This window comes from Hemiscyllium ocellatum, chromosome 19, assembly GCF_020745735.1.
Source record: "Hemiscyllium ocellatum isolate sHemOce1 chromosome 19, sHemOce1.pat.X.cur, whole genome shotgun sequence".
Lineage (NCBI taxonomy): Eukaryota > Metazoa > Chordata > Chondrichthyes > Orectolobiformes > Hemiscylliidae > Hemiscyllium > Hemiscyllium ocellatum.
In genome coordinates this window covers 31669462-31911097 of record NC_083419.1, presented here as the reverse complement: position 1 = coordinate 31911097, position 241636 = coordinate 31669462, and the positions used below count along the sequence as shown (strand labels likewise).

Below are 241636 nucleotides of genomic sequence, written 5' to 3'. Positions count from 1 at the left end.
GATTGGTTTTCACGATCCCAACTGGTTAGTTGTCTGGCCAAAGATATTTCAAACAAAAATGATAAAAGCAGTGACCCAATAGTTTAAAAAAATTGAATGACTTTTCTAACTAAATTTGGCCGTTAAATGTATTGTGCTCAATTTTAAATGTAGTTCAAATTGATTATTTTCTGACATTAAGACAAAATGTGAGCACTGTAGGTATTAGAAAGTTGAAATGGAAAATAAATTCAATTATGGAATAGCATTTTTGTGAAAAGTATGTACTGAAGGATGGTTGGGCTTAACCAAAGTGATTTACTCCCTGGATGAACAGAGGGCCTGATTCAGGTCCCGTTGGAAAACTGGATATGATTGACCTCAACATGTGCTATGGAGAAAGTGAGGACTGCAGATGATGGAGATCAGAGTCGAGTGTGGCGTTGGAAAAGCGCAGGTCAGGCAGCATCCGAGGAGCAGGAGAATCGACGTTTTGGGCAGAAGCCCTGCATCAGGAATGATGGATGAAGGGCTTTTGCGCGAAGCATCGATTCTCATTTGCTGTCTGACCTGCACTTTTTCAGTACCACACTCAACTCAGTACATACCTAGCTTTATATACTATAAATCAAGAGAAGGACTTAATCACTCCGCACCCTACCACCTAACCTTTTAGCTTCTTGGGGCACAGTGCCATCTGCAAGCCAGTTGCATCCGGATGGTGCCTGTAATGCACAGATTGGTCAGCACAGCACACCAGATTTGTGACCACATTCGAGTGCAAGGCAATTTCTAGACCAAAATATCACCAGAATCGCTGGCTTCTACACCTAATTTACAAAGTTTACTTCAAATTAAGCACGCACAACTGAACAGCCGAAGGTTAAAATTGGTGTAGGAAAATAAAACATGAGGACTGAGTAATTTGCTGAATGTAATTAGGAAAGGCAGAGAGAAAGGAATAGATGTCATGGAAATATTTCAAGGTGGAAGAGGTTAACCATGTTGGATGGCTTAAAAATTGACATTTTTGAAAAATGTAAGTAGTGTAAGTTAGACATGGAGAAGACAGTGACCAAAGGCAGACCCTTGGACAGAGTATATGTGATGAAGGGGAACCATTTTATTCATTATCTATTTTTACTTTTCTGGAACAACTCTGATGGAACATGTGATAGGACAATGAAGCTATACGTTTGATTTTTACATCCGCATAGACACCTGTAAGGAACCTATTATCATTAGTCATTTTCTGGTCAACACTGCAATGCTTAAACCAGAAGCTGACATGTAACCATCCAGAAACAATTGATACTTAAGGATCAAAGTTTTTTCTCATTGTGAAATTAACCTTTTTATATTTCATGGTTTTGATAGCTGACTTTGATTAGTACTTTCTAAAGATACTATATGTGCATAAAATACTTGTTACTTATAGAGTCTAACTTGGCTCAGTGGTAGCACTCTGCTCCGAATCAAGTCTACTTTATACACTTGAACTATAATCTGGGCTAACAATTCATGGCAGTATTGAAGTCATACTGTCTTTTAGATTAGATGATAAATTGAGATCCCATATACTGAGTGGCCATAGAATATCTCCGATTCCAAGAAGACTAAGGAGTACACAATATTAGTGTGTTTATTTCAGGTGAGGCCTCAAGTTCTTTACAATTGCAGCAAGACATTTTTATTCCTGTACACCCATCCCCTTACAATGAAGACAAAAATGAGCAACTAATTCCTTTGGTGTGCTGTGCATTGTTTGCAATTGGGACCAAAGACTGTGGCTTTGACCCCAGTTGGAAGACATTTCCACTAATCCAGTACAGAATATCAGTCAAGCCATTTTGATAATTTGACTGCAGTGTATTGTTCAATACTTATGAAAAACTGTTAGTGACAGAATTCGCAAAGAGGCAACATGTAGGAGAGAAATTTAGTCGGGTGGATAGGCAAGAAAATTGACAAGTTGGTGGTCTTGATAGTGAAGAAAATGGTCTCTGACTAATTTAGTAAATTAGGCAAAGTAATAACAGATGGAATTTTAATCCTGATAAGTGTGAAGTGATTCATTTTAGGATGTCTAATGAGGGAAGGATATACACCTGTATGTTTAGTAGGGTCTTCGATTAACTGAGGAATAAAGGGACCTTTGGTGTACTGGTTGACAGATGCTTGAAGGCATTAGCACAGCAGACAAGATGGTGGAGATTACAGGCTGTTTGCCTTCATTAGGTAGTGTAGAATATAGAAGCAAAGAAGTGTTTGTTACAACTTTGAAATGTTGGTTAGGCAACAGATGGAATACTGTGTGCAGTTCTGGTCAACACAATTGGAAGGATGTGATTGCATAGGACAGGGTGCAGAGCAGATTGACCAGGACGTTGCCTGGGATGAGGGGTCTCTGTCATGAGGAGGCTGGATAGGTTGGTTTGTTTTCCTTGGAGCAAAGGACATGGAGGGGTTATCTGATTAATGTATACATTGAGACTTGTCGACATTAAATAAGAATTTATTTACTGTGGCAGACATGTCTAAGACCAGCAGGTGTAAGTTTAAGGTAAAAAGTGGGTTAGAGGAGATCAGGTACTGTCCCCACACCCTCCTGGCAAGAGTGTGGTAGAGAGATGGAATGTGTTGCCTGAGAGGGTGGTGGAAGCAATACATTCACAACATTTAAGAAGCATCTGGATGAGTACTCAATGCTGGGCACAGCAGGCTTTGAACCAAATAGAATTTGAGTAGTTTGGTGTTTGTTAGTAGGTGTAAATTACTGGGCTGAAAGGCCTGTTTCTATGTCATATGGACTCGCTCTAAAAGAAGCCGCTTCAATAGATATGCTGGCAAAAGCTAGAGTGAAACCAATTGCATGCTATCTTATCCAGCTGGATGACCAGAAACAGCTATTAGAGAGAATGGTGTGGTCAACACTATCAAAGGGTGTGGACAGGTTAATAAAGACAAGGAGAGACAATGTACCTTATCACAGTTAGAAGATATCATTTGTGCAGTGTCTATTGCTCAACCATATATTATTTTCATATTTTGTTTCCCTACCTTACTACAATGACCTGTCCCACAAATTATTTATTTAGCTGTGAAGTGCTTTGGGATACCTGAGGTCATAAAAGACCTATCACATAGACTGTACGTATGTATGTCCTTCCCGTTCTAGACCTCCTAAAAGTTCATAAAAGGTGTTTCATAAATATGCATACTTTACACTCCAAAGCCACATTAAAGATGACATGATTCACTTTTATCTTGTTGGACAGCTATACTAGTTGACAAATGACAGAAGCACTTGACAGCAAGAAGGAATTAAAGTTAATTGTTATCTTTCCAAATAAATGAACATTCCACTCACTAATCACACTTCCCCTGTTGTGATGCATGGGTAAAGACCTCTCTGGAAGAAAGCTAAGCTACTGCAGATGCTAGAAAACTGAAACGAAGAAAGAAAATCCTGAAAATACCAGAACTAACAGCAACTGTGGAGAGGAAAGGAGTTTATTTCATGTTGATCATCCAGCTTAAGAATGAGTTTGTAAAAAAAAAAGTCCACCTAAAACTCTTTTTTTCGAAATGTGGAGAGGGTAACAGATGTAGAGTTGCCCTGAAATAAGGTTTGCAAAATGACCATAAAATCTAGAGTATTTAGTCATGTTCCATGATCAATTAATATAATTGTAACCGCTTTCTTCCAAGCATGAAATGTTTTAGTTTACTTTTCTATTTTCTGTTCAGATTTACTAGCATGAGATGGTCCTCAGCACTTTGCAAAACGAAAACTGGATTATGGTAATATTTGATCTTAATGGTTTATTCAGGCATTGGAGTGGCCAATGTTTGTAATGACAATAGTGGGGTAGTTGCCAAAGTCAAATGGGTGTGAGGGAATGCAGCTAGCATAATCTTTGATCTCAGTTCTTGAAAGCTCAGGCTTGGCTTACTTTGGCAAAAAAGGCCAGCAACAAAGATCAACCATAACTCTGAACTTGGAACATAATTTTAAATTAAATATATAAATACAAGATATTTTAAGTTGTGTGTAATCAGAGGAATTAGGAGACATTTAATTTGTTTTGGGGTGTTTTTAGTGGAGAAAGGAAATTGAGGCAGGCAATTTGGAGAGCATGTGAAATTAAGTGAAAGCAAAACAGGTAATACTGAAGAGGCTAGGGTTGAATGAAAGACAGTTTCAGTAATAGTTTTGAAGCCAATAAATAAAGGATCCTAACGTAGAATTGTAAGAGTTGGCATAGAGTTAGAGATATACAACACAAGTAGACCCTTCAGTCTAACTTGTCCATGCTGACCAGATATCCTAATCTAGCTACATTTGCCAGTACCTGGCCCATATCTTTCCCCCCCCTACCTTTTTGTATTTATATACGTATCCAGATGCTATTTAAATGTTGTAATTGTACCAGACTCCATCACTTTCTCTGGCAGCTCATTTCATACATGCACCACCCTCTGCAAAAAAGGTTGCACCTTAGGTCACTTTTACACTTTCCCCTCTCACCCTAAACCTATGCCCAACTTTTTGGACTTGCCCAACTCAGGGAAAAGATCTTGATGATTTACCCTATCCATTTTCCTCAAGATTTTTTAAACCTCTGCCTCCGCTCCAGGAAAAACAGCTCCAGCCTATTCAACTCAAACCCTCCACCCATGGCACCATGCTTGTAAATCTTTTGTGAACCCTGTAGTTTCACAATAACCTTCCTATAGGAGGGAGACCAGAATTGTTCGCAATTGTTCAAGGATATGTAGTGTAAGGAGTGCATTAGGTAAGGGAAATGTAGAGTAATTGGGGAGCAGAATGGTTCTGGGTGGGGTACTGTTTGAAGAGTTGGTGTGAATTTATATCCTCCACCAATACCCCCTGTCTTCTACCTTCGAGCCAGTTCTGTAACCAAATGGCTAGTTCTTCCTGCATATAAAACTTTGCACAGGAGGATTGCACTCGTGAAATTTTGGATGTTTTCAGAAAGTAAGCTTGGAAAGTTGTTGAAGACATTAAGCTGTAGTTGAAGTTAGGGAGAGATTGGGATGTGTGGAGTTGTAGAGAGGGAACTAAAAAAACTTTAATTATGGTGTGGTAAGGTTAGAGGATGTGATTCGATCCTTGGGTTGAACATCACTCCAAAGTTAAGGAGTTAAACCTGGGTCATTTCGTATGTTCAAGGCTGAGGTGGCTTTTGAATCTGTTTTAGGGAATCAAGGATTATAAGGAAAAGGCAGAAATGTGCAAGCTGAGGATTGTTAGATCAGCTGTGGGCACAGAATGGCTGAGCAGACTCAATGAGCTGAATAACCTACTTCTGCTCCTATGCTCCTCCTGCTCCTATGGTCTTTTGGACGGGTTCGTCAGCTCACAGGGAATTTTAGAGGGAAGATGGAATGAGTGTTAGGAGTTCAGAGTTTTATTATATACTAAATGCCAGAGTCGTAGAGATGTACAGCATGGAAACAGACCCTTCGGTCCAACCCATCCATGTCGACCATATCCCTCCAAACCCTTTCTATTCATATATCCATTCAAATGCCTTTTAAATGTTGCAATTGTACCATTCTCCACTACTCCCTCTGGCAGCTCATTCCAGACACGTACCACCCTCTGCATGGAAAAGTTGTCCCTTAGGCCTATTTTATATCTTTCCCCTCTCGCCCTAAACCTATGCCCTCTGGTTCTATTGTTTCCATCTTCTTGGTCTTCAGTTGAAGGAAATTCTAGTTGACCAATGACAATATTCCAAAAAACAAAGATTAGCTTTGGATCTAAGGCAAGTGCAGAAAGTAGTGGTGTTGGCTATTTTCAGCATGCAGCTGGAAACTGAACTTGTCCCTACACATGATATCACTGCAAAGTGGTACAGAGAAACCAAGGCAAACAAAAGGAACCATTGGCCACTCATTTTGTTGCCATTAAGATTTTCATTTTACGTTTGTGAGCAAGAACTATCCGAAGGCTATCAATATAAGATAGTTGACAAGATGTCAAAGAGCAGATTCAGAAGAATTCTTTTCGAGAGTAGCAAGAATTTGAAACTTGTTACCATTGAGAGAGAATGAATCTAATAGCACAGATTAAAATGAAACTGGAGGAGAAGGTGTAGAAGGTTACACTGATAAGAGTTACCAAAGGAGGAATCTGAGGAGGCTCAGTGTAGCCAAGTGTCAGTAAAGACTGAATGCACTACTTCTGTGCTGTATATTCTACCTAATCCTAAGTTTTCAATCAATCTATTTTTATATCCTGTAAATTCTGTTTTGATGTCCCACTAAGAGAGACTTTCACACTGAGGAAGTTACAAGACCATTATGTTCAACAGCATTTGCTTTGTGTCACCAATCCACAGAGCTCAAACTCAAAGGGATGATGTTTGAGGAGTTTGGAATTTTGGGCCTTAGACAGCTGAATATTATGCAGAAGGCAAAGCGATCAAAACCTCCACCGGTCATGTTCTGATCTGCAGGATTGATATCAGGGATTGCAATTGCAGGAGGAGGGTGTTTTTAATTCTTTCATGAGATGTGGACATTGCTGACAAGGTTGGCATTTATTACCCATCATTAGTTACTCTTGAAGTGAGTGACTTGCTAAGTCATTTTGCAGGGAAGTTTAGAGACACAGCAATGTGGTTGACTCAGGAGTCAATACAGAGATTAGAGAGGGAAGAATGGCAGATTTCTTTCCCTTATGGACATTAGTGAACCAGATACATTTTTTGGAAAATCAATAGGTTCATTGTTACAATTATGAGGACTAATTTTCAATTGTAGATTTATTGAATTTAAATTCCTGCAACTGAGAGATTTGACTCAACACTCCCAGAGCAGTGGATTACTAGTCCATTAATACAACAGCACTGTTTCCCTCTTGGAGATTGATGATTGATGATGTGGAGATTGCCACAATTTGCAGCACTAAGGAACGTCAGAGCATGATCGGGTGCAGAGTCTAGGTGGCCATGGATGGAGATTGTGAAGCCTATGCTATTATTGGAGGGTACAGTCAGCCTGCTTCTGGGGGAGATTATACAAAGAAGTCTGAATCAAGGATGAGATTGGAGATTTAAGGACTGTGAATAGCAGAGATTAAAGTGAGATCCAACTTCTTTCCTCTCAACTTGCTACTTAGTGTTGGCTTTCTGGAGGCAATCAACACTGGCTGTCTCTAGTCAAAACCGAAATAATAAAAGGGGAGCAGAATGTTAGACCCCTTATTTTCATATGTTAATGACCTAATGCTTGGTTCTCAAGGGTGAAGAACATTACTGATTTTTCCTTTTACTAAAATAGCTTTAGGATCTGTGCTGAGCCAGAAATGTGCACGTGAGGTGCAGATACCCTCTTAAACAATCCACGAATGGGGCTTTGAAAACCAGAATGCTACAAAACATGAATTTCTAACATTGCTTCACAAAAGATAATGTTATCAAAAGGAACACCAGTATCCTTTTTGCCAAAATTCATATTAGTGAGGCAAATTAATGTACTTGTTGCGATTACTGGCAAACTGGATGACCTTTCAGTTACAATGCCGATTAACTTTAAAGTATGTTGACAATTTTCAAATCTTTAAATGTCAATAAGAACTTACTGGATTGGTGACTTCTTATCTTGTGGTATATTGAGTATCCTCAGTTTAGTAAATAATATCAAGTAGCCGAAGTTGTGAAATATTCAAATGCTTCTTGGGGTGGGGGAGTCCAGATCTAGAGGGCATAGGTTTAGGATGGGGGAAACCTTTTTCATGTTGATGGTGGTACATTTATTGATGAGCTGCCAGAGGAAGTGATGGCTAGTGCAATTGCAATATTTAAAAGGCATCTGGATGGATATATGACTAGGAAGGATCTGGAGGGATATGGATCGGGTGCTGGCATGTGAGACAGATTTGGTCAGCATGAATGAGTTGGACCAAAGGGTCTTTCGGTGTTGTACATCTCTATGACTATGACTATGCAATCAGGTTATTACAAACTGACTTTGCAGTAAATGTTATACTCATTACCTTTACAGGTTAAACCTTACTCAACATAGAAATGGGTCAAATGCAGTTTTTACCAGAAATCACTATCTGCAATACATAGGTATGCATGTGCTTTTGAAGTATACAACTGAGCATGTCCAAATAGGAATCTGATTATTTTATGCTATTAGTAATCCAGAATAAACACTAGTTTCTTGAGTCAAACACAACTGCTGGTATAATATGATCCAAGTACTGCCCTACTAGTTTAACTCCTGTATGTTAACTGATGTAACATATACCACAAAGACCAGGTTCTTGAGACAGATATCACAAAGTTTATTAACGACACTTTGTGCTGTTAGAAGACCTCATTTTTACACACAGTCTGGGTTCTATTGTTACTGATATTACAGCTACATGCCATGACTGTAACACTGTGTGGCTGTCTGAGCGCACACTGCAAAGACTCCACTGCACTGAACTGTGAAGATGAGGTGAGGACATTTTTATATTAAAATATTAAACATAGTGATGATACTTGTCTTAAAAGTGCACTGTCTGGCTAGTCTGGAGTTATGTAATTGAACAAATAACGCAATAATTGTTATTCACAAGAACTCTACTTGAAATTATGAACTCTAAAAGATTTATACTGTTTGTTAATTAACTACTGGAAGTATTAAAACAGGTTTTTTCAATTCATCAACTAACTCTCTGAATGGAGGCAATGTGACTCCAATCTGCCATGATTTACAATTACTGTTATTAGGATCAAATCCTTTCTTGGTATAACATTTTCATTGAGAACTTGCAAAAATCTTGCATAAACTGTAAGAAAAGCCAGGAGAAAAATTTGCACAATATTAAAGAACAAGAATTCCATTGTGACAATTGATTTGTAAAAAGAAATTATGTTGATATTTTTAACAAAAACCCTGGACTTGTGGGAAAAACATTTTACATCATTAGTGTGTGCTTGAAATTAAATGTAATCTGAAAATGTGCAATTCAGGTTTGTATGATGATCAAAGTTGGATTGAAAATTACAGCTAAGCACTCAGATGCTGAATCACCATCTCAGCTGTGAGGTACAAAAAAGTGACTAAAATAAACTCACAAAGAGGACACTTTGTCTGTTGAACATGCAAATTGTTCAACAGATTCGACTGATGACACCAACCTCTAAAAGTTACCAGGTTCATCAATCTTCTTAGAGCTTTAATAAAACAGAGCTTGCAATGCTGTGGAGTTCTCAAGCAGGTTAAACACTGGAACAGTTTGTTCTTTAAACTCGTCGAAATTTGTTACTTTGGCTGACAAAGGTAACTTTGTTTTGCAAGTGACAACACTATATCGGTCAATGTGGAAACTTTAACAAAGTTTGGTTTGTTTTTATTGTTGGAATTAAATGGAATGGACAAAAAGGCTGTGGTTTGCTCTTGACCACGTCATTTCACACCCAGTTGGCAAAAACACAGTTCTAAAGCTGTACTGACAAAGCTCCTTTTGGTTTTTCAATTTGTTCCATGGTTTGTCACATTTAACTACGATCTAGGCATCAAATTGCAAACCCGCAAGTACTGTCAGATAAAATAAAACATGCTAATTTTTAGCTTAACTTTGCAGAAAGTAGTTCATTTAAATGTCCTTAGTAAGTTTTGAGTTAATTTAAAAGTCCCTGCTTGACCTTATTGATTCTTCCCCTTCTCTTAAGCTATTTACTAGTTTGATCAAAACATTAAACCTAATTAATCTAAGTATTAAAAATAATTATGATAACTTGCAATTACAAAGGCACAAATAACATCAAATGCCTTTCCAAAAAGGCAGGAGATTGGCACTAGATAAGAGCCAGTGCAGGCATGATAGGCCAAACAGCCTCTTTCTGACCCATAATAATTCTGATTCAGTTGTTTTCTAACAACCTTTTTAAGAGATAACAACCGAAAATGCTGGAAATAATGAGCAAGTTATGCAACTTTTGTGGAAAGAAGGGAGAGAGTTAATATTTTAGACTGATGGCTATCAGCATGACATTGCAACCACCTGATGAAGGAGCAGCGCTCTGAAAGTTAATGCTTCCAAATAAACCTGTTGGCCTATAACCTGGTGTTGTGTGATTTTTAACATCGTGTTTTTGACTGTTTGTTTCTATTACATACACCAATTCAGTGTGATAATATATTGAGTATAAATGTTCTCCATACTTTTCCTACCTTTCCAGAGCAGTTCCTTATACAGGAATATTTAACAACACATCCTGCTGTTCCTTAAGCCAGATGTATGTTATCACTGCAACAGCATATTTCTGCGTCTATGACTTATCAATTCTACATGCTGCACGTTGTGAAATCATGTGCACTGTAAAATTAGAGTTCATCACTTTTTATATGGTACCCAGTAAATACCCTTCTATTTTCTACTCCAGTTCAGACTACTTCTTCCAATATTATTTGATCTTGGTATTCCCCTCTGGTATTATCCCTACCAAGTTCAATTAAATCTTCCCTAATAGATCCAGTATAGGTGCAACACCTCTCGCTTGTATAGATCTCATCTCTCCCAGGATTGACCTCCACTATCCCAAGAATATAAAGTTGTTCTTTTTTACCATCTGTCCTATCCTCCACTTTTAATCCCTTTGTATGCTCTTTCATATTAACTATGTCTGGTATCATGAATAATCTGGATATTACCGCTTTTGAGTTCCTGCTTGCTCATTTCCCCATCTATTTCTCTAAAGGAAATTAGTGAACCAGACGGATCTTTCCAAAATCGACAAAGGATTCATGGTCATTAATAGACTCTTTCTTCCAGTTTTGTTTTATTGAATTCAAATAATTCAATAAAATCTGTCGTGATGGGATTCAAACCTGGGTTCCAAGAATATTATCTGGGTCTCTGGATTAACAGGCCTTTGCCTCCCCCCAAATGTCACACATTCCTGTGAAACTTTCATTTTCTGGGTAGGATTGTGTTACAATCGTGGTAAATATAGACTTGAATTTCAACATCCATCAGCTGATTGTTATACATAAAGCCATTTTATTCATTGAAATGTCTAAGTAGGCATAGATAACATCATAAAATGGTTGTCATGGTCATTCCTGATGAAGGGCTTATGCTCGAAACGTCAAATTCCCTATTCCTGAGATGCTGCCTGGCCTGCTGTGCTTTGACCAGCAACACATTTTCACCTGACCACAGATTGAGGCAAGTTCAGGAAACACGTGAAAATATCTTCTCTGAAATTATTACTTTACATAAAGACAGACAAAGAGCAGACAATTGTATCAACCTCAAGAAGTTCACACTACTTGTTTTAATTCAATTTTATTATTTTATAAAATGAAAAGTTGCCTGTGGAGTATCTAGTTTGGAGAGACAATGGGGTCAGACTCCACAAATGAATCCTATTTCAATAGCTGCTCTTTTTGTCTCTCATTATTTTTTCTCTCTCCTCCTATTAGTGTCTCCAAAGACAGCATCTGATGAAAAAGCAAATTGCCAAAACCAAACACTCAAAAGTATCTACAATCTTGACCACTGCTCAGGATACCAGTCAACAATTAAACAACTGTGGGTTCAGGTTAAAAATTTAACACATCTACAACTCAAAGGAGTTGTAAAACGTATAACTTTTATTTTTCCTGTCTGAGACACTCCCCTTTTCAATTTAATATGTGCTTGTGTGTGTTTGACATGTTTTTATTATTTTTCTTGGGGTTAGTGGGGAAGAACATTCCTTTTTCCTTCACTTGGAAAATTGCTCCTTCATTTTGATCTGGTTACCTTCACTTTGAATATTGATAGCTGTATACTGAAAAGAAGTAAAAATATATGCAGTGGCTAATATGGGGTGGGTTAAAAAGGGGTAGCTGAATCACCTCCTCACTTGCTTATGACACTGGGTAAAGTAAATTGACAAAAATTGCTTGGACAATGAATCCATGGAATGCATTTGAGTGGTTGTATGCCAAACAGCCAATTAGGAAACTACATACTTCAGATCCAGTATTGTATAATGAAACAAGTGTTATTAAGTCATTTTTGCAGCCAAGGTTTGTCTGGGGAAGGGTGATTAAAATATGATGAACTAGCAAAGACTGCAAAATGTATGAGATAAAAAAAATGTATCTTTGTTATGACAATGCAGCACTTCTTTAAATAGTTATTTCCAGTTAGTAGTTTTTAGTTGTTCTTTTATCATGAACTTTCAAAGAATTAAAACTTCTCACCCTGGAAAAAGTTATACAAAATACTTTGCATAAAAACTGGCCTCTTCATATCAACAAAAATGTTATCAGAAGTCCGGCCTTGTGACTGTCTAAAATCATACATCTATGAAAATGGATTGGAAACTCTTGTCTCCTGACCAAGCAATAAACACTATACTGCCTGTTTTAATTACAGTGTCATAACTATCAACCTTCCTTCATGGCAAAGTCCTCATTTAAGATTCACATTTTGCAGCAACTTTATAAACATTTTTTGAGCCTAGGTTTGTATGGGTGCTATGCCCTTTGGAGTTGGATTGTATAGAAACATTGGTGGGTGTAGATGGTTATCTTCTTCACCCAGAAAATTAATGTTGACTTGTTCACTTGACAGTGTGAGATTTGGTGTAGCTCAGCTGGCTGGATTGTAATGCAGTGATATTAACAGTGTGTATTCAATTGCTTCAGTAATTCGTTCTTACCCTAAAGGATTCTCCTCCTCAGTTTCTGCCCTCACCCGAGGTGTGGTGGCCCGTAGGTTAAACCACTATCAGTTGTCTCTCTCTCTCTCTCTAATGGAATAGCAGCCCTATAATTTAATAATACAATGGTGACTTTACATTTTAAAAGAACTTCATTCAAATCTAGTGATTCTTAACATTTAGCATGAACATATTTTGAATCATATGTTGTATCAAATAATTGTCTCCGCCACTTTGTCAGCCTTAACCAATTCTATAAGATCATCTACTCCTCCCATGCCCTGCCTTGCCCATTCTATTTCTTCCATATCTCTCATGCCATTACATTCCCACTTAGTGAGTTTGAGATTTGTAGCTCAGGTTGAGGTTCTGGATGTAGGTTTGCTCGCTGAACTGTAAGGGTCATTTCCAAAAGTTTTGTCACCCTAATAGGTAACATCTACTCAGACCCCTTGGCATCATGGTAACCTACAAACCCACCAACACACTAAAACAGTAGCTAACGAACTTGAAAGACCCTATACAGATGACAAGCAAAACTAATGCTATTTACAAAATATCGTGCAAAAACTGTAACAAACACTACATTGAACAAACAAGCAGAAAACTAGCCACCAGAATACATGAACATCAACTAGCCACAAAATGACATGACCCTCTCTCACTACTATCCTTACATACAGATAAGGAAGGACACCATTTCGACTAGGACAAACCAGAGACACGCACAAGAATTCCTAAAAGTTGCCATTCCAACCGGAACTCTATCAACGAATACATCGAGTTAGACCCCATCTACCACCCCCTGAGAAAACTAACAGGAAATGACACAATCAACCCAAAGAAACCCAAACATATAAATTGAAAGCAGGAATTATCAACAGTGCTTTGCCTGGAGGCCTACTGAAGGTGTTACCTAGTAGGATGATGAAACATGTGGAAATGAACCTTCCAGCTCAGCGAGCAAACCTACATCCAGAACATTCCCACTATTTTCACCCCGTCATGTCATCAATTCTATTCCATTTCTCATGGAAACAATCCCTCCAGATAGTTTATGTTTGATGTTGGAACCCCCTTACCTTCGGTTGGGTTTGTTCCCCAACAATGTTCATTTTACTGCCACCAGTTTTCTCTGCATCTCATGTACCTCCAAGTGGGCCAAGTATCACGCATTAAATACATCCATCAACCCCTTCAAAACCCCTCAATCAAAGCAGTCTGGACAGGGAAAAACAGTATTATTAACCTGTAAAAGTTTCATATTCAACTTGAGAACAATGTAGTTATTTCCATAACTAGGCTCTTCAAATTAACCAGAACAAATTTTACACAGAGGGTGGTTCGCTTGTGAAGTGAACTTCCTGAGGAAGTGATGGATGTGGGCACAGTTACAATGTTTAAAAGATACTTAGATAAGTACGTGACTCGGAAAGGTTTGGAGGGATATGGGATTGAAATGGACTGTTTGCTCCAAAGGGGCTGTTTCCGTACTCTATGACTCTAAGTCTGACAGTGTGTTGATTTAAGCTGACTGGAAAATTTGATTAAAAGATATAATGGTAAACCAGCAATGTCAACACTTTAAAAAATAATTCATAATGTTCAATGGATATGCATTCCCATGAGTGAAGAGTGGTAGAACTATGGTTAGATCGGGCGATTAATAATAGCATTAGAATTTGAAAAATGGCTCACAATGTTATCCAAGACTGAGGATTAGGAGGTTATAAAAAAAATCAGCAAAACGTGATTAATAAAAACCAGAAAGTGAGTAAACCAAGAAATAGAACATAGAAAAATACAGTGCAGTACAGGCCCTTCGGCCCTCGATGTTGTGCCGACCGAAGCCTACCTAACCTACACTAGCCCAATAACCTCCATATGCTTGTCCAATGCCCGCTTAAATGACCATAAAGAGGGAGAGTCCACCACTGCTACTGGCAGGGCATTCCATGAACTCACAACCCGCTGAGTAAAAAATCTACCCCTAACATCTGTCCTATACCTACCACCCCTTAATTTAAAGCTGTGTCCCCTAGTAACAGCTGACTCCATTAGCGGAAAAAGGTTCTCACTGTCAACCCTATCTAAACCCCTAATCATCTTGTACACCTCTATCAAATCTCACCTAAACCTTCTTTTCTCCAATGAGAACAGCCCCAAGTGCCTCAGCCTTTCCTCATACGATCTTCCTACCATGCTAGGCAACATCCTGTAAACCTCCTCTGCACTCGTTCCAATGCCTCCACATCCTTCCTATAGTATGGCGACCAAAACGGCACACAATACTCCAGATGAGGCCGCGCCAGAGTCTTATACAACTGCAACATGAAAATATCTGAAGTAATTGTAGCAACTTAAATAAGTATGTAAAAAGGGCAAAAAAAATCATGGAAGTAAATGTGGGCTCCTTAGAGACAAACACTGACGGATTTATAACAGTGAATAAAGAAATGGCCTAGATCTTAAATATTTTGCGTCTGCCTTCATGCTAGAAGACAAATAATGCATTGGAAATTCAGGGGAACAAGGATTCTAATGGAAGAAGGATGTTAAAACAACTAATATTAGTAAATAAAAGAAGCTGGATAAATTACTGGGACTAAAAACCAACAAATACCCTGGGTTTTAAAAGAAATAACTGCAAATGGTGTATCTCATGTGATGTGTTTCACTTTAGTTTATATGCTGTAAAGTAAAGTGAAAGCACTTCCAGAAGAGGTAGCGATTCCATGACTATGACATATCAACCAGTACAAATACTTTTTTTAAAAAGTCCCACTTTTTATTAAAACAGTTGGTATGCACTATTGTTAACAATTACAAGTTACTCTATATTCATGCTCAACAAAAAAAATTTACAATATTAACCAAACAACATGTTAATTCAAATTGCTTCACTTTCTGCATCTTTAAATCGTGTGGGTCTTCTAATTGCATGCATCACACTTGTGCTTCGTTGTCCGGAATCCGCTCATTCCTAGGGTGATGTTCCTTCTCTAGGAAGTTTTGTTCCCATGCTAAGTACATGATCTATGTAAGATGCTTGATTTTCAGATTCAATGGACAGAATCTTCCAAGGAGATGAGGGCATTGACAAGTCAGTTGGAAAAATGTTGCAAAATGGGAAAACAAAAGCTTCTTGACATTGAGAAAATAAAGCCTAGTGTTGGAAGTGAGATCAGATTCTTGCTATTTAATGGTAGGAGATCTGTTTGCATCTTTTTGCATGTATTGTTATCTAATCGTGCCTCATTGATACTCAGTTTCTTACTTTCCCACATACGAGATAGAAACTAGAAAGTGATAATTCTCAACATGAAAGTCAGAGTATGTATCTGGCAACTCCATCTTGTTACTTGCTCCTCTGGGCCTCCATCTTGGATAACAGTCACCTACCTTTCAGGGCATGCTTATGATCCAACAATTGCTCACAGCCCCAGCCATGGAGGGTGACATTGGACACTTACCACTTCACCACACCCTCATGGCACAGCTTGAATATTGTGTACAGTTTCGGTCTCCTTATTTATGAAGGATGTAAAAGCTTTGGAGGTGATTCAGAAGAGGTTTTCTAAATTGATCATTGAAATGAAGGGTTCTTTATGAGGATAGATTCGATAGGCTGGGTTTGTTGTCATTGGAGTTTAGAAGGGCAAGGGATGACTTGATTGAAGAGTATATGATCCTGAATGATTTTGACAAGGTTGATGTGGAAAGGATGTTTCTGCCTGTGGAACAACTTAGAACTAGGGGGCACTGCTTTAAAATTAGAACAAGATTCTCTCTTGTGTGGCTTTGGAGCTCCTCAGAAGACAAGGTCATTAAATATTTTTGAGATAGAGATGGATAGATTTTTGTTAGGCAAGGGAATCAGGGGTTATCAGAGGTAGATGGCAATGTGGAATTTGAAACACAAAACAGAGCAGCCTTGATTTTATTGAATGATGGAACAGGCTAAAGCAGCCAAAATGGTCTACTTCCATTTGAAATCACTTACAGAAGCAAGTTACATGACTAGTAAGTTAGCGACTATGCTATATACAAATACATTTCAACAAACATAATAGATGCATGATTTTTGACCTACCAGAATTCCCTAGACTGTATAACAGACAATGCATACAATTGCACTGTTTCCCTGGGTTCTCTGCACCTTTGGCTATAGGTACAGTTGCACTCCTTTTCTGATCTCCCTCTGCACCTTATTGCTGCCTATAGGTGCAGTTACATTTTACTTCTACACACTATCTCCCTGCACCTTATTGCTGCCTATAGGTACAGTTACATTTTATTCCTACACACTATGCACACTACACACTTTTTCTGGCCTCCCTCATGTTGTACATTATTGCTGCATCTATCTATTTCTCTGTATCTTACTGTGTCTAATAGGTGCTGGCACTCTATTTTCCTACATATATAAGTATCCCCTTATATCTTATTGCTGCATATAAGTGCAGTTACACTCTTTTCCTGGACACTCCCTCTTTGTATATTCTTGCTGCCTGTAAGTGCTGTCACTCTCTTACACACTATCTCTGTACCTTATTGCAGTCTATAGGTGCATTTGCACTCTTTTCCTGGATACTCCCTCTGTATCTTACTGTTGTCTGTAGGTTAAATTACACTGAGTTCTTGCTGCACTCCAGCTCTCACAGTCTACATGTTGTGATGATAGTGTTGCTGTTGCAGGATTTGAGTCATGAGGTAGGATTGATCCCAGAATACACTGTGGGTTGGAGTTGAGTTTGAGCTGACAGCAGCAGCTGGAAATGGCTGAAATGGGCAGCAGCCTCCTGGAGCAGCTCAAATCCTGTGTCGTCTGGAGCTGGACTTACTTGTGGACGCTGTGGTTTTTTCTGATGCTTTTCCTGGTTTACATTCTACGGGTTCCTCTGAAAATCAACGACAATCTGAGTACAGGTAAAGGAAGGGGAAGGCTCTGCTCCTCCGCTGGGGGGAAGCCAGACAAGTTCAACTAGTTTTTTTTTGTCCTTTCCTTGTAAATTGGGGGGTGGGGGTGAAATAGAGCCGAGAAAGTCGTGCCCACTGAGCAAGCTTTACCCCGGTCAGACAATCCGCTCAATCACCCCTTTGGGAAACAACACACAATTCCACTGAAACTCTCGGCTTTCACAAAAACAAAACCGTGGCAAGGATTGATACAGAATGCAACTCTTCACTGGGTCCTAAAGCCTGCAATCACCATGCTCCCTCCAACCCTCTCCCTCTGGAAACAATGTAATCACAGAGAGGGGCTGAATTTGCTTCCTCTTTCTCTTTCACAGGACCTGGGCACAGCAAGGCAGACACTGACTCTGCTCAGAATGTTTTCATTCCAGTCCAGGCTGACCTGAAATCATTTGTTTTGCAAGATGTGAATGCCTGTGTCTCTTTGGTCAGTTAGGTGGGGTCTGGATGCTATATTTCAAGGTTAATTTATGTGACAATGGGTTGCTGTGAGTAGATTATTAAACATCCACAGACTGGCATGTTTTTTGTTTAAAACCTTGCTCTGGTCCCATTAATTATTTTTCTTTCCTTTGCCACTTTCTCACTTTGTGCCTTTGTTCCCTTGTTGATTGTTTTCAGTACTCAACGCATTGCCAAATGTTTCCTTTTTTCTTATCAAATTTACTTATTAATTTCCTTGCTTCGTAGCACACTATTTTAGTTCTTTCTTTCCACTTTCTATTTTTGTCAGCCATTTTTATTGCTACTTTCTCAGTCTCTGATAAAGTTTTTTTTGTTTTCATTTATTTTTCTGTTTTAAATCGTATTTACTCTCTCAGATTAGGCTTGAGTTCATAGATGTTTGAATAACACTGACCGTTGCTGAGTTCATGTTTATATGTGAACATTGATAAACTGGTGCTGAGGGTTGCAGAGATTTCATGAAGTTAGAATTGTGGAAGATCAGGACAAAATGCCAGCAGAAATGTTGTAGTGCAGCAGAAGGGAAGAGGCGAGTGAAACAGTTGAGTGAATGTGAGTGAAATTTGTGCTTGGCCTGAATCCCGCATTTACAAGAAAGTGTTAGTTTACCTCATAGCTCTACAGATATGTTGCCATGCATAATGCACCAATCACACAACATAATTATAAGGATTACTGGATTTCCTGCAAGTTCTACATGGAAAGCCATATTATACACTGTTTCAACAGAGGCATTATGCAGTAACAGTCATTGAATTATGCTGCACACTCCTTCCAGGTTTTGCCAGACACAAAGTCCAATTCAGTTGAAATATGCAGCATGTATATCACCTCAGTAGTAATGACAGCTCATTCATCATCAGGTATAGGACAGATGTTAGGGGTAGATTCTTCTCACAGCGGGTTGTGAGTTCATGGAATGCCCTGCCCGTATCAGTGGTGAACTCTCCTTTATGGTCATTTAAGCGGGCATTGGATAGGCATTTGGAAGTTAGTGGGCTAGTATAGGTTAGGTAGGATTCGGTCGGCGCAACATCGAGGGCCGAAGGGCCTGTACTGCGCTGTATCCTTCTATGTTCTATGTTCTATCTCCTCCTTGTTCACTTCCATTGGTTCCATGACCTCAAATAGAATCATTAAATTCAAAATCCTTGTCCACATTTGCAGATACCTCCATGACTCATCACTTGTCCTCTTATTATAAATTTCCCGAGGATCTCTGTTTATCCCATTCTGAGCATCTGCTCCTCCATTCTGAGGGTTATCTACAGCCAACTCTACTCTACTTTCCGGAGATCTCATTCCAATTCTTTTTACCATGTTACTTCTGTCTTCAGCTGTAAAATATGTCTTTTCAACTGTGCACTTAGATGTCTGTCTTTATGCAACTGGTTTTATACAACAACTGTTGCTTCTCTGTGGAGAGTTTTCGGATTGATTTCTGAGCAAAAGACACTTCTCTGAATTATTGCTGCTAAATTGGAGCAGTGTTTAACCTAACCTTTTTCAAGCTCCAAAATCTAATTACAGTACAATAATTAATGGTTAATTTTATGTGATGGAAATATGATTTGGCAGTTGCGTGTAAATATCTGGGTTTGGGTCAGAAGATAATAAGAATAAATGTTTCTTTAATGTAAAGTTTGTCAGTTTAAAATACAACAGCTGGAATGTGACAAATAAATTGCAGGACATCTAAACTATATAAAACAAAAGCATAATTTACCAAGTGTTTTCAAAAACTAAAAATATTTAAATTTGTCTTGCATGGAATGCTTACTTTATTTCAGTCAAAAATGTCATGCTATTGTGTTGTGTTGACAATTTTATTGAGGATTCAAGGTATTTTCATTTATAACAGTTGTTATGATAGTCTCACCATTGACTGTCCTTTTATAAAAAGCATGTTGTGACCTTTAAAGCTTAGGCTTTGCATTGAGAAGTAACGAAGGGAAAAGCCTCTGATTTTTGCTAATTGTGAGCTTTTAGATCTCAGTGGGTATATTATGGTGTGATATCTAACAAAGAGTGAGACAGATTAGTTCCTTTTGTACATACAATATTGAAAGATGAAGAATACTACAATTGTTACAATTCCATTTAAAATTGATTTGCCAATGAATACTCATATTTAATATTTTCTGGTTAAATCACTTAAATTAAAACAATGCTCAGTAATTGAATGGTACTTTTCTCAAAGCTAATTTAAATATATGTTTCTCTAATCAAAATGAAGGGTGAAAATTGGTTTGTATGTGTATTTCTCATGTATGATTCCAGATTACGTTTTGAAGTATTATGTTCTATGATGATCCTTCCAACATGTTGAATCATATAACCATTGTCAATTATGTCATGGAAAAAGGCCATTTAATCCACTGAGTCCATTCCAACACAGGTGAGGCCATCCAGCTAAGTTTCAGTTTCCATCTTTTGGTCGATGGCCTTGTCAATTGAAGCAGCTCAGTTACTTTTTAAATGTTACAATAATTTTGGCCTCTTCCACTCCATCAGAACTGAGTTCCAGTTCCCCAGCAAGCTCTCAGTGAAAAGAAATTCTCCTCGAATCATCTGTAAACCTTCAATCTCTTACCCGCAATCTGGTAATGGACCTTCAACCAAAGGCAATATCCTCTCAATGTGGAGCCCTTGCAATTCATTCCCCATTCCAAATTGGACCTTTATTGCTGTTCTTTCACTTCTGCTGCACCAAAGTCTGGAACTCTCTGTCTAATAGTGTGTGTATACCAGAAACACTACAGCACATCAAGAAGGCAGGCCACTGTCTCCTTCTGAAAGGATGGGCAATAAGTGGTGACTTTGCTGGCAATGCTCATATCCCAAGAATGAATATAAGCAAAATTTTATGTCTGGATCTGGTCAGACACGGCATTCAGTTCTGTTTTGACTCACCCTGAACACTGGTTCCAGATCTGTTCAAGCCTATCCCAGTGCTGCATCCAGTTCAGATGAGACTAACCTTGAGCACTGTGTCCAGCTCTGCTTACAGAGACACAGATACTTGACTACTGGAGACAAAACTAGACACAACCATGGAGCTAAAGTCTAGTGACAAGAGCTATGAGGAAAGACTGGAGAAACCTGTGCTTGTCCACTAGGAAAGGCAGCACATAAGTGCTGATCTTGAAAGAGTATCCATAGAACTTTAGATGGAAAGAATTGGGATAATAGATTAATTCTCTGTCTGTCAGACTATGACAAGTGATGTTCAGCAGGTTATATATACTGGAGTCTCAGTTTTTCACCATCAATGCGAAGAGGCATACTTTGGTTATCTGGCTGGGAGCAGAATGTTATAAAAGAATGTAGAAGTTAGGTGAATGGATAAAACGATAGCAGGTACAGTTTAACATGGAGAACTGTGAAGTTCTATTTTGGATTTGAAAGATATGAGTCAGACTAATTTCTTTATGTGAAACAACGGACCAAAAACTACAGCAGAAGCAAAGGGATTTAGGTGTACAGGTGTACACCAAAAGCTACTGCAAAGCTACGAAAAGAATTAGAAGCATATGATAAATGTAGGTCTTTATCTCATAGACAGGGCAGAAGTGTGTGCTGCAGATGCTGGAGTTTAGAGTTAAGATAAAGAGAGCGGAGGCTGAGAGGTAATCTTATAGAGGTTTACAAAATTATGAGGGACATGGGTAGGGTAAATAGACAAAGTCTTTTCACAGAGGTCAGGGAGTCCAGAACTAGAGGGCATAGGTTTAGGGTAAGAGGAGAAAGACATAGAAGAGACCTAAGGGGCACCTTTTTCACGCAGAGGGTGGTACGTGTATGGAATGAGCTGCCAGAGGAAGTGGTGGAGGCTGATACAATTGCAACATTTAAGAGGCATTTGGATGGGTATATGAATAGGAAGGGTTTGGAGGGATATGGGCCGGGTGCTGGCAGGTGGGCCTAGATTGGGTTGGGATATCTGGTCAGCATGGACGGGTTGGACCGAAGGGTCTGCTTCCATATTGTACATCTCTATGACTCTATGGTGCCGGAAAAGCACAGCAGGTCAGGCAGCATCCAAGGAGCAGGAAAATCGATGTTTCGGGCAAAAACCCTTCATCAGTAATGAGGCTGGGAGACTCGGGAATGGAGATATAAATGGGAGGGGGGGAAGGTAGCTGAGAATGCAATAGGTGGATGGAGGTGGGGTGAAGGTGATAGGAGGGTAGAAGGAATAGATAGGAAGGAAGCTTGACAGGTGTGACAGGTTATGAGGATGGTGCTGAGCTGGAAGGTTGGAACTGGGTGAAGTGGGGATAGGGGAAATGAAGAAACTGGTGAAGTCCATGTTGATGCCAGGGGGTTGAAAGATCCCGAGTCGGAAGATGAGGCAATCTTCCTCCAGGCTTGTCGGGTGGTGAGGGAATGGTGGTGGAGGAGGCCCAGGACCTTCGTGTCCTCGGCAGAGTGGGAAGGTGAGTTGAAATGTTCAGCCATGGGGAAGTGGGGTTAATTGATGCGGGTATCCTGCAGGTGTTCTCTGAAGTATACTGTGAAAAGGTGTCCAGTGTCTCTAATGTAGAGGAGACCGCATTGGGAGCAATGGATACAATAAATGACTCGTTATCTCATAGAGGTTGGTGTACAAAAGTGAGCAAGTGATGCTTTAGTTATACAGGTCCTTGGTCATGTCCCAACTAGAGTACAGTACTGCATTCCGTTTTGACCCCTGAACTACAAGAATGATATATTGTCCTTTAGGTATGTGCTAGAATGATGCTGCGAAGGTTAAATTATGAGGATAGTTTTCTGCATGTGTGAAATGAGGATAGTGCTGATTCATGGCAAGAGCCTATAGGTGGAGGCTCGTAGATATTTTCTAATCAACTTGTTCAGAGATGTTATCATGCACCTCTGGAGCAGGCAAGACTTGAATTCTGATCTCCTGGCTTAAAGATTGGGTCACTACCACTGTACGAAAAGGAAGACTGCAGATGCTGGAGAGTGGGGTCGAGAGTGTCATGCTGGAAAAGCACAGCAGGTCAGGCAGGTCCGAGGAACAGGAGAATCAACGTTACGGGCAAAATCGCTTCATCAGGATGCACACTACCACTGTGTGTATTATGTGAAGTTAAATAAATTTAGTATCACTAAAACGGAATGGATGGAATAAGACAATATTAATGCGAATTGTATGTTCCTTTAAATGTACTGTTAACGAAAAGTCTTTGAGCCAGTTATTGAATTTTGATATAGGATTGGCGAATTAACTCTGTTCCATTGTTCCAAAAGCAGTCTTGTGGCACACTGGTAATGTATTCCTGCCTCAGAGCCAGAAGATTTGGATTCATAAACTAATCCAAGGCATGATGACCAAGGAAGGTGTGTTCATAATGTTGTCAAATAGATTTAGTAAATCTTTCCTGTGACAGATGATAAATGTAAGTGTGATTCCTGGTCAGTCATGTGATGGGAAGATTGTTGGAGCGTTTACCATCACTCTCCATAGCTTCAGAAAAGACCTTCTATGTAAAACTCAGATTCCTTTGGGAGCCTGTTGACTAGATGGCAGATTGAATCCAATTGGCATCAGTAGAATCTGTTCCTGACTGCTATGGACCAGGCCAAACCCCTCAACATTTCAGTCGAGTAGCCCAGACCCTAACTTTGCCAGTTGTTTTAAGCAGGTGTGTAGTGGAAATTCCAGGTGTGATGCAGCTGGTCCAACCACTTAGTTTTACACAAAACGGAATTTATTTGAAACCTTACCAAGTGAAACTCGAACAAAAGGGAACAGAATATGGGATAACTTAACCTATCCAAAAACCCAACAGATTAATGATGCTGCTCCAAATGCTTGCAACAATCCCCATAAACACCCCTTTGCAAAAAAAAAGGTAAAATGAAATGTGGAGTCTCACAGGAGAGATGTCGGAGAGAGGGAGGATCAGCTTTTTTGAGTCCAGCAGCTTCACACTGACTGTTTGCTAAAACCAAACCAAACCAGACAAAAGCTGAGCTGGGAGAACTGGCCACTCCCCTTTCATTGTGCAAGTGTTTTTTTTAAAACTTTAATGCTTCTTCAAGTAGATCAACCCCAAATATTTCAGAACCTGTGTCTTTACAACCTCCTGAGAAAGAAAACCCAAGGAGAACATAACCTTGTTAAAGGAGCAGCATCATCAGGTGACAGAATAGAATGAGGGCCTGCCAACTTGCCCTATCTGCTGCTGCTGGGGGGAGGGAATTGCTCAGAGATCAGGAATCTGAAGGTTTTCCAAAAGTCCTTCTGCATGCAAATGAAGCTGCTCACCATCTGTTTATCCAAGATCCATTAACAAAAAGTAGCTGTCAGTTGGAGTCACAAGCACAGAAACAGACCCTTCAGTCCAACTAATCTATTCTGAACATAATCCCAAACTGAACTAGTCCCACCTACCTGCTCCTGGCCGATGTACCTCCAAATCTTTCCTATTTGTGTACTTATCTAAGCGTCTTTTAAATATTGTGATTGTTCCTTTGTCCATTACTTCCTTAGGAAGCTCACTCCATGAGTGAACCACCCTCAAAGTAAAAAAAAACCCTTCATATCTTTATAAATTTCTCTTTGCTCACCTTAAAAAATACCTCCTCGTCTTGAAATCCCTTATCCTTGAGAAAAACACCTACCATTAACCCTCTCTATATCCCTCGGGATTTTATAAACTCTCATAAGGTCACCACTCAGCCCCCTATGCTCCAGTGAAAGAAGTCCTAGCCTATCAGTCTTTCTTTATAACTCAAAACTTCCATAACTGGCGACATCCTGGTAAATCTCTTCTGAGCCCTCTCCAACTTAATAAGATCCTTCCTATAATTGGCGACCACAACTAGACAGAGTCATGGGTGACTCACCACAATGATGTTACCACTCCACTTTTATAAACAAAGTCAATTGTGCTAGTCAATGTTAGCTTGTCTTGTCAGGCTGCTTATCCAATATCCAATTTTCACTGGATAAAGATTGGAGAGACTAAACATCATCTTTGGTACACCTGCCATAAACCCCATCACCCCACCATGAATTTGATTCTCCTCCCAGACAGTGTCCTGTTGAATCAGGTTTTCAGCACCTTTGGCATCTTAATTAACTCTAAAATAAATTTCCATCATCATATGTTCTCCCTTATAAACACGACCTCCTTTCATTTCCATCACATCTACCGTAGTCTGTGCCTTAACTTGTGCACTGCTGAAATCCTCAGCTTTAACTTCATTACCCTCTTACTCTGTCATCCTCCACGCTCCAGAAGCAGCAGCTCTTTCTCACCTCAGCCGCTGTAACCTAGCCTTGCTTACCTTGCTGTATCAGCATGCAAACACCCTGGGTCAGAATGAAAATATTTGTGTTTTTATAACCCATCATCAGCTTTGCCCATGTTTAGTTGTTAAACAAACTCTGTTTCATGTGTATTTGTTATCTGGAGTTGGTTTGGAAAAAGTTGTAAAGCCTGTTATTCACCTGGTCTTTACACTGTGTGGAATGCCCTTTGTAAAAGCAGTTACGTATGATATTGAAACAGTTTGTTTTCTATAAGAAATGGCTGTAGAAAGCATTCGAAAGCTATTTATGCTTACACATTTGATTAATATTTTGTGTTTAAGAAACTCTTGAAGCTCACTTGTGCACTTAATAAATTTTGAATAATATGCTTCACCTTCTTGTGATTCTGATAAAGCAAAGGACACCTCATAGTGCTTTATCTTTCACAGAAACACACCATTTTGATATCTACTTCTTTACTGATTTATCCTGTGGAGTGCTGGTTACTGTGTTTTTTGAGTATTTAGAATATCCTTTGGGTAGGTTTCACTATTAATAAGCATTTAAATGAACTTTCAGGTAATTAAAACTGGAGGCGATTGTGACTGAATTAGTCTAAATTGCAGAATGTGTAAAGTGAATGATTCGTCTTGACTTCTGTTTGAAGTACCCAAAATCACTGATACCAGTCTTCACCCAATTCAGTTCACTCCCTGTGATAACAGGAAATGGACATCAATAGTACAGGACCAACCATTATAAATACTATGGGCACAGCAACAGGTCAGAGGTTAGGAATTCTATGATGATTAACTTACATCCTACCTCCCCAAAACCTGTCCACCACCTCCAGGGCACCAGTGAGGAGTGTGATGGAATACTTCTCATTTGCCTGTGTATGTGGAGGTCCAACAACACTCCATGCTTGACACCATTTGAGACAAAGCAAACTGTTTAATTGGCACTACATCCATCACACTTAATATTTCCTCCCTCCATACAGTGGCAGAAGTGTGTACCATCTGCACAATGCACTGCAGTAACTCATCAAGGCACTTTCAACAGATCTGTGATCTCCACCACCTAAAAAGTAGATGATTAAGAATAGCACCACTTGCAAATTCACCTCCAAGCCCACATTATACTGACTTGGAACTATATTGCCAATCCTTCACTGTTGCTGGGTCAAAATTCCTGGAACTCTCCTCCTAACAACACTGTGGATGTACCTGCCAGATGGACTGCAATAGGGCAAGAAGGTGGCTTACATGACTATTAAAAATGAACAATCATTGCTATCCAAGACACAGACATCCACATATCTTAAATGAATACATTTTTAAAAATTGTAAACAAATCAAAATGTTGGGGGAAGTGGGATGGAATGCTTACGTCTGATCGAGTAGCTGGGCAACTATGGAATCATGTAGGAAGAATTTGTTATTGAACAAGAAGTGAAAAACCTCCTACAGTTTGGTACAATGAATAACAAAAATGGAAGCTGCTTTGTGAATCATGTTCAGAATAGAGTGGTGCTGGAAAAGCGCAGCAGGTCAGGCAGCATCCGAGGAGCGGGGTGCTGCCTGACCTGCTGTGCTTTTCCAGCACCACTCCAATCTAGACTCTGATTTCCAGCATCTGTAGTCCTCACTTTTGCCTAGTGAATCATGTTCAGTTAATGTGCTGTGAGACTTTCAAAGAGATCAAACGTAACAATTTATCAGCAGTGTAAATATGGGTTGAATTATCATAGCCTTTTACAATACTGAATTGCTAAAGCTGTCCAGTGCTCGACCCAGGATGCATTTTGGGTTCTGCAGCCCTTCATGATACTGAGCAAAGAAGATCTCGCAGTGTAGGAGATGTTTTAAAGGAGACTGATTCCTTTGTAACTGGAACGCTGTGAATGAGAGGGGCTAATCCGTAATCTGTTTATCATCATACCATTAATACAGGACAATGGGATAGATGTACAAACTTGTAAAAGTCTGTTAAAAAAACAAAACCTGTAAACACACTTTGGAGATCAGAACTGTTGATCGCTTGGGGATATTGTTTCTCCCAAACTTCCACATTCTGCTTGTGATCTGATTCGGTATCTCTTATATGGGGACAGTGCTGAGCTGGAAGTTTGGAACTGGGGTGAGGTGGGGGAAGGGGAAATGAGGAAACTGTTGAAGTCCATATTGATGCCCTGGGGTCGAAGTATTCTGAGGCAGTGAGTTTGTTTTAGGACATGGTTGAAGAGCTTCAGGGCAGAGGAAATGACCTGGGAGTTGCAGTGAGAGAGATTCTTGTAGAGAGAGGAGGAAAACCATCCTGGTAGAAGGAGATCTCAGGTGCTGAAATACAAAAGTGTTGGATGGGCCTGAGCTGGACAGTGAGGCATTGAACAATGACTAAGTTGCAAATGTGTTTGCTCACAAGTATATTGATGAAGGACAGTACAGAATGGGTTGAAAAACTTCGAGAAAGATAGGGAAAGAAGCCACAAATGGCATCTATATTCACTGAACTGTATTTCAGATTTTACAGCAGGAGTTTAAGGAGTTAGGCACCAAGTTGATAAACAATACCTCAATGACTTACACTGGATATTTAGCACGATAATATGAGCAAAGGGAAGTGGATGAATCAGACTTAGTGGATAAGTCACTAAGCCTGAGGCTGCTGAAAAAAAAATCGAAAAGGAGTTAACAAAAGCTTTGATCACAGTTTTTAAAAGTCCTTAAATAACCAAATTATGAGAGGGAGAGTGCATCTGCAGTCATTGTTTTTACCTAGTTGATTTTAACCCTACTGTGAATCCTCTTGCAAAGATGCCTGCCTTGAAGAAGTTTTCCTCCTCTCTCTACAAGAATCTCTCTCACTGCAACTCCCAGGTCATTTCCTCTGCCCTGAAGCTCTTCAACCATGTCCTAAAACAAACTCGCTGCCTCAGAATACTTCGACCCCAGGGCATCAATATGGACTTCAACAGTTTCCTCATTTCCCCTTCCCCCACCTCACCCCAGTTCCAAACTTCCAGCTCAGCACTGTCCCCATGACTTGTCCTACCTGCCTATCTTCTTTTCCACCTATCCACTCCCCCCTCCCCCCTAACCTATCACCTTCATCCCTTCCCCCACTCAACATTGATTTTACTGCTCTTCGGATGCTGCCTGAACTGCTGTGCTTTTCCAGCACCACTTTAATCTAATCTCATTGAACGGCAGAGCAGAGTTGATGGGTCAAATAGCCTACTTCCATTGCCTCTGTGAGATTATAAGAGGAGCAGCAGTAGGCCATTCAGCCCATCCAGACTGCTCTGCTATTCAGTTAGATCACATCTGATCTGATCATCTTCAACTCATCTTCCTGACTTTTCTCCTTAATCCTTGGTTCCTTTACTGATTAAAAGTCTGACTACATCAGCCTTCAATATACTTAATGACCCAACCTTGACAACCTCTAGATATATAGAGACATACAGTGCAGAAAAGGCCCTTCAGCCCATCTGGTCTGCATCAACATAACTACCATTAAAGATACACTACTCCCAATTTCTTGCACTTGTCCATATCCTTTCATGTTGTGATATTCGAAGTGCTCATCCAAATATTTTTTAAAGGTTGTCAGGTTTCTGGCGTCCACTACTTTTCTAGGAAATGTATTCCAGATTCCCACCACCTGCTGAGTGAAAATGTTTTTTCCCCAAATCCTCTCTGAATTTCCTGCCTCTTACCCTAAAACTATGCCCTCGTGTGATTGAGGCCTCAGCCCAGAAGATTTACTGTTTTCTGTTTGCCCTGTCCATACTTCATAATCTTATACATCTCAACCATGTCATCGCTCAGGCTTCTCTGCAATAGGGCAGCACGGTGGCTCAGTGATTAGCACTGCTGCCTTACAGCACCAGGGTCCCAGGTTCAATTCTCGCCTCAGGTGACTGTGTGGAGTTTGCACATTCTCCCTGTGTCTGCATGGGTTTCTTCTGGGTGCTTTGGTTTCCTCCCACAGTCCAAAGATGTGCAGGCCAGGTGAATTGGCCGTGTTAAATTGTCCATAGTGTTAGGTGTGTTAGTCAGAGGGGAGTGGGTCTGGGTGGGTTACTCTTCGGAGGGTAGGTGTGGACTTGTTGGACTGAAGGGCCTGTTTCCACACTGTAGGGAATCTAATCATAAAGAAAATAATCTCTCCTTATCGCTCAATTGCTCTAACCAGGCAACGTCCTGGAGAACCTTCTCTGTACTCCCTCTAGTGGTATCACCTCCTTCCTATTGTGAGGTGGCCAGAACTGCATACAGTACTCCAGCTGCTGCCTAACCAATGCTCTGTACAACTCCAACACTACTTACCTGTTCTTATATTCCATGTCGTGAGAGATGAAAGCAAGTGTCCCATACACCTTCTTAACTATCCTAGTTGCATGCTCTGCTGACTTCCGGGATCTTTGAATATTTCCCCCAAGATCCCTGTGTTCCTCTGAGCTACCCAGTGTCTTGCCATTCATTAAACACTCTCTCATTTTATTCCTTAAACCAAAGTGTATCGCCTCACACTTATCTGGGTAAAATACCACCAGCCACTGCTCTGCCCATCTGACTGACCTCGTTCCTGCAACAGCTCCTGTCTATTCTGGATGCACCTATTCCCGCCGGTGCGCCTGGTCTTGCTGATGCTCCAGTTCCTGATGGTGTTCCAGCAACTCCTTTGCTCTTGTTCCTGGTGGTGTTGGCATTTCCTGCTGGTAATCCAGATCCTGCTGGTAATCCAGATCCTGCTGGTAATCCAGTTCCAGCTGATGCTCCTGTTCCTGTTGATGATTGTGATCCTGCTGGTATTCTAATTCCTGCTGATGATCGTGATCCTGCTGGTAATCCTGTTCCTGCTGCTGATCTTGACCTGCTGGTAATCCAGTTCCTGCTGATAAGCATGAGCCTGCTGGTAATTCTGTTCCTGCTGATGCTCCTGATCCTGTTGATGATCCAGTTCCAGCTGGTAATCTAGTTCCTGCTGATGTTCCTGATCCTGTTGGTAATTCAGTTCCTGCTGCTACTCCTGTTCCTGCTGGAGAATGTTAAATCACTGAAGAAAGCAGTGTGAATTCCACTACTCGTTGACACAGTTCCCTGCCGTGCTTGCAGTCCCATCTTTTGCTCCGTGCTCTTGCCTTGCTTCAACTGACTAGGAAATTCCGGAAACCTGTGGGTACACAGTTAGATTTTAAAAGCCTTGTTATTATTGCTGTAATTGAGCAATTAACAGATTGAAATCAACAACTCACCCCTCCTGAGGGACTGCTTCACACACAAATAGCGGGGGCTGGCTTCCTGAATTCCATCCACTTTCCCTGGTTTTAAATCACCCCTCCCTGTCCAAAAACCAAGCAATCCTGCACAGTGGTGCCAATGTTTATGAAAGTAGACCGATTTAAAAAAAAAGTTGTATTTTGCATTTTTTTTTGTAATGCCTCTGTGAAACCCCTTGGCACCTATTTTTACATTAAAGGTGAAGCATCATTGCAAGCATTTGTTTACGAATATATACATAGAGGTCAAAGAGTGAAAAATAATAATTTGCACGATACATTGGCTAGGCCATATTTGGATTGTTGTGTGCCATTTTGGGCACTCTTTATAAAAGGCATTAAAGATGCAAAGCATAGAGCATTGGAGGCTGAGGAGTGACCTCATAGAGGTTTATAAAATCATGAGGGGCATGGATAGGATAAATAGACAAAGTCTTTTCCCTGGGGTCGGGGAGTCCAGAACTAGAGGGCATAGGTTTAGAGTGAGAGGGAAAAGATTTAATAGGGACCTAAGGGACAACCTTTTCACACAGAGGGTGGTGCCTGTATGGAATTAGCTGCCAGAGGAAGTGGTGGAGGCGAGTACAATTGACACATTTAAAAAGCATCTGGATGGGTATATGAATAAGAAAGGTTTAGAGGGATGTAGGCCAAGTGCTGGGAAATGGGACTAGATTAAGTTGGGTTATCTGGTCAGTGTGGACGAGTTGGACCGAAGGGTCTGTTTCCGTGCTGTACAGCTTTATGACTCTGAACTCATCACGGCAATGCCAAAGTATAAGACCTATAATTACAAGGAGGTTTTAAGACCCTGAAAGTGGAGTTTTAAGAGGTTTTTATGACTTAGTTTGTGGGACACCGTCCCTTTATGACATTACAGAAACAATTTAGTAATAAGATCTTAGTTTATTCAATAAGTCAGAACATGCAGTGTGCAGTAATTAAATATTTTTAATAAATGCAACCATTCATAACTTATGATTTGGAGCAAGTGACTTCACACAGTCCTTTCATTATGTAAATTACTAACCAATAAAATTCCTGTGGTTTTTTTTTAAAAACATCATCACAGGAATGTGACCATTGCTGGCAAGGCCAACATTTATCTTCCTTGGGAAGGTGATGAACTATCTTTTTGAACCACTGAAGACCATTTAGTCAAGAGCACATCAGAGTGTTGTTGGGGAGGGATCTGATCTAACAACATTGAGGGAGCAGTGAAATACCGCACCACAGCTTGAACGCTGTGGGCTACTGTGAGAAATCTGGGGAATTACGTGAGAAGTCAAGTGAAGCCCAACTCATAACTCTACTAGGAGTTCCAAATGTTGAGATGGGTAATGCTGAGATACCTATTAAGGGGGATTAATTGTGTTTTTTCAGCCTAATTAGGTAGGGTGCTTACCTCTTTAAGATGTAGCCTGTCATCCTATATTGTGTCACAAGCTAATTAGATGCCAAGAACACTCGAAATGGAAGTCTGAGTGAGTACCTGGCAACTCCAGCTAGCTGCCTGCTTCTAAGGACCTGTACCTTGGGTATCTGGTACCAGAAACTCAGGGCACGATCCAAGGGCAATGCCTACACATATCCTATATCCATGGACCTTGGTATTGGATACCCTCTGAGTCATCATGGCATATCTGCAAGCTACTTAAAGAATGCTTCTGCACTCTAAAGCCGCAGCTCAGGGCACACTGGCAACTCTCATTGGAAGGCTGGTGCAGGGACAGGCAGCCAGCTAATGGCTTAGACTAGGCTGTGTCTTAGGCACAAAGTGGATGAGCACTATCTGGATACTTGCATCTTCCCTGTCTTGCCTTTTTGTGCTTTGCACTCTTAGCCAGAACTACCTGCTTTGTAGTACTACTGCTGTGCCTTGCTATTGTCACACCGGCACAAAGCTGGGGAGCTTGTTGTGGTTGTCAGCAGGCCTCTGTCAAGTCAAAGGAAACAGCCTTCAGTCAGGGGACCCCAGCAAGGGCAGGCTCAGAAATTAATCGAAAGGCAGCACGGTGGCTCAGTGGTTAGCACTGCTGCCTCACAGCGCCAGGGACCTGGGTTCAATTCCAGCTTTGGGTGACTGTCAGTGTAGAGTTTGCACGTTTTCCTCATGCCTGCGTAGGTTTCCTGCGGGTGCTCCGGATTCCTCCCACAATCCAAAGATGTGCAGGTTAAGTGAATTGGCCAAGCTAAATTGCCCATAGTATTCAGAGATGTGTAGTTTACTTACAAGAGTCAGGATAAATGTAGAGGAATAGGGTAGGGGAATGGGTCTGGGTGGGTTACTCTTTGGAGGGTCAGTGTGGAGTTGTCGGGCTGAAGGACCTGCCTCCACACTGTAGGGATTCAAAGTCTTGAGCATCATTAGTCAGCTACTTGGGATGGTCAGGGTCAGTATCCTCTCAGTGCAAGAGGTGAGGAGCTGAATGTCGGGCAGGTCGCCGTCTTTCTTTGCTATTTCTGCCCTCCTGTGGGTTGTTTCACCTATACTGAGAGACTGACAGGTGTTAAGTGCGATGAAAGTGGCTGGTATAGCTCTTGCTGCTGTTAGAGGTGTGGGGTCAATTTGGTCTGAGCAAGTGAATAGGCAGCGCAGAGACCGTGCAAGGTTATTGGAATGAGGGAGGGTGACATTGAGTGAGGGAAGATGTTGCATGTAATAGTGAGACTGATAGAGCATCATCTTTGGTGAGAGGCCTTTGCAGTTGTAGAGAGAGAATGATGCATGTATGCTGCCAGATGCAAGAAGGTTATTGACCTTCTTCCTACAGTGCTGTGCTTTCCCCGGGATGGCTGAGACTACACTGAACTGGGTGGCAATCTCGGACCAGACTGGCATAGGCTGGTGTTGTGGCCACCTCTGGCAGTTCAGGGGGACGGACCTCAGGTGATTGTCCACAAAGCAACGCACCAAATTCCACATCTCTATCACATGCAGGCAACTGTCACAAATCATACAGGGCAGCTCCAGACTGACAGTGCTTGTGGGGTTTGCAGTGGCTTTTCAAAGATGATGCAGTTGACAATGGTGCAAGGCCAAGTTCTGGGATATCCACGTGATGGTGAGTTATTCCAGATGCAGTGCATGGGAGAATTGGGCTAGCATCAGACAAGAGGGACAGAATAGACAGTTAATGATACACATTTGGGATGATACTGTGTGGGAAAACTCCCTGAACTTCACAGGGAGAAACCGTCCATGAAACTTGTTGGAAGAAGGTCAATAACCTTCTTGGATCTGCGACATCTGAACTCACTTACTATCACCCACCCTCATTCCAACAATCTTGCATGGTCTCTGTGCTGCCTATTCACTTGCTCAGGCCAATCTCACCCCCCACCGCCCTGCCGCACCACCACCATCACCTACACCAGCAAATACTCACTGAACTAAAACGTCAAGATCCAGCCCTACATTCCAAGTCAGATAGGTCTGTGATCTGGAGGGAAGGGTGGAGGTGGTGGTGTTTATATTCATCTGCTGACCTGTCCTTCTCGATGGAGGTTGTTGATTTGGTCAGTGCAGTCAAACAGACCTTGGTGAGTTACTGCAGTGCATCTTAAAGGTGGCACACACTGATGCGGTTGTGAGCCAGTGGTGGAAGGAGTGAATGCTTTAAGATGGTGACAATGATCATGTGGGCTGCTCTAGATGATGCTAGACTTCCCGAGTGAGTTGCACAGATGCTGCCACACCTGCTGAGCCTTTCCAGAAATTTCTGTTTTCATTGGAGCTGCACTCTCCCAGAGAAATGGAGAGTTTTTTTTTGCATTCCTGACTGTTAGATAGCGGACAAGTTCAGGGAAATAAGGAGATGAATTAGCCACCACACAATTACTAGCCTCTGACCTATTCTTGCAGTCACAGCATTAAAATGGCTGGTCCAGTTCCGTTTCTGATCATTGATAATGTAAGGATGTTGATAGTAGGGGAAATCAGCAATGGAAATATCATCGAGTGTTATGGGGTGTTGGTTAAATTCTCCAATAAAAGAAAATACCCCAGCATTTGAAACCTGATACAAATATAGAGAAAACTTGGCTCGTCTTGTTTGGGGAGAAAAACAGAGTTAGCATTTCAAATCCTGTATGATACTTCTTCAGAACTTCAAGTTCTGAACTGGACTCAAAGTGTTAACTCTGTTTCTCTCTCCAGATCTGCTGAGTTTCTCTAGCATTCTCTGTGGTTAAGTTGTATTTTGTTGGATATAGAACAGTCTTTCGAGTAGCCTTTATTGCCACGTATACTCAAATGAGTGCGGTGAAAAGTTTGTAATGTTGCCATCTTAGGTACAGGGTACCTAGGTACAGATACTGTTAGTGTTATAACAGAATTGAAATAGTAAAAAGAAGACTAGCATTGGAATACAGAGTTTAAACTATTCAGAATGATAATAAACGTCTCTTTAAAGTACTCACGTTATAGTCCTTTCTCATTGTGTCCGTGTCCGCCAGCCTTCAGAACACAAGGTCTTGCTACCTCACGTGCTGGCCTCTGTCCCAGACTCACCCCCAGGGCTCACCCTCTGCTCCCACTGCGGGCTCCAGCTATGAGACAATTCCTAGCTTGGCCTGTCCTTCCTCTGCTCCCACTCCGGGCTCCAGCCATGACTCAGCTCCCAGCTTGATCTGCACTCCCAGCTCCAGGCCTGAGCCATGACTCATTTCCCAGCTTGGGCTGCAGTCCCTCTCCTCCTGCTCCGGGCTCCAGTCATGATTCAGCTCACAGCTCGGCCTGTGCTCCCTCTGCTCCCAGCTCCAGGCTCCAGTCATGAGATAGCTCCCAGCTTGGCCTACACTCCCTCTGCTTCTGCTCCAGGCTCCAGCCATGACTCAGCTCCCATTTTCTGGATCAGTGGTGCTGGAAGAGCACAGCAGTTCAGGCAGCATCCAGGGAGCAGCAAAATCGACGTTTCGGGCAAAAGCCCTTCATCAGGAATAAAGGCAGAGAGCCTGAAGCATGGAGAGATAAGCCTGAACTGCTGTGCTCTTCCAGCACCACAAATCCAGAGTCTGGTTTCCAGCATCTGCAGTCATTGTTTTTACCTTTATGACTCAGCTCCCAGCTCGGCCTGCACTCCCTCTATTCCCTGCTGCCTCTGGGCACGGTCTGCGCTCGGTTACAGGAGTTGTGAATGGCACTAAATGTTACGCAACCATCAACCATTGCTGAACGTCCCAAATTCTGACCTTATGATAGAGGGATGGTTGTTGATGAAGCAACCATCAACCATTGCTGAACGTCCCAAATTCTGACCTTATGATAGAGGGATGGTTGTTGATGAAGCAACTCGACGACACTACCCTGAGGAGTACCTCGAGTGATTTCTTCCCATTACAGAATTTTATACACCGGTGGGAATGAATGATGGAGTGTGAATTTGGCTCCAGACCCAGCCTGTCCCACTGATAAATCTCAAAACAGGATTCCGAGCATGACAACAGCTTCTGTAAAACTCTCAGTTGTCTTTCACTGACTGAGTACCGAATTGGTCTTACACATGAATTGTTGATGAGACTCAGAAGAGTGTACCGCAAAGTGAGATTTTGACCCCCACATTTCCCTGGATGAGACTGGCAATCATGCAGCAAGTTTAAAAATGTGTTGCTGGAAAAGTGCAGCAGGTCAGGCAGCGTCAAAGGAACAGGAGAATCGATGTATTGGGCACAAGCCCTTCTACAGGAAAGAAGAAGGGCTTATGCCCAAAACGTCGATTCTCCTGTTCCTTTGATGCTGCCTGACCTGCTGTGCTTTTCCAGCAACATATTTTTAAGCTCTGATCTCCAGCATCTGCAGTCCTCACTTTCTCGTAATCATGCAGCAAGTGCCTGTTCGTCCTTGTTAGTTGCCACGTACCTCACAGCGATTCAGCTTCTGAGGTTGCTGGAAATCTGCCACCGACATAACTGGGATGTTTTGTGGTCTCGTTGCACTGTACATGCTTGTGTGTTTTTTTAAAAAGACATATACTGGTTCTTTAAGCTAATGGATATCATGGCTACCTCACAATTACTGCTTAGCAGCACAACACATTTAGTCGTGTTTCAGTGGGAAGTCACGTGGTTCTCTGAGGATTACAGCAGCATCCACAAAAGGGCATTTTCAAGTTGTAACTGAAAATCCAAAGTAGATAAATATTTTCATGCTTAATGTTCTAGAAATTTAGTATTTTGAAGATTGTCCCTTGTGCATCAGTGTGTTGTGCAGTAACACTGAGCATTTTGTGCCAGGTAAGCCTGTGTTAAGATTGTGCTCTGTATTTATTGGGTTTACCAATCTTAGCTGGTAGTGGTGTGTTCATTGGCTTCTGTCTTCCCAATTTTTTTTTGGGGGGGGGTTGGGGAGGAAAACCAATAGGATTCTTTTGTTTTAATCGCTGTACGGTGATGAATGCACCTTTCAATTTTCCTTTTGCAGTTCACGGCCAATTTGTTTAAGTCTGTGAGTCCTTCATTTTCTTTTGCACACTCAGTAACTTGAAGTCCAATATATGTATGGCTTATGTGGGACTTTTCAGGTTGTCATGTGGCCACACAGCTCAGAGGGAACATTACCCAAACTTTGGAGGATTAGATGTTGATGTCAGGTAGGGACATGTAGACATGTGATGCAATTCGTGGTTAAATAATCTACCCGCATTAGCTGTCTAAGATGGTATCAGTGAGTTAAAAGATGAAGAAAAAAAACTAATCTCTACTTTTTTAAAAATACATTATCTGTATTACTGTAAAATTTAGTGTACATTATCTATGCATTCACTGTTCAACTATTTGCTGGCTTGGCATTGGACATTTTGCTTTGAGATGCATTTAATATTAAAACTGTCGATGTAAGCATCTAAAATAGAAATCTCATGTTTCAGCCATTGCCCATAAAATTGTAGTTACGGTCCTTCACCAGTGGATGGTGGTGTGAAGAGATTTTCTTAGGTCACTCTCAATTGCCATTTTGTATGTTATAAACTTTGTATTTATCCAGTGAGCGTGGAAAATCCCACAAGGCGATTTACTAGTTATGACAAAATCTACCCTGAAGAGCACTGAGAGACTGTACAGATTTTTATTTGTATTTGCACTGTGCATTGGGTTACAGAAACAATCTGTGCATTCCTAGCAAAGCATTACCTCTTCAGGAACTTGTGCCACTGTCTGCCAAGATACATAATTGTCACCGCTCACATCTTACAGACCCTCTAGTAGGACATGTTTACTGTTCACCTGCACAGACTTCTCATTTGCACAGACGTTTTCACCGTCACAAGAGAGTATTTGTAAACTTAATTTAAAAGGATTTCAAAGTATTTAGGTACTTGTGAGATGCAGCGGTTTGGGTACATGTTACTGTTTGGAACAAGTGTTAATATTTCACAAGCATTTGGCTGTCCATGAAAGGGATTTTTCTGTAGATTGAGTTCTTGCAGCTCTCTGTCTGTTTGTAATTTGGTAATCGATTTCTGTTAATAAGTGGGAGACCTTGTGGTGCAGTGGGTAGACTCTCTGCCTCTGAACTAGAAATTCCAGATTTAAAGCCCCTACCTAGGCCTTCAGGGCCAAAGTATATTACAAAGCAGCTGGATTATTGAACTGAAAACCTTTCTGTTGTGATGGAAAGGAATGGGAGTCTCACCATAATCACTATCCTCAGCTCCAGACTACAAGTTACATGAAGGGCCCCCCTCTCGCTTATCTCTCCACCCTGGAGGCTCCCTGCCTCTATTCCTGATGAAGGGCTTTTGCCCGAAACGTCGATTTTCCTGCTCCTTGGATGCTGCCTGACCTGTGTGCTTTTCCAGCACCACTCTAATCCACACCCGGGTTTCCAGCATCTGCAGTCCTCGTTTTTACCTACAAGTTACATGCAGTATATACACAGCAATTCATGTGTACTATAACCTAACTGGACAGGTCAAACAAAAGTTATATAGCGTGGACTTTTGCTGGAACCTTTCCTTGTGATTTGAACTTTTTTGTTTGCCAGCCCTTTCCCACAAATGGAAACTCGAAAACAGACTGGGAGTTGCCATTTCATATCTTCTGAATTGCGTGCCTTTTTTGTTTTTAGAGTGCCATTGGTCTGTATGTCAGAGGCAATGACACTTAAGATGGATTCATTTGCTGGGAGTTCACAATTAAATTCACACTTTAACTTAATTAATCTGTAGGAAAGTGCCCATTGAAATTGGTAGATGATGTGAGGAAAAATATTCCTGGTGAAATTACAAAAAACTCCAACAAATCCAAACACTTTCATCAGCAGAAGCAATATAATTGTTAATGGACTGATCTGATCGGCAGACTCATTACATCACCAGCAGAGTTGTATTACAAGACATTAATAGCTTCACCCTTCAGCCACTCACAGGGAACCCTGTGGGCTCTAGTCAACTTGTATTTAACACACACAGCACTTCTGCAATACCTTTCCTCACTCATATCAAAGCACAGCTGATGCAGAATGATTTAATACCTCCCTTTGAAAGGGATTACAGTGTGTCAGGTGGCACTTGTAAATCACTGTCATGAGGGACATTCTACCTCTATGTCTTCACACAGCCAGGCTGAACAGCCTGTGGCTTCTTGTAGTTCAGATGTTTTTATTGGCTTAGTTGGAATTGCACCATGGGATCACAATATACACAGTTCTACCCTGGATAGAAATTCTAGGGTAGATGGCTTTCCTGCCCCGATCCATAGAAGGAAAGTCAGCAGTGAGTCAACTGAGAGCACGATACCATGCAGCCCTGACACATTGCTACAGGCTTATTTAGTGGATAGTAGGACCTTTAGCCCTCACTGGGGTGGCTGACTGGCTAGTGGATCCACTGGTCCCATTTGTGGGCGCTGCTGGGACTGCAAGTAGTTCCATGATGGAGGCCCAATGCTTCCTGGATCCAAGTAAGTTGGGGGTCTTTGGGTAAGGTGGTCCAAGGAAAGGGCATGTTGGAGGCTGGGAGGGGTTGTGTTTTAAAGGCCGTGCTTTTGGAAGGAAAGGGGACGCTTTCTTCAGAAGGTATGAGAAAGAGAACCGTCTAAATATACCATTCCCCTCCCCTGCCTTTTTAAAATCTTAAATAAAAACAGACTGCTCACTCCTGCCTAGTTGCCCGCACCAAAGGCTTTATGCCGAAATCTCTTCAGGTGACTTAGCAACAACAAATATGTGCCACAATATTTGCCATGAGCAGCTACTGCTCAGATATGTGCTGTGCTTAATTTTGTAGACAAGATTGGCATGTTCTGATGAAACATCCAGAATCTCTTCATTCCTGCTGTGGGAAAATGTTTCTCGACTGAACCTATCCCACATCCCTAAAGGTAAGTGGGAAAGAAAGAGGGGCAACACATATGCTGGTGCAGGAAATGATACATCAACAAACCACAGCAAGTAAATGCCTCGAATAGTATTCAATAGACAAACAATTGTATGTTAGGAGGAGGTGAGAAAATATTAAATATTCCCTGTTCCCTTATATCAAAATAATAAAATGCCTTGTTAGATTACATCTCTGAAAGTATGCTGTTTTTGGAATAAAAAATATAGAATGCCATAAATACAGGGTAGACTTGTAGACACTTCATAATGTTCTCTAATTATGTATTTGCAGCTGATAGAAATTAGGATCAGAAGCAAACCGCTCAGCCCTCAAACCTGTTCCTCCACAATAAGATCATGGTTGATCTCAGAGACTTGTGTTTGCTGCTGACAACCTTTCACCTCCTTGCTTATTGGGAATCTATCTACCTCTGCCTTCAAAACATTCAAGGACCTTATCCACCACTTTTTGAGGAAGAGGATTCCAAATACTCTTGATTCTCTGAGAAAAGCTGCAAATTGCCTGAAAATTAATATCTTATTACTGGAAAAATTATGACAATGTAGAGCCACAAAAATGTTATGCAAATGGGAGCTGATTCCTGATAATGGCTGTCCATCTTCATAATTCACAGTGGAGCCCAGCATGACCTGACTGCAGATAAAATGGAGAATAACGGCTGAAGGTCTCCCAAAAGAAAGGGAATAACATGGAGGTAGGAGGAGAGTCCTTGTCAGAGGAATCTTAGGTTCATATTTCAAGTCGGCATTTTATCAGAACCGGACAGACCTTCATCAGTTTTGACAAAATGTCAGTACTTGAAAAGCTAACATGTTTTATTTCCTTTTGAAAATATAGAAGTGCCGAAATGTACAGTGTTTCTAATAGAATCATGCAACATAGATGGACACCCATTTGACCTGTGCCATCTTGGCTCTTAAAAGGAGTCACATGCTGAGTTTCGCATCCCTGTGGCTTATCTGTAATCCTGCGCATTCTTCAGCACTCAAACATTCTTCAGCAACTCCCTTTTAAAATGATCCTTTTTCAGACGCTAACAGCACTATGAGAAAATATCTCCTCATCTTCACTCTAGATCTTTTGCCAGTAATATTCAGGATGTGAACAGTTCTCCAGATGCAGTAGCTTTTCACAATCAAAACGTTTCAGCACCTTGACAGCTTCTATTAGGTCACCTTTTAACCCTCTCTCTTTCTAGAAGAAAACTGCTAACTTTTGTCAACCTCTCTTTAGTGGCCAACTTAATAAATCACGTAGTTTTACAAAAGGGAAATCGTGTTTGACCAATTTATTAGTACATTTTTGGCTTATACGATACATAAAAAAGATAAATGCAGTATATACTTGACTTTTCAATGGTTAATGCCCAATGTAAGGGTTCATTGAATTTGGGGCTAAACTAAATGGGGCATTTTCAGGTTAGCTGGCTGCAACTAGTGGAATGTTACAAAGATTCAGTTCTTTAAAATCCATATTAATGATATAGAGAGAAATTTATCATGATTCACATCTAATTAGAAAGGCAGGGTATAAAAGGAGCCTGCAAGGAAAAATTGGTTAATTGAATGGGCAAAAAGGCAATAATGTGGCAAAGTGAAAAATATAAGCTTAGCAAAGCAGAATGCTTTTAAAAAGTTGATGTTCAGAGAGACAAGGATGTGGCTTATACAAGAAACACTGAAAACCAAATTGCAAATACATTAGAAGAGAAAGTAGAAGAGAAAATACTGTGTTAGTTTTCACTACAAGTGGATATAAATGCGGACTAAAACTTGCTACACTCGCATGTGGTTTTGAGTGAGATCATAACTTGCAGTTTGTCTCCATATCTAAGGAAAGATATACTTGACTTTGAGGTAGTTCAGTGAAGGTTTTCTAGCTTGGTTACTTGGATGAGATGCTGAGTATATTAAACGTACCAGTGCTTTCCAAATCTTTTCACTCACTGTGACCCCATTTTGAGACTCGGAAGTCATTATAACCCCTCAGTGAGAATTGAGTGGGCAAGGGTCTGTTCTTGCAGAAACACTGCTGTTGTAACCGTGTCCAAATTCCATGGCAGCCATGAGTGCCTCGGATCTCAGGAGCCCAAGCTTTTAGCTTGCAACTTCACCTGGAGTCCCGCCCCCAACTTTGGAAAGGCTCTACTCTCTGAAGTTTAACATGATGAAGTGTGATCTCTTGAAATATGCAATATTCTGAAGGGGTTTGGAAGGATGGGCACTGGCAGGTATGTTTCCTTTTCAGGAGGATTTCAGTCTTGGGTGACTATCTATGCGGAGTTTGCACATTTTTTTCCTTGTCTACGTGGATTTCCTCCAGGTGCTCCGGTTTCCTCCCATAATCCAATGATGTGCAGATTAGCTGAATTGGCCATATTAAATTGCCCATGTTTGGGGATGTGTAGGTTAGGTACATTAGTCAGGGGAAACTTAGAGTATAGCACAGGAGAATGGATCTGGGTGGTTAGTCTTCGGAGGGTCGGTGTGGACTTGCTGGGCCAAATGGCCTGTTCCTACATGGTAGGGATTCTCTTCTGTAATATGGGAGTGTGACTTGAAGATGAGTGGCTGATTATTTGGGACCGAAAAGAGGAGAGATTTCTTTACTTAGAAGTCTGTGAATTCCCTGGAATTTCCTACATCAAAGGTTGTGAATGTTTCATTTTTGAAAGTAGTAAAGACTGAGTCAGATCTCTGGTCGTTTGGAATTATGAGATATGGAGAGCAGGTAAGAAAATGGAGTTGAGACAAGGAGTCAAATTGCTTGGCACATCAGGTTCAGCAGACCATGTGCTCTCCTCTGAGTTCTTATGTTATTAATCCTCATCTCTCAACTGAACTCCTTCCAACCTAGTAATTTATAAAGCTCCAACATGATCTATTTTCTTTGACAGAGTCTAGATTAGAGTGATGCTGGAAAAGCACAGCAGATCAGGCAGCATCGGAGGAGCAGGAAAATTGACGTTCGGGCAAAAGCTCTTCATCAGGAGTCCTGTTCCTCGGATGCTGCCTGACCTGCTGTGCTTTTCCAGCACCACTCTAATCTAGACTCTGATTTCCAGTATCTGCAATCCTCACTTTTGCCTCTTTCCTTTGACAGTCTATTCCTGACTTTCTAAACCTGACTAACCTTCAGTTTTTTAACCACCTTATCCATCATTATCAACCAGTGAGCCTTACTTCTGTTGTAGGAAAGGTTTGGAAAGGATTATGAGAGATAAGGTTTATAATCATCTAGCAAGCAACAATTTGATTTCAGATAGTCAACATGGTTTCGTCAAGGGCAGGTTGTGTCTCACAAACCTCATTGAGTTTTTTGAGAAGGTAACCAAATATGTAGATGAGGGTAGGGCTGTTGATGTGGTATACTTGGACTTCAGTAAACCCTTTGATAAGGTTCCACATGGTAGGCTGATGGAAAAAATGCAGAGGCATGGAATTGAGGGTGCTTTAGCAGTTTGGATTAGGAACTGGCTTTCTGGAAGAAGGCAGTGAGTGGTGGTTGATGGAAAATATTCAGTTTGGAGTTCAGATACTAGTGGTGTGCCACAAGGACCTGTTTTGGGACCACTGCTGTTTGTCATTTTTATAAATAACTTAGACGCAGGCATAGGTGGATGGATTAGTAAATTTGCAGATGACACTAAAGTCGGTGGATTGTGGACAGTTTGGAAGAATGTTACAGATTGCGGGGGACTTGGATAAACTGCAGAATTAGGCTATGAGGTGGAAAATGGAGTTCAATGCAGCTAAATGTGAGGTGATGTACTGTGGGAAGAATAACAGGATGGCAGAGTACTTGGTCAGTGGAAAGATTCTTTGTAGTGTGGATGTGCAGAGGGATCTTGGAATCCATGTGCATAGATCCCTGAAAGTTGCCACCCAGGTCGATAGTGCTGTTAAGAAAGCATACGGTGTGTTAGGTTTCATTGGTAGAGAGATTGAGTTCCAGAACCACAATATCATGCTGCAACTATACAAAACGCTGGTGCAGCCACACTTGGAATATTGTATACAGTTCTGGTCATCCCATTACAGAAAGGATGTGGAAGCATTGGAAAAGGTGCAGAGGAGATTTACCAGGATGTTGCCTGGTCTGGTGGGAAGGTCTTATGAGGAAAGGCTGAGAGACTTTCATTGGAAAGAAGAAGGCTAAGGGGGTGGGGTGGGGGCATTTGATAGAGACATACAAGATGATCAGAGGATTAGATAGGGTAGACAGTGAAAGACTTTTCCCTAGGATGATGACGTCAGCTTGTACGAGAGGGCACAACTACAAATTGAGGAGTGATAGATTTAAGACAGATGTCAGAGGCAAGTTCTTTATGCAGAGAGTGGTAAGGGCATGGAATGCCCTACTGCTAAGGTAGTCAACTCAGCCACATTAGGGAGATTTAAACAATCCTTAGATAAGCACATGGGATAGTATAGGGGGACGAGCTGAGAATAGTTCACAGGTCGGCGCAACATCGAGGGCCGAAGGGCCTGTTCTGTGCTGTATTGTTCTAAGTTCAATGTTCAACTTACTGTCACCTTTAAGAATTTGGATGTATTGTCATGCAATCTCTCTCTTTTCATTCACTCTTTTCAAAATTGTGCTTTTTCTGGCATACTGCCTTTTCACATTAGAAGTAGTGCACTGTAGAAAGTCTAATGAATTTTTAAATTTTCATTTTTTTTAACTCTACAACAGTTAAGACAGCAAATCTCCAACTGTTATTAGCCCTCTCCACATTTATCATGCCTGCTGTGTAAACATATTTATAACTGGACTATAAAGCATGTGTTGACTAATAAAGGGTCCTGTTCATGTTGCCTTTGTCACAGAACTCATTAACAAATTAACAGCTACTTCTCTTATCATGTAAACTTGAGAAAATATGCATGGCCCTCACTTAGTAAGGACAGGAGTCTGGCATTGGGACATTGGACTGAAGAGTGAACCGTCAAAGAGGAAAGCGAATAAGAACTACTGGCTTCATTCCTATTCCAATTAGGGACTGGTATAAACTACTGAATTTATAAAGCGTGCACATCATGTTTTATTCATTGTTATACACAGAATGAGAACTCACCAATGCATTCAAGAATCCTGTGACACTTTGATGCAATACTGGGTCCCATGGCAAAAACAACATTGTGATGACCAAAGATCCCCTCCACCTTTCAAAATAACTTTTCTCAAATTTCAAGGAAATATATATTGAAGAAAAGTGCTCACACTTTGTAAAACTTTGATAAAACAGTTTCCCTAAATGCTGCACATCTGAAAAGCCGGGTGTGTGTTTTACCCACAGGTGGGTGAGGTTGAGAGTGAGTAATAAAGTAGAAAGTGCTGGCAGCTTGGGAAACGAGCAGTAATTAATGGACTGAGCTGTATACAGGCAAGAAATATGTTAAATACTGAGGTAGCGTATGTGGATGATATGTACAGAATCTACTGCCCACAGGGTTGTCCTCCAAGTATCATTCATCATTGGTGAGGCTGGTCAGAATGAGTGGGCTCTTGATTTAACTGTGGCTGGATTCCTCCAGGACTGAACTATCACCAACTGGACATATAAGAACCCAACTGCCTCCAGATCACCCCAGAATGTTCATCATCCAAAAGGGATTCCATGTCATTAACGCAAAATTTTCTGTAACCACCATAAGATCTGTATCCGTGGCTGTGCAGGATTCCCCGGGAGCTGCCTTGGTGCTTTCATCTTCTACCATTCCAGACTGTCAGGCTCCTTGGAGATGAGGGTTGTGGCTGATGACACCTGTGAGGAGCCCAGGCAGTAACATCAGGAAAAAGTACCAGAGAAGCTGCCACTGCAGCATTTATACAGCAAGCAGTCAGGATGCTGGAGATATACTTAAGGTTCTGTACAGATCTGGGATGTCCTAAAGCAGCCATGATTTCCAGGATAAAACTGTTCCGTATCATCCTATGCAACATTGCCCAACAGTGAGATCTAGAGCCCCAGGAAGAGTTGAGGAGCTGAGTGCACTGTCTTTTCAGAAGATGGGGCAAGGAAACATGAGGAGTGAGATGCAGAGAGAGCTTGTCCTTGCCACAGGTGCCAGAGACTTTAGGTGTCAGGCCGACTTCACTTAAACTGGGTCATCTGGCACACGAACCTGTCTCCCTCAGCCCCTAACAAAGTGATTCTATCATCAACACCCATTGAGCGTCTTTAATCCTTTTCATGCCATTCTTCACAGTCAAAAGGTAAGTGGCAAGTAAAGATGGGTGAGAGACGGTAATTGAGCAGTGAAATAAATATCATGGTCCATAAGCATGAAATGGAAAGTAACACTATGTTAATCTCCCAAGTAAAGTGCAGGGGAGAAAGCAGGAGAGTGGCACTAGGTAATGATGCTCATTTATTAAGTGGGTGCAGACATGATTGACTGAACTGCACTGAAATACCTCTGTGACTCTGTAAACACCACCATCCAGACGTTTCCCTCTGAGCCACACACCATCTTCACTTGGATCTATCTCACTGTTCCTTCACTGTTGGTGGATCAATATCCTGGTGTATCCTCCCTACCAATCACACATGGACTGTAGTGATTCAAGACAGTGGCTCAAAACCACCTTCTCAGTCAAGGGGCAGTGTGGATGGGTACAAATGCTGGACTCACCAATGACACTAACATCCCATGAAAGGTTTAGGAAAACACCACAGTGTAACTGCAAATCCTTTATCTTCCTTTTTTAATCACTCTGTATTCAACATGGTGATAACTCTGTGATTTCAGCAAAACTAGAGGCAGCCTGTTCAAACATTATGTTGAAAGAATGCAAATAAAAACATTCACTTCTGTATTTTTGTGTACTGAGGGAAAATTGGACTAACCCATAATGTAGTGAACCAGTAGAGTATTCCTCTTTTTGTACTGGAGTCACAATGCTAGCTGCAGCAAGGCTGAGGTATGCAACTCCTTAACAAAACAAGATGTTGATTTTGGTAATATTTCACATTACTGTTGTTTCTCCTGAATGTAGCGGATGAGACCTCCAGCTGGCCTGAACCTAATGCAGGCGTGATTAATGACTTTGGTATACGACTCTCAGCTTTTCTCGTCCAAACTTGCTTTCAGTTCCCCTTACTGAGGCACATCTATCATCTGTTACTTTTAATTCACTCAAATTTACTCACAGCTAAATTTGCCTACAGCATTAAATCTGAAAAATAATCTGACAAGGTTTTGAGTAAGTGGGCAGGGACCTGTCCTGATTTAATAGGAATTGCAAGAGTTCTTTACATAACTGACAGCTAAGAGCTGAGGGGTAGCAACATGTCTGGATGTTAATTGACTAATTGAAAGGAATTGCCTTAGTGTTTAATTTCGTTGGTGACTTACAGATGACCTGATAAATTAAAGTTCATGAACCTTTCTCCATTTGCGTGTTTGATCTACTCTTTCCAATCATCAGTTTATCCATTAGGAAAGCCATGAAGGAGTACAGTTGTGAACTGTTGCAATCACATTGTTGCTGTGGATCATGTAATGACTTTGTTTAATAAATCATGCTCATTAATGAGTATAGTTCCTTTTCAGGCTTTTCATCTGAGCTTAGCAGCACAGGAGGTCACTCCATGTAAAGTATGCAGACAAGTTACAGTAATCTTTTATTACTAATTCAAAATAAGTGCTCCTAAATATTATGGAGGGATTGGGGGCAAATCTGAAATATTGCACAGCATGAAATACCATCAGAATTGATGTATTTCATTTGAAGCCTTAAAGGGGCATTGTCATTCTGTTGTAGTGTTTTGGATAGCTTGAGCCGTGTTCCAGCTTACTTCAAAAATGTAAAACTGCCCTTTGTGTTGCAGGAGTGACAGGTTTTTAAAAATTGTGAAATCAGTGGCAGAAATCATTCATGTGGCTGCAGCCGTCAAGGCAATAATCATAATTGTTTTGAAATATTTGGTACATCTGTTGCTTGGAGATGTATGTTATGGAAAGATGGCTTGAATTTAGGTTATTAGCTAGTAAACTCAGTTTCTGTCAGTTTATTAATAAGAGGATCTAGTCTTGGTTCCAATGGCAAATTGCAACACTAAAATTAGTCGTATTTTAAAAAAAGTGGAAAATTAATATCTCTTACCTGTTTTGTCATTGAATAGAATTAATTAGAAATATATTAATTTGTATAAAAAGCTGTAGTTCATATTTGTGCAATCCTTAATAAAATTGACCAACTTTACCCCATCTCAGCTTGTTTGCTGCTAAAGCAAAGTGGTGGAGGCTGGTACAATTGCAACATTTAAGAGGCATTTGGATGTGTATATGAATAGGAAGGGTTTGGAGGGATATGGGCCGGGTGCTGGTAGATAGGACTAGATTGAGTTGGGGTATCTGGTCGACATGGACAGGTTGCACTGAAGGGTCTGTTTCCATGCTGTACATCTCTATGACTCTGCTTGAGGTTGGACCATTCCAACGTGCTCCTGGCTGGTCTGCCATATTCTATCCTCCATGAACTTGAAGGAATCCAAAACCCTGCTGCATGTGTCTTAACTCAGACCAACACCTGTTGACCGATCAGTCCTGTGTTCACTTCGGCTCCTGGCTTCGCAGTGTCTGAATTTTAAAATTCTTACCCTTTGTTTCAACTTGCTTTGTGGCCTGCTCCTTCACAATTTCAGTAACCCCGTCCAGCTGCTCAGCTTCCATAAAATATCTGTGTTAATCTAATCCTCTTGTGAGTCCTCAATTTTAATTGCTTCACCATTAGTCGTCATGCCTTCAGTTGTCTAAGCCCTAAGCTTTGGAATTCTCTCCCTGTACCTTCCAGCCTTACTTCCTGAAGTTAGTTCATAAAATTCAGTTCTTCCACCAAGCTTTTGTTCATCATCCCTAGCCAACCTATTTAATGCAACTAATAACCGTTGAGTAATACTTTTAAGCTGAAACCTTATTAGTCAATAAACCACATAAAGACATTGGCACAGATGATGTGTTGCAGCTGTAGCATGTTGGAGCAGGTAAGCGCCTGTGTGATTCCACAGTAACCACATCAGTAAATATCTACAGCTGAAGACATTTTGATGAGCTGGATTCTAAGCTTTGGACATGGGAATGCAGCAGGATAGGGGCACGTTACCTGAAAGTTTGTACCAGGAGACAGTCAAATCTAGGTTAGGTGCTTTAAACATGGTTCATGGTTCAGAAGGTATGGCAGGCATGAAGATCCAACAATGAAGGGGCATGAGTGGATGAGAAGAGAGAGATAGCAGAGAGGATGAGCAAAGAAACTACAAGTAGGAGAAAGTGAGGACTGCAGGTGCTGGAGATTACAGCTGAAAATGTGTTGCTGGAAAAGCGCAGCAGGTCAGGCAACATCCAAGGAACAGGAAAATCGACATTTCGGGATTCCTGAAGCGGGCTCATGCCCGAAATGTCGATTCTCCTGCTCCTTGGATGCTGCCTGACCTGCTGCGCTTTTCCAGCAACACATTTTCAGCAAAGTAACTACAGTAGCCTGATTCAGGGAGCCATTCCTGTGCAAGAGGAGTTTAGAAAAATGTAGAAATAGTAATGGGCTGTATAGTTAGGATAGTATAGTTTGGGGGACAGATACTCCTAAACACCTATAACACAAATTTTGGCCCAGTGAGTCCATGTTGATCTGATTTACACTAATTTCATGTCCAGCTTTTGGCCCCTAGCCCTGGATGGCAATGCAAGTAAATATCTAAATGCTGTGTAAATGTTATAAGAATTTCTAACTCAACCACTCTTTCAGACAGTGAGTTCCAAAGTCCCACTACCCTCTGAGTGAATAATTGTCTCCTCAACTAGTCTTCTACCTGTTACCTGAAATCCAAATTCTCTGGTTATTAGCCTGTTCAGAGGAAAAAAAGTACTTCCTAATAGCCCAGTCTGTGTCCCTCATGCACCTAAATGCCTCCAACAGGACCCATCTCAACCTTTGCTGCTCTCATGAAAACAACCCCATTTGACCCAAGTTTTCCCATAGCTCAGATCCTCCACTCCTGCCATTATCCTGTAAATCTCTTCTGCATGTGCTATAGTGCAATCACATCCATCCTATAATAGGGTGACCAGAACTCCACACAATACTCCAGTTGTGGTCCAACCAGTGTTTTATACAATTTCAGCATAACTTGCTTTTGTATTCTATGCCGGTAGTAAAGGCAAGTATCTCATTTGTCTTCTCACTCACCTTATCTACCTGCCCTTGCTAATTTCAGGCATCTGGGAATAGATACACCAAAGCCCTTCTGACTTTCAGTACATTTCAGGGTTCTGTAATTTATAGTGTAATTGCTTGCCTCATGAGTCCTCCCAAATGTGTTACCTCATACTTTTCCAGGTTGAATTGCATTTACCACTGCTCTGCCCAGCTGATCAGTGTTTTAATATCCTCCTGCAGTTTACAGCCACCCCCCCCCCCCCACAAATGTCTTGATCATAACCCATGAATTTAAGTCCAGATCATTAATGTAAACCATAAATACAAAGGAAACCAGTACCATGCCCTGCAGAGCCTTATTGGAAACAGATTTCCAATTACAGAAACTCCCTCTAGCATTACACTTTGCTTCCTGACTTTCACCCAGTTTTGGATCCCCTGTGCCATTTTCCCTGGAATCTCATGGGCTCTTACTTTCTTGCTTACTGTGCCATAAGGGACCTTACCAAAAGACTTGCTAAAGATCATGTAGAGTACAGCAAATGCATTGTCCTCAACATTACTCCTGGTTACCTCTTCAAAGAAATTGGTCAAATTTGTCAGACGACACCTTCAACAATTCCATGCTGACTTTCCCAGATTAATTCCTGTCTCTCCTGTTCCTGTTTCTAATAATTTCTCCACCACTAATGTTATGCTGACTGCCAATAATCTCCTGGTCTATCGTTTCCTCCCTCTTTTAATAATGGGGCAAAATGACACATCACCTGTGAACAGAGACGATTTAAAAATTACAACGTGGGTCCCTGATATTTCTTTCCTTGCAGCTTCCTGAGACACATCTCCACCAGGCTCTCAGATTTATCCCCTTTTAATACTGCTAAGCGAGCTAATACCTCCACTCCAATATCTATAGTCGCTGATGTCACAGTCTTCCATCCTGATGTCTATATCTCCATTGTCTTTTTCCATTGTAAAGACCCATGCAAATTATTCACTGAGAAGTGAGTCTTTTTCTTCTGGTTCTACACACAGATTACTGCTATGGTTCCTAATGGACTCCATTCTTTCCCCAGTTATTTACTTGCTCTTTATATTTGAAAAAAAAACCCTTTTGAGGTTTCCTTTATTCTACCTGCCATATTGAACCCTCAGTATCTGTCTTAAACTTCTAATTTTTTAAATTAATCTGGCTTATGGTCTTGTGCATCCAGGAAATAGCAGATCTTAATCTTCCTCTTCATGTTTACAGGAGGCGATTTACTCTGAACTCTCATTTTGTCCTCCTTGAATGCCTTCCACTGCTCTGACACAGTTTTATCTGCAAATAATTGCTCCCAGTTCACTTAAACCAAATCATATCTTACTTAGCAAAATGAACAATTTCCCAGTTTAGAATTTTTATTCCTGGTCCATCCTTGTCTTTTCCTATAACTATCCTAAATTGGAGTTATGGTCACTATCTCCAAAGTGCACCTGATATCCCATCCACCTTCCCAGGCTCATCTCCAAATTTGAGACCCTGAACTGCTCCATCCATTGTTGGGCTTTCTAAGTACTGTTTAAAAACATTCTTCTGGATGCAATTTAAGGATATTGTTCCCTCTCTACCTTGCACATCAAACTGTCCTAGTTGATAAAACAAAGAACTGTGGATGCTAGAGATTAGAAACGAAAACTGAAATTGCTGGAGAAACTCAGTGAGTCTGGTAGCATTTGTGAAGAGAAAGCAGAGTAAAAAATCCAGTGACTCATCATCAGAATTGTTATTAGCTCAGAAAATGTGATAATTATGCTGAAGCTAAAGTTGGGGGCAGTGGGAAGGGGAGAGGTGAGCGGATAGGTGGAGATACAGCACAAGGACAGAAGGAACTATGAAAGGGATAGGTAAACGAGGAGATAGTGGATAAAGAAAAAGAAAATTTACAGTCCAGGAACAGGTCCTTCGGCCCTCCAAGCCTGAGCCAATCCAAATCTACTGTCTAAACCTATCGGTCAATTGCTAAGCATCTGTATCCCTTTGCTCCCCACCTACTCATGCATTTATCCAGACGCATCTTAAATGAATCTACCGTGCCTGCCTCTACCACCTCTGCTGGCAACGCATTCCAAATGCCCACCACCCTCTGTGTGAAGTACTTGCCACGTGTATCCCCCTTAAACTTTCCCCCTTTAACCTTGAAAGCGTGACCTCTCGTTATTGAATTCTTCACCCTGGGAAAAAGCTTGTCTCTATCCACCCTGTCTATACCCTTCATGATTTGTAAACCTCAATCAGGTCCCCCCTCAATCTCCTTTTTTCTAATGAAAATAAACCTAACCTACTCAACCTTTCTTCATAGCTAGCACCTTCCATACCAGACAACATCCTCGTAAACCTTCTCTGCACCCTCTCCAAATCTTCCACATCCTTTTGGTAATGTAGCAACCAGAACTGTACACAGTATTCTAAATACGGCTGAACCAATGTCTTGTACAATGTTAACATGACTTGACAGCTCTTATACTCAATACTCCGTCCGATGAAGGCAAGTGTACTATATACCTTCTTGACCACTCTATCCACCTGTGCAGCAGCCTTCAGGGCACAATGGACCTGCACTCCCAGATCTCTCTGCCCATCAACCTTTCCCAGGGCTCTTCCGTTCATTGTATAATTCGCTCTAGAATTAGTCTTGCCTAAATGCATCACCTCATTTGTCTAGATTAAAAACCATCTGCCACTTTTCTGCCCAACTCTCCAGCCTATCTATATCCTCCTGTATTCTCTGACAGTCCCTTATGCTTTCTGCTACTCCTCCAATCTTCATGTCATCTGCAAACTTGCTGATCATATCAACAATGCCCTCTTGCAGATCACTTATGTATATTACATTCAACAGTGGCCCCAACACTGACCCCTGCGGAACACCACTGGTCACTTTTCTTCATTCCAAAAGACTCCCTTCAACTCTTAGTCTCTGTCTCTATGTAGTCAGGCCTACAAGGGGCAAAGCCACTTTATATTTAGTACTGGGTAACGAGCCTGGCCAGGTGTTAGATTTGGAAGTAGGTGAGCACTTTGGAGACAGCGATCTCAATTCTGTCAGGTTTACTTTAGTGACGGAAAGGGATAGGTGTACTCCACCAAGCAAAACTTACAGCTGGGGGAAGGGAAATTACGATGCAATTCGGAAAGATTTAGGAAGTGTAGAATGGGGAAGGAAACTGCAGGGGATGAGCACATTAAAAATGTGGAACTTATTCAAGGAAAAGCTCCTGTGTGTCTTAGATAAGTATGTACCTGTCAGGCAGGGAGGAAGATATAGAACGCGTGATCTGTGGTTTACTAAGGAAGTGGAATCCCTGGTCAAGAAGAAGAAGGCTTACGTTAGGACAAAATGTGAAAACTCAGGGTGCTTGAGGGTTACAAGGAAGTCAGGAAAGACCTAAAAAGAGAGCTCAGAAGAGCCAAGAGGAGACATAAGAAGTTGTTGGCGGATGGGATCAGGGTTAACCCTAAGGCTTTCCAAAGGTATTTAAGGAATAAAAGAATGATGAGAGTTAAATTAGGGCCAATCAAGGATAATAGTGGGAAGTTGTGTGTGGAATCAGAGGAGATAGGGGAAGCACTAAATAAATATTTTTTGACAGTGTTCACTGTAGAAAATGAAAATGTTGGCAAGCAAGATACAGAGATACTTGCATCTGGACTAGAAGAGATTGAGGTTCACAAGGAAGAGGTATTAGAAATACTGCAGAGTGTGAAAATAGACAAGTCCCCTGGGCCGGATGGGATCTATCTTAGGATCCTCTGGGAAGCAAGGGAAGAGATTGCCGAGCCTTTGGCATTGATCTTCAAATCATCATTGTCTACAGGAAAAGTGCCTGAGGACTGGAGGATAGCAAATGTGGTTCCCTTGTTCAAGAAGGGTAGGAGAGACAACCCTGGTAATTACAGACCAGTGAGTCTCACTTCAGTTGTTGGTAAAGTGTTGGAAAAGGTTATAAGAGATAGGATTTATAACCATCTAGAAAAGAATAATCTGATCAGGGACAGTCAGCACGGTTTTGTGAAGAGTAGGTCGTGCCTTTGACAAAGTGACCATACAGGTAGATGTGAGTAAACAGGTTGATGTGGTGTATATGGATTTCAGCAAGGCGTTTGATAAGGTTCCCCACAGTAGGCTATTGTAAAAAGTGCAGAAGAATGGGATTGGAGATATAGCAGTTTGGATCAGTAATTGGCTTGCTGAAAGAAAACAGAGGGTTGTAGTTGATGGAACATGTTCATCTTGGTGTCCAGTTATTAGCGGCAAGGGTCAGTGTTGGGCCCACTGCTGTTTGTCATTTTTATAATGACCTGGATGAGGGCTTAGAAGGGTGGGTTAGTAAATTCGCGGACGACACTAAAGTCAGTGGAGTTGTGGATAGTGACGAAAGATGTAGTAGGTTGTAGAGAGACATACATAGGATGCAGAGCGGGACTCTGAGGTGGCAAATGGAGTTTAATGTGGACAAGTGTGCGGTGATACACTTTGGACAGAGTAATTGGAATGCAAAGTACTGGGCTAATGGTAAGATTCTTGGAAGTGCAGATGAGCAGACAGATCTCTGTGTCCATGTACACAGATCCCTGAAAGTTGCCACCTAGATTGACAGGGTTGTTAAGAAGGCATACAGTGTTTTGGCCTTTATTAATAGAGGGATTGAGTTCTGGAACCAGGAGGTTATGATGCAGCTGTACAAAGCTCTGGTGCGGCCACACTTGGAGTATTGTGTACAGTTCTGGTCACCGCATTATAAGAAGGATGTGGAAGCTTTGGAAAGGGTGCAGAGGAGATTTACTAGGATGTTGCCTGGTATGGAAGGAATGTTTTACGAGGAAAGGCTGAGGGCCTTGCGGCTGTTCTCGTTAGAGAGAAGAAGGTTGAGAGGTAACTTAATAGAGACATACAAGATAATCAGAGGGTGAGATAGGGTGGACAAGGAGAGCCTTTTTCCAAGTATGGGGACAGCAAACACGAGGGGACACAACTTTAAAGTGAGGGGAGATAGGTGTAAGACAGATGTCAGAGATAGTTTCTTTACTCAGAGAGTAGTAAGGGTATGGGATGCTTTGCCTGCAACAGAAGTTGATTTGCCAAGTTTAAGTGCATTTAAGTCGTCATTGGACAGGCATATGGACGCACATGGAATAGTGTAGGTGGGATGGGCTTCAGATTAGTATGACAGGGCAGCGCAACATCCAGGGCTGAATGGCCTGTACTGCACTGTAATGTTCTGTGTTCTATGTTCTATGTCTCCTATTACTCAACCAGTTCTTTATCCACCTAGCCAGAACACCCTGCACACCATATGACTTCACTTTCTCCATTAGTCTACCATGGGGAATCTTATCCAATGGCTTACTAAAGTCCATGTATATGACGTCAACAGCCCTTCCTTCATCTATCAACTTGGTCACTTCCTCGAAGAACTCTCAGCCAGAATGGAAGAAAGGCTGAGGAAGGGATAGTAAGAGGTAAGCTTGGGAGAAAATGGGTGAGCTGTGCTGAATGTAACCCGTATAATGTGGTAATGGATATGAGCATTGGCAGCACATAAACTACAGTTGGAACAATTCAGAGAAGATTAGCAGCACGTGGGAATGGATGACTGTGCTAAAAGCAACCTACGCCTTCACAGAAACTGAAAGAACTGTGGATGCTGTAAATCAGAAACAAAAACAGAAGTTGCTAGGAAAGCTCAGCAGGTCTGGCAGCATCTGTGAAGAGAAATCAAAGTAAATGTTTTGGGTCCAGTGACCATTACTCTAGGGAAGGGTCACTGGACCTGAAACGTGAACTCAGATTTCTCTTCACAGATGCCAGACCTGCTGAGCTTTTCAGCAACTTCTGTTTTTGCTATGTCTTAACAGGACCAGGCGTGGAGTGGGTAAGAACACATGGAAGGATGGAATCAGACTTTAAAGTTATTGCACTTGGTATTAAGTCCTAGCTGCTGCGGGATCCCCAAATGGTAAATGCATTATGGTTCTCTGCTGAGGCTTGTTGGATCAGTGCAGCAGGCCTGCAACATTAATGTTGCCATGAGAACACAGTGGTGGTTGAAGTGCAAGCAACTGGAAGCTCAGGGTCATTTTTGCAGACAGAGCTCTTCTGCAAAGCGGTGACCAAGTCTGTGTTTCATCTCCTAAGTGTAGAGGAGACCACACTGTGAACAGTGAATACAATAAACTAGATTGAATGGAATACAAGTAATTCACTGCTTTATCTGGAAAGTATGTTTGGGGCCTTGGATGGTGATGGAGGAGTAGGTAAACAGGCAGGTTTTACACCTTCTGTGATTGCAGGGGAAGGTGCCATGGGGGTGTGAGGAGTAGGTGTAGGCGATGGAGGATGAGTGAACCAGAGTATCCCAGAGGGAACAGTCCCTGTGAAATGCTGACAGAGGAGGGGAGGGGAGGGGAATATGTGTCGGTCATTCAGCTGTGTTAGAGATGGTGGCTGAAGAAATGGAAGGAGTGAAAGGCAAAGTTGTTCAGGGTAAGAAAGAGTTCAGCCAAGCGGAGGAGGGTGGTTGTGGGTGGGGACAGTTCAGGCCTCCTTTCCAGGAAGAAGCAGAAAATCCTGCGACTATCCTGATGGGAGATGGAGATACAAAGGGATTGCACATCCATGGTGAAATGGAGGCAACTGAAGCCCGCAAACTGGAAGTTTTGGAACTGATGTAAACTGTCAGAAGAATCACAGATGGAGGTGGGAAGGTTCTGGACGGAGGAGAGAAGATTGACTTGAGTTAGGATGAAATAACTTACGTGGGGCAGGAACAGGCGAAAACAGTGGGTCTGCCTGGGTACTCCTGTATGAGGATTTTTGGAAGGAGGTCGAAGCAGGCTGTGTGGGATTGGGGGGCTAGGAGTTGGGAAGCTGCTGCAGGGAGATTCCTCAATGAGATGAGGTTGGTGAGCTTGGTGGACTCACGGCGGCACGGTGGCACAGTGGTTAGCACTGCTGCTTCACAGCACCAGAGACCTGGGTTCAATTCTCGCCTCAGGGGACTTATTGTGTGGAGTTTGCACATTCTCCCCGTGTCTGTGTGGATTTCCTCCGGGTGCTCCGGTTTCCTCCCACAGTCCAAAGATGTGCGGGTCAGGTGAATTGGCCATGCTAAATTGCCCGTAGTATTAGGTAAGGGGTAAATGTAGGGGTATGGGTGGGTTGCGCTTTGGCGAGTCAGTGTGGACTTGTTGGGCCGAAGGGCCTGTTTCCACACTGTAAGTAATCTAATCTAATCTAAAGTAATCTAATCTAATAGTCTGATGTTCCATGGTGGGGTCACAGTCTAGGGGCAGAAGGGAGGAGATATCTCTGAGAACTGGTGTCGTGGTCACACAACAATAGCACCACCCTTGTCGGCAGGTTTGATTAAATAAAAGTGTCAAGATTGGATCTAAGAGCAAGCTGTGCAGTCAGTTCAGAGGCGGATAGGTTTGATGGATGAGAGGGGGCCAGAGGTGATAATGTCACGTTGGTGGTTTTCAGCGAGCAGTTTGATTGCAGGTAAAAGGTCAGAGGGTCCATATAGAAAAGGTGTTGGAGGTTGAGGAAGGGATCGGTGGGATGTGGATAGAACTCCTGTTCAATTGGGCATGGAGGCAGAGGTGACAGAAGAAGGCTTCAATGTCTTGCCTAGCCCGAAATTCATTTAAGTGAGGGATAAAACTAAGACCTTTGCTGAGTACAGAACATTCACAATCAGCTATCCCAGTTAAAATTTGAGTAGCTAATGTCACCTACTATCGCTGCCTTAGTATTTTTATACTTCTCTGAAATTTGATTACAATATGATTTTGTATCTCTCTCAAACACTCTCATCCAACATCATACTGGAGTTTTCTCGTGCTACTTATATTATCTAAATACTGTTCTCTGCTACTGAGAGAGAGTCTCAAATGTGGGGTTGCCTGCCCCACACAAAGGGTCAGGACATCTCTCCGAGTTGAAGAGGAACTTGGAGTGGGAGGGAAATATCCAGGCGTCATGTTTAAAATCTGTAGTAAAGGCGTAAGTAGGATCAGGAAATGAGCAGGTAGAAACTAAATTAAAAAGCAAAACCACTAGGATAATTACCTCTGGATTGCTATTTCAGCTTCAAACAAATTGGCATAGGATAATTATCATTAAATAATTGAATGAAGGGCTCAAAAATTGGTGTGGAACAAATAGATTTTGATTCATGTGGAATTCTGAAAAGAGAGAGCTGTATGATTGGTATGGCTTTCATCTGAATCCCATTGGAACCAATGTCCTGGTGAATGGTATAACCATAGTTGTAGAAAGTACTTCAAACTAAATGGGAGGCTGAGGGGAGTGGAAACAATTGGGAGGCAAGTTGCAAAGTTGAAGAGAAAGGACAAGGCAGTGATGCAGCGTGGTGATATGAGTAAAGATGACCAGAGTGTGATCGAATAGCTGAGTGTACAGGTGCCACAATAAACTGTATTCAAAATAGGGAGCAAAGATATAAAACAAAAAAAAATCTCTTTATTTGAATGCTTATAATTGGAGAAATATGAATGAATTGATAGAACAAATTGAAATAAATAAGATCTGATAACCAATTCCGCGATGTTGTTAGAAGGTGACCCAAGGAAGAGGGGTGGTTAATTTTATTAATAGAGGATGAGATCAGTACAATAGCGATAAATGATCTTCGTTTGGAGGTTCAAGATTTAGATTCTGTTTGGGTGAAAATAAGAAATATCAACAGAAAGCATTTGTTGGGTGTTCCTTAAAAGTATGTACTGGTAGCATTGCATATAAATCAAGAAATAATGGAAATTTGTAAGGAAGGTTAGATTAATCAAATTGGCAAGGATATCCTGGAGAATGAGTTCATTGACTGCGTTTGGGACAATTTCTCAGAATAATGTATTCTGGAGCTAATCAGAGTGCAGAATGTATTAGACTTTGTAATGAGAAAGGATTAATTAGCTACGTCATTAGTTACTCTGTTGAGAGAGTGATCATAACCTGATAGCCTCGAGTGGAATGCAGAATTCTGAGAAATATGGGTCTAAAATGAATGTCTGAAATTTAATTAGAGGTAATTATAATGCAATGAAGACTGGGTTGGCTCTAATCTAGGTTTAAGAAACTAGTTTAAAAGGTAAGATGGTGTATAAGCACTGGCAAACATTCAAGGAGATATTTCATGACTCTCAACAAAGAGAAGCATTCAGTGAGCAGGGTGAGCCATCCTTGATTATGAAAATTAAGAATGATATCATATTGAAATAAAAGGCTTTCAATGTTCTAACTATTGCTGGTAGGCCAGAACACTTCAGAAAATCTTAGAAAGTGGCAAAGAATGACAAAACGTGTACAGGTTTGTTCTGCTATAGCGCGTGTTTTGTTGACACAAATTCGTTATAACACGATTGATGAATTGGGGATATTGTTTCTAAAGTGCGAAGTTTTAAAGTGTACATTGGCTATAACGCGATTCCGGCCTGATTATTTTAAATGGTGCTGCTATTGCACAATTTTCTTATAACATGGGATTGCATGAAAATGGAACCACCATATTATAGCAGAACTGACTGTAATAAAGATAAAACAAATTAGATTATGGGATAATTATAGCAATAATTATTTTTTAAAAAGATAGTAAAAGCTTCTCCAAGTACTGTATATAAAAAGGAAGAGAACAGCTGAAATAAATGTTGATTCCTAAGAGAATGAGACAGGATAAAAATTGGAAATCAAGAACTTGAATGAGTATTTTGTATTAGTCTTCACAGAATGCAAAAACATACGTCCCAAGAATATTGGCAAAATGGAGAGAGGAATTTGAAGCAATCACAGTAACCAGAGAAAAGTATTAGGAAAACAGGACTAAAAGTCGACAAGCAGCTGAATATAATGGCTTGCTTCCAGGGTCTTAAAGGGAGTGACAGTGGAGATAATGGATGCATTGATTGTAATTTTCTAACTTCCAAAGCTCTGGAAAAGTCCCAGCAGATTGAAAAACTGTAACACCACCATTTAACAAAGAAGAAGGCAGAAAGTGGGAATTTATAGGTTAGGTAGCTTAACGTCTAGCTTTGAGGAAACGAAAGAAGTAGTAGTAGGAATTTTAGAAAATCAGTTAATACAGTCGGTCATAGCAAATTTTTTTGAAAGGGAAAACATGTTTGGCAAGTTTATTAGATTTCAGTGAGGATTTAACAAGTTGGGTTGATAAAAGGGAGCCAACAGGTGAAATGTATTTGGATTTTGGAAAAGCTTTCAACATGGTGCTACTTAAAAGGTCGGTACACAAGCTAAAAGCACATGGTGTTGGGCTGTTATATCAGAGTTGAAAGAGGATTGGTTAACTAACAAGAAACAGAGTTGGGATCATTGGGTCATTTCAACTTGGTAAAATGTAACTAGTTTGGTGGCAAAGGGATCAGTGCTGGAGCTGCAACTGTCTATTATTTACATTAATGAGTTAGACAAAGGAACTGAGAATATTGAAGCCACATTTGCTGCTGATATGAAGATAGGTTGAAAAGCAAGTTGTGACGAGATACAAAGGTAAAGTGAAAACTTTGTAAAATATTAAAGGAAAGAGAACTTTCTTTTTGTTTGGTATAATTTGACCAGTTTTGATCAGCTGCCATTATATGGGACTACACAACAGATACATGTCATATAACGAGATGTGGCATTTATGCCGCAAGAGAGTTTGGTCTTCTGTACAGTAAAGGCCTTGTATTGTCACTTTCAATTTACTACCCAAGGAAGGAAGAATGGTACATTGTGACTGAAAGCCTGGCTAATTGAAACATTCAGTATATATGTTTTCACTATGAAAGTGTTAGATAAAGAAATTGTAAAGCTGAAACAGAGATAATCCAGATAATTACAGGCTGGCGAGCTTAATGTCAGTGGTAGGGAAGCTGTGCGATAAGGTACTGAGAGACAGGCTTTATTTGCATTTGGAAGCGAGTGGACTTATTAGTGATAGGCAGCATGGATTTGTGTGGGGAAGGTAATGTCCCACCATTGTTTTCAGGAAGGGTCACTCGACCTGAAATGTTAACTCTGACTTCTCTCCACAGATGCTGCCAGAGTTACTGAGCTTTTTCAGTTTTCAATTTCTATTTTTGTTGCGTGTCTCACCAACTTGATTGAGCTTTTTGAAGAAGTGACAAGAATGAATGATGAGGGAAGGGTAATGGATATTGTCTATTGGACTTTAGTAAGGCATTTGATAAGATACCTCAGAGCAAGCTAAGACAGAAGGTAGAGTTTCTTGACATCCGGGGTGAGCTGGCTAGGTGGTTAGAAGACAGAGTAATGGTAGAAAGGTGCTTTTTAGAATGGAGATCAGTAACTAGTGGTGTTCTGCAAATGCTAGGACCTTTGTTTTTGTATTTTATATATATAAATGATCTGGAGGAAAATGTAGGTGGTCTGATTTGTAAATTTGTGGATGTCACCAAGATTAGTGAAATTGCAGATAGTGAGGAGGATTGTCAAATGATACAACAGGATATAGATTGCAGATTGGGCAGAGAAATAGCAGATGAAGTTTAATCCAGACAAATGTGAGATGATGCATTTTGGAAGATCAATTTCAATAAATGGCAGAACCCTCAGGAACAGTGACGTATGCAGGGAACTGGGCGTACAAGTCCACAGATCCCTGACAGTGGCAACGCAGGTGGATAAGGTGGTCAGGAAGGCATACAGCATGCTCATCTTCATTGGCCAGGACATCAAATATAAAATTTGGCAAGTTATGATGCAGCTGTACAAAACCTTAGTTTAGCCAAAACTTTAGTTCAGCCACATTTGGAATATTGTATGCAGTTCTGGTCAACAGAAGGATGTTGAAGCTTTGGAAAGGGTGCAGAAAAGGTTCACCGGGATGCTGCCTGGTCTGGAGGGTTTTAGTTATGAGGAGTTTCACAAAGCTAGTCCCTTTTTTCCCTAAAAGCTGTTCCTTGTCTCAAGGATACTCTGTCCTTGATTTTTTTCAAAGGGGTAATAAATCAGGCCGGGCTCCGATCAGACTGGTTTGGTACAGAGTTTAAAGGGTATTGAGAGGCCTTTTTGTTTATTTGTAAACAGATGAGACTTCAGGCCAAAGTGGTCATGATTTAGAAGTGACCTGTAGAATGAAAGGGGTGTGGTCAGCTCTCTAGCTGAGCTGAGCAGTTTAATTCAATGCAGTACTGGTTGGGAGTTCAATAGTGAGCTGTGTGGATCTCTCTCTCTCTCTCTCTCTCTCTCTCTCTCTCTCTCTCTCTCCCTCCCCTAACTTCATGTAAGCAGGTGTTCCATTTGTACTGGTTTTTAAAGGGGGTTGCTTATTGGGACTCTTGCGTATATTCGGAACAGCATATTTAAGTCTAGTTTGAAATCGACTGAGTTCTGTAGGGGTTCTTGATTCTGTTCTTCGTGTTTCATTGTGTAATTTTGTGAATAAATTTTGTGTCTGTTTTAAACCTGTTGTCAACCTCGCTAACTTAATCTGGGTAATTTTCACTGTACACTTAACGAAACAAATTGCACTGTTATGGTCTGGGCTGCCTGCTTAAGAATGTTTTGAGTGGTCTGGCCTAGTCCATAACAGGAGAGTTTGGATGAACTCTGATTGTTTTCACTGGAAAGATGGAGGCCGAGGGGGGACCCCGATTGAGGTCTACGAACTTATGAGAGGCATAGATAGGATGGATAGTCAGAGGCTTTTTCCTCCCCGGGTGACAAGGTAAACTATGAGAGGGGACAAGTCCAAAGAGAAAGAGGGAAAGTTTAGGGGAGAAGAATGGGTAAAAGTTTTCAAACAGAGGGTAGTGGGTGCCTGGAATGCACCGCCAGTGGAGGTAGTGGAACCAGACACATTAGCACCGTTCAAGGCCTGTCTTGATAGACACATGAAGTAGAGGCGAACAGAGAGTCAGTAACCCCATATGGACATAAGTAGCGGGTCTGAATAAAATTAGGAATCAGCACAGGATTGGTGGGCTGAAGGGCCTGTTCCTGTGCTGTGCTGTACTGTATTTAGAGAGAGAGGACTGGTAATTATTGGGGTGTACAAAGTAGGCACATTTCTAGAAGTTTACCCAGTGAACAAATGAGTGACATAGCCATCAAATATTAAGTTATAATAAAACATTTGGAAACTTCAACAAATTCATTTTGGTTGCTCAATATTTTGATTTTATTCTCCAAAGTGTAGATTAAAGTATCTTAATACTTGATTTGCAGTCACAGAGTTATAGTAAACAAGGCACAGTACTGCAAACAAAATGGTGGAAATTACAGTGGGTAAAGCTGCATCTGTGGAGAGAGAGCAAGCTAATGTTTCAAGTCTGGATGACTCTTCATCAGAACACCAGTACAGATTCCAGCATTTACACTAATTTGCTCCTATACAAGGCTCAATATTGTATTGTGTTTCAGTAAGCCAAACAACAAAACCCACAGCTTTCAGAAATTCACAGTGACAGCATTGCCTGGATTTTTAATTTGTTTTTAAGTGTTTGACTGTCTATTTTATGAATATTGCCAGAAATGAGCACAAATGAAGCTTCAGCAGTTAGATAATGGGGCACTAACTGTGATATAGTCATTAGGTGTGTCACTGAGGTGGTATTTGTCACACAGCCAAAGAGCCACCCAGAGACCGCCACTCCATCACATGCTCCTTAGTATTTCTTTCCTGCCAGCTTTGAGATGTTACATAGAGTCATAGAGATATACAGCATGGAAACAGACCCTTCGGTCCAACCAGTCCACGCCGACCAGACATCCCAACCCAATTAGGCCCAAATCCCTCCAAACTCTTCCTATTCGTATATCTATCCAAATGCCTCTTAAATGTTGCAATTGTACCGGCCTCCACCACATCCTCTGGCAGCTCATTCCATACACGTACCACCCTCTGTGTGAAAAGGTTGCCCCTTAGGTCTCTTTTACATCTTTCCCCTCTCACCCTACACCTCTGCCCTCTAGTTCTGGACTCCCCGATCCCAGGAAAAAGACTTTGTCTATTTATCCTATCCATGCCCCTCATAATTTGGTAAACCTCTATAAGGTCACCCCTCAGCCTCCGATGCTCCAGGGAAAACTGCCCCAGCCTGTTCAGCCTCTCCCTGTAGCTCAGATCCTCCAACCCTGTCAACATCCTTGTAAATCTTTTCTGAATCCTTTTAAGTTTCACAACATCCTTCTGATAGAAGGAGACCGGAATTGCATGCAATATTCCAACAGTGGTCTAACCAATGTCCTGTACAGCCACAACATGACCTCCCAACTCCTGTACTCAATACTCTGACCAATAAAGGAAAACATCATGTGCCATTATATTTGTACGTTTGTGGCTGTGTGCATGTTTTAGATGAAACATTAGGTTTGTAGAGAAATTGGGATTGTGGCCAACAAAGACCCTTATGAATAAGAACACAGTATATGTTGGGAAAGTGTGTTTGGAATTGGAATGGCTGCCAACATAAAATCCTATACTGAAGGACTGTGCAGGTGGATGTACTGCACAGGCAGTATATGCATAGATATCAGTACAGTTCATAAACATTTAAATTTAACCTTATTCAGTTTTGTTTTCCCAATAAGCAATGTTAATACCTACAGTTAAAATCTAGATATTACATTTTGTAAAATATGATGCTTAACATTGCTCAATGCCTGAGTTAAAATGGCAGATGGAGAATCACATAATTGGTCATTTCTCTATCTGATGTCGTCATTATAGAATTTGTACACAAATTATTATGAATTACTAAATAGAATTTAAATCACAGCTCTATGCTGGTATTTATGTTCCACACAATCCTCCTCTGACCTTACTTCATCAAACCCAATCAATGTATCCATCTATGACTTTCTCCCACATGTGCTTATCCCGATTCCCCTTAAATACATCTATGCAATTCTCCTCAAACACTCATGTGGTGGCAAGTTCCACCTTCTCATCACTGCCTGAGTGCAGAAATTTCTTCTGAATTCCTTATTACATTTATTAGTGACTGGGAAGTAAATAAATGACATTCTCAAACTCCCCATAAGTGGAAATACTAGCCTCAGTATTAAGCAAAACATGTGTAGGGGCAGATGAGGAAATGTTAATGAGTTAATTCTGGGGAATACATTCACAATGCAGTGTGCATGCGCTCTCCCTTGTTTCATGTTGGCAGGTATTGTAGTGAGGTTGAAATAGTTAAGTAACATGCCAGACTACACAATGGAATATTTTCTTTAATTTATTCTTTTATTGCGGCATGGGCCAAAATTTGCTGACCATCCCTAATTGCTACTGAACTGGTTGTGTTACCATACAACTAAAGAGGGCTGTTAAGAATCAACCACATTGAATCCAAAACCTCCGATAGGCCAGACCAGCAAAGGTTGGCAAATTTGCTTCCCAAGTTTACATTAATTAACCAAATATTTTTTACAACTATTGAAATTGGCTTTGCGATCACCAACATTGAGACTAGTTTTGAAGTCCAGAATTATTAATTCAGTTTAACTTCCATCAATTGCTAATGTGGGATTTGAATCCATGCTCCCAAAGTTTGCTAGCCCATTGACATTATCAGTACCTAATTATCTGCCACTAAATTGGAACCCTTTCATAAGATTGGGAAACTGAACAGTGAAAGGTTTACTGTTCCTGGCTCCACAAGGTAAGTGCCATTTTCAGCAATTGTTGTAGGCCAGGAAGAACAGATGTCCTTCCCTAACACCTGCTTGTCTCTCCTTGCAAACTCCATCTCCATCTCTTTCTCTTCTCTCTTTCACCTTAGGTTGGGGAGTCCAGAAGTAGAAGCCATTGGTTTAGGTTGAGAGGGAAAAGATTTAAAAGAGACCTAAGGGGCAACATTTTCACACAAAGGGTGATATGTTTGTGGAATGTGCTAACAAAGGGAGTGGTAGAGGCTGGTACAATTACAATATTTAAAAGGCATCTAGATGCGTATATGAATAGGAAGAGTTTAGAGGGATATGGGCCAAGGGCTGGTAAATAGGACTAAATTAATCCCATTTAGGATATCTGGTTGGCATGGATGAGTTGGACTGAAGTGTCTGTTTCCATGATGTACATCTCTGTGACTCTATGATTGATGTCTCTTTCAAGTCATCTGTAATCACCAGCTTTCCCCTTCTCAGACTTTGCTTAGGTGAACCTGCAGATTCCTCCCATTCCTTACAAGACATTTTGATTGGCTACTGGATGAGAAGTAAATGTAAAACAATGATAGCGAGGTTACTTTCAGCAGAATCATTGATGTTGCTGGGTTTGGCAACTATGTTTAGCTTTTCTTGTATCTTCGCCCCATTGCATTATGGTATTGATTTCAAACTAAGTAGGCCTGCCCCTTAAAGACAATTACATTATATTGCATGTCATTCTAGTTGAAACGTACCTGCATTGCCTACAGTCTCTCACTCTGTGTAGATAGTTCGTGTAATCAGTCAGTTGCGTGTAATATAGAGTAACAGTAGTAAGGATGGAACCCCTACTGTGTGTAAATCTATGATGTTGGACCTTTATAAACAGTTATTGTTGAAAATAAATTTAAAGATAGGTAACTCAACAGACCTTGATGATCTGTGGTATGTGTTATACAGACTACCTTTCAGTAAACTACAAATTACAACATGGCAGCAGGAAGTAAACACTAACAAAACTCAAAATGGCAAACTACTGTCAGTAAGTAGATACTAAAGGCTGAAAAGGTGATAGCACTGTGGTAATTGTGAAATTAGATTAGATTAGATTAGACTAGATTAGATTAGACTTACAGTGTGGAAACAGGCCCTTCGGCCCAACAAGTCCACACCGACCCGCCGAAGCGCAACCCACCCACACCCCTACATTTACCCCTTACCTAACACTACGGGCAATTTAGCTTGGCCAATTCACCTGGCCCGCACATCTTTGGACTGTGGGAGGAAACCGGAGCACCCGGAGGAAACCCACGCAGACACGGGGAGAACGTGCAAACTCCACACAGTCAGTCGCCTGAGTCGGGAATTGAACCCGGGTCTACAGGCGCTGTGAGGCAGCAGTGCTAACCACTGTGCCACCGTGCCGCCCTAAATACTGGCAAAAAAGCATATTTGTTTCTAACGTGCAGTAACTGGGACAAACAGAAGGGAAGGCAAATGAAAGGACAAAAATAAAAGACAGAGGTAAACATGTAAATCAGCATTGCATTGCAACCTTCTTCCAGGAGAAAGCAAAGAAATAGGAGGAGAAATGGAGGGCAAATACTTGAATTTAGATTGGCACATTATTGACATTCTCTTTGAATTTAAGTTGTTCGAGTATTTAAACAATCTTGAAAGTTCTGCACATAACTGACAAAGAACAACACGCAGTCAAGCACCATCTTGCTTTTATACTGACGCGTTGAGAAGAGTAAATGTCTGTGGTAATTCTGACAATGATTGCAACGATCCTGAAAAAATTGTTCCAATTTTAGAAGATCAGCTTAATGTTTGAGCAAATTTCAGGATACAATGGCTTAAGTTCATGTCACATCGCTATGTTGTTTGAAATAATCAGCCAAGTTGGAGGCAGATGCTGAGACAGAGGTATGGACTGTGATTTCACAGAAACCAACGCTACAAAAGGCTTATGGAACTCATCGTTGCTTCATCAAATCTTTCTGAAAGGCATTTCTGGACAAACTTAAGGAATATTTCATTGCTGAGTTCCAGTAAGTGCATATTTCAGTATTATAATCCTGCCAAGCTCACCAAAAAGCCTTGGATTGTGCCTATTGCAGGATGACAAGTCTGTTGCATTTGATTCTAATGTCCTCATGACAGTTCATGCTAAGTATAGTAACATCAAGCACACAGAATGCAGAAATTTGTGTTAGTCTATGATATTAAAGCTTTATAAATAGTTATTATTTTGAAGTTTATTTAAAACAGTTGTCACAATAAAAACTTAAGTCTCTGCAGAATATGTTATGTAGGCTAACATATAATAAACCACAAAGGGCATCACTTATTAATATAATTTTCAGTCATTTTTGCTATTTCTACCCTTATCCAATCCTTTCATAATTTTAGAGGCTTTTTATCAGTTTACCTTTCAGTCTTTATTTACATATGAAAGGGACTTAAATTGGGACTAATTCCAAATAACCATATTTAACACTGCAACCTAAACTAAACTGAAATGAAACATTGATATTGCTTTATCTTGTAACTCTCCTGCTAATACATTTGAGATGAATTCTATGTTTAAGGTGCTACATAACTAAGTTGTGGTAAAGAAAATGGGCACATAATTACATTTGAACATTAAGGAAGTTAATTAGTGACATCAAGTTCTCAGAGAGCTCTCAACACTGGAACAGATATGGTGGAGTTACTGTCTTGTGTTACAATTAAGCCAGAGGTTAGGTGTAAAGAATTTTAATTATAGAATCTCTACAGTGTGGAAGTAGCCATTCAGCCCTTTCAGTCCACACCGAACCTCCGAAGAACATTCCACCCAGATGCACCCCCTCACCCTATCCCTATAACTCTGCATTTTCTAAGGCTAATTCACTTAACCTCCACATTCCATGCCCAGTATGGCCAATCCACCTAACCTGTACATCTTTGGACTGTGGGAGGAAACCAGAACAGCACATGCAGACATGGGGAGAGTGTGCAAACTCCACACAGTCATGCAAGGTGGAAACAAACCTGGGTCCTTGGCGCAATGAGGCAGCAGTGCTGACCATTGAGCTATCATGTCCCCCTGATGCATAGCTGATTAGTTATTGTAACAAGATTATCTCCAATTAAACCTACATTTTAACGCACACATATATTTCAAGTGTTTGAGGAGTTTGAGGTGTTTCTAGTCCAAGATTCCATATTAATATAGGTAACCAATGTCATGAAGTAGACCTCCAGTAAGTGAATAAATATACTTGAAAACACTTGAGAGAAATTTGATTTCCAGAAACAGCATCCATTAAGATCTCTGGTGTAAGAATTTAGAATTGTCAAGGTACCAGATACACTGTATAGCCCAAGAGCAAGATTCTTCAGAATTAGATTAGATTTCCTACAGTATGGAAACAGGCCCTTCAGCCCAACAAGTCCACACTGATCCTCCGAAGAGCAATTGACCCAGACCTATTCCCCTACATTTACCCCTGACTAAGGTACCGAACATTATGGGCAATTTGGCATGGCCAATTCACCTAACCTGCACATCTTTGAATTAGATTAGATTAGATTACTTACAGTGTGGAAACAGGCCCTTCGGCCCAACAAGTCCACACCGACCTGCCGAAGCGCAACCCACCCATAACCCTACATTTACCCCTTACCTAACACTACGGGCAATTTAGCATGGCCAATTCACCTGACCTGCACATCTTTGTGATTGTGGGAGGAAACCGGAGCACCCGGAGGAAACCCACGCAGACACGGGGAGAATGTGCAAACTCCACACAGTCAGTCGCCTGAGTCGGGAATTGAACCCGGGTCTCAGGCGCTGTGAGGCAGCAGTGCTAACCACTGTGCCACCGTGCCGCCCACAATTGTGGGATGAAATCCATGCAGACACGGGGAGAATGTGCAAACTCCACACAGACAGTTGCCTGACACTGGAATAGAACCTGGATCCATGGCGCTGTGAGGCAGCAGTGCTAACCACTGAGCCAACGTGCTGCCCCGTGAAGAGGAAGGAAGCTGCATAGACTCCACGTGCAGAAAGGGTGGGGTTAGTATGATAATAGTACAAACTAGACTTCTTTCTCAGATATTTCTAACAATATTTTTTCTAGAGTATCGCTGATTAAATACCCCCCCCCATTACTCGAATATTTAATAGAGGGGTTTGTTTGGATATACATCATTAAATTTCATTATCGTTAAATAAAATTAAGTTTCTACTTAGATAATGTTCCTGACTATAATGTCCTATAGCCAAGAGAACTACTAATATTCTGAAACCTAACAGCCTTGGTAATGAAAGCACTGTAGCTGTCTCACAAAGTGTCCTATAACAGATGGATGGCTGATTAGTTTTCAATACAATTTCTTGACCCCATTCCCCAGATAGCTTGTGGTGCTGCCACAGATACAATACGCTTGCTTCATAACTGTGACTCGGACTGACGCAGAGGGCTGAAATTCTGGTTAGATCGAGGAATTGAGTAACTTTTTTTTAATTAGATAAAGGTTACATTCAAGGAATAAGGGTAAACTAAATTTACAGTCTGTAAATTGAAAGGAACTGTTGTCAATTTTTTGTCAGAGTTGTTGGGTTTTACAGTTAATTTTCAGTTAGCAAATAAGGCTTTTAAGAATTTAAGTTTGTGACCAAGTTTGTGTTAAATAGTTCATGGCACTGGAATTTAAAGCCTGATTTTGTGGTGGTAATGGCAATGAAACCATCAGCATGCGTGATCACTTTTCTAGCGAGACTGATAGCACCTTCAGGAACTTTACACACTTGCTGAATAAAATGAAGAAATTGCTGTCAGTGAGTATGCAGTTTTTCAGAGAGTGCACTTTCTGGGGACCCACAGTGGGGAATCTGGAATGGAATAGGCACAGTCTCAGACAGGAAAGGGAATTGATCATTTAGGGTCAGACAGAGGAGACTTCAAACAAAGGCTTATGAATTTTTGGAATTCTTTATCACAGAGACAAGACTTTTGGACTTCCAGGGAATCGTGAGATGTGGAAGCAGGCAGGAAAGTACATTTGCAGTCCTCTATTAATCATGATCATTTTCAATGGCAGAGCTGGTTCAACAGACCATACAGCTTACTCCTGCTCCCAACCTTGTTATTGTGTTCTAAGTAATCAGAGAGTTGATGAGAATTTCACTTTTATTCTGTATATCTTGGTATAAAAACCAATGAAAGGACTCATCTTGATGAAAGAGGAGCTACTGGGGTTTTAACGCTGTACTAAGCTTATCATTACTTTTAACCAATCTCAGTGGCTTAGAAAGCTAAATTAAAATTTGTAGAATGTTAAATTGCTTCATTATAATAAAGAAAGCAAATTATTTCAAGAAAAGTTTGTATCTGTTTGATATTTTTAGCTTTGATCTGAATCAAGCCGTAACCTTTTTTCTCCATCTGTAAATTGAAGGATAACATGTTTTTAACTTCCTGGTTTGCAGTTTATGGGAATACTTCAACGTGATTGGCTGATTACACTGTTTGTTGACATTGCTGATATTAGATGACCTCATGTCTTGACTTGATGTGAGTTGTAAACTACAGATGTAGTTTGTTGAAATTTGTTAAGAATGTTGAGTCTTCATGGACAGGTTTTTTTTAGTTCAACAGTGAGTGCTATTGCTTTTCTACCCCGTCTGTAAATTCCAGTCAAATGAAGATTATTGAACAATTACTTTCGAAAATCCTCAGCAACTTCCAGAGAATAATAAGTGAAAGAGAATGATGATTTACTGGTAATGCAATTTTCTCTTAAAATTATCCTGTATCCATGACATTCACTGGTTGGTGTCATACCACATAAAAGCAGATGGTTATGGTTATTAGAGGCCAAACTCGAGTTAGTGTCCTAGTCCCAAACATCTTTAGTTGCTTCATCAATGACATTTCTTCCATCATAAGGTTAAAAATTGGGATATTCCCTGAAGATTGCATATCGTTCAGTACCATTCAAGCACCATCTCAGATACTGAGGCAATTATGCATAAATATAGCAGCATGTGGACTGCATTCAAGCTTGGACAAGAGGCAAGTAGAATTTGCATCACATACATGCTAGTCAATGACCATCTTCAACAAGAGAGAATCTTTCCATCACCTCATGACACTTAGCATCACCATTGCTGAATCCCATCACATGCCCCCTCACCCCCACCTCAGTAACATCCTGGGAGTTACCATTGACCAGAAACTGAAATGGACTAGCTGTATAAATACTGTGCTACAAGGACGAATCAGAGATTTCAGAAGTCATGTTGAGGTTTTACATGACATTGATGAGGCCTCTTCTGGAATACTGTATCCAGTACTGGTCACTTAGTTAGAGAAAGGATATTATTAAGCTAGAGTGTGTTCAAAAGAGATTTACTAGGATGTTGCTGGATATGGAAGGTCTGATTTATAAAGAATTAGATTAGATTTTTAAAAAATTAGATTACTTACAGTGTGGAAACAGGCCCTTCGGCCCAACAAGTCCACACTGACCCGCCGAAGCACACCCCACCCATTCCTAGAAATTCACCTGGACTGTCTCAGACATCCCGACCTGAAATTCACCTGGACTGTCTCAGACATCCCGACCTGAAATTCACCTGGACTGTCTCAGACATCCCGACCTGAAATTCACCTGGACTGTCTCAGACATCCCGACCTGAAATTCACCTGGACTGTCTCAGACATCCCGACCTGAAATTCACCTGGACTGTCTCAGACATCCCGACCTGAAATTCACCTGGACTGTCTCAGACATCCCGACCTGAAATTCACCTGGACTGTCTCAGACATCCCGACCTGAAATTCACCTGGACTGTCTCAGACATCCCGACCTGAAATTCACCTGGACTGTCTCAGAATCTTCCGCAACTACACTGGCACCACCCCCCACCTTTTCCTCCGCTACATCGATGACTGTATCGGCGCTGCCTCGTGCTCCCACGAGGAGGTTGAACAGTTCATCAACTTTACTAACACCTTCCATCCCGACCTGAAATTCACCTGGACTGTCTCAGACTCCTCCCTCCCCTTCCTAGACCTTTCCATTTCTATCTCGGGCGACCGACTCAACACAGACATCTATTATAAACCGACTGACTCCCACAGCTACCTGGACTACACCTCCTCCCACCCTGCCCCCTGTAAAAACGCCATCCCATATTCCCAATTCCTTCGTCTCCGCCGCATCTGCTCCCAGGAGGACCAATTCCAACACCGCACAACCCAGATGGCCTCCTTCTTCAAGGACCGCAGATTCCCCCCAGACGTGATCGACGATGCCCTCCACCGCATCTCCTCCACTTCCCGCTCCTCCGCCCTTGAGCCCCGCTCCTCCAACCGCCACCAAGACAGAACCCCACTGGTTCTCACCTACCACCCCACCAACCTGCGCATACAACGTATTATCCGCCGCCATTTCCGCCACCTCCAAACGGACCCCACCACCAAGGATATATTTCCCTCCCCTCCCCTATCAGCGTTCCGCAAGGACCACTCCCTTCGTGACTCCCTTGTCAGATCCACACCCCCCACCAACCCAACCTCCACCCCCGGCACCTTCCCCTGCAACCGCAGGAAATGTAAAACTTGCGCCCACACCTCCACACTCACTTCCCTCCAAGGCCCCAAGGGATCCTTCCATATCCGCCACAAGTTCACCTGTACCTCCACACACATCATCTATTGCATCCGCTGCACCCGATGTGGCCTCCTCTATATTGGTGAGACAGGCCGCTTACTTGCGGAACGCTTCAGAGAACACCTCTGGGCCGCCCGAACCAACCAACCCAATCACCCCGTGGCTCAACACTTTAACTCCCCCTCCCACTCCACCGAGGACATGCAGGTCCTTGGACTCCTCCACCGGCAGAACACAACTACACGACGGCTGGAGGAGGAGCGCCTCATCTTCCGCCTGGGAACCCTCCAACCACAAGGTATGAATTCAGATTTCTCCAGCTTCCTCATTTCCCCTCCCCCCACCTTGTCTCAGTCGGTTCCCTCAACTCAGCACCGCCCTCCTAACCTGCAATCCTCTTCCTGACCTCTCCGCCCCCACCCCACTCCGGCCTATCACCCTCACCTTGACCTCCTTCCACCTATCCCACCTCCATCGCCCCTCCCCCTAGTCCCTCCTCCCTACCTTTTATCTCAGCCGGCTTGGCTCTCTCTCTCTTATTCCTGATGAAGGGCTTATGCTCGAAACGTCGAATTCTCTATTCCTGAGATGCTGCCTAACCTGCTGTGCTTTGACCAGCAACACATTTGCAGCTGTGATCTCCAGCATCTGCAGACCTCATTTTTTAATCTTAGAATGGCCAATTCACCTGACCTGCACATCTTTGGACTGTGGGAGAAAACCGGAGGAAACCCACGCAGACACGGGGAGAATGTGCAAACTCCACACAGTCAGTCGCCTGAGTCGGGAATTGAACCCTGGCCTCTGGCGCTGTGAGGCAGCAGTGCTAATCACTGTGCCACCGTGCCGCCCACAGTGGACTTTTTTCACTGGAGTGTAGGAGGTTGAGAGGTGATGACCTTATAGAAGTTTGTAAGATCATGAAGTGTGTAGGTAGGGATAACGGTAGTTGTCTTTTCCCTAGGATTGGGGACCCGCACCACTCTAAACTAGACTCTGGGGGATTTCAAGGCTAGGGAGCACATTTTTTGCATGAGAGGAGAGAGGGTTAAAAAAGACATGACGGACAAATTTAGAGGACTTGAATAGAAAAGCAGGGATATACTTCTGAGGCTCTATAAAGCTCTGGTCAGACCACATTTGGAATATTGTGCACAGTTTTAGGTCTCATATCTCAGGAGGATGTGCTGGCCCTGGACCGTGTTCAGAGGAGGTTCGCGAGAATGGTCCCAGGAATGAAAAGCTTAACATATGAGGAACATTTGAGGACTCTAGGTTTATACCCGCTGAAGTTTAGAAGGATGAAGGGAGGATCTAATTGAAACATACAGAATACTGAATGGCCTGGACAGAATAGATGTTGGGAAGATGTTTCCATTGGTAGGAGAAACTAAGACCTGAGGGCGATAGCCTTCGAGTAAAGTTGAAGACCTTTTAGAACACAGATAAGGAGAAACTTCTTCAGCCAGAGAGTGACAAATCTATGGAATTGATTGTCACAGAAGGCCAGGTCATTGAGTGTATTTAAGACCTGAGTTCGATAGGTTCTTGGATATGAGGGGGATCAAGGGTTATGGGGGGGAAGTGAGAGAATGGGGTTGAGAAACTTATTTGCCATGGCTGAATGGTGGAGCAGACCCACTGGTCTGACCGGCCTAATTTCTGGTCCTTTGTCTTATAGTTCGCATGTGGAAGGATCTCCTTGAAAGACATTTGGATAAGTATATGAATAGGAAAGTTTCGGAGACAAATGGGCCAGGAGCAAGCAAGTGGGACTAGTTTAGTTTGGGACTATATGGGGCATGGATTGCTGTATGACTCTATGACTGTAAGTCTGTGAATCAGACTCGACAAGTCCTGTCTACAAAGCAAAAGCGTATTAAAATATTTTCCACTTGGTTGGATGAGTATAGCTCCAACAAAAGCCAAGAATCACAAAGCCATCAAGGACAAAGCAGTTGGCTTGATCAGATGCTCAACAAACTGACCTACATTGGCAATAATGTGTACCAAATGCTAGATGCATGGCAGCAGCTTACCAGAGTTCATTTTGTTGCACCACCTAAACGCACACCCTCTGTCAGTTAGATGGAGAAGACAACAGATTCATAGGAACACCATCACCATGTCAATGTAAGCCACCCATCATCCTGACATTGACTTTCCTTCATTGTCGCTGGGTTAAAATCCTGGAACGCCCTTTCTTACGGCAGTGTGGATTTACCAACGACATATGGATTGAAGTGGTCTAGGGAATCGACTCACCCCCCTCTTCTCAAGAGAACTTACAGATGGGAAATAAATACTGGCTTAGCCACCAATCCTCTGGTCCCGTAATTGAGTTTAAAAATGGATCCAAGCATATTCTTTTGAGAGACTCTTGATGTAAAAAACGTCACCAGTGTATTAAAAAACACAGTTCAGTGGATATCAGTTTCATGTTTAGTTTAATCCCTTCATTTGAACATTTGAAATTTCAAATGCCAAGGAAAATGTGTGATGAAGAAAAGTCTTTCAGAAAGCTCTGAGTAATTTGTGCGCAAAAAAGACAATTCAGTGCCACCTAGTGGTGTGACTGCTTAGGGTTTCAAATAAGCATTTATGTTGTATCATTAGAATTCTCATTGGAAATGTTTTTGATAGTAGGTTACAGTAGTGCATGGATCTGTGTCTTTTATGTGAGTGTGATATTCTAAAAGCATGTACTTCTCATTCTCCCTCTGTCATGACCTCTCCTTTCTGTGACCACATCCTGTTCTTGTTGACTCAGTTCCCTCTCTTTTTGACCCCATATCCTCTCTTTCGGTGTCACCATTGTCTGTCAAGTTTCTTGTTACCTTAGGAATTTATTCTAAATAGTTTAAAAAATATAGTTTCTTAAAGTATTAAAAAACTAAAACAGGAAGTCAAGAAACATTGAGTCAGTGGAATCAGAAGCAGCTGCTATTCAGAATTGGACACTTGAGCTTGCTGTCTTATTAATCCAGTGGGAGTAGTAGAGACTGAGCCTAATGAAGGTAAAAGAGGAGGCCAGGATGTCAGAAGCCCTGAGCCTAGTTGCAGTTGGTCTCTTCCACACTGTATGTGAAAACAGGTTATGTGGCAAGATTAGCGTGGTGCTGGATAGAGGCTTTTGCCCAAAACATTGATTTCCTTGCTTCTTGGATGCTTCCTGACCTGCTTTTCCAGCACCACTCTAATCTTGACTCTAATCTCCAGCATCTGCAGTGCTCACTTTCACCAGGTTATGTGGCACACTAGCCAATGCATTAAGCATCTCTGTGTGCCCATCAACCTTTTCTTGCACACCACTACTCAATTGAAAACCTTATCTGCATACTTTGCAGTAGATGTTGCATGTAACCTCACTGCCAGGGAGCTGGACATGTGCCGTTCTTGCCCATATCAGCTCACTGTTGCTTGGTGACTCCTACATGTAGATCCTGTTTCTATATTACCATCTACAGTATGCACAGTGTCTGCGAATATCGCATTGAGTGACAACGTTTCTTTGTGAGGCAATCTGTGGCCTTCATGGTGAGGCTGAACTTGATGGTCAAGTGACAGGTCTCAAGTACCTAGAAATACAAATGTGGAAAGGGTATGGAAAGAATTGCATGATTGGACCATCGGCAACTTGTTCATCATGTATCAAATTGCAGGATGACGGTGAAATGAGATTTGAGAAAATGCATAAGAGGAAATGTATCATCAACTGGATGTTTTCAGCATCACCCCTCACCATGGTTTCAGCCAATAAATCAAACACTATCTTTTCCAATGGACTAGAATGATATCTTCCCTGGGTATTCCTCTACTGCTTCAACTTGATATGAGCCACTTTGACCTGCAAGAGCAAGGGAAGAGTGCCAGTGTTTATATTGCAATATGATGCAATATGCAGTGTGTTTAATAAGATTGACTTGGTTGAATAGTTGGAACTATGTGAAGACTGTAAACTGTGGTTATGAGACTTAAACTCTGTGAGGGTGAAGTGGAATATCTGTATGATAGCCATGAGTGCTGATTGCTACAGATTGTTGATGGGTGAGTGATGGTGATGAAGTGCATTGAGCAGTGTGTGAGGATGATACTATGGTGATCGTGAAGATCACCTTGATTGAGCACTGGATATTTACACATTCTGAGCCTGAACCCCCCCCCCCCCCCCCAACCCCACCATCACCACCACCACCACCACCCAAGGCTCTGCCATGATGTTTGTATTAACTCTTTAGCCTCTTTCAGTTGAGAGTATACTCCAATCTATTTTGATCTTTCCACACTCAAAATGTGTCAATGTATACTTATCCACATTAAGTGAATACTTGTTTGCAACTTGCTCCTCTTTTTCTCCTACAGTATTTGACCATTCTTCTTACTGTTTATCAAACCCCTTCCTTTTGTGATAGAGGCAAGTTTTAAGACTTTAGAACAAAAATCCACGCAGTAATAGCTCCTCAATTTCGTCACTGCCAACTTTTCTCCAATGTGACAACACACACTCATTTACCAATGTTGTTTCTGACCTGTCTACTGAGTACAGAGGGCCCTCACTTAAAGTCAGGGTTGCATTTCTGAAAATCACAACTTTAAATGAAACAACTTTAAGTGAGGCATGGTTTCCCATAGTAATTAATGTTAAAGCCAGAGTTGAGTTCCTGAGGACAAGTTTTGCCCAGAAAGCATGTGTAAAAGTTTAAACACTGTGCCATACATGTGCAACACTATGGAGAAAGTGAGAACTGCAGATGCTGGAGTTCAGAGTTGAGAGTGTGGTGCTGGAAAAGCACAGCCAGTCAGGCAGCATCTGAGGAGCAGGAAAATTGATGTTTCAGGCATGAGCCCTTCATCTATGTGCAGCACAATGCATTGCTAGCTGAAATAAACTTGCAAAACAAAACAAGGAAAGCTTCAGTGAAGAAAGCAGGTTTCCTGCTTGCAGAGAAGTCTTTAATAAAACTCACGGTATAGGTACAGGACAAGTTCCTCAACTATATCTACACAGGTGAACTGCTGTAGAATCCAATACACCAGAGAATTTGGTTAAAGAGATCAAGTTGCAGCAGTACAGATTGAAAAGGCAGAGAAATATTTTTTAAAAAAGTTTACTTCAGTACCTGAGCAGAAACTATTAAAAATAATAATGCTGTTTGACTGGATAAAGACATAATGGTGCCAACTCTAGCAGCACCACCAGGAAGCCTCGTTGATGATGCAATGATATGAGAGGCTCAATGATGCCAACTGCAATCAGGAAATAAGTAACCGGGAATGGCAACTTAAATAAGGTGAGAGGACATATAAAAAAACAAAGTTAAATCAAAACAACTTTGAAATGGAGACTTAAACTGAGGACTCCTTGTATCTCTATCCTTTTTCCTTTTCAGTTTCATCAATATGCCTTTTTTTGTAACGCTTTCTAAAAAACTATATTCTGTGCATCTACTAAATACCCTCTCTCTATTCAGTTTGCTGCTTTTTAACAAAGCTCTGGGTATTTATTCCACAATATCAGTTCAGTATTAGTTACCTGCAATTATATTGATAAATTCTTAAGTCTTACGTCATTAATTGATCATTATTAATTGTTTCAAACTATTTTTCAGCCTGGTCAAGGCATTTATTTACCAATCTCTGCTAAGTTACAACATTTCTTTAGGCATCTTAATGAAGAGAGGCCGAACCATTTTAATAATGTGTTACGGAATTGTCAAGTACTGTCGGTCTGATTTACAAAAGACGAGGAATTTTTTGAGATGCTGACACCCTTACATTGCACGATTGTACCGTACACTGTAGAGCACCTCCAGTTTTCTTGTATGTTCTCTGTATTTTAGAAACTCATTTGCATGTTCCCATACAGTTCATTATTTTGTACTTGGATACGACTGATTAAAATACAAAACATCAGTGGTCTCCAGTGGTATATATTTTCCCAGAGGAGGATATATATTTTTTTCTCTTTCCTCTGTCTCTCTCCTGAATCTCGTTTTCCATTCATTCTCTTTCTGCTGCTGGTCCTGGTTAACAGGAATCAGTCTTTGCAGTAAGTGCCTTTGACGTCACACAGTGTATGCAGCCTGTGCTATTGTCTTACTCTGAGCTGTACTGTGTATCGCAGTGTCTGGGTTCAGCTCTTCATTCAGACTCACTGCAGCAAGGCAAGAGAGTACTTGGTCTTTCATTTCAGTTGAATTTCCAGCAGAAGCTTTTGGCTTTCACTTGTAAGAGAAGCACAAACAGTATTTTGTTGAGGACTGCTGTGTGTTGTATCAGCTTTCAGGCTTGAACAAGGCAGCTGGCAGCCGCAGAGCTTGGGCTGCATTGTCTAGTCTCATGACCCCTGCTGTGTAGCTGCCTCATCTTTTTGCAGCATCTGAACCAGCCATGTTCGGCACGGAGTCTTCATGTAAGTACAGTACTGCAACACTCCAATGATTAGTAGCATCTTTAGCATTGTGCCAAAGCTTTGTTTTATTTGCACAGAATGCAGGCTTTAGCCAGGGCCACTTCAAACAAAGAATTCACAGCACCTCTTAGAATGAGATTCTATGTGAATCAGATCTGAAAGATTCATGCCACTATATGTTTTTGAGGATTTGAAAGAATAATCATCTGGGTTTTGTGACTCTTTTGTACGAATTATGTTAACAACACAAATATGATCAAGGTGCCAAAAATTAACAAAAAAAGGCCTTTCTGGCAAAAAGCAATAAATCACTGAACAAGGTGTGGAATGGCTGAATTTATTACAAAAGTGCACTGCACAGAATTTACCCCTTACTCAAAAATTAAGCAGTGAATTTATCAAAACACACTTTGATGTATATCATGAGGCCTAGTGACAGGACTGATTTCATAAAGTTTAAAAACCCTAAAGGCTCCTCATGTGTTCTGTGACCTGCACCCGTAAATTATAACATTCTCAGTAGAGAATTGTTGCCTGGGAAACGGGAATTGTCCCCCATCCATTTTCTTTTACCGTAGTTGCTACTAACAGGGGACCTGGATATTGTGCACAGATTCTGAATGCTCCACTGCTGTTACAGTTTGTTTGATAAGATGGTACAGCATTGATTTACATGGTATCAGTTCAGCAGCTGGTAAATTAATACGGGTGCTGTTGTGAGCTGTCCATCTTGAAAGAACATTGATGTTTGTGTAAGGCTGGGGAGGACCTGTTATCACAAAGTGAACTGTTAGTTGCAGCGCTCCCTTGTTTGATAAAGCTGTCCACGGTTTACCCAATTCACCCTTATGTTTGCTGATATCTTTTGCTGCTGTGGTAACCAGATTGTGATGACTGAAAATTGATATCTCCTGCAAGCTGGCATACTAACTATGGGTTTATGATGAAGTCTGTGGGAGTTAAATGGCCTGAGAATTTCATGCGAGGAGAGAGTTTGGCTGATGATTGACATTGCGGCTCACATTCAAACTAAAATCAGATTAGGCTGCCACATAAAATATCATTTTAGATGCCGTTGATAGCAAATATACCCTTCTCATGTGGTGCAGTGATATTTTGACATCAATTCTAAAAAGTCTTTTCTAATTATGACAACCTAATGCATTAGAAGGTCATGCAGAAATGTTTATATTTTAATCGGTGGATTTCATCCAGTGTTGAATCCTGGTGGCCTCACCCTTTGTCTTGAAGAGAGTCCACGGCCAGTGTAACAAAACAGTCGGGCTACTTTCTTGTTTAGTCCTATGGATGAGCTTTACTACATTTCTGTAATTCCACTGTTGAGTTTCATTTTTCTTGAATGATGAGAACCTCCATGTATTTGAATTTATGCAGCGAGAGCTCTGTATTCACCATATTATCCGGATGAATTATTCAGATGTAGTTCTCTGAACTGATAGGTCTAAATTTTAGCTTTTGTGACCCAAATAGGAATTAGCCATATCCCTTTCTAAACAAAGCAAATGCCAATAAAAAGTCTGTTCTATATATAGTTAATTCTTGCCTGATGTCTATATGGAAGGATCATTAACAGAGTTGGAAGGAAGCAGTGCCCAAATTTTTGCGTTTTCACAAATTTTGCATTTCAGTCTGTTTTTCATCGTGGAATGAAAAATAACTTTTATGACCAGGTGAGGAGAGATACGATGGTGCCCCTCTTTTCTCACTACTCATTGGGTGGCAGATTTTTTAAAAATCATATGCTTTCTAATTCTGTGAACTGTTCACTTGTTATAACTATAAAAGACAGAAACAGACCAATTTTCTCAAGACAAAAAGTATTTATTGCACTTGATCAATCTACAAATGACAAAGCTCCAATTTTTGCACATAGATTTTAAAGTTCATAAGCAGACAAATAAATAACATGGTGGAAGGACAGATTAGGCAAAGCGAATGTATACAGACTCCTGAAGGTTAGTGACTTGGTTGCCTTTGAGTTAAACATGGTGGCCCCCCTGAGTTTGGCATGGAGGAGGTTTGAAGATAAGGATGAACGATGCATCCATCCTTTTGAAGATAGCTGCTGCTGTGTTGAACTCTTTTTCTTTTTAAAAATCACTTTCTAGGGCATCTGAAGAGTTTTTTAAAAAAGCACATAGGATTTGAAACTTTCAAGTTGTCTGGAGGTAGAGAAACCCACATAGGAATCTTGTTTCCTCAGGGTTTCATTTGCTTGTCCTGATCTGCACAGAACACAAGTACTTAAACACTCATAGGTTTAGTTGGCTTGATATGTGACCCTCTTTCTCCAATTGCTAATTTACCCAAATATAGCTGTGCTGTAATGAATTCCAGGTACACGGCTTACATGGCTATGTGTAATCTAGACAAATTACTTTCGTAGCCAGAGTGACACTGGTCCATGAAATTATGTCAGTTAGTTTGCCTCCACCTAACTGAACACCCAGGTGATTGTTTGGATGTTTACCAATGGCCCCCATTCATACCCATTCAAGGAAAGGTTCATGAGGAGGTTTTGCAATAACTTTGGAATGCAGAAGGTATAGCAATGCAAATGTTTGACCACCTTTGAAGTCCATGAAATGAGATTTCAGATGTTTTAAAAAGGAACTTTGTTTTCTCTGGCTGGAAAAAAAACAATGAGGTTCTTTCTACATAAAACAGAATTTAACTACAACTCTGAACCAATGAATTATTTTACCATCATTATTCACAGATTTTACTTTTGATTTCCTCTTGTAAAGTAATGCATTGTACGTATCCATGGCTTTATAAGTTATTCCCTTCCTGTGCTTAAACTGTTTCTGATAACATATTAAAAATATAATGCAAGCGGGTGAAGTAAGTGGAGTAATCAGTTAACGATATTGATACACTGACTGTAGTTACTGAGCATGTGCATAAGGAGCCATGTCATTGCGATGCCAGATCACGTGGGCCTGAGATGTGATGGAAGAATGCAATAGCAAAGCCCTAATTTACTCTGCTTAGTTGTATAGTTCAGAGGGAATAAATATTAAGAATTGCACAAAGCTTGTTTATAATGTTTATATGTCTCAAGCCTCTAGAAGCTCTTAATATTTCTTCATCATGGAGGAGCATCAGCTTGATTGGGGTTCCTGCATTTAATTGATATTTATGATTTGTAATTTTTATTTATTTCAACTCTGAGCAGAAGATCATAGGGTGATTATTAAAATTGATAGAAGTTAATTTGTTTGTGGACTCTGATACAAATAAGCAGTTTAAACTTGGGGAGTTGAGCAAATAGTTACTTTATGTAGTGTGTACTGAAAAGCCATTCCAACTTTTGACTAATCACATGGTTCAGCTTAAGGGTTTTAAGTATTGGTTCTGTTATTGGGATCGAGGAGCCAATAATTGGTGTTCTCTAGCCTGTTTTCAAGAGGATCATTATTAAAAAGATTACCTCCTTAAGTACTGAGGATAGAAAATGATGTAAATGTAACATCAAAAAACTGACTATAAACTAAGTAAATTGAATATGTTAGTTTAAGAACACATTATTGTTTTGTGTTAGATATTATGGACAAGTCAAGACGTTGAATACGCAGTACAACTTAATTTGTGTAAATCCCATGTTTACAGTACAGAAGATTCACTGTAGATGAATCGTTGGATAAAATGTTGACAAGTACCTTGTAGCTAAACTAAAGAAATGCAGTGAATTACTTTCATCAGTTAAGAATGTGGTGATGAGGAGTAACATCTGAACTGTAACACATCTTTACCAGTGGTTTAGTGATCTCCAGCTGAAGTGCAGGTGTTACACTATGTTGCGTGAGTTTGTGAAGCAGAGCAAAACATGGAATAAACATGGTTGCCGTTTTGTGTGTGTTTAAATGTGAAGAGAGAAGAAAGTGAGCACAGTCAATAGCCTGCAGACACACTCTGACAAGGTGACAATGGCTTCTTGATCTGGTGTAGCCAGTGGAACTTTGCCCAAAGTCGTAATTTCAGCAAAAGAAACAAGAGCTGGCAAGAAAATTGATTAGACAAAAAAAACCCTAAACTGGAGGTGATAGTCTCAAAACTAAAATGCGGTATTATGTACTTCTGGTTTTTCTTATAGATATTAAAACCACTATTCTAACAATCATCTAATAGAAAAAGAATCCAGTAGAAAGGTATGCATAAGAGGAGCTGCTGAGAAATAAGCGTTCCACTTGAAGCATTTCATTGAAAAGCAAATCCAGAGTTGAGGGTGGGATTGAGGTTGGGATAAGTGAATAAGAATGGTTGTCTTAGATGCTGAGCAAAGGTGGTGCATTAATGTGATAGCGTACTATGAAACTACATTGCTGGTCCTGTTTGCAAACATGTGTTGATGAAAAATAATCTCAAGGATCCCTCTTTGTGAAACAATAAGGAGGTAATGTGAGCCGCTGGGGAAATTAAGCAGGATGTGATCGAGGTTATGCAACTTCTGTATTTGTCCCTGGTGAGATATGATTGCTGCTTTATAATGGTTTTAACGTTGAAACAGATATATATCTGGATAGTTCAAATTTAAATGACCAGCTGTATAACAAGATTTGCCAGAGAATCACAAAGATGCTTCTCCAATCTTCAATTGGAACTCTATTACAAAATTAATACAGATGACAAAATTAACATACTTAGGGTATCTTAAGGAACGTTCAGTCAACTTGTATGTTGCTTGTTTTTCTCTGCTGAGTTTACCGTATGTAATGTATGTGAAATTTGTTGTCAGGAAGTCTGTTTACTCATGCTGTTAAATGAAGTATTTCTGCATTGTTACCTGCACAGAACAGTTTAGTAAAATAAGTCCAAGAAAGCCACAGACCACTGCTGCATTGCTGCAGCTTTTTTCACCCTCCTGTCTTTTCCTCTTCCATTTGTTAAAGACAGTGAATGACTCATGCCGGTGAACTGTGCTGTGTGTCTCACCATTCATAACTTGTCCAGGAGCCAGTTTAAGTATGTTATACAGTGAGGATTGGATTTTGTTACTGGAGCGGGTTTACTCGGGTCAATATATTTCCCAACTCGTTGGACCCAATGAGTAAAAAGCAAAACTTCAGTTCTTGCTCACTCAAGCATACTTCACAGTGAAAAGTTCATAGAATCTATTCAAAACATTTAATCCTTCTCAAGTGGTTAATCTCAAGTGGTAAAAAATGCAATAAACTTCTGTTCATATGCATCAAAGTCAGCTAATTCTTTAATAGCCCCTGAAAACTGTCAATTAAACAATAAATTCAGAACCCAAACTGAGGTAATTGTAGCTTTTGAAACTCAGCTATTGCCCTGAGGTAAAATCAACAAAGCTGAATCTGATCACATGCTTCTGTTTTTTTAACTGCAGAGGAAGAATTATTAATCAAAGCAGTGCAACAGAGGTATTCTTTAAAAACACTCAATGACACTTTCAGGTGTTTTAATATTTAAAGAGGAGGGTATTTGTAAAGCTTCAGATGTAATTTACTCTTTAGAAGCATTTATTCAAAGGTTTCCAGGCAATGGGTTCCACTAACTTTTAATGCCCTCCTCCCCACCCCAGCTCCAACATTACCCTCCTCTCCAGGCTAAGTCCTTCCCCCAACTCTGCCACACAATACCTCCACCCTACAGTTTCACTCAAGGGCCCCATAAAGTCCAGAGTATTAAAATGGAGTCCTATCGAGAAGAAAATTGAGAAGCACAGCTTTAATGATCAATTCATGACTCCCAAACAATGGGATAAGGCCCTTGCTGAAGCTGAAATGGGATATATTTGACGTCATTAGTGAGTTCAAATTTCTCATCTGCGTGAATCATATCCTGCTATCTTTCCACTACTGGCAAAAGTTAGATCTGGGCATTTCCTGACATTTTTAAGGTCCACAGAGTTGGAAAGACTTTAGCAAGCTTTCTGGTTTTGTGAATAATATGAATTTTTTTTACCTCACATCATGGATAGTGAATATCCAACTGCAAAGTGATCAGGAGTGGCATCCTTTGAGATCTCTGTCAACCTCTGTACAGCATTGGTGAAGACAGTTCTGGTTTTTCTAATCATCTAACTGAGAAGTTTGAACTGTTATCTTCCTGCATATACAGCTCATTACCACATTGCAGGATCTGCTTGAACAGCTCGGATTTTAAATTTAGGTTGTGAGTTTTATAGTGTTATTATTGTGTGCATTTTAAAGCAATCGGTTTGACTTCTCTATGACAGCTTAGCAGTGAATTTATGTAGTAGCCAGATGGACTACACAAAGCAGATATACCTCAGGTTTAATGCTGAGTTATTTCTCATGAGCTGGTGACTGGATCTACATCTGGGCCCCAGTTCCCAGTGAGAGATCAGTTGCTCAGTGACCAGCCAATTATTACCTGGTGACTTACTGGAAATGTGCATATCTGGACACTGGATATTTTACTGCTGCAATAGTCAGTGTTCTGCAACTGGTAACTGTAAAATATATGAGCAATGAATCAAACTTGGAAAAGAGTTTGAGAACATGAGTTGCAGAATCCTCAAGTTAATTTCTATGCAAAAATATGTGCTAGTGAGGATATTAATTTAAAAAGATTAAGCTTGCTATGCTCATAATATATTAAATAGAGATTTTTAAATGTTAATTTTGAGCCATCATATTCCTTTGTAAGAATAGCATTTATAGATTAATAATATCTGTGGAATGTATTATTTTAATGCCAATCAATCTTGTTGCACCCTCCCCCCAACCTCTGTACCTAGCTGTTTTAGTATTTTCTTTATAGAATGTCAGCCAAGTATTTCCAAAACTTCTGTTAACTTAATAGTTTGATTGTTAAGTAATCTTTTTGTTATTTCAAGTGGGGATATTCTACTTGATCCACAACTTTGTTCAGACCCTTGAAAAAAACAAAATTACAGGGTAAGTGTTCCAACTTGAATATATCTTGTCAATGCCATCAGCTGATCTTTGCAGTTGACTTTTTAGTTCTGTTTCTGTAGCTGAATGAAACCCCGGGGCGAAGAGCAGAGGTCATTTGCAATACCACAGCTTTAAAATTGAAATTGATTATCTTGGTGATAAGTCCTGGAAGGGAAATCTTTCTTTTAATAATCTGACTTCCTTTGCAACTATCTACATGCTGGGAAGAAGGGAAAGTGATTTTCAATAATGCAGGGACATTGATGTGTTTTAAAACAAGAAGTGATGAAAAAAGCCCAGGAATAGCTTTGTGAAGCTCTGTTCCAAACTATGAGTGTGGAATTTTCTCTCCCCTTATACAGGGAAGTTCCAACTCAGCTTATATAGACACCAATGCTAATTCTCTTCTCTTTTGCATAAATTCCCATCACCTAATTCAGAATGGGTACTTGTTATAGAACATAGAAAAGTACAGAACGATGTTGTGCCAAGGTTTAATCCTAATGTAAAATATAGAAACAAACTATGTACCCCTCAACTCACTGCTATCCATGTGCGTGTCCAGCAGTCACTTAAATGTCCCCAATGACTCTGCTTCCACCACCACAGCTGGCAACGCATTCCATGCATTCACAACGCTCTGCGTAAATAACCTACCTCTGACGTCTGCTTTATACCTTCTTCCTAATATCTTCAAACTATGACTCCTCATTCCAGTCAATCCTGCCCTGGGGAAAAGTCTCTGACTATTGACTTTATCTATTCCTCTCATTATTTTGGACACCTTGATCAGATCTCCTCTCTTCCTCCTTCTCTCCAGAGAGAAAAGTCCGAGCTTATTCAACCTTTCTTCAAAAGGCAAGCCCTCCAGTCCAGGCCGCATCCTGGTAAACCTTCATTGTACCCTCTTCAAAGCCTCTGGATCTTTCCTATTAGTTGCAGCTTGCCATGTACTTGGCCAAGAGGCACCTGCTTCTTCAGAACCACAACCCTGCATGATTCTTGGCCAGTACCCTTCTTGAGCCTTAGTCCACATTAGCTGACATGAGAAAACCACCAACTTCACCATGTAGCTATGCCTGTTCTTGGACCAAATTGCACACATCCGCCATTCAATAGTTTACTTTGGAGCTAAGGGACTTAAATGCCTTTGCCAGGTCACTTTGCACACAGGTATACACATGCATCTCACACGTCTACACACTGACTTTACAGCTTATTTGGAGGATTTGAGCCTCTGTCTATGTCACATTGTGTTATTAGCACACATTTTCTCACTTGAGCACTGACTTAATGGGTTCCAGCCTCTAGGTGACATGCATTGCTTTCTGCCAGCCTCTGTGGCTTGCATTAGTTTTTAGCACACAGCGGGACGACAGGCACCTTCTAACAGTTGGGAGCACTGAACAGATAGAAGTTGTGGTGCCATGCAATGTCAGTGTCAGGTCTACAGCGTGTGCCAGCAGTTTTATCTGGCAAGCACACTGCATGTGCTTCAAGCAAAATGATCGTGTGTGAAAATCATAGGGGAGCAGTTCTTAAAGGAGTACAGGGGTGTACATCAGAGGTTACTGCAACCATGTGTAAAGGGTCTTGTTTTATTCCTCTCCATGGGGTTGACCATAGTCAGTCCTAAAGGTCAGATGGGGCAATGTAGGTGTTACAGGAGGTCTATTGGGGCTGTTGCTCAAACACCAGTCCAATGGGGTGGGCCAGGTTTACCTGTATTGAGACAAAAGGAAGGACTGAATGTGTTGGACATGAATGCAAGAGTTAGTAAGTGGTGATGTATGAACAGGAGAAGTGGTGAAGTATGCCCAATGAATGAGGAGGGAGGGTAGAGGGCATGAAGGGTTAGTTGGTTGAAAGGTTGAGTTGGATGGCAGCCACTGAGTGGACATCATGCATTTATGCTGAGAGTTGCCGTCTGTGAGCCTTGTTGAGAGGTGGGTGCAGTGGCTGATTTAGAGCCAGTGTTGGGCTGTGAATGTAAGGTAGCAGAGAAAAAATAGTGGCATTTACTCTGACCTCTTCCTGCACAGCAAGGCATTTCACTGGACTCGGGACTCGACATGTGACCCAGGCTGCAGTTTGGGTCCAGGCTAGCTGGGTCTATGGGCATGTCCTCCTCTGGCAGTTAGTTGGGAAAAGAATTAGCCTCCTCTTCACCACCCTATCCACCAAAATCTCGTGGTCCCTGTCTGCAAAGCAGGGAAGCCAGCTTTCCTTTCCTGTGGGCTGTGTTGGGCTTGAACTTCTTATCCTAATGCCTAGTTCCTGGCTTGCAGTATCTGATGGGGTGTGTCGCTGCCAGAGGTGTAAATGCTGGAAGATCCTGGCAGTGGTGAGTGTCTCCACCTTTTCAGCTGCATGATTCCCCTAGGAAGCTGCCCAGGACTTGGCTGCATAATTTACAAGGTGAAGAGCAGAAGATTGCATGAGAAAAATTGCTCTGTGCCTTGGCGGACCCAGCATCATGGCTCTCACTTGATAAAACTCAGCTGAAAATGGGAACATTAACCTTTAGTCTGGGGAGTCTAGATTAATTGTAGAAATGGATAATTACTGATGAAAATGCTGAAATTGTTTCCCTTTGCTACCTAGCTGTATAGATTGGATTTGAAGTACTGTGAAAAGTCTTTCTTTAATGTGTTTCAAATCTCTCCTCTCCTGAAGATAGCTACTAAAGAATACAAGATCTTGGATTCATAAAGCAGCTTTCATGACTTCAGGATGTCCCATTGTGCTTTACAGATAATAAAATACTTCTGAAATGTAGTCATTGTGGTAAGGAAGGGAAATGTGACAGCCTGTTTGAGCACAGCATGACCAGGTAATCTGTGTTTAGCTGTTAGTTGAAAGATCAGTATCATCATAAGACTGCTCCCAGAAGAACAGTCTAGGAGCAAAGCTGGAGCCTTGGTTTAATGTCTTACCTGAAAGATGGTAACTCTGACAGTTCATCACTTCATCAGTACAGCACTCATCTGTCAACCTAGAGTACATGCTCACACCTCTGGAATGGAATTGGAACCCACAATGTTGTGATTCTGAGGCAACACTGAGCAAAGGCTGACTAGTTGTTCACTACATCACCAGTTTCTATTCCTCACCTATGTGATTGTGTGACTTGCTGTGAAGGGGATGGTGGCTGTTCACAGTTCACAATCCACACAGCGTCACAGATGAGCCAGAACCTGTGCTGAATTGGATATCTATCTAATACAAGTTTCCAACAATTATACTGCATGGCAACAAATAGTCGAAACCTTCATTTATTCATGCTATTATCAACTATAAACAGCATACCAACATTGTATAATTTGAACTTGGGACCTTCATAGTGTGACATGCTACTGCACCATGTGGTGCTTTCGTTTGATTAAAGGGATCCCATTAAAGTTGATTTGGAGCAAGGGGAATAACTAGGAGCAGAGCACTCATATGGGGTTTTGAGTATTGCTTATGGAGAGTAAATACATATCAAGAATGGTTGACTTGTATGTAAGTAGGTATTATTTTAGGCATGAAGCAAAGATGGGTAAACCATGATATTTCAAGATAAAGGATTAGCAAACAATGGACCTCAACCACTCCCCTCCCTGACCATTTTTTTCAAGTATACAGTCAGGTAAACAAACTGCTCTAAGATCCCATGTATTTTTCTCTTGCATTATTTATTTTTACATATTAGTGGGACTGTGGGAGTAAGACAAGTTTCTGCAGCCATTAGAATCTGTTCCATCTTGAATTTTTAAGAAAGCAACAAAGAAATATGTGTTTATAATGTTGAAGTCACTAGCAAGTGAAATATATTAGTTATATATCCCATTGTAAAACTAAAGCTGCTGAAAGTCATCTGGCAATGTAAGGTTTGTTAAGGAGATGAATTTAAAGCCAGAAAATCATTGCTCAGAATCAGAAGAAGCCTTGAATAAATCCATTATTATATAAATCATGCTTCTCAATCTAAAAGTTAAATTTGTAAGGAGCTTGAATTGTTACTATCAGAACCCTTTTGATCTTTATCTTTATTGAGAGACCAATTATTAGCTTCAGTAAGGAGTTGCTCCTTATTCTTAGGTGGTGTTTCCGTATGGGGATTCTAAGAATTAGCCCATATATTCCGAATTTTGTCCTTGGCAACTGCTCATCAAAAAACAAAGATGCTGAAGTTAAAAAATATTGTTTGCAGTAGTATGTCATTCCAGAACTTTTTTACCATTCCCCAGTGACCTGCATCTTCTGTCTGAGTATCAAGTGAAGTTTGGTTTGTGTGTAGATCAGTATTTCTGATATTTCTTGCTAGTTTTCAATTGAGGTGAAGAGCTTGTTTCAAACCAGGCCCTAGTGATTTGTGAGTACACACAGAAAGTGCATAATACACAGAGTGAAGTAGCAGTCATACCAGACAGATGTGAGGATGACTATCTGCTGAATGATAAATCACCCTGAGTCAATTTTAAATGGGTTTTATTTAATTCCTGTTGTCCTGTATGAATTTTATATTCACAAATCTCAATGCTTTCAATATTTTGTCAGGAAATCTGTGTAGTAACAATGAATCTATTTGATATGAGACAAACTGGATATTTTGTTTCTGCTCTCAGCTTTCCAGTGAATGTCTGATCATTATAAAAACAATTTTTTTTGAGTTTTCAAATGACTGAAGTATGGATCAGAAAAGCATTGCTAATGTGGACATTGATTTGTAATGTGGTGAAATTAGAAAGAGAGTTGGTATATTTTCTCAAATCTTTATGACAGGGGAGAATGTTTCCTCCAAGAAGTACAAAATGGCAATAATATTTTGGAGCCAAGCTTTAAAAAAAAACAGGAACAGTTGTGATGTTAGAAAATTACTTTAGGAAAAGCCTATCACAACACAAGTTCACACACGTTGTCCTTCAGTGCCAGCAGCAACTTGACAGCTGTCCCAGACATCCTACCCAGTCAGTTTTATGAGTTTAACCCTCTTGACTTGGACATGTGGGTATGTTTCATTGCCTTATATACAGAAAATGTTTCAATATGAAACTCCCTGTAGTGTGGAAACAGGCCATTCGGCCCATTGAGTCCACACTGATCCTCAGAAGAATATCCCACCCAGACCTACCCCAACCCTGTACTTTCCGTGGCCATTCCCCTAGCCTTCACACCTTTGCAGTGTGGGAGGAAACCAGAGCACCCAGAGGAAAGCCACATGGACACGGAGAGCATGCAAACTCCACACAGACAGTTAACCAGGGGTGGAATTGAACCCCTGGTTCAATTGAACTGAGGCAGCAGTGCTAACCACTGGGCCACCATGCCAACTTCAATATCAGTATTGATCAGTTTTGTCAAATTAGGAATCAAACAAAGAAGTCAATTGGAGACCAAATGCTTTCCTTATCCTCATTTGGCAAGCTATTTCACACACCAATATCATTAAACTATTCTGTTATATTTCCCATTTTAAAAAATATCTGTATAAAATCATGGTTACAGCCTAAAGCTTTTATACTTTACCAACCCAGTGGAGACTGCGAACTGTTGTTTTCTTTCTTTTATTGTTATTACATTATAGCACCAAATAGCACATTAAAGCTGTAAATTCTTCATGTACCCCTGTAACTTTGTAGTTTTAGAGCAAACTGAAAGCCAAATGCTGTGAAATTGAAACAGCCTTCCCTTTTTCAGAAGTGGTTTAACCCAATATGACCTCCAGCCATGATTGATGTCAAAGCATCATCAGAGTGGCTCCGCTAATGCCTTGCACTCATTGATGGCATTAAAGTGGCAGGCGAGTGGTCCTTATTAATGGGAACTTGTGTGATCATTTCCACCTATTCCTGTAAAGCTTTTTGACATTTTTTGCAGTGAAAATCCTGTGTCTGTGTTTGTGAAGTCTTCAAGGGACGATGCCGGCATTTGTAAATGTAGCTGTGTCGCATTTCTGCCTTCGTAGAAGTTAAAATATATTGTTCTGTTTTCAGTGATTAGGGTTTTCTAGTTAACAGAACCATGGCTAGAATCTTGATTTTCATATGAGGACAGTTGCATAGCTCAGAATGAATTCAAATTTGCTTCTAATTCAACACTGTTTTAAATTTTAAGAAATGCAGTCTACAAGGTGTGTATTTATTTATATTCACAATTAAATAACAATAAAAAAGAATCCCTATTTTTTGGTCCAGACAGTAAAGCAAAAGACCTGAACTGACTCAGGTTTTTACTATTAGCTGATAGTTCGTGGGAGACAGCTGAGAGGACTAAGAATACTGTGTTTCCAAGTAATACTTGGAAGAAATAAGAAATGGATTTGGTCTTTTAAGGTAGATAAGAACTAGAATCTCTGGGACTATCTATTTTATTACAAGAAATTCCTTTGTTCGCATTAATAATTGGAATGCCCGTATGATGTGATTCGGATTATGAAAGTAATGCCTAGGGACTCTATAATTCATTCAAAAGTCTATCTGGAATTGTCTTCCCCTATCAATTTTTAAAAACACTAAAAACTGTATTTATCTTTTGAATTGTCTCTGTTTTAATGCCTAAAGACCTCAGTCTCTCCAAAAAGCCTGAACTTGGAGCTCTTACTTTGCCAATAGCTGACATGTGTGCTGAATTTGGATTGTGCCAATGTGACCAATTTCCCACATAGACAAGATAGAACTATAATAATAAGCAATAATTATAGTATTAATAGCCAGAGGGGTAATATAATAAAAGTTAAAGGAATATGACAAGGAAGACAGTAGAATAGCAGTGAAAAATTGTACTTTATATTTTACTGATAAGTTGAAAACTAGTTATGTCAAGTTATTAAACAGACAGAATAATAAGAAATAAGCTTTAGAACAGAAGGATGTGAGGTGTAAATAAACATTCCTGATACAGACACACAGTGTAAGGTGCTAATGGACTGAATTGCAAGTACAAATTTAACTTGAAGGATATGAAAAACATGCAAACATTAGTTAAAAAATCACACAACACCAGGTTATAGTCCAACAGGTTTATTTGGAAGCACTAGCTTTTGAAGCACTGCTCCTTCATCAGGTGGTTGTGGAGTATACTCCACAAACATAGACAACCACCTGATGAAGGAGCAGTGCTTCGAAAGCTAGTGCTTCCAAATAAACCTGTTGGACTATAACCTAGTGTTGTGTGATTTTTAACTTTGTACACCCCAGTCCAACACCGGCATCTCCAAATCATGCAAACATTAGAGAGACATGGCTGCAAGGTGGTCAGGGCTGGGAATTAATCATACCAGATTACAGGAAGGGGCGAAGGAGTGTTATAGCAATTAAAGAAGAAATCACTCTTAAGATTTAATGAGAGATGTGCAGGCAGTGAAACCTTTAAGTAGAACTAAGGAATGAAAAGATAATTTAAGATTTTATTGGGAATTAAATACTGATGCCCAGATAGTTGTCAATCGTGGTGCAAAGTAATTATATATATTCAGTGGCGAGTCAAGCATGTGACAAAGGCAGAGTGGTTTTAATTGGAGATTTGATTATAATAAGCTAACTAGCAGGTTTTCTTTGTGTCAGAAAGGCAGCAGGCTTCTTGAGTTTGAACAAGATAGTTTTCTGCAATAATTCTTCTGAGCACTAATGAAGGAGTCAAACAAACACTCATGAATGTCTACAGAAACAACATGCAGCTAAAATGGAAGAGCGTACAAAAATAACACAAATCAGAACAAATGGGAGAGATTTAAAGAACAGCATAAGATGAAGAGATATATAGCAAGAAGAATAAAAAAGGAAACTTGAATAGAAACTTAAAAGGGATATTAACATTAGCATTGACTTAATTTTAACAGATATATAAGGAAAAGAAGGCGAATCAAAAGCAATGAGGGTTTTGTTTTTGATATGATCAATGGAAACAAGGATATGAAGGGCGTGTTGAATAATTACATCAGTATCTGAAGGAAGAGGTTAGCATACCGGACTAATGATTAGAGATGAAATCATTATCAGATAGGTTTATGGGATGTGCAGGCAGTGGAAAATTTATGGGCAGAACTAAGAGATGAAAAAGAATTTTAAGACTTTAATGAGAGTTCCGTACTGATATTACATATATAATGGGGAAACAAAGATTTTGAATTGTGGACAGGAGCACATCAAAATTGATGTAAGCAAAATACAAGTCATTAAGAAAGTATTTGCTTTCAAGAATGACAAATGTCTAGGATTAGAAGATTTCTGTTTTAGGTTTTTGATTCCTCTGAGTCAGGAGGCTGTTGATTCAAGCCTCACTCCTGAGATCTGAATGCAATAATTAAGATTGACTTTTGAATGCAATGCTGAGGGAGAATTACCCCCTCAGGTGAGATTTTAAAGCAAACGACAATCTGTGTTTTGCGTCAGGTTAAAAGATCTTTTGGCACTATTCTGAAAAAATGCAGGGGAGTTATTGTTGATGTTCTGACCAGTATTATCCTTTAATAAGTAAAAGAAAAGCAGACTATTTGGTGCCATTATCACATTACTGTTTATGGGAGCTAGTTGTGTGTTTCTACCTTATAGTACTGACAATGCTTCAAGTAGTGTGAAGCAATTTAGTCCTGAGGTCATGAAAAATTCAGTATAAATACAAGTCTTCTTTCCTGTACTCAAATCCTGTATACCTAAGAAATTTATTGTGAACATATAACCTACTAATGTGTTGAGTATAAGGATCTGTTTCATCTTAATGTTGTTCAAAATAATAAAAAGATTGTCACCTCGTATTTAGGCACATAATGTTAATGTAATTTTGAGTGTTTCACCTGATGCTTATGTTAGTTCACACTGCATAAGAAACTGGGAGTTGATATCTTGGTATTGATAAATCTAACAGACATTTATTGCACCTAAGTATTTCACACAAGCATTATATTTCTCGGACACCTAAGTGTCTGACCTGATACTAAATTGTTGAATTATAACCAGTAGCATGCTTTCAACAGCATTTTATGCTTCACATGATCCTGGCATAAGACGGAGTGTGAAATCTTTCTATTCTTTATATGTTATAATGAGGTGATTATATATTGAGTATGTTTTTAGAAGGTGTGCTGACATGGGAGTTTGGTAGCCATTGACCAGATGCAGAGAAAATTATGGAGAAGATAAAGAGGGATGAGAACTAAATGCAAGTCTTTTGTTACAATCTCCATAGAGACCAATAAATTTAAAAATAAATTTGAACTTCCAGTTAATAACTGAAAGGATGACACAAGATTTCTGGTTTTATGAGTATCATTGAAACAAATGACTAAAAGCACCATTGGCTGAACTATTTTTGTACTCATCTGCTACGTTTAACCACAAGATAGAGCATTCCTTAATTCTTTTGACACCACTGAGAACATACTTCACTGATATAATTGACTCTGCCCTCTTTATGCAGACAATGAATTCTCCCAAAATCAAGTCCAAGATGATTCTTAGTTCTGAGGGTTTAGTTCTGTTCTTTTCCTTTCTCAGCTTGGAAACTTTTAATGTCAGTGTTGCTTTTCATGGTGAGGTTTCTTCCTCAAAGATTCTGGTATTGCTATCCAGGCAAATCCTCCAGTCTCATTTTAATGTTTCATGAAATTGGTCTTGGCTCCTGACCTGGACTTTGGGAAGCCTTGGTTTGGAGTTTTTAGCAATTTTAGAGAAGGACAAAAGAAAAGTCTGTGATAATTGAGGGAATACAAGACAGATTGAATGATAGAAGGGTTAGTCTAACAGGGTCAAGAGAATGATGATAGTACGAGAAAGGAAACCGATGCAAAAGGTACATCTATAGCTACTCTCTGAAAATGGAAATAAGAGAATAACTGAGACATTGAAAGAAAAGGAAACAAAATTGGGAGAGGAGGTGGCAGCAGAGGTTTTGGTCTGCAATTGTTGGTCTCAGTATTGAGTCCAGGAGGCTGTAAGGTGTTTTGCAAGCTGCATGAACATATACTGCAAAGTGTCAACATTAAGGAGATCACACTGTAAACAGCAAATGCAGTGTCCCAAATTGAAAGGAGTATACACAAAGGACGACTTCACCTGCAAGAAGAGTTTGGAGACTTGGACGGTGGAATGATGAAATAAAGGGCAGGTGTTAGGTCTGCTGTGTTTGCAAGGAAATGTGCCATGGGAAGGGGAGGGGATGTCGGGGGTGAGTGAGGGAAAAACTGGGCAATCACAGAGGGAACATGGTCCCTTTGGAATGCTGAAAGGAATGGGTAGGGGAAGATTAGTTTGGGAATAACATCACACTGCAAGAGATAGAAATAACAGAAAATCATTGACCTGAAATGTTAACTTTGTTTTTGTCTCTATAGATCCTGTCCAGCCTGCTGTGTATTTCTGGAATTTTCTGTTTTTAGTTCAGGTTTGCAGCACGGTGGCACAGTGGTTAGCACTGCTGCCTCACAGCGCCAGAGACCCGGGTTCAATTCCCGCCTCAGGCGACCGACTGTGTGGAGTTTGCATGTTCTCACCGTGTCTGCGTGGGTTTCCTCCGGGTGCTCCGGTTTCCTTCCACAGTCCAAAAATGTGCGGGTCAGGTGAATTGGCCATGCTAAATTGTCCGTAGTGTTAGGTAGAGGGTAAATGTAGGGGTATGGGTGGGCTGCGCTTTGGCGGGTCGGTGTGGACTTGTTGGGCCGAAGGGCCTGTTTCCACACTGTAAGTAATCTAATCTAAAAAAAAGTAATCTAATCTAAAAACATCTGCTTTACAATGACAGGACAGATGTGTTGAATGAATACTTTAGAAAGGAACCATCAAAGCTAATGATGGGAGAAAGGTTTGGGAATTGATGAGTGATGAATGGATGGAATGGAGTCAGTGAAGATCCTTTTACTCACTCCATTCCAAGTTATACCATATCACCCACCAGCTGGTGAGAAGACAATTAAAAACAATAGTTACAGAAAGAGAGGACAGAGAAAAAGACATTGAAAGAAGTAGAAGAGAGAGAAAGATAATGTTTGTGTCTCTTGTCAGCTTTTATTATTATAAATTCCTATTTTCACAAGCTGTTGTTACAAATTGCCTTCCATTGAAGCCTATAGCATCACCTTTGCCAGGGGATATAAATGAATAAAAAGGACAATACGAAAGCCATCCATGCTGATGATTAGCCTCTATTTAAAATGTCATCCCAATTTTAAATTCGTTCTCAGTTTCCATTACCTTTTAGACACAAGTCATAAAATCACGAATTGGCTGATTCTCAATCATTGGGATATTTCTGTTTTATTTATTCAATCAGGTTATGTATTTTCACAGCTAATCCTCAATGATGTCCAAATATCTCTTGCACTAACCTTATATCTATGACTTCATCCTAGAAGTTAGGTTAACAAGTTTACACATTTTTTTTCCACAGCAGACGTTGTCAGAGGAAGTTACAATGCCCTTCCAAAAGTACGAACAGTATGTATGACGTTTAAAAGCATTCTAAATTACTTTTAGATTTCCCGGTACAATTATTACCCACCGTAACACTTCAGAAAACTGGAGTTAGGATAGACGTTGGTCTCCAGCAAGATCACAATATTGATATTCATAATTACCATTCCAGTTTACCACCCTTCTTGTTTTTTCATGATATAAAGTGGGCCACTGATTCACTGTGCTGCTGCTCCTCCACAACCCCAGCTTTAACTCACCATGTGCAACACCACGTAAGATTGACAATGCTATTAAACAACTTGACCGTCCCAGTAGATAGGGTCTGAGGAACAGACTGTTGGCTTTATTTGATTTTGACATCTAATTGCAATGTCAAGTTGTTTGACTGTTCTCTTGTTGTTTGCTGTTCAGGTAAGGCTACAGATCTATTAATATACTGTATGTATAAAATAAATGAAAAATTTTTCTAATGCAAGTAAATTATACAACGCTTAACAATCATAAATATGCTACATCATGCTTGAGCCCAGAAGTTGAGAATACAGTTGATCACTGTAACATTCTGATATCTCTAACACAGCAGCAAAAGATTGTCAGAGATTACAAGGGTTTTATTGATAAGTCTGCTGTTTAACACAAACATTAGTTTATGCCTTTTCCTGTCATGAAACCACCTCCCCATTTGGGAATAATCCAGCCTTTTCTTTTAAATTAACCCGTTTAGATGTATTATACTGAGACTTGACTCAGGCGTTCTGGTTCAGAGGTAGGGGCACTACTACTGTGCAACACATGGCCCCAAGAACTCAGCCTTAGAAACCAGATCTTTAATACAAAGTATTAAACTTTTCTTAACTCTAGAACTGTTCTGGTTTACCCTCGAAAGCGATCTGCATCTTAAACACTGGCAATCACTGCTTCCATGTTAGAAAGGATGAGTTCAAAGTTGTGTGCCAGGTAGTGGACTACTTCATTCTTCCTCTGAGCACAAGCTTTCTGACAATATTACCAATGGACCAACCATTTTGTGCACTGGTATGCTCATCGGTCTTCTGCAGTAGTCTGCTCCCTCGAGGTTCACATTGGATTTCTCTGCCATAGAACTCGGATGAGTATGCCCTTTGTCAAGAGGGCACATATGTTGTCCTTGGTACCAGTGCACTTGCGAAAGGTGTCCCACAGAGTGTGGTTTCCTCCCGCCTCTAAATGTTTAAGACATGTACAGTGTCAGTAAATGAGCTGGTTGTTGCAAATGTGAAATTAAGTATCTTCATTATCAGTGCAATCTTCCTCCACTGTCTGACCAGGGCACACTGTTTGTGTATCTGAATGGAAAAAGACAGAGGGAAAATGTGTGGCATGGTAAGAGAGAAAGGAAAAGCTGCATGGTTACACCATTTGCAGTTCGTAAAACTGAAGAGAATGTGGAATGAGGGAACACAGGATGTGAAAAGGAGGATAACTGTCCTAGTATCTTCAATGAATTCACCCTTGCTGCTGGCCACGGTCACAGCCTCAGCAATGACCCTTCACTCCTCCAGAGGTCAGAAGTGGGGCAGCACAGTGGCTCAGTGATTAGCACTGCTGCCTCACAGCACCAGGGTCCCCAGGTTTGATTCCAGCCTCTGGTGACTGTGTGGAGTTTGCACATTCTCCCTGTGTCAGTGTGGGTTTCCTCTGGGTGCTCCAATTTCCTCCCACTGGTGAATATGCAGGTCCGGTGGATTGGCCATGCTAAATTGCCCATAATGTTAGGTGCATTAGTCAGAGGGAAATAGGTCTGGGCAGGTCACTGTTCGGAGGGTAGGTGTGGAACTGGTTGGGCAAAGGGCCTGTTTCCATACTGTAGCGAATCTAATCTAATCTAAGTCACGGTACACCAGGTTTTGATCCATCAGGTTTATTTGAAATCACAAGCTTGTGGAGCACTGCTCCTTCGTCACATGAAGTCACTTAAACACTGACAGTCGCTACTTCCATGACGGAAAGGAAGAGCTTAAAGTTGTGTGCCAGGTAATGGACTACTTCATCCTGTAAGAACAGAAAGCATAACTTTTAAAAGCATTCTAAATGACCTTTAGATCCCATAAAAGTCCTCCGAAAGCTTGAAATATCAAATAAACCTGTTGGACTGTATCCTGGTGTGGTATGACTGCAGTCTTTGTCCATCCCAGTCCAACACCGGCACCTCATGTCGCCTCCAGATTAGGTTGTGAAATAGGCAGCTCTCCCATTCAGATAGCACCTGCTGTTTTGGGTTGCTTGCCATTTGACCTACAAGAGAGATATGTGTCAGAATGCCATGTTGAATGAGGTTATGGTTGTGGCCGAACAGCTGGTAGTTTAAGTATAGACCTGACTGATAGAGATTGTAGGTAGTTGAATAATCAGAGACTAGTAATTTGAGCTTTGGCTGAGATTAGTGTTAGAGTTGGTATTGAAAGTGTGTTCAGTGACTTTGATCACTTGTGTGAGGACATTAAAATTATTGTGACACTTCAATATGCCCTTGGAGCTGCGTTTGAGGTATTGATTTCCATGGTATCAGTTCCCAGTGTCTTTTCATATGAGTTGTGAGGACCTCCTGTGCCTACGGGCTATCTCTTCTCTCTTCTGCTTTTTCTCCAAAATCTCCGGTGCAGCATTGGAAATCCTTTTCTCCGATGTAACTATTCTTCTCCTTCACCCAGAACGTGTACAATTCTCACAGGATCCCTAGCAGCTACTACAACCACAATATGCCTCCTCATTAAGTGTCTTAAGTGCTAACAATTTACAATTTGGGGACCCTGCAGACGGACAGCAGCCAGCAATAGCACAAATTCCTTCTGATCACCAAAAAAAATAGTAAGCAGATGTCACTGTGCCTTCATCATATTTTACAAGTATTTACCTATCGCATTCGCAAACCTGTTTCAGGATTTAGGTAATTTAACCCCATTAATATTTACAATGTTTATAGAACAGTTTATTACATTTTGGAACACAGTAAGAAACCTTGAGATCTGTCATTTTACATTTTATCTCCAATTGCAGGGTAAACTTTAAGGCGCCATTGTCATATTAGACCATAGGTTAGAGAGGGGGACATTGAAGAGAGGTGGTTTAACCTGAGGGTTGCGACACCTCAGATGACGGGAGAGATTAAGAAGGAGAGTTCTTCATGGTAGTCACAGCCGGTATGGGAATCATTCAGCATACAACAACATGCTGCATTGCAACCCAGCCTTCCAGCCAACTGAGTTGCTGGAGTCTGCAGTGCATGCACTTTGCTGAAACTCCTTTCCGTAGTACGTGCCGTTCTCTCGGCCAGGCATGGCCTCGGTGTGGACTTCTGGTCTTGAGATGATTCCTCAAAGTGCATTCCCACCATGGCTAAGCACTTAAGAAAGACGGTGGTGTTTGAACTTCCAGCTTTACTTCTTGGTTTTCTACTTTAAAGCTAAGAGACCTGTAATATTTAACTTTTAACCTTCTTTCAAATGTTTTACACTGTACTAAACGACTGCAATATTTAGGTTGTGACTTTGTTCTTTCTTTCTACCTTGTTCTTAAGGTTCTGTACCGAGGTACTTGTACTGAAGATGGTGTCTTATGTGGCAACATTATACACTTTTCATTATACTCCTGTAGTTTTGTACTTGAGTACATAGAGTCATAGAGATGTACAGCACGGAAACAGACCCTTCGGTCCAACCCGTCCTGACAATAAAACCAAATCAAACTAATAGAATTATGCTAATCAATATATTGTTGGTATTAATCACAAACTAACTTCACACTTAATTTAGTTTCAAGTAGTGACATCCCATTCATTCTCTACAACATATTGTATTTGGAATATCTATATTGAGAATGATGAATGACAGATTTATTTATCAATAGGTAAAATGCCAGGCTTCAATGACAGGCACACAGCTAGCTCATATGTTCTATAGATGCTTTGAGACTGTGAAAGGTCATTGGCTCCTCTAACATCTTTGACACCTAATTCACAAGTTTGCAGAGATGCGCTAGCATTGCTGACAGAATTTTTAAGACACATTGTAATCTTCAATATTTTTGTTGGGAAGATAAGAGCCAAGTTGCTGCAATTATGTTTGCAGTCCTATTACAGAGGACGAGCATGCCAACAGCATTTTTATTTTGCAGGAGGAACAGCACAGAACAGACTTGTGCCTTGCTTATGTTTTGCTTTTTCCTGTCCATTCTGTCGAGGCCTTGATCCTTTTTGGCTCTTTTTTGGATGTGAAAGGGGACTTACTGGGAGTCCCAGTTTAAGTAGCTTTAACTTCTGTCTCAACCACAGAACTGTCACAGGTTTTCCAAGATATATAAGTCATGATTTATGGGCTAATACATTCTCAATCTTGAATTTAAAGAGTACACTGTCTCCAACAAAAATTATTTCTTTTAGATTTAAACATAGTCCGCATTTGTCAATCTACCTTCAGCTGATGAAAGACTTCTATGTTACTTGGAATGAAATAAAACCTTTCTTTTTACACTGTATTAACAGTTCTTATGTTAGAAGTAGTACATTTATAGTTAGTGCTAGTTAGTTGCGTCTGAAGCTGGTTCGAGGTTTTGTTTTCCAAATACCATGTTTGTAGAATAAGGTGACCTATACCCCTTCTAGATAGATTCATGCTCCAAAGATACAGGTATGGGCATTGCACTTGATATTTGCACTATTTATTGATGTGAACAAAGAGAATTATTTTTATTCTTCAGTGGGCCTGTTCTAACGATGAATGTTTTACCTTCATTTACTTAAGTATAAACAGAAAGTGCTGGAGAAACCCAGTAGGTATAGGAGCATCTGTGGAGAAAGAGAAACAGTATGTTTCTGGACCAGTCTGATTCCTCTTCCTTGGACCTGATCATGTGGTAGGCTCTGTGATCTGAAGAGCACTTGATTCTGTGGAGCTCATCCACAGAGTTGACAGGGACTCCTTGCTGGTTCTCGACTAGTGGACAGGTACAGTCACTATAGTCTTACTAGATAATAGGGCTGCTTTCTCATTAAAGCGAGATGACTGGTGGTGGTTTAATGTGATCAGGCAAAGGGAGAGATCGAAAAGGAGAGTCTTTCAAGGGTACCTCAGCCAGTGCAGGAATTGAATACACATTGTTGATGTAGCTCTGCATCACATCCAGCTAACTGACCCCACTACTAATGGATAAGAAACCACCCCACACACCCCCACCCCCCGGTCGACCTGATAGAATTCCAGCCAGTGTTTGAGGTCAGTGACCAGGAGTCTGAGATCATCTGCAGGAATCTTGCTTTTGAATGAGAGTATTGAAAACAGTTCCTTTCCTTCTCCCGCTCCTTCAGAATTTTTTGATTTTATGATAATAGGCATGAGGATATTTCCTTCTAGTGTTGCACTAAAGTGGCCACTCTTCATGCAAGTCTAACTGGTAAGTTCATCTATCATTTCTTGCTCCTCTTTGATGCAAGGTCAATGTTGATGGCATAGGTTGGTATGTCCAATGGGATCCACTAGCTGTGAGCACCCTAGCTGATTTTACTGCTGTTTAGCTGAGAACAACCAACACAGTGTTTGGATTATACTTGAAACTTTCCTGATCGGTGTACTCAGGGCTACACACAGTGCTGAATCATAAGATTTGATGTTCAGTTAAGCCTGATTTTTATGACTTGTTTGGCGTTCTCACATATTGAGAATGATTCTTTCTTGTGGTTGACTGGGTTTAAAACAATGTCATTGTGTTAGTTGAGAGCTCCCAAATGGCCTATGAGGCCCGTCTTATCTTTACACATTTTCAGTTGTCAGTTCAAGAGGTAGAGATGAATTTTTGAACAGCTTCCTTCTGTCTCTGTCTCCATCTCCTACTGTTCTCATTCAATGGTTCTTCCTGTTGCTTGCAGGTATTGACACTGTTTTTGATGAGGAACGGCTATTTGGTCGTGATTGGGCCTCTGCTTTCTATCTGTCAATACAGTTTCGTGGAATATTTGAGATTGTCTTTGAAAACATCTCCTTTGGTCCCATGTGAATGGGCTTCGAGTGTAGCCCTAAGTAGAGCACCTACCTGGCAGTCTAGAGTTGGACATTCTAATAACATCTTCCATCCAGCTCACCCATTGTGAGATTATTATGACCTCTATACTTGACATGTCTGTGTCTACAAGGATATTCTTTTTTCTTTTGATCTTCAATTGATTTGCACATTGTTTCCAAGAAGGAATTGATTACTTTGCTCCAGGACCTTAATATAACACCAGAAAGTTGTCCAAGCTTCAACAGGATGGAACAGTGTGGGGACAATCACCACCAGATAATGAGTTAATGTCTGTTCTGATCTTTCAATTCTCAGAGGTTTGATTTGTAATGTATTATAGGCTGCGTTAACAATCTGGACTCTGACATCCACCTTTTCATCATGCCAGTTTTTCTTTGGTTTGTATACTTTCCTATATATGGGAAGTTGGGAAGTCTTTTCAGCAATAGTGGTGTAGCAGACAGTGAAGACAATTATCTTGGAGTACAACGGGACCTTGATCAGATGGGTCGGTGGGCCTAGGAGTGGCAGTGGAGTTTAATTTCGATAAATGTGAGGTGGTAAATTGTGGTCAGGCAAACCAGGCAGAACATATACAGTTAATGGTAGGGCCCTGGGGAGTGTTGACAAACAGAAACCAAGGGGTACAGGTGCATAGTTTCTTGTAGGTAACATCGCAGGTAGACAGGGTGGTGAAAGGCATTTGGCATGCTTGCCTTCATTGGTCAGTGCATGAAGTAGAGGAGTTGAGACATCATGTTGCAGATGGACAGGACATTGCTGAGGCCACTTATAGAATACTATGTACAATTCTGGTCTCCCTGCTATAGGAAAGATGTTATTGAACTTGAAAGGGTTCACTGAAGATTTATAAGAATGTTGCCAGGAGTGGAGGATTTGAGCTTTGGGCAGAGGCTGAATCGGCTGGGGATCTCCTCCCCTGGAGCATTGAGGCCAAGGGGTGAGAAAATTATGAGGGACATGGATAGGGTGAATGGCCAAGGAAGTTTTCCCAGGGTAGGGGTGTGCGCAGCTAGAGAAAACAGGTTTAATTTGAGAGGGGGAAGATTTAAAAAGGACCTGGGGGAACCTTTCTCATGTAGAATGTGGTGCATGTCTGGAATGAGCTGCCAGAGGAAGTGTTGGAGGCTGGTACAGTTAGAACATTTAAAAGGCATCTGGATGGGCATATGAATAGGAAGGGTTTAGAGGGATATGGGCCAAATGCTGGCACATGGAACTAGATCAGTTTTGCTATTTGGTCAATGCAGACGAGTTGGAGTGAAAGTCTGTTTCCATGGTAATAACTCTGCGTCTACGACTCAATAATCGGATGGAAGAACACTTAACAGTTTCTTCCATCAGTCTGCTCTTGGACATATGTATTGACCCTATATTTGTCCTGAGTGGGATGACAACTGTATACAATTGGAGAATCAATCATTTTACGATGTTCTGGCATGTATTGTATAGTCCTATACCAGATATGGGCGGCACGGTGGCACAGTGGTTAGCACTGCTGCCTCACAGCGCCTGAGACCCGGGTTCAATTCCTGACTCAGGCGACTGACTGTGTGGAGTTTGCACGTTCTCCCCGTGTCAGCGTGGGTTTCCTCCGGGTGCTCCGGTTTCCTCCCACAGTCCAAAGATGTGCAGGTCAGGTGAATTGGCCATGCTAAATTGCCCATAGTGTTAGGTAAGGGGTAAATGTAGGGGTATGGGTGGGTTTCGCTTCGGCGGGTCGGTGTGGACTTGTTGGGCCGAAGGGCCTGTTTCCACACTGTAAGTCTAATCTAATCTAATATGTTTTAGCCACTGATTAATGAGAGGTGAATGGTGAATATGACTTTCTCAGTGGTGTATTTGAGTAAAATTATGTCTTTTTTTATTCAGCTCTGTGCTTTTGATGTAGTTGTTAAAGGTTCCAATTCTCTGTAAATCCCCTAATGTGCCTAAAGGAGCTAATCTAATAGTGTAATTGGCTTGGTGTGGATCCGATTTCTGCTGATTAACTTTGATTATGCTTGGGGATAAGAGTAGTTGGAATCTAAATAGTCTATCTTTCACAGGCACAAATGTAGAATTTGGTTTGAAGAACTCCCCCAGAATAGGATCCTTGTCTCTCCCCTGTATGTGTCAACTTAATTGAACAATTTTCTCAGTAATAAGAAGTAAGTCTGTCACACTCCTATTTCGCGATAATAAAATTATTATTGAAAAATAACCGACCACGCAACAAAAACAACAACCTGCATTCATGTAGTGCTTTTAATATAGTGACATGACCAAGGCACTTTGCAGGAATATTGTTAGACAAAGTTTGACACTGAGTCACATACACCGATGTTAGGACTGGTTAAAAGCTTAGTCTAAGAGATGGATTTTAAGAAGGGTAGAGAGGTGAACAGATGACAGACACAGCCAGTACTCAGGTTGTAAAATTAATTCAGTTCTTTAATTTGCTTCCCTACCCCACTCAGCAGCTTGAAGCACATGTGCCAATGATTTTATTAAAGTTTTGAATTCTTAGTGATATTTGTGAATTTAAAGATTTGTTTGATTGTGCATGTGGAGGTGAGAGTATTCTGATATTGTTTTTAGACACGCATATAATAGGAAGGGGTTAGGTTCTGTAAATGGTCGAGCACCAGACTTTAACAGGAACATGTTCAGACCAAAATAAGTAGAAGCAGCTGTTCCTACTGACCTGTCAAAACATGGCTTTGGTGTGATGTAGTTGGCTGGAGTGTGATACCAAAGTGGTGAGCAATTAGCAAATGAGGAAGCTCAGGAATGGATTGGAAGTTGGAGTTTTACTGAGGGAAAAATATATTTTAAAATTGGTAATTTGTTGTGAAGTTCTCTTAATTACCATATGGTGGCTCGGTGGTTAGCATTGCTGCCTCACAGCACCAGGGACCCGGGTTCCATTCCATCCTTGGTTAACTGTGCAAACTTGGGTGCACATTCTCCCCATGTGTACACCTAAAACTGGGTGCTCTGATTTTCTCCCACAGTTCAAAGATGTGCTGGTTAGGTAGAATGCCCATGGTAAATTGCCCTGTAGTGTTCAGGGATGTGTAGGCTAGGTGGATTAACTATGGTAAAAATGAAGTTACTAGCTTATGGTGGGATGTTGTTCAGAGGGCCGAATGGCCTCTATCTGTACTGTAGATTAAAAGGTGAGTTTATGTTCCAAGGCTAGTTGCTTTAAGATTTGTTTTCTTTGCTTCACCTTTTTAATGATTATCTCTGCTCCTCAAAGAGTAGTTGGCATTTTCTGTAGTTTTCCATGGCCTTATTCCATCCTGCCTGAGGTACTATTCTATTCTTGGATCCTCGTACAGTCTCTCTATTTTTCTGCATCTGTGCAATTTCTTCTCCCATTCGTCTTCAACATTGATGGAGACACCATTTAACCTGGCCCTCTGAGCAGGGACTGCCTTCTAAAACTATTGGTCCCCTTTCTATAACTGTCATCCATTGTTAAATCACCTTCCAATCCTAACTCATCATCTGCTTGTAGCAGAAGATCGATTCATACACTCCTCAGTTGTATATGGAGCATGTATGTAAGTATAATTGTAAAATGTGACCAATCTAAAGTCAGTCATAATTTGAAGGGCACCATTCTGGATGACTGAAAGGTTCTTTATAAAACTGCTTGGTTTAGTCTTAAGGCAAAGCCATCAAATTTAGTTCTTTGCTTGAGAATTCAATCTTCTACCTTTGGATAAATTATTATATGTACATTTTGGACCCAACCTTTTTTTAGCCTAGGCTGTTGACTTTGACATGGGTAATGTTTTTGAGATCTTGAAAACTGTGCATGTTCTTGAGATACACTTCAGGACTTCCTTTTTATCACTTTGCTCCAGGGCCAAAGTGATCAGTTATTGCCATTTGTTCTACTCCACAAGATTCTCTTGCTCGTGGATCCCTTTGTCCACTTCTTTGCTTTTCCCATTAAATGCCTGAGTCCTCATTCATGGAGAATTGACTTGTAGATGCGGCAGTGAGCAGTTGGAAAGTAAAACAGAAATTTTTTTGACCAAAAGTTGGGGTCCAGTTTTACATTCAGTCAGCTGTTAGTTGAGCAGCAAGTTTTCTATGAATAAGTTAATTGGTTGTATTTTAAAATGAAACGTCAGTTTCCATGCTGTGCATCTCTATGACTTGTGTTATAAATTGAAGTTGATGATATCTGAAGTTCATTACTTCCATATCCATATCCCGTGAAACAAAGTATCACTTGAAAGGTGAGCAGGAGTTTTACTTTTGATAACATTTAGGTATTTTCACTTGAAGCCAATGTCACAAATGACAAACAGAGCACATCACTTGTAAGATGTAAAAATAAAATGGTTCAGAAATCTAAAGTAAAATTGGAAAAAGTGAGAATTACAGAGTAAGTCAAACATCACCTGCGGAAGGAACTGATAACTTCTTGGTTCAGGTGTAAATCTTCCATCAAAACTCTGACAGAATGTCTATATCTGAAATGTTAAACCATCTGTTCTCTCCAAATATTCTGTTCGACCTGCTGAGTGTGTCCAGATTATGCTTCAGGTACAACTAGTTCCTTACGCTTGTGGATTTACTAAGCACGTTCAAGCCATACAGTTATTCAGCATGGAAACAGACCCTTCGGTCCAACAAATTCATGCTGAACATAACTCCAAACTAAACTTGCCTGCTCCTGGCTCATATCCCTCCACACATTTGATTTTGGCAACTTCCAGTGAGCATCTTTTGTATGTCAAAAATGTAGTGTGTGGTATGATTTGATTATGAATATCAAAATTTGTGAATCAAAATAGTTGAAGAGCAGCTCAACCAAGGCATTGATGTTTCTGTGAATTCTGTTCTGCACATGCATGTTATTTTTTGCTTTTGAAGCTCTGTCCAAGAACACCCAGTACTTTTAGACAGTGGATATTGGAGAACAGTTTCCCTGTAATGTTCGTTCCCTGCTATCCAGCAACAGATGGGAGAACATGACAAAGGTTCAATTCCCCATCTCCACTGACAATGCACTACTGATGATATGCTGCCTTCCATAAATATAATGAATCTGGATTTACAGTTGTCGGTATGGACATGAATGGATGTAGACTGAATTTGTAAATTGTGTGTCCAGAGGGTGGTAGTTGACCCAGTTGCCTTTGGCTCAGTTTGCAGTTTTCAGAGGGCCTGCAGTAAGGAAGCCTCCTCACCACCCATAAATGGTATCTTAAAGAAACTTATTAAACGGGCTTGTTTAGGACAGAATGGGATATTCAGTTTTTTTCTTGGGCTGACTCCTGTCTTTGCCCTTGATGGCCAATGGACAGCTTCTGTAATTGAGCACCAAGTCCACCTTCTGCCTGTGTAGTCAATCAACCCCACCACTCTGTGGCCAAACATTTCAACTTCCCCTCCCAAACTGCCGAGGACATACAAGTCAAGGGCCTCCTCTACCACCACTTCCTTACCACCTGACGCCTGGACGAAAAAATGCCTCATCTTCCGACTCGGGACCCTTCAACCCCATGGCTTCAATATGGACTTCACCAGTTTCCTCACTTCCCCCACTCCCACCTTACTTCAGTTCCAACCTTCCAGTTCAGCACTGTCCTCATGACCTGTCCCACCTGCCAATCTTCCTTCCCACCTATCTGCTCTACCCTCCTCTCTGACCTATCACCTTTACTCCTTCCTCCATCCACCTACTGCACTCTCAGATACCATCCCTCCTGCCCCACCCCCCTCCCATTTATCTCGCCACCCCCGAGGCTCCCCACCTCATTCCTGATTAAGGGTTTTTGTCTGAAACGTCAATTTTCCTGCTCCTCGAATGCTGCCTCACCTGCTGTGCTTTTCCAGCACCAGTCTAATCTTAACTCTAATCTCCCAACATCTGCAGTACCCACTTCTGCCTTCTGGCTATGTAGCCTATTCAGATCCAAAAATAGAGTCCTTTACTGACGCTGTTGAGATATGGTGTTGGGACTTGGAACTCATCCAGGTCTCATGTTCCTGATCCCCTTTCAAAATCCAGGCTCACATATCAACAAGTTTACTTATTCACCCATTGTAACAGCAGTAGAAGATTGTACTGTTGCGCTTATTCTGCTAGACATTTTACTAATTTTGATCCAGTCTTTTGCAATGGTTGTCTTAAGGCATTTTGAAACTGAGCTAATCTCTCCATATCTTCATTACAAATGGAAAGTACATCTAACAACAAATATTTGAAAAGAGAAGAATTGAAAAGGCAAAAGCACAAAAAGATAAAATATATTTTGGAAAGGACATTTATTCTCTAGGAAACCTATCTATAAAAATATGATTGCAATCCTGTCACTCTGTATCTGGTGCAAATAAATGGGCAGGTATTCACCCACTGTTTTATTAATAATTGACGACAAGGGGAGTGAATAAGCTGCATATAGAAAGGGGAAATGAGTTGTAATTACATTATGCATTTAATTTCTCCAAAGCAGCTTGTTTAATTTTTAAAATAAATTTAGGTTTTTGTTTTCTTCTGCATTGAAGCAATTGCTAAGGTTGAAGGAGCAAAGGTGACTTTGATTTTGGAGCTATTTCTACAGTTACCATTGAGTTTCTACTGAAAAGCGATTTCACCACAGAGTTACGACTGTTCCTGTCTAAAGGTGAACATTAGCAAAGGCTGCTAGGAAAGAAACCATCGCAGAAAGCCTGCTCTTTTTCTGCTTGAGCCTTTAGTTGCTAATTATAATTGTCGTGCTCCCAAAGCTGCCCCAGCTGAGCTGAACTCATTCAACACAGACTATTGATTGAATCTGAAACCTCATAGTCTATTGACTTAATAGCACAATATGCTGCTACTTTAAGCTATTGATTATCAGACTATTTTCTTCCTTGTTGATCATTTCAAGGAAGAAATTCCTCACTTTAACTATATTAGTCTTAGGTGCTGCTGATCACTTTAATTTAATACTGGTCTTCACAAATAAATGGCAGATTCAGCAGACAGACCAATTGTGTAGATTTTCATGCATTGTTACTGGTAGCTTTTCCCCACAAAAAAAATCAGGACTTCTATGAAAAGCATCTGGCAACCCTTTCTTCATTTGTATATGATGATTTAATTTATATTGCAATGTGTCATTTTGTGATCTCATTAACCCAGTGAAAATGACATATGGCTTAACTTGACATTCACACATGCTAAACAAAAAAAAATTATGAAGTTGTACTATACCTTTAAGAGAGAGTAAAACCTAGCAAAGCACAGAGTGTGCTGAAAAATTTAAAAATGTAACATTTGGTTGTGAAACAAATAGCTGAGCTGAGTTGCTATGTCCTGCAACAATTCGAATTTAGCCAATCAGTTTAAATTATGCCCCAAGATACTAAAACTCAATCAAATTTGAACTTTACTGTTTTGATGACATTAAACCAATGAGACGATCCAATGTTTTGTGGTATAAAAATCAGACATTTTGAACAGTTAGTCAGAGGGAGAGGCAAGAGCACCAATGTAGAGTGCCCGCTGACCCGCTCTCTGAAAGGTACCTTTATCTATGAAAGACCTGCGCAGCAGAAGACTGAAGAAAAGATGAAAGGAAAATACAAAGAGAAAATCAACGGCTGGCTGGTTTTGAAAATTGACTTCTTTTTTTTGTAAATTTTAATCGGGGGCTTTTGACGGATCAGTATATTGTTGTTGACAAGGAGGTAGAGAAATTGATCAGACAAAGGATGCTTAACAGTGTAGATAGTTGTTTAATATTCTCTTTTGGAGTTAAGGAATAAATTAGTAATTTTTTCTCGAAATAGTGGGATTTGGGTAGTTCTTTGTCACTCATATTTTAACAGATTACGAGGCAAGGGGAGCTTTTCTGTGTGTCTGGTTTAAATTAGCAGAAGGGCTTACCTTATGTCTTAATAGTACTTTTAAAGAAAGATATTCGCCCTTCACTGCCTGGGATATAATACAGAGATATGAATCAGGCACCATTCATAGCACCTATATAATTTTCAATCCATTGAAATACTCTGCCATATTATCACTCAGATGGTGAATATTTAAAGTCTATTTCCAAATCTCTCTTCAAATTCTCCAATTGTTTTTCCTCATTCACAAAATAATTGCAGATAAGGAAGGCAATTTTGGCTTTTCTTACTTCATCCATCAGAGTGACCCCAGCTTACTGCCATCTCCATTTAGGTTTTGACTGATTCCTATTTTTTGGCTTTATTCCTCTCCTGTGAACCTGTTCTGTATGTGTACGCTTGCAGAAAGAAGAATTTCGTAATAGCAGTTCTGAAGTTATTCTTTATTAGTTTGTACTTGTGTTCATTGGTCTATTCATGCATGCATTTTAAAATAATATTTCTGCATTAACCCTTTCTATACCATAACAATGTTTGAAACTCTTTACCACCACCTGTAAATCACTGTATTTTCCAGGCTTAAAAGAGATGTTTCTTCATTCTTGCCTCATAACACAGACCCCTAATACCAGTTAAGACCTCTCCTATTGACCTGAATATCCTGCTGCCCTCCTTCCCTCACTTATCTGGAATGCCTTTCCATTTAGCCTTTAGCACATTCTTCATCAAAGCAGTATATTTGTGGTATGCATTTTTTAACCCAGAATATGCCTTGGAATGGGGAAAGTAAAGAGAAACTTCACAACTGCTATGCTTGTAAGTCTGGCAAGTTCATCTTTGGTCATGTTGTGATTGTAGGCACTGGCTTCTGACCTGGTTCATGGTTAGCATGGTAATTTGTTTCATGTACATGAATGTATTTGTATTTGAAATTGGCTGCATAAATACATTACAATACAGCAACTGAAGGGGCATTTAGGTGCTGTAACTGGGGAGAATAAACTGCTTGGACCAAATAACCTCGATCTATATTTATTTCTTGACTAATTTTATCTTATTACAAACGGTTAGAGCAAAGTTTAGTATATTGTAGATGTAGTTTCAGGAACTAGGTGATATATTGCTTAGGGCAAACAATATAATACAAAAATGCAAAATCATGAAATGTGTAAATGATACTTGCCAGTTTAATAAGGATAAATAAGTGGGTGATCTCTGAATTTGATAGGTGGCATCAGGAGATTTAGTTCCGATATTATAAACTAACTTGTTACATATCCTTTAATTTGGAGCGAAGACAAAAGTCCCAGAGGCTTTGATATCATGAAATGTGAAAAGTACACGTAGTACAAATTAGTGTGGTAAATTTTGAGGATTCGGGTTGATGAAACAAGAACTGGTCAATGGAAAACAAAACACTTTGTGGCCAGCTAAACTGTTTCATTTCTCACATAAACTAGCTTGTTTGTCCAGAACACAGTTTATTAAACTACTCTACTCGTGCCAACATGCTCAATTGTTTTAATCTGTAAACGTCTCACGCATTTTGTTTGTCTTGTGCTGCCAGTTTTGCCTTGTCAATTCACAGATAATTCCAGTGTGTTCAGCTGGAGAAGATGAGGCTTCTGTTTGCCTTATTTGAAACCATAATGCTGAACGAGCTTGAAGATGTTCGCACTTGTTTGTCATTTCTATTGCTTGAGCCAAATACTTGAAACATCATGTATCTAGTCCATTATTGTAGTAATTAGACTTTTGATATTATGTGATTCCTGAAAAGCTTTTAGTAATTTCTATTTCCGTGGACAGGGACTAAGTCATCTTTTCAGGCTCATAGCATTACAGGATTGTGAGGTGTTTCATAGCTTGGATTAGAATTAAAAGTCTGATTTTTTCTTGCAGCAAAGAATCTACTGGCATCATTTATTAGCTAGCCTTGGCCCAGAGATCTTTGCTGAATGTGTGAACTGATAATGGCAGCATGAAAGAGAGACAGGGCAGCTGAGGCTGAATGAACAACCCTATCGCAGGAGGCAGTCACACCTGGGAGATTAAGTAATTCACATTCAGCTAGTGATCAGGCACATCAGAGTGTGACTGTAAGTGAGGCAGGTAGGGGGAACCTGAGATCAGGAGTGGAGGAGCCTCAGCCCTTGACCTTGTCCAACAGGTATGAGATTCTTGCTCCCTGTACAGATGAGGAAAAGGGCTCTGAACAGGATGAGCCAATTGACCACGGCACCATGGTGCAGAAGGCCATTCAAGAGGGGGGAGCAAATAGACAAGTAGTGGTTATAGGGGATTCTATAGTTAGAGGAACAGATAGCATCCTTTGCAAGCCGGATCGGGAGTCTCGCATGGTGTGCTGCCTGCCCGGTGCCAGGGTGCGGGACATCTCCGACTGGCTTGAAAGGATATTGGAGCGGGAGGGGGAGGATCCAGTTGTTGTGGTCCACATTGGTACTAACAACATAGGCAAAACTAGGGTGGAGGACCTGTTTGGGGATTACAAAGCACTAGGAAGGAAATTGAAGTACAGGTCCTCAAGGTCATAATCTTTGGATTACTGCCCGAGCCACATGCCAATTAGCATAGGGATAAGAAAATTAGGGAAGTAAACACGTGGCTAAGGGATTGGTGTGGGAAAGAGGGATTCCACTTCATGGGGCATTGGCATCAGTTTTGGAACAGGGGGAATCTGTACCGTTGGGATGGTCTCCACCTGAACCGATCAGGTACCAATGTTCTAGCGAAGAGGATAACTAGCGTGGTCAGTAGGACTTTAAACTTCTGAGTTGGGGGGAAGGGAAAGTGAAAGTGACAGGGAGTATGGAGTTAAATGGAAAGATAAGCAACAGGATGACATATGTGCAGGCGGATTTAAACTCGAGGCAGACTGGGAATGCAGCAAAAAGGAAGGATAACTTAGGACATCTTATGACTTCCAATATCTCTAATGATAAGGAAGTTAGCATTAAGGCACTTTACCTGAATGCTCGTAGCATTCATAACAAAGTAGATGAACTAATGGCACAGATCATAGTGAATGATTATGATGTGGTAGGCATCACAGAGACGTGGTTACAGGGGGGCCAGGACTGGCAGTTAAACCTCCAAGGATTTTCAACTTAACGAAAAGACAGGGAGGTGGGCAGAGGGGGTGGGGTTGCCTTGTTAGTTGAGAACAAAATTAAATCTATGGCACTGAATGACATAGTGTCGGATGATGTGGAGTCTGTGTGAGTGGAATTGAGGAACCACAAAGGCAAAAAAAACATAATTGGAGTTATGTACAGACCTCTTAACAGTGGTCAGGACCAGGAGTTCAACATGTACCGGGAAATAGAGAAGGCATGTCAGAAAGGCAAGGTCACGGTGATCATGGGAGACTTCAATATGCAGGTGGACTGGGTAAATAATGTTGCCAGTGGATCCAAAGAAAGGGAATTCATGGAATGATTACAGGATGGCTTTTTGGAACAGCTTGTCATGGAGCCCACAAAGGAGCAGGCTATTCTGGACCTAGTGCTTTGTAATGAACCAGACTTTATAAAAGATCTTAAAGTAAGGGAACCCTTAGGAAGCAGCGATCATAATATGGTAGAGTTCAGTCTGCAGTTTGAAAGAGAGAAGGCAAAATCGGATGTAATGGTGTTACAGTTAAATAAAGGTAATTATGAGGGCATGAGAGAGGAACTGACAAAAATAGACTGGAAGCAGAGCCTAGCGGGGAAGACAGTAGAGCAAAAATGGCAGAGGTTTGTGGGTATAATTGAGGACACTGTACAGAGGTTCATCCCCAAGAAAAGAAAGATTATCCGGGGAGGGATTAGACAACCATGGCTGACAAAGGAAGTCAGGAAATGTATTAAAGATAAAGAGAGATCCTATAAAGTTGCCAAGAGCAGTGGGAAATCAGAAGATTGGGAAGGCTACAAAAACAAACAGAGGATAACAAAGAGAGAAATAAGGAAGGAGAGGATCAAATATGAAGGTAGGCGAGCCAGTAATATTAGAAATGATAGTAAAAGTTTCTTTCAATACATAAGAAACAAACGACAGGCAAAAGTAGACATTGGGCCATTTCAAACTGATGCAGGAAGCCTAGTGATGGGAGATGAGGAAATAGCAGGAGAACTTAACAAGTACTTTGCGTCAGTCTTCACAGTGGAAGACATGAGTAATATCGCAACAATTAAAGGAAGTCAGGGCTGAGTTGAGTATAGTTGCCGTTACAAAAGAGAAAGTGCTAGAAAAGCTAAAAGGTCTTAAAATTGATAAATCTCCTGGCCCCGATGGGATACATCCTAGAGTTCTGAGAGAGGTGGCTGAGGAAATAGCGGAGGCATTGGTTGAGATCTTTCAAAAGTCACTGGAGTCAGCGAAAGTCTCGGATGATTGGAAGATCGCTGTTGTAACCTCCTTGTTCAAGAAAGGATCAATACAAAAGATGGAAAATTTTAGGTCAATTAGCCTAACCTCGGTTGTTGGTAAAATTCTAGAATCCATCATTAAGGATGAAGTTTCTAAATTCTTGGAAGAGCAGAGTCTGATTAGAACAAGTCAACATGGATTTCGTAAGGGGAGGTCGTGCCTGACAAACCTGTTGGAATTCTTTGAAGAGGTGACAAGTAGGTTAGACCAGGGAAACCCAGTGGATATGGTCTATCTAGACTTCCAAAAGGCCTATGATAAGGTGCCACACGGGAGGCTGCTGAGCAAGGTGAGGACCCATGGTGTTCGAGGTGAGCTACTGGGATGGATTGAGGATTGGCTGTCTGACAGAAGGCAGAGAGTTGGGATAAAAGGTTCTTTTTCGGAATGGCAGCCGGTGACAAGTGGTGTCCCGCAGGGTTCATATTAATGATCTGGATGAAGGGACTGGGGGCATTCTAGCAAACTTTGCCGATGATACGAAGTTAGGTGGACAGGCAGGTAGTACTGAGGAAGTGGGGAGGCTGCAAAATGATCTATACAGTTTGGGAGAGTGGTCCAGGAAATGGCTGATGGAATTCAATGTGAGCAAATGCGAGGTCTTGCACTTTGGAAAAAAGAATAAAAGCATAGACTACTTTCTAAACAGTGAAAAAATTCGTAAAGCCAAAATACAAAAGGATCTGGGAGTGTTAATCGAGGATTCTCTAAAGGTAAATATGCAGGTTGAGTCCGTGATTAAGAAAGCGAATGCAATGTTGTCACTTATCTCAAGAGGGTTGGAATATAAAAGCACCGTTGTGCTACTGAGACTTTATAAAGCTCTGGTTAGGCCCCATTTGGAGTACTGTGTCCAGTTTTGGTCCCCACACCTCAGGAAAGACATGCTGGCACTGGAACGTGTCCAGCGGAGATTCGCACAGATGATCCCTGGAATGGTTGGTCTAACATACAAGGAACGGCTGAGGATCCTGGGATTGTATTTATTGGAGTTTAGAAGATTAAGGGGAGACTTAATAGAAACTTACAAGATAATACATGGCTTGGAAAGGGTGGACGCTAGGAAATTGTTTCCATTAGGCAAGGAGACTAGGACCCGTGGACACAGCCTTAGAATTAGAGGGGGTCAATTCAGAACAGAAATGCGGAGACATTTCTTCAGCCAGAGAGTGGTGGGCCTGTGGAATTCATTGCCACAGAGTGCAGTGGAGCCTGGGACGCTAAATGTCTTCAAGGCAGAGATTGATAGATTCTTGATGTCACGAGGAATTAACGGCTTCGGGGAGAATGCTGGTAAGTGGAGTTGAAATGCCCATCAGCCATGATTGAATGGTGGAGTGGACTTGATGGGCCGAATGGCCTTACTTCCACTCCTATGTCTTAAGACCTTATGGACAATGGGCAATTTAGCATGGCCAATTTACCTAACCTGCACATCTTTAGACTGTGGGAGGAAACCAGAGCACCCAGAGGAAACCCATGCAGACACTGGGAAAATCTTCAAACTTCACACAGTTGCCCAAGGCTGGAATCAAACCCGGGTCCCTGGTGCTATAAGGCAGCAGTGCTAACCACTGAGCATGCCACCCCTACCATTGAGCCACCGTACCACTCCTAGATTCATGAATGATGAGATTAAGAAGGATTTACAAAAATATGGTCACAGAGGTGGATTTTTGGGAAGTTCTTAAAGATGGGTAGACACAACATTAGGGTTGGGCATCCCAGAGAGGGTTCTTGTTAGTTAAAAATCTGCCTGGAATGATTTGATAATAGAATTTGAGGACTGCAGGATGCAGGAGATGTGAAACTCGAGATTGGAAGAAAAGATGGAGTGAGTTTGTGTAAGGATTTGTTAGTATGGATAAGGATATAGATTTCTATTCTTTAGAGGGCAGAAAGTCAGCATAGATCAGTGAGAAAGACAATTGCAGTCTGAGCAATAGGGAGCCAGCTTAGAAGAGACTGGTTCTCTGCATTGAATGAGAGATAAGAAAACCTGTCTTAAATCATGATTATTGATATGTTGCTTTAACCTACGATGTCACCATTCATTTCCAGCTGTTTCTGGCCAGATTAGTACATGAGCCAATTGAAAGAAATGCAAAGCAAAAGGAAGAGAGCACAGTAGGCCCACAGATGTTAACCATAAAAAATATATAAGTGGTGATTACATTGAAATTTGTGGATAGGGAGCATTTTAGTAGAATTTAGTTGACTTTTTTCAGTCTTTAATGGTGTGGTTATCAACATGATAATAACAAAATTGCTCCCTTGCTCAAAATCCTTTCAGTTAAATATGCGAGTCATTGAGAACTGACATATTGCTGTTCATTTCTCAACTTGCCTTATCCTCTCTGCTGGAGAAATAATCTTAATTAAGGTCATCCACTGCACCAGTAAGAATGTAGTGATGGCTGTGCCAAGTCATGCATTTTAGATATCTTGCGTTAACTGTGGTAGCCAAGATTGATTTTTTTTTTCTAGGTTATGCATGACTGCATGGATCCAAATGGTTCCTGGTGACCTTCAGGTTGATACCAATCCTCAGTTGGGGAATTTTCATCTGACCACACTACAAGCATAAATAGTCATTGACCAGAGAAGATTTTCCCATACAGAAGTAACTTACATTCACATCTGAAGCAAAAGTAAATGTTGCAGCTATTTTTAATCTATGCAACATATTGGCACATAATTTCACGAGTTGTTGCAATTGAATGGTTCACATGTTTTTCTAATCAGCATACATTCAACTTGGAAAAAAAACGACAGCTTTGACAAGTTAGAATTATCGGATAAAGTCTTTGCCATCTGTAACGCAGTAAGTAATAGAGATTTCTCGTTGAATTAAAACTCAGTTTTAAAGTGCTCACTTGCTTGAGTGAAAGTGTACCGTTTGCAGTAGTTCAGCAATTGTAAATGATAATTGTATGCATACAAACATCTGCTACTTGCCATGAATATCAGCTGTACGTATAAATCACAGAAAGAAGAACAGAATTCATTCTTAATAGGATTAAAGTTATATTTACTCTATTGACTGGTGAACATTACATTATTGGTTTTGTAAAATAAGTTAGGACTTTGATATCCCTCATCTATTTTCTCAGTATTCCCTTTCTCAGAATTTCTGCATCTTTCTGTGTTTCTGTTCCTCCCTATTTGTTTTTAAGTAACTCACTGTTCTCTTCTGCTTCTCTGTACATTTTTCCTTTACTTTTTGGGTTGCAGAGAATTACTGAAAAATGGGAATATATGTCAGGGAAATGAGCTGCCAGCAATTGGATGTTCCGTTTTCCCATAAGGATCCTGGGTTACATGTGGTCTGCAGCCCTTTCAGAAGTTTCCTTTTCATCATTTCCTCTCCACTCCATTACTCATGCATCCTTGCACCCGATGCCCACTCCACCCCAAGTAGAAAAACAGGACTGATTAACCCTGTAAGGGATATTAGTCACATTTATGCAAGTTGATATCTTAAACCCTTGATCTCAACTCCATCTAAAACTACATCTGGGAATATGCTGACTACATTTTTGAATGTTTAAATGCTTGAGTTTGGCCTGCACAAATTAATTTGTATCAACTGGTCTAGGTTATTCACAGTACCAGTGGTTTGCCTAATTCATTAAAGGAGAAAACTGAAATCATGAAACAACTAAATCAGTTAAAAACATTTTGATATCAAACGTACTATATGGCTGGTACTTAGAGTCATAGAGATCTACAGCACGGAAACAGACCCTACAGTCCAACTCGTCCATGCCAACCAGATATCCCAACCCAATCTAGTCCCATCTGCCAGCACCCGGCCCATATTCCTCCAAACCCTTCCTATTCATATACCCATCCAGTATATGCCTTTTAAATGTTGCAATTGTACCAGCCTCCACCACTTCCTCTGGCAGCCCAATCCACACACACACCACCCTCTGTGTGAAAACATTACTCCTTAGGTCTCTTTTATATCTTTCCCCTATCACCCTAAACCTATACCCTCTAGTTCTGGGCTCCCACACCCCAGGGAAAAGAACTTGTCTATATATCCCATTCATGACCCTCATGATTTTATAAACCTCTATAAGGTCAGCCCTCAGCCTCCGATGCTCCAGGGAAAACAGCCCTAGCCTATTCAACCTCTCCCTATTGCTCAAACCCTCCAACCCTGGCAATGTCCTTGTAAATCTTATCTGGACCCTTTCAGGTTTCACAACATCTTTCCGATAGGAAGGAGACCAGAATTGCATGCAGTATTCCAAAAGTGTCTTAACCAATGTCCTGTACAGCTACAACATGACCTCCCAACTCCTGTACTCAGTATTCTGACCAATAAAGGAAAGCATACCAAACGCCTTCTTCACAATCCTATCTACCTGCGACTCCACTTTCAAAGAGATATGAACCTGCAGTCTAAGGTCTTTGTTCAGCAACACTGCCTCGGACCTTACCATTAAGTGTATAAGTCCCGCTAAAATTTGTTTTCCCAAAATGCAGCACCTCGCATTTATCTAAATTAAACTCCATCTGCAACTCCTCAGCCCATTGGCTCATCTGATCAAGATCCTGTGGTAATCCGAGGTAACCTTCGCTGTTCACTACATCTCAAATTTTGGTGTCATCTGCAAACTTACTAACTGTAAATCTTAAGCTCACATCCAAATCATTTACAGAAATGCCAAAAAATAATGGACCCAGCACCGATCCTTGTGGCACTCCATTGGTCACAGGCCTTCAGTCTGAAAAACAACCCTCCACCACCACTCTCTGTCTTCTACTTTTGAGCCAGTTCTGTATCCAAATGGCGAGTTCTCCCTGTAATCCATAGATCGAACCTTGCTAACCAGTCTCTCATGGGGAACCTTTAGTAACTTTCAGAACTAATTAAGTTCCCCAGTCAGTTTACATACTTGATTAATATGTATTCCTTGAAGAAAAATATCTTAGTCTTTGTTTAACATTTTAAAAAATAATGGTGACTGAAGAATTAATCTGCAGTTTGCACCTTGTTTAAAGTACAACAAGTGGATGAGAGGTCTGCTGCAACACAACCTAAGCTGAGGGTAAAACTGAGCAAATAACTGCATGTTGCTGGATGTTAAAGATTTTATCCATTAAGGCTGCAGTTGGAATTAATGTGAGCAGTTGTCCATTTTTTATTGAACAAAGTAGATCTGCATTTTGGTAGACTGCCTGGTACATTACCTATACACAGAGTATAGCCAGAATTGAAGTTGATCTGAAGTTTGTTCAGTTCTATCACAGTTATATATTGTATATTAGAGTCATAGAGATGTCCAGCACAGAAACAACTGTCAGTCCAACTTGTCCATGCCAACCAGATATCCTCAGCTAATCTAGTCTCATTTGCCAGCAATTGGCCCATGTCCCTCTAAACCCTTCCTATTCATATACCCGTCCTGAAGACTTTTCAAGTTGTAATTGTACCATTCTCTACCACTTCCTCTGGCAGCTCATTCCATACATTGACCATCCTCTGCGTGAAAAAGTTGCCCCTTAGGTCTCTTTTAAGTCTCCCCCCCCCCCGCCCCCCACCCTAAACCTATGCTGTCTAGTTCTGGACTCTCCCATCCCTGGGAAAAGACTTTGTCTGTTTAATCTATCCGTGCCCTTCATGTCTTATAAACCTCCAATAAGGTCACTCCTCAGCCTCCGATGCTCCAGGGATAACAGCCCCAGCCTATCTAACCTCTCCCTGTAGCTCAAATCTTCCAACCCGGGCAACATCCTTGTAAATCTTTTCTGAACCCTTTCAAGTTTCACAACGTCCTTTTGATAGGAGGGAGACCATAACTGAATCCAGTATTCAAAAAGTGGCCTAATCAATGTCCTATACAGCTGCAACACGACCTCCCAACTCCAGTACTCAGTGCTCTGTCCAATAAAGGAAAGCATACCAAACGCTTTCTTCACTATGCTATCTACCTGCGAGTCCAACGTCTCTATTCGGCAACACTCCCCAGTGTCTAATATTACTAGGTAAATTACTATTAAGTGTCTAATAATACTAGGTAAACCAATGGGACAAAAGGCCAATAAGTTCCTGGAATTGATTGGTTTCATCTTTAGGATATTAAAGGAAGTGGCTCCAGAGATAGTAGATCCACCAGTAGCAATCTTTTAAGAATCCTTAGATTGTGGAAACGTCCAGGATTGGAAAACTACTTATTCAGAAGAGGAAGGAGACCAAAAAACAAAGCTACTTTCAGCCAGTCAGTTTAACATTTGCCATTAGGAAAATGATGAAGTCTACTAATAGCAGAATATTTAGAAATACACAATATAATCACACATTGTTTCATGAAGGAGAAATTACATCTGATAAATTTGTTTGATTTTGTTGAGATAACAGGAAGGATAAAGGGGAAACAGTAGATGACATACATTTGGATTTCCAAAAGGCATTCAATAGGCATTGCATGCAAGACTGCTCAACAGGGTATGACAGCATGGGTATAGAGGATAGTATATTAGCATGGATAGAGGATTGGCTGACTAATGGAAGACGGGGTTGGGTTGAGGAAGAGCAATTTCTGGATGGCAACTTGTAACTAGTGGAGTGCTATAGGAATCAGTGGTGGGACTATAATTATTTACAATGCGTTTATTAATAACTTGAATGAAATTTGCAAATGAAACAGTCTACAAAGTGATACAGATGGATTATATGTGTGAGCAGAAACTTTGCAGATGCAATGTAATGTGAGAAAATGTGACGTTGTGCGTTTTGGCAGGAAGAAATGAGAGAGGTTACAGCAGAGGAGGAAATGGGGGACCTTGTGTGTAAATCAGGAGCTCTTCCTGCTGTGCTTTTCCAGCACCAGTCTAATCTTGACTCTGATCTCCAGCATTTGCAGTCCTCACTTTAGCCGAATGGAATATTAAGCCAAGGGAATGGAATATAAAAATGCAGAAAACTGCCTCAGTCATTTGTTAGGCCACACCCTACCATGAACAATTTTGGTCCCCCTATTTAAAGAAACATATACTGGCATTGCAGGCAGTCCAGAAAACATATATTAGGTTCCAACATGGAGGGATTTCCTTATGAGATTGAGTAGGTTGGACTTGTACTCATTGGAATTTAGGAGAACAAGAGGCAACCTTTTTGAAACTCATTAGATTCTTAATGGGTGTGAAAGGTAAGATGAGAAGAGGTCGTTTCCTCTTGTGGGAGAGTCTAAAACCATAGGTATAACCTCAGGAGTTGTCCATTTAAGACAGAGTTGAGATTTTTTTTCTCTCTCAGAGGGCAGTGAATCTGTAAGATTTTTTACTGCAGAGGGCTTCAAGGCTGAGCTATTAAGTATACTTAAGGCTAAGATAGGCAGATTTTTAAACAGTGAGGGAATCAAAGGTTACAAAGAAATGGCAGGATAGAGAAGTTAAGCATTATCAGATCAACCATGATCTCACGGAATGGCAAAACAGACTGGATGGAATCAACAGCCCACTTCCTTTCTTATGTCCTATAGTCTTGTAAATGATAGGCACATTGAAAACTAGCAACACATTTTTTATTTTTACAGGTGTCCTTGTTTTCAAAATGGGCAACGTAAGTATTTCCCAACTAACTGGGATTATCGTCAGCTACGATGTAAAGATTGCTGTCATACACTAGCATTCAGTATTGCTCATTTAACAATTCTGTACTGTAAATTCAGGTTTCTTTTTAAATTGGTGTCACTTGGAATAGAGTGTAATCTAAGTAATGAGCAATGATTCTCAGTCCTAACACACAATTTTAAGGAAGAGGCAGATCAAAAAAAGCAACTTTGTGCATTAAAGACAATCCTTAGTTTGCATTTTGCAAGTATCATTGCTTTCAGAATGCCTCTTCTATATTTTATAGTACAAGTTACTTGCGTCCTTTAATCAGGATGTGTTTATGCTAGTTTCATGGTGTTTCCCAATAGGAAAGCCACAAGACATCAGTTCTACGCACCTCTGTTTAGATCTTAGCACTTTCAGGATGTCAACAGGGTTTCTGCCATTTTCAAGTTGTGAAATTAGCTTAATTCAGTTTCTGAAAGGCTTACCATTTGCAAGATCAGACATTAATAATACAAATTTAATAACATTAGATTAATCCTGTGTAAAGTACTTCAAAAGTTTTTTGCTTCTGGAAATGCTACTTTTACTTCCATACCTCAGTTCTGAAATTGTTTTGCTTTCTCCTGCTATATTTTCTAGTTTGTAGACTCCAAATGCTGTGAAAACACTGATGTCAAATCATCAATTATTACTTGTACTTGTGAGTTACATTCCACAAATAATGTGCATATTTGAATAAGATCCACTCAAGACAATGGGGGAAGAGGCAGTATAATGTTATATATTCCCTTCCACAACAGCATCATCAAGGTCTTAGAAGGAACCTGCAAACTTACCAAATCATCACAACTGAAGAGTGAGTCATGGAAGTAGTTAACATAACGACTGTTGTCTAAGAACAAAGTAATGGATTCATACCTTTGCAGTGCACAGCAATAGCTCCTTCTTCATTTTCACATATTGTTAAAAACCTTTTCACAGTGGAATCACATGGCATGCTTCCATCAACAAAGAAAAGGTCATAGTATAGAAACCCAGCGTCTGTAAATTGTTTAGCTTGATAAGTTTTCTTGTTGTCATTCTAATGGTGTCTGATCATTGTTTTGATCAACTCATGTTGGTTTGTCAGTACTCCCGTATTGATGATGAGATGATAGATGTTTTAAATTAATTGTACAAATTTTCTTTAGAATGCATTGTCAAATGGGAAGAATTGACTCTGAACTAAATGTAAAGATCTTGCTTTTAATAATTCACTCTTTGAATATTAAACTTAAAAAAAAATCACAGTGGCATGTAAATACTACATTTTTAGGCTTCTTCATTAGTTTACTCAGTATGGATCTTTACCTTTATGATAGCTCAGGACATTCAATAAGATGGCAATAATCATCTACTGCTTTGAGCAAATGCAGAAATAACTATGATAATAACTATGAGCAATAACTATGGTCAGCACCTGGCAGGCAGTAACTCAACCAGGAGGTGCTGCTGCAGTACATTTATGAAGCAATTAGTTTATATCAAGAGGGTAGTAGGTTTGTCTGGATAAATATTGTAGATGTATCACAGTGGCTGCTATCTTGCCCATGGTCAGTTTTTCTGAGGTCTTCAAAATGTTGCTTGCCTTTCAATGGTATTTCAGGAAGTCCATGTTAAAACATGAGAGACAGAATTTTGAATTACTTTACTTGTATGAAAGAGGATTATATAAGGGAGGACATACTCGAAAGAATTCAGATAATCACATAGAGTCATACATCATGGAAACAGACCCTTCGGTCAAACTCGTCCACGCTAACTGGACATCTCAATCTGTCCCATTTGCCAACATTTGGCCCATATCCCTCTAAACCCTTCCTATTCATGTACCATCCAGATGCCTTTTAAATATTGTAATTATATTCGCTTCCACCACTTCGTCTGGCAGCTTGTTCCATACACAAACTGCCCTCTGCATGAAAAAGTTGCTGTTTAGGTCTCTTTTAAAGCTTTCCCTCTCACCTTAAACTTACGCCCTCTGGTTTTGGACTCTCCCACCCGAGGAAAAAGTCCTTGGCTATTCACCCAATCTATGTCCATCATGATTATATAAACCTCAATATGGTCACTCCTCAGCCTCTGACACTCCAGAAGAAAAAAGCCCCAGCCTATTATCCTCTCCCTTTAACTCACATGCTCCAGTCTCAGCAACAACCTTGGAAATATTTACTGCACCCTGTCAAGTTTAAGAACATTCTTACTATAGAAGGCTGACCAGAATTATACGCAGTATTCTAAAAGTGGCCTCAGCAATGTCCTATGTAATGGCAATATGGCAATATACTCAATCTTCTGACCGGTGAAGGTAAGTGTGCCAAACACCTTCTTCATCACTGTGTCTACATGCAACTCCACTTTCAAGGAACTGTGCACCTGCACCCCTTGCTCTCTTTGTTCAGCAACACTGCTTAGGGCCCTACCAATAAGTGTATGAGTTCTGCCATGATTTGCCTTCCAAACTGCAACCCCTTATATTTATCAAAACTAAACTCCATTTGCCACTCCTAAGCGCACTGGCCCATCTGATCAAGATCCCATTGTACTCTTAGATAATCTACTTCACTGTCCACTGTACCATTTTTCTTGGTGTCATCTGCAAATTTACTAACCATATTTCCTATATTTACATCCAAATCATTTGTGTAAATGATGAAAAGTAGTGGACCCAGCACCAATCCTTGTGGCACACCGCTGGTCCCAGACCTCAAGTCTGAAAAGTAACCCTCTACCACCAATGTCTGTCTCCTACCTTCAAGCCAAATTTATATCCAATTGGGCTAGCCCTCCTTGGATCCTTTGTGATCTTACCTTGCTGACCAGTCTACCATGCAGAACAAATTCAGATACTTTGCTGAAGTCCATATAGACAATGTCCACCGGTCTTACTTCATAAATCTTCTTTGTTATTTCTTCAAAAAATTCAATCAAGTTAGTGAGAGACAAGTTCCCATACACAAAACCATGTTGACTATCCATAATCAGCCCTTGCCTTTCCAAATGCATGTAAACCCTGTTCCTCAGAATCCCTTCCAACAACTTGCCCACTACCAACTTTAGGGTCACTGGTCTATACTTCTCTGGCTTTTCTTTCCAGCCTGTCTTAAATGATGGCACCACATTAGCTCTTCCTGATTTATGATATCCCAGTCACGTGTTCCCAACTATGTTCTGAGTTCATCTGCCTTACCTGTCAGGCCTTTTACTTTGAAGTAAATGTACTTTTATCAGTTTTATCTTATTCTCTGCCAAGCTCTTGTCTGCCTTGACTAATTGACTTACTCCCTTTATCTACTGTACCTGCCTCAGCCTTTTCTCTTTGCTCACTCCTGCATTGGTTCCCCCACCACCCACCCCCTTACTAGTTTAAAGCTGCCCAAGTAGCACTAGCAAATCTCCCCACAAGCATATTGGTCTCCTTCCAATTCAGATGGAACCCGTCCCTCCTATGCAGATCATTTCTATCTCTGAAAAGATCCCAATGGTCTAAAAGTGTGAATCCTTGCTCCCTGCACCAGCTCCTCAGCCATACATTCATCTGCTCTATCCACCTGTTACTGCTCTCACTAGCATGTGGCATGGTAGTAGTCCAGATATTACTACCCTTGAGGACCTACTTTTTAACCTCCTAGCTAGTTTCCTATATTCTGTCTGCAGAACCTCATCCCTTTCCCTACCTATTTTGTTGGTGCACACCAACTTCCAGGTGGTGACACTCCCCCTTCTGAATATTCTGCACCCGCTCAGAGACATCCTTGACCTGGCACCCCAGGAAGGCAACACACCATCCATGTCTTGCTGATGGCCTCAGAAACATCTGCCTATGCCACAGACTAGACAGTCTCCTATTACAATTGATCACTTGGAACCTGACATATCCCTAATTACAGGAAAACCAGTCAGAGTATCAGAACCTGGCTGTTCGACCTATATTCCCCTGATAGATTATTCCAACCCCAGCCCTTGTAGTATCCAAAGCAGCATACCTATTTGAAATGGGGTTAGCCCCAGCTATGCCTGCCTCTTCGTAGGATATGTGGAACAGTCCATCTTCCGCAACTACACTGGCACCACCCCCCACCTTTTCCTCCGCTACATCGATGACTGTATCGGCGCTGCCTCGTGCTCCCACGAGGAGGTTGAACAGTTCATCAACTTTACTAACACCTTCCATCCCGACCTGAAATTCACCTGGACTGTCTCAGACTCCTCCCTCCCCTTCCTAGACCTTTCCATTTCTATCTCGGGCGACCGACTCAACACAGACATCTATTATAAACCGACTGACTCCCACAGCTACCTGGACTACACCTCCTCCCACCCTGCCCCCTGTAAAAACGCCATCCCATATTCCCAATTCCTTCGTCTCCGCCGCATCTGCTCCCAGGAGGACCAATTCCAACACCGCACAACCCAGATGGCCTCCTTCTTCAAGGACCGCAGATTCCCCCCAGACGTGATCGACGATGCCCTCCACCGCATCTCCTCCACTTCCCGCTCCTCCGCCCTTGAGCCCCGCTCCTCCAACCGCCACCAAGACAGAACCCCACTGGTTCTCACCTACCACCCCACCAACCTGCGCATACAACGTATTATCCGCCGCCATTTCCGCCACCTCCAAACGGACCCCACCACCAAGGATATATTTCCCTCCCCTCCCCTATCAGCGTTCCGCAAGGACCACTCCCTTCGTGACTCCCTTGTCAGATCCACACCCCCCACCAACCCAACCTCCACCCCCGGCACCTTCCCCTGCAACCGCAGGAAATGTAAAACTTGCGCCCACACCTCCACACTCACTTCCCTCCAAGGCCCCAAGGGATCCTTCCATATCCGCCACAAGTTCACCTGTACCTCCACACACATCATATATTGCATCCGCTGCACCCGATGTGGCCTCCTCTATATTGGTGAGACAGGCCGCTTACTTGCGGAACGCTTCAGAGAACACCTCTGGGCCGCCCGAACCAACCAACCCAATCACCCCGTGGCTCAACACTTTAACCCCCCCTCCCACTCCACCGAGGACATGCAGGTCCTTGGACTCCTCCACCGGCAGAACACAACTACACGACGGCTGGAGGAGGAGCGCCTCATCTTCCGCCTGGGAACCCTCCAACCACAAGGTATGAATTCAGATTTCTCCAGCTTCCTCATTTCCCCTCCCCCCACCTTGTCTCAGTCGGTTCTCTCAACTCAGCACCGCCCTCCTAACCTGCAATCCTCTTCCTGACCTCTCCGCCCCCACCCCACTCCGGCCTATCACCCTCACCTTGACCTCCTTCCACCTATCCCACCTCCATCGCCCCTCCCCCTAGTCCCTCCTCCCTACCTTTTATCTCAGCCGGCTTGGCTCTCTCTCTCTTATTCCTGATGAAGGGCTTATGCTCGAAACGTCGAATTCTCTATTCCTGAGATGCTGCCTAACCTGCTGTGCTTTGACCAGCAACACATTTACAGGAGACTTCTGCACTACCTGGCTACCTCTCCTACATTCCTAGTGGCTGACTGTATTTGCAGTGTCTCCACCTTCCTGAACATGCTATCCATCATACTCCCTCTCTCTTGTAAACTCCTCATTGCCTCTAACTGCCACTCCAACCAATCCACATGGTTTGATAGGAATTACAACCAAACACACTTCCTGTAGACATAGTCTCCAGGAACATTCAAATTCTCCCTGATTCCCACATCTGACAGGAAGAGCACATCACCTTCCTAAAAGCCATTTCTATTTACAATCTATAGACCCCGAAATAACCTTAAAAAAACAAATACTATACAGTTTGCTCAAAACAGAGTGTTGGGAAAGTCTTACTGCTCAAAGACACTGCTCTAGAATAACTTAAACCAATCCTTGATATTAAAAGTTAATACAGCCAGATCACTTTATAAACAGAAGAAAAAAATGCTCTCACCTTACTCACTATTATAGATTTACAAAAAAAATTAGAGAAGTTTTAAAAGTCTTAAAATCAAACACCTAGCTAATCAGGCTCAAAAACCAACGGCTGTCCTTTTCTCCTGTAGGTTCTGGCAGGGAGTTTTTAAAAATTCACTGACACCTATTGCAGCTGCATCTGAAGCTGGATATTACAGCCCCCTCGTCAGCTATGAAACAGCACTGCTTATTTGTTATTTCAGTGAAACGCAAGCCCCAGATCAAACTATGCTTGTTAGCTGCTTCATAAAAAGCCGATGTCAGAGCCTTATGCAATGCCTCTCCCTCAGGCATTATGTGAGCATAAAGAGAGCAAGCAAGCAGCTTTGAGATACAGTACTGTCCAATCAGTGAGCTGGGTACCTGTCACTGCACCCAAAGCGCCCTTGCAACAGCCTTTCAGTGTTAGTAACCAGTGCAATAATCCCCCTAAAGAAGCAATTTGCTACTCCCTAGTGAGAGTCTTGCTTCGTCACCCAGAACTTGATTAAACATCAGAAGTCACACAGTACCAGTTTATAGTCCAACAGGTTTGTTTGGAATCACAAGCTTTCAGAGCGCCGCTCCTTCATCAGGTGAAGAGAACTCGGATCAAAAAGTGTGGTGCTGGAAAAGTGTAGCCGGTCAGGTGGCATCCGAGGAGCAGTAGAGTTGACGTCTCAAGCATAAGCTCTTCATCAAGTGAAATGAACTGACAGACTACACGTGACGAACCAATGGCGCTGCAAAAGCTTATGATTTGAAACAAACCTGTTGGACTATCACCTGGTGTCATGTGACCTCTGACTCCAGTCCAACACCGGCATCTCCACATCTTGCTTCAAAGATTCAGCGAGTTGCTGTGAAAATATTTCTCGCTGTAGCCCACTCGCACAGGTCCCTACAACATGTTGCCCATTGTCTGCATTTGCAGCTATTTGCAATCTGGATTTCTGTTCTTTAATGTGAAATATAAACTGTTTTGGTTCAAGGGGAGGGAATAGCTTAGTGGTATTATTGCTAGATTATTAATCAAAAGACCCAGGTAATGTTCTGGGGACCTAGGTTTGAATCCTGCCATGGCAGGTGATGGCATTTGTATTCAATTAAACAAAAAGTCTGGAATTAAGCGTCTAATGGTGACCATGAAACCACTGTCAATTGTCAGGTAAAATACATTTGTTTCATTAATGTCCTTTTGGGAAGGTCTGGTGTGCATGTAACTCCAGACCCACAGCTACTTGGTTGACTTTAAACAAAAAGGTACAGAAGTAAATGATGAACAAGCCAGCAAGGCCTAAATCCCTCAAATGAAGAAAAAATCATCAAAGTCAACTTGTTCTCCAACGAAAAGCTGAATATTCCCCTCGATTATTAACAAAAACAAATCAAAAGGATATCAAAAATAAACAATCACAGATATGTTGGCTAATCTACAACATGGCATTGACTAAATGTTACAATTGACCTCCGTCCTTGAGCTAGGAACAGAAAATTTCAGGAATGCTTCCTGCCCCAATACAACGGGAGATGCAGTGTCTTTTGTGACAGGATCAAGTGTGGATGGGACTAATCTTGAATGTGTAGTCGAATAGCCTGTGGACACCCACAGCTAAGCTCAAGCAAAAAAAGAAGCCATTTGGGTAAGATACCCAATATTAACATTCATATTAGTGTATTTGACCAAAAATACTATATTTCACAATCTAAACACTGATGTTCCAGCTAATGACTCAAGTAATTTGATATATAGTCCTTACAACAGTAACTGAAAATCCTCGATTGCAATCTAGATTGAGGATTGTGAACTAGTCAAGAACAGCACAGTGGGAAAAGGTTTATTTATAGCCCATGTTAAACATAGGAGAACAATAAAAAGTCTCTTGCTGAAGATTGTGCTTTATAATTTTGTTTGAATCAGTTTTTCTGAAAACTTATTATTATCTGAATTGTTTGCATTTTTTGATATGTCACATTTATACCTTTTTATTCCCAGCATGATGAATCAATATTAAAAGGAAATATTATAGGTGTGGAGTTGCAACACAGCAGATGAAATTTATTTACTGCCCAGTTAAACTTTTTTTTAATGTTTTCCTGGGCTGTGGGCATCATGGCCTGTACACAATTTGTTACCTTCATTGGCCCTAAACTGAGTAGTTTGCTCAATCATTTTAGAGAGCAGTTAACAGTTGAGCACATTGCTGTGGTCTGGAGTTGCATGTTGGTCAGGCCAGGTAAGGAATGTAGATTGAACTGCAACTTGGTTTCTATTCCAGATTAAATATATAAAAATCCATCAGCGACCTTGATATTTGAACCCATGCCTACAGATCATAGAACAATACAGCACGTTACAAGCCCTTTGACCCACGATGTTGTGCCAAGCTCTTTTCTTAATCTAAGATCAAACTAACCTATACACTCCTCAATGTATTGCTATCCGTGTGCTTGTCCAGCAGTGGGTTAAATGTCCCTGATGTCTCTTACTTTACTACCTCCGCTGGCACCCACCACTCTGTGTGAAGAACCTACCTCTGACATCTCCTCTATACCTTCCTCCAATCACCTTAAAATTATGATCCCTCATGACAGCCATTTCTACACTGGGGAAAAGTCTCTGGCTATTTACTCTATCTTTTCCTCTCATCACCTTGTACACCTCTATCAAGCCACCTTTCTTCCTCCTTCTCTCCAGTGTGAAAAGCCCTAGCTCACTCAACCTCTCTTCATAAGACAAGCCCTCCAATCCAGGCAGCATCCTGGTACATCTCCTCTGCACCCTCTATAATGCATCTATAATAAGGCGACCAGAACTGGACACAATATTGCATGTGTGGTCTAACCAGGGTTTTATAGAGCTGCAGCAAAACCTTGCTGCTCTTAAACTCCATTTCCTATTTTAATGAAAGACAAAACACCATATGCCTTTTTAACAACCCTAACAACTTGGGTGGCAACTGAGGGATTTATGTACATGGACCCCAAGATCCTGCTGTTCCTCCACACTGCCAAGAATCCTGTCTTCAGCATTCAAATTTGACTTTCCCAAAATGAATCACTCCACATTTATCCAGGTTGAACTCCATCTGCCATTCTCAGCCCAGCTCTGCATCTTGTCAATGTTGTGTTGTACCCTGCAACAGCCCTCGACACTACCTACACCTTTGTGTCATCAGCAAACTTACTGACCACCCTTCCACTTCTACACGCAAGTCATTTGTGAAAACTACAAAGTGCAGAGGTCCAAGAACAGGTCCTTGTGGGACACCACTGATAACCGATCTCTAGGCAGAATACTTTCCACCTATTACCACTTGCTGTCTTCTTTTGGCCAACCAATTCTGTATCCAGACAACCAAATTTCCCTGTATCCCATTCCTCCTAAATGAGCCTACAGTGGGGAACCTTATCAAATGCCTTACTGAAATCTATACACACCACATCCACTGCTCCACCTTGTCTTATCACATCCTCAAAAAACTCAATGAGGATTGTGAGACATGACCTTCCCCTCACAAAGCCATGCTGACTATCTTTAATCAAACTCTGTTTTTCCAAATAGTCATAAATCTTAACTGTAAGATCATTGGGATGTTCCTCTGGGTTGCTAGTCCAGTTGTCACAGCTACACCACTGTCTTACTTTTACTGGTTAGTTTGCATTCAATAATTTTGTGACTCGCAAGGCTCTTTTAATTTTGTAAAGTTGTGACCTGAATTTACACTTCTGCATGTTTTAAGAAGGCAAATCGTGTTTGTTTGCACATATTTAGCAAAAAGCAATACCAATGTAGTTCCTATCCTATCTACCTCTATAAGGTCACCCCTCAGCCTCCGATGCTCCAGGGAAAATAGCCCCAGGCTATTCAGTCTCTCCCTATTGCTCAAACCCTCCAACCCTGGCCACATCCTTATAAATCTTTTCTGAACCCTGTCAAGTTTCACAACATCCTTCCTAGAGGAGGGGGAGCAGAATTGCACCCAATATTCCAAAAATGCCTTAACCAATGTCCTGTACAGCTGTAACATGACCTCCCAACTCCTATACTTAATTCTCTGACCAATAAAGGGAAGCATACCAAACACCTCGTAACTATCCTTGGAGTTCTACAATTATCTCCACGGTTGTAATTTATTTTTGGCTCCAGGTTATTTCTGAAAAACAATGCTCAGTCACTGAAACATGAATAATGAACTCAGGTTCTCTGGCTTATTCATTCAGGCCTCTCATTCAGTGAGTTTGATGAAAGAATCAGTACACCTTAACAAATGTACCCAGTCATTAAACTGAGAAAAGTACTACGTTCTGAAGAATGTTCAGAATTGTAAATGCAAGATAATGAAATGAAATGTTTAATGTATGCAAACACATTCTCTGCAACAGTTGTTACATGAAATTGGAGAAAATTGTTGTTCAAGACCCTATAGGAGTTCTATTAAAATTCTGTGGAACTGTGGTTCTGCCTTTGAAGATGAATGTTAATGTATCTTTCTCCTTTTTTCTTTTGCAGTGAGTATGTTTTTGAATACATTAACCCCCAAATTCTACGTTGCTCTGACAGGCACATCATCTTTGATCTCTGGGCTTATTCTTGTAAGTAAATCTCATCACTAATCATAATATGTGCATTATTAATGATTGCAGAATCTGATGAGGGATAATCTAGTCTGCTAGTGAGCCTCTCCAATATTCAGAATCTCTTCAGTTTTCTGACCTATTGTTTTTACTTAATGCTTTTCCAAACATTTTCGATACTACTGTTTCTATGGACTCTATTACTGAACTTGTGTTTGCCTATCACCACAATTAATAACGTTGCCAGGTGGCAGTTTCAGAAGTACCTACTGCTGCTGAAATCAAAATGGTTTCTAGGTTGAATTCTTGCAACTGCTTCTTGACTGGAACTGAAAGGTCCCTGGGTTTGGATCATGGAGCTACCTACCTTTTTCAGTCACCTAGAATAAAGCTTACATTTATATAGCACTTTCCATGACTTTAGCACAACTCAGAACATCTTACATCTAAATAAGTACTTCTGAAGTGTAACAATGTAGGAAACAATACTCTGTTGCAGTATCCAACAAATAACATGCGATTGTGACAAGATCAACCATTGTAGTGAATTTAATTGAGAAGTGAATATTGGTTAAAATAGCAAGGAAAATGGCCGTCTTCTCAAAATCTTTTCATTGAATCTTTAATCTGGGAAAAAAGCTATGTGGCCTTGTTTTAACAGTTCAATGAAATGACTGCATGTCAGATAGTGCAATATTGAGGGAGTGCTGCACTGGATTTTCAGCCTAGATTTTTGTACTCATGTCTCAACAATGGGACTTATACCACTGACCTCTGGCTCTGTTGTTTGAGTGTTTCCAGCAGAACTACAGCTGACAATTGCGAACTTTGACTATTCTTAGTTGTGGTATTTGATGGATCCCTATCCCTTTTTAATATGACTAAAATAAAATGTGAATATCTTTAGGATATTGAATGATTAGATGGGGAGGGTGCACCACAATGAATAGTAATCATTTCACTTAATATACTTTACAAAAGGACTATTAGCACCCATGTTCACTAGGTGAAAGTGAGGACTGCAGATGCTGGAGATCAGAGCCAAGATTAGAGTGGTGCTGGAAAAGCACAGCAGCTCCCTGCCTCATTCCTGATGAAGGGCTTTTGCCCGAAACGTCAATTTTCCTGCTCAGATGCTGCCTGACTGCTGTGCTTTTCCAGCACCACTCTAATCTTGACCCCATGTTCACTAATACACCATTTCAGTCTTTGTATAGGGGATTCGTAAGTGCAAACGTCTGACTTAATGAGATCTCATGTAGTGACGTTATTTTCACCACCCCAACCCCCCCAACATACGAACATTTCCTGTATTCCTGCATTGTGTTCTGACTTGTGTACAAATTAACTGTGAACAGACTCCTGAATGGAACTCACTCGCAACCCAGAGACTACTCTGTTTACACATTTTCAAGGCACTCCATCCATAGTTTATTGAAACATGATGTAATGTTTTGCTGTATTTCCAAACAGTGCAACAGTTAATCTGCAATCACATTGTCTGCTCAACAGAAATCGAGGTCAGTCGTTAATGGATTCTGAAACTTTCTGCCTAACCTGAAGCTGAAACTACTGAAGGCTGTGTCATGCTGTTAAGCATTATTGTTAGAGTTATTGTTATGTATAGATAGAGTAGAGAAAAGGCGTTATTCGCACAATTGCCTGGGAACACGTACTGTGTTGCTGCAGTAGGCTAGCCCTTGCTCTAATCAGCTGCATTCAATATTTCTGATGCCAGTCTGCAGTTAATGTAGGAGCTTAGCTCTTAATTCCTCACCAGTTCCAAATATTGTCTGTAAGGCTTGGCATTGGATCGATTGTCATTCTTTGCTCAGATGTGATGGTTTGTTTGTTCTGGTCATGGTGCGGCACGGTGGCTCAGTGGTTAGCATTGCTGCCTTACAGTGCCAGGGACATGGGCACGATTCCATCCTCTGGCAGCTATCTGTGTGGAGTTTGCACATTCTCCCCGTGTCTGCATGGGTTTCGTCCAGGTGCTGTTGTTTCCTCCTACAGTCTAAAAATGTGCAGATTAGATTACCCATAGTGTCCAGGGATGTGGAGCTTAGGTAGATTAGCCATGAGAAATGCATGGTTACAGGGATAGGGTAGGACGGTGGGTCTAGGTGGGATGCTATTCGAACTGACAGTGTGAATTCAATAGGCCGAATGACCTACTTCCACACTATAGGAATTCTGTGATTCCCTAACTTATTGTATATTTATTCTGTGTCCACAGATGATACTGGATATGCTGGACATGTTTTAAGATGAGATTTCCCAGCATCCGCAATATTTTGCTTTTAAATTTTCTTTGACTTAACTTATAGAATCTTCACTTGTGAAATCCTGTTTGGATGTGAACTTGGGGCTAGAAAATGAACTTGTAGCATTCCTGGCCTTTTTTCACTAATTGAATTGATTTGTACAAAGATAGCTTAGGTCAGCCTTCCACTAAACAAATGTCTTACTGCGTTGAGTGTGAAGTGAGCAAGATTCATATTAGCAGAGACTTTTCTTCTCTAACATTTTTAAATTGAAAAGCATGTTTGAGATGGGCATTGGTGACTGGATAAACACTCCATATTGCTTTGTATTCCAAGGTAGTAAAGTGGGCTGTCAGGCAGTAATGCACGGGCAGTTGTGAAGGATAGGTGTAATATACAATATTTGTTTGACCTGGGAAGGTAGAGTACTGGGAGTGTGTCACATTCATCACTAATGAGATAAATACTTCATACCTAAAAGCAATGAATCAAAGATAATGTAGTGCCATCTGACAGACTTCATAACTTGTGGTCTCCTCAGCTTTGTATGTCACGTGGGTGTTGCTGAGAGTGCTTTAGTTTATGTAAGTTGCCAATACCACCCTTGCTGGGTGTCCTTTGATTTATACTGGAGCTGTCAGGAATATGCACATGAATCTTTTTAGCATAAATACTTACGGGAGTGATTTTGAAATGTATGTTTTATTACAGAATCACATTGTTCTCTGAAATCCTGTGATATGGTCACAGTGTCAACATTCCGTCCTCTTTGTTTACATTGGGTGGAAGTCTAGTGTTTACTCTCCAATTACTTAATGCATTACGGCATGGCAGCAAAAGTCTCCCTCTCACATTCCACACTCTCTCAAACTAAAAAGAGACTTACTAAACATATTTTTACCTGGATGGTACAACTGAACAGTCCTTCTTTCTTTCATCCCCTTTCAGTTGCTTCAAACACAATGGTAAATCCATATGTAGAATTTGTAAGGGGTTTCTCCCAGTCACCAGCTTTAACTTTGGCAGAGGTCCTTGGGAAGATGCACTAACCACCATTTATATTGTTCCTTCAGAGTTTCTGAGATTGCAGTGAGAGTTTTGGAGAATCTCCAGTGAAACTCGACATCATCACCTCTGTTGTTAGACCATTCCTTATATCCGAATACTCATACCCCAGGATATTATCAGTGCTGACTAACAGAGAAGTAAATTATAAGCAGCATTTTTATTTGATTAAATATTGGATTTCAAATTTTGGCCATTCTTCCACCCATCAAATAAAACAACAGACTTTTTAAATTTAATCACAAAATGTGGACATCTCTGACTAAACCAGTATTTATTGCCCATCCCTAATTGCCTAGAGGACAGTTAAGAGTTAGCTATATTGCTGTGGATCTGGAGTCACATGTAGACCAGACCAGGTAAGGATGGCAGTTCTTCTTCCCTGAAGGACATCATTAAACAAAGGACAGTAATGGGAGTTAATAAATTAAAGCACTCTCAACAACAATCAACAGTGGTTTCATGGTCATCATTAGATTCTTAATTCTTTATTGAATTTAAATTCCACCATCTGCTGTGGCAAGATTTAAACTCTGGTCCCCAGAATATGAACTGAGTTTCTGGATTATTAGTCGAACGATAACATCACTAGACCATTGCCTGTATCAGATAACACAAAAAGACAGAAATTGCTGAAAATTCTCAGAACTGAAGAAGGGTCACTGAACCCAAAACATTGTCTCTGATTTCTCTCCTCTCCACAGATGCTGGCAAACCTGAGCTTTTCCAGCAATTTCTGTTTCTGTTTCAGATTTCCAGCATTCGCAGTTCTTTCGGTTTTTATGTATTATATAACTTCCTTCACAACTTTAGCACATATCCTAGTGTTTCACATAATTTTGAAGTATGATTCAAATTGTAAATTAAGGAAATGCAGGTTTCAATTTGTGCACATAGAATGCACAAGAATCACTGGGATCAATAGCCAAATAGTCTGAAATGGTGGAGTTTGTTGAAAAATGAATATTGACTGGACTCATAGAATCTTAGAGTCCTTGCAGTGTAGAACGAGGCCATTCAGCCCATCTAATCCACACCAACCCTTTGACAAGCATCCCATTCCAACCGAGCCTGCACCCTATCTCCATAACCTTGCATTTCCCCATGATTAATTCGCTTAGCCTGCACATTCCTAGACGCTACAGGATAATTTAGCATGGTCAGTCCACTTAATCTGCATGTCTTTGGCGTGTGGGAGGAACCCGGAGCATCCGGCAGAAATGCATGCAGGTATGGGAAGAATGCACAAACTCCACACAGATAGTTGCCCCAAGGTGGAATCAAACCTATCAAATCCCAGTAACTCCTAACTCTTAAGAGAAATGACAGGTGCAGAGAGAAGTATGTTGTGTTTCTTGAGATAACGTTGTCTACAACAAATTAACTCTGAACTGGATCTAAGCAGTTCTGAATTTTGCAGCTGTTTCTGACTGTTCAGAAGGTAGCTTACTTAGCTTTAACCAAATTATTGTATGTAATATATATGCTGTTAGTGATTTGCAAATCATTGGTGTGAAATTAATGTCTGTATTGTAACAATCCTTCTTCATATTTCCATTCGATGCCCTGCCCACATCGTCCCCTGCCATTTGTCTCATTCCATATCCATCCCACCTTTTCATTCCTCTCTTAATATCCCATCTTCTTCCCTATACCACCCCCTTATGTCATCTCTCTTCACTATTCCATCCTATCCTCATTTTGCATTTCTGCTGGTTTCTCTCCTTCCAGTTTTGTGACACACCTCTCTTTCCCTCCCATATTGTTCCAAACTCCCTTGCCTGTCATCCTCCTATGCCGCTTAACTCTCCAAGATCATTTCCACCACTCGCTTGCTGTGCCCCTTCTGTACCTTGCATCTCTCTGTCCCCTGTTAAACCTGTTTTGTGCACAGTGGGTGAGAATACTGAGAAGCGCAATGTGGCTGATATAGAACCGGGGCCATGGAACAGCAGGAAGTGGTGTCCAGTAGCCAAGCCAGAGAGCAGTGAGATCTGGTGTTCAGGGTGCAATAACGAAGGCCATGATTGCTCAGTGCCAAGGTCTAGTAATTGAGGCCGGGAAGTGACCAGACCGAGAGTTCAGTAACTGGGCCTGGGGGTATCCAATAATCGAGGCACATGCATAAACTGCTCCCATTGTATCATTAACCATTGAAAAAGTGCAGAGAAAATATGGATCTTAACAAGCAGTCATTGAGTTGAATAGCTGAAATGCATCTAAAGGGATTCTCATGGAACTGTGCGGTTGAATGTCTGTTTCCTTGCTGTAAATGCTGTGTAATTCTTTAAAAATATTAAACCTATTCATTCAAGTTGAATTTATTGTAGTTGACGTGACTTCATGGATACCAAAGCTCATGCAAGGGCAGCAGAAGGAATTGGAACCTCTTACCATGTCTTTTATCTTTGAATAAATTTATAGGGAATGCCACATTAAATTTATCGTGAGCATGACTTTTCATGCTAAAAAGTTGTTTTACACTTGGCTTGTGTGTTTACATTTCAGGTACAATCTTAAAAGTTGTGCCAGATTTTCAGATTTAATCATAACATTATTTTTTTTTCACAGATATTTGAGTGGTGGTATTTTCGAAAATATGGAACATCATTTATTGAGCAGGTATCAGTCAGCCACTTACGACCCTTGCTTGGTGGGGTGGACAACACTGCCCCCAGTAACTCCACCTCCAATAATGGAGAGACTGATTCCAACAGACAAAGTGTATCAGGTAACAGCAGCACCATGTTCGGCAAAAATTGCCATTCTTTAAGAATGTTCCTTGCTTAATTTTAAAATGATTTGTGTAAATCCTGTGTCTCATAACACTTCAGGTCAAATATTTTTCTCAGTAAAAAGAGCCTGTTAGCTCTTATATTGAAACAGAATTCTATGCATAAGGCTGAAGCATGTTGTAGTTGTGAAACGTGGTCATACAGTTGCATCTAATTCACTATATTGTCATCTTTTTCAGGCATTATATTGTCTTCCCCAGAATCTCCTGCTTCTAGAAGTCTCTTATTATCATTCTCTTTGTTTTTGCATCCTCTCCAACTCATATAATCTATCTCCCTAATGCTTATGGTCCACTTTTTGTCCACTGTAGTGATTGTAATGAGGTCAGCAAAGGGACCTCACAAAATGAGTTTCCTGACTGGGGGTATTAATCTGGTTCTGAGGGATCCAGATTAGTGTCAAGGGCTCGCCAAGTGTAAATAAAGGGTGATCTACCAATAGGATACCGGCCTCTGTGTAGTTATTTCATCCACCATCATTTATCTTTGAAATGGTTCCCTGTAAACATGTAAGCTGTTGAGTGCTGGTCTGAGGCAATGTAATATTTACGGAGAATTAACAGGCAGGCAAGTGAATTGAAAACATTAATTTAAGGTAGCTGAGCTGATGTTAAAGATGCTTACAGAATTTAGGGTGTATTTGTAACCAGAATGTTATCCTAAGTGAGTAGAATGCAAGCCCAGTGGGCTGATACTGACTCATTGCTGATCACCAAAGTGCTGAATACCAGAGTGCTGATGTCTTAGTATTTTGACTGTTTTCCCTTTCTCACAGTTTCTCTGAGTTTGATAAATTTAGCATGGGTAGATTTTATGGAAGACTTTTAGATATTACACTAATGTGACAAAACTACGACTTTAAAGGATGTATTTTGTCCTTTTTATGAAGAAAGGTTGAGAAAGAGTAGAGAGCAGTCTGCTCGAAGCCAATAGAGTAAACAGCTTGTGAGGCCTTGGGTATTTCTTAAAGTTGGAACAATAGAAGCAGCCTTGGGTGGGGATTAGTTCACCCAGAGCCAGGATATTTAGTTTTAGCTTTCTGCAATTGCTGGGATCTTAAAGGTGTATATGGAATTTCTTATTCCTCTCTCTGTTCCAGCTAAAAGCTGGGGTTCTGTTGGTCCTGCTCTAATTGCATGTGACTCAATCTATCTTACTGAACTTGCCTTTGCCAATGGTGTGTTTATGGGATGCTATTATATTGGATAGTTAATTAGTAGCAATTAATGTATATAGTATTTTGTTAAGTTTTCAATGCAGTTATAGTAAAGTCAATTCTTTTCATTATGTTTATTTTGTCTATATTTTAATTGTAATGTTTTGAATAAAGTGTATTTTGTTTCAAGCCTGGTAGTTTAACCAATCAAATTGCATTCGAAAAATGACACCTTACACTTATTTTTAAAATAAAAAAAGTTAGGTCTAGACTGTCTTCTTAATATATTTTGAGGGGGTTTGGGCTGGTCCATAACACTAATCCTGAAATGTTGTTGCAACTATGAGGGCAGATTGTAGATTTGCACAATTGATCAGTCTGAAGGGTTTACTAAAGGAATGATTCATGAATGAACAAAAAGTGGTGGGATAAAGTCAGAAAATTCCTGAAACAGAATCTTAAAGAAGTGAATTGGAAACTCATTGCTTTGTTTTTATGTTCTAAAAACCTGTTAAACTTCTGCAGTATTATTTCATGGGGGTTTCACACATTCACATAAAATTTATCCATTGTAAAATAAAAGAATTTGATATGAATGCTTTAAATGTTTAACATAATATCAACATTTTCAGGTAAAGTCTCTCAGACATTAAGTAGCAAGAACACTAGTCACTGGTGTGATACCTTGTAGGAAGTCAGAATACTGGATAATAGAATTATAATTTCAATAAGAGCCTTTTCATTGCAATATGATCAGGAGTACCATATATTTATATATAACTTCACGATACTGTTGTGTTTTTTACATATTTAGAGGTAAGAATTTTACGATATATAAAAGTGAAGAACTTATTTTGCAAATCCACACTGGCTTTCCTTGATATAAAGAGGAAATGAACATCAACAATTCCTTTAGTTCCTCCTCTTTCCTTTTAAAGCCTGATCAATAGGGAAGCATTTGTATGATAGCAGTTAAATCTCAATAATGGAAGTGCTGTCAACGTCGACCTTTGCCTTTTAATCCTCTGCAGACGTGAATACAGTCTAGGAGAAACAGCACGTATATTGCAGATGTTGGGTTATGTCCTGTTTTGCTGTCCTGAAAGTCATTAGTGACAAATATTAGAAGAGTATTTATCTGGTGAAGTCCTGACTGCAAGGCAGGTGTTTAACACATTTTGAAAGTAGCACCAGAATGCTTATACTTTAACTAATTTAGTAATTAAGCTAATATAGCAGACTCCCTACCAAACTAGTTTTGGAAATCTACTAAGTGTCACAAGAGGATTATGAAAGAGAAGTGTTATGTCGACACTCTGCCATTGCTAATGGTGAATCTGATATATTATTTACTTTGCAGTGTAGACCCGATTTATCAATAAATATAGTAATCTTTCATAGGCTAATGCTGCGTTAATGAAATGTTCATATTTCTAGACAGTGGTAAATTGCTGCAAATTCCTGTTGGAAGTGTAATTTTACCTGATATCGTTGATAAATAAAGCAATACATCTTGCTTTTGGGCCCTTTCACTTTATGAATTCCAGTATGAACAGATTTATACAGTTTAATTTGGGATAATGAAAGCTAGGTTTATTGTGACACTGCAAGTTAATTCAATAATCAGGGTCATTTACATAGCAGTCTTCTGACAAAAGTGAAGTCAGCAAAACTGTCCTGAACATGGTGCTTTAATAGTCATAGCTGCTTCTTTAAGTGGCAGCAATGATTTAAATGTTGATCACATTTAATCTTCTAAATTCAAATTTGTTTGCAACTATAATGAAAGAAAAAATTACTTAAATGATTTCAATGAAGATTATAAGTGGTTGTTTTTAATGCCTTAGGTGCTTACATTAAATAGTAATTGAAAATGAGGGCTGGCTACTTAAGATAGTAATTTCAGACCTAATTTTAATGTGTCTGGTATGTGTTATCTGTGAAACAGTGAATGTGCAAGCCCAGAGTAGTAAATTAGTTTTTCTGTGCTGCAATTGTTAAGAGTTTATCCTTGAAGTTCAAGTTCTGTTAATGATAAGACAGTTGATTGTGAGATTGTAAAAAGCTAATTTTCTTGAACAATTGATGTCAACTCAGCAGTCAGCCGCTGCATTTTTTTAACTTGCAGCCCTTGAGCCAGAATTCAATGTCCCTTTTTTTCCTCAATCTTTATCCACACACCCTCTTTATGTTGGAGTGTATTGGAGATGTGTGTGCTTTCTCCCCATTATCAGCATTATTCCATCTCCATTTTAAGCAAAGTGCAAATGAATAAGACAGTTTCAGGAGATCATGAGATCAAACAGCCTTCACTTGGCTTTGCTTTCTTAGTAAGGCTGTCGGTCAATATTGATCAGGGAAAGGAATATTCATTCTATACCTCTTATCCAGCATGATGCTTGGCAATAAAAATTAAGTCATTTAAAAAAAAACTAGATTAGACTAGAGGAGTGAATTTTCCTCAGTATTTCCTCCGTCATTTGCTGGAGCTTCATCACTAGGGTGGCTGACACATCTTGGAACTTGTGTAAATGGTTTATATTGCTGTCTTGTCAGTTATATTGTTATGGTTTGTTCATGTCATTGTTAGGGATCAGTGTGATGAAAGACGTGTAAAATAGATTTTCATAGATGGAATATGGATTTCTTTAAATAAATTTAAGTTAATGCCTGGAAGGTGATTTCTTTTTAATAGTCAGGACGTTATTCTGAAACGTTGTTCTAAACGTACTAATTCAAAGCAGAAGCTTAGGAGAAGCCCTGAACTGTTAATGGAACAGACATTTGTACTTTTCTGTTTATGACAAGCAATGTAAACACATTTAATGATGAGTTTTATTTTCAGTTTAGTTCAGAAAATACTAGAATTGAAGTTGAGAAAAATTCACAGTAGAGTTCAGAATCAAGTTTTTACTTCCTCTTCCAGCATGGTTTAGGTCAGTTTCATTCGAATTAATGAAAGATTTACGCCGTCAGCCTTAGTGAGGAATCATAACATATCTTATCAGTTCAAGTGAAAACACTGGAAGGAGTCAATTAAGTAGAATTTTTAAGAGAAAAGATAGGAGTAATATTTTCTCTCGACTTGGGTCTTATCTGATGATTTTACGAAATGAGTTGCAAGTTTGTTTCAATAGTTGTGTTAAGATTTTATTAACTGCAATATATCTATATAATTCATTTTCTCTTTTATATAATAAAGATACATTCCATTGTTAAAGAACATCTGCATCCTTATCTGAATATGTTTCAGTGACCAACCACCATGTTAACTAACCAAAAAAACGCATATAATCTGTCAAACCAGGTTTCATTCTTGGATTTGCCCTATCCAATAGTACCATCAGCTGGGATCATAACAGAAGAGATAAGAGTGGTGGGTGGTAATCTTTGAGCACCACTAAATAAGGGATGGTGGATCAGAGGTAGGGAGGGGCGATTTTAAATGACAGTTGTAAGATTGAGCACATCATAAACACTGCATCTAGATCATTGCATTCAGATTAAATCAATAGTCAGATTTATTTTACAGGATTATTGTGCAGATGCTAGAAAACATCTGGTTAATAATGATGTAATTATTTAGGAAACAAATGTAATATCATCTTCATAGCAATTTTTACATTACCCGATAGAGTGCAAAAGGTTTGGAGGAAGTGGTCTTCAGTAGAATACCTTATGTAATGTGATGTGAGTGAGGCAGTACTGCTCAACACATTGAGGCCTGTATTTCAGATTGATTCAGATGAAACAAAATGGTAACTATTAGGAAATGTCTGCATTAAATCACATCCCAGAGGCTTCTAAACATGAGCCGTCAATCAGATGAGATCAAACAGATACAACAAAATGCCATGATCCTGAAGGCAAGAAGGGTGATTGCACACGTGAATCCCGCTACCTTCTATCTTCTGGTAGAATTGGGTTCTGATGGACCTTCTCAACCCAACACCAATTGTGGCTCTTAATTAGGCAATTAAAGACCACGCAAGAACCTTAGCCCACTGCTGCTAGGTTAACCCAACAACACGCAATCCCGTCACTATATGGAATTGACAATAGCTGCTACTCTGCAGGTAACTTGTCACTTTGTGGGAACGTGGTTTCTCTCGATCAAAGTCAATCAGTGCCTGATTGAGTGTCCAAACATGAGGAGAGGGTGCCCTTTAGGATTCAACCTTGTTTCTTTTCCTGCTACTCCAACCTGAGAAACCACCATCCACCCCACATAACTTATTTCTCCAGGGTCCCCCCCAACCTCCTGGAACTCCAAGGGTATTTTTCTACCTTCTTCAGTTCTGATGAAGAAGGGTCAGTGGACCTTTTCTCTCTGCAGATGTTGCCAGACCCACTGAATGTTTCCAGCAATTTCTGATTTTGTATTTTTTTACCAGGAGCCATGACCACCTAATGTGCAACTGAGCATAAGAGCGGCCATCCTGTGATTGGCCAACAGCTCTCACTGGGTGGGACTCCCACCCTTGGAGTCTTGAGCCAGGCAAAAGCGTATCAGTGGCTTAATTGGTGTGTGCATTGATGGGCAAGTGAGTGCAGGTACATCACTGGCTCTCCAGCCGTCTAGTTAAACCTCTAATAGCACATCAAGATTTTGCTCATTGTGTGGCTTTGTGTATTGTTATGATGCTGAGATCGAACCTCTCTGTTAATTAAACCAAACCCCCAGAAAAGCTTGCCTTACCTCGTAATCTGTTAAAACATTACTGACAGAGAAGTCCCAAATTCGACTATTTAAAGAAAAATAACAATTTATTTTCTTAACTCTAAAAGTGAACACTAAACAACAATTCACAAATCCAAGCCCCCCTTTTCTTACCAATTACTATCTGACTCCAACTCTATGCACACTATGCTATTCCACATTAAACATTACATTAACTTAATCTCAGGACCATGCAGTCTCTGTCTTCTACACTGTCTAGAGTCTTCCGGCTGGCGATCTCCCTGGATTATTGTATTTTTTTTACTGCGAGTAGGTTTTACATGAAAAATTACCTTTGATAGAGAGAGTTTTCTAATTTCTTTGCGAGCAAGATGTTAGATGGGCAGCTAGCTCTCCGGCTGTATCACAGGTACTCGGCTGATCAGTGGCAGTTGCATTTTGATCAATTTTCAAAATGCCCGCGTGTTTTATATCCCTATAACACATTAATTTCCCATAATTTGATTGGTTTCCAGGTGTCAAAACAATAAATTCAAACTCCATTGGGTTTTAGTTTCCTGGGCAAAATTTAAGCTGATTAGTTAAGTTTGAATTGTTGTCAAAACAACAATCAAAACTCAGGTATCCATTTAACAGCCGTTTGCTGTATGTTTCTATTTTGGAACAGCTCGTCTCCCAGCCTTTCCATTCGGACAGCTGAGTCTGCACTTCAAGTTTACTTCATACAGAGGAGCCTCGATTATCTAGCATTATATTGGATTATCCAATATAATCTGCATATTGGATTGCAAGGTCCCGATGCTCGGCTAAACTATGTTATACGGCATTTGATTTTTTGGAATTCGATTAACCAAACAAAATACTAACCACCCATGTAATTCAGATAATCGAGGTTCCTCTGTACAATAATCACTTAAGTGATAGGAGTTCATATCTCAAGTAAAGATTATGTATTTAACTAAAACAAATGTAATTAGATTACCACCCAGCCAAAACCTAAGAATCCTTGATCAGCTATAGATCAAAGCAATCTATTGGATTCTTGTAAACAGTTAGATTCCAACTTGTAAAGAAAGGGAATTTCCACTGTAGCTATTTCCTGTATAAACCTGTATAAAAATGTCAAAAGCTGGTTTTATTTGCAATGATCTTTGAAAGTCAGATGTAGATTTCTTTTCAGAATGTAACTTTGAGGAATCCACAAGGAATAGGCCATGTGTATTTTCCTATCTTCTTCTATCCCTTTCTCATGGGGTTGATCTTGCGCGCTTTGACCAGTAGAAGATACTGTGAGCTGGGTGATTACATTTTATTTTTTACTTCATACAATTTATCTTTTACCGTGAGAAATTTGTGGTCTCCTCAGCACTTCTGCACAGAAACAGAGTTGACATCAGCAGCTCAACAACTATAGGATTAAAGGAGTGTGCAATTGAAAAACCACCACGGATAACTTTCTCCCCTCCCCCTTTTCTTGCTTGCCTGGCATTGTACACCAACTATGGGAGAGATGTTAAAACAAAATACCGTAGATGCTGAAAATCTTAAAACAAACACAGAAAATGTTGAAAAATCTCAGCATGTATGGCAACATCTGTGGAGAGAGAAACAGAGTTAATGTTCTGTATCACTCAGGGAGATACTCCCAGAAATTCTGCACTGTCATTTCTGAATTGGCTTCTAAGATGCACACTCCCTCTGAAGAGTGCAGCCATGACTTGATCTTATGCTGTTTCACAATAACAGAACTGTGAATGAGTACAAGTGTGGATTTGCAGACCAAGTGGTAGATCTCATGACATGTATTTTTGTGATTTTTCTGAAAGTTAATAGATAGAATTTTATCGGCCTTGCTAGGGCATCAGTAAAACTCTTTTTTTTCTCTAAAGAGTGTAGACGCAATTCATTCAGCTTCCCATCATCGGAAATATTCTGATAGAGTCAGAGGGCTCAGGGGCCATCTTTGTAAACTTTCACTGTCCTGCCTCCAATATAAATATTTCCTCCTGAAGATTTGGAAAGCTGAGCACAGTATTCCAGGTGTTGTCTCATGAAGCCCTATACAAGTAAAGCAAGACTTCTTTATTCTTGCTGTTAATCCCCATATAATTGAGGTCATTATAATAGAACTCAGTTGGTGACATTACTGCAAGTGGCAACACAGAACCTGGGACCTTTTGCATTCTCATTTAATTAAAACCTTAAATGCAGGTATGAAATCAAACAAGTTGCTAACATTCCAGCCATAACTAAATTTGCTGATTTGCATCTTTTACAATATGACTTAATTTCACTCATCTCAGCTCATTTGTTTGCTTATATATAGACTTGACTGCTCTGACACACTCCTATTGACCTCTACCCTCTACCATCCATCAACTTGAGGTCATTCCAAAACTCTGCTGTGTCTGTCCTATGTTGCAGCTTGTCCAGATCCCCTATCAGCCCTGCACTTAACTGCTCCTGATCAAGCAACGTCTTGCTTTCAAAATTCATATCCTTGTTTTCACATCCCTTTATGGCTTTGCCTCTCCTGATTTATATTATCTCCTCACGATCGAGATATCAGTGTTCCTCAATTTCTAACTCTGTTGCATTACCATTTTTAATTGCTCCTCCATTGTTGGATGTGCCTTCATTTGTCTAGGTCCTAAGCTGTGGAATTCCCTCTTCATTCTTCTCTGCTTCTATACCTGGCTTTTCTCACATAAGGCACTTCTTAGAAAGTAGCCTTTTGATCAAGCTTTCGACCATCTCATCTAATATATTTTTATGTGGCTAGGTGTCAGGACTTTTAAAACTCTTTCATTATGTTAAAGGCGCTATATAAATCTATGTTTCATCACTGGAAATTGTGCAGTTGAGAGATTCTAAATGGGTTTTCTGTTTTATGCACAATAAGAATGTGTTATCTTCATTCCAGTGCAGTGTATAACAACAATGATTAGTTTCTGTTTTCACTGACAGAATGTAAGGTGTGGCGGAATCCGCTCAATTTATTTAGAGGAGCAGAATACAATCGGTGAGTAGTGCTGCATGCAGTGTTCGGTATCACAAATTGTGTGGAAGATTTTAATTTCGTGGGATATAGTTATTCACTTTAAGCACCACAAGTAACTTTGTCATATGTATATTACTAGAGGCAGCTGGAACCCTCACCTAGATTTAAAGTTGTTCAGATTTTGGCCGGAATATTTAATATTGCATAGAAATCTGTTTGTAATGTGTGCATTTGTATGGATGTAAATTGATTTGAGAAGTGCAATACAGACTAAAGCACTAACTTGGCAAATACTTCTTTATTTTACCCGAAGGAAAAAGTTGCACAGTTAACTTTATCTCCTCCATTTATTTTCTTTTTCTGATGATACAGCATTTTGGATGAAAATCTTTCATTCTCAAGAAAAGGAAGAATAACTGAGCTTTCAGATTTGAGCTATTCTATGCACTATGTGGTTAATTTGAAATGTTGTTCTCTGAAGCAACAGCTTTATCTCCTCTTGGCTCCAATATAGAGATTATTTTGTTCACTGTTTCCTTTTTCACTTTGTTTTATTTTTCTGAAGGTATACATGGGTAACGGGAAGGGAGCCTCTGACATATTATGACATGAATCTTTCTGCACAAGATCATCAGACTTTCTTCACTTGTGAGACTGACCACTTACGGCCTGCAGACGCTAGTAAGAAGGACTGTAAGATCGAGCATTCAGACATTCGTGAATATTGTGTTCCTTGTTTACTGTTATTCTGTCTGATTTGTAATTCAGGATCAATTTTATAATCCCTAAAACTCCCATGGTTTCTGCTTAGCCATCGAAAATTAATCTTACTTTGCCTCTCATTTAATCTTTAAGAAGTACTGTATCCCAGAATTTTTAGAAATAGAAATTTTTTTTAAGAAAGGAATCATTTCCCTCAAGTAGATTGAATCATAATCCAGAGTGGAAAACCTTAATAAACCAGTTCTTTTCCTTATTGCCCTAACTGCTACCCTCAATGTAGACCTTGGAGCAAACCTGGCATATTGTTGAGTTGCACAGCTCAATGTAATACTAGTCTGTGCACTTACCAAATTGCCAACGGCAATGCTGTTTACAAATATTAATCTAATTCAAAATCAAGAGTAACACTGTGGAAGTGGGATAAAAATGTTACTTATTTCAATAAGGGAGTTAGAATTCATCTTTCTACAGTACATTTTGTTAAATTTATAACTGATCATTAAATGAGGTTAATTTGCACACAATAAAGAACTTAAATGCATAACTATATTGAGTGGTGGAACTCACCTACAAGATGCTATTGAGTTTTGCCTTCACAGAGGTAGCCATCTGAAGATCTAAGAGTTTATTTTGATGGAAGAGTAAATACAAGTCTTAAGTGGGTACTGTGCTGGTGAGAGCAGTTATTTAAAAGACTGGTTTTAGCAAAAGATTTTGGATCTTATTGCAATTAATATTTTGACCTTCCTTCAAATGCAAATCAGAAACCTGCAGCTCTATCCTCCCTTCAAGTTTCAATTAGAGACAATTATTTTGTCTCCACACATCAGTTTGACGGAAGGTGTGAAGTGCCTTGACTCTCACACAACAGGAGATTTCAGAATGGCTTTGGGAGCAAGAGAGAAGGCATACAGGATCCAGGAAGGAGCATTGGATGGCCTGGTTGTGTATGTGTGGAGGTGTAAGGGGTGGGAGGGGGGGGGAGAAGAGAGGAATGTCCTGGACCCATAGCAGGGTAAGAATCCATATAGTCCTTCTATCAGTCCCTTCTCTCCTGCCTAGCCTCTTGTCTACCATCTTTACTGCATGACAGGAAGTCCATCATAAGATGCTAAAAACTAAGCACTTCCTTTATTTCCTGGTGATGCTCATAAGATTGGGCAGTATAGAATTCAGTATTTTCAGGTTAAGTCCTCTAAATTTCCAGAAATGATCTTGTTAGAGTGTTTGTGGTGTCCTAGCAAAGACTGCAGAAAGTTCCCTGATATATTGCTGATATCTTCTTCAAGCATCTTCCACAAGTGAATAGTAAAATGTGATCTGTCTTTCAGGCAGTGCTTCATTGTCTATGGTAACTAGTTTATTCCCAGTCAGATAATTGGTATAAAGAGAAGGCAGTTGAGTCAAGGACTAGTCACCAAAATACCATGAAGTTAATGAGCTTAACAATCATTGGGCAGCAGTTCCTAATTCAAGTTCAGGTCTTTAATTGAGATGATGCCTTTCACAAAATGGAAGGCATGTTAGTGTCCAGAGTACCCGGGATAATCCCCCACCCAACAGCCTCTTGTCTCTCAAATCTTTGAAATCAGACAGAATTGTCCTGACCAATTAGAGTCAATGTGCCAGATGTAAATTTAAACAAAGCTTTGAGTTAACTGTATGTCTTCATCTAATTGATATCTTCTTATGGCAACACCTCTACCAATCAGAGTCTGCTTACTGACCAAACAATACAGTTTGCTTTTACAGTATAAAGATGTGGATCGCCTTACATTGGTATTCTTGTTAATTGTCATATGAGTGCAAGACAAAAAAGCTTTGACAAGATGTCTTTTTTTTTCTTTGACAATACTCAAATTCTGTACTACCAATTGACCAAATTCTACTGGAGTATGGAATTGGAATTTTTTTTTTGCTACCATTCTATCTACATTGATTCTTGTACAACTATAGCAAAATCTTACTACTCATTTGTGTTGGACGGTGATCTTGTTTCTCTGTGTGATAACTTTAAATAAATATTGTATTTATTGAACTGATCCATGTTATGCAATTTGATAATTCGCACATAAATAGTGTAAATGTCAGCAACTGCATTTCTGTTAACTGACTGGATGTAATAAACTCAGAATATTTCTCTGTCTATTTTACCAAACTACTTTTAATCAAAATAAAAGCCAAAGAGCTGCAGGTGCAGGAAATCAGAAAGAAAAACCGAAATTGCTGGAAAACCTCTGCAGATGTGGCAGCATCTGTGGAGAGAAAGCAGAGTTCACATTTCTAGTCCAGTGGTCCACAGAAGGTCCTGCCAGACCTGCAGTGATTTTCCAGCAATTTCTGTTTTTGTTTCTACTTTTAATCATAACTCATACTAAACGAATACATCCTTCCAAATTTGAAAAGATGTATATCACATAGCAGCATAAAAAAGAATACGGGGGGCTTAGAAAATCAGAAAAATAAAGCAAGTCAATGTTTTGAAAATGTTACTGTTTGCCTAGATTTCATGACCAGCAATGAAGTGGCAGTGCTCACTGCTGATTTCCAAGAAAACTGCCCACAAATGTCTCAATCTCTGTGATATGCATTATTCCTTTTCTGGTGTCAGTTTGAGTCAGGCACCAACTCAAAAAGTCCTCTTGCAATCGTGACATTATCAACTTGGATTAGCAGTAATTCACTTTAAAACTTCTTGACAGACAGCAAACCAGAAAATTAAAATGCATTGACTAACTTGTACTGTTAATTAACTTACACAAAGTGTGAAATAAATGATTGAGACATAACACAAGATTAAAGTAGAAGCTGAAATATCATAAATATGTGAAATATTTTTATCAAAATACAGATAGTTGACATTGCAGCAAATATAAAATTAGTTTTTCAGGATGTGTTAGCAGTAAGAAACTTAATACATCTTTAAAAATTCAGTTATTCAGTGCCATGTAGCTGTAAGTGTAGGAATAGAAGGATAGAGAGGAAGATTGCATGACTGGAGGGATAGTACCAGAGGGAAGGCTTTTGATTCCTGAGGCATTGGGACTGTTTATGTGGGGTGGGAGGTGAGGACACTACAATTTGGATGGGTTACATCTGAACAGAGAGAACCAACATCCTCGTGAGATGATCAGCTAATGCTACTCGGTCGGTTTTAAACTGGATTGGCAGGGGTATAAAATCCTGACAAGTAGTTCAGTGGAGACAGAAGCTGAGATGGAATTAGAAATTAAAGCGCAAACAAGTGAGTCTGAAAAGCAGAAGAAACATTGCTAGGTCAGAGAGAAGTGAGCTTACCAAGACAAAATGGAATGTATTCTAATGCAAGGAGGCTGCCACGTAAGATATATGACCTGCAAGCATAGATAGGCACATGGGAGTATGATATTATAGATATGACTGAGACTTGACTGAAACATTGGGAGCTCAGCATTCCTATTTACAGGGTATTGAAACGAGATAGAAAGGGAGATAAAAGAGGAGGTTGCAATAGTGATGAAGAAATCAAACAATGAGGAAGGACAGTTCATTGTAAGGATCATCAAATGAGGCCATAGGGGTTGGAATAAAATACACAAGCAGGATGAAAATGCTGTTGGCTTCCCTAAACAGTCAGGGAGAGATAGCGAATCAGACATGTAATCAAATTTTGCAGCAATGCAAGTATATTTAGGGCATTAATTATAGGGAATTTTAAGTACCCAGATATTAATTAGGATAGTTTTTGGATGCAAGATAGGAATGGAAAGTTCTGATAGGAGATTTTTTTTTTAGCCAGAACTTTGCTCACAAAAGGGGTGGTTCTGGAACTAATATTCAGAAATAAATGGGCAGATAGTAGACATATAACTAGGGGAGCATTTTGGATATAGTAACCATAACTCAACAGATCTAAAGTAGTTATGGAAAAGGGTAAGGATGGGCCAGGGATCAGAGCTCTGCTGGGGAATATCTAATTTTGCTTAAGGTAAGATACAGTTTAGCCCAAATGGACTGAGAGCTGCTACTTGTATCAGAGCAGTGAGAAATACTTAAGGAAGAAATAGCAAGAATTCAGGGTAAATTAATTCCTGTAAAGACAAAGAGTGGGATCAAAATTGAATGTCAAGAGACGTAAAGGCTATAATTAAGAAATAATATTATGACAAATATATAGGAGTTCAAGATGGAAGATTCCCTAATCGTGTGGGGGAGGGATCTTAAAAGGAAATTAAGAAAACAAAGCAAGTGCATGAGAAAGCATTGACAAGTCACGAAAGGGTTATTTAAATATATAAAATGCAAGAAAATAGCTATGGAAAAAAAAAGGCAATCTGTGTGTGGATCCAGGAGACCTAGGCACAATTCTCAGTGAATGCTTTGTGTCAGTCTTCATAATGGATGCAGATACAGATGTCAGGATTGTGAAATGTTAGAAGAAATTAACATAGAAAGAAGAGTTACTGATGGATTTAACAGCATTAAGATTGGATAAATCTTTAGGTTTAGGTAAATCAAAACCATCCTTAAAACCTAGTCTACTAATCATACCCTCGCTTTTTCATAAACCTTTGTGATTGCCTTTAGGCACTCCATAAATGAAGGATGCCACCACCATCTGCACCAAGCAACATCTCAGCTCCATAGCTTCCATCATGGCCTAAAGTCATTCTTTAACACCCCCCACCTTATCATCTCACTTATCTCCTCTTCGTTTTCTTATCAATCAGAGTCTCTGGGATCACCAGTAAATCCAGCATTTGTTGATCATCATCAATTACTGATACACTGCTGTCTTGAATACAATTGTATGCATAGTCAGCCATTTCAAGGGCAAGTAACTGCATTTATGGTGATAGTCTCCAGACTTTTGGATTACTAGTCCAGCAAAATAACTGCCAAACTCTTCAAGACAATTCAAAACAGTTAGTGAGGCCACTTCTGAAGTATTGCATACAGTTCTGGTCACCCTGATATAGGAAAGATGTTATTAAACTGGAACAAATGCAGAAACATTTACTAGGATGTTACTGGTACTGAATGATTTGGGTTATAAAGAGAAGTGGAAGGCTGGGACTTTTTTTACCTGGAGCGTCGGAAGTTGAGAGGTGATGTTATAGAGGTTTATGAAATCGAGAGGTATAGCTAAGCCTTTTGAATAGCCAAAGTCTTTTCCTAAGGGTAGGGGACTCGAAAACTAGACAGCATCAGTTTAAGGTGAGAGAGTGGCATATATATGGAATGAACTGCCAGAGGAAGCAGTAGAGATGGGTACAGTTACGACATATAAAAAAACATTTAGACAGGTACATGAAGAGGGAGGACTTTTTGTGACATGATGTCTGCTTCCAGTGGGGTTCCACAGGGCTCAGTGATTGAACACTTGCTGTTTGTGGTCTACATTAAAGATGTGGACTTATATATAGTGGTCATGATCAAGAAATTCACAATGCCAAAAAAATTGGCAGGGTAATAAATAGCTCCAAGCAAAACTCAAGCTGAACACATTAGATATTGCTGAGTAAATGCCACTTTATAGCAGGGTTGATATCTCCTTCTATTACTTTGCTGCTAATGGGGAGAAATCTGAGAGAGTGGTGATTGCTGGCTTGGATCCTGTACTTTGATATATCATATAACTAAATGGCCTAAAATAGAAGCAGTTCTGTTGGAATTGCATTTATTAAATTGCTTAGTTTTATTTCTCTATTTTCTAAGTAAAGAAGCTGTACTTAGCGCCATCTTAGGTAAAAAGGTACCTATCAGTGAAGACGTATACATTTTTCACTGTATCTTTAGGTATATATGACAATAAAGCTAATTCAATTCAATTCAATTCAAACACAATCATGCTCATCTTTCAAATTGCTAACCGACGAGGCATTGCATTATTCTTTAGCAAGAGCTGAAGTTTTATATAGGAATTGTGGTGCTTGATTCAGTGAAATGCTGTGAACAGGGCAATGAAGCTAACCTAAAGGTTAATTTAGCCTTATTATTTGTGATTTTCATTTGCTGTGGCCCATATTATCATTTAGTATTCCATTGAATTAAAACTACCAAAGTTATTGTGTTAAAAATCACACAACACCAGGTTATAGTCCAACAGTGCATTTTATTTGCAACTACTAGTTTTCAAAGTGCTGCCTCTTCATCAAGTAGTAAGAGGCAGTGCTTCAAAAGCTAGTGCTACTAAGTAAACCTGTTGGACTATAACTTGGTGTTGTGTAATTTTTAACTTTGTCAACCTCAGTACAACACTGGCTCCTCATGAAAGTCATTTTGTTAGGTCAGCGCCACATTTGATGAAGTTCAGCTGGAACTTCTTTATAGATTAATGACAGAGAAAGGTGGGAAAGTTTTCAAATCCCAGAGATGAGTTCCATCTCGTAATTAATTTTGTTTTAAAAAATGTTATTGTTCTGTTTGAACAGTAATGCAGAAAGCTTGGAGAGAGAGGAACCCACAAGCAAGAATTTCAGCAGCACATGAAGCCTTAGAGTTAAATGAGTGAGTGACTTTTTTTGTATTCGGGCTCAATTCCCTTTTCACTTAATCTGTTCCAGCGATTCAGTGTGTATTCCTAACATGTCATTTCTACCTCGTATTTTTATACACTGTTTTTTTCTAAGCAATGTATTTTACAAATACCATAAGGGTGAGCGATTGTTTTATGCTGATGATCAACTTCTGTACAGTTTTATGTTTCCACTGTGTCTGTTCTGATCAGACCCCTGTCCACTTTTCATCCAGGGTATTTTACCATTGGCGTCCGCTGCTAGAGCCGCTGCAAGCAAAGAGAAGGACCCAAAATGGAATAAACTTCACAATGTATGTTCTTAAAAAAATCACCTGGGAGTGATTTCAAGGCTGTGATCTTAGCTCAAAAATAGGATGGGCTCTGCTCTTATGATTTGCAACATTATCTGAGTTACTCAAAGAAACAACGGCTCCTTAATCACTCCTCGGTGTCATTATTCCCTAATTCACTTTATTTACTTTGGCATCACATCAGCCTGTCTGAGACTTATACAATCTGGTACTATTATTTAATCCACTCAGTCTGATCCTGTTCTGCAGAGGCCTTTTGACATCATTGCAGTCACAGAAATATTTCAGTATTTGATTTCTCAGCTGCTCATCAACATGTGTACATTACAAATAACAGCAAGCAGCACCTGTTCGGCATGACAATGTGTTGCTGTGTGCAAGTGAAGAAGGAATTAACCTCTCTATGACTTGTTTGCGTAACCATTTCACTTGACTAGTCATTAAAACGTTCATTGACTATTGCAGTTGGCAGAGCCCTACTATTGAATATTACTCCGCTTGGTATTTCAAGTATTGCTGATATCCTGCAATGTGTCAGTATGCATATAATGGGCCGAATGGCCTTCTACTGCACCGTAACGATACTGTGATTCTGTTTTATTCTAGGATCAAACATTCCACTGTCAAGGTAGATAGTTCTTTCCCATTTAAATGACCACTTAGCATTCTTCAGGTGTGAACTTGTACGGTTAAACCTGTTTTTTTTTAATTGGAGTTGGAGCCAAAGCAAAAGGGAAATCTCGCCCTGAGTTAACTGGAGATCCAACAGAGCATTTGATTTCATATTTATCACATTTCCAAGCAAAACAGCCACTTACAAAGCTTTCAGAAAACTTAGCTATAATATTTTTAGCTTCAATTGCACTTACTCCTTTCTAATCTTTTAGACTTGTGACTTGGTAAACAGGGTGAATTGTCACTGTATTTTGATTCTTAAACAGTAACTCTTAACAATTTTCCTGGATCTGAATACTTTTGTCATCGTTTTTTGAAGAGAAAATTTAGCTTCATTGTTCCATATACCTTGTATATCTGTATTTAATTTTATATAAAATGATATACCATATATTTTCTTCACTGTCATCCTAATTACCCTTTTATGTAACTCACAATGTCTCTGTTGCACTTGGGATTCATTTTATAAGAATTACAAATATTCTCAAATTAAATTAGAGAATTTATCAGAGTTACTGTAATCTTGTGGTTATGGTACTAAGTTAACAGCTTAGAAAACATGAATTCAAATCCCACCATGAGAGGTCATGATGTGTATTCTGTAAACTTTGGTGATTTTGGGGATGCTGGTTCATGTCGATGGCTAGTTCAGATTAATGCCAGCAATAAGGGTTTGATTTTACTTTGCTGAAGTAAACTTGGAAATTGCCTCCCCATCCTGTTTCTGAGAGTGGAACATAGTGGCAAACCAAGCCCTGTCAAAAAGCCACCGAGGAATGACCTCAAGATGAGGCAAGAGCAGAAAATTAGCTAAACACCTGCCTTTGGGCAGGGCACATGAATAAACAAACTAGGAAACCAATCGTTAAAAGTTATGAAAATTCAGCCAATGCCCTTCAGAGAGGGAACCTGAAATTTCTGTCCAGTGTGGTTTGTCCTAAACTATGACGCATTCTGATGTGATCTGCACAGAGTATTCAGAGTGACCAGGCATTCTTATGAATGCAGTTTGCCAGCACTGCAGCTCTTCTGGAAACAAATAATTATATTTTAAAAATAATTCTTGAGGAATTTAGCCACTGTTTAGACGGGCTTAATTGAATCACTGCACTCCTAACTGTACTATAAATTGCTTTTAACTCTTTCTTTTCCTGTAAGGAATATACTTTTCACTTGTGCTATGATATTGTTTTGCCTAAGCAGGATTTGTTAAGCTCTTGAAATTGCAGGTATTCAGACTAAAGCCTAGATTGACCGATACATGATGATATGTGCATAATGAGTCTGTATCAACAATTTTTTGGTCTCCATTTTTATGGAAGGATTAAATTGGAGTCAATACAGTAGAGGTTCACCAGCTTGTTTCCTGCAATGAAAGGCTGAGTAAATTGGGCTTATCATCTTTGGGTTTAAAAGAAAAGGTGACCTTGTTAAAACATATAAGAAGGGACCTGACAGGATGAACACTGAAACATTGTTTTTTTTTTCTTTTACTATCTCTTATGTTGTTGTGATTTTGGAATAACTATAGTTTTTTTTTAAATACACACACATAATAATGAATATCATATACCTTATTCAGCATGTAGTTATGAGCCAAGATGAAGATAATCAATTTGTTCAACAATCAATCTGAATTCTGAAACCTTTCATTATTGCAACAGGCAGTTTTATATATAGTACTTCCAAATCTAACCAATTTGAATTGCTTTATTTCATGGTTCTGGCCAGTGTACACTAGGGACAAGCTTTCATAAGCCTGCATCAAGCAAAACCTCAGGCCTAAAATGCCATGGGTATTTTGAGTTTATCCTTCCTTTAGGAAGCTGATGATGTTTGATTGGCTGAAGTTCTGTGAATGCGGTATGGCTCTCACTACTTTGTCCAAGTAGCTGTGAGTTTGTCGACAGTGTCAGCAAGCTGTGCAATAGGAAGGGAAATTTCAGGCATGTACGTCGCTGGAAGTGCCTCATTCTTGACAGTTTTGGTATTTTCCAACAATTGGACTGGATAATTGTCCAGAATGGGAGTTGTACTTGTTCTTTGCCTTTTTCACTCGGTGAGGACAGAGGCTTTTTCTAGCTGACCAATGACTGCATTTTATTAGCGGCTAACTCAGCATACATTTGGAGTGGAAATTGACAGATTTTGGCCATACGTTGTTTTAAAAAAAAACAAATTTAAAGACAGATGCATTCAAGTAAAAGCAAAGTACTGCAGATGCTGAAATAAAAGTAGAAAAAAAGTCGTCTTAAAGAAAAATTATATTGGACTCAAAATATTAAGTCTGTTTATCTCCACAGATGCTGCCAGATGTGCTGAATTTCTCCAGCACTTCCATTTTTTTAAAAAAGGCATTGGTGATGCTATTATGGCACCAATTTGCATAATTTCCTGTTTCTTATTTACATCTCTGAATAAATGATATCATCACCTTTCTACAGGGTTGAATGTAGTCTTTCAGAGAGCCTATCACTGGCTTATCTGCCAAAGTGTAAGTTCACATGGGGAGTGGAACACAACCTCTTGATGCAGAAAAATGGGCATACAGTTTCTATTCAATGCCTAGGACTTTTGCATTTAGCTTAAGGGAAGAAAAACTATTTATGGATGTTACTTCAAAATTTTACCGATGCTGTAGCATCAAGTGAGTCCGTATCTAATTAGAGTCTAATCTTTTGGTAGGTGTGCCACTGCCTATATTCTTTTGGCTGAAGAAGAAGCCACTACTATTGTGGAAGCAGAACGACTTTTTAAACAGGCACTGAAAGCAGGGGAGGTTTGTTATAGGCGTAGCCAACAACTGCAACACCATGGAGCTCAGTATGAAGCACAGCACAGTAAGTACCATGCAACCAGTTTAAATGATGACCAGCAATCTAATCTGTAGTTTGCTTCACTTGCTTAATTTCTTGGAGTTGCTGAGTAGTTGTTTGTGTCATTATTATAAGGGGAGAAATAAATAAGAAATATAAGTCACTTCTCACGGATTACCTGGGGATTATCATCAGTAGTCCTGCAGAAGATAGGTTGCCCAGTTTCTTGGCAGCGGAGTCCTGAGGGCCAGGGCATTGCTAAAAATGTGCCAAAAAAATTTTTTTTATTTGAAAATACTTCACCAGTCTCACTGTTTGCCAGTTAGGTTCAGAGCTTACAGCTATATCAATTACTGCTCCTACAGCCTGTTATAGAGTTGAAGAAGACCAAGTAACTACTTTTTCTATATCAATGTCAAAGAAAACATTAAAAGCAAATCTTTCTATCATTTGTTAAGTGGAAGACCATGGAAGCATGAGTTTAGAGGACTGAGAGGGGATCTGATTGAGACATATGAGATTATTAAAGGATTGGACACTTTGGAGGCAGGAAACATGTTTCTGCTAATGGGTGAGTCCCGAACGAGAGGACAGAGCTTAAAAATAAGGGGTAGGCCATTTTGGATAGAGATGAGGAGAAACTTCTTCACCAGATAGTGGTGGCTGTGTGGAATGCTCTGCCCCAGAAGGCAATGGAGGCCCAGTCTCTGGATTCGTTTAAGAAAGAGTTGGATACAGCTCTCAAGGATAGTGGAATCAAGGGTTATGGAGATGAGGCAGGAACAGGATACTGATTGAGGATGATTATCCATGATCATAAAGAATGGTGGTGCAGGCTCGAAGGGCAGAATTGTCTATAACTTGAAGAGAGACTGGAATTTTGTCAATTTGAAGTGTGTGAGATTCTGTCATTAAGTTTTAAAGGTTCTTTAATGCCAATGTTTGTTAACCGTCCCTGTTTGCCTAGGGAGAAGTTGGCTCACCACTGCCTTCTTGAATTGGTACGGTTCATCGAGAGTAAGAACACCCAGAGTGTTGTAAAAAGGGAATTTCTGCATTTTGTCCCAATGACATTGTAGGATCAGTGACTATGGTTTCATGTCAGAGGAACTTGTGGCTGGCAGTATTTTGTGGCATGCCCTTTTCTTCTGAGTGTTTGAGGTCCCAGATTTGGAAGGTGCTGTTGAAAGAGGCTTGTTCAGCAATACACCTTGCAGATGGTACACATTTGCTGTCACTGTGAGGCAGTGGTAGAGGGAGTGAATGTTTAGGATGATGAATAGAATGCCAATCAAACAGGCTGCTTTGTCTTAGTAGACATTGAGCTTTTCAAGTGTTGTTGGAGCTGCATCCATCTAAGCAAAGTGAAAGCATTCCTTCACACTTCTGACTTGTGTCTTGTAGATGATGGACAGGCTGTTGATGAGTTAGTTACTGCAGGATTTTCAACCTCTGACTTGCTCATGTAGCCACCGTGTTTAAATAGTGGTCCAGTTTGGTTTCAGTTCAATGGTAATTCCCAGGATATTGATAATGGGAGATTCAGTAATGACACTGCCATTAAACACCTTGGAGAGACAGTTAGATTATCTCTTGATGGATATGGTCATTGCTTGATACTTGTGTGGCACAAATGTTACTTGCCGCTTCTAAACCCAAGCTTAGTGTTGTCCAAAGTCTTGCAGGATATGGACACAGAGTGCCTCAGTGTTTGAGGAACTAGGAGAAAGTGAGGACTGCAGATGCTGGAGAGTCAGAGTCGATGGAAAATGGCACTGGAAAAAGCACAGCAGGTCAGGCACCATCCAAGGAGCAGGAGAGTCGATGTTTCAGACATAAGCCTTCATCAGGAATGAAAATTGTGCAATAATTCACAAACACTCCCATTTCTGACCCTCTGATGGAGGGAAGGCCACTGATCAATTGAAAATGGTTGTGCTTAGGACATTACCCTGGATAACTCTTACAGTGATGTCCTGTGGTTGAGATATTGCATTCCAACAATCATAACCATCTTCTTGTGTTCTGGGTTTGGCTCCAGCCAATGGAAAGTTGTTACCCTGATTCCACTGACCTCAGTTTTACTAAGGCTCTTTGATGTCTCCCCCTGCCAAATGTGGCCTTGATGTCAAAGTTCAGCTCTTTTGTTCATGTTTAGACTAAGGTTGTGGTGATATCAGGAGCTAAGGTGCCCTGGCAGAATCCAAGCTGAGTATTTGTGAGCAGATTATTTCTGAAGAAGTGTCACTTGATAATATTGTCAATGCCATTTGCAACATTTTGCTGATCATTGAGATTTACCCATTGGATGGTAATTGTCAGGTTGGATTTGACCTACATTTAATGTACTGGACATATCTGGGTGTTTTTCCATATTGTTGCATATATGTCAATGTTGTAACTGTATTAGAATAACTTGGCTAGGAACACAAATCTTCAGCACTACTGTCGGAATGCTGTCATATCTATTGCCTTTGCAGTATTTATACCTTCAGCTGTTTCTTGATATCATCACATGGAGCAAAATTGGCTGAAGACTGGCAGTTTGAACATTGGGAAGCTCAGGACAAGTTGAAGATAGATTATCCACTCGGCACTTCTGGCTGAAGATGATTTCAGATGTTTCAGCCTTCTGCAGTAGCATGCTTTGCTCCCTGCTTAATCGAAGATACTGATACTTGGGGAGTCTCTCCCTCCTGTTTAATCATCTACCACCATTCATCATCGACGTGACAAGACTGCAGAGCTTTAGTTTTATCCATTGTTTGTAATATTACACACCTCTGTTTATTGCATGCTGCTTCTGCTGTTCAGCATGCTTGTAATCCTGTGTTATAGCTTCATTTGGGAATGGATGAAGATGTCCTTGAAATAAAAGCTTGGAAGATGGAGATTCTTCACTTAGAAACTCACTTATACATATTTTTATGGGATGGACTGGAGCATCATGTGTTTTCTTGCTTTTCATTTGTATTTCATTGGGGCATGATTTGAGATATCAATGCATATACTGTTGCTTGTTTAGAGGGTTGAATATGATCAAATGTAAGAATTACTTCATTCAAAAAATGCGTAACTACACTGAATCTTGACTAAATACTCCTTACTAATTTGGCAGTTGACTTGATGTGACCTGTAGCCCTTTGGGCTGAGGTAGCTGCTCATTTACGCTTCATTCAGGAAATTTGGAAGAAAGTAATTGATTATTCTTTTTTTGGAATTGAGATGTTGTGATATTGAATATTAAAGCACTTGCTCTGTGGTTACAGGCCAATTAAATAATTCTTGTGTTAATTTGGAACCACTGGTGTGTTCTATACTGAATCTGTAGGGAAATGGCAGTAAGTGATTTATCACTAATTGCATATTACTTAAGTAACTCACTTATGGAAATTATGCCTTACTTCATTTCTCTCCATCACATGTCATATATTGATTTTATTTAAGTAAGTATTTTCACAACAGCTTTTAAGAAAATTCAGAGAAAGTTCCTGATTCTATCATGTTAGGTTCTGTGCTACTTAGAAAAGAAAATCTTGTTTTCAAGGTTATCAATTAAGGAAGCCTTGTCTCTAATTACCTGTTCCTACAACTAATTTAAAAGCAACATACAGAGGAGTCTGGGGAGTAGATATCTGTCGCAACCTTTGTGAGGTACAAAGTTAAAAATCACACAACAGGTTATAGTCCAACAGCTTTAATTGGAAGCACACTAGCTTTCGGTGCGACGCTCCTTCATCAGGTGATTGTCAGGTAGTGGGGTAGTGAGGTAGTGGTTTGTAACATGAACTGTTTGAAACAAGAAAGAAATGAGAAAAGACTAATTCCAAACAAGGAGATATTGACAGAATGTAGGATGGAGTGTTCTGCTGTGTTGACAGATATTCCTGGTTATAATCTCTTTATTATTACATTAAGAAACACTCCATTTTTTCCATTTTTCCCCAAGTAAACGTGTCCATCATTACCCTGAGGTGTAATGCTGATGTGCTAGATAGATAATGTGAAAATGCCCACATTTATTTATTTTGCTTCCCACTTCTAATCCTGTCTAATCCCAGTAAATTATCAAGTGAGTGCACTTTTGAATAATTAGGTGAGAAAAATTGTTAAATGGAAACCTTGACATCCTTTCATGCCAGACTGGTTACCTAGCTCATAGCTGTTAATTCAGATTAAGTGATAAGAAGAAAATGAGCCACTTGAGTATGGAATGCATCTTTGAAGTGTTGTGTACAAGACAGGTTTCATATTCTCTTTGACACTAGTTTGTACAAATTTGTAACAGTTATCAAAAGGAAGGAGAATATGAAGGGAGCACAAACTCCGCTCTCATAATCTGCTAATATAATTGTGAAATCATTTTTCAAAAACTTAGATCGTAGTGCAAATTACTTCTGTAGTTGTCAGTTAACTGAACATAGTAGAACAATACAGTACAGAACAGGCCCTTTGGCCCTCGATGTTGCGCCGACCTGTGAATTATTCTCAACTACACTATTCCCCCTACACTATCCCAAAATCATCCATGTGCATATGTAAAGATTGTTTAAATCTCCCTAATGTGGTTGAGTTGACTACATTAGCAGGTAGTGCATTCCATGCCCTTACCACTCTCTGCGTAAAGAACCTGCCTCTGACATCTGTCTTAAATCTATCACCCCTCAATTTGTAGTTATGCCCCCTCGAACACACTGATGTCATCATCCTAGGAAAAAGACTTTCACTATCTACCCTTTCTAATCCTCTGATCATCTTGTTTGTCTCTATCAAATTCCCTCTTAGCCTTCTTCTTGTCAATGAGAACAGGTTCAAGTCTCTCAGCTTTTCCCTCCAGAGCAGGCAACATCCTGGTGAATCTCCTCTGCACCTTTTCCAATGCTTCCACATCCTTCCCGAAATATGAGGAGCAGAACTGTACACAATATTCCAAGTGTGGCCGCACCAGCGTTTTATATAGTTGCAGCATGATATTGCGGCTCCAGAACTCAATCCCTCTATGAATGAAACCTAACACGCCATATGCCTTCTTAACAATAAAATAATCTTTATCCTTTTATGAAGGGAGGCAATGACCTGGTGGTAATATCGCTGGGCTGTTAATCCAGAGACCTAGGTAATGTTCTGGGGATCTGGTTTCAAATCCCACCTCAGCAGATAGTGGACTTTGAATTCAATAAAACAAAATCTGGGATTAAGGTCCGAGTGATGACTACGCAGCCATTGCCAATTGTCGGAAAAATCCATCTGGTTCAGTTTTAGGGAAGGAGACTGCCATCTTTACTTGGTCTGGGCGACAAGTGATTCCAGACCCACAGTAATGTAGTTGACTCTCAACTACCCTCTGTCCAATTAGGACACTGGCCTAGCCAGTGACATCATCATTACGTGAATGAATGAAAAAAGGTGCCAAATGTTTTTGTGGACTGCAATATTGTAAAAGTAAATGATATTTTGAGAATGTTAGACATTTTCCAGGTACCGTAAGGATTCATTTACAAAATGCTTTGACAGAAGTTGATGAAACAAACTTATTTTTCTTTATATTGGGTTTGGTGCAGGAAAGTAATTGAAGGTTGAAGGAGGAATAGGTTCGAGGCGCTGGCTGGCCAAGTTTCTGCTTATGGATTAGATAAATTATTTTACTGACTGCTGCAAACATATTTGTTCACACGGGATTGTCTGTCTTTCAGGGAGGGACACAAACGTGTTAGTTTACATTAAGAGAAGATTGGCAATGTGTTCAAGAAAACTGGGAAGGACAAGAGAAGCAGTAAAAATGATGCGGGATGTGAGTAAAAATTGATGTTATCAGAATAATCCGAGTGTGGCTGGTTGCATATGATCATCTGTTTAAAAAGACTGAAATGATGATTGGAAAGGTGGACTATCCCTAATTCAGTCAGGAACGTGGAGGCAACATTTTTTAAAGAACCATGGGGTCGACACCAAATTGGCTCGTAATTTTCTGCCAGGTTGCAGGTAGCTTCCTGCCTCTATCCCATTTAGAATGCGTCAAGTCAGTGGATAAACAGTTACCTGCCTGTAATCAAGATGTAGCTGATTACGCATCGATATTAAGGTCACACTGCCAATGACAGCTGGAATTTTTCATTCAGCATGGATGATCCACACTATATGAGGCTAAAGCACTGCCCAGAGATGGGAAACGGTTTCCTGGCAACAGACCTAGGGGCATTCACCCAATCAACCATTTTCCACACTCAAGAGTAGTGGACTGGCCCATTTTAATTTCACCTCAAAGTTTGGGAGAAGATTTGTATAATTTAATTTCACCTTTTGAAAAAGTGTTCTGAGGAAGCTTTCGATTTGAGGCATTCTCTCTCACTTGCCTACATTAGCTTCTTCAACCTGTGAAGGTGGTGCTGCCAAACCCTCAGAACTGAAAGGTCTTCTATTGGCCCTGCAGTCACAGGGTCCCAGTCCCTGTGCTTAATTACTCCCTCGACAATAATGGACCATTATGTTGTCTATCAGGTGTCAGTGCAGTCTGAGGTTGGGACCCAGACATGCACCCATGCATCCAGTCCCAGAATTAGAATCCACCCCAACATTACTGGGGGGGTCCCAGCAGCCATTTTAAGCTGACGTGAACCCTAGAACACTCCATGCTTTATCCTGTTGTAACAATATTGCTCCTAGAATTTGACTGAAAACATACAAAATCAGTGTGACACTATTGACACTTGAAACTCTCCTGTAGTGTTCAACATTTAAAAACACAAGCAGAACAAAATGAGCATAATATTGTATTCAAATTATACAAGATTCACCTGATTGCTATTCAATGCTTGTTATGCTTTCATTTAGAACAAGATCTGCAAAGAGTAAAATATTTTGCCTTGCAAAGTATTGCACCAGTCTCCTTTAATAAACTATTGTTACATCAGTATTGTGAGCAATAACTTAACTATTTTAAAGAACTAATTTAAACATTCACATGTGTTGATGGTAGATTTTGGGACATCAACAATCCATTTGAACAAATTAATCCAGCTACATCAGCTATAACATAAAAATGCATAGCAAAAACAGAATCCAAATTAAACTTGCATGTACAGATATCGATGCCTAATTATTAAAACAATTTGACAAATGTTCTGATCTGTTAAAGGTATGTGTCAATTATTCTTAATATATTTATTTTTCGTAAATCTTGAACTTATTGCCTGTGGTAGTTCTCAATGTAATTGTCAAATTGATTTTCCTTTATAGCTTATGAAGGAGTTTCCCCTTCTCAGTATGTTTAACATCCATGAAAATTTACTGGAGGCACTTTTAGAGCTACAGGCCTATGCTGACGTGCAAGCTGTTTTAGCCAAATATGACGGTGAGTCCTTGTTACATGTTAAAATCAGAGGATTTTTAAATTCTGGAGGAAAGGCTGGAAATTAGATCGCTTCACAACTGTCTTGCCTTTAAATGCAACAAAATGTCCCAAAGCACTTCTCTGAAGTCTTAATGAAATTGTCTGCTGTCAAAGAAGTTTTAAAATAATTCTTGGATCTTTTTGTCTCATTGTAGTCTGTTTATATTTTCAGAAGATTTTTCTGAACCTATCCTCCTCAAACTGCTGGGGGCACTGTTTCATAACAATTGGCCTCTTTTAAGATCCATATCTGCTTAGCATTTCTTCGTAGGTGGGACTAGACTGTAAGTACTATAAGCTGCTTATTTATTGAAGGTACATCAGTTAAGTTGATCACCATCCACTAATGTAAAGTTTCCAGCTGGTCACTGAATCACCAGTAGGTTTGTGGAGGCTGTAATCTTTTCTCCTCTGTGCCCTGGGTACATTGAGACTAACTGTATTTTTCCATTGCTGTTGGTTTAGAGAAGTCTAGGTACCACAAACTATAGGTCAAGCTTAGGAACATTTACCTGAATGGCATGATATAGAATCGAATGTTCCATTCTCCAGCTCAACCACCAGAATTGCTTCTGGAGTTATTTTAATTTAATTTAAGGTCCTGGGGAGTGTTGCTAAACAAAGAGACCTTAGAGTGCAGGCTCATAGTTCCTTGAAAGTGGAGTCACAAATCGATAGGATAGTGAAACAAGCATTAGGCATGCTTTCCTTTATTGGACCAACCATTGAGTATAGGCGTTAGGAGTTCATGTGGCTGTGCAGAACATTGGTTCGGCCACTGTTGGAACATTTTGTGCAATTCTGGTCTCCCTCCTATCAGAAGGATGTTGTGAAATTTGAAAGTGTTCAGAAAGGATTTATAAGGATGTTGCCAGGGTTGGAGGATTTGAGCTATAGGGAGAGACTGAACAGGTTGGGGCTGTTTTCCCTGGAGCATCAGAGGGAAAGGGATGACTTTTTAGATTAGATTAGATTACTTACAGTGTAGAAACAGGCCCTTCCACACTGACCCACCGAAGCGCAACTCACCCAGACCCATTCCCCTACATTTACCCCTTCACCTAACACTACGGGCAATTTAGCTTGGCCAATTCACCTAACCTGCACATTTTTGGACTGTGGGAGGAAACTGGAGCACCTGGAGGAAACCCACGCAGATACGGGGAGAATGTACAAACTCCACACAGACAGTCGCCTGAGGTGGGAATTGAACCCGGGTCTCTGGCACTGTGAGGCAGCAGTGCTAACCACTGTGCCGCTCACACTTCATAGAGGTTTATAAAATCATAAGGGGCATGGACAGTGTAAAGAGACAAGGTATTTTCCTTTGGGTGGGGGAGTTCAGAACTTGAGAGCATAGGTTAGAGTGAGAGGGAAAAGATTTAATAGAGACCTAAGGGGCAACCTTTTCACGCAGAGGTTAGTGCGTGTATGGAATGAGCTGCCAGAGGAAATGGTGGAAGGTGGTACAATTGTAGCATTTAAAAGGCACCTGAATGGGTATACAAATAGAAGGGTTTAGAGCGATATGGGCTAAGTGCTGGCAAATGGAACGAGATTAGGTTAGGATATCTGGTCAGCATGGATGAGTTTGACCAAAGGGTCTGTTTTTGTGCTGTACATCGGTGATTCTAATTGCATTTGTGTTACATGCCAGAAAGTCTTGAACATTGACCAGAAACTCAACAGGACTAGCCATAATAATATGGTGACTACAAGAGTAGGTCACAGACTAGGAATACTGCAGTGAGTAACTCACCTTCTGACTCCCCAAAGCCTGTCCACCATCTACAAGGCAGGTGTCAAGAATGTGATGGGATAGTTACCTGGATGGATGCAGCTCCAGCAACACTCAAGAAGCTAGATACCACCAGGACAAAGGGCCCTGCTCAATTGGCTCCAATGTCCACAAACATTCACTTCCTCCACCACTGATGTAAAGTTTGGGCAAGGTGCATTATCTACAAGGTGCACTGTAGACATTTGCTGAAGATCCTTAGACAGCACCTTCCAAACCCATGACCACTTCCATCAAGAAGCACACACGTGGGAAACCACGACCTCTGAGTTCCCCTTCAAGCCTCTCACCATCCTGATTGGAAATACATTGCTTTTCCTTCACTGTCACTGGGCCAAAATCCAGGAACTCTCTCCCAAAAGTGTTGTGGGTTAGCCAATAGCACGCGTGGAGTGCAGCAGTTCATGAAGACAGCTTTCTAACACCTTTTGAAGGGCAAGTAGGGGCAAGCAATAAATGAAGTGGCCTAGCCAGCAATGCCCACATCCCACGAGTGAATAAAAGGAAAAGAAATTTACTGCAATTCATAAGTAACCTTATAAAAGTACCATAAACCCTGTGTTATATGCACCTTTTTAGGTATGCGTGTTACTGAACGAGCAATCCAGAGATTCCAAAGAAATCCTACTGTTCCAGTTTGAGAATTCAAATTCAATTTTAAAAATCCGGATCCAAATGTTAGTTTCAGAAAAAGTGCATTTTTTTTCTTTATTCATTAATGGGATGAGGATATCACTGGCTAGGCAGCTTTTATTGTCCATCCCTGGCTGCTCAGAGGCAATAAAGATCCATTGCTGTGGATTTGTAACCCACTTCTAGGCCAGACCAGGTAAGGATGGCAGATTTCCTTCCCTAAAGGACATTAGTGAACCAGATGGGTTTTTTCCGTCAATCAATTCATGATTGTCACTAGATTCTTAATTCTAAATATTTGTTGAATTCACCTGTTGTGGCAGGATTCAAACCTGGGTCCCCAGAACATTATCTGGGTCTCTGGATTAACAGTCCAGTGATAATACCACTAGGCCATCACCTCACCCCTGGACTGGTTGAAAACCAGATAGCTCACTAATGTCCTTTATGGATAGAAAACTGCTGTTCTTAGCCGGTCTGACCAAAACATGATTCGAGTTCCTCACCAGTGTACTCTTTAACTGCACCATGGTGTGGCCTAGCAAGCCACTTGATTGTTATCAAACCATATAAAAAAAGAATAATTGTGTCAGCTCAGAAAGAAGGTTCACCACCAGCTGCTTCAGGCAATTGGAGATAAGCAGTAAATGCTAATCAGCCAGCAATACCTACATGTTGAGGATGAAGAAAAGAAAGAACAGAAAGAGAGATTTTGTTGTTGGAAAGTAAAGAGTTAAGACAAGACAGAATTTTTAATTCTACAAATGAATGAAAAATATACACAGTTTATTTCAGTATAATCAGAAAATAATTTTTTAAATCCATGCAAGACTTCAGATACCCAAGAATATACCCATGAATTGACATAAATTTAGTGATTGTAGCTTTCTGTAATGTAATTGGTACAGTTTTATATGTTAAAGTTTTCAAATGAAATCAGCACAGCATCTAGTTGCTTGGTATTTCTTGTTTCAAGTCCAATCTGAGGAATAATCTCTTGTGCCTTAATGGGCTTTAAGATGTCAAGCTTGTTTGCTACTTTTTGCCTGAACGCTGTAGACCAGTAGAAAGAAACTAGTTCAATGCAAAACCGTGAATGTTTTGGGCATAAATATTCTGATCTTAAACTCTATTGAAGATAACATTGTTAAAAATCGCACAACAACATTGTTGACCTTCATTGTTTCCATAAACTATGCTAAGCAACAGCAGTGAATGCTGTATTTTCAAAGGGGCACCAGCTAATTTATAGCATTATGGTTGTGATTTTTGAAGGTCAGTCTGCATAAGAAAAGAGTGATGGACTTTTTAAACCTTTGACGCTTTTTAATAGTTGAACCCAGAATTTGGGAAAAACAAAACTGTCTATTTCATGTAAAAAACACATGTGGGAAACCAGTCCTCTCCACTTGGTGTCATTGTTCACTGTAATACTATTATTTATAGTAATTCTGCAAGCAACATTTTTTTTATTTTCATGGGCAACTAGTTGATCATGCTGGTATAGGCCAGTTGCCAAGGCGATACATTGTTATTATCTCATTTTGCTTTGGAGTAGCTAATTTCAGTCTGCGTTTTAGTATTTAATCCAGTGTTTCTCTCACTATTTTCCAAAGGATTCCCATTTTAACACAGAAAAACTAACAAGAGTGCAGATGCAATCCAAAGCAAACAAGCAATTAAGTAACAGTGACAATTACTTTATAATCACTAACATTTATGTATTGTAAATCAACATATTCTTACAAATATTCATATGAACTTTTGAAGTACTTTGTAAAAATTATGTGTCTTCAAGTAGGTTTCAGCAAATCTCTTCATAGTCTTTAGTGGTAGAAGATTCAGTTATCCTTCACCGCACATCCCCTCTGTCACAATTCCCCACACTGAAATCAGACACTTGTGCTTATATACCATAACTATACCCAACATAAAGTAATCAGCCCCTCAAATCCTAGTACTCTCAGTAATCAGACCCCCACGTCTCCTAAAAGTCATTGACATTTTGGGTCCAGACAAGGTCCTCATGGGAGACCGGTTAGCAAAGTTAGATCTCACAGAAAACAGGGAGAACTAGCCATTTGGATGCAGAACTGGCTCAAAGGTAGAAGACAGAGGGTAGTGGTGGAGGGTTGTTGTTCACACTGGAGGCCTGTGACCACTGGAGTGCCACAAGGATTGGTGCTGGGTCCTCTACTTTTCATCATTTATCTAAATGATTTGGATGCAAGTATAAAAGATACAGTTAGTAAGTTTGCAGATGACACCAAAATTGGAGGTGTAGTGGACAGCGAAGAAGGATACCTCAGTTTCAGAAAAGCTTTACAAGGATGTTGCCAGGGTTGGAGGATTTGAGCTATAGGGAGAGGCTGAACAGGCTGGGCCTGTTTTCCCTGGAGTGTCAGAGGCTATGGGGTGATCATATAGAGGTTTACAAAATTGAGGGGCATGGATAGGATAAATAGGCAAAATCTTTTCCCTGGGGTGGGGGAGTCAAGAACTAGAGGGCACAGGTTTAGAGTGAGAGGGGAAAGATATAAGAGACCTAAGGGGCAACTTTTTCATGCAGAATGTGGTATGCGTATGGAATGAGTTGCCAGAGGAAGTGGTAGAGGCTGGTACAGTTGCAACATTTAAAAGGAATTTGGATGGGTATATGAATAGGAAAGGTTTGGAGGGATATGGCTTGGGTGCTGGCAGGTGGGACTAGATTGGTTAGGGATATCTGGATGGTTGGTCCAAAGGGTCTGTTTCCATGCTGTACATCTCTATGACTCTATTTGGTATACACCATGAAAAGTGTATCCTAAGGTTAATAGGGTGTTCTGGTTCACCATATGCCCCTTTCCTGTTGGGTGGCATTTACCTATTGTGTATCACTAAAGTCTGCTCTTCACAGGCACCATTGTTGTCTCAGAGTGGTGACAGCTCACCAACCCAAAACACTATTTCTCATGACCCCACTGCAGGTCACAACCCACAGTTTGGAAACTGCCACGTTAATTTGCTGAGTAAGAAATCTCCAGTTTCTTTATTAATTATAAATGAAGAACAGTGACCATTTAGTTAAAACAACTGATGACATGGCAAGGAGATCTCACTCTTTGTCATTGTTGTATAACTGAGCTCGGCAGGTAGACTGTAATTGATCAAGAAAAGTGTTGAGTTTGATTTTGTTGTCAGTGCCTCAGTGATACATTGAGCTGAATTTAAACAGGCCAGAGGAGGAGGGCCTGTGTGCAGATAGAGGTGGTGTGAAAGTCCCAATAAGTGGCTCTGTATTGTATCAGATCCTGCTGAGCTTAACATGGGAAATTCTCCCTCTCACCTATAGTTTTGGATCAGTAATTGAAATGCTTCACTTAAGATTTAACCCAACATTTTAAGAGCTAGCAAATGGGTTTCCTGTGCTGTCTGCAACTTGCCAGAGTCAACCAGGTGACAGCACAGTGAGGTGTTTTACTTCAGTGAGACTGAATAGGTGCAGCTTTACCCATTGGAAAAGATGCTACTACTTACTGTTTCACAGGCAACTTCCAACCTCTTGGAAACCAGCTCACCTGTCTTCGACTTCACTCATCTTCATCTGCATTTCCCTCTGTTGAAGGGTTGCTTATAAGGCACTACATGGGACAACAGATAAATAAGAGGAGCAGGAACAATAGCAGCAGGGGAAACACTGCTGCCTGTGAGAAACTAAAATATTTGACGTATTTTATAAAAGGTGTCATTCCAAAACAACGCATTTCAGATGACAGACTAAATGCTGAGCTTCCAGGGCAATTTGCTAATCAGCAAAAGTTATATTTAATAAAACAAGACAGTCAGTATCCTGAAGTTTAAATGATTCTTATTTCCCACTGACTCCATTGAAGGTGGGTAGTTTGTGATTATTCTTGTGTCCTTCCCAATGTCTTCACGGACTTCACGGCGGACTTAACCTGCTTTTGTGGTCTACAGCTAACCTCTGCAGCCAGAGTTTATGCTAGGTTCCAGTACTGCTATTGTGCATTGATTATGCCATACGCTCAGTTATAATATTGCTGTCTTATCTTACTTGATCTTATTGCATCTGTTCGTAGTCACAGAAATGTGAACAGGATATCTTCAAAACTGAAATAGTTTGTTGTTAACATTTCCCTCTATAACCAACTGCCAGACTGAAGAACTTCTGTTCATTCAGTATAAGAGTGATGTTCATTTACCTATATAGTTCAAAGCATATCAATTAATCACAACTGATAACGTAATTTGTCTTTTGTGATTTTAGTTTTTTTGTAATTCTTATGACCAGATTCTCAGTGTGGTTTCCCAATTCATTGTAATTCCAGATCGAATACTCCAAATGACTAAAATTGGATGAGGAGAATGAACTGGTTCCCCTTCTTTATTCACCCATCAGTTCAGTTAATTACTTGGCTAGTCGGGAAAGAATCCTATCCCCTATGAATACCTTTCTCCCAGACAGATTAACCTACATTTTTGAAGAAGCCAATTTAACCAGGCTTATTTGAAATAACAAAAAAAGGGTGAAATTATTAATTACTAAACATTAGAGGAATTGATAATGCAATACACATACACACAGATTAGAAATAAGAGGTGAGTCCAAATACAGATCATTCTCTGAATTGTTCACTAACAGCGAGTAGGTAAAAAGTTTGACGGTTGCAGTGGAGGTTGCTGGTCGTGTTGGTTTTAGAAGGTGAACAGTCAGCTTCACCATCCTTAGTTTCACAGATTGGCAGAGATTCTGTAATTCTAGTGCTTTTAACCATGGTTGAATTTCACTATTCAGGTGGTGAGAGAATATTTTTGCTATCCTGTTTCCCTTTCCAATTGGTGTGCAGCACTCAAAGTGAAAATGTGTCTTCATTTACCTAAAACACGGGTGACCAAGAGTATGTTTTTCGTCTATGATCTTCATAGCATGCTAATGCTGGAACCAGGCTGGTCCACATAGGTGCATTTAGTCCTACTAGCCCACTTCCTTTATAATCCCTATCTTTGTGTATTCTTCCAAGGGAGCAACACAAAATGTGTCTGCAGTCTGGGACATAAACTACAGGGCATAGCGTATGTTGTGCCAGCATTCCTTGAGCAAGCGACACGTGCTGCAGTTGCAGCTACTACATCAACCAACTGTCTCATATTGCAACTGCAACACATCACCTGCTGAGTCATGTCTAATTGATTTAATTTATTAATTTGGCTATTAAATGTTTTAAAAGTAAATTTATTAACCATGTTCTTCAGCTGTAATAATGTCTCCTGATTTAAATCACTTGGCCAATCAAAGGTGACGTGGGAAAAATATCCACCAACCAGCCTACCTGTTTTGCTGTGATGTCACACTTTGGCTCTGACAGGTATAAGCAGTTTGAATGGATTCTTCTGCCCTTCTGATGCAGCTCTGCTTCACAATGATGCTGACAGGCTGCACACACCTCCCAATCTGCTTCACCCTAATCACACAGTTGCACAGTTAGGATAGCTTGTTTACACAACAGCAGAAGGAACTGCTTATTTCAGAATCCAGGTGGGCAACTTTTGCATTTAATCACAAGCAGTTCATATTTTGTGCAGGATTATAAATCATTACACTTGAAATTCACAGTAAATGGGCTACAGGGCTATAACTCATGTCCTGTATCTGAATTCATACTGCTCCGAGTTCCTTTCAAGTCATATATCACCCTGATTGAACGTGGATCATTATTGTTTCATTGTGCCTGGTCAGAATCTTCAAATTCCTATTTTACAGCATCTTGTGAGCACTGTAACCACAAGGTCTACAACAGTGCAAGAAGGCACCATCTTCTAATGATAATAAAGAAAAAACACTAATTTCCTCCTTGCTAGAATAATACATATTCTGAGAACAAATAAAACTAAAATCCTAGTCTAGGTCAAGCCTGAAATTGTAGCAATTCTGAGCATGTTTATTAATATTCAGTACATTAAAGTACCTAACTTTTTTACTTCAAACTAACCAAAGTTACATGGATAAATAGTTTTTATTTAATGAATCTCCTTGTATGAGCATAAATTGAATCATGTGGTACATTAATTTTTGAAGATCAGGTTTAAAACTGAAGTCTTCGAGGAGAAAGTGAGGACTGCAGATGCTGGAGATCAGAGCTGAAAATGTGTTGCTGGAAAAGCTCAGCAGGTCAGACAATATCCAAGGAGCAGGAGAATCGCGTTTCGGGCATGAGCCTTCTTCAGCCCATTCCCGAAACGTCGATTCTCCTGTTCCTTGGATGCTGCCTGACCTGCTCAGCTTTTCCAGCAATGCATCTTCAGCTTAAAACTGAAGTCTCTAAAGAGTTGGTAAGTGTCTTGTACTCACTATGCAAAACTGAGAAGATGTTTTCTCAAATGTATTCATGAAAAATCTTATTACCATTGGTGAAATATATTAAGAATGCAATTTGCAATCAACTTCCATTTTTTTATACTTTTAAGTTTTCCAGAGCTCGACAAAACCAAACCCACCAATATAAAACCTGGCACAGACGAGCTCATGTAAGGTAATATAGGCGCTGTGAATAGATGACAGCATGAACAATCTTGTCTATCATAGATTACTTATTGGATTCTATCTACATGGGGTGCTGAGTTTTGAGTCTGTTAAGAAGAAAGAACTTCCTTTCACAATGCAGCCTTAGCAGAAAAAAATGTTTTGTGGGAAAGTCATTCAACTGTTAAGAGAAGTAAGTGATTTGATTTTTGTGGTCTGCTGAGATTGGTTAATCATGATATCTTCTCTCTTTTGTGACAGACATTAGCTTACCAAAGTCAGCAACAATATGTTACACGGCGGCACTACTTAAAGCAAGAGCAGTCTCTGACAAGTAGGTATTCTCTACCTGATTTATGAGTGTAATACCAAAAATGATATTTCTAATCAAAAGAGACTGAGACCGGTAAAAATTCTATAGTATGATATCCCGACATGTAGCACAGTAGAAAATGTATGCAAACAGTAGCCTTGGAGATCCAAAGTGGTATCCATGGTGTGAGTCACTCTGGATGCCATATTGGTGAGAGTGTGTCCTTCAGAAGAATGCAGATCATGATGTCAGACAGCATATAATTTGGTATCATTTTGGAGCTCCCTGCACAAGCTAAAGCAATCTTATGATTATTCACATCTGAATAGGATTCAGCAGTAGGAAAGATCTGACACTAGTGGTATTTATAGGTGTCATGACTTTCTCTGGTTAATTGCTAATTAATACTAGCTTTTGCAATACTTACGCAAGTCTTTGGTGCTTTTTCGAGTTATTTAAAATGACTAAAGTATACAGTGAGCGGTGCGTACATTGTAAAGGATTTGGTCCTGCCTTAAGACACCTGCTTGAAGCACTTACTGATAGACATTCCACTGCAAACAGTGTCACAGAGAATGAACAGTGGGCACACAGAACAGGAAAAGCTACTGGAAGAAGGAGGGTAAGAAGAGCTCTTGACAATACGTCACATCTGCCCAGGGTGTCCAGGGAGCAAATCTTGTACCTGAAACTCAGCGAGGAATGATATAGAAAATGTCCATGCATCTTTAGTAAAATCTGACATCTGCTGCAGCCACAACTGTAATCATAATTGAGGGCAGGAATTACATTGACAATATGGCTACAATGACAGTGACTGATTGTGAACTTGTATACATCAGGATTTGGAAGTGCTTGTGTTGGACTGGGGTCTACAAAGTTTACAAATCACACAACACCAGCTTTTGGTCCAACCGGTTTATTGAAAGCACCTGATGAAGGAGCAGCGCTCCAAAAGCTAGTGCTTCGACATAAATATGTTGGACTATGACCTGGTGTTGTATGATTTTTAACTTTGTTTACATCAGATCCTTTTAGACTTGTGCTGGAGGCATTAAAAACATGTTGCAGTTTTTTCACCCACAGTTTAATAGAGACATTGCTAATGCTCTTTAAAAAGAACAGTTGACTGCATTTCATTGTCTCTTGCCAGAGAGCAGCAGATATGAGCAACATGTAACTTTCCCGTGATAACGAATGCCAACTCTGAGCTGTACCTGACCCAGAAGGGATTTCATTGACTAATGGATCTGCCACTAGAGTTGGTGCAGTTCGGTGTTCATTATACTGACAGTTGTAGTAATGTTGTCATTCTGTGGCAGTCTGCTGTTGTATCAGCGTTTGAGCCACTACAACAGTAGATCACAGAGCTGAGCACTTGGATGCCTATATCGCACACACATGCATAGCAAGTATGTGATGAGAGCTATGCTGCAGCATGAAATGCAACAGAGAAGAATCTTGGTCTGTTGAAATGGTTCTCCTGCCGACACTGCTCTGGAGGTATCTGGTAGAACTTGGAACAGGGAGTGTCAATATCATTGGAGATCTGCCACTTGTACACAAACCCAGTCATAATGAGAGCACAGTCATTGATACCAATTATATGGTGAGCAGGTGGAGAAAGAGGAAGAGAGGAAGCAACCCAGACAGCCCAGTTCTGACTCTGTGGTTCAGGATGGACTTATTCAACTGCACTAGAAAGAAATGAGCCCCCAATTCTCCATTTCCTAGAAAATTAGAACTAGGAGCAGGAGTAGGCCGTCTGGCCCTTCGAGCCTGCTCCGCCACTCAGTAAGATCATGGCTAATCTTTTCATAGACTCAGCTGCACTTACCCGCCTTTTCACCATATACCTTAATTCCTTTATTTTTCAAAAATGTGTCTACCTTAGCTTCAAAAACGACTACTGAAGTAGCATCAACTACTTCCCTGGGCAAGGAATTCCATAGATTAACAACCCTCTGGGTGAAGAAGTTCCTTCTCAGTTCAGTTCTAAACCTGCTTCCTCTAATCCTGAGGCCATGCCCTCTTGTCCTAGCCTCACCTATCAATGGAAATATCCTATCTATTTCTATTTTATCAATTCCCTTTATATGTTTTTATTAGATCCTCCCCTCATTCTTCTGAATTCCAATGAATATAATCCCAGTCTACTCAGCCTATCCTCATAAGCCAACCCCCTCAACTCTGGAATCAACCTATGAATCTCCATTGCATCCCTCCAGTGCCAGTACATCCTTTCTTAAGTAGGGAGACCAGATCTGTACACAGTACTTCAGGTGTGGTCTCACTAGCACCCTGTACAGCTGTAACATTACCTCTCTGCTTTTAAACTCAACTCCTTTAACAATGAAGGACAAAATTCCATTTGCTTTCCTAATTACTTGTACATGCAGACCAACCTTCTGTGATTCATGCACAAGGACACCCAGGTCCCTCTGCAAATCAGTACGCTGCAACTTTTTACCATTCAAATAATAATCTATTTTGCTGTTACTCCTACCAAAATGTATGACTTCACATTTACTAACATTGTATTCCATCTGCCAGACCTTTGCCCACTCATTCAATGTATCTACGTTCCTCTGCAAAGTTTCACAATTCTCAGCACATTTTGGTCTGCCACTCATCTTAGTGTCATAGGCAAATTTTGACATCGTACACGTGGTCCCCAACTCTAAATCATCAATATAATTTGTAAATAAGTGTGGACACAACACCGATCCCTGAGGGCACCATTTCATAGTCAAGGTAGTCGGACAGCAATACTTCCACATCTTGTCTTCCCTCTGTCACTAACCATTACCATTTAGCCAACATGTAATAATAACAATAATGTTATATATTTAAGAAACACCTTTATAACCCAAGTGCTGAATTGCAGTGCCATCTACATTGCTCAATTTATAGGTTAATTAATCAGGTTAAAATATGGAAATATGTAGCAATCAATTAGGGAATGAGGCAGAATCCAGTACCTCAAATGAAATAAATCAAGCCTTAACAAAACTTTGAACAATATAAAAAAATTCATTAGTCAAAAAATCCAATATTGTATACAAATGTCAATTAATCACACTAATGTATTCCTTTAGTGTCTTCTAGAGCTCTTACACTATGCAATCCCAGTGGGTCTAGCAATTACACTAACTTGGTATTTATTGCAGCAATCTGGGCTGACTGGATGGCAGCAAAAGCAAGGTCGTAGGCAGTGGTGAAAAAAAACTGCTGTTGTCCAGAGAATGGACCATGCGATCAGAACCACAGCCCCATCTCCAGGTACTTCAGTCCTCGCAATCTATTGAAAGATAAGTTCTAGATTGCTGTGATTCTCTCAAGCCCCTTTAAGCACTGATGTCTGCAGCCTTGTTGCTAAGAGACAAAACATGTACAGAGAAAGCTGAGCTGACATCACTGAAAGGTGCATTTCTACGGCAGCATCCAGATGTTGGGTAGCCTCTGATTGTTTTGCAATGGAAACGTGAGAGGTTAGTCATCCCAGGCTGCATCGTGATGGGACAACACATGTACTAATGGAGACAGTAAGGACTGCACATGCTGGAAGCCAGACTCAATTCCTGTGACACTGGAAAAGCACAGCAGATCAGACAGCATCCAAGGAGAGGGAAAGTCAACGTGTCCTGATGAAAGGTTTGGCCCTAAACATTGACTTTCCTGCTCCTCAGATTCTGTCTGACCGGTTGTGCTTTTGCAGCTCCACATCTATTGACATGTACTAATGGAGTTGACCACCACTTTCATACTGGAATGAATTGACTTCAAATTGTGGGTAAAAAATGAGGTCTGCAGATGCTGGAGATCACAGCTGCAAATGTGTTGCTGGTCAAAGCACAGCAGGTTAGGCAGCATCTCAGGAATAGAGAATTCGACGTTTCGAGCATAAGCCCTTCATCAGGAATAAGAGAGAGAGAGCCAAGCCGGCTAAGATAAAAGGTAGGGAGGAGGGACTAGGGGGAGGGGCGATGGAGGTGGGATAGGTGGAAGGAGGTCAAGGTGAGGGTGATAGGCCGGAGTGGGGTGGGGGCGGAGAGGTCAGGAAGAGGATTGCAGGTTAGGAGGGCGGTGCTGAGTTGAGGGAACCGACTGAGACAAGGTGGGGGGCGGGGAAATGAGGAAGCTGGAGAAATCTGAATTCATACCTTGTGGTTGGAGGGTTCCCAGGCGGAAGATGAGGCGCTCCTCCTCCAGCCGTCGTGTAGTTGTGTTCTGCCGGTGGAGGAGTCCAAGGACCTGCATGTCCTCGGTGGAGTGGGAGGGGGAGTTAAAGTGTTGAGCCACGGGGTGATTGGGTTGGTTGGTTCGGGCGGCCCAGAGGTGTTCTCTGAAGCGTTCCGCAAGTAAGCGGCCTGTCTCACCAATATAGAGGAGGCCACATCGGGTGCAGCGGATGCAATAGATGATGTGTGTGGAGGTACAGGTGAACTTGTGGCGGATATGGAAGGATCCCTTGGGGCCTTGGAGGGAAGTGAGTGTGGAGGTGTGGGCGCAAGTTTTACATTTCCTGCGGTTGCAGGGGAAGGTGCCAGGGGTGGAGGTTGGGTTGGTGGGGGGTGTGGATCTGACAAGGGAGTCACGAAGGGAGTGGTCCTTGCGGAACGCTGATAGGGGAGGGGAGGGAAATATATCCTTGGTGGTGGGGTCCGTTTGGAGGTGGCGGAAATGGCGGCGGATAATACGTTGTATGCGCAGGTTGGTGGGGTGGTAGGTGAGAACCAGTGGGGTTCTGTCTTGGTGGCGGTTGGAGGAGCGGGGCTCAAGGGCGGAGGAGCGGGAAGTGGAGGAGATGCGGTGGAGGGCATCGTCGATCACGTCTGGGGGGAATCTGCGGTCCTTGAAGAAGGAGGCCATCTGGGTTGTGCGGTGTTGGAATTGGTCCTCCTGGGAGCAGATGCGGCGGAGACGAAGGAATTGGGAATATGGGATGGCGTTTTTACAGGGGGCAGGGTGGGAGGAGGTGTAGTCCAGGTAGCTGTGGGAGTCAGTCGGTTTATAATAGATGTCTGTGTTGAGTCGGTCGCCCGAGATAGAAATGGAAAGGTCTAGGAAGGGGAGGGAGGAGTCTGAGACAGTCCAGGTGAATTTCAGGTCGGGATGGAAGGTGTTAGTAAAGTTGATGAACTGTTCAACCTCCTCGTGGGAGCACGAGGCAGCGCCGATACAGTCATCGATGTAGCGGAGGAAAAGGTGGGGGGTGGTGCCAGTGTAGTTGCGGAAGATGGTGCCAGTGTAGTTGCGGAAGATGGGCGAAATTTGGGTAAAGTTGAAGCTAGATTCCATCGTGACATTATATGCAGACTTCCTGAACAGCCTTGCAATGCTCCAAGCATTGCATTATGCACAACTAGTAGCCTTTTTTGTTGTCCACCTTATCAGAATCCTCAGTACATCCTCTTTCTTTGGTGAGTTGCCATCTGCACTATCCTGCCATTGGTCAGGACTGTAGGCCACTTGTCAATAAGTATGGCAGTGGAAAAGCACAGCAGATCACACATAAGCCATTCATCAGGAATGTGACGGGTGGACCTAATGAAGGAGTCACTGAGGGAATGGTCTCTGTGGAATGCTGAAAGGAGTGGGGAGAGAAATATATCTCTGGTGGTGGAGTCTGACTGTGGGTGACAGAAATGGCGGAGGATGATGTGTTATATCTGGAGAATGATGCGTTGGAAGGTGAGGGCCAGGGGAATTCCATCCTTGTTGTGGTTTGAGGGATGGGGTTCAAGAGTGGAAGTGTGGGAAGTAGAGGACATGCACTGGAGGGCATTGTTGACCACATGGAGAGGAAGTTGCAATCCTTGAATTAGAAGACCATCTGGGATGTTCTGGAGTGGAATTGGTCCTCCTGAGAGCAGATATGGCACATGCGGAGGAATTGGGAGTAAGGGGTAGCATTTTTACAGAGGGGGCTGGGAGGAAGAGTAGTCCAGTTAGCTGTGGGAGTCTGTAGATTTGAAGTAGATGTCAATGTTGAGTTGGTCACCGGAAATGGAGATGGAGAGGTCCAGGAAGGGGAGGGAAGTGTCTGAGATGGTTCAGGTGAGCTTGAGATCGGGGTGGAAGGTGTTTGTGAAGTTGATGAATTGTTCAACCTCCTCGTGGGAGCACAAGGTAGCATCGATACAGTCAATGTAGAAGAGGGAGAGGTGGGGTTGGTGCCAGTTTAACTGTGGAAAATGGACTGTTCCACGTAACCGATGAAGAGGCAGTGATAGCTGGAGCCTATACAGGTGCCCATAGCTACCCCTTTGGTCTGGAGGAAGTGGGAGGTTTCCCAGGAGAAGTCATTGATAGTGAGAACCAGTTCACCCAATTGAATGAGTATGTCAGTGGTGGGGTACTGGTTGGTTCGGTGGGAGAGGAAGAAATGGAGGACTTGGAGCCCTTCATCATGGCGGATGGACGTTTACAGGGACTGGATGTCCATGGTGAAGATGAGGTGTCACGGAAAGGGAAATGAAAGTCTTGGAGGGTGTAGGGTGTAGGTGGTGTCCTGAATGTATGTGGGGAGTTCCTGGACCCAGGGAGACAGGACGGTGTCACGTTATGAGGAGATAAGTTTGGTGGAGCAGGAGCAGACGGCGACGATGGGTTGACTGGGGCAGTCAGGTTTGTGAATTTGTGTTTGGTGTATCACCAAATGAATGTCCCATCTGTATCCAGTCATCTCAAATGCACACAGTATCAACTTCTGAGCTGGTGGCTGCGTGTGTAAGAGTGAGCAACAGTGCTTCCTTAATATTGCAGTTCTCTCACTCATCTGCCTGTTGCTGTCCCACCACTCTCTGGTCAGTTTGTACTTCTTTGGTTTCTTCAAAGAGAAAGTCAGAACAGAAGGGTTGTGCTGAGGAGATGGGAGAAAGTGGGAGAAGCATACTGTCATCATATGAGCTTGTAAATCAGAAATGAGTGTGGAGTTGGTGAAATGTTGGTGTTATACTCCAGACAGATGGGGAGGATAAAATTGGAACCTAACTTGTAAACACATTATAAGCTTTTATTTACAGAAATGTACACAAAAACATCCACATCTAACCTGACGTAAATGGCCATACCTGGACAAGGTTAAACATTCAGTGCACATACAGGGGATAATAGAGGATTTTATGAGCAAAATGTCATCTTCCGTTGTTTCAGTTCAGCAGTTGGCTATAGTTTTGTCACCTGCTGATGTAATGATGGGCACCACTGCCCCCTCTCCCTGTCTGGTTAGCTTCTGCTGCCTCTGGCTGTGTATCAGACGGGAAAGGCAGTCAGTGCGGTGCAGTCTGTTTGGGTGACGTAGCCAATGTATGCAGGCTGTGTGATGTGGACATGAGGGTTGTGACAGCCCAAAGAGGTGAGCTGAAACTGTAAATGGGATGTACAAGTCATGATTGACAGAGCTTGTTGGTAAGTGAGTGATGGGTATGAGCAATATCCGAGGCTCATGGTGGAGGTTTTGGAATGTGACATTTAAAAATGAAACTAATTACTTTTGTGACTCTGTTGAACCAGAATCACAGTTGTTGACTGCTGGAACTGACCACTACTAATTTGTTGGGCCAAAGGGCCTATTTCAATACTGTGGGGCCTCTAACTTAGCCTAATGTAACTATCTGCATTGAAAAGGTTTTTGTGGAATACCTTCTCATCCCCTGCTGGAAGAATACATCTCTCCTTCTCTGCATTTCTCTGACCAAAGCCTTCAGTTTACCATGTGAAAACCTTGCAACCTACTCTTTCACACATTGCCAAGAGTGTAGTACTATTGGAGCATACCAAAGTGCCTCCCCAGCACCCCCAACCAACAGCAATGGAAGCTTATCTTTGTGACAGTCTGAACTTTAAACTGCTCTGGCACCTCAACATTTTGGCACTCCACTAATATATGTTCAATTCACGTGTCTTTCCAGGATTAGAATGAGTTCTAGAGTTGCTTTCAGAGCCTACTCCAAATAGGTGCCTCCCCTTTGAGAGATGCAAGGTGACTTGAGCTGACGCTAACCTCACATGATTTGGGACCCCTGCTGAGGCTTGCATCCACTCAGCTGCACACTACTGTCATGTTAGTGACCATGTGACCTGCATCAGATGCAACAAGCTTTGATGTTCCACATCACAATCTCGCATCTGGTTTCAAAATTAAGCGCTGTTAACTCATTATATATTGAACTCATGGTTTGTGGCATTGTTTGAATTTGCAGGTGAGATTGCATCCCATTAGTATCTCTCACGTTTCTATTTTTTATTCTACACTTAAGCCATCTAACAGATTAACAATTCAAATGGTGACCTTCCCTCAAAGTTGATCAAGACCAAACACTCCCCTTTTCAAACAGAATAAAACAAAGCTAGAGAGAAAAACAAAAACAAAGCCACAGTTTATGGAAAGGAAAGATAAATAAGCTCTTGAGCAGGCAACTATTTGCCAACTGTACTCAAACTAAAAATCATCCATTATTATTCTCTTTCAGGTGTCAAGTTTCTCTTGATAGATTTTTAGGCTTCTGTGAGGTTTGAGTAATACCAGATGGTGCAATGAGATGTACAGGATCCATGTCCTTGATTATTAGGTTTCCTGTGTGTCACCTTGTATGGTCATCACTAGTTAACAGTCATGTGGTCTCAGAAAATAAATTGGGATGAACGGTTTTGTTGTTGTTGTTTTAGGTTTTCACCAGAGGCTGCCTCAAGGCGAGGGCTGAGTACTGCAGAGATGAATGCTGTCGAAGCAATACACAGGGCAGTAGAGTTTAACCCACATGTACCTAAGGTGAGTGGTTTTTCTCTTTGCAATTCATTTGCAAGCCAACAGCTTTGTTTGGTTGTAATGATCAAATGTAATGTTAGCTTCAGAGATAATTGGCTTTCAATCTCTTATAATGTGTTAGTGGTGAAGGCACTAAAATAATTGCTAATTAACAAAGAATTGGGAGATAATGGAGGAAATATCTGTGACCGACATGTTTGCCTAAAACTAACAGTTCGATTAATTCTAAAATGTATTTATTAAACAGTGAAGCTGAGTAATAGCAGATGGACTATTTAGTCAATTACAAGAGGAACATTATTTTGAGTGAAATATGTTAAGTTTTTGAAAAAATAATCACTCTTATTTACGATCCATGGTCTTCTAACTGTGTCCTTTTAAATTGTTGTTTATTTTTAGTATTTATTAGAAATGAAAAGTTTAATACTTCCACCAGAACATATTTTGAAGAGAGGAGACAGTGAAGCAATAGCATATGCATTTTTCCATCTTCAACACTGGAAACGGGTAGAAGGAGCTCTCAACCTATTACATTGTACCTGGGAGGGAAGTAAGTACCTTCTGGACATTAGCTATCTGAATTATGTAGACCCACTGCTTTGTACTTCATTTGTTTTTTGATAGCTTCCTTTCCTAGTAATATTGCTGTAGATGTTTTCAGTGTCCTGAAAACTGACACCAGTCTGGAATCAATATTAATTATGATATTCTTATTGAAATTACATTCTCCAATGTATCAACCTGACACTGTTGAGCAAAGTAGATTGGGAATTAATTATTGCTTTGGAAAACCATGCTCAGTGCTTTTCAGTACTTTCGGACTTAGCAACGTACTTTACAGCTAATGTGATAATATTGAAGTCGTTTTTGTGACACTGGATAGCTGTAGTTAATTTGCACACTGTGAGATTTCACAAACATTAACAAAATAGTAGCAGAGAAATGTTTTTTTAGTATCATTGATGGCCAGGTAGGTATCAGCCAAGACACCTGATGGAATTCACCTGCTCATTTTCGGAGTATCGCCAAAGAATCTTTTACATCCACCTGACAGGGTAGAAAGGGTCTCACTTTGCATCTCATGAAAGACAGCAATGCCTTCTTGGTACTTAACTTCCTAAAGTCGAATTTAATCCACACTTTTTAAAATTCGTTTGTAGGACATGAGCACTGCTGGGTGGCCAACATTTATTGCTAGTACCAAGCTGCCCTTGAACCGAGTGGCTTGCTAAGCCAATTCAGAGAGCAGTTCAGAGTCAAGCGCATTACTGTGGGTCTGGAGTCATATTTAGGCCAGACCTGGTGAGGATGGAAGATTTCCCTCCTTAAAGGGCCTAGTGAACCAGATGGGATCATCCAACAATTGGCAGTAGTTTCAAGGTAGATTCTTAATACCAGGTTTTCTTTTATTATTGAACTCAAATTCCATTATCTGCCATGGCAGAATTCGAACCTGGGTCCCCAGCGTATTAACTGAATTTCTGGATTAAAAGTTTAGCGATAATACCACGAGGCCTTCCCTTTATGGCTCAAGAGTTGCAGTCCTACCAAGAGTGACCTACAAAATACGACACTGTGACCTTTGTATATTATTGCTGAAAATAATTCCTAGTATCTGTAACACAACTTGCAGGACTAGATTTCAACTATTTCCTTTAAGTTGGCTAGGCTTTTGTTTACTTTAGAGATGAAATTGTTCTTAACTGCAGTGTACAAGAAATGGGATTTCATCTTACCCTTTTTTTCCTATTTTACTCAAAGTACTCACAGGATCCTAAAACAATTGCATTGATCTAAAATCTTGCTTTGTGGAGCTAAAAGAAATACAACTGACTGACCATTTGGAAAACATGATCAAAATGTCTGCTCAATTTGCTCAAAATGTCACTAAGCCAACATAAATGGTATATTAGGGTTTGTCCCATATGAAATGCACAGTTTCTCCAGGAGCTGGAAGAAGGAGGCACGGTGTAAAGCAAGATTTACAGATCAGAGGTTGCAGATTATAGTAGACATTGGCAAGCATTTAAGTGATCTCCTCAAAGTAGAGGAATCATCTCTTTTGGCTCGGGGGACAAAAAGGTGGGGTTCTTGACATGAGATCATTTATGTCATTGTCTACAAGGAACAATTGGAATTATGTGCGGAAGAAGATGTCAGACTTGAAGAGAAGTGCAAAGCAGAGAAGTTAGAATGAAGATGAATAAATCTAGTGACTGACAACATTCGAAATTAAAAATGTGCCACAAATTTGTTTTGCTGCTGTAGTATGTAAACCCCAAACACAAAATGCACTGAAAAGAAGCAATGGGCATGATTGAAAAAGAATATAGTATGATGTAGCAGAGAAAGATTGAAGTTGATTATATTTCACGTGTACCGCTGCCTATTATAGTACACTCAAACGTTCTCACACACCTTTTGTGGATCAATTACTTTATATTCAGGTGGGCACACATAAGCCTGCAAAGCTGCTGCTGCCTAGATTGAGCAGATCAAACACTCCATTATTTAATTCTACTTTACCTTCTCTTTACTGAATTAAACTGCAAGTTCAAATGGGTAATAGGTTTTAACAAGTCAAAGTTTTTCCCCCCTTTGAGAATGCTGTCATATGTTGTGTGTATATTGTGTATGAAGCACAGTTTGGAGGAGACACATGTTTCTGTGTAGAAATGTAATACTCTTTCAAGCCTCTTTGTGAGACTGATCTCAGGGAGCAGATATGAAATATTCAAAAGCAAGAATGTGCAGCAGTCATTTGCCTCCTTATACAATGTGTTTATTACACCTACAATCCTTTTAACCACTCGTGCGTTGTGATGAAGCAAGAATTGATTGTTCAGCTTGCTGCAGTTTGCAACATGCAGCATCTGTGCCCATGATGAAATAGAATATGGTGACAAACAGTTTTAACATCTCTCAGGAATGTCCTCACTAATGATGGTAAGACTTGAAGGCTCTAAGTCATGACTTGGTAACAATCTGTTTAAAGCAACATGTTCCACAGGAACTTAACTGGGGCAACTCAGAGGACTTAGTGCTCTGAGGACTCCATTTCCAGTGTGAATTAGCAGCACAGAGGGGTGTGTTTAACTTTCAACTTGCTCACAGTTTGTGTTTACTTCCTTCCAGACAAGGGACAGGAAAAATCCATGAAAACATATAATATTTCAATCATGTTTTAGACAGGTAACCCATATTAATAGTATTGTAAGCTTAAGATTTTAAGGGTTTACAACTGGAGGCCATTGATTGATTAAGTACCTTAAGTACATAGTTCAGAGCTCTTGTGCCATAGTGTTAATGTCCCTAGCTCTGAGCTAGGAGACCTGGGTTCAAGTTCCACCTATTCTAGAGGTGTGTGATATAATCTCTAAGCACCTTGTTGATATTAAGATGGATCATGTGGTATAGTGTTAGTGCAGTGATATTCTGAACCAGAATGTCTAGGTTCAAGTCCAGAAACATGCCTGGACAGGGTGATTTTCTTCAGCTTAAAAATGGATGAAATCTGGAATACTGAGTGTTCATTGGGAAGGAAGCAAACAACTATAATTTTATTTTGTAGGTGATAGGTGTCTTATTCCCTGCTTCTTCGTCTGATGGTCTGATGTTTAACACAGTGACGGAAAATGATTGTTTAAAGGTGAAGATTGGAAACTAAAGAGTTTTTGTCAGACAGAAATTCTATGCAGAGTTACTTTTCCCAAGAACAGTTGAACATGTGTGTAAATTGTCAGGGTATGATGACCCACTGATGTTAGGAGAAAGTGAGGACTGCAGATGCTGGAGATCGGAGTTGAGAGTGTGGTGCCGGAAAAGCACAGCCGGTCAGGCAGCATCCAACGAGCAGGAGAATCAGCATTTCAGACATAAACCTTTCCTGGTGAAGGGCTTATGCCCGAAATGTTGATTCTCCTGCTCCTCGGATGCTGCCTGACCTGCCGTGCTCTTCCGACCCACTGATATTTCCTGAATCCAAACCTTGTGATGAGAAAAATGAAGTAGGTGTGTGGGTGTGAGTTTTCCCCTTACCAGGGAGAAGGTAAGGCTTTGGCATTGATGCTCTCTAACAAAAGAAAAATCAGAAGCCAAGTATTTTGTGAGCTGGATGTGCATTGGCTGGATACTGACGAAGGTTTGAAATAACGATTAAGTCAAATTGAAGCAATTTACAGGAAGGATTGTCCAATGGGTGCTTAGATAGATTTCGAAAGACAGTCATTCCTTGCAGGAATATATCATGGGCTTTAACAGACTGAATAAAAGATTGCAGAAATTCAGTTTGGGATTTCCTATTCAATACTTGTATTTAAGTTGTTGGAGTAAGCTAACATATCACATGTGAATAGGCTTCAAGTCTTAATGGACATTTGATTCCCTGAAAAACACTCATTTGGATCAAATATCTGCTGCTTTTAACTTTCCAACAACTTTGATGGCATAAACGGGCATTTTGTGATGGAACAAAGGATGGAGGACTTGATGATTGGGACCTTTCAAGATCATTCAGATAATGGAGAGCAGGTGTCAGTACAACAGATAAACTTACAGACAGAGTGAATGAAGATGAAGACTGTTAGCATGGCTTAGTACCACAGCGACAACAAGATTAGGGTAGCAATAGCATAGACAAATGAGTCCCAGAAATGTCCGGGGAACTGTGAACAGGTGCTTCAGAAATGAAACAAAATGTCATTTATGATGAACTACCCAAAGTGGAACAGTAAGACCTTTGAAGCAATGAATGATGCACAGAATTCAGAAGTCATGGATGATATTAAGGATCAATCTGAAGGAATTACACTGAAAGCAAGAGGTTTGAGTCTGGTAATGAGTGATTTTCTCACTGATTCATTACCTGTGTCATATTGGATAGTGTTTGCATCTTGACAGTATATGGGAATAGATTAGTTAAAGTGTTATTTTGACTCATTCAGTAACAAAGATCGAGGTAACATTTTAGAGCACAAAAGCTTGACTTGTTTCAGGGTTACAGATTACAACACTCCGATGTCACTAAAAACAATGGTGATTCTATGCAAAGGCTAGATTGAGCCATTTCGTTAATGTTGATTTAGTTGGAGACACTTGAGATAATCTTACTGCACAGCACATCTTCCATGAAAAAGCTGAAACAAAATTAGATAGAAACCATGCCAAATGTGGACTATGAACAATTGTTCTAGATAAGTGTGCAGTTTATCTAATAAATGCATGATGGCATCATTTTAAAAACACAGGCATTTATAAGCAAAACATCCAATAAATATTAATGACATTGGATGATAAGAATTAGAAAGGGAAAAGCAAAATGTCTTCTGGTCATGCAGACAATTTGTTCACCTTTCATATCAAAGGTTACAATTACATACACAAGACTCATTGAAGAAGTAACTGAAAAATATGGTCTATGTAATAAATATTCAAGGATACCTCAAAGACCAAATGTAAATCTTCCATGGGCATGGGACTTTAAGTTATTAATCTATATTTTGGTTGGAGACTTCAATGTCCATAATCAAGGGTGGCTTGGCAGAAGCAGTGTTCATATGGTTGGCTGAATCATAGAGTTATAGAGATGCACAGCACAGAAATAGACACTTTTGTTTAACTCGTCCATGCCGACTAGATATCCTAACCCAATCTAATCCCATGCAAGACTGAATCTGCGACACATAGTGAGGGAAAAGCTTACTGACCTCATTCTTAACAACCCATCTGTCCTAGGTGCATCTGTCCATAACAGTGTTGGTAGGAGTAACCACTGCACAATCCTAATGAAAATAAAATACCATTTTCACTGGGAAACTCTATTGTGTTCTGTGGCACCATCACTGTACTAAATGGGATGGGATTTTGGACAGATCTGGTACTGAAGACCAGGGCATCTACCATCAGCAGTCACAGAATCTGGCCTGGCATATCCTCCACTCTACCATTTCCATCAAGCCTGGTTCAACAAAGAGGGCAGGAGTGCATTTCAGAAACGGCATCGTGGAGACATAAAAATTAGGTAACAACCTGGTGAAATTAAATCATAGGACTACATGCGTGGCAAACAATGGGAGCAATGTGCAATGGACTGAATTAGGTGATCCCGTAACCAACAGATCAGGGCTAAGCTCTGTAGTCCTGCCACATCCATCCTTGGCTGGTGACAGGCAATTAAAGAACTAACAAAAGGAGAAGCTCCAAAATATCCCAAACGTAAATTTTGAGGGAGGCCAGCATATCAGTGCAAATGACGAGGCTGAAGTATTTGCAAGCATCTTCGGAAGTATCGAGTGTAAGATCCAGCTCAGCATCCTCCTACAGTCCCCAAAATCACAAATGCCAGTCTTCTGTCAATTTGATTCCACCATGTGATTTTAAAAATGGCTGAAAACAGTAGATACCTCAAAGGCATTGGGCTCTGCACGACCGAAGAGTGTTCCAGAATTAGCTGCACTTTTAGCCAAGTACATCAACAACTGTGGCATTACCCAGTTATGGCCTATTCACAAAAACAGAACAAATCCAACCTGGCCAACTACCATCGATCTAGTGTCATTTATCAGCCAAGTCATGAGAGGGGTCATCGACAGTGTTATCTAGCAGCACGTGCTCAGGATTAACCCGTTCCTTGATAATCAGTTTGAGTTCCAGCAAAGTTAATCAGCTATTGACATCATCAAAGTCTTAATCCAAACATGGATAAAAGATCTGAACTCCAGAGGTGATGTAAGAGAAAGTACTGTTCACATCAAGGCAGTTTTTAACTGAGTGTGGCATTAAGGAGCACTAGTAAAACTGAATTGAATTTGATTCAGGAGGAAAGCTCCCCACTGGTTGGAATTATACTTAGGACAAAGGACGTTGGTTGTGGTTGTTGGATGTCAATCATCTCAGCACCAGGACATCTCTGCAGGAGTCCTTCAGGGTAGTGTCTCAGGCCCGACCATCTTCAGCTGCTACATCAATGACCTTCCCTCCAGCAGGTCAGAAGTGGGGATCTTTATCAATGCTTTCATAATGTTCAGCACCATTTGTGACTCCTCAGATACTGAAACAGACCATTTCCTGGTTAACATTGAGGCATGAGCTAATAATTTGTATATATCATTCACGCCATAAGTGCCAGATAATGTACATCTCCAACAAGAGAATCTAACAATCGGTCCTTGACATTCAGTGGTGTTACCATCATTGAATCATCAATTTTCAATATCTTGGAAGTTACCATTGACCATGAACTAAACTGGACCAGCCATATAATTACTGTGGCTACAAGGGCAGGTCAAAGGCTAGGAATAACATGCCTCCTGCCTCCCCTGTGTCTATGCGCCATCTAAAAGGTTACGTGCCAGGAGGGTGATGGAATGCATTTGTCTGGATGAGTGTAACTCCAGCATAAAGAAAGACTGCACTCATCCAGGACAAAGTTGCACACTGGATTGGCACCCCATTCAACAGCTTCAACACTTTACTCACACAACACTATATCTTGAATATCTGCCCTTTGCTGTGTGTGCTTGTGTCTTTTTACTAATTCCTTCCGTTAAAGATCTTTAATAGCTGCTGGCTTGTTCAGTTTTGCGACTTATGATTGCGTCTTTCATTTCAGATTTACTGCTCTTAACTTTCACAAGTGGTTAGATTATTGAGATAAAGTGGTGCTTTCCTTGTAGCATTCAATGAAGCAAAGCTTCCCTAAATGCTGATGTGGATATAGCCTGACAGTGACTGAAAATAGACTCCGTTTTGCCAGTCTCTTGAAGTCAGAGCTTTTAGTGCCTTTTACTACAAAAGCCTCATGGTAAAGATACTGCAGCAGTTCCCCTGTTCGCCACTTGGTGGCATTGTAAATTGTGTCATGGTTTTAAATATCAATGGTCAGATTATTAACGAAAATCATTGAAGGAAATAATCCTTGGTCAACATTTATTTTTAACAGAAATATGTTTTATGCAGAGAGGTTAATTTGCTTTCCAAGAAATTCTTCCCGGAGTAACACTTCTGAGCATCAATCAATGCAGTTCACCACAATTGATTTGCTCAATATTATGAGCAACAGTTATTTTAATTTGCCAACAGCTGAATCAGCCTTCAGCCTAGGATGGTTACAAAGCTAGATTGCTTATATACACAGTCCTTCTCAAGTAATCTACAGTCATTGACCTATAATTCACTGTCTAAACAAGGACAAGACTCATTGGCAGTAACTAAATGCTAGCACATCATTATGGATGTGCCATAAGAGTCATAGTCATAGAGATGTATAGCACAGAAAGAGACCCTTTGGTCCAATGCATCCATGCTGACCAGATATCCCAACCTAATCTAGTCCCATTTGCTAGCAGTTGGCTCATGTCCCGATAAACCCTTCCTATTCATATACCTATCTAGATGCTTTTTAAATGCTGTAATTGTACTAACTTCTACCACTTCTCTGGCAACTCATTCCAGACCCATAACACCCTCTGAATGAAACATTGTCCTTTAGATCCCTTTTAAATTTTTCCCCTCTTACCATAAATCTATGCCCTCTAGTTCCCGCAAACCAGGGAAAAGACTTTGTCTATTTACTCTATCTATGCCTCTCATGATTTTATAAATCTTAATAAGGCCACCCCTCAGCCTCCAATGCTAAAGTGAAAACAGCCTATTCAGTCTCTCTCTATAGCTCAAATCCTCCAACCTTGACAACATCCTTGTAAATCTTTTCTGCAACCTTTCAAGTTTCACAACATCCTTCCGATAGGAAGGAGACCAGAATTGCACACGGCATTCCAAAAGTGGCATAACCAATGTCCTGTACAGCAGCAACATGACCTCCTCACTCCTATACTCAATGTTCTGACCAATAAAAGTAAACATACCAAGTACCTCCTTCACTATTCTATCTACCTATGACTCCACTTTCAAGGATCAATGATCCAAGATTTCTTTGTTCAGCAACACTCCCCAGGACCTTACCATTAAATGTATAAGTCCTGGCCTGATTTGCCTTTCCAAAATGCATCATCTCACATTTATCTAAATTAAACTCCGTCTGCCACTCCTCAGTCAGTTGGCCCATCTGATCACGATTACTTTACACTCTGTGGTAATCTTCTTCGCTATCCACTGCACCTCCAATTTTGGCGTCATTTGCAAACCTACTAACTATACCTCCTATGTTCTCATCTAAATCATTTATGTAAGTTACAAAAAGTAGTTGTCCCAGCATCGATTCATGTGGCACACCACTGGTTACAGACTTCCTGTCTGAAAAGCAACCATCCACCACCACCCTCTGTCTTCTACCTTTGAGCCAGTTCTACATCCAAATGGCTAGTTCTCCCTGTATTGCATGTGATCTAACCTTGTTAATCAGTCTCCCAGGAGGAACCTTAATGGAGTGCAGCAGTTCAAGAAGACAGCTCACCACCATCCTCTTTAGGGCAATTAGTGGTGGACAATAAGTTAACACTCAAATCCCATTGAAAATAAAAGCTAACTAGAGATTGACGTCCTCAAGCCAATGAATAAAATGAATTAAAAATAATCTCAGCAGCTGATCCCATTTTAGTCAAATATGGACAGACCTGAAATAACACCAAAACAGGGTTCCTTTGTCACTTCAATCCAGCTGTAACTTTGTGATGAGTTCAGTTCCTGTCTGCCATGAAAGTACAGTAACTTCTCACAACTCAATGAATTTTAATAGTGAGACAGACAGTAAAACCCATTCCTCAGTGTAATCCTTTCAAGATCCACTTCTTATAATTTTCTTTTCAAAATGTCAACTTTGAAAATATTTCATGTTTGTGACAACAAATACATTCTATTTCAAAAGTACAGTTACCCTGAGCTCGTGAGTTCAAAATAAATCATCATCAAATTATTAGATTTAAATGGGTGACCAGCTGTGAATTTGTTTAAACGTTTCCATTGAGTGCCTGCATTTCAATTCACAGGTTAAAGTGCAGACAACATGCCATTTTCTTTTAAATATCCCACATACTTTCCTCCTTTTGCAGCATTGGTATTTCAAATAATTTACCAGTTACTCACTGGCTAGGAGTTATAGATACCTACTTATAGAGAAAATGGGGATTTTAAAAAACTGTGTTCTTTTAATTTTTACAATGTGTCATTAAAAATAATGGAATAAAACATTTTTTCCTCAGCTTTTCGAATGATCCCATATCCCCTGGAAAAAGGTCATCTTTTTTATCCATATCCAATTTGCACAGAGACCGCAGACAGAGAGTTGCTGCCATGTAAGTTAATGAAAGAAACCATATTTATATCCTGTTTTGTAACTGTAATTCCCCCAAGCAGTTAACATTCTATCGCTAATTTCCTTAACATAACTGTTCATGATCTTTACGATATCTGTGGATTATCCTTTGTCCTACTAACCAAAGCTCTAACTCCTCAATATTTTCTTTATACTTACAACTCGTCACAATTATAACATTCTAGTGAGTTCCTATTGTATTTGTTCAATCGCTTTCATAACATTCTCTCAATGGAAGTTCAGATTTGCACATGATAGTCACAACGATGACCCAACCTAAGGTCATACATGTACCTTCTTGGATTTGCATTCTGTGCCCCTAGTGTCAAAATCAAGGATGTTTGTTTGCCTTAAGTCTTTATCTACATAGGTTGACTTTAATGTCATGTGTCAAGATTAGAGTGGTGCTGGAAAAGCCCAGGTCAGGCAACATCCGAGGAGCAGGAAAAATCGATGTTTCAGGCAAAAGCCCTTCATCAGGAATGAGGTTGAGAGTCTCTGGAATGGAGAGATAAATGGGAGGGGGATGGGATTGGGTAGAAGGTAGCTGAGAGTGCAATAGTTGGTTGGAGGCAGGGGTGAAGGTGATAGGTCAGAGAGGCGGGTGGAGCGGATAGGTGGGAAGAAAGATTGACCAGTGTGGATGGGTCATGAGGACAGTGCTGACCTGGAAGGTTGGAACTGGGGTAAGGTGAGGGGAAGGGAAACTGGTGAATTCCACATTAATGTCATGGGGTTGAAGTGTTCTGAGGCGGAAGATGAGGCGTTTTTCCTCCAGATGGCGGGTGGTGAGGGAGTGACGATAGAGGAGGCCCAGGACCTGCATGTCCTCGGTAGAGCGGGAGGGGAAGTTGAAATGTTTGGCCACAGGGAGGTGGGATTAATTGGTACTGGTGTTCCCTAAACCGCTCTGCGAGAAGGTGTCCAGTCTCCCCAGTGTTGAAGAGACTGCATCGGGAACAATGGGTACAATAAAAGACATTGGTGGATGTGCAGGTGAAACTTTGATGGATGTGGAAGGCTCCTTTGGGGCCTTGGACAAAGGTGGCGGGGAGGTGTGGGCGCAGATTTAGCAATTCCTGCGGTGGCAGGGGAAGGTGCCTGGAAGGGAGGGTGGGTTGTTGGGCGGGGTGCGTGGACTTGACCAGGTAGGGGAACAGTCTTTGCGGAAAGCGGATAAGGGTGGGGAGGGAAATATATCCCTGGTGGTGGGGTCTATTTGGAGGTGGCGGAAATGTCAGTGGATGATGCGATTTATGCAGAGGTTGGTGGGGTGGAAGGTGAGGACCATGGTGTTCTGTTCTTGTTGCAGTTGGAGTGGTGGGGTTCGGGGGGCAGAAGTGCGGATCATGGATGAGATGCGTTGGAGGGCATCTTCACGCGTGGGAAGGGAAATTACGGTCTTTAATGAAGGAAGCCATCTGGTGTGTTCTGTGGTGGAACTGGTCCTCCTGGGAGCAGATACGGTGGAAGCGGAGGAATTGGAAATACAGGATAGCATTTTTGCAAGAGGTAGGGTGGGAAGAGGTGTAATCCAGGTAGCTGTGGGAGTCGGTGAGTTTGTAAAAAATGTCAGTATTAAGTCGGTCATTGTTGATGGAGATGGAGAGGTTGGAAGGGGAGGAAGGTGTCAGAGATGGTCCAGGTGAATTTAAGGTTGGGGTAGAATGTGCGGGTGAAGTTGATGAAATGTTTAACCTCCTCATGGGAGCACAAGATGCCGTCGATGCAGCCATCAATGTAGCGGAGGAAAAGGAGGGGAGTGGTGCCAGTGTAACTACGGAAGATGGACCGTTCTACATAGCCGGTGAAGAGACACGCATAGCTGGGGCCCATGCGGATGCCCATGGCTACCCCTTTCGTCTGGAGTAAGTGTGAGGATTCGAAAGAGAAATTGTTGAGGGTGAGGACCAGTTTAGCCAAATGCATGAGTGTCAGTGGAGGGGTACTGGTGGGGATTTTGGGAGAGGAAGAAATAGAGGGCTTGGAGGTCCTGGTCATGGCTGATGGAGGTGTAGAGGGACTGGGCATCCATGGTGAAGATGAGGCAGTGGGGTCCGGGGAAACTGAAGTCTTGGAGGAGGTGGAGGGTGTGGGTAGTATCTCGAACATATGTGGGGATTTCCTGGACAAGGGAGGATAGGACAATATCGAGGTAGGTGGAGATGAATTCAGTGGGAAAGGAGCAGGCTAAGACGATGGATCGGCCGGAGTAGTCAGACTTGTGGTTCTTGGGTAGGAGGTAGGATCGGGCAATGTGGGGTTCCAGGACTTTGTGGTTGGAAGCTGTGGGTGGGAGATCTCCAGAAGTGATGTGGTTGTGTATAGTCTGGGAGATAAAGGTTTGGTGATGGGGGGTTGAGTTCATGGTTAAGGGGGCAGTAGGAGTAGGTGCCTTCGAGTTGGCGCCTGGCTTCAGCGGTGTAGAAGTCAGTGCGCTAAACTACCACTGCACCCCCTTTGTCCGCTGGTTTGGTGATGAGGTTGGGGTTGGAGCAGAGGGAATGGTGGGTTGCACGTTGTGAGAGTGAGGTTGGAGTGGGGGATGGGGGCGTGGACAGGTTGAGGCGGTCAATGTCTTAGCGGCAGTTGGAAATAAAGAAGTCGAGGGAAGATAATAGATCGGCACAGGGTGTCCAGGTGTGTTGGAGGTGGGCAGAGGGATCCTTGGAGGGTGGGTGGGTGTCTTGATGAGAAAAGTAAGCTTGGAGGCAGAGGCAGCAGAGGAAGAATTCAACGTCATGACAAGTATTGAATTTGTTGATACATGAATAAAGGGGGATTAAGGTAAGGCCTTTGCTGAGGTCTGATCATTCGTCCTCAGTGAGGGGGAGGTCTCGGGGATGGTGTAAACTCTTCAGGGCTGGGAGTTTGGACCTGGTGTAGGTGTGGAACTGGGAGTGGGAGGGGAGACTGTAATTGGAGTGGGCTTGCTGGTAGGAATGGGGGTGGAGTGATTTACAGAAGTGGTGTTCCCCTCGGAGTTCTGGGGGGCCTCTTCCAATGTGGACTTCACAGTTTTCCTTACCTCCCCTCTCCCCACCTTACCCCAGTTCCAACCTTTCAGCTCAGCACCGTCCTCATGACCAGTCCCACCTTTCAATCTTCCTTCCCACCTATCCGCTCCACCCTCCTCTCTTCCTTCTCCCACCTTCACCCCCACCTCCATCCACTGATTGCACTCTCAGATACCTTCTCCCCCAGCCCCACTCCCGTCCCATTTATCTTTCCACCCCTGTGGCTCCCAGCCTCATTCCTGATGAAGGTCTTTTGCCCGAAATGTCAACTTTTCCTGCTCCTCGGATGCTGCCTGATCTGCTGTGCTTTTCCAGCACCACTCTAGTTTTGACTCTAATCTCCAGCATCTGCAGTACCCACTCCTGCCTTAATGTCATGTGTGCCTACACGTCAAGTTTACTTTTGCTTTTAAATCCACGTAAAATTTTAAGATTTCGTATTTCCTTCCCCTGTTTTGTTTATACTTTGTACAGTCGATGGGGTATTGAGTACAAGAGTTGGCAGGTCATGTTACAGTTGTATAAGACTTTGGTTTGGCCATATTTGTAATACTGCGTACAGTTCTGGTTTTTACATGACCAAAAGGATGCAGAGGAGGTTCACCAGGATGTTGCCTGGTATAGAAGGTGCTAACTATGAAGAGAGGTTGAGTAGATTAGGATTATTTTCTTTAGAAAGACGGAGCTTGAGGGGGGACCTGATTGAGGTCTACAAAGTCATGAGAGGTATCGATAGGTTGGATAGCAAGAAACCTTTTTCCCAGAATGGGGAACTCGATTACTGGTGGTCTTGAGTTCAAAGTGAGAGGGGAAAAGTTTAAGGGAGATATGCATGGGAAGTTCTTTACGCAGTGGGTGGTGGGTGCCTGGAACGCATTACCAATGTAGGTGATAGAGGCAGGCATAATAGTGTCATTTAAGATGTATCTAGACAGATATGTGAATGGGCAAGGAGCAGAGGCATACAGATCCTTAGAAAATAGGCGAAAGGTATAGATAGAGGATCTGGATCAGTTCAGGCTTGGAGGGCTAAAGGGCTTGTTCTTCTGCTGTAATTTTCTTTGTTCTTTGTCTCATAGCTTCTGCATTTTTTTGTACCAGTCACCTCTCTTATCATTCACTATTCATATCCACCTGTAAGTCTTTCAATATCCTCATCAAATATTCCCACATTTCCCTAATTTATTTTGGGCCATTTATCCATCACCTATTTTCACAAAGCTAAAAACTCTCCCTATCCAGTAGCTATCAAAATGAGATAAATACTTGAAAGGGAGAAAATTGCAGGACAATAGGGAAAAAGCATGGCAGTACAACTAGTTGAATAGTTCAAAGAGCTAGAGAGGCACATGGGCAGAATGGCTGCCTCCTGCACTCTATGTTCTCCCAATGCATTAGGTTTCAAATCTCTGCCTCCTTCACTGAATTCTGCATGGCTTTGTTCCAACCTCTCCTGCAGTTTCCTTCAGCTCCACTCAACAATGCAAGGCTCCAAATCTGGCTTTTTATACATTCCTTATCCCTCCATCCCATCATTTGGGGCAGAATATGGATGCCCAGTAACATCTCGCACTTGCAATTCATTTCTAATCTGCTCTGCCTCTTCCTGTTTAAAATTAAATCAAAGTCATCCTGTCAACCTAGTCTGATAATCATGCCCTTGCTTTTTCCTGTACCTTTATGAAAGTGCCTTTAGACACTCTGTAAATGAAAGGTGCTGAATGCTAGAAGATGCCATCACCATCTTCATCACTAGTTCTCTGCACCAAGCAACATTTCAGCACCATAGCTTCCACCATGTTCCAAAGTCCCTCTTCATTTCTTCATCATTCTACCTAATCATTTCACTTATTTCCTCTTCATGTTTTTACCAATCAGAGTATATGGGATCAGCAGTAAATCCAGCATTTCTTGCCCATCATTAATTGCTGTTGAGAATATGCTGATACAGTTCCATCTTGAGTAAAACTGAGTGGCTTACTAAGCCATTTCAGGGGCATTTAAGAGTCAACTGTATTTGTGGTGGTAGCTTATGTTTCCAGACTTGAATTACTAGTCCAGCAATACAACTGCTAAACCATTCAGGACATTGGTAAGGTCACTTTAGGAATACAGTTCTGATCAACCTGCTACAGGAAAGGTGTTATTAGACTGGAAAGGGTGCAGAGAGAATTTACCAGGACTTGGGGGTTTGAGATTTAAGGAGAGATAGATAGACTGGGACTATTTTCCATATTTGAACTTAGTAAATTGAGTGGTGATCTTATAGAGGTTTATAAAATCATGAGAGGCATAGATAAGGTGAATTGCCAGGGTCTTTTCCTGAAGGTAGGTGAATCCAAAATTAGAGAGCATAGATTTAAGGTGAGAGGGTGGCATTTATGTGGAATGAACTGCCAGAGGAAATGGCAGATGTGGGTACAATTGCAACATTTAAAAAAACATTTGGACAGGCAAATGAATGGGAAAGGTTTGGGGGATATGGGCCAAAAACAGACAAATGAGACTATTTTAGTTTGAGAAACCTGGTCGGCATGACGAGTTGGACCGAAGGGCCTGTTTCCATGTTGTATGACTCTATAAATCTTCCATACCCTCATTAACATCCCTTTTTGAATGTTATTAGTGTAGTTATCCTGATCTTTTCCTTTTGAATTGTATTTGATTCATGGTCTGGATCCAAAGGCAATAATTTATTTATCTCTTTATTTAAAAAGACTAACTTAAAACAGGAAGGATTCAGATGAAGTCATACTGATAAAACATTAATTTTGTTTCTTTCTCCACGGATGCTGAGTTTCTCCAGCCCTTTCTGTTTGTATTTAATGATTCTACAACAGTATGCTGCATGTGAAAATATTTAGTAAATATGTATTTTTATATCCATCATCCTTTCTGTCTTTCTCTCTGTTTCTGTCTTGTTACATGTTTATTTCTGACGTTCTTTGTTCCTTCATGTTTCCCATTGTTCCTGAGTACTTGTTTGTTTTTGTCTCATTTCATTTTATTTCTGTCTGTTTCTTTCTTTCTGCCTATCTGATACCATGTGTTCATATCCAGCGTTTCATGAAGTTTCAGTGTATCCCAAGAAGGAGCTTCCATTCTTCATCCTCTTCACAGCCGGCCTGTGCTCTTTCACTGCCATGTTGGCTCTTCTCACACATCAGTTTCCTGAACTCATGGGAGTCTTTGCAAAAGCTGTGAGTATCTTTTCAAGTCGGTTATGATGCTCATACACTGAGCTCCTGAACTGCTTAAGAATGTTATCCTTGTGTTTGTGCAGTTGTTCTTTTCATATTGTAAATCTAGGTGTAAAAGTAGGTCCATCAGCTCCCCAGACTTGACTCTGCTGTCTGAGAGCAAAGAGTGTGGTGCTGGAAAAGCACAGCTGGTCAGGCAGCACCCGAGGAGCAGGAGAGTGGACATTTCGAGCATAAGTTCTTCATCATTCCTGACGAAGAATTTATGCCCAAAACATCAACTGACCTGCTCCTCGGATGCTGCCTGACTAGCTCTGCTTTTCCAGCACCACACTCTTTGACTCCGAACTCCAGCATCAGCCTCACTTTGTCCTTCTGTCTAGGAAGTCATTTTTGTCTATTTTTCTAAGATTGCTTTGGGAACACAGTGCAGGATTGTATTTGTTATTTTGATTGCCTTTTCCTATTCTATTGAAATAAAGAAACAGTGTATTAGATATGTATATTGCATTTTTCATTAACTCCGGGTTCTACAAAACAGCTATGAGCTAACAAAGTGGTTTGAAGTCTAATCCCTGTTGTATGGTAGGCAAAGCCCTAACCAAATTGTGAACATAAACACTAATTGAAATGAATATGTAATATATTCTTAGCTGTTGTTGATGGTCAGGCCACCCAAAGTCCTACCCTAACCCTTCAACCCTCCTCAAACCCTTAATCAACTCTACTGCCATTGACCCAAGCTTGACTTCCTCACAGATAAGCCAACCCCTTTGATGTGTGCCTCTTTTGTCATTTTCTGAAGGACCCATCATCGCTGTCACTTTTCAGTGGTAACCTAACTACCCATTACTCTCCTTTCCTGACCTTTTCACCCTGGGGCCTAATCTGACCAATATCTTTCCCATTTCCCTCTCCTCTGGTGATGCTGACCCTGTGGATTCTGTGAGAGGATCCTATCCTCCTTGCTTTACCCTCCAGAATATCTGTCCACTCATAAGGCCCTTCCCATCCCTGAAGTTATTGTGGATGATTGGATAATTCTGGTTATACCTTCCATAAATTGCCCTGCTAAACCAGAGCACTAACAATGTGGATGTTATTATCAAATTATACTTTCAATTGCCTTACTGCATTCTGGAGCATCAGCCACTTTGAGAATCTCACCTTCTACTAATGATTTGAAAATCCATCTCACTGAGCATGCTCTCCCTCCTCTGTGAGTTCACTGCTCTCCTGTAAATTCTCACAGTATAAACTCCCCTACCTACATACACAGCCATCCTATTGACCTCGATATCTTAATAGCCTCTCAATTCCCATTCTGATTTTACCAGACCCTGATTTTAAAATTCTGATTTATTACTTTCCATTCCCTTACCTATTTCCTTCCTCTAGGCTGACAACCCTCTGAGATCTCTGCACTTCCTCAATTCTGGGCTCATGACCAGTTTGAATACATTGATGAGTGCAGACCGATAGATACGATCTATACAGACTTCAATAAGGCGTTTGACAAGGTTCCCTATGGCAGACTGATTAGCAAGGTTAGATATCACGGAATACAGGGAGAACTAGCCATTTGAATACAGAACTGGCTCAAAGGTAGAAGACAGAGGGTGGTGGAGGAGGGTAGTTTTTTCAGACTGGAGGCCTGTGACCAGTGGAGTGCCACAAGGATCAGTGCTGAGCCCTCTACTTTTTGTCATTTACATAAATGATTTGAATACGGGCATAAGAGATACAATTAGTAAGCTTGCAGATGACACCAAAATTGGAGGTGTAGTGGACAGCGAAGAGGACTACCTCAGATTGCAACAGGATCTTGACCAGAAGGGCCAATGGGCTGAGAAGTGGCAGATGGAGTTTAATTCAGATAAATGCGAGTTGCTGCTTTTTGGGAAAGCAAATTTTAGCAGGACTTATACACTTAATGGTAAGGTCCTAGGGAGTGTTGCTGAACAGAGACCTTGGAGTGCAGGTTCATAGCTCCTTGAAAGTGGAGTCACAGGTAAATAGGATAGTGAAGAAGGCGTTTGGTATACTTTCCTTTATTGGTCAGAGTATTGAGTACAGGAGGTCATGTTGTGGCTGTACAGGACATTGATTAGGCCACTGTTGGAATATTGCGTGCAATTCTGGTCTCCTTCCTATCGGAAAGATGGTGTGAAACTTGAAAGGGTTCAGAAAAGATTTACAAGGATGTTGCCAGGATTGGAGGATTTGAGCTATAGGGAGAGGCTGAACAGGCTGGGGCTGTTTTCCCTGGAGCATCAGAGGCTGAGGAGTGACCTTATAGGGGTTTACAAAATTATGAGGAGCATGGATAGGGTAAATAGGCAAAGTCTTTTCCCTGGAGTTGGGGAGTCCAGAACTAGAGGGCATAGGTTTAGAATGAGAGAGGAAAGTTATAAAAGGGCAAATTTTTCACACAGAGGGTGGTACGTGTATGGAATGAGCTGCCAGAGGATGTGGTGGAGGCTGGTACAATTGCAACATTTAAAAGGCATTTGGATGGGAATATGAATAGGAAGGATTTGGAGGGATATGGGCCGGTTGCTGGCAGGTGGGACTAGATTGGGTTGGGATATCTGGTCGGCATGGACGGGTTGGACCGCAGGGTCTGTTTCCATGCTGTACATCCCTATGACTCTAATTGAAACATAGCTCCCTCCACTTTATGTTCTGGAATTCCAGCCCAAATCCCCATTGCCTGCATATGTATCTCTAAAGCACTCCAGGAGAATACCTCTTTGACCAAGCTTTAACTCATCTGTTCTAATCTCAGTGTTGCTTTAATAAAACTTCAGTAATGCACTTTGAGCCATTTTTAATACATTAAACACATCATTTAAATGCAGATTTTTGTAGATGCTGTTGTTGCTGTGAACTTTCTTGCTTTTCACATACTGCTTCATTTACTTATAGACAGTTGCGATTCAGAATGAGTCCATTCAGCCTATCATCTCCACATTGGTGAATAAAAATCTGTCCACATCAATTCCAATTTCCAGCTTTTGGCCCTTAACCCTGAAGACTATAGCAATGCAAGCGAATATCTCGATATTGTTTAAAAGTTGCAAAACTTTCTAACTCAGCTACCCTTTCAGGGAGTCTCCTACCACCCTCTGAGTTAAATAAAAGTCTCCTCAACTGTCCTTTTAACTGTCTGCCTAATACCTTTACACTATATGTCCTCTGGTTATTGACCCCACTACTTATGAAAAAGTGCCTTCCTGTCCACCTGTCTATGTCTCTCATAGCTTCATACATCTCTACCCCCTCTCAACCTTCACTGCTCCACGGAAAACAAATATAATCTATTCAATCTTTCCTCACAGCTCAGACCTCCAGCCCAGGCAGCATCCTAGTAAATCTCCTCTGCACCTTTGCTAATCTAGTCCCATCCTTCCTATAGTGCAGTGACCAGAATTGTATGCAGTACTCCAGTTCTGGCCTAAGCGTAATACACTTCCAGCATAATCTCCCTGCTGTGGTATTTTTGCCTTGGCTAATACATATCCCAGATGCCTTCTTAACCACCTTATCTACCTGCTGTGCTCCCTTCAGTTTCTGATCTTCCTCTGATCTCCAGTATGTTCCAGGGTCCTACCATTCATAGTGTGCAGTCCTTTGTGGCCTGTTTGCCTCCCCAGGTGCTTTACCTCATACTTTTCAGGGCTGAGTTCCATTTGTCATTGCTCTGCCCGGCTGACCAGTCCGTTGATTTCCTCCTGCCGTTTATGACTTTCCTCTTCACAATTTTAAGTTTTTAATGTACATCACAAACAGCAAAGGTTTCCCAGCACTGGAGCCCTGAGGAGCTCTACTGGAAACAGACCTCCAGTCACAGAAGCATCCCTCTAGTCCACCCTCTGTTTCCTGCTTCTCAGTCAATTTTGGATCCAACATCCTACTTCACCTGGAGTTCCATAGATTCTTACTTTCTTGACCAGTCTTCCATGAGGAACTTAATCAAAAACTTGTGAAAGTCTTGGTAAACCGCACCAAGTGCATAAGGAGTTCCTACCCCTGGACAGGGAAGCCCGGGTTCAAGACCCACCTGCTCCAGATGTGTAATAACGTCCCTGAGCAGATTGATTAGGAAACTAGGGTACATTACCCTCATTACAGTCCTAAAAGATTTGATAAAACTTGTTAGTTACAACCTTTCCTGAACAAATCCATGCTGATTATGATTTTTGAGAAGATTTGTAGCTCCGGTTGCGGTTCAGTTTGTAAGTTTGCTCACTGAGATGGAAGGTTTGGGCAGCACAGTGGCTCAGTGGTTAGCACTGCTGCCTCACAGCGCCAGGGACCTGGGTTCAATTCCAGTCTTGGGTGACTGTGTGAAGTTTGCACGTTCTCCTCCTGTCTGCATAGGTTTCCTCTGGGTGCTCTGGTTTCCTCCCACTGCCCAAAGATGTGCAGGCTAGGTGAATTGGCCATGCTTAATTGCCCATAGTGTTCTTGAATGTGTAGGTTAGGTGCACTGGTCAGGGATAAATGTAAAGTAATAGGGTAGGAGATTGGTCTGGGTGGGTTACCCTTTGAAGGGTCGGTGAGGACTTTTTGAATTGAAGGACCTGTTTCCACACTATAGGGATTCTAGGTTTGCGATTTTCGAGAAGATTTGCCAGCTCGGTGAGCAAGCGTGCAATCTGAACCTCAACATGAGCTACAAGTCTTCTCAAAACTCAGAAACCTGCCAGCTCATTGAGCAAACTTACAACCATGCTCATTATCCCTGATTAATCCATGTCTCTCCAAGTGTAGATATATTCTGAACCATCAAAACTGGACTGAGTGACCTGTAATTCCCTGGTCTATCCCTTCCTCCCTTTTTTATTAACTGAACAATGTTAACAGTCTGTGATGTAGGCATATTGTATAAGCCACAGAACCTTGAGTTGATACATCCATCATAAGGGGCTAGGTTTAAGGTCTTACGTTAAATGGCACCAGCCGTTGCTACTTCAGAGTTCAGACCAAATTAAAACAATTGCACTCCATCTCTGTCAGATGTTCCCAGCTCTCACAGACCCTTGCCCTGCACCTCTCAGTTCTCACAGAGAGGCTGCAACAATTTTCAAGTCTCAAATAAGGGTCAAAATGGGAGACTTGAGCTAGATCAAGTCTCTGAAGTGGAACTCCCAGAGGAGTGTATATTTGCAGAGAGTCCTGGCTGAATTTATGTTGTATGTGGTTCTCAAGGATTTTCTTAGCTTCTATGAATGGAAGTAAAAGTTTTTTTAAATTTGTTTTTCTGCACTTTTTTTGTAAAGTCAGGTTAGAGGTTTTCTTTATTTGAATGAGGTAAATGTTCTACATGTTGCTTTGTCAACTCAAAGAAATGGAGAATTGGTGCATAATTATTCAGAATGCAGAAGATTAAAATGAAAACTTATAATTCCGACAATCTTCAATTCAACCTTCTGTGCAAATACAAAGAATATTTTAAGAGTTGACAGTCTTTAAGCTAACTTTCCTGAATGGATCTTTTGGCAATGCAGTTTAAAAAAATACTCAACTTCTCAACATCGCAGTTGAAAATATGCATGTATAAACTATTTCAGGATCAGGAACTCTACTCACTGGAGGTTAGAAGAATGAGAGGGGTGGCACAGTGGCTCAGTGCACTGCTGCCTCACAGCACCATGGTCCCAGGTTCAATTCCAGCCTCAGGCGACTGTCTGTGTGGAGTTTGCACATTCTCCCCGTGTCTGCGTGGATTTCCTCTGGGTTTCCTCCCACAGTCCAAAAATGTGCAGGTCAGGTGAATTGGCCATGCTAAATTGCCTATAGGAATAGGTGCATTAGTCAGAGGGAAGTAGGACTGGGTGGGTTACTCTTCGGAGGGTCGGTGTGGACTGGTTGGGCCAAAGGGCCTGTTTCCACACTGTAGGGAGTCTAATTTCATCAAAGCAGATAGGATTCTTAAGGAGCTTGACAGGGTAAATGCTGAGAGGATGTTTCCCCTCTTGGGAATATCTAGGACCAGAGGACATCGTTTCAGAATAAAGGGGTGCCAATTTAAGACTGAGATGAGGAGAAATTTTCCTCTCTGAGGATTGAGAGTCTTTGGAACTCCTTGCCACAGAGGGTTGTGCGAGCTGAGTGCTTGTACATATTTAAGGCTAAGATAGGTAGATTTTTGATCAGTCAGAGAATCAAGGGTAGTGGAGAAAGGGCAGGAAAGTGGATGTGAGGAAAGTTGGATCAACCATGAGCCACCATGATCCTGTTGAATGATGGGGCAGGCTCAAGGGGCTGAATGGCCTACTCCTGTTTGAATTTGTGATTGTCCTATAATCCATGATTCTGTGCATAATACTTATTAGGGATAATTGAATATTCTTGCACAAATGCATAAAGAAACATTTGTAGTGTTATTTTGAAACTGGAATGGTCTTTTAGTATTTTAACATTTTTGTATGGGGCAGATTTTTACAGCACCCCACCAGCGGGCTGTACAAAACTCTGAGAACAATTTGTACACTGCCTGCATAGCACCATCCTCACTAGGATTATACAGGTGCCAGGTGAGCCCCCTTTTGCCTTTTCACTCCTGATCTACATCAAACCGTCCGCCCATAGTCCACTCAACATTCACCCTATTCCTACTCATTGTTTTGTCTTGATCACACAAGAGCCCCAGACTCTCCTCTATCTAGCTCCTGGCTTCTGTGCTAGGACTACATACACTCCCAGTAAGTGGCCACTCCTTGCAGAGGCGCTGCTGAATCATGGCATCGCAGAGTTGTACAGCACAGAAACAGACCCTTATGTCCAACTTGTCCATGCTGACCAGACATCTCAACCTAATCTTGTCCCATTTGCCAGTACTTGGCTCATATCCCTCTAAACCCTTCCTATTCATGTAGCCATCCAGTTGCCTTTTAAATGGTGCAATTCTACCAGCCTCCAGAGCAGCCAGCCAATCAAATGGCCAGCAACTCTGAAAGGTGGGACATCCTCTGTAGTTAGGGATTGGAGGCAGTTCCAGTTTTTCACCCTCCTTGGTCTTAAATGTGGGGCTGATTGGGAACTTGCACAAGATTCTTTTGGACATTTTTTGGTGGTGTGACAGAGAACACCGCCCATCAAATGCTGCTCAAGATTTTCTTTTGCAATAAGCGAACTAAAATCCCACAATGTCTCAGACTATTTCGAGATCCCAGCAATACGGAAATCGATGTTTTAATAATTTGGTTATGGAACAAGAACAAAACCAGCCAGCATTGATGGCCAGTGTAGTGGCTCACTTAGTTGAGTTATGACTTCAGGTAAACATTGCAAATTTGAATGGTACATGGTTCCTGGATATTCAGTTTATTTCCCAGAGAGATGCAGGGATTCACAATTGGCCTATTTAATAAAGAAGCAAACTCTTGCATTTTTGAGACTGGGTGAGCAGAGCGGGGAAGAAAATTGACTTTTCTTTCCGTGACAGTCAGCAACAAGTGTTGCAGTAATAACAATTCTGAACATAGTTAAGTTGAGTGCTTACACCACGTTTCCTGTTTAAGAGAGAGAGTTTTAAAAATATTAGAAAAACAATTGCACTTGAGGCATTGCAAAGAGCCGCTGGATCATTCAGCTCTTCAATTTTAATAATGTAAGCAGATCGTATGAGCCACAGAACCTTGAGCTGACAAATTTATTTTAGACAGTCCTCAGCCTCAGGTAACAGCTGTGCTCTGATGTCAAAGTTTTGTCAAAATCTGAACCCAGGTCACAACATGAAAGTCTGTGACCTAAACGCGCTGAGCCACCTGAGCCCTGTTGCATAGTTTCTGACTTTCTTGTCCGGAGTAGTGCGTGTCCATTGTGTTACTCAATAAGTCTAATGATAGAAGTTCCCTTGACTCCAAAGTGATGATGTTTGTGTGTGGGTGCCTAAAGGACCCCTGTGACTACTGTAGACATATCAAAGTCGCAATTCTTTGATCTTTCTCTGACCCTTACCTTGGCTGATAGCACAGGTCCCAGTAGAACTAAACTGTGTCAAGCACAAATACCTCTTTTGAGTTAGACAGGTAAGATCTGATTTGGCAGCAGTGTGACTGAAGTAGTAGTTTACATTGACAGGTACTGAAAGATGGCTGTGACTCACCACTACTGCTGTGAACGATATATCTATCTGGCAGTTTTGTAGTATACAAAGTGAGAAAGTGACTGCTTGAGAAATGGGATAGCTGTGTCATAGAAATCATTACACAATTTATTATAATATATATTATTAAATTCAATTCTTTAAATTCAATGAAGTTTTTGCACCTGATCTTACTGGTGATTTAATACCTTTTTAGATCAATGGCATAAGAACATAGAATGGGCAAACAATTCGGGATTACTTTTGAGTCCTTGAGGTGCAAGACCTTTTTGATCTTATCCTTATCTTTCTGATCAGTTTTGCTAAGAAAGGAACAAGGTTTTGTTAGGTCACCCATATCTGCAAAAGATGTTGGACTGAAACAGTACATAAATCACCTGATTTGCACCAAAATAGGTCTACTTAATTGTTACTTTATCATTTTTGTTCTTTTTACATGAAGGTAGCCTTATTAAAATCCTAATGTAAAGGGGCTGTTGGAAAGATCAATGAAACTCAGATCAAAGGATTTTCTCCTGTGTGCCATGGTCGTCCTTAGTCTGTAGTGTGAGCTTTGATTCGTAACCGCAAAACTGTTTAAAGACTCAATAATACTAATTAGTTATTCTAGCTCTTTGTATGCCTGCTAGGTCCCAACTAATATCATGGGATATATGCCCCATATCAACATGGATGTGGTGGTTCCAAATAAGGCGAGTTTTTGAAACTCTTTCCTGCATAGCTTTTAACTATCCAAATTCAGGACATGACTAAAGATAGTAAGATGCCACATTCAAGTGACTGTTAACTCTTAATGCCAGCTTTTCGAATGCCCTTAGTGTTCCCTCATTTGAAACAATGAAATGCATTTTAAATCCCTGCCCACTGGAAGTGGATGTTTAAAATAGATTTGGAAGTATAGGGCTGAATCTTGTCATGTTTTGCAAAATCCCATTACTTCACACAGGGCTGGTCTCCCCAAGGCCTAGTGAGTTTCTCGCGCCATCGTCCAGAACTCAATCATGAACTATCCACCATGCTCCTATGATACCCCTCTTATCTGATGATTACCAATTCCCAGACAAACTGCAGGCAGAAGTACTCATCATCGCTGAACACCATCTTTGAAATGCAATTGTACCCACAGACAGATACTCAGCCCAGGGCTGCCCTGCACAGTTTATGACATTTGTCCTGAACATGACCAATAAGAGGAAATTGGCACCCACTTTGTGGACAGTCACAGGGAGGATGGGGTGGTGCAGAGAACAGTGTCCTCTTCCCACTGGGCCCATCACTGAAGGTCATACCACCAGACCAAGCCTGGTACGAGGTCCCACATGGGTCAATGTAATCCCAACCATCTGGAGAACTGCCCAGGTTGCAGGAAGAAGCTCAGTGATATTCTTCACAGGGTAAGTGCCACCATCTTCTCTCTGCTCCTTTGCATTTACTCTTTCTCCGTGATCCTGTCAAACCCCGTGCTCTACCACTTTGACTATTTCATGCAACATCTTCGTCCATTCACGCTCACCCACCTCATTCCCCCTGCATGTTACTAAACTGGATGGTGTCTACACTGTTGTCTTACTCACTCAGGGCACCTCACCAGCTCTCCCCCTCCTGCACCAGTACTAACAGCTGGACCAAACTCACTCAATCCCTCCCTTTTCTTATTCAAGGTTAAAACAGTCTATTACAGAACCTATTACAGTGGCGTGCCTGACGTGTGTCTCCTTAACACCCATAAGGAGGCAATCCTGGCCCTCACCCGGGAAGACTAGGGCAGCTCCTGTGGGGATGTGGAAACCAGCATGTAGCAGCAGTGAAGTAAGATGTGTTGTTTATTGTCATGCGACCTTCCCATTGCCCCCACTTTGCCTTTCATATTAACATACTACAATGTCCAATTTCTTAGTCACTGCATTCTTTCTTTTGTCTCCTGTAGACACCAGCAGGATATTCCCTCAGTGACTGCAGTTGAGAAGGGCACTTCCCATGATGTTCCTTTCGTCGCTGAGGAAGAAGACTTGGACCCTCTCCAAGGAAGGGCTAACCAGGATGTCTCCTGGACCCTACAGCAGCACAGATACTGATATCTCAGTGGCAGCATTAGCCAGTTCAGAGTTGGAGCACCTGCTGGTGAGCACTTGACTGCCACGTCTCTGGTATCAGTTAAGGAGGAAATGGCCCAGGTTACTGTCACTTAGTCAACTGCTGAAGGCCAGGCACCTGCTTTAGACCCAGGCAGGAGAGGAACCCATGGCATTAGCAAGTAGGGACTACACAAATACGCAAGCAGACCCAGGAGCAGGTTTATTGGAGGCACTAGACAACTTAACTCAAAGGCTTTAGGGACTGCACCAACACCGTTTGTGCTAGTCTGCCCCTGGCGCGCAAGTGTCTGGCTGCCTCCATGGACAGGTTTGCTTCTGCCATGGAGAACAAAGTCAAGCAATCTACAAGTCTGCCAGATATGCATGAAGCCCTGAACCCCATCACTCCAGCCATTGGTGCTCAGCACCAACGGCAAAGCAACAGGGGAACAAGGGAACTCGAGGGGCCCATTCATCACAAGGTGGCGTGATCCTGCCAGTGGGCACCTAATCGGATAAGAAACCACACACACAGGTCTCTCAGGAATCTCCACTGGCCACACTCCGAATGAGGCTGGGCACTTGGCAAAAGAGCTGGATTCCTGACATGAGATGAGAGTGACTTGTGGTATCAAAGCGCCCTAACAAAAATGGAGTCAATGAGAATCAAAGGGAAAACTCTTCACTGGTTGGAGTCATACCTGGCACAAAAAAACATGGTTATGGTTGTTGGAGGTCTGTTATCTCGGCTGCAGTTTTCCAGAACCTTGAAGAAGGGTCACTGGACCCAAAGCATTAACTCTGATTTTTCTCCACAGATGTTGCCAGACCTACTGCACTGACTTCCTATGTTTCTGTGGCTGAATTGAAAAAAAATACAATATTCATCGATTGTGATATAGTTGTACAAACTATGTTTAGTGACTTTTCCTTTCTACCTGTCCATCCATCCACTTTCCTCTCCATTATGCTGCTTGTGATAAAACAAACCACATCTCCAGAATTGATTAATTTTCTTTCACTAGTGGCAACAGATGCAATTAAAAATAATACAGTAAGATTATTATCACCCTCTCCCTGGCATTTATATAATGTTTGCTGTATCTGACAGGCTGATCCACGGTGTTCACTGCAGCTGATGGTTGTTCTGTGGCATTCAAGTCATTGGCAATGAGCGAAGTTTTTCAATTCAAACATGCTGCTGATTCATCATAGGTTAATCATTGGGTTAGCTCGGGAGGTGCACTTTACTTGCTTTTAGGAATATATGAGCAGGAGTAAGCTAGTCAACCCACTGCATCATTCAATTTGATTAGGGCTGTCACAGTGTCAGTTTTCTGCACTATCTCCATTATACCTTGATGTCCTTAGTGTCCAGCTGTTGGAGGAGAACAATAAAAGTTCTCTGCCTAACTTGAATATTGATCATTTACTGAGTCACAGCTCTCCAGCAGAAGCTGCTGAATAGTAGTTTGGTTTGAGACTCGGTTTGTTTTAGGCCTTAATTCAGGGACACCTCTGGGAATGGTGTTAACACTTACAGTGGACCCGCTGATTAAAGACTGGAGTTCTGGCTGGCGTCGGTGGCTACATTAACCACTGGAGTGATTAATTAATAAATTGGAAACCATCCACGTTGATTTCGAGCCTGTTTTAATTTATTGATGATGAAAAATGTTGTCATGTTTCTGACAGCATGTAATCAATTTAAAACTTATTTTATTTACAGATAGAAAATTGAATCAAATTATTAAAAGCTGTGATTACAGAAGTTAAGAATGCTTTGGCCAACTTTTAACTGATAGTTCAAACTTAGAAGTAAAATTCCAAGGAGACAAGGTGTTTCTGAGAGGTTTGTTTACAAAACTATGCCATATTGCTGCCCATAAGTCCAACTGAGTTTTTGAAATTAAATATAATGATATTTGAAGTGTCCTCATTAGTGGCCCAGGTACTAAAAAATGAGTTTGTTCTAACTAGCAAATTTAGTAATTCATTGGTTAGGAAACATGCTTTGAATCCAAATCTTAGGCACTGAGATATTTCCACATGCATTATGGAGTCATAGGACATTACATCACAGAGACCCTTCAGCAGTGTGAAACGTGAAACAGTTCAGAAAAGATTTACAAGGATGTTGCCAGGGTTGGAGAATTTGAGCTATAGGGAGAGGCTGAATAGGCTGGGCTATTTTCCCTGGAGCATCAGACGCTGAGGGGTGACCTTATACAGGATTATAAAATCATGAGGGGCATTGATAGGATAACCTTTTCAAGGTCTTTTTCCTGGGATGGAGGAGTCCAGAACGAGAGGGCATAGGTTTAAGGTGAGAGGGGGAACATTTAAAATGGGCCTAAGGGGCAACCTTTTCACACAGAGGGTGGTGCATGTATGGAATGAGCTGCCAGAGGAAATGGTGGAGGCTGGTACAATTACAACATTCAAAAGACATGTGGATAGATACGTGAATAGGAAGAGTTTAGAGGGATGTGCACCAAGTGCTGGTAAATGGAACTAGATTAATTTAGGATCTCTGGTCCATATGGGTGAGTTGGACTGAAGGATCTGTTTCTGTGCTGTATATCTCTACAGCTCTATGTCCAGGCCAGTCATCAAGCCTCTAATCCCATTTTCCACCACTTGACCCATCGCCATGCATGCTGCTGTAAATCAAATGTTCATCTAAATCTTAAATGTTGTATTGGTTTCCACCTCACTGCTGCAATGTGTGGATCTTGTTTTGAAAATAAAAGCTCTTAATTAATCTTCAATGCTAAAATACATCCTTGTCAACATTTTGCATTTGATTATATTCAGCTTGCTACTTGTTGTGAAGGCATTACAAATAAATGACACTAACGCAATGTGTCATTTAGCATCGGCGTTTAAAATGGGTTCGCTTAGCTGTGCAGAGCAGCAGAGGAGTGAATGTCAACATTGGCTCAAGGCTACATAAAGCAGCAAGACTGTTGGTCCAGCAATTATCTGATAATCTTATAGACATGAATGGGATCTGAAAGAGCTTTCAGCCTGCATGTCGTGCAAGGGAACAACAGTTGCTTTGAATAAGTGAGCATTTTACACTGTCATATCTTATTCACACTTTGGTGTCTCAATAATGATTAATTTGCTAGAATTTGTTTACAAATCTGATATGTACCTGCCTGACTTTGTTCCAAGCATTGTTCTTATTTACTGAGCAGAGTTCAGTGAAATATGTGGAGCCAATGTTCTGGTGTGCTTTCTATATGCATAATGTGGGTTTCCCCAGTGTGAAGCAGAGAATAAAGTGGACAGAACCATTTTGCTGATCCTCGTCCTCTTCTGCACTACATACACGTTTCCAGCACTAAGTCTGGCTGTGGGTGGAATGTTTCCGTTAGAAGCAGATGGGAACATTTTAAATCAAAAATCATTCACATGGAACTGATGTCAAACTATACCCCACGTCATTTTTCTGGGTTTTTGCCTCAGAGGGCCAAACCTACAAGATCAGGTGAAAATGGATTTTTGGTAATGTGTTCCAACTCCTTATGAAAGTTTTTCTATTTCCCGACCTGTGTGGACAATTGGGCGGTGCGGGGGCTGTTTGGATGATTATGGCCAGCGGTCCTTAGGAAGCTGTCACTCTCAGGCCTGCAGGAGTAATTGTGTTTACTTGCCACGTTTTCACAGTATACCCGTTGACGTGGCTGCTGCTGCTCTCGGCATCATGCCAGAATATGTGCATAACAGAAATCTGTGCACAATGGGAAAGAGAAAGATTCACACCTTAGAGGTATTATTATATTAAAGAGTACATCTACAAGTATGGGCCCACTCCCACACACTTCTTCGCCTCATGTACTTTTTCCTTGATGTTCACACTTTATTTCTCTTCAGTTGTCCCAGCGATGTTTGGTCTGAAACCAAGGTCTGGTGGGTCTGGACCAGCTTGGAGTTCTGTTGGAGCTGTAAATGTGAGACATTGGGTTCCGATAATTGGATTCAGTATTCTGTTCTAATATTACTGTAGAACAGCAAGTAGAATAGTAATTACAAATTAACAGTTACATCTGATCCTTTGACCTGTGATGTTATGAACTTGATTTGTGACCTGAAATAGTATGATACACTGCATGGATTGGACTGTGAAGATGCTACAATTGGCCATTAATGACTAACTTTGCTTGACTTTTATCCAGTAATGCATCAGATAAAGGGTTGGGGGGGGGGGTGCGGGGGGAAGTATTTGCATTTAAGTAGCAGCTTGCCACTTCTTGTGTTGCCAACATTCTTGCTTTTAGAGGCAAACATAGCAGCCAATTTGTGGACAGCAAGGTCACATAAATAATGAATTAAGTGAACAACCAATCAATTTATTTGTTGCTTGTTATTATTCCTGCATGGAATGTGGACATTGCTGGCCAGGTCCGCATTTATTATCTGTCCCTGAAAGGAGACAGTTGACCAGGTTGTCAGGCAGAACAGCTGATCATTTTCACTTGGTGCTACTTCAGCCACATTTGCTGCCTCCAATGCTTGGTTCTACCTCGAAGAAAGGTTATCATGAAGTGTGGTGTTGCAGCCTGGTTCTCAATGACACATTGAATGTAGAATTGCAGTGTTTTCTGAAGAATGAAACACTGACATAGATTGCAGTCAGTAACTCTGAAGGAAAGTCATGAAAGCTCTTTACTTCACGCATAAAAAAAGTAATCTATAATTTCAAAAATTAGATAAGTTGCTGAAATATTTTCGATAAGTGTTGCTCAAGATCAGTTTTTGTATCCATGTGTTGAGCATTTGGTTGCTAAATTTAATTTTAAAATCTCTCCTTTATCATTTTTTTCTCTCCAGTTTCTCAGTACATTGTTTGCTCCATTAAACTTTGTGATGGAAAAGGTTGAAAGCATTTTGCCTTCAAGTCTGTGGCATCAATTGACACGGATCTAAGAAGAAAGGAGTTGTGATAGACTGTTTTACCATGACACCTGTGCCAAGCTCACCTCTTGCAAAGTGCAAAACAGCATGAAAAAAGGGATGAAAATCTATGACTTTAAGACTCTATATGCTATGTTTTGTTCTTATGTGGACATGTTTTCTGTTGTACCAAACAAAGTTGTTGTTGTTCTATTTTATTATTTTGCTGTTAGCAAAATTCTACAAAAATAAACAAAAAAGGCCCCAAAAATAAAATTTAAATTTTATGTAATACAAGTGGAATGGAATGTTTCTTTAACATTGTTATGCAATCCTTTTTTTCCCCTTTTTTTATTGTAATTTCTTCCCAGTGAATAATATCCTTCAATGAAGTGGATGAATTAATTGTGCAGGTAGACATAAATGGCTATAATATAGTTGAGATTAAGGGGATGTGGCTGTATGGTGACCAGGTATGGGAACTGAATATCCAGGGTATTCAGATTTGAGGAATGATGGACAAGGAGAAGGAGGTGGGGTAGTATTGCTGGTTAATGAGTACTTAACGCAATAGTGAGGAACGATATTAGCTCTGGTGAAGTGGAGTCTGTATAGGTAGAGTTTAGAAACACCAAGGTGCAGAAAATGATACACCCCTAAACAGTGGCAGTTATGTTGGGGAAGGCATGAAAAAGGAAATTGGAGATGGAAGCAGTAAAGATACAACTGTAATTATGGGTGACTTTAATCTGCATATAAATTGGGCAAATCAATCCCCAAATCTTCTGTACAGAAGAGGAATTCCTGGAGTGGATATGAGATGGTTTTCTGGATCAATATGTTGAGGAGCCAACTAGGGAACCAGCCATCCTAAACTGGGTATTCTGTAATGCGAAAAGGATCATTGGCAATCTAGCTGTGTGAGGGCACTCGGGAAGAGTAACCATTATCTGATAGAATTCTTCAATAAAATGGACAGTGTCATTTATTATATGGAGAGTGTCATTGTTGGTTCTGAGATGAGGGCTCTGAATCCAAATAGAGGAAACTATGAACAAGAGGTGCCTATGATAACTTGGGGGATGTTACTTAAATGGATGATGGTGGACAGGCAAAGGCAACCATTTAAAGAGCAAATGGAAGAAAAATCACAATTGTTCATTCCTTTATGACAGAAAACTAAACTGGGGAAGTTGGCCTATGTATGGCTAATGAGGGAAATTGGGGACACCATTAGATCCAAGGAAGGGGCAGAGATATCGGCTGTAAAAGGCAACAGACCCAAGGATTAGGAGCAGTTCAGATTTCTGCAAAAGAGGACAAAGGGATTGGTTAAGTCAGGGACAATAGAGTGTGAGAATAAATGTATAGGGAGCATAAAAATTGACTGTAAAAGTTTCCGTACTTATGTGAAGAGAAAACAAAGTAGTGAAGACAACTGTAGGTCCCTTACAAACGGAAACAGGTAAGTTATAATGGGGAACAAATAGATGGCAGACCAATTGAAGGCATATTTTGGCCTATCTTCACAAATAATTTCCTGAAAATGTTGGGGAGCACAAGGTCTAGTGAGAGTGAGGAACTAAGGGAAATCAGATTTAGTAGGGAAATGGTGTTGGGAAAACTGATGGGATTAACAAACTCTAAATCCTCAAGACCTGATAATCTGCATCCCAGAATACTTAAGGAAGTGGCAGTAGAAATAGATGCATTTTTTTGGACACCTTTCAAGTTTCTATAAAACAGTTTCAAAATAGTTCCTAAGGTTTAGAGGGTAGCTAATGCAACCTCACTATTTTAAAAAGAAGATACAGAGAATTACAGACTAATTAACCTGACATTGGTTGGAGAGGAATGTGAAAGTCTTTTATAAAAGATTTAATAGCAGAACACTTGAAAAACACAGGATTGTCAAGAGTAAGTGCAGATTTGCTGAAGGAAATCATGTTTGACAAATTACTGGAATTTTTTGACAATGTAACTAGTAAAATTGCTAAGAGTGAGCCGGTGAATGTGGATTATTAATTGGACTTTCAAAGACATTCAATAATGTCCCACCTAAGAGAGAAGCATGTAAAATTAAAAAGCATGGAACTGAGGCCATGTACTGACTGGGATATAGAACTGGTTGACAGACAGGAAACAGAGTAGGGAAAAGCCAGCCTTTTTCTGAGTGGTGGCAGTCACTAACAGCAGGTACAGCAGGACATGAATAAGGTAAATGGTGTGTTAGCCTTCATAGTGAGGGGATTCATGTACAGGATTAAGGTTTCTGCATTTGTATGGTGCCTTGGTGAGACCCTAACCTGGAGTATTGTGTGCAGTTTGGTCTCCTTGCCTGAGGAAGGATGTTCTGGCTGTGGGTAAAAAGTGAGGTCTGCAGATGCTGGAGATCAGAGCTGAAAATGTGTTGCTGGTTAAAGCACAGCAGGTCAGGCAGCATCCAAGGAACAGGAAATTCGACGTTTCAGGCCAGAGCCATTCCTGATGAAGGGCTCTGGCCGGGAACGTCGAATTTCCTGTTCCTTGGATGCTGCCTGTTCTGGCTGTGGGAGGAGTGTAATAAAAGTTTAGCAGACTGATTTCTGAAATTCCAGGACAGCTGAATGGAAAGAGACTGGATCAGTTGGGAGTTTAGAAGAATGAGGGGAGAGGGCATCTCGTAGAAACCTATAAAATTCTAACAGGACTAGACAGGGTAAATGTAGAAAGGATGTTCCTGACAACCAGGGTGTGCAGAACAAGGGGATCAGATTCTAAGATATGGGGTAGGCCATTTAGGACTGAGATACGGAGAAATTTCTTCACCCAAAGAGCGGTAAGCCTGTGGAATTCTCTGCCAGGGAAGCCGATAGAGTAAAAGATTGAATGGTTTCCAGAAGGAGTTAGATACAAAGGGATCAAAGAGTATGGGGAGAAAGTGGGAATGGAGTACTGAGTTGGGTGAGTCATCAAGATCTTGTAGAATGGTGAAGCAGACTCAATGGGCTGAATGGCCTCTTACAGCTCCTATTTTCTATGTTTCACACAGACAGCTTACCTGTTGGGAAGGACAGTCACTCCTGAGGACTGCCAGCTCCATATGTTTCAAACAAATTAATGGATTTAGGAATATATTGAAATGCAAACACTGGGAAGTGGGAGCACTTCTCATTTTTGAGCTTTAGTGCCAACTGTCACCATGATTAAATGAAACTCTCTACTGAGATTTAATCCCACTTCCACCACTCAAACTCAACTTATAAGACTCGAAATGTTGCTATTTATGACATGAATGTTTTGAATGGTCTCTCTGAGTGAAACAATGTTTTATAGAGTAATTTGTTTTGTAGAACCATGATCACTAAAAACGGGTTATGTACCAAAGTAGCCTAATTCTGTCATCATTGCGGCAGGTGACCGAAGGCAGGCTGCTGTGTTCACCAATTCTGCCACTTGCTCAACCAGGATGACAATTTTGATCAGGTTACTTGAAAGTTTGAAGAGAGAATCAGAATTCCTCACTCAAGACTTCAATTATTTACTTTATTGCAATGTGGTGACATCCAGTTTCTTCTTCACATACCACTCCTGCGACCCGTAACTCCCTTAGTGAGCCTGGATCTTTGTTTTATTATTTTAATGGCTAATCTTTGATGAGAGAAAGTGAGGACTGCAGATGCTGGAGATCAGAGCTGAAAATGTGTTGCTGGAAAAGCGCAGCAGGTCAGGCAGCATCCAAGGAGCAGGAGAATCGACGTTTCGGGCATGAGCCCTTCTTCAGGAATGACCTAATCTTTGACCTAATATCACTTTCCTCCTGCATCTCCATAGCCCCAGATTTTCTTTGAGTCAATGACCTGCACTGAGCATCCATAGCACTCTGGGGTCGAGACTTCCACAGATTCACAACTCTTGGAGAAGGCTGTTCACTCAAATACTTATCCTGAGATTATGCCCAGTAACTCCAGACTCCCATACCAGGGGAGAGAAAAGCTGTTAGCCTTGCTCCTGGCTCCATTTGTTTACTTCCTCAAACTGTCAATTTAAATATTTAAAAATTTTGAACATCTATATTGGCAAAAAACATGAAATGTTTCAGGAAATGAGTCAGACATGCATAAATTACATTTAATTTTAACTTTTCAGGATTCTTTAGACTGAATTTGAACAGAGTGCAATGTTGTACTGTCCCACTTACTGAAATGGTAACAGTACAAACCCCATTCTGGTTTCCAACCTAATTTTATACCAAGGTTACTTGAAACCAAGGCTACAATTTCAAAGAATAGTCCTGGGGATTGTTGCTGAACAAAGAAATCTTGGAGTGTAGGTTCGTGGTCCCTTGAAAGTAGAGTCACAGGTAGACAGGGTAGTAAAGCCATTTGGTATGCTTGCCTTTATTGGTCTAAGTCTAGGAGTTGCAAGGTCATGTTGTGGCTGTACAGGACATTGGTTACGCCACTTTTGAAAAACTGCATTCAATTCTGGTGTCCCTGCTATTGGAAGGATGTTGCGAAACTTGGAAGGGTTCAGAAAAGATTTGCAAGGATGTTGCCAAGGTTGGAGGGTTTGAGCAATAGGAAGAGACTGGATAGGCTGGGTGTGTTTTCTCTGGAGCATCAGAGGCTGAGGGGTGACCTTGTGGAGTTTAATAAAATCACAAGGGTCATGGATAGGGTAAATAGACAAGTTGTTCCTGGCATGGGGAGTTCAAAACTACAGGGCATAGGTTTAAGGTGAGAGAAGATGGATTTAAAAAGGACCTAAGGGGCAACTTTCTCATACAGAGGTGCTGCGTATATGGAGTGAGCTGCCAGAGGAAGTGGTGGAGGCTGGTGTAATTGCAACATTTAAAAGGCATCAGGACGCGTATGTGAATAGGAAGGTTTAGAACGATATGGTCTAAATGTTGGCAAATGGGACTAGATTAATTTAGGATATATGGTCAACATAGTTGAATTGGACTGAAGGGTCTGTTTCCATGCTGTATAACTGTGACTCTAAGCTTGAGGGCCATTTCTGTAGCACTGCTTTTGCAATGAAACCATTTTCATCCCATGCCATCTGTATGCCTTTTAAGTACGAAAGAAATGGACTTCTAGTGTAATCATAAAATGTCCTTTCTCAATTAACTTTTGACATCGCACGGTGGCTCAGTGGTTAGCACTGCTGCCTCACAGCACTAGGGGCCCAGGTTCAATCCTAGTCTCGGATGACTGTCTGGAGTTTGCACAGTCTCCCTGTGTCTGTGTGGGTTTCCTCCAGGTGCTTCGATTTCCTCCCACAGTCCAACGATCTGCAGTCCAGGTGAATTGGCCATACCAAATTGCCCATAGTGAATGGGGCATTAGTCAGAGGGAAATGGGCCTGGGTGGGTTACTCTTCGGAGGGTTGGGCCAAAGGGCCTGTCTCCACGCTGTGGGGAATCTAATTTAATTTTTCCCCAATTCAAATTGTTTCAGTTGGGGAAAATAGAACCCCCAAATGAGGAGGGGAGAAAGAAATTGGCTAAGTGTTTGTGACTGATGAACCTCCTTGTAGATTTTTTTCTAATTAATCTGTAGGGACTACCTCTACACCACAAGAGCTCCCCATCCTCTTTGTATTGGTATTACACTAAATTTCAGAATATGCGATGGAATTGATTGGAAGCATTCACTTAAACTATTAAGTGTTTCCAACAGCCCACTTGCCCAATAATGCCCGCGTTGAGTTTAAACTGTAGTGCTCAAAAAAAACTTAATTTCTGAAGAAGGGTTACTGGACTTAAAACTTTAATTCTGTTACTCGCTCCACAAATGCGACCAGACCTGCTCAGTTTCTCCAGCAATTTGTTCTTTATTGTTTAAGATCTCCTGCATCTGAAGTCCTTTGTTTTATTCTTTTTGAAAAATGCTTAGTTTGTTCGTGGGAATGAGTTAAAGCAGGTCTAGCTCATTCACCATAGTTTAAGGGGAAAGAACTGAAGAAATGTTGGAAACTGTAGAGTCCCCAAACATACCTCAAAATGAGTCAAAATAGTTGAGTGTAATTTTGCATTTTTTTTGTTAATGTAAAACTGTGTCTTCAGCTGAACATCAGAAGTCTCCGGTGAGAGGTTTTAACAGCCAGGAAAGATGATTCTGAGCAGGGACTTGGTCAACAAGTGGTTAAGTTACCAGACAGAAATTTGATCTCCACAGCAATCGATTAAAGCAGAAAGGATTGTCTGAAAGCAAGGTTACTCACAACAGAGAGGCAATGGAAATCAGTGTGAATGACCAACCCGTTTTTACATTTCTTGGTTGACACAATCACAGAGCAACGTTCACAGTTTCCAGGGAACAGGTTCATTTATTTTTCTTTGCTTCAAAATCATTATCCCCAGTTTAAGAAAGTGCACAAAAAAACAAATTAAGTTTTTTTTAATAAAATTGACACAGCAAAAGATTTCAGCTTAAAGCAGCCTTCTTGGGAATGACACTTTAGAAAGCACGAAGTGCCTAAATCAGAAGCAAAAATAAATTGTCAGTAACGGTGCAAGTTTCCATAACAAAAGCCATTTCCATTTTTTAAAGAAAAAAATATAGTAAGTGCTTTTGGCTCATCAAACCTATTCCTCTTAGACCATGGACAGCATACCCTAATATAGATTAATATATTGTGAGAAAGTTCTTCGTGGCTACTCTATGATCTTCAAAGTAAATACTAGTTAACAGTTTACCTAAAAGAAATACGGGAATTTTTTTTTGATGCATAGTCAGCAACCTTACACGAGGATGAGCATTGGCTCCCAAACTCATACCCGAATCATGTCTTTCTCACAATGTAATGTTCCAATGTAAATGGTTTAATTGGCCAGGATGAAGGAACAACATGTCAGACCATGTTGGAGGCTCCTTGAAGTGATATGTGGTAGGAAGTGACCACAAACAAGAACGTGACACGAGGGATACATCATCAATAACGTTGCATCACATGGAACTGCAAATTCCTCTCCAAGTCATGCGCCATCCTGATCTGGAGCAAGATGGCTGTTCCTTCATTATGCCTGGGCCAAAGTCTTTGAACTTTGTCCCTAACAGCACGGTGGATCTGCTTACAACATGTGTCTACAGTAGTTCAAGAAAACAGCTCACCACTACCTTCTCAAGATCAAATAGAGATGGTCAATAAATGCAGATCATTTGGAATATAGGTGGACATCATTCAAAAAAACTAAAGCATTTTGATTACAGCTTTAAGACACAGTGGCACAGATTTACAAATTCACCTTCTAAATGGAAGGTTCTTACAAGCTCCCTTTCCTTCCCATACTAGTTGAGAAGTTCACTAATGGTTCCTCTACAACTATCTACATCAGTCCACCTTCACTAGTCTGTATACATACAAGATTCCTACAGCTTGATGAGCTCAAAAATTAGCCTGATTGGCAATTGTGTAAAGAGGACCAAGTCATTTGCTCAGTGTAGAAGTTTATTGATGTAAAATCATCAAAGCTATCCTGCGGGAAAATTGTTAGCCAGATCAAATAATTGCTTCTTTAAAAGAATTGAGATCTGAACTAAAAAAGCAGAGTTAACATTTTCAGTCCATTTCTGATGAAGATTCACAGACGAGCAAGGTTAGATCTTGTGGAATACAGGGAAAACTTGCCATTTGGATACAGAACTGGATGGAGGCCTGTGACCAATGGAGTGCCACAAGGATCGGTGCTGGATCCGCTACTTTTCATCATTTATATAAATGATTGGGATATGAGCATAAGAGGTACAGTTAGTAAGTTTGCAGATGACACCAAAATTGGAGGTGTAGTAGACAGTGAAGAAAGTTACCTCAGATTACAATGGGATCTTGATCAGATGGGCCAATGGGCTGAGGAGTGGCAGATGGAATTTAATTTAAATAAATGCGAGGTGCTGTATTTTGGGAAAGCAAATCTTAGCAGGACTTATACACTTAATGTAAGGTCCTAGGGAGTGCTGCTGAACAAAGAGACCTTGGAGTGCAGGTCATTAGCTCCTTGAAAGTGGAGTCGCAGATAGATAGGATAGTGAAGAAGGCGTTTGGTATGCTTTCCTTTATTGGTCAGAGTATTGAGTACAGGAGTTGGGAGGTCATGTTGTGGCTGTACAGGACATTGGTTAGGCCACTGTTGGAATATTGCATGCAATTCTGGTCTCCTTCCTATCGGAAAGATGTTGTGAAACTTGAAAGGATTCAGAAAAGATTTACAAGGAGGTTGCCAGGGTTGGAGGATTTGAGCTACAGGGAGAGGCTGAACAGGCTGGGGCTGTTTTTCCTGGAGCGTCGGAGGCTGAGGGGTGTCCTTCTAAAGGTTTATAAAATCATGAGGGGCATGGATAGGGTAAACAGATAAGTTCTTTTCCCTGGGGTGAGGAAGTCCAGAACTAGAGGGCATAGGTTTAGGGTGAGAGGGGAAAGATATAAAAGAGACCTAAGGGGCAATTTTTTCACTCAGAGGGTGGTACGTGTATGGAATGAGCTGCCAGAGGAAGTAGTGGAGGTTAGTACAATTGCAACATTTAAAATGCATCTGGATAGGTATATGAATAGGAAGGGTTTATAGGGATATGGGCCGGGTGCTGGCAGGTGGTCTAGACTGGGTTGGGATATCTGGTCGGCATGGATGAGTTGGACCAAAGGGTCTGTTTCCGTGCTGTACATCTCTATACCTCTATGACTTGAAACATTAACTCTGCTTTCTTCTCACAGATGCTGCCAGAGCTGCTGTTTCACCAGCAATTTCTGTTTTGTTCCAAACAATTGCCTAATGTTGATCACTCACACTCATGAATGGATCTAAGGCTGCATTTTCAACCTGAAAAGTTCACAATCTACCTGGAAGTGTAAGTAACTCAAAACATCAAGCCAACGTTCATAAAGCCAGCCATTTCACGCTGCTGCGATATGGCAGTAACATGGATGTTTCAATTAACCGGAATCTGCCATCAAACCAAAAGGACATTAAGCCTATTGCACAAGAGCATAATTTAAACATGAATATGATATCACAATATTATTTTAACATTAAATTAAATCATGTTCATTTGAAATTAAGAGTTCCAAAGGGATGGACAGAAAGATGGAATTAACTTATTTTGAGGGCTGTAACAGTCATTGAAGCTGCACGAAAATCATGTGGATTTCTGTACATGCATTGATTTTCTAAAACCTTCACAGAAGCACATTTAGTTAAAGAGGAACAGGGGTAGGCCATTCAGCCAGTCAAATATGTCACCATCTAATCCAACCCTGGGTGATCAAACCCTTCAATGCCTTTATGATACCCAATCCCCTCGATCCTGTGTGCCATTAGTAATCAAAAATCTATCAATTTCTACCAAATGTATACTCAAAGTGGAAGCTTCAACAGCCCTCTGTGGTTGAGAATTCCAAAGGATCATGCTCTCTGAGTGAAAGAATTTCTCCTCATCTCAGATGTAAGTGACATCTCCCTTAATTTTAAGTATTTTGCCCTAAATTCTCCAACCAGACGAAACAGCTTGCTTGCATCTACCTGCTGTATCCCTTTCAGTAGTTAAAAATCTCATTGGATTTCACTGCCGACTACCCACCTCACCTTTTCAGATCTGTTGCATGGCTTGCTGCAGGTTCTGTATGTTTGGCATGAAAGCTGAGGGCATGTGGTGCAGGTACTCGAGTGACGTGGCACTTTGATATAAGACAAGATGCGTGAGCCTGTGACTGAGAGCTGCAGCACAGCACACTCAGTTGCTTGGATGTTTAACTGTCCCACTTGCTAATGCAAGGCCCATCAAGGCAAGGGTTGTATACTGTGGGCATACTGGGAGGCACGAGGTGAATGCAAGCTGAGAGAGGGAGAGCAGTCTTGGTAGGCAGCTTGCCTCATGCTAAGTAATCTTTCCTTGCACAATACCTGTCAAAATGCACCCATTCATTGATGGTTATCAGTGTGCCCTGCTAGACCAATTTGCAGTTCCAGAGTACAGTGACATTCATTGGAGAATAGCAGGATGGTGGCAATGACTTGCTAAAAGTGGAATGCTAATATCTGGAACCTTCCTGTAGAAGGGTACATATATCCATTGCTGATGGATCATGCCCTGCTCTGTAGTTTGTCCATGAGTAACATGCAAATCTTTTGGAACAGGTAGCAAGTTGAAACCACCATGAACCTGCTCTGGTTTCTATGTGAGGCTTTCCCAATGGTTAGATTATATGGTGAACTCGGTAAGACTGTAGCCCATGGTGAACTGGGCCGTTAACAAGGCATTTAGCAAACAATAATGTGCGACAAATGGGAGAATCTCACCATGTCACTTGAGAACAGTGAACAAGATATAGCAAAATGATCACAATGTTGAGGTCAATGAAGACTCAATGGGCCAAAGGGCCTCTATTGTACTGTTTGATTCTATGATTCTATTGGCCTTGCAAAACATGTCAACCAATTCAGTCTGATGAAGGGCTTTTGCCCGAAACGTCGATTTTACTGCTCCTCAGGTGCTGCCTGAACTGCTGTGCTCTTCCAGCACCACTAATCCAGAATCTGGTTTCCAGCATCTGCAGTCATTGTTTTTACCCAATTCAGTCTGTCATCTCACCATAGCCCAAACTGTTTGGAACCTGGTGAGATTCCACCCAAAGTAACAACGTATTCTCTACTTGTGTGATATATGTGTTGAATCCTCAACATGGAAGAAAACTAGAAGTGGCTCCATTTATGGGATTGGTTCTATGACTGGTTTTTCTATGACTGGTAGTCCTTATGAGTGAACTTTCTAGGCTAATTTGGGAAGGATCTGTTTACAGCTCTGTGTATTATGAGCACTGTCTCCCACTTTTAACATAAATACAAAGGAGGATTTTTTTTCCTCATAGGTCATTAATGTCTGGCATACCCAAGCTGTTCATGCATTGACAAAACTCTTAACCTGCTTGACCAACTATCTGCTCTCAATTCCGCCGCCTGTGTAGACTCTACTCCCTGGAGGAGCATTTCCACTCCATGACATCCTAGATGTCCTCCTATTTCAAGGGATGCAATGTCCCGTCCCAAGTGATCAACAATGCAATCCATCGCATCTCCACTACTTCCTGCACCTCAGCCCTTGAACCCCACCCCTCCAACTGCAGCAAAGATAGAATTCCCCTGGTCCTCACATTCCACCCCACAAATCTCCAGATACAGCATATTGTCCCCCGCCATTTTCATCACCTACAGACAGACCCCCATCGCCAAAAATATATTTCCGTCCCTACCTCTATCTGCATTCTGCAGAGACCATTTCCTCCACAATTCCATTGTTAGGTCCATGCCTCCCCATCAACCCACCCTCCACAACTGGCACTTTCCCTTGCTGCTGCCTGAGGTATAAAACCTGTGCCCACACCTCCCCCCTCACCTCCATCCAAGACCCTATAGGATCATTTCAAATCCAGAGGAGATTTTCCTGGACATCCACACACTTATCTATTATGTCTGTTGCTCTCACTGTGGTCTCCTCTATATTGGGAAGACTGAGCGCCAACTTGCGGAGTGGTTCAGGAACATCTCTGGTCCACACGCACCAAACAACTCCACTGCCCGGTGGCCAACCACTTCAACTCCCCCTCCCACTCCACCAAGGACATGCAAATCCTGGGCCTCCTCCACCCCCAAATCAAAGCCATTCACCATTTGGAGGAAGAATGCCTCATCTTCCACCTCAGGACCCTACAGGCATCAACATTGACTTCACCAGTTTCCAAATCTTCCCACCCTCTGCCTCATCCTAGATCCAACCATTCAACTTGGCACTACCCTCTTGACTTGGCCTACCTATCCATCTTCTTTCACACCTATCCACTCTACCCTCCCCATCGACCTATCACAATCATCTCCTACTTGCATCCACCTATTGCCATCTCACCTACCTTCCCCTTTTATCGCTCAGCCCCCTCATCCCTCCATATACCTGATGAAGGACTTATGTCTGAAACGTCGACTCTCCTGCTCCTCAGATACTACATGCTTTTTCCAGCACCACACTTTTCGACTCTGACTCTCCTGCATCTGTAGTCCTCACTTTCTCCAACTATCTATTGTAGGCATGGAACCAGATTTCAAGACTTATATGAAACACTATTAAAGAAGGAGACCAAGATATATGAGGGAGACAAATAATCAAAGACTTTAAAGCTTTCCTTTCCAAGCTAGTCAGTACTGCTAGAAGTGGGTGGGAATACATATCTCTGTACTGTGCTGACTGTTCTCCTTTTTAACTCATTTTTCCAACTCCTTTTGCCCATACTCCCACTGAAAACAACCTCCATTTGTTTGTCATAATCCAGTTATATTAATTGGCTAAATTTAATTCATGGTGTTATTTATTTGTCTATATTGATGACATTTTATAATTTGTTGGTGCTGCTGTAAATATTTCAGGGGCATACGAGTCGAATTCAGAAATGAAGGACGCATAGAGCTAGGTCTCTTATTTCAAACAAAAATTCCTCGGTATTAATATCAATGGTGATCTGATCTCCCGACAGAAAGACAGGCATTATTCATCTTCTTTAATTTTGCTCTGTAACTGCAAAATTCAGTGCATTCTTTATTCTGAAATAAATAGTTATTCCTGCTTTTGTCATTAATGAAGACTTGAGGTAGCTTTGAAGTCAAAGTTATGTTAATCTTTTTTGATATCCACTGCAACTCCTTTGATAGCAATAGATAAGATACAAGAGAAGATAGTAGCAAGTTAAACAATGAATAGCACACCGTTAGTACGATAGCTGATAGATTGATGCAGTGTACCAGACTAAGCACAATGTGAAAAAATATGGTTTAAAGAAATTATTTTGCTATTAGAACATAAAACATAGAATATTACAGAGGGTACAGGCCTTTTGGCCCTAGATATTGTAAGACCTGTGAAACCAATCTGAAGCCCAATTAACCTACACTATTCCATTTTCATCCATATGTCTATCCAACGACCATTAAAATGCCCTTAAAGTTGGCGAATCTCTTACTGTTGCAGGCAGTGCATTCCACGCCTCTACTACTCTCTGAGTAAATAAACTACCTCTGACATCTGTTCTATATCTTATCACCCCTCAATTTAAAGCTTTGACCACTCATGCTAGGCATCAGCATCAGAGGAAAAAGGCTCTCACTGTCCAACCCAATTTAATCCTCTGATCATCTTATATGTCTCAATTAAGTCACCTGTCAACCTTCTTCTCTCTAACAAAAACAGTATCAAGACTCTCAGCCTTTCTTTGTAAGACCTTCCCTCCATACCAGGCAACATCTTAGTAAATCACCTCTAAACCCTTTCCAAAGCTTCCACACCCTTCCTATAATGCAGTGACCAGAACTGTACGCAATACTCCCAGTGCGGCTGCACCAGAGTTTTGCACAGCTGCAGCATGATCTCATGGTTCTGAAACTCAGTCCCTCTAATAATAAAAGCCAACACACCATATGCCTTCTTAACAGCCCTATAAACCTGGGTGACAACTTTCAGGGATCTATGTACATAGACACTGAGATCACTCAGCACATTTACATTACCAAAAATCTTACCATTAGCCCAGTACTTTGCATTTCTGTTACTCCTTCCAAAGTGAATCACCTCACACTTGTCCACATTAAACTCCACTTACCACCTCTCAGCCCAGCTCTGCAGCTTATCTGTGTCCCTCTGTAACCTACTATATCCTTCATCACTCTCCACAACACAAATTGACTTTACTATCATCCGCAAATTTATTAACCCATCCTTCTACGCCCTCATACAGCTCATTTATAAAAATGACAAACAGCAATGGATGCAAAACAGCTCCTTGCAGTACACCATTTGTAACTGAACTCCAGGATGAACATTTCCCATCAACCACCACCCTCTGTCTTCTTTGAGCTCACCAACTTCTGATCCAAACTACTAAATCACCCTCATACCATGCCTTCGTATCTTGTGCAATAGCCTACAGTGGGGAACCTTTCAAACGCCTTACTGAAATCCATATACACCACATCAACTGCTTTACCCTCATCTACCTGTTTGATCACCTTCTCAAAGAACTCAGTAAGGCTTATGAAGCACTACTTACCCTTCACAGAACCATGTTGACTATCCCTAATCAACATATTCCTTTCTAGATGTTTATAAATCCTATCTCTTATAACCTTTTCCAAAACTTTACCCACAACCGAAGTAAGACTCACTGGTCTATAATTACCAGGATTGTCTTTACTCCCTTTCTTGAACAAGGGAATAACATTTGCTATCCTCCAGTCTTCCGGCACTATTCCTGTAGACAATGATGACATAAAGATCAAATCCAAAGACTTGGCAATCTCCTCCCTGGCTTCTCAGAGAATTCTAGGATAATTCCTATCCTGCCCAGGAGGCTTATCTTTTTTCACACTTTCCAGAATTGCTAACATCTCCTTCTTGTGAACCTCAATCCCGTCTAGTCTAGTAGCCTGTATCTTAATATTCTCTTCGATAACATTGTCTTTTTCTAGTGTGAGTACTGGCAAAAAGCATTCATTTAGCGCTTCACTTATCTCCTTGGACAGCACACACAACTTCTCAATACTATCCTTGGTTGGCCCTAGTCTTACTCTCGTCATTCTTTTAGTCCTGATATCCTTATAGAAAGCCTCAGGGTTTTCATTGCTCCTATCCGCCAATGACTTCTCCTGACCCCTCCTGGCTCTTAGCTCTCTCTTTCGGTCTTTCCCGGCTAACTTGTAACTCTCATCTACATCTGCAGCCTCATCTAGTCCGAACTGAACCTTCAGATCTCATCTTAATATAAACTTTCTTCTTCCCTTTGACAAAAGATTCAACTGCCTTAGTAAATCACGACTCCCTGCTTAGCAACTTACTCCCTAACTGACAGGTTCATACTTATCAGGGATATGCAGTAGCTTGAATAAGCTTCACATTTCACTAGTGCCCATCCCCTGAACTTTCCTTTCCCATCCTATGCATCCTAAATCTTGCCAAATTGCATTATAATTGCCTTTCCCCCAGCTATAGCACTTGCCCTGTGGTATCCACCCATCCCTTTCCATTGCTAAAGTAAGCATAACCGAATTATGGTCACTATCATCAATGTGCCCACCTACCTCCAAATCCAACACCTGACCGGGTTTATTACCCAGTACCAAATCTACTGTGGCCTCGCCCCCTGTTGGCCTGTCTGCATACTATGTCAGGAAACCCTCCTGCATACATTGGACAAATACTGACCCACCTAAAGTATTCCCAGTCAATATTTGGAAAGTTAAAGATGCCATAACAACTACCCTGTCACTCTCGCTCTTATCAAGAATCATCTTTGCTATCCTTTCCTCTACAACTCTGGAACTATTTGGAGGCCTATGGAAAACTCCCAACAGGTTGACCTCTCCTTTCCTGTTTCTTACCTCAGCCCGTACTACCTTGTAGACGAGTCCTCAAACATCCTTTCTGCCATCGTAATACTGTCCTTGACAAACAATGCCACACCACCTTTACCATTTTCTTTGTCCTTATTGAAACTCTAAAGCCTTGAACCTGTGATAACGATTCCTGTCCCTGCTCTAGCCATGTCTCTGAAATGGCCAAAACATCGAAATCCCAGGTACCAACCCATGCTGCAAGTTCACCCACCTTATTCCGAATGTTCCTGGCATTGAAGTAGACACACTTCAAATCAACTCCTTACTTGCTGGTGCCTTCTTGTGACCTTGAAACCTCATTTATGACCTCACTATTCTCAACCTCCTGTATACTGGAACTACAATTGAGGTTCCCATCCACTTGCTGAATTAATTTAAACCCACCCAGGGAGCATTAGCAAATATCCCCCCAAAAAATATTGGTACCCCTCTGGTTCAGGTGAAGACCATCCTGTTTGGAGGGGATCCACCTACCCCAGAAAGAGCTCCAATTATTCAGGACTCCCTCTAACACCACCCCTGTAGCCATGTGTTTAACTCGCGCTCTCCCTATTCCTCACTTTGCTATCATGTGGCATGGGCGACAAACCAGAGATGATAGCCGTTTGTCCTAGCTCTAAGCTTCCATCTTAGCTCCCTGAATTTCTGCCTTAAATCCCCATCTCCCTATGTCGTTGGTGCCTGTGTGGACCATGACTTGGGGTTGCCTCCCCTCCACCTCAAGGATCTTGAAAATATGACCAGAGACATCGCGAACCCTGCTACCTGGGAGGGTTCTTCTTCTGGATAATGCAGTTTTAATCCTTTCATTAATGAATATTGTAAACTTTAGATGAACGTTAAGGATCCCATAGTACTATCGGAAGAAGACAGAGGGCGATGGTGGAGGATTGTTTTTCAAACTGGAGGCCTATGACCAGTGGAGTGCCACAAGGATCGGTGCTGGGCCCTATACTTTCTGTCATTTACATAAATGATTTGGATGCGAGCATAACAGTTAGTAAGTTTGCAGATGACACCAAAATTGGAGGTGTAGTGGACAGCGAAGAGGGTTACCTCAGATTACAACAGGATCTGGACCAGATGAGTCAATGGGCTGAGAAGTGGCAGATGGAGTTCAATTCAGATAAATGCGAGGTGCTGCATTTTGGGAAAGCAAATCTTAGGAGGACTTATATACTTAATGGTAAGATCCTAGGGAGTGTTGCTGAACAAAGAGACCTTGGAGTGCAGGTTCATTGCTCCTTGAAAGTGGAGTTGCAGGTAGATAGGATAGTGAAGAAGGCGTTTGGTATGCTTTCCTTTATTGGTCAGAGCATTGAGTACAGGAGTTGGGAAGTCATGTTGCAGCTGTACAGGACATTGGTTAGGCCACTGTTGGAATATTGCGTGCAATTCTGGTCTCCTTCCTATCGGAAAGATGGTGTGAAATTTGAAAGGGTTCAGAAAAGATTTACAAGGATGTTGCCAGGGTTGGAGGATCTGAGCTACAGGGAGAGGCTGAACAGGCTGGGGCTGTTTTCTCTGGAGCGTCGGAGGCTGAGGGGTGACCTTATACAGGTTTACAAAATGATGAGGGGCATGGATAGGATAAATAGGCAAAGTCTTTTCCCTGGGGTCGGGGAGTCCAGAACTAGAGGGCATAGGGTTAGGGTGAGAGGGGAAAGATATAAAAGAGACCTGAGGGGCAACTTTTTCACACAGAGTGTGGTACATGTATGGAATGAGCTGCCAGAGGATGTGATGGAGGCTGGTACAATTGCAACATTTAAGAGGCATTTGGATGGGTATATGAATAGGAAGGGTTTGGAGGGATATGCGCCAGGTGCTGGCAGGTGGGACTAGATTGGGTTGGGATATCTGGTCGGCATGGACGGGTTGGACCGAAGGGTCTGTTTCCATGCTGTACATCCCTATGACTCTATGACTCTATGAAGAAAAACATAGAAGTTTTCTTGTGAATTAAAGTTATTCCAGGATATTATCTGCCTATGATTAAATATGATGTGGAGGTGGCAATGTTGGACTAGGGTGGACAAAGTTAAAAATCACACAACACCAGGTTATAGCCCAACAAGGTTATTTGACAGTACAAGCTTTCGGAGCGCTGTTCCTTCATCACTAGCTTTCTGACAAAAGAGCAGAGCTTGTACTTCCAAAAAAATCTGTTGGACTGTAACCTGGTGTTGCATGATTTTTAACTATAATTAAATAGGCAAGCATTAAAGCAGGTGAAGTCAGTTCCATGTGTCTGGACCATAGTAGGATGTGTCAAATGAGCCTGATTGCACTTTTTTTTAAGAGCTATAGAAGCTGAAAAGGGAACGAGGCAAAAGTGAGGACTGCAGATGCTTGAAACTGGAGTATAGATTAGAGTGGTGCTGGAAAAGTACAGCAGGTCAGGCAGCATCTGAGGAGCAGGAAAATCAATGTTTCTCCGTGGCTACCTGGTCAGGTCCATGCCCCCCATGCCTCCCGTCCTGGCACCTACCCCTGCCACTGCAGGAATTGCAAAACCTGTGCCCACACCTCCTCCTTCACCTCCATCCAAGGCCCCAAAGGAGCCTTCCACATCCATCAACGTTTCACCTGCACATCCACCAATTTCATTTATTCTATCTGTTGCTCCTGATGCAGTCTCCTCTACATTGGGGAGACTGGACGCTGCCTCACAGAGCACTTTAGGGAACATCTCTGGGACACCCACCCCAATCAACCCCACCGCCTTATGGCCTAACATTTCAACTCCCCCTCCCACTCTGCCAAGGTCATGCAGGTCATGGGCCTCCTCCACCACTGCTCCCTCACCACCCACGCCTGGAGGAAGAATGCCTCATTTTCCGCCTCAGAACACTTCAACCCCAGGGCATCATTGTTGATTTTGCCAGTTTCCTCATTTCCCCACCCCCCCCACACCTTACCCCAGTTCCGACCTTCCAGCTCAGCACTGTCCTCATGACCTGTCCTACCTGCCAATCTCCCTTCCCACCTACCCTCTCCACCCTCCCTTCTGACCTATCACCTTCATCCCCTAACCCCCATGGAAAAGGGAATTGGTAGCAAATTATTGACCCCCATAGAATTGGAAGCAAATTATTGACCTAGTTAGGTAATTGCTAAGTTACAGGAAATGAAATATAGGAATATAGGAAATGAATATAGGTCAAATTAACAGGCTGTGATGTTTGTTGGATCTCAATTAGTTACTGCAATTATTAACGACATGGATGATGCGATAGGCAAACCATATGTCCAAGTTTCCATTGATGCAAAGATAGGCAACACTATAAACAACGTGCAAGGAAGCATAAAATTACCAAGAGGTATTAAATAGCTTAAGTAAATGGACAAAACTATGGCAAACGGATTGTGATAGAAGATAAATGTGAAGTTATCAACTTCAGATGTATAATAGATAGAACAGAGTACTTTCTAAAGAATGAAAACTTAGAAACAGGAGAGATCCAAAGGGACTAAGAGGTCCATGTAACTTATATAAATGCCATGAACAGGTACATAAAACAATTTAAAATGCTTACAGAATGCTGACCTTTCTCACAAGAAGACTTAAATATGTAGGGATAAAAGTCAGGCCAAATCTGTACAATGTCTGAGCTAAGCCACACCTGGAGTACCATGAGCTGTTTTGGTCATCACATTTCAGGAAGGATATATTGACCTTGGATGGAGTGCTATTTAGATTAACCAGACTGATACCTCGATTCCAAGGACTGTACAAATGAGGTCATATTCCTGAAATTTAAAAGATTGTGGAGTGATTTGATTGCAGGATGCAGGGTGAAAAAGGGAACTGATAGGTTGGATGAGACAAACTATTTCCACTAATGATCACTGGAGGCAGTTTTCAAGGAGCCCACATTGTTCCTGACCAGCCCGTGTTTCCTAATGCAATTACTTTTCAAACACTGTGTTGATTTTGATATCCTTGCATATTTCTTTTTATCCTCCCTTTTTGTATCCTTGCTATCAGTTTTATCATCCTTCCCTGTTTTTGTATCACCGTTGACTAAATCAAGCTCATTGCTGAATCTGTTATGACCGATTCTCTTTTTGAATGTATTGTTGCAGAAAAGTATCCTGAACACACTCCAGACATTCCCTTCCTCTCTAAAATGGGCTGGTGTATTTATCCAACGTGTGTGAAAATTCAAATCCCCTATTAAAGCCACCATATCTTTGCTGCATGTTGTCAAATCTCTGCATGTATATTTAGTACCACTCCCACCTTGGACACACACAAGTTTCATTACATTTTTAAAACTTTATATTCTTACTTCTAGTTGCAAAGTTCCCACTTCCAGCTAAAGTTTTATTACATCATGTTTTATCATTTAAGTGATTTTGAACTTAATTAGTGGAACTACTCTGTCACTTCTACATTTTCTCTGTCTTTCCTGTGGACGTTTGAAATTGGCATGCTTCACTCCCAGTCCTGATCATCTTGCAATGTCTCAGTAATGGTTATCATGTCATACCCTTAAAGTGACATTGGTACCTGCAATTCATTTAGTTTGTTCTTTATACTTCGCCTGTTTTTATAAGGAATGTTTATTTAGGCCACACATTGCAAAACTTTCCTGCACACATTGATGCATTCCTTGGTTCCGTCTCTTCCTTTAATTACTTTGCATCATTCAGTTTTCCACTTACTTTAGTGCCGAAAGCATAATTTCTGACTGACTCTCTTCCTTTTCATTTGTTTTCAAACTATTATTCATAAAACCTTTTGCACCTCAACCCTTGCCTTCCCTACACCCATTTACGAGTTTAAAATCCTCATGACAATCCTATTTATCCTGCCAGTACTCTGGTCCCACCCAGTTGAAGTAGAGCCTGTCTCAACAGTAGAGTTCCTTCCTGTCTCAGTACAGGCGCCAATGCAGTCCTGTGAAATAGAAGCAATTTTTCCACACCACTCCTTCAGCCATGTGTTAACCTCTGTAACCTGATTACCTGATCTGTAACCCACATCAATTTGAATGTGGTTTGGGTAATAATCCAGAGACTGTATCCTTGATGATTCAGTTCTTTAATTCATCTCCTATTTCCTGGCACTTTTAAACAGGGCCCCTTGCTCATTCTCCCCCATGTTGCCAGTCCCAATATGGATATGTTGACTAATTCCATACTATGTATAGCTTGGAAAAGTTGCTTTTCAAAATAAGTGCTAAATATTTGTGCACCCATGAACAGTGATTAATTATGACAGCTGTTCTCCAATTTGAAAACTGATTCATCTTCAAACAAATGTCTTCACCTCATTAAATGAAGTTCAACATTTAATTTTTGGTGGAATCCTGGGAATATTAAAATGTTGTGATTTGATGATTTTCTTTAAAACTATATAATAAAGCAGACAGTGCTCAGTTTCATTAATACGGCAGAAAGGAAGTGTTGTTGAACTTGTACAAGACACTTGTTAGACCTCAGCTGGAGTATTGTATACATTGTGGGCACTACATTATAAGAAAGATGAAAATGCATTGAAAAAAGTGCAGAAGCAATTTACGAGATTGGTTTCAGGAATGAGACACTTCAGCTATGAAAACAGATTGAAGAAGTTGGGACTATTCTCCCTTGAGAAGAAGAAAGCTGAGAGATCTAGATTACTTACGGGGTGGAAACAGGCCCTTCGGCCCAACAAGTCCACACTGACCTGCCGAAGAGCAACCCACCCAGACCCATTCCTTTACATTTACCCCTTCACTGAATACGATGGACAATTTAGCATGGCCAATTCACCTAACCTGCACATTCTTTGGACTGTGGGAGGAAACCGGAGCATCCGGAGGAAACCCACGCAGACACGGGGAGAATGTGCAAACTCCACACAGTCAGTCGCCTGAGGCAGGAATTGAATCCGGGTCTCTGGTGCTGTAAGGCAGCAGTGCCTCACTGTGCCACCGTGCCACCCATCTAATCGAGTTTTCAACATGATGAGTGGGCTAAACAGAGTAGGTAGGGTAAAGCTGTTCCTGCTTGTAAAAGAAAGAAGAACAAGTGGGTATAAATTTAAAGTGATGTTCAACAAACCAAAGGTGATGTGAGAAAATACTTTTTCAATGCAATGTTTGGAAATGTGGTAAAGGTAGATTCAATTGAGGGATTCAAGCAGGCATTGGATGGTTTATTGAATAGAAATAGTGTGCAGGAAAAGGTAGAAGATTGGCACTAGATAATGAAACTGGACTAGATAATAGAGCCGATGGTTCAAATGACCTGCTTCTGTACTGATAATTGTGATTCCAAGATAATAATAGCAACATACACAAAACTAAAACAAATATAATTATTTATGACACTTTTTGCAGTCACAGTCAACCATCATCCAACAAGTAGATTAAAATATTCATGAAACAGATTTTCTTTAATCACATCAATTTCTAAATTTCATACTACCCATATCAATTTTTATTTAGGAGAGAAGTTTTAAAGTCCTGTGATAATCTTGTCACCATAAACTATTATCACAGCAAGGGAAAACTGAAAATGACAAAAGTATTTTTTAAATAATACAACCTTGACAGTGATTCCAGTAACAAAATTCAGGGCAGGACCTATATTCTCAATGGTAAGGTCCTGGGGAGTGTTCTGAACGAAGAGACCTTGGAGTGCAGGTTCATAGTTCCTTGAAACTGGAGTCACAAGTAGACTGGATAGTGAAGAAGGCATTTGGTATACTTGCCTTTATTGGACAGAGCATTGAGTATAGGAGTTAGGACATCATGTACAGGACATTAGTTATTGCCACTTTTGGAAGACTGTATTCAATTCTGGTCTCCCTGATTTAAGAAAGATGTTGTGAAACATGAAAGGGTTCAAAAAAGATTTACAAGGATGTTGCCAGGGTTGAACAGTTTGAGCTAAAGAGAGAGGCTGAATAGGTTGGGGCTATTTCCCTGGAGTGTCAGAGGCTGAGGGTTGACCTTACAGAGGCTTATAAAATCATTAGGGGTATGGAGAGGGTAAATAGACAAGGTATTTTCTCCAGAGTGGGGAAGTCTAAAACTACAGGGCTTAGGTTTAAGGTGAGAGGGGAAAGATTCAAAAAGGACCTAAGGAACAACATTTTGATGCAAAGGTTGGAGCATATATGGAATGAGCTGCCAGTGGAAGTAGTGGAGGCTGGTATAATTACAATATTTAAAAAGCATATAGATGGACATATAAATAGGAAGGATTTGGAGGGATATGGGCCAAATGCTGGCAAATGAGAGTAGATTAATTTTGGATATCTGGTAGGCATGGACTAGTTGGATTGACTCAAATGACTCTATGACTCAAATTATGTGTCATTGCAATATTCACCCAACGATTAAACAAGTAAATTTGTGATTTATTTTTATGAATATTTTTCAACTCAAAGTACATGTTTCTGAAGTGTAATAGGTTTCCTTATTCAGCAATGCAAAATAACAATGTTTTATAAAGCAAAATTATCAATACAATTACAAAAAAAAGATTTCAACTGAGGAAATGAAGCTATAACACTTACTTCAACAAAACCCATCAGTGTGATTTAACTGTGTTGGAAATCAACTGGTACCTGAGAAAATTTATTACCTTTATTAACCATACCCTAAGTATGTGTGTGCATGTGTTTAATGGCAACAAAACCATGTAGAAATCTTTCATTTGTAGTAGTTTTTGAAAAGACTTTTAAAAAATTAAATTCAGAGGACTGTTTGTATTTTCCAAAGATAATTCTTCTTCCAAGTGGAGCTCCTAATTTACAGTGTCCATTTGGAACACTACATTTAAAAAACAAACTACTCAATGCAATGATTTCCTGAGTATGTGCTTGCGAGTTTTACATTCACATGTATTGAATATATGTCACCAAATGGAGTGGGTTAATGATGAACAACTCGACCTGCATCGGTAATATTGAGGGCACATGAATATCAGATGATACCTTTGTCTAGATTAATTTATTGCTCAATCAGTCTAATGTTTGTCTGTATTTGTCAATAAAATGCACAGATTCAAATTTCTTAAACTCTGTGACATTCAGCCTTGCAAACAGAGCTCTTGGCACTACTGTTTTAAATATCAACCAAATTAATTCCATTCCTCTGTTTTAGGTTTGTGCAGTGATCATAATTCCTGAAATAAATTTCAAAAAATTCCTCACTTTCCTGGGATTGTAATTGAGGTTAGTAATGGTTCCATGGACAGTTGCAGGTGTCCTGAAATAATGGCTCCTTTTTCTGTACAAGCTAAGACAGTGAATGGGACTAAGCTATGTGACTGCTGTGGGAAGAGGAAGGGTTGGACCTCCACCTCATGTTTGCACACACATAAGCAAGGATCTAAAGGAGGTGGGAAGTCTGGAGGGAATACATAGGATCGGTTTCTCATTGCGTTCCCGCTGCTGTAGCATTTTGCCAATGAAAAGGAAGTCAGCAGACAGCCCAGCCTCCACTGAGGCCAATTTTCCAGCTTGTCATTGCAGCCATCACCCTTCTGACAAAGTCCCAGGCCATCCTTTCCAATGTTTGTTACTGGACAGCAATCAATAACAAGAAGCCTTAAGGA

The 241636-nt window shown here is 40.9% G+C and overlaps 1 protein-coding gene across 13 annotated transcripts; it reads left to right on the top strand.

Moving 5' to 3' along the window:
- The first annotated feature begins 17291 nt into the window (after positions 1 to 17291).
- On the top strand, positions 17292 to 217928 carry LOC132824688 (suppressor of tumorigenicity 7 protein homolog). Of its 13 annotated transcripts, XM_060839350.1 has the most exons (18): positions 17571 to 17597; positions 98202 to 98239; positions 134605 to 134687; positions 140573 to 140732; positions 149601 to 149655; positions 150200 to 150327; positions 156771 to 156846; positions 157090 to 157167; positions 160528 to 160682; positions 166352 to 166449; positions 167895 to 168009; positions 177264 to 177336; positions 185989 to 186091; positions 186488 to 186638; positions 196246 to 196338; positions 202436 to 202575; positions 212353 to 212500; positions 212619 to 213395. In XM_060839350.1, coding segments are annotated over exons 2-17 (1611 nt in total). In that variant the 5' UTR covers positions 17571 to 17597; positions 98202 to 98238; the 3' UTR covers positions 212455 to 212500; positions 212619 to 213395. The 13 variants fall into 13 exon arrangements, with proteins under 13 accessions (XP_060695327.1, XP_060695324.1, XP_060695326.1 ...); XM_060839344.1 differs by lacking the exon at positions 98202 to 98239 and having other exon boundaries at positions 17292 to 17597; positions 202448 to 202575; XM_060839341.1 differs by lacking the exon at positions 98202 to 98239 and having other exon boundaries at positions 17292 to 17597.
- The last annotated feature ends 23708 nt before the right edge of the window (positions 217929 to 241636 follow it).

What these genes read in the sequence shown, in the direction of transcription:
- LOC132824688 (XM_060839341.1), top strand. Translation starts at nt 17,447, where the DNA reads ATGGCTGAAATGGGCAGCAGCCTCCTGGAGCAGCTCAAATCCTGTGTC. An exon ending in AGAGGAGCAGAATACAATCG is followed by an intron (nt 149,656 to 150,199) that starts GTGAGTAGTGCT and finishes ATTTTTCTGAAG; the next exon opens with GTATACATGGGTAACGGGAA. An exon ending in GAAGCCTTAGAGTTAAATGA is followed by an intron (nt 156,847 to 157,089) that starts GTGAGTGACTTT and finishes CTTTTCATCCAG; the next exon opens with GGTATTTTACCATTGGCGTC.